This window comes from Phalacrocorax aristotelis, chromosome 3, assembly GCF_949628215.1.
Source record: "Phalacrocorax aristotelis chromosome 3, bGulAri2.1, whole genome shotgun sequence".
Classification (NCBI taxonomy): Eukaryota; Metazoa; Chordata; class Aves; order Suliformes; family Phalacrocoracidae; genus Phalacrocorax; species Phalacrocorax aristotelis.
The window spans coordinates 84,644,465-84,932,822 of record NC_134278.1 but is presented as its reverse complement, the minus strand read 5'-3'; the positions used below and the strand labels follow the sequence as shown (position 1 = coordinate 84,932,822).

The 288,358-nt window shown below is 42.1% G+C and overlaps 5 protein-coding genes, 1 long non-coding RNA gene and 5 pseudogenes across 11 annotated transcripts; 5 read left to right on the top strand and 6 right to left on the bottom strand.

The window, feature by feature from the left end:
* Positions 1-11,206: 11,206 nt before the first annotated feature.
* Positions 11,207-13,097, top strand: LOC142055473 (uncharacterized; annotated as a pseudogene).
* Positions 13,098-48,005: 34,908 nt separating this feature from the next.
* On the top strand, positions 48,006-49,896 carry LOC142055470 (uncharacterized; annotated as a pseudogene).
* Positions 49,897-67,376: 17,480 nt separating this feature from the next.
* On the bottom strand, positions 67,377-69,265 carry LOC142055841 (uncharacterized; annotated as a pseudogene).
* A 15,456-nt stretch (positions 69,266-84,721) lies between these two features.
* On the bottom strand, positions 84,722-87,675 carry LOC142055620 (uncharacterized; annotated as a pseudogene).
* Positions 87,676-103,117: 15,442 nt separating this feature from the next.
* Positions 103,118-106,073, bottom strand: LOC142055619 (uncharacterized; annotated as a pseudogene).
* Positions 106,074-107,695: 1,622 nt separating this feature from the next.
* On the top strand, positions 107,696-138,908 carry LOC142054980 (ADP-ribose glycohydrolase MACROD2-like). The gene is made up of 4 exons (XM_075088257.1): positions 107,696-107,977; positions 112,412-112,510; positions 133,854-133,961; positions 137,293-138,908. The coding sequence occupies exons 1-4, from the start codon at positions 107,914-107,916 to the stop codon at positions 137,295-137,297; spliced, it is 276 nt and encodes a 91-aa protein (XP_074944358.1). The 5' UTR covers positions 107,696-107,913; the 3' UTR covers positions 137,298-138,908.
* An 8,657-nt stretch (positions 138,909-147,565) lies between these two features.
* LOC142054981 (uncharacterized) lies at positions 147,566-147,821 on the bottom strand. The gene is made up of 2 exons (XR_012659758.1): positions 147,737-147,821; positions 147,566-147,641 (listed from the first exon to the last, which is right to left on the bottom strand). It is a non-coding gene; the product is annotated as an uncharacterized LOC142054981 (long non-coding RNA).
* Positions 147,822-149,154: 1,333 nt separating this feature from the next.
* On the bottom strand, positions 149,155-156,204 carry LOC142054979 (arginine-hydroxylase NDUFAF5, mitochondrial-like). 3 transcript variants are annotated; one of them, XM_075088256.1, is made up of 11 exons: positions 155,859-156,204; positions 155,716-155,756; positions 155,326-155,389; positions 154,632-154,679; positions 154,429-154,532; positions 154,006-154,045; positions 152,016-152,213; positions 151,432-151,492; positions 150,092-150,175; positions 149,625-149,707; positions 149,155-149,494 (listed from the first exon to the last, which is right to left on the bottom strand). In XM_075088256.1, exons 1-11 carry the CDS (start codon positions 156,123-156,125, stop codon positions 149,408-149,410), a joined length of 1,077 nt encoding a protein of 358 aa, XP_074944357.1. In that variant the 5' UTR covers positions 156,126-156,204; the 3' UTR covers positions 149,155-149,407. The 3 variants fall into 3 exon arrangements, with proteins under 3 accessions (XP_074944357.1, XP_074944356.1, XP_074944355.1); XM_075088255.1 differs by having other exon boundaries at positions 156,066-156,200; XM_075088254.1 differs by lacking the exon at positions 151,432-151,492.
* ESF1 (ESF1 nucleolar pre-rRNA processing protein) lies at positions 156,072-188,633 on the top strand. Of its 4 annotated transcripts, none has more exons than XM_075088252.1 (14): positions 156,072-156,163; positions 156,917-157,613; positions 158,354-158,700; positions 159,490-159,603; positions 160,272-160,372; positions 161,550-161,702; positions 163,180-163,294; positions 164,264-164,402; positions 170,980-171,141; positions 179,347-179,468; positions 180,816-180,906; positions 183,281-183,342; positions 184,165-184,311; positions 184,880-188,633. In XM_075088252.1, the coding sequence occupies exons 2-14, from the start codon at positions 156,917-156,919 to the stop codon at positions 185,177-185,179; spliced, it is 2,550 nt and encodes an 849-aa protein (XP_074944353.1). In that variant the 5' UTR covers positions 156,072-156,163; the 3' UTR covers positions 185,180-188,633. The 4 variants fall into 4 exon arrangements, with proteins under 4 accessions (XP_074944353.1, XP_074944350.1, XP_074944352.1 ...); XM_075088249.1 differs by lacking the exon at positions 156,072-156,163 and adding an exon at positions 156,210-156,345; XM_075088251.1 differs by lacking the exon at positions 156,072-156,163 and adding an exon at positions 156,252-156,275.
* Positions 188,634-190,140: 1,507 nt separating this feature from the next.
* Positions 190,141-190,695, bottom strand: LOC142055617 (ribonuclease H-like). Its single transcript, XM_075089739.1, has one exon. The coding sequence runs from the start codon at positions 190,693-190,695 to the stop codon at positions 190,141-190,143; it is 555 nt and encodes a 184-aa protein (XP_074945840.1).
* Positions 190,696-197,310: 6,615 nt separating this feature from the next.
* TASP1 (taspase 1) lies at positions 197,311-287,817 on the top strand. The gene is given in 16 exon segments (XM_075088248.1): positions 197,311-197,415; positions 200,868-201,085; positions 201,720-201,787; positions 203,370-203,438; positions 211,634-211,754; positions 213,195-213,279; positions 223,601-223,680; positions 235,640-235,746; positions 236,804-236,857; positions 236,859-236,894; positions 243,512-243,631; positions 244,520-244,598; positions 261,156-261,266; positions 269,910-270,020; positions 274,737-274,810; positions 286,342-287,817. Coding segments are annotated over 15 exon segments (1,353 nt in total). The 5' UTR covers positions 197,311-197,415; positions 200,868-200,940; the 3' UTR covers positions 286,435-287,817.
* Positions 287,818-288,358: the final 541 nt, after the last annotated feature.

Sequence of the window (288,358 nt, the reverse complement as noted above, 5' to 3'; positions counted from 1 at the left end):
TGGCATAAGGGACTAGAAACTTGTCTCAACATTGTTGGCGGGGCAAGCTTCACTGCCAAAGCTTACTCACCACGGCAACTGAGCGGGACGTTGATTCCTGCCTGGCGGGAGTGTGTGCGCCCAGGGTCGACCGATGGGGGGCTCGGACCCTCTAGAACTTTCCAGCACCCTCTAGTGGCGGTACTGGGCATGCGCCCCACCGCCGAGTGGGAGGCGTGGGTATGGAAAACAGTCATTGACTATGCAGGATGACGATCCTATAAAAAGCGGAGACCAGGAGGCGTGTGCTGGAACGTTGCAGCACCTGATTTGAAGTTACAGCAGGTGCACGGACCGCACTGACCGACGGACCGGAGGGACGTCCGGACGGACGGCAAAAGGGACGGACCGCACGGACGGGAAAACAGACGGACCACCACAGGTTCGTGGTGGTAGCTGTTACAAAGCTGTCGTGCGCGTTCTCTCTCCTTCCCTTTCTCACTTTTTCCTCTCCTTTTCGCTCACGTATTTATTGTTGGACAAATAAAGTGACTTGGCACTTGAGTTCGTTTTGAGTCGTAATTCTGTTCCCGAGAATGTAGACGGAACCTAGTCACGCTAAAATATTGGAGTCAATCAGAAGTTAAACCCAGCCGCCCCAACCTCCCAGAATTATCTGAGGTCGGTTGGAAAGCAAGGGGGTTTAACCTCTGACAACTTGTTCATCCCAACAGTGGATCGTGACACAACCATATGATATTTATCAAGGGCAAGTGCTGGCTTTTACACCTGGGGCACGACAGCCCTGGATGTATGTATACAGGCTGGGGAAGAAGAGGCTGGAGGCCAGCTCTGCAGAGAGGGACCTGGGCATTCTGGTGGACGGCAAGTTGAACGCGACCTCAAGGTGAGCCTTGGCAGCCAAGAGGGCCAACTTCTGTCCTGGGGGTGCATCACGCGCTGCATTGCAGCCACACGAGGGAGCTGGTGGTCCTGCTCTACGCTGCGCTGGTGCAGCTTCACCTGGCGTGCTGTGTGCAGTTGTGGCCGCCAGAGTACAGCAAGGCTATAAAGCTACTAGGAGGGTGTCCAGAGGAGGGCCACGAAATTGCTGAAGGGTTTAGCGGGGAAGCTGTATGAGTCACTTGCGTTGTTCAGCCGAGAGAAGAGGAGGCTGAGGGCAGACTTTATCGTGGTCTACAGCTTCCTCACAAGGGGAGGAGGCGGGGCAGGCGCTGATCCCTTCTCTGTGGTGACCAATGACAAGACCCAAGGCGATGGCAGGACTATGTGCCGGGGAGGTTTATTTTTGGGTATTTGGAAAAAGTTCTTCACCCAAAGGGTGGTGGAGCACTGGAACAGGAGCCCCAGGGACGCAGTCACGGCACCAAGCCTGACTCTATTCAAGAAGCAGTTGAACAACGCCGAGTGACATGGTGCGAATTTGCAGTTGTCCTGTGCTGGGAGAGGAGTTGCACTCCATGATTGTTGGGTCCCTTCCAACTCTAGACATTCTATGGCTCTACAGTTCTGATTGCTCTGCTCTCACCTTTCCCTCGCTCCTTACCGAGAATGTTTTCTTGTCTAAAAAATACGCGAGATTCTGTAGACTGAATAAATACAAAAGCCTCCCTGCAGCTCGACAGATGTATCACTTGCATCCACAAGGCGGTGAAGGCCCTTCCTTGTGCAGGGGAAGGGATTTGGCTCTGGTATGCTGGCAGGTGCTTAACCTAGAGCTTTGCAGGAGTTAAAAAGGGTCGGGGCAACAGAGACCATCCTACCATCCCTCAGCTGTCACAGAACACTTATGAACTATGCGGCTTAACCTATAAAGAGTAGTTCATGCTGGGAGGTAGACATCTAGCTGAAGTCATGCATAGGAAGGCGTCCATATCTGTCCACATGACATATGTACCAGCACCGCTAACTCATGTACACGCTGTGGTCAAGACTAGGCTTTTCTTTGGTGCTACACTCTTGCTTAATCTGTAACAAAGAAAGGTGAGGCTCACGCTACCAACGTTTAAAAAACTTGTCTCATAATTTCTGATAAACAAATGCATTAGCAACACTAACATTGCTGTTTACCTTAGGTGACCGTACAATTCCTTACAGGAAAATCCTGTAAGCCTGGAACACCTATCCTGCGATTAAGACAAGAATAGCTGTTGGCTTGTCTGAGATCCTTTTATTAAGTTGTGAGCATAAGGGGTTTCACACCTACCTTTCCCATCACATGTAATTTAACTACAAGAGAATAGCTTTATGCCACAAATACGACGACCTAATAGCGCTGCCTTTGACCTCTCCCTGCCAGGCTGCATGGCAGCGCTCTCCCCTTCAACTGGGATGCACGTCAAGATTGCTACTTGAGGCAGAGACAAATTTACCAATAGCAATTTACCAACTGCAAGCAAATTTACCAATGGCAAGTGACTAATAGCATGCTAAATTAAAAATGAAAAATTACTAATCCGAGACGCTATTAAATATTAAGCACTACAAACATTATATGATTAGTTCCCTTAGCCATAAACCGTTGTCCAAGTCTAAGACTACCATTGGACTGCTGGGCTCTGTGTGAATCATTCTAACTTCATTGCCCACCAACTAAGTAATAAGGCATATCTTGCTATTGAACATCATTGACAGCTCATTGGTATACAATCTTAAACGCCATCAAGTTCCTTCAAAGCTGGCAAATTATTATTGTACCGCAGTAAAACATATTGCTGCCTCCCTCTTTTTAGCAAGGTGCCTTACACGCTGGCTCAATAAGGACACAAATTGCAACGAACTTTAAGGAAGAAAGCAAAAGGTAAACTATGGTTTTTCTCCTCTTGCACGCAGGACCGCGGTGTAAGAGTAAAGATAAGTATTTCCTTTTTGTAAAATCGCTGATAAGAGAGAAGAAAACAGAAGAGGGTTTGCCCGGTCTAACAAGTAAGGAATACTTCCAAACAGATGTGTGCTTAAAGGCGAAGCACCGCTGAGACACGTTACTAATAGCAATAATACAGTAATTAAGGTGTACACTGAAGTGTCCATGCACATGGATGAAAATTACATCAAAGACATAGAGTATGCCTGACCAGATGTACCACCAGTTCCTAACGGAGAACGGCGGGAAAGTCCACACAAAAACCACCAGCGCAATGGCTGGAAAAGCAAGCGCAGAAGCATGGCACTCAAAGACACCGATCTTTGACAGACGTGATCAAGAAGCGTGATATGGCACATCAAAATAGTGGGAAAATTTATCTAAACAGAAGCATTTCTGTACATGCATGAAACCAATCAGGCTGCATAACAGGGTAGTGTTCTGTGAAACTTGCGGTGAGATGTATACATGGTAGGTAAGCAGGATTAAAAAACCAAAAATGAGCCAACAGGAAACTGGTATTTGTCTAAAGGTCTGGGTGTATTTAGTCCATCAAATACCTAGTGACGCACTTTTCCAGATTTTAAATCCTTGTAGTTGTGATGGCGGTACTTCCACAAGCTTTTTCGGGCCTCTCCCGCTGGGTTTTGGACCCAGGGACTCCTCCTAGTTTCAACTATTCTGTGCCAGAAGAAACGAAGCTAGAGGCCAGAAAGTAGTGTAGAAAGAAGACCACTTAAGTAGGAAATGACCTTCCAGTGGGTCACTTAAAAATGTGGCATTCCTCCTCAAAAGTAAATGGGAAAATTAAACAGTAATAGGCTGCTGTTATCGAAAACGTCATAAAATCTCAGTATCTTGCAGCTGACAGGAAAAGACTGCGGAAAGCACTTCCAAGGCTGGTATATCAGTCTTAGGGTCTTTGAAGCTAAATAGTGTACGGAAATTAGCAAAGCAAAGCTATGTTTTACAAGTAGATTTTTTTGAAACGAGATTTTGAAAAGCTGTCATTACTTTTAGATATTTAGTACACAGACCACGAAGTCGTAGGTCTGTTTTGGGACGAGGCCACATGATAAGGGCTCTGTAGGTCAATTATTACCGTACACCTCTGATGTGAGTAATAAGAGCTTATGAGCTATGGTCTTCTAGCCCGACGTGTACTTGTATTTCAATGTTTTCTGAAACTAGAGGCTGTCTCAAAAAAGGTTATTATCTAGGATCAGTGTTGTCGTAGACTGCTCTCCCTACCTTTTAGTTGCTATATTTTATTTCTGCACATTTATATTGCCGCGTCTTTCTGTTGCTTTGCTTGTGGCTTAATTTTTTAATGAAGATACTGGTGACAGGAAAACAATCCGCACCTAGTAAAATAGCCTGTTAGTTCTTTAGAATTGATTACGGTCCAATTTTGAAAAATTTTGCCTTTTTCGTGTAAGTAAACACCACAGGAAAACCAAGAAAACTAAATTTTCCATCGTAAAGGACCTTTGTAGTTCATGCAACACTAAATGCTTGCATGTGCTATAATTCCTACCGAATGGTATCATTGTTTTGTGACTCAGGAAAAAAGTAGCAAATCAGCTTTTATGACGCTGTTTTGGACGCTTCTCTTGTTTGCCGCTTATAATATACCCCTAGAAGTTAAATATTAAAGTCTACTAAGCATTTAATAATGGTGTTTACTAAAAACACAGCAGGACGCTATCAAACATGCCTTGTGAGACGTTGATAATAAACGCTTCCTTCTGAAAAAGCCAATTGGAAAAGTCAGCGAGTTATGTGGTAAAACAGCTACCCACACAGAAAGGCGATTAGATGGCCTAGTAGTTCATGCAATAACCGCAAGGGTATTCTACACTTCAGGCTCTTCTTGTTGTGCTGAACACGGTAAAAATAGCCTCAGCGAAGACGCCAAGCTGCGAGAACAACGATCTCAGCCCCAATAGTAGGTGAAATTCAGTGTAAACAGTCAGAAGATTAGCTATAATTTATGTGTTCTTAAACTGCGTTAGCTAGTGGTCTACATGCTAGTTATCTCTAGGGTCTCAGAAGGCATGCACCATAACAATTTGGAAAGCTAAAACGCTAGATTTTTAGTGGTTTGACACATATAGGTCTTATTCCGCTATAAGTGCTCGTCATTTCCTCGGTCCGTTTTAAAAAAAACCGGTTCATTTTCGAATAGCCTTTTTATGACCTACGAAAGAGCAAAGCAGTAAATGGTAAACGCCGTCATAAGCTACTACCGGCACTGTAGCGTCTAGATATGCTGTGTCACAAGGCTGATTAATGCTGCAACACTTTTCTTAGCATCTGTGACAGGGTCTTTATTTGTTCTTTAGGCTCGTTAATAGAGATTGGAGGAAATTTGTTTTTAACATAGTTAGACAAGCCATGCCAAGGTGAGCTAGAATGGTTTGGGGTATAAAATACGAAAACCGCCGCAGAGAAACACAAGCAAGCTGATGCAGTTGAACGTTCTCAGGGAAATACAGTCTTATCCCAACACAAGTTACACGATTTCTTGAGCAAGACTGCGAAGGTGAAACAACAAGACATAGTAGTCTAATACGGAGATGAGCTCGCTTGATCTTAATTCAGTACTTGCTAGGGAATGGAATGCAAATCATGTCTAGCAGAAGCAATGAAAGCAGGGAAGACAAAAACACTAGCATTGGTTAATATTTTCTGAAAAATCATATTTAACACACTAAAAATAGCTCTCAGAAATCCTAACGAGGGGGTATCTTAGCCGGTGATCATGTAGGAATAGGCGCAACACAGATATCAAATATCTTCTTTTAGTAAACGTGACTATGCTGCACAGCAATTCCTGCCGAACTGTCCTTTAGTGATATAAGCCTGCCAGCAGACTCCTTCACACACATTATCCAGCCCCGTAGGCGAGTGGTCTCACACTTTATGTTTATCTGTCCATCACTAAGCCACGCAAATGATATAGTCCACGCGTCAACAGCGATAGCTGCAGTAAACAGCCGATGTTCCCTGTTCTTGTCCGTTCGGCAGGTAAAAGGGGATTGCATAAACCAGGCAGCACTGCTCTGGTGCTACTGTCTTTTCAGCTTCAGAAATTGTACATATTCATCATCCGAGAAGGCGCTGAACATATTTTTTTACCTCTGCGCTTTTATAGCGGTGAAACATCTTGCCGTACATGTTATTTCAGCACTGATGTGAAGTTCCACAAGGAAAGGCTGCTGCCAAAAATAATTTATAATGTGGCACGCCTTCCTGCTCCTTTAACTCCGAAGCAACGGCTGGAGTACATGAAGTCGGTATAATTAATGCAGATCAAATTTTATATTGTAATACTACCAGTACTCACTTTGCATTAGACCTAGCCATTATGGCATTGACAATTTAACAGTTTAGCATTTCCCCAAATGCTTGGCTTCTTTAAGTGTCTTTGTGAATACTAGACCGCTTTTTTTATAATAAACATGCTTCCCGCACCCCAAAAGCTGAAATTTTGATAGAGCGCACAGTACGATTGATTTGCTTTGTATGCTTGAAGTGAAGAAAAATTATTCATGAAGACAGACACCGCAACTATAATTTAGAGTGTAAGGTTGTGAATTTCAGGCCCTATGCGGACAGTGATATGTTCCAGCTGGCAAGCCTTTTCGCTAAAGGTCAAAGTAATTCCACTAACCCATAAAAATTTGCAATCTGAACAAGTTTTTTGGTCAAGAAGTATAAATTGAAAGAGGCTTTTACCAGAATAAGCTACTTTTTACCATCATCACGCTTATATAAGTGACGTTGTGCTGATTAACTATAAGATTACCTTCTGTAGAAAAATTAACAAAAGAAAACTGAAGGTGATATTATACTAAATTCAGACGGTAAAATAGCGCTTCAGCGTTACAAATTATGACGGCTACTGTATTTCAGAGTAAGTAAAAAATATGAAAGAGGGCAACACTGTTAAATCTTCTTTGAAGCTCTACAGTAGAATGCTGTGAGCTAGTAAATGGTTTATCATTCTCCTTTTCTGTTCCCCATTATAAAGGCGCTGAAGAACCGCTCTTCCTTAGAAGTGTACGTTATGTACCTAAAAATAAAATATATTAAGCTTACAAAGTATCTGTCTCTGAAACGGTTTCGCAGAGATGCGGTACGATTACGGTGCATGGCTAGAGCTTCGCCATAATATCTGCTGGTGAGCCCTACTCCGCGAGTTGCAGGTGGTTAGTTATAGGAGGAAAACAAAAAAGTATTACTTTGCATTTTACTACTTGAACCCTTAGCAAATAAAGGGGAAGAAAAAGGTGACTGATAAATCACGTAATAGCTGCGCCCTACCGTCGTGCACAAGAGCCTCAGAAGAGTTCGTTAAGCCGATAAACCACCAAACTTGTAGAGTCTGACGGCTGAACAGTTACAGACTTATAAAAGGCAATCATGTTGAAGTGCTTCAGTGTTGTAGCCAAGGAAGTGGATAGCGCATATTTAAGAGGGACGATGGATACCCGTGGCTGCAACATGGCATAATTTTTCTTTCAAAGACTAACGCAATGCTATGCTAACAGGATAGTCTGTTCGACAGTTGCTATGTAGGCGATCACGCCTTCTTGAAAATTCATTTCTTTTTAATCTTTTCTACTGTAAAACAGATCTTTTAGGCATTGTTACATACTACTAAGTGCCGAAGTAAATTTTTGTGCAGGAGACGGGACTGTGGTGCCATGCAGACGTTCCAAAGGAAGCCTTGCCATATGAGGTGCTAAGGCAGATGAGCGCATTGCCGGTACCCCAAGCTTCTCTGGTCAGCGTGAAGAAGCGAGCTCTCCTGTAGAAAATAAATTTATGAGATATGCTATCACCAAGAAAACGTGGCGAAGAACAGCCGCTGCAAAGTGGTATATCACGGCTTATGTTCTCTAGCCCTATAGTCCATCCAGAAAAAGTTGGTTCAGCGGAAGATGAATAGGTATTTTCTTTCTGTAAAGTTTGCTTATGAAATACGCCCGCACTGCTAAGGGTTGGACAAAATAGATTTCCAGAAATAGTTATTTCCTTTCCCCAGTATTTCGCGGCTTCAACAGAAGCCTTTCCAATGCCGTTTAACGTGTTCCCACTTGCTGCTGTGCTAGCATAAACCAAATCTGGCCGAGAATGAAGACTACAGAAAGGTGGTACATATATCTTAGCTTTAAAGCAATTTTAATGCCACAGTTACGAGACCGTGTTAGTAGCAGTCAAGGTGCTACAGCGCAGAAAAACAAGTAGTTTCTATTAGAAATTGATTTAAAATTTTCCTCATTATATAGCGTAGAGCACGCATGAAGCTGAACGCTGGCAAAATAGTTTTAGATAAAGCAAATGTTTTCTGAAATTTAAGAAATAGTGGTTAACCGTCTTGACTTCTTGCGTGAGAAATAACCCTCATTACATACCACTAGTTTGAGTTTTTCCGAACATAGGCCTTCGTTATTGCACAGCGTTGTGATGCTCAAGAAAACTGAGGGTCCCTAAATCAAGAAATGGGACTTAGACTACTAAATGTTGCTATGACTTTTCAGAAAAAAATTAAGATTTTTGCCCGGTGGTTTTTATAGCCGTTAGGTTGCTTAGCGCTCTCAACTTTCCTCTGTCCTCTTTTCCTGGCCTGCTATAGCTAGGACGGTCACTAAACACTTGTTATTTGTTCAGCCAATTGCATAAAGGAATTCTTTATATCATTCCCTTCATCCCCAAAGTCTCTGAGGGGATAACTAACTAATCCAGGGGTCACGGTCCACACAATACACCGAAACAACAAAATTGACCTTTTGCTCTCAAATGTTCGTCTCGCCACATTCTGTCCGGTTCCCACAGAGGTCGCCTGTGAAATGAAACAAAGTATCAACAAAGTGTTGACTCGCCCTGCTTGGGCTTTGCACAGTTAAGATGAGGGGACAGTCCAGCGAGTGTTAATTTTGTGCTCCTTTCCCCAGGCATCTTTAGCCTTCCAGGCATGCCTATTAAGGGGTTCAGCGAGTATGAGGGGAGCAGCCCCAATGGTTGGCATTTCTACCAACACTGCCTGCCCAGGGAAAAAAGTTGGTTCTCCAGGCACATTAGGAGCCTAAGGTTTTGGAATTAAAACTGGAGGTTTAGGGTAAAAGGCATTTAGTCGGGGGCATCCATTTATTCCCCACCGGTCATTGACACAGGTAACTGTGTCCCGGAGACGCTCCGCCCAATGTGGCTTATGAGGTTTCAGAAATTGTTTTAAGAGCCCATTAGTCCGCTCCACTAGCCCATTGCCTTGGGGGTAATCTGGGGTGTGGAATACCCACTTGATTCCCTCTTCCCGTGCCCACTCCTGTACTCTGGCAGCGGTAGAACGACTGCCATTCTCCGACTGAACGGAACTAGGCTTTGGGAGGGAGCTGAACCAAACTTTCAGGGCCCGCACTGTGTTTTCTCCCGTTGCTCGTGGAAATGCTTCGGCTTAGACTAGGCCAGAAATGACTTCCGCGCCGACTAGTACATATTGTTTTCCTTCCGACTTGCGGAAAGGCCCAATGTAATCGATTTGCTAAACTTCCCAGAGGGTCTTATTATCTCTCAAATGGAGTGGGGATTCTTCCATGGGGTGTCGCTCCAGCCGGAGTCCGTGATGTTCACAAGCCGAGATACAGGTCCTGCAAGCTTCCCGAGTGACAGGCCAGCCTCTGGCATGCGCCTCCTCGTATAAATCATTGGACCCTGCGTGGCCACATTTAACATGTAACAGTTCTAAGAGCCCACCCCAATTTTCTCCCGTTTGATTCTCCTCCTGCAGAGGGGCAATTCTGGCCAACTCGCCAGCCCTGTTATTCCAATCACTTGTCGGAGCACTCCCTTCCTGGTGGGAGGGCACCCACGCTATTGTGAAATCCCCATGCTTGGCAACACCTACGATCTCTTGCCACCTCTCCTTTTGCCACACTGGCACCCGATTCACCTCCCAGTTGTTCCGTTCCCAAAGAGGGAGCCAGTCTGTGCACCCTCTGAATACTGCAAATGAGTCAGTGTGGATACACACCGGAGTTCCCGCTCTTCCCTCGCTGTTGAACACACTGCATACTGCCACTAGCTCTCCCACTTGGGCACTGCCCTCGCCTTTGGTTACGATTTCCCTCTTGGTATCCACATTAATAGCCACAGCCCGATACTTCCACTCTTTACCCTCTCGTTTGGCAGAGGCATCTGTGAACCACACATTTCGCAGCTCCTCTGGAAACGGTGGGGCAATTTTAACAGCAGGAGGTGGTGCAAATAGGCGCTGTGTCGGTATCTGCCGGGCTGGCGCTGCTGGGAGCCGGGGTCTCTGCCCCTGCCTGATCAGTTGTTAGCGCCGCTGGCCCCTGCAGACCCGCAGCCCGAGCGAGGGCAGCCCCTACCGGGGAGCGAAGGTCAGGGAAGGCGCCTCCGCACCTCCTGGAGAGGTCCCCCGGTCGGCTGGAGGCTGGCAAATGTTGTCCCAGTCCTCAAGAAGGGCAACAGGGATGACCCCGGTAACTACAATCCTATTAGTCTCACTTCGGTGCCTGACAAAATTACGGAGAAGATTACTCTGGCAGTTACTGAAGAACACCTGAGAGACCACAACACAGTCATTGGTCCCAGCCATTATGGGTTCACGAGTGGAAAGTCCTGCCTAACAACTTTCCTTCTATGACAAGGTCACCCACCTAGCTGACAAAGGGAAGCCTGTCGGTGTGATCTTTTTGGATTTCAGTAAAGCTTTCCGTACTTTCTCTCACAGTATCCTCCTGGACAAATGTCCAGCATACAGCTCGATAATCACGTAATGCAGTGGGTGAGCAATTGGCTAATGGGTCGGGCTCAAGGGGTTGTAGTAAATGGGGTTACATCAGGCCGGCGGCCAGGCACTAGTGGGGTTCTGCAGGGATCCATCTTGGGGCCGGTACTCTTGAATCTCTTTGTTAATGACTTGGATGCAGGACTTGAAAGAATACCAATTAAGTTTGCTGAGGATACAAAATTGGGAGGAGCTGTTGACAGTCTCAAGGGCAGAGAGGCCCTGCAGAGGGACGTGGACGGGCTGGAGAGCTGGGCAATCACCAATCTGTAAGGGACTAGAAACTTGTCTCGACATTGTTGGCAGGACAAGCTTCACTACCAAAGCTTAATCACCACGGCAACTGAGCGGCACAGTTTGGTCGCAGGGGCAGCCTGTTGAGTCCTGCCCGGCGGGAGTGTGTGTGTCCTGATACCTCTGGAGTACATGCCCTCTGCGCACGCGCCCGGGCCCAGGGTCGACTGACGGGGGGGCGACTGGGACCCTCTAGGACTTTCCGGCACCCTCTAGTGGCGGTACTGGGCATGCGCCCCACCGCCGAGTGCGAGGCGTGGGTATGGAAAACAGTCATTGACTATGCAGCACGACAATCCTATAAAAAGGGGAAACCAGCGGCGACCACGAGGCGTATTCTGGAACGTTCCAGCACCGGGTTCGAAGTTACAGCAGATACACGGACCGCACCGACCGACGGACCGGAAGGACGGCAAAAGGGACGGACCGCCGCAGATCCGTGGTGGTATCTGTTGCAACACTGTCGTGCTCGTTCTCTCTCTTTCCCTTTCTCACTTTTTTCTTTTTTTTTTCTCCTTTTCGCTCGCGTATTTATTGTTGGACAAATAAAGTGATTTGGCACTTGACTTAATTTGGCTCCCGAGAATGTAAAAGGAACCTAGTCACGCTAAAATATTGGAGTCAATCAGAAGTTAAACCCAACCTCCCAGAATTATCTGAGGTCGTTGGAAAGCAAGGGGGTTTAACCTCTGCCAACTTGTTCATCCCAACAGTGGATCATGACATTTGAAATTGGCGTAGTCGGCAGGATTCTCAGAGAACAGAAAGTGCAATCTTAACGTGTAACCTCTTGGGGGTGAATAGGGGCAATTTGGAATGTTAAGGTGTGGCCCCGTCAGGATGATACAGCCCCGTTGTGTTAAATAAGATGGCCGCTCAGTAGGCAGTGGGCTGCCCACGATTGCGTCCCTTCACCAGTGGAAGGGATAAATACACTATATGATCTTTTGGCGGCACACCGATCTCGTCCCTCACCCCAGGGACAAGGTTGGGCGAAAAGCCATTGGTTTCAACCACAGTGTGTAGTAGACAGGATAAGGGAGCTGCAGAAAGAAGCGAAGGTTAGATCGGGGAAAGGAAAAGCTGTGATTTGTGCAGTATTGGGAGCAAGTCTGGCAGTGGCAATTGAAGATAAGAAACAGAGGCTTTGTCAAGCCAACACCGTAATAGACCCACTGCAGGTGGCCATAAGGTCACTGCAGGAACAACTGAAGGAAAATAAGCAGTTGTTGGAGGAGGAGAGAAATCTATATTCCGCATTAAAGGAAGAATTGGGGAGTCAATTCTTGAGGGAAGCGGATGCAGTGGCGGAGGTAGTCTCCCCCTTGGTGGGACTTGCAGAAGGCAAGGGAAACTGTAGAAAGCTTCCCTCACGTGTGGCCACTGGTTAAAACAGAGCACTTTTGTGAGGACAATAACGATGACCGTCCTCAAGTTCTCACCAAAGAAGTCCCATTTACAGCAACTGAACTAGCAAAGTTGAGAAAGGACTTGGTGAGAGCTCCAAGGGAATCGGAGACAGAATATGTGTGGAGAGTGTCCCTGTCAGCGGGATGGAATTTTGTGGTCAGAGAAAGAAGCAGAAGGATAGTGGGGTCTGGGTGTGTTCCTAACTACAGGTAATCACCGATCCCCATGGTCATTAACTCAGAGGGCTGCATATTGGGCTGGGGGGCTGAACCCTTTAGAGGGGGGATTCCCTTGCCCTAACAGGTACGGTGGCTCAGTTAGTGGAAAGTGTGCAGAAGGCGGCCTGTGTCCAAATGATGGAGGATCGGGAGCTCAAGCCTAACCAGAGTTCCCCGATGACGATGCCGGTGGACCTGGAGGGGATGACTCCGCTGATGCAGGGACTCTCTGATTCCCTGAAACCCATTGGGATCCAATTACAGGGGAAAATTCAAAACACCTCTGAGGTAGAAAGAACCACGGCTGCTCTAGAAGGGCTAACAACCCCCGACCATTGGTGGTCGGGAAGGACTGTGTGGACGTGGGGGGAGGCAGCGCAGGAGTTAATGAATTTTGGGAGACGATACGGCCCTGCTGGTGGAGCGTTCCAGAAAAAACAAAACTAGGGTCGTACGGTCTGCTGAGCAAGTAAACAGTCTGCAGCTGACAACAGGGAAGGACCAAGACTTGAAGCCACTCTGGGGCAATTATTCGGGGAGAGAGAAACCCCTAAGCTGACAGGGGTTTTGGCATTTTGGGAATTCAGAAGGGTATTCCACGAGACCTGATGGATGAACTCCCGACCCCAAAATTGGAAAAGCTTGCACAGAAATGGTCAGGGAGGAAAGCCGCTCTCGAGCCGGTTCCCGATGCTCCACACCTGATTGACATCGAGAGGGAGCCGACTGGGGAAAAGGTGGGAAACTAGAACCTCCGTTCCCTGAAGGCGGGGGTGCGGAGGATGGATGTTTTTAAGACAACTCACCTTGAATGTAAGGGGGGGGATTTATTAATCACAGTAGCTGTAGGACCAAGGAAAAGACCAGTAATTTTTCTCATTGATACTGGGACACGAATCACCGCATTGATGCGGACCGAAGCAGAGCGGTGTGGGACCTCGATCCCATCTAGCAATCTAGTTATCTTAAATGCACTGGGAAAAACACAGTCGACACCCATGACTTTCGTGACACTATGGTTACCGGGAGAGGGAGCCCCCATCAATACCGTGGTGGCCATAAGGACCTTTCCAGGCGAACCTTTTAGGCGTAGATGTTTTTAAAGGGAAGGCAGTGGTGTGATACCCAGGGGAACGCATGGTCTTCTGGTATCCCCCAGATCAGGCAATTAGCTGAGATGCCTTGGGTGGAGGTACACCTATTGCAAACAGCACCTGCCCTTGCCCCCTCCAAGATTACCAATGTGAAACCTTATCTGTTGCCATTAGGGGTGAGAGAAGGGATAGTCCCAGGAATTGAGGATCTCAAACAGCGGGGTATTGTACTGCCTACCCATTTCCCGTACAATTCACCGGTGTGGCCAGTGCGCAAACGTAATGGAAAACGGCAGCTGATCATTGACTATCGGTGTTTGAATGCAAACACTGGTCCCCTGAGTGCAGCAGTACCCAACGTTGCCAAATTAATTGCAACCGCTCAAGAGCAGGCCTGCCCTATCTTGGCAACCCTTGATGTGAAGGACATGTTCTTTATGGTTCCACTGCAGGAGCGTGATTGAGATCGATTTGCTTTTACTTGGGAAGGACAACAATATACCTTCGCTCGCCTGCCTCAGGGATATAAACACTCACCTACCCTAGCCCACCATGCCCCAGCACAGGAATTGACAATAATCCCATCAGAAAGAAGTTAAAGTCTACCAGTATATTGATGACATACTAGTAGGGGGACACACCATAGATTTGGGTGCAAACTACGCAGGACTGAATTATTCATTGTCTGGGAGGAATAGGCCTCCAAATACCAAAAGAAAAAATACAAACCTCTGCCAGTGAAGTTCAGTTCTTGGGCATCTGGTTGAAAAGAGGGTCAGTTTGTATTCCTCGGGATGCCCTCTCAGCATTGGATCAGGTAAAGACCCCAGAAAGTAAAAAGAAACTGCAACGTGCCTTGGGATTGTTGGTCTTTTGGAGAGAATGTATCCTGGACTTTGCAATAATTGCACGCCTCTTACACGACCTGTTGTGAAAGAGGGCGATTTGGGAACGGGCTCTAGCCCGTGATGAGGTATTGCACCTTCTGGTGTTTGAAGTAAGCACCCATCAAGTTTTGGGCCCTATCCACCCCACCGACCCGATTCAGAGTGAACGGGGACTGTCAATTCATCTCTGGCAGAAGGGACCAGAAGGACCTATTCGACCGGCTGGGTTTTATTCTAGAAGTTCTAAGGATGCTGAAAAGCGATACTCCAGTTGGGAAAAGGGTTGGTTTGTAGTGAGTTTAGCCCTTAGAGAAGCTGAACAAACCATACGCCAACAACCTATAGTTTTCAGGGGACCTTTTAAGGTAATTAAGCCTGTGTTAGCAGGGACTCCTGCTAACCCCTGACGAGGTGGCCCAAAGGGACACTGTGAGAAAATGGTATGCTAAAATTGAATATTAGTGTAGCTGTTTTTTCCGTCACTGAAGGTGCCCCTAAGGTGTTAAGCATGAAGGAAGAAGTGACAAACCTTTTGGAGGAGGATACCCCGCCTCCTGCTGTTAAAATTGCCCCACCGTTTCCAGAGGAGCTGCGAAATGTGTGGTTCACAGATGCCTCTGCCAAACGAGAGGGTAAAGAGTGGAAGTATCGGGCTGTGGCTATTAATGTGGATACCAAGAGGGAAATCGTAACCAAAGGCGAGGGCAGTGCCCAAGTGGGAGAGCTAGTGGCAGTATGCAGTGTGTTCAACAGCGAGGGAAGAGCGGGAACTCCGGTGTGTATCCACACTGACTCATTTGCAGTATTCAGAGGGTGCACAGACTGGCTCCCTCTTTGGGAACGGAACAACTGGGAGGTGAATCGGGTGCCAGTGTGGCAAAAGGAGAGGTGGCAAGAGATCGTAGGTGTTGCCAAGCATGGGGATTTCACAATAGCGTGGGTGCCCTCCCACCAGGAAGGGAGTGCTCCGACAAGTGATTGGAATAACAGGGCTGGCGAGTTGGCCAGAATTGCCCCTCTGCAGGAGGAGAATCAAACGGGAGAAAATTGGGGTGGGCTCTTAGAACTGTTACATGTTAAATGTGGCCACGCAGGGTCCAATGATTTATACGAGGAGGCGCATGCCAGAGGCTGGCCTGTCACTCGGGAAGCTTGCAGGACCTGTATCTCGGCTTGTGAACATCACGGACTCCGGCTGGAGCGACACCCCATGGAAGAATCCCCACTCCATTTGAGACATAATAAGACCCTCTGGGAAGTTTAGCAAATCGATTACATTGGGCCTTTCCGCAAGTCGGAAGGAAAACAATATGTACTAGTCGGCGCGGAAGTAATTTCTGGCCTAGTCTAAGCCGAAGCATTTCCACGAGCAACGGGAGAAAACACAGTGCGGGCCCTGAAAGTTTGGTTCAGCTCCCTCCCAAAGCCTAGTTCCGTTCAGTCGGAGAATGGCAGTCGTTCTACCGCTGCCAGAGTACAGGAGTGGGCACGGGAAGAGGGAATCAAGTGGGTATTCCACACCCCAGATTACCCCCAAGGCAATGGGCTAGTGGAGCGGACTAATGGGCTCTTAAAACAATTTCTGAAACCTCATAAGCCACATTGGGCGGAGCGTCTCCGGGACACAGTTACCTGTGTCAATGACCGGTGGGGAATAAATGGATGCCCCCGACTAAATGCCTTTTACCCTAAACCTCCAGTTTTAATTCCAAAACCTTAGGCTCCTAATGTGCCTGGAGAACCAACTTTTTTCCCTGGACAGGCAGTGTTGGTAGAAATGCCAACCATTGGGGCTGCTCCCCTCATACTCGCTGAACCCCTTAATAGGCATGCCTGGAAGTCTAAAGATGCCTGGGGAAAGGAGCACAAAATTAACACTCGCTGGACTGTCCCCTCATCTTAACTGTGCAAAGCCCAAGCAGGGCGAGTCAACACTTTGTTGATACTTTGTTTCATTTCACAGGCGACCTCTATGGGAACCGGACAGAATGTGGCGAGACGAACATTTGAGAGCAAAAGGTCAATTTTGTTGTTTCGGTGTATTGTGTGGACCGTGACCCCTGGATTAGTTAGTTATCCCCTCAGAGACTTTGGGGATGAAGGGAATGATATAAAGAATTCCTTTATGCAATTGGCTGAACAAATAACAAGTGTTTAGTGACCGTCCTAGCTATAGCAGGCCAGGAAAAGAGGACAGAGGAAAGTTGAGAGCGCTAAGCAACCTAACGGCTATAAAAACCACCGGGCAAAAATCTTAATTTTTTTCTGAAAAGTCATAGCAACATTTAGTAGTCTAAGTCCCATTTCTTGATTTAGGGACCCTCAGTTTTCTTGAGCATCACAACGCTGTGCAATAACGAAGGCCTATGTTCGGAAAAACTCAAACTAGTGGTATGTAATGAGGGTTATTTCTCACGCAAGAAGTCAAGACGGTTAACCACTATTTCTTAAATTTCAGAAAACATTTGCTTTATCTAAAACTATTTTGCCAGCGTTCAGCTTCATGCGTGCTCTACGCTATATAATGAGGAAAATTTTAAATCAATTTCTAATAGAAACTACTTGTTTTTCTGCGCTGTAGCACCTTGACTGCTACTAACACGGTCTCGTAACTGTGGCATTAAAATTGCTTTAAAGCTAAGATATATGTACCACCTTTCTGTAGTCTTCATTCTCGGCCAGATTTGGTTTATGCTAGCACAGCAGCAAGTGGGAACACGTTAAACGGCATTGGAAAGGCTTCTGTTGAAGCCGCGAAATACTGGGGAAAGGAAATAACTATTTCTGGAAATCTATTTTGTCCAACCCTTAGCAGTGCGGGCGTATTTCATAAGCAAACTTTACAGAAAGAAAATACCTATTCATCTTCCGCTGAACCAACTTTTTCTGGATGGACTATAGGGCTAGAGAACATAAGCCGTGATATACCACTTTGCAGCGGCTGTTCTTCGCCACGTTTTCTTGGTGATAGCATATCTCATAAATTTATTTTCTACAGGAGAGCTCGCTTCTTCACGCTGACCAGAGAAGCTTGGGGTACCGGCAATGCGCTCATCTGCCTTAGCACCTCATATGTCAAGGCTTCCTTTGGAACGTCTGCATGGCACCACAGTCCCGTCTCCTGCACAAAAATTTACTTCGGCACTTAGTAGTATGTAACAATGCCTAAAAGATCTGTTTTACAGTAGAAAAGATTAAAAAGAAATGAATTTTCAAGAAGGCGTGATCGCCTACATAGCAACTGTCGAACAGACTATCCTGTTAGCATAGCATTGCGTTAGTCTTTGAAAGAAAAATTATGCCATGTTGCAGCCACGGGTATCCATCGTCCCTCTTAAATATGCGCTATCCACTTCCTTGGCTACAACACTGAAGCACTTCAACATGATTGCCTTTTATAGGTCTGTAACTGTTCAGCCGTCAGACTCTACAAGTTTGGTGGTTTATCGGCTTAACGAACTCTTCTGAGGCTCTTGTGCACGACGGTAGGGCGCAGCTATTACGTGATTTATCAGTCACCTTTTTCTTCCCCTTTATTTGCTAAGGGTTCAAGTAGTAAAATGCAAAGTAATACTTTTTTGTTTTCCTCCTATAACTAACCACCTGCAACTCGCGGAGTAGGGCTCACCAGCAGATATTATGGCGAAGCTCTAGCCATGCACCGTAATCGTACCGCATCTCTGCGAAACCGTTTCAGAGACAGATACTTTGTAAGCTTAATATATTTTATTTTTAGGTACATAACGTACACTTCTAAGGAAGAGCGGTTCTTCAGCGCCTTTATAATGGGGAACAGAAAAGGAGAATGATAAACCATTTACTAGCTCACAGCATTCTACTGTAGAGCTTCAAAGAAGATTTAACAGTGTTGCCCTCTTTCATATTTTTTACTTACTCTGAAATACAGTAGCCGTCATAATTTGTAACGCTGAAGCGCTATTTTACCGTCTGAATTTAGTATAATATCACCTTCAGTTTTCTTTTGTTAATTTTTCTACAGAAGGTAATCTTATAGTTAATCAGCACAACGTCACTTATATAAGCGTGATGATGGTAAAAAGTAGCTTATTCTGGTAAAAGCCTCTTTCAATTTATACTTCTTGACCAAGAAACTTGTTCAGATTGCAAATTTTTATGGGTTAGTGGAATTACTTTGACCTTTAGCGAAAAGGCTTGCCAGCTGGAACATATCACTGTCCGCATAGGGCCTGAAATTCACAACCTTACACTCTAAATTATAGTTGCGGTGTCTGTCTTCATGAATAATTTTTCTTCACTTCAAGCATACAAAGCAAATCAATCGTACTGTGCGCTCTATCAAAATTTCAGCTTTTGGGGTGCGGGAAGCATGTTTATTATAAAAAAAGCGGTCTAGTATTCACAAAGACACTTAAAGAAGCCAAGCATTTGGGGAAATGCTAAACTGTTAAATTGTCAATGCCATAATGGCTAGGTCTAATGCAAAGTGAGTACTGGTAGTATTACAATATAAAATTTGATCTGCATTAATTATACCGACTTCATGTACTCCAGCCGTTGCTTCGGAGTTAAAGGAGCAGGAAGGCGTGCCACATTATAAATTATTTTTGGCAGCAGCCTTTCCTTGTGGAACTTCACATCAGTGCTGAAATAACATGTACGGCAAGATGTTTCACCGCTATAAAAGCGCAGAGGTAAAAAAATATGTTCAGCGCCTTCTCGGATGATGAATATGTACAATTTCTGAAGCTGAAAAGACAGTAGCACCAGAGCAGTGCTGCCTGGTTTATGCAATCCCCTTTTACCTGCCGAACGGACAAGAACAGGGAACATCGGCTGTTTACTGCAGCTATCGCTGTTGACGCGTGGACTATATCATTTGCGTGGCTTAGTGATGGACAGATAAACATAAAGTGTGAGACCACTCGCCTACGGGGCTGGATAATGTGTGTGAAGGAGTCTGCTGGCAGGCTTATATCACTAAAGGACAGTTCGGCAGGAATTGCTGTGCAGCATAGTCACGTTTACTAAAAGAAGATATTTGATATCTGTGTTGCGCCTATTCCTACATGATCACCGGCTAAGATACCCCCTCGTTAGGATTTCTGAGAGCTATTTTTAGTGTGTTAAATATGATTTTTCAGAAAATATTAACCAATGCTAGTGTTTTTGTCTTCCCTGCTTTCATTGCTTCTGCTAGACATGATTTGCATTCCATTCCCTAGCAAGTACTGAATTAAGATCAAGCGAGCTCATCTCCGTATTAGACTACTATGTCTTGTTGTTTCACCTTCGCAGTCTTGCTCAAGAAATCGTGTAACTTGTGTTGGGATAAGACTGTATTTCCCTGAGAACGTTCAACTGCATCAGCTTGCTTGTGTTTCTCTGCGGCGGTTTTCGTATTTTATACCCCAAACCATTCTAGCTCACCTTGGCATGGCTTGTCTAACTATGTTAAAAACAAATTTCCTCCAATCTCTATTAACGAGCCTAAAGAACAAATAAAGACCCTGTCACAGATGCTAAGAAAAGTGTTGCAGCATTAATCAGCCTTGTGACACAGCATATCTAGACGCTACAGTGCCGGTAGTAGCTTATGACGGCGTTTACCATTTACTGCTTTGCTCTTTCGTAGGTCATAAAAAGGCTATTCGAAAATGAACCGGTTTTTTTTAAAACGGACCGAGGAAATGACGAGCACTTATAGCGGAATAAGACCTATATGTGTCAAACCACTAAAAATCTAGCGTTTTAGCTTTCCAAATTGTTATGGTGCATGCCTTCTGAGACCCTAGAGATAACTAGCATGTAGACCACTAGCTAACGCAGTTTAAGAACACATAAATTATAGCTAATCTTCTGACTGTTTACACTGAATTTCACCTACTATTGGGGCTGAGATCGTTGTTCTCGCAGCTTGGCGTCTTCGCTGAGGCTATTTTTACCGTGTTCAGCACAACAAGAAGAGCCTGAAGTGTAGAATACCCTTGCGGTTATTGCATGAACTACTAGGCCATCTAATCGCCTTTCTGTGTGGGTAGCTGTTTTACCACATAACTCGCTGACTTTTCCAATTGGCTTTTTCAGAAGGAAGCGTTTATTATCAACGTCTCACAAGGCATGTTTGATAGCGTCCTGCTGTGTTTTTAGTAAACACCATTATTAAATGCTTAGTAGACTTTAATATTTAACTTCTAGGGGTATATTATAAGCGGCAAACAAGAGAAGCGTCCAAAACAGCGTCATAAAAGCTGATTTGCTACTTTTTTCCTGAGTCACAAAACAATGATACCATTCGGTAGGAATTATAGCACATGCAAGCATTTAGTGTTGCATGAACTACAAAGGTCCTTTACGATGGAAAATTTAGTTTTCTTGGTTTTCCTGTGGTGTTTACTTACACGAAAAAGGCAAAATTTTTCAAAATTGGACCGTAATCAATTCTAAAGAACTAACAGGCTATTTTACTAGGTGCGGATTGTTTTCCTGTCACCAGTATCTTCATTAAAAAATTAAGCCACAAGCAAAGCAACAGAAAGACGCGGCAATATAAATGTGCAGAAATAAAATATAGCAACTAAAAGGTAGGGAGAGCAGTCTACGACAACACTGATCCTAGATAATAACCTTTTTTGAGACAGCCTCTAGTTTCAGAAAACATTGAAATACAAGTACACGTCGGGCTAGAAGACCATAGCTCATAAGCTCTTATTACTCACATCAGAGGTGTACGGTAATAATTGACCTACAGAGCCCTTATCATGTGGCCTCGTCCCAAAACAGACCTACGACTTCGTGGTCTGTGTACTAAATATCTAAAAGTAATGACAGCTTTTCAAAATCTCGTTTCAAAAAAATCTACTTGTAGAACATAGCTTTGCTTTGCTAATTTCCGTACACTATTTAGCTTCAAAGACCCTAAGACTGATATACCAGCCTTGGAAGTGCTTTCCGCAGTCTTTTCCTGTCAGCTGCAAGATACTGAGATTTTATGACGTTTTCGATAACAGCAGCCTATTACTGTTTAATTTTCCCATTTACTTTTGAGGAGGAATGCCACATTTTTAAGTGACCCACTGGAAGGTCATTTCCTACTTAAGTGGTCTTCTTTCTACACTACTTTCTGGCCTCTAGCTTCGTTTCTTCTGGCACAGAATAGTTGAAACTAGGAGGAGTCCCTGGGTCCAAAACCCAGCGGGAGAGGCCCGGAAAAGCTTGTGGAAGTACCGCCATCACAACTACAAGGATTTAAAATCTGGAAAAGTGCGTCACTAGGTATTTGATGGACTAAATACACCCAGACCTTTAGACAAATACCAGTTTCCTGTTGGCTCATTTTTGGTTTTTTAATCCTGCTTACCTACCATGTATACATCTCACCGCAAGTTTCACAGAACACTACCCTGTTATGCAGCCTGATTGGTTTCATGCATGTACAGAAATGCTTCTGTTTAGATAAATTTTCCCACTATTTTGATGTGCCATATCACGCTTCTTGATCACGTCTGTCAAAGATCGGTGTCTTTGAGTGCCATGCTTCTGCGCTTGCTTTTCCAGCCATTGCGCTGGTGGTTTTTGTGTGGACTTTCCCGCCGTTCTCCGTTAGGAACTGGTGGTACATCTGGTCAGGCATACTCTATGTCTTTGATGTAATTTTCATCCATGTGCATGGACACTTCAGTGTACACCTTAATTACTGTATTATTGCTATTAGTAACGTGTCTCAGCGGTGCTTCGCCTTTAAGCACACATCTGTTTGGAAGTATTCCTTACTTGTTAGACCGGGCAAACCCTCTTCTGTTTTCTTCTCTCTTATCAGCGATTTTACAAAAAGGAAATACTTATCTTTACTCTTACACCGCGGTCCTGCGTGCAAGAGGAGAAAAACCATAGTTTACCTTTTGCTTTCTTCCTTAAAGTTCGTTGCAATTTGTGTCCTTATTGAGCCAGCGTGTAAGGCACCTTGCTAAAAAGAGGGAGGCAGCAATATGTTTTACTGCGGTACAATAATAATTTGCCAGCTTTGAAGGAACTTGATGGCGTTTAAGATTGTATACCAATGAGCTGTCAATGATGTTCAATAGCAAGATATGCCTTATTACTTAGTTGGTGGGCAATGAAGTTAGAATGATTCACACAGAGCCCAGCAGTCCAATGGTAGTCTTAGACTTGGACAACGGTTTATGGCTAAGGGAACTAATCATATAATGTTTGTAGTGCTTAATATTTAATAGCGTCTCGGATTAGTAATTTTTCATTTTTAATTTAGCATGCTATTAGTCACTTGCCATTGGTAAATTTGCTTGCAGTTGGTAAATTTGTCTCTGCCTCAAGTAGCAATCTTGACGTGCATCCCAGTTGAAGGGGAGAGCGCTGCCATGCAGCCTGGCAGGGAGAGGTCAAAGGCAGCGCTATTAGGTCGTCGTATTTGTGGCATAAAGCTATTCTCTTGTAGTTAAATTACATGTGATGGGAAAGGTAGGTGTGAAACCCCTTATGCTCACAACTTAATAAAAGGATCTCAGACAAGCCAACAGCTATTCTTGTCTTAATCGCAGGATAGGTGTTCCAGGCTTACAGGATTTTCCTGTAAGGAATTGTACGGTCACCTAAGGTAAACAGCAATGTTAGTGTTGCTAATGCATTTGTTTATCAGAAATTATGAGACAAGTTTTTTAAACGTTGGTAGCGTGAGCCTCACCTTTCTTTGTTACAGATTAAGCAAGAGTGTAGCACCAAAGAAAAGCCTAGTCTTGACCACAGCGTGTACATGAGTTAGCGGTGCTGGTACATATGTCATGTGGACAGATATGGACGCCTTCCTATGCATGACTTCAGCTAGATGTCTACCTCCCAGCATGAACTACTCTTTATAGGTTAAGCCGCATAGTTCATAAGTGTTCTGTGACAGCTGAGGGATGGTAGGATGGTCTCTGTTGCCCCGACCCTTTTTAACTCCTGCAAAGCTCTAGGTTAAGCACCTGCCAGCATACCAGAGCCAAATCCCTTCCCCTGCACAAGGAAGGGCCTTCACCGCCTTGTGGATGCAAGTGATACATCTGTCGAGCTGCAGGGAGGCTTTTGTATTTATTCAGTCTACAGAATCTCGCGTATTTTTTAGACAAGAAAACATTCTCGGTAAGGAGCGAGGGAAAGGTGAGAGCAGAGCAATCAGAACTGTAGAGCCATAGAATGTCTAGAGTTGGAAGGGACCCAACAATCATGGAGTGCAACTCCTCTCCCAGCACAGGACAACTGCAAATTCGCACCATGTCACTCGGCGTTGTTCAACTGCTTCTTGAATAGAGTCAGGCTTGGTGCCGTGACTGCGTCCCTGGGGCTCCTGTTCCAGTGCTCCACCACCCTTTGGGTGAAGAACTTTTTCCAAATACCCAAAAATAAACCTCCCCGGCACATAGTCCTGCCATCGCCTTGGGTCTTGTCATTGGTCACCACAGAGAAGGGATCAGCGCCTGCCCCGCCTCCTCCCCTTGTGAGGAAGCTGTAGACCACGATAAAGTCTGCCCTCAGCCTCCTCTTCTCTCGGCTGAACAACGCAAGTGACTCATACAGCTTCCCCGCTAAACCCTTCAGCAATTTCGTGGCCCTCCTCTGGACACCCTCCTAGTAGCTTTATAGCCTTGCTGTACTCTGGCGGCCACAACTGCACACAGCACGCCAGGTGAAGCTGCACCAGCGCAGCGTAGAGCAGGACCACCAGCTCCCTCGTGTGGCTGCAATGCAGCGCGTGATGCACCCCCAGGACAGAAGTTGGCCCTCTTGGCTGCCAAGGCTCACCTTGAGGTCGCGTTCAACTTGCCGTCCACCAGAATGCCCAGGTCCCTCTCTGCAGAGCTGGCCTCCAGCCTCTTCTTCCCCAGCCTGTATACATACATCCAGGGCTGTCGTGCCCCAGGTGTAAAAGCCAGCACTTGCCCTTGATAAATATCATATGGTTGTGTCACGATCCACTGTTGGGATGAACAAGTTGTCAGAGGTTAAACCCCCTTGCTTTCCAACCGACCTCAGATAATTCTGGGAGGTTGGGGCGGCTGGGTTTAACTTCTGATTGACTCCAATATTTTAGCGTGACTAGGTTCCGTCTACATTCTCGGGAACAGAATTACGACTCAAAACGAACTCAAGTGCCAAGTCACTTTATTTGTCCAACAATAAATACGTGAGCGAAAAGGAGAGGAAAAAGTGAGAAAGGGAAGGAGAGAGAACGCGCACGACAGCTTTGTAACAGCTACCACCACGAACCTGTGGTGGTCCGTCTGTTTTCCCGTCCGTGCGGTCCGTCCCTTTTGCCGTCCGTCCGGACGTCCCTCCGGTCCGTCGGTCAGTGCGGTCCGTGCACCTGCTGTAACTTCAAATCAGGTGCTGCAACGTTCCAGCACACGCCTCCTGGTCTCCGCTTTTTATAGGATCGTCATCCTGCATAGTCAATGACTGTTTTCCATACCCACGCCTCCCACTCGGCGGTGGGGCGCATGCCCAGTACCGCCACTAGAGGGTGCTGGAAAGTTCTAGAGGGTCCGAGCCCCCCATCGGTCGACCCTGGGCGCACACACTCCCGCCAGGCAGGAATCAACGTCCCGCTCAGTTGCCGTGGTGAGTAAGCTTTGGCAGTGAAGCTTGCCCCGCCAACAATGTTGAGACAAGTTTCTAGTCCCTTATGCCACTCCGTGGCTCAACATTGGTGGCAGATAGAGAGACAGCGATGAGAGAAAGGATAGAAGGCAGAAAGATAAAATATCAATAACAAATATTTCAGCTATAAAGGCCAAAACATGGTAATGATATCAACTTTAAACAAGGCCAATGCCTACCATCAGTAACAATTCAGTTCCCATACTACAAAAAACCCCAAAGGAAACATATTGCGGAGACACAAGCTGACATAGCGCTCTAATTTGTTTAATTCCATCAGGTGACACAGTGGGTACAAGCTGCAGATTTGCATCGACACATTAGATTAACTGAATGAAACATGGGATGACATATGGCAAAACAGCGACGTTGCTAGACCACACAGTAGGTAAAATAAGATTCGTTTAATCCAAGGGCCTCCTGGAAGCCAGCAGAACAGGTCAACATTCCAGCCTTCCCAGGTTTGCACGGGAACATGGGCTGATCTCTGTATTCCAGCAGTGCTTTGTTTAACGACCTTGCCATTGTCATGAATTTTTAAACAGCAATTATGGTCATTCGGTTTCCCACAGACTCTACCTTCTTCAGCTAGTAGGTAGTTGAGAACCATGCGATGCTGGTAAATTGCAGTTCGCATTTGGGTTGCCTGAGCTGCCAACAGGTCAAGGGCCTCAACTGCCTGATTGCTAATAACGTCTAATACGGCTTGCAGCCGGATAATGCGATTTAGGTTGTAAATGGGTTCTCGAGCACCACTAACCCCTTCGTTGGGGTTCCACGTTGTGGGTCCATAATGTCGTATGATACGTTGGGGGGTCCACATGTCTTTACCCCAGGACCGGCCACTCCCATCAGTGAGGGAGGTATCAATAATTTTGGGTCGTTTTTCCCACTTCAAATATGTTCAAATATTTGAACAACCAAGTGGTCTCCACCTGTTTCTGGGAGTAAGAAAAACAAGGGGCAGATCACCCCACGTGACATATTCCTGACCAATTTGCTGGCAGCGCTTTATATGCATGGTTTCCACGTATCCAATAGTGTCCCTTAAGGGCTACTGACCCATTAGCAAAGGGTCCTCTCTAACATTCTGTATGAGGTGAGGGGTCAAAATAAGGGGTGGGCTCTAAACCAAATGGGTCACTTCCAACACGACAATACAGCGATTACTTTGTGGTGTTTTCACAATAGGGTATGTCTGAACAAAGTTCTTCCCATGCTGTCCTCCAACGGGGCCAATCTACGCTATTAGAAGATTTACAGGTGTAAGCTCCTGCTTCCTGGTCCCAAATACAGCCCTGGCCTACACTGTCACCTCAACTTGCATTAAGCGTAAGAGACCAAAATCTGGGAAATGCGCTTGTGCATCCCTCATCCTTCACCCAGGCATAGGTATATGTTAATTCATCCTTTTTATGCAGCTCTTCCCCCACCTGAACGGCTATGCTTACGTTCCGATTCGTCCCCTCGCACGCGCTGTTGCCCACAGAGGGGCTATCCTTTTGCGTTCTAGCCAAGCAATACTTACCTTTCTCTGGAAGTTTTATGTGCCACGGTGAAGCATGTGAGCTTTCCCATGTTTTATTCCCTTTTGCTTCACTGTATCTGCTCAACAACCATTTCGGTAGCAAAGGCATAGCTACCCGGGGCCAACTTGATAGACCGACCGGTCCTCCACATATCCAGCATTTTGTGATATTATAAACACTTGTTAGTTGTTCAGCCAATTGCATAAAGGAATTCTTTATATCATTCCCGTCATCCCCAAAGTCTCTGAGGGGATAACTAACTAATCCAGGGGTCACGGTCCACACAATACACCGAAACAACAAAATTGACCTTTTGCTCTCAAATGTTCGTCTCGCCACATTCTGTCCGGTTCCCACAGAGGTCGCCTGTGAAATGAAACAAAGTATCAACAAAGTGTTGACTCGCCCTGCTTGGGCTTTGCACAGTTAAGATGAGGGGACAGTCCAGCGAGTGTTAATTTTGTGCTCCTTTCCCCAGGCATCTTTAGCCTTCCAGGCATGCCTATTAAGGGGTTCAGCGAGTATGAGGGGAGCAGCCCCAATGGTTGGCATTTCTACCAACACTGCCTGCCCAGGGAAAAAAGTTGGTTCTCCAGGCACATTAGGAGCCTAAGGTTTTGGAATTAAAACTGGAGGTTTAGGGTAAAAGGCATTTAGTCGGGGGCATCCATTTATTCCCCACCGGTCATTGACACAGGTAACTGTGTCCCGGAGACGCTCCGCCCAATGTGGCTTATGAGGTTTCAGAAATTGTTTTAAGAGCCCATTAGTCCGCTCCACTAGCCCATTGCCTTGGGGGTAATCTGGGGTGTGGAATACCCACTTGATTCCCTCTTCCCGTGCCCACTCCTGTACTCTGGCAGCGGTAGAACGACTGCCATTCTCCGACTGAACGGAACTAGGCTTTGGGAGGGAGCTGAACCAAACTTTCAGGGCCCGCACTGTGTTTTCTCCCGTTGCTCGTGGAAATGCTTCGGCTTAGACTAGGCCAGAAATGACTTCCGCGCCGACTAGTACATATTGTTTTCCTTCCGACTTGCGGAAAGGCCCAATGTAATCGATTTGCTAAACTTCCCAGAGGGTCTTATTATCTCTCAAATGGAGTGGGGATTCTTCCATGGGGTGTCGCTCCAGCCGGAGTCCGTGATGTTCACAAGCCGAGATACAGGTCCTGCAAGCTTCCCGAGTGACAGGCCAGCCTCTGGCATGCGCCTCCTCGTATAAATCATTGGACCCTGCGTGGCCACATTTAACATGTAACAGTTCTAAGAGCCCACCCCAATTTTCTCCCGTTTGATTCTCCTCCTGCAGAGGGGCAATTCTGGCCAACTCGCCAGCCCTGTTATTCCAATCACTTGTCGGAGCACTCCCTTCCTGGTGGGAGGGCACCCACGCTATTGTGAAATCCCCATGCTTGGCAACACCTACGATCTCTTGCCACCTCTCCTTTTGCCACACTGGCACCCGATTCACCTCCCAGTTGTTCCGTTCCCAAAGAGGGAGCCAGTCTGTGCACCCTCTGAATACTGCAAATGAGTCAGTGTGGATACACACCGGAGTTCCCGCTCTTCCCTCGCTGTTGAACACACTGCATACTGCCACTAGCTCTCCCACTTGGGCACTGCCCTCGCCTTTGGTTACGATTTCCCTCTTGGTATCCACATTAATAGCCACAGCCCGATACTTCCACTCTTTACCCTCTCGTTTGGCAGAGGCATCTGTGAACCACACATTTCGCAGCTCCTCTGGAAACGGTGGGGCAATTTTAACAGCAGGAGGCGGGGTATCCTCCTCCAAAAGGTTTGTCACTTCTTCCTTCATGCTTAACACCTTAGGGGCACCTTCAGTGACGGAAAAAACAGCTACACTAATATTCAATTTTAGCATACCATTTTCTCACAGTGTCCCTTTGGGCCGCCTCGTCAGGGGTTAGCAGGAGTCCCTGCTAACACAGGCTTAATTACCTTAAAAGGTCCCCTGAAAACTATAGGTTGTTGGCGTATGGTTTGTTCAGCTTCTCTAAGGGCTAAACTCACTACAAACCAACCCTTTTCCCAACTGGAGTATCGCTTTTCAGCATCCTTAGAACTTCTAGAATAAAACCCAGCCGGTCGAATAGGTCCTTCTGGTCCCTTCTGCCAGAGATGAATTGACAGTCCCCGTTCACTCTGAATCGGGTCGGTGGGGTGGATAGGGCCCAAAACTTGATGGGTGCTTACTTCAAACACCAGAAGGTGCAATACCTCATCACGGGCTAGAGCCCGTTCCCAAATCGCCCTCTTTCACAACAGGTCGTGTAAGAGGCGTGCAATTATTGCAAAGTCCAGGATACATTCTCTCCAAAAGACCAACAATCCCAAGGCACGTTGCAGTTTCTTTTTACTTTCTGGGGTCTTTACCTGATCCAATGCTGAGAGGGCATCCCGAGGAATACAAACTGACCCTCTTTTCAACCAGATGCCCAAGAACTGAACTTCACTGGCAGAGGTTTGTATTTTTTCTTTTGGTATTTGGAGGCCTATTCCTCCCAGACAATGAATAATTCAGTCCTGCGTAGTTTGCACCCAAATCTATGGTGTGTCCCCCTACTAGTATGTCATCAATATACTGGTAGACTTTAACTTCTTTCTGATGGGATTATTGTCAATTCCTGTGCTGGGGCATGGTGGGCTAGGGTAGGTGAGTGTTTATATCCCTGAGGCAGGCGAGCGAAGGTATATTGTTGTCCTTCCCAAGTAAAAGCAAATCGATCTCAATCACGCTCCTGCAGTGGAACCATAAAGAACATGTCCTTCACATCAAGGGTTGCCAAGATAGGGCAGGCCTGCTCTTGAGCGGTTGCAATTAATTTGGCAACGTTGGGTACTGCTGCACTCAGGGGACCAGTGTTTGCATTCAAACACCGATAGTCAATGATCAGCTGCCGTTTTCCATTACGTTTGCGCACTGGCCACACCGGTGAATTGTACGGGAAATGGGTAGGCAGTACAATACCCCGCTGTTTGAGATCCTCAATTCCTGGGACTATCCCTTCTCTCACCCCAACAGATAAGGTTTCACATTGGTAATCTTGGAGGGGGCAAGGGCAGGTGCTGTTTGCAATAGGTGTACCTCCACCCAAGGCATCTCAGCTAATTGCCTGATCTGGGGGATACCAGAAGACCATGCGTTCCCCTGGGTATCACACCACTGCCTTCCCTTTAAAAACATCTACGCCTAAAAGGTTCGCCTGGAAAGGTCCTATGGCCACCACGGTATTGATGGGGGCTCCCTCTCCCGGTAACCATAGTGTCACGAAAGTCATGGGTGTCGACTGTGTTTTTCCCAGTGCATTTAAGATAACTAGATTGCTAGATGGGATCGAGGTCCCACACCGCTCTGCTTCGGTCCGCATCAATGCGGTGATTCGTGTCCCAGTATCAATGAGAAAAATTACTGGTCTTTTCCTTGGTCCTACAGCTACTGTGATTAATAAATCCCCCCCCTTACATTCAAGGTGAGTTGTCTTAAAAACATCCATCCTCCGCACCCCCGCCTTCAGGGAACGGAGGTTCTAGTTTCCCACCTTTTCCCCAGTCGGCTCCCTCTCGATGTCAATCAGGTGTGGAGCATTGGGAACCGGCTCGAGAGCGGCTTTCCTCCCTGACCATTTCTGTGCAAGCTTTTCCAATTTTGGGGTCGGGAGTTCATCCATCAGGTCTCGTGGAATACCCTTCTGAATTCCCAAAATGCCAAAACCCCTGTCAGCTTAGGGGTTTCTCTCTCCCCGAATAATTGCCCCAGAGTGGCTTCAAGTCTTGGTCCTTCCCTGTTGTCAGCTGCAGACTGTTTACTTGCTCAGCAGACCGTACGACCCTAGTTTTGTTTTTTCTGGAACGCTCCACCAGCAGGGCCGTATCTTCTCCCAAAATTCATTAACTCCTGCGCTGCCTCCCCCCACGTCCACACAGTCCTTCCCGACCACCAATGGTCGGGGGTTGTTAGCCCTTCTAGAGCAGCCGTGGTTCTTTCTACCTCAGAGGTGTTTTGAATTTTCCCCTGTAATTGGATCCCAATGGGTTTCAGGGAATCAGAGAGTCCCTGCATCAGCGGAGTCATCCCCTCCAGGTCCACCGGCATCGTCATCGGGGAACTCTGGTTAGGCTTGAGCTCCCGATCCTCCATCATTTGGACACAGGCCGCCTTCTGCACACTTTCCACTAACTGAGCCACCGTACCTGTTAGGGCAAGGGGATCCCCCCTCTAAAGAGTTCAGCCCCCAGCCCAATATGCAGCCCTCTGAGTTAATGACCATGGGGATCGGTGATTACCTGTAGTTAGGAACACACCCAGACCCCACTATCCTTCTGCTTCTTTCTCTGACCACAAAATTCCATCCCGCTGACAGGGACACTCTCCACACATATTCTGTCTCCGATTCCCTTGGAGCTCTCACCAAGTCCTTTCTCAACTTTGCTAGTTCAGTTGCTGTAAATGGGACTTCTTTGGTGAGAACTTGAGGACGGTCATCGTTATTGTCCTCACAAAAGTGCTCTGTTTTAACCAGTGGCCACACGTGAGGGAAGCTTTCTACAGTTTCCCTTGCCTTCTGCAAGTCCCACCAAGGGGGAGACTACCTCCGCCACTGCATCCGCTTCCCTCAAGAATTGACTCCCCAATTCTTCCTTTAATGCGGAATATAGATTTCTCTCCTCCTCCAACAACTGCTTATTTTCCTTCAGTTGTTCCTGCAGTGACCTTATGGCCACCTGCAGTGGGTCTATTACGGTGTTGGCTTGACAAAGCCTCTGTTTCTTATCTTCAATTGCCACTGCCAGACTTGCTCCCAATACTGCACAAATCACAGCTTTTCCTTTCCCCGATCTAACCTTCGCTTCTTTCTGCAGCTCCCTTATCCTGTCTACTACACACTGTGGTTGAAACCAATGGCTTTTCGCCCAACCTTGTCCCTGGGGTGAGGGACGAGATCGGTGTGCCGCCAAAAGATCATATAGTGTATTTATCCCTTCCACTGGTGAAGGGACGCAATCGTGGGCAGCCCACTGCCTACTGAGCGGCCATCTTATTTAACACAACGGGGCTGTATCATCCTGACGGGGCCACACCTTAACATTCCAAATTGCCCCTATTCACCCCCAAGAGGTTACACGTTAAGATTGCACTTTCTGTTCTCTGAGAATCCTGCCGACTACGCCAATTTCAAATGTCACGATCCACTGTTGGGATGAACAAGTTGGCAGAGGTTAAACCCCCTTGCTTTCCAACGACCTCAGATAATTCTGGGAGGTTGGGTTTAACTTCTGATTGACTCCAATATTTTAGCGTGACTAGGTTCCTTTTACATTCTCGGGAGCCAAATTAAGTCAAGTGCCAAATCACTTTATTTGTCCAACAATAAATACGCGAGCGAAAAGGAGAAAAAAAAGAAAAAAGTGAGAAAGGGAAAGAGAGAGAACGAGCACGACAGTGTTGCAACAGATACCACCACGGATCTGCGGCGGTCCGTCCCTTTTGCCGTCCTTCCGGTCCGTCGGTCGGTGCGGTCCGTGTATCTGCTGTAACTTCGAACCCGGTGCTGGAACGTTCCAGAATACGCCTCGTGGTCGCCGCTGGTTTCCCCTTTTTATAGGATTGTCGTGCTGCATAGTCAATGACTGTTTTCCATACCCACGCCTCGCACTCGGCGGTGGGGCGCATGCCCAGTACCGCCACTAGAGGGTGCCGGAAAGTCCTAGAGGGTCCCAGTCGCCCCCCCGTCAGTCGACCCTGGGCCCGGGCGCGTGCGCAGAGGGCATGTACTCCAGAGGTATCAGGACACACACACTCCCGCCGGGCAGGACTCAACAGGCTGCCCCTGTGACCAAACTGTGCCGCTCAGTTGCCGTGGTGATTAAGCTTTGGTAGTGAAGCTTGTCCTGCCAACAATGTCGAGACAAGTTTCTAGTCCCTTACAGATTGGTGATTGCCCAGCTCTCCAGCCCGTCCACGTCCCTCTGCAGGGCCTCTCTGCCCTTGAGACTGTCAACAGCTCCTCCCAATTTTGTATCCTCAGCAAACTTAATTGGTATTCTTTCAAGTCCTGCATCCAAGTCATTAACAAAGAGATTCAAGAGTACCGGCCCCAAGATGGATCCCTGCAGAACCCCACTAGTGCCTGGCCGCCGGCCTGATGTAACCCCATTTACTACAACCCCTTGAGCCCGACCCATTAGCCAATTGCTCACCCACTGCATTACGTGATTATCGAGCTGTATGCTGGACATTTGTCCAGGAGGATACTGTGAGAGAAAGTACGGAAAGCTTTACTGAAATCCAAAAAGATCACACCGACAGGCTTCCCTTTGTCAGCTAGGTGGGTGACCTTGTCATAGAAGGAAAGTTGTTAGGCAGGACTTTCCACTCGTGAACCCATAATGGCTGGGACCAATGACTGTGTTGTGGTCTCTCAGGTGTTCTTCAGTAACTGCCAGAGTAATCTTCTCCGTAATTTTGTCAGGCACCGAAGTGAGACTAATAGGATTGTAGTTACCGGGGTCATCCCTGTTGCCCTTCTTGAGGACTGGGACAACATTTGCCAGCCTCCAGCCGACCGGGGGACCTCTCCAGGAGGTGCGGAGGCGCCTTCCCTGACCTTCGCTCCCCGGTAGGGGCTGCCCTCGCTCGGGCTGCGGGTCTGCAGGGGCCAGCGGCGCTAACAACTGATCAGGCAGGGGCAGAGACCCCGGCTCCCCGCAGCGCCAGCCCGGCAGATACCGACACAGCGCCTATTTGCACCACCTCCTGCTTTTAAAATTGCCCCACCGTTTCCAGAGGAGCTGCGAAATGTGTGGTTCACAGATGCCTCTGCCAAACGAGAGGGTAAAGAGTGGAAGTATCGGGCTGTGGCTATTAATGTGGATACCAAGAGGGAAATCGTAACCAAAGGCGAGGGCAGTGCCCAAGTGGGAGAGCTAGTGGCAGTATGCAGTGTGTTCAACAGCGAGGGAAGAGCGGGAACTCCGGTGTGTATCCACACTGACTCATTTGCAGTATTCAGAGGGTGCACAGACTGGCTCCCTCTTTGGGAACGGAACAACTGGGAGGTGAATCGGGTGCCAGTGTGGCAAAAGGAGAGGTGGCAAGAGATCGTAGGTGTTGCCAAGCATGGGGATTTCACAATAGCGTGGGTGCCCTCCCACCAGGAAGGGAGTGCTCCGACAAGTGATTGGAATAACAGGGCTGGCGAGTTGGCCAGAATTGCCCCTCTGCAGGAGGAGAATCAAACGGGAGAAAATTGGGGTGGGCTCTTAGAACTGTTACATGTTAAATGTGGCCACGCAGGGTCCAATGATTTATACGAGGAGGCGCATGCCAGAGGCTGGCCTGTCACTCGGGAAGCTTGCAGGACCTGTATCTCGGCTTGTGAACATCACGGACTCCGGCTGGAGCGACACCCCATGGAAGAATCCCCACTCCATTTGAGAGATAATAAGACCCTCTGGGAAGTTTAGCAAATCGATTACATTGGGCCTTTCCGCAAGTCGGAAGGAAAACAATATGTACTAGTCGGCGCGGAAGTCATTTCTGGCCTAGTCTAAGCCGAAGCATTTCCACGAGCAACGGGAGAAAACACAGTGCGGGCCCTGAAAGTTTGGTTCAGCTCCCTCCCAAAGCCTAGTTCCGTTCAGTCGGAGAATGGCAGTCGTTCTACCGCTGCCAGAGTACAGGAGTGGGCACGGGAAGAGGGAATCAAGTGGGTATTCCACACCCCAGATTACCCCCAAGGCAATGGGCTAGTGGAGCGGACTAATGGGCTCTTAAAACAATTTCTGAAACCTCATAAGCCACATTGGGCGGAGCGTCTCCGGGACACAGTTACCTGTGTCAATGACCGGTGGGGAATAAATGGATGCCCCCGACTAAATGCCTTTTACCCTAAACCTCCAGTTTTAATTCCAAAACCTTAGGCTCCTAATGTGCCTGGAGAACCAACTTTTTTCCCTGGGCAGGCAGTGTTGGTAGAAATGCCAACCATTGGGGCTGCTCCCCTCATACTCGCTGAACCCCTTAATAGGCATGCCTGGAAGGCTAAAGATGCCTGGGGAAAGGAGCACAAAATTAACACTCGCTGGACTGTCCCCTCATCTTAACTGTGCAAAGCCCAAGCAGGGCGAGTCAACACTTTGTTGATACTTTGTTTCATTTCACAGGCGACCTCTGTGGGAACCGGACAGAATGTGGCGAGACGAACATTTGAGAGCAAAAGGTCAATTTTGTTGTTTCGGTGTATTGTGTGGACCGTGACCCCTGGATTAGTTAGTTATCCCCTCAGAGACTTTGGGGATGACGGGAATGATATAAAGAATTCCTTTATGCAATTGGCTGAACAACTAACAAGTGTTTATAATATCACAAAATGCTGGATATGTGGAGGACCGGTCGGTCTATCAAGTTGGCCCCGGGTAGCTATGCCTTTGCTACCGAAATGGTTGTTGAGCAGATACAGTGAAGCAAAAGGGAATAAAACATGGGAAAGCTCACATGCTTCACCGTGGCACATAAAACTTCCAGAGAAAGGTAAGTATTGCTTGGCTAGAACGCAAAAGGATAGCCCCTCTGTGGGCAACAGCGCGTGCGAGGGGACGAATCGGAACGTAAGCATAGCCGTTCAGGTGGGGGAAGAGCTGCATAAAAAGGATGAATTAACATATACCTATGCCTGGGTGAAGGATGAGGGATGCACAAGCGCATTTCCCAGATTTTGGTCTCTTACGCTTAATGCAAGTTGAGGTGACAGTGTAGGCCAGGGCTGTATTTGGGACCAGGAAGCAGGAGCTTACACCTGTAAATCTTCTAATAGCGTAGATTGGCCCCGTTGGAGGACAGCATGGGAAGAACTTTGTTCAGACATACCCTATTGTGAAAACACCACAAAGTAATCGCTGTATTGTCGTGTTGGAAGTGACCCATTTGGTTTAGAGCCCACCCCTTATTTTGACCCCTCACCTCATACAGAATGTTAGAGAGGACCCTTTGCTAATGGGTCAGTAGCCCTTAAGGGACACTATTGGATACGTGGAAACCATGCATATAAAGCGCTGCCAGCAAATTGGTCAGGAATATGTCACGTGGGGTGATCTGCCCCTTGTTTTTCTTACTCCCAGAAACAGGTGGAGACCACTTGGTTGTTCAAATATTTGAACATATTTGAAGTGGGAAAAACGACCCAAAATTATTGATACCTCCCTCACTGATGGGAGTGGCCGGTCTTGGGGTAAAGACATGTGGACCCCCCAACGTATCATACGACATTATGGACCCACAACGTGGAACCCCAACGAAGGGGTTAGTGGTGCTCGAGAACCCATTTACAACCTAAATCGCATTATCCGGCTGCAAGCCGTATTAGACGTTATTAGCAATCAGGCAGTTGAGGCCCTTGACCTGTTGGCAGCTCAGGCAACCCAAATGCGAACTGCAATTTACCAGCATCGCATGGTTCTCAACTACCTACTAGCTGAAGAAGGTAGAGTCTGTGGGAAACCGAATGACCATAATTGCTGTTTAAAAATTCATGACAATGGCAAGGTCGTTAAACAAAGCACTGCTGGAATACAGAGATCAGCCCATGTTCCCGTGCAAACCTGGGAAGGCTGGAATGTTGACCTGTTCTGCTGGCTTCCAGGAGGCCCTTGGATTAAACGAATCTTATTTTACCTACTGTGTGGTCTAGCAACGTCGCTGGTTTGCCATATGTCATCCCATGTTTCATTCAGTTAATCTAATGTGTCGATGCAAATCTGCAGCTTGTACCCACTGTGTCACCTGATGGAATTAAACAAATTAGAGCGCTATGTCAGCTTGTGTCTCCGCAATATGTTTCCTTTGGGGTTTTTTGTAGTATGGGAACTGAATTGTTACTGATGGTAGGCATTGGCCTTGTTTAAAGTTGATATCATTACCATGTTTTGGCCTTTATAGCTGAAATATTTGTTATTGATATTTTATCTTTCTGCCTTCTATCCTTTCTCTCATCGCTGTCTCTCTATCTGCCACCAATGTTGAGCCACGGAGTGGCATAAGGGACTAGAAACTTGTCTCAACATTGTTGGCGGGGCAAGCTTCACTGCCAAAGCTTACTCACCACGGCAACTGAGCGGGACGTTGATTCCTGCCTGGCGGGAGTGTGTGCGCCCAGGGTCGACCGATGGGGGGCTCGGACCCTCTAGAACTTTCCAGCACCCTCTAGTGGCGGTACTGGGCATGCGCCCCACCGCCGAGTGGGAGGCGTGGGTATGGAAAACAGTCATTGACTATGCAGGATGACGATCCTATAAAAAGCGGAGACCAGGAGGCGTGTGCTGGAACGTTGCAGCACCTGATTTGAAGTTACAGCAGGTGCACGGACCGCACTGACCGACGGACCGGAGGGACGTCCGGACGGACGGCAAAAGGGACGGACCGCACGGACGGGAAAACAGACGGACCACCACAGGTTCGTGGTGGTAGCTGTTACAAAGCTGTCGTGCGCGTTCTCTCTCCTTCCCTTTCTCACTTTTTCCTCTCCTTTTCGCTCACGTATTTATTGTTGGACAAATAAAGTGACTTGGCACTTGAGTTCGTTTTGAGTCGTAATTCTGTTCCCGAGAATGTAGACGGAACCTAGTCACGCTAAAATATTGGAGTCAATCAGAAGTTAAACCCAGCCGCCCCAACCTCCCAGAATTATCTGAGGTCGGTTGGAAAGCAAGGGGGTTTAACCTCTGACAACTTGTTCATCCCAACAGTGGATCGTGACACAACCATATGATATTTATCAAGGGCAAGTGCTGGCTTTTACACCTGGGGCACGACAGCCCTGGATGTATGTATACAGGCTGGGGAAGAAGAGGCTGGAGGCCAGCTCTGCAGAGAGGGACCTGGGCATTCTGGTGGACGGCAAGTTGAACGCGACCTCAAGGTGAGCCTTGGCAGCCAAGAGGGCCAACTTCTGTCCTGGGGGTGCATCACGCGCTGCATTGCAGCCACACGAGGGAGCTGGTGGTCCTGCTCTACGCTGCGCTGGTGCAGCTTCACCTGGCGTGCTGTGTGCAGTTGTGGCCGCCAGAGTACAGCAAGGCTATAAAGCTACTAGGAGGGTGTCCAGAGGAGGGCCACGAAATTGCTGAAGGGTTTAGCGGGGAAGCTGTATGAGTCACTTGCGTTGTTCAGCCGAGAGAAGAGGAGGCTGAGGGCAGACTTTATCGTGGTCTACAGCTTCCTCACAAGGGGAGGAGGCGGGGCAGGCGCTGATCCCTTCTCTGTGGTGACCAATGACAAGACCCAAGGCGATGGCAGGACTATGTGCCGGGGAGGTTTATTTTTGGGTATTTGGAAAAAGTTCTTCACCCAAAGGGTGGTGGAGCACTGGAACAGGAGCCCCAGGGACGCAGTCACGGCACCAAGCCTGACTCTATTCAAGAAGCAGTTGAACAACGCCGAGTGACATGGTGCGAATTTGCAGTTGTCCTGTGCTGGGAGAGGAGTTGCACTCCATGATTGTTGGGTCCCTTCCAACTCTAGACATTCTATGGCTCTACAGTTCTGATTGCTCTGCTCTCACCTTTCCCTCGCTCCTTACCGAGAATGTTTTCTTGTCTAAAAAATACGCGAGATTCTGTAGACTGAATAAATACAAAAGCCTCCCTGCAGCTCGACAGATGTATCACTTGCATCCACAAGGCGGTGAAGGCCCTTCCTTGTGCAGGGGAAGGGATTTGGCTCTGGTATGCTGGCAGGTGCTTAACCTAGAGCTTTGCAGGAGTTAAAAAGGGTCGGGGCAACAGAGACCATCCTACCATCCCTCAGCTGTCACAGAACACTTATGAACTATGCGGCTTAACCTATAAAGAGTAGTTCATGCTGGGAGGTAGACATCTAGCTGAAGTCATGCATAGGAAGGCGTCCATATCTGTCCACATGACATATGTACCAGCACCGCTAACTCATGTACACGCTGTGGTCAAGACTAGGCTTTTCTTTGGTGCTACACTCTTGCTTAATCTGTAACAAAGAAAGGTGAGGCTCACGCTACCAACGTTTAAAAAACTTGTCTCATAATTTCTGATAAACAAATGCATTAGCAACACTAACATTGCTGTTTACCTTAGGTGACCGTACAATTCCTTACAGGAAAATCCTGTAAGCCTGGAACACCTATCCTGCGATTAAGACAAGAATAGCTGTTGGCTTGTCTGAGATCCTTTTATTAAGTTGTGAGCATAAGGGGTTTCACACCTACCTTTCCCATCACATGTAATTTAACTACAAGAGAATAGCTTTATGCCACAAATACGACGACCTAATAGCGCTGCCTTTGACCTCTCCCTGCCAGGCTGCATGGCAGCGCTCTCCCCTTCAACTGGGATGCACGTCAAGATTGCTACTTGAGGCAGAGACAAATTTACCAATAGCAATTTACCAACTGCAAGCAAATTTACCAATGGCAAGTGACTAATAGCATGCTAAATTAAAAATGAAAAATTACTAATCCGAGACGCTATTAAATATTAAGCACTACAAACATTATATGATTAGTTCCCTTAGCCATAAACCGTTGTCCAAGTCTAAGACTACCATTGGACTGCTGGGCTCTGTGTGAATCATTCTAACTTCATTGCCCACCAACTAAGTAATAAGGCATATCTTGCTATTGAACATCATTGACAGCTCATTGGTATACAATCTTAAACGCCATCAAGTTCCTTCAAAGCTGGCAAATTATTATTGTACCGCAGTAAAACATATTGCTGCCTCCCTCTTTTTAGCAAGGTGCCTTACACGCTGGCTCAATAAGGACACAAATTGCAACGAACTTTAAGGAAGAAAGCAAAAGGTAAACTATGGTTTTTCTCCTCTTGCACGCAGGACCGCGGTGTAAGAGTAAAGATAAGTATTTCCTTTTTGTAAAATCGCTGATAAGAGAGAAGAAAACAGAAGAGGGTTTGCCCGGTCTAACAAGTAAGGAATACTTCCAAACAGATGTGTGCTTAAAGGCGAAGCACCGCTGAGACACGTTACTAATAGCAATAATACAGTAATTAAGGTGTACACTGAAGTGTCCATGCACATGGATGAAAATTACATCAAAGACATAGAGTATGCCTGACCAGATGTACCACCAGTTCCTAACGGAGAACGGCGGGAAAGTCCACACAAAAACCACCAGCGCAATGGCTGGAAAAGCAAGCGCAGAAGCATGGCACTCAAAGACACCGATCTTTGACAGACGTGATCAAGAAGCGTGATATGGCACATCAAAATAGTGGGAAAATTTATCTAAACAGAAGCATTTCTGTACATGCATGAAACCAATCAGGCTGCATAACAGGGTAGTGTTCTGTGAAACTTGCGGTGAGATGTATACATGGTAGGTAAGCAGGATTAAAAAACCAAAAATGAGCCAACAGGAAACTGGTATTTGTCTAAAGGTCTGGGTGTATTTAGTCCATCAAATACCTAGTGACGCACTTTTCCAGATTTTAAATCCTTGTAGTTGTGATGGCGGTACTTCCACAAGCTTTTCCGGGCCTCTCCCGCTGGGTTTTGGACCCAGGGACTCCTCCTAGTTTCAACTATTCTGTGCCAGAAGAAACGAAGCTAGAGGCCAGAAAGTAGTGTAGAAAGAAGACCACTTAAGTAGGAAATGACCTTCCAGTGGGTCACTTAAAAATGTGGCATTCCTCCTCAAAAGTAAATGGGAAAATTAAACAGTAATAGGCTGCTGTTATCGAAAACGTCATAAAATCTCAGTATCTTGCAGCTGACAGGAAAAGACTGCGGAAAGCACTTCCAAGGCTGGTATATCAGTCTTAGGGTCTTTGAAGCTAAATAGTGTACGGAAATTAGCAAAGCAAAGCTATGTTTTACAAGTAGATTTTTTTGAAACGAGATTTTGAAAAGCTGTCATTACTTTTAGATATTTAGTACACAGACCACGAAGTCGTAGGTCTGTTTTGGGACGAGGCCACATGATAAGGGCTCTGTAGGTCAATTATTACCGTACACCTCTGATGTGAGTAATAAGAGCTTATGAGCTATGGTCTTCTAGCCCGACGTGTACTTGTATTTCAATGTTTTCTGAAACTAGAGGCTGTCTCAAAAAAGGTTATTATCTAGGATCAGTGTTGTCGTAGACTGCTCTCCCTACCTTTTAGTTGCTATATTTTATTTCTGCACATTTATATTGCCGCGTCTTTCTGTTGCTTTGCTTGTGGCTTAATTTTTTAATGAAGATACTGGTGACAGGAAAACAATCCGCACCTAGTAAAATAGCCTGTTAGTTCTTTAGAATTGATTACGGTCCAATTTTGAAAAATTTTGCCTTTTTCGTGTAAGTAAACACCACAGGAAAACCAAGAAAACTAAATTTTCCATCGTAAAGGACCTTTGTAGTTCATGCAACACTAAATGCTTGCATGTGCTATAATTCCTACCGAATGGTATCATTGTTTTGTGACTCAGGAAAAAAGTAGCAAATCAGCTTTTATGACGCTGTTTTGGACGCTTCTCTTGTTTGCCGCTTATAATATACCCCTAGAAGTTAAATATTAAAGTCTACTAAGCATTTAATAATGGTGTTTACTAAAAACACAGCAGGACGCTATCAAACATGCCTTGTGAGACGTTGATAATAAACGCTTCCTTCTGAAAAAGCCAATTGGAAAAGTCAGCGAGTTATGTGGTAAAACAGCTACCCACACAGAAAGGCGATTAGATGGCCTAGTAGTTCATGCAATAACCGCAAGGGTATTCTACACTTCAGGCTCTTCTTGTTGTGCTGAACACGGTAAAAATAGCCTCAGCGAAGACGCCAAGCTGCGAGAACAACGATCTCAGCCCCAATAGTAGGTGAAATTCAGTGTAAACAGTCAGAAGATTAGCTATAATTTATGTGTTCTTAAACTGCGTTAGCTAGTGGTCTACATGCTAGTTATCTCTAGGGTCTCAGAAGGCATGCACCATAACAATTTGGAAAGCTAAAACGCTAGATTTTTAGTGGTTTGACACATATAGGTCTTATTCCGCTATAAGTGCTCGTCATTTCCTCGGTCCGTTTTAAAAAAAACCGGTTCATTTTCGAATAGCCTTTTTATGACCTACGAAAGAGCAAAGCAGTAAATGGTAAACGCCGTCATAAGCTACTACCGGCACTGTAGCGTCTAGATATGCTGTGTCACAAGGCTGATTAATGCTGCAACACTTTTCTTAGCATCTGTGACAGGGTCTTTATTTGTTCTTTAGGCTCGTTAATAGAGATTGGAGGAAATTTGTTTTTAACATAGTTAGACAAGCCATGCCAAGGTGAGCTAGAATGGTTTGGGGTATAAAATACGAAAACCGCCGCAGAGAAACACAAGCAAGCTGATGCAGTTGAACGTTCTCAGGGAAATACAGTCTTATCCCAACACAAGTTACACGATTTCTTGAGCAAGACTGCGAAGGTGAAACAACAAGACATAGTAGTCTAATACGGAGATGAGCTCGCTTGATCTTAATTCAGTACTTGCTAGGGAATGGAATGCAAATCATGTCTAGCAGAAGCAATGAAAGCAGGGAAGACAAAAACACTAGCATTGGTTAATATTTTCTGAAAAATCATATTTAACACACTAAAAATAGCTCTCAGAAATCCTAACGAGGGGGTATCTTAGCCGGTGATCATGTAGGAATAGGCGCAACACAGATATCAAATATCTTCTTTTAGTAAACGTGACTATGCTGCACAGCAATTCCTGCCGAACTGTCCTTTAGTGATATAAGCCTGCCAGCAGACTCCTTCACACACATTATCCAGCCCCGTAGGCGAGTGGTCTCACACTTTATGTTTATCTGTCCATCACTAAGCCACGCAAATGATATAGTCCACGCGTCAACAGCGATAGCTGCAGTAAACAGCCGATGTTCCCTGTTCTTGTCCGTTCGGCAGGTAAAAGGGGATTGCATAAACCAGGCAGCACTGCTCTGGTGCTACTGTCTTTTCAGCTTCAGAAATTGTACATATTCATCATCCGAGAAGGCGCTGAACATATTTTTTTACCTCTGCGCTTTTATAGCGGTGAAACATCTTGCCGTACATGTTATTTCAGCACTGATGTGAAGTTCCACAAGGAAAGGCTGCTGCCAAAAATAATTTATAATGTGGCACGCCTTCCTGCTCCTTTAACTCCGAAGCAACGGCTGGAGTACATGAAGTCGGTATAATTAATGCAGATCAAATTTTATATTGTAATACTACCAGTACTCACTTTGCATTAGACCTAGCCATTATGGCATTGACAATTTAACAGTTTAGCATTTCCCCAAATGCTTGGCTTCTTTAAGTGTCTTTGTGAATACTAGACCGCTTTTTTTATAATAAACATGCTTCCCGCACCCCAAAAGCTGAAATTTTGATAGAGCGCACAGTACGATTGATTTGCTTTGTATGCTTGAAGTGAAGAAAAATTATTCATGAAGACAGACACCGCAACTATAATTTAGAGTGTAAGGTTGTGAATTTCAGGCCCTATGCGGACAGTGATATGTTCCAGCTGGCAAGCCTTTTCGCTAAAGGTCAAAGTAATTCCACTAACCCATAAAAATTTGCAATCTGAACAAGTTTTTTGGTCAAGAAGTATAAATTGAAAGAGGCTTTTACCAGAATAAGCTACTTTTTACCATCATCACGCTTATATAAGTGACGTTGTGCTGATTAACTATAAGATTACCTTCTGTAGAAAAATTAACAAAAGAAAACTGAAGGTGATATTATACTAAATTCAGACGGTAAAATAGCGCTTCAGCGTTACAAATTATGACGGCTACTGTATTTCAGAGTAAGTAAAAAATATGAAAGAGGGCAACACTGTTAAATCTTCTTTGAAGCTCTACAGTAGAATGCTGTGAGCTAGTAAATGGTTTATCATTCTCCTTTTCTGTTCCCCATTATAAAGGCGCTGAAGAACCGCTCTTCCTTAGAAGTGTACGTTATGTACCTAAAAATAAAATATATTAAGCTTACAAAGTATCTGTCTCTGAAACGGTTTCGCAGAGATGCGGTACGATTACGGTGCATGGCTAGAGCTTCGCCATAATATCTGCTGGTGAGCCCTACTCCGCGAGTTGCAGGTGGTTAGTTATAGGAGGAAAACAAAAAAGTATTACTTTGCATTTTACTACTTGAACCCTTAGCAAATAAAGGGGAAGAAAAAGGTGACTGATAAATCACGTAATAGCTGCGCCCTACCGTCGTGCACAAGAGCCTCAGAAGAGTTCGTTAAGCCGATAAACCACCAAACTTGTAGAGTCTGACGGCTGAACAGTTACAGACCTATAAAAGGCAATCATGTTGAAGTGCTTCAGTGTTGTAGCCAAGGAAGTGGATAGCGCATATTTAAGAGGGACGATGGATACCCGTGGCTGCAACATGGCATAATTTTTCTTTCAAAGACTAACGCAATGCTATGCTAACAGGATAGTCTGTTCGACAGTTGCTATGTAGGCGATCACGCCTTCTTGAAAATTCATTTCTTTTTAATCTTTTCTACTGTAAAACAGATCTTTTAGGCATTGTTACATACTACTAAGTGCCGAAGTAAATTTTTGTGCAGGAGACGGGACTGTGGTGCCATGCAGACGTTCCAAAGGAAGCCTTGCCATATGAGGTGCTAAGGCAGATGAGCGCATTGCCGGTACCCCAAGCTTCTCTGGTCAGCGTGAAGAAGCGAGCTCTCCTGTAGAAAATAAATTTATGAGATATGCTATCACCAAGAAAACGTGGCGAAGAACAGCCGCTGCAAAGTGGTATATCACGGCTTATGTTCTCTAGCCCTATAGTCCATCCAGAAAAAGTTGGTTCAGCGGAAGATGAATAGGTATTTTCTTTCTGTAAAGTTTGCTTATGAAATACGCCCGCACTGCTAAGGGTTGGACAAAATAGATTTCCAGAAATAGTTATTTCCTTTCCCCAGTATTTCGCGGCTTCAACAGAAGCCTTTCCAATGCCGTTTAACGTGTTCCCACTTGCTGCTGTGCTAGCATAAACCAAATCTGGCCGAGAATGAAGACTACAGAAAGGTGGTACATATATCTTAGCTTTAAAGCAATTTTAATGCCACAGTTACGAGACCGTGTTAGTAGCAGTCAAGGTGCTACAGCGCAGAAAAACAAGTAGTTTCTATTAGAAATTGATTTTAAATTTTCCTCATTATATAGCGTAGAGCACGCATGAAGCTGAACGCTGGCAAAATAGTTTTAGATAAAGCAAATGTTTTCTGAAATTTAAGAAATAGTGGTTAACCGTCTTGACTTCTTGCGTGAGAAATAACCCTCATTACATACCACTAGTTTGAGTTTTTCCGAACATAGGCCTTCGTTATTGCACAGCGTTGTGATGCTCAAGAAAACTGAGGGTCCCTAAATCAAGAAATGGGACTTAGACTACTAAATGTTGCTATGACTTTTCAGAAAAAAATTAAGATTTTTGCCCGGTGGTTTTTATAGCCGTTAGGTTGCTTAGCGCTCTCAACTTTCCTCTGTCCTCTTTTCCTGGCCTGCTATAGCTAGGACGGTCACTAAACACTTGTTATTTGTTCAGCCAATTGCATAAAGGAATTCTTTATATCATTCCCTTCATCCCCAAAGTCTCTGAGGGGATAACTAACTAATCCAGGGGTCACGGTCCACACAATACACCGAAACAACAAAATTGACCTTTTGCTCTCAAATGTTCGTCTCGCCACATTCTGTCCGGTTCCCACAGAGGTCGCCTGTGAAATGAAACAAAGTATCAACAAAGTGTTGACTCGCCCTGCTTGGGCTTTGCACAGTTAAGATGAGGGGACAGTCCAGCGAGTGTTAATTTTGTGCTCCTTTCCCCAGGCATCTTTAGACTTCCAGGCATGCCTATTAAGGGGTTCAGCGAGTATGAGGGGAGCAGCCCCAATGGTTGGCATTTCTACCAACACTGCCTGTCCAGGGAAAAAAGTTGGTTCTCCAGGCACATTAGGAGCCTAAGGTTTTGGAATTAAAACTGGAGGTTTAGGGTAAAAGGCATTTAGTCGGGGGCATCCATTTATTCCCCACCGGTCATTGACACAGGTAACTGTGTCCCGGAGACGCTCCGCCCAATGTGGCTTATGAGGTTTCAGAAATTGTTTTAAGAGCCCATTAGTCCGCTCCACTAGCCCATTGCCTTGGGGGTAATCTGGGGTGTGGAATACCCACTTGATTCCCTCTTCCCGTGCCCACTCCTGTACTCTGGCAGCGGTAGAACGACTGCCATTCTCCGACTGAACGGAACTAGGCTTTGGGAGGGAGCTGAACCAAACTTTCAGGGCCCGCACTATGTTTTCTCCCGTTGCTCGTGGAAATGCTTCGGCTTAGACTAGGCCAGAAATGACTTCCGCGCCGACTAGTACATATTGTTTTCCTTCCGACTTGCGGAAAGGCCCAATGTAATCGATTTGCTAAACTTCCCAGAGGGTCTTATTATCTCTCAAATGGAGTGGGGATTCTTCCATGGGGTGTCGCTCCAGCCGGAGTCCGTGATGTTCACAAGCCGAGATACAGGTCCTGCAAGCTTCCCGAGTGACAGGCCAGCCTCTGGCATGCGCCTCCTCGTATAAATCATTGGACCCTGCGTGGCCACATTTAACATGTAACAGTTCTAAGAGCCCACCCCAATTTTCTCCCGTTTGATTCTCCTCCTGCAGAGGGGCAATTCTGGCCAACTCGCCAGCCCTGTTATTCCAATCACTTGTCGGAGCACTCCCTTCCTGGTGGGAGGGCACCCACGCTATTGTGAAATCCCCATGCTTGGCAACACCTACGATCTCTTGCCACCTCTCCTTTTGCCACACTGGCACCCGATTCACCTCCCAGTTGTTCCGTTCCCAAAGAGGGAGCCAGTCTGTGCACCCTCTGAATACTGCAAATGAGTCAGTGTGGATACACACCGGAGTTCCCGCTCTTCCCTCGCTGTTGAACACACTGCATACTGCCACTAGCTCTCCCACTTGGGCACTGCCCTCGCCTTTGGTTACGATTTCCCTCTTGGTATCCACATTAATAGCCACAGCCCGATACTTCCACTCTTTACCCTCTCGTTTGGCAGAGGCATCTGTGAACCACACATTTCGCAGCTCCTCTGGAAACGGTGGGGCAATTTTAACAGCAGGAGGTGGTGCAAATAGGCGCTGTGTCGGTATCTGCCGGGCTGGCGCTGCTGGGAGCCGGGGTCTCTGCCCCTGCCTGATCAGTTGTTAGCGCCGCTGGCCCCTGCAGACCCGCAGCCCGAGCGAGGGCAGCCCCTACCGGGGAGCGAAGGTCAGGGAAGGCGCCTCCGCACCTCCTGGAGAGGTCCCCCGGTCGGCTGGAGGCTGGCAAATGTTGTCCCAGTCCTCAAGAAGGGCAACAGGGATGACCCCGGTAACTACAATCCTATTAGTCTCACTTCGGTGCCTGACAAAATTACGGAGAAGATTACTCTGGCAGTTACTGAAGAACACCTGAGAGACCACAACACAGTCATTGGTCCCAGCCATTATGGGTTCACGAGTGGAAAGTCCTGCCTAACAACTTTCCTTCTATGACAAGGTCACCCACCTAGCTGACAAAGGGAAGCCTGTCGGTGTGATCTTTTTGGATTTCAGTAAAGCTTTCCGTACTTTCTCTCACAGTATCCTCCTGGACAAATGTCCAGCATACAGCTCGATAATCACGTAATGCAGTGGGTGAGCAATTGGCTAATGGGTCGGGCTCAAGGGGTTGTAGTAAATGGGGTTACATCAGGCCGGCGGCCAGGCACTAGTGGGGTTCTGCAGGGATCCATCTTGGGGCCGGTACTCTTGAATCTCTTTGTTAATGACTTGGATGCAGGACTTGAAAGAATACCAATTAAGTTTGCTGAGGATACAAAATTGGGAGGAGCTGTTGACAGTCTCAAGGGCAGAGAGGCCCTGCAGAGGGACGTGGACGGGCTGGAGAGCTGGGCAATCACCAATCTGTAAGGGACTAGAAACTTGTCTCGACATTGTTGGCAGGACAAGCTTCACTACCAAAGCTTAATCACCACGGCAACTGAGCGGCACAGTTTGGTCGCAGGGGCAGCCTGTTGAGTCCTGCCCGGCGGGAGTGTGTGTGTCCTGATACCTCTGGAGTACATGCCCTCTGCGCACGCGCCCGGGCCCAGGGTCGACTGACGGGGGGGCGACTGGGACCCTCTAGGACTTTCCGGCACCCTCTAGTGGCGGTACTGGGCATGCGCCCCACCGCCGAGTGCGAGGCGTGGGTATGGAAAACAGTCATTGACTATGCAGCACGACAATCCTATAAAAAGGGGAAACCAGCGGCGACCACGAGGCGTATTCTGGAACGTTCCAGCACCGGGTTCGAAGTTACAGCAGATACACGGACCGCACCGACCGACGGACCGGAAGGACGGCAAAAGGGACGGACCGCCGCAGATCCGTGGTGGTATCTGTTGCAACACTGTCGTGCTCGTTCTCTCTCTTTCCCTTTCTCACTTTTTTCTTTTTTTTTTCTCCTTTTCGCTCGCGTATTTATTGTTGGACAAATAAAGTGATTTGGCACTTGACTTAATTTGGCTCCCGAGAATGTAAAAGGAACCTAGTCACGCTAAAATATTGGAGTCAATCAGAAGTTAAACCCAACCTCCCAGAATTATCTGAGGTCGTTGGAAAGCAAGGGGGTTTAACCTCTGCCAACTTGTTCATCCCAACAGTGGATCGTGACATTTGAAATTGGCGTAGTCGGCAGGATTCTCAGAGAACAGAAAGTGCAATCTTAACGTGTAACCTCTTGGGGGTGAATAGGGGCAATTTGGAATGTTAAGGTGTGGCCCCGTCAGGATGATACAGCCCCGTTGTGTTAAATAAGATGGCCGCTCAGTAGGCAGTGGGCTGCCCACGATTGCGTCCCTTCACCAGTGGAAGGGATAAATACACTATATGATCTTTTGGCGGCACACCGATCTCGTCCCTCACCCCAGGGACAAGGTTGGGCGAAAAGCCATTGGTTTCAACCACAGTGTGTAGTAGACAGGATAAGGGAGCTGCAGAAAGAAGCGAAGGTTAGATCGGGGAAAGGAAAAGCTGTGATTTGTGCAGTATTGGGAGCAAGTCTGGCAGTGGCAATTGAAGATAAGAAACAGAGGCTTTGTCAAGCCAACACCGTAATAGACCCACTGCAGGTGGCCATAAGGTCACTGCAGGAACAACTGAAGGAAAATAAGCAGTTGTTGGAGGAGGAGAGAAATCTATATTCCGCATTAAAGGAAGAATTGGGGAGTCAATTCTTGAGGGAAGCGGATGCAGTGGCGGAGGTAGTCTCCCCCTTGGTGGGACTTGCAGAAGGCAAGGGAAACTGTAGAAAGCTTCCCTCACGTGTGGCCACTGGTTAAAACAGAGCACTTTTGTGAGGACAATAACGATGACCGTCCTCAAGTTCTCACCAAAGAAGTCCCATTTACAGCAACTGAACTAGCAAAGTTGAGAAAGGACTTGGTGAGAGCTCCAAGGGAATCGGAGACAGAATATGTGTGGAGAGTGTCCCTGTCAGCGGGATGGAATTTTGTGGTCAGAGAAAGAAGCAGAAGGATAGTGGGGTCTGGGTGTGTTCCTAACTACAGGTAATCACCGATCCCCATGGTCATTAACTCAGAGGGCTGCATATTGGGCTGGGGGGCTGAACCCTTTAGAGGGGGGATTCCCTTGCCCTAACAGGTACGGTGGCTCAGTTAGTGGAAAGTGTGCAGAAGGCGGCCTGTGTCCAAATGATGGAGGATCGGGAGCTCAAGCCTAACCAGAGTTCCCCGATGACGATGCCGGTGGACCTGGAGGGGATGACTCCGCTGATGCAGGGACTCTCTGATTCCCTGAAACCCATTGGGATCCAATTACAGGGGAAAATTCAAAACACCTCTGAGGTAGAAAGAACCACGGCTGCTCTAGAAGGGCTAACAACCCCCGACCATTGGTGGTCGGGAAGGACTGTGTGGACGTGGGGGGAGGCAGCGCAGGAGTTAATGAATTTTGGGAGACGATACGGCCCTGCTGGTGGAGCGTTCCAGAAAAAACAAAACTAGGGTCGTACGGTCTGCTGAGCAAGTAAACAGTCTGCAGCTGACAACAGGGAAGGACCAAGACTTGAAGCCACTCTGGGGCAATTATTCGGGGAGAGAGAAACCCCTAAGCTGACAGGGGTTTTGGCATTTTGGGAATTCAGAAGGGTATTCCACGAGACCTGATGGATGAACTCCCGACCCCAAAATTGGAAAAGCTTGCACAGAAATGGTCAGGGAGGAAAGCCGCTCTCGAGCCGGTTCCCGATGCTCCACACCTGATTGACATCGAGAGGGAGCCGACTGGGGAAAAGGTGGGAAACTAGAACCTCCGTTCCCTGAAGGCGGGGGTGCGGAGGATGGATGTTTTTAAGACAACTCACCTTGAATGTAAGGGGGGGGATTTATTAATCACAGTAGCTGTAGGACCAAGGAAAAGACCAGTAATTTTTCTCATTGATACTGGGACACGAATCACCGCATTGATGCGGACCGAAGCAGAGCGGTGTGGGACCTCGATCCCATCTAGCAATCTAGTTATCTTAAATGCACTGGGAAAAACACAGTCGACACCCATGACTTTCGTGACACTATGGTTACCGGGAGAGGGAGCCCCCATCAATACCGTGGTGGCCATAAGGACCTTTCCAGGCGAACCTTTTAGGCGTAGATGTTTTTAAAGGGAAGGCAGTGGTGTGATACCCAGGGGAACGCATGGTCTTCTGGTATCCCCCAGATCAGGCAATTAGCTGAGATGCCTTGGGTGGAGGTACACCTATTGCAAACAGCACCTGCCCTTGCCCCCTCCAAGATTACCAATGTGAAACCTTATCTGTTGCCATTAGGGGTGAGAGAAGGGATAGTCCCAGGAATTGAGGATCTCAAACAGCGGGGTATTGTACTGCCTACCCATTTCCCGTACAATTCACCGGTGTGGCCAGTGCGCAAACGTAATGGAAAACGGCAGCTGATCATTGACTATCGGTGTTTGAATGCAAACACTGGTCCCCTGAGTGCAGCAGTACCCAACGTTGCCAAATTAATTGCAACCGCTCAAGAGCAGGCCTGCCCTATCTTGGCAACCCTTGATGTGAAGGACATGTTCTTTATGGTTCCACTGCAGGAGCGTGATTGAGATCGATTTGCTTTTACTTGGGAAGGACAACACTATACCTTCGCTCGCCTGCCTCAGGGATATAAACACTCACCTACCCTAGCCCACCATGCCCCAGCACAGGAATTGACAATAATCCCATCAGAAAGAAGTTAAAGTCTACCAGTATATTGATGACATACTAGTAGGGGGACACACCATAGATTTGGGTGCAAACTACGCAGGACTGAATTATTCATTGTCTGGGAGGAATAGGCCTCCAAATACCAAAAGAAAAAATACAAACCTCTGCCAGTGAAGTTCAGTTCTTGGGCATCTGGTTGAAAAGAGGGTCAGTTTGTATTCCTCGGGATGCCCTCTCAGCATTGGATCAGGTAAAGACCCCAGAAAGTAAAAAGAAACTGCAACGTGCCTTGGGATTGTTGGTCTTTTGGAGAGAATGTATCCTGGACTTTGCAATAATTGCACGCCTCTTACACGACCTGTTGTGAAAGAGGGCGATTTGGGAACGGGCTCTAGCCCGTGATGAGGTATTGCACCTTCTGGTGTTTGAAGTAAGCACCCATCAAGTTTTGGGCCCTATCCACCCCACCGACCCGATTCAGAGTGAACGGGGACTGTCAATTCATCTCTGGCAGAAGGGACCAGAAGGACCTATTCGACCGGCTGGGTTTTATTCTAGAAGTTCTAAGGATGCTGAAAAGCGATACTCCAGTTGGGAAAAGGGTTGGTTTGTAGTGAGTTTAGCCCTTAGAGAAGCTGAACAAACCATATGCCAACAACCTATAGTTTTCAGGGGACCTTTTAAGGTAATTAAGCCTGTGTTAGCAGGGACTCCTGCTAACCCCTGACGAGGCGGCCCAAAGGGACACTGTGAGAAAATGGTATGCTAAAATTGAATATTAGTGTAGCTGTTTTTTCCGTCACTGAAGGTGCCCCTAAGGTGTTAAGCATGAAGGAAGAAGTGACAAACCTTTTGGAGGAGGATACCCCGCCTCCTGCTGTTAAAATTGCCCCACCGTTTCCAGAGGAGCTGCGAAATGTGTGGTTCACAGATGCCTCTGCCAAACGAGAGGGTAAAGAGTGGAAGTATCGGGCTGTGGCTATTAATGTGGATACCAAGAGGGAAATCGTAACCAAAGGCGAGGGCAGTGCCCAAGTGGGAGAGCTAGTGGCAGTATGCAGTGTGTTCAACAGCGAGGGAAGAGCGGGAACTCCGGTGTGTATCCACACTGACTCATTTGCAGTATTCAGAGGGTGCACAGACTGGCTCCCTCTTTGGGAACGGAACAACTGGGAGGTGAATCGGGTGCCAGTGTGGCAAAAGGAGAGGTGGCAAGAGATCGTAGGTGTTGCCAAGCATGGGGATTTCACAATAGCGTGGGTGCCCTCCCACCAGGAAGGGAGTGCTCCGACAAGTGATTGGAATAACAGGGCTGGCGAGTTGGCCAGAATTGCCCCTCTGCAGGAGGAGAATCAAACGGGAGAAAATTGGGGTGGGCTCTTAGAACTGTTACATGTTAAATGTGGCCACGCAGGGTCCAATGATTTATACGAGGAGGCGCATGCCAGAGGCTGGCCTGTCACTCGGGAAGCTTGCAGGACCTGTATCTCGGCTTGTGAACATCACGGACTCCGGCTGGAGCGACACCCCATGGAAGAATCCCCACTCCATTTGAGAGATAATAAGACCCTCTGGGAAGTTTAGCAAATCGATTACATTGGGCCTTTCCGCAAGTCGGAAGGAAAACAATATGTACTAGTCGGCGCGGAAGTCATTTCTGGCCTAGTCTAAGCCGAAGCATTTCCACGAGCAACGGGAGAAAACACAGTGCGGGCCCTGAAAGTTTGGTTCAGCTCCCTCCCAAAGCCTAGTTCCGTTCAGTCGGAGAATGGCAGTCGTTCTACCGCTGCCAGAGTACAGGAGTGGGCACGGGAAGAGGGAATCAAGTGGGTATTCCACACCCCAGATTACCCCCAAGGCAATGGGCTAGTGGAGCGGACTAATGGGCTCTTAAAACAATTTCTGAAACCTCATAAGCCACATTGGGCGGAGCGTCTCCGGGACACAGTTACCTGTGTCAATGACCGGTGGGGAATAAATGGATGCCCCCGACTAAATGCCTTTTACCCTAAACCTCCAGTTTTAATTCCAAAACCTTAGGCTCCTAATGTGCCTGGAGAACCAACTTTTTTCCCTGGACAGGCAGTGTTGGTAGAAATGCCAACCATTGGGGCTGCTCCCCTCATACTCGCTGAACCCCTTAATAGGCATGCCTGGAAGTCTAAAGATGCCTGGGGAAAGGAGCACAAAATTAACACTCGCTGGACTGTCCCCTCATCTTAACTGTGCAAAGCCCAAGCAGGGCCAGTCAACACTTTGTTGATACTTTGTTTCATTTCACAGGCGACCTCTGTGGGAACCGGACAGAATGTGGCGAGACGAACATTTGAGAGCAAAAGGTCAATTTTGTTGTTTCGGTGTATTGTGTGGACCGTGACCCCTGGATTAGTTAGTTATCCCCTCAGAGACTTTGGGGATGACGGGAATGATATAAAGAATTCCTTTATGCAATTGGCTGAACAACTAACAAGTGTTTATAATATCACAAAATGCTGGATATGTGGAGGACCGGTCGGTCTATCAAGTTGGCCCCGGGTAGCTATGCCTTTGCTACCGAAATGGTTGTTGAGCAGATACAGTGAAGCAAAAGGGAATAAAACATGGGAAAGCTCACATGCTTCACCGTGGCACATAAAACTTCCAGAGAAAGGTAAGTATTGCTTGGCTAGAACGCAAAAGGATAGCCCCTCTGTGGGCAACAGCGCGTGCGAGGGGACGAATCGGAACGTAAGCATAGCCGTTCAGGTGGGGGAAGAGCTGCATAAAAAGGATGAATTAACATATACCTATGCCTGGGTGAAGGATGAGGGATGCACAAGCGCATTTCCCAGATTTTGGTCTCTTACGCTTAATGCAAGTTGAGGTGACAGTGTAGGCCAGGGCTGTATTTGGGACCAGGAAGCAGGAGCTTACACCTGTAAATCTTCTAATAGCGTAGATTGGCCCCGTTGGAGGACAGCATGGGAAGAACTTTGTTCAGACATACCCTATTGTGAAAACACCACAAAGTAATCGCTGTATTGTCGTGTTGGAAGTGACCCATTTGGTTTAGAGCCCACCCCTTATTTTGACCCCTCACCTCATACAGAATGTTAGAGAGGACCCTTTGCTAATGGGTCAGTAGCCCTTAAGGGACACTATTGGATACGTGGAAACCATGCATATAAAGCGCTGCCAGCAAATTGGTCAGGAATATGTCACGTGGGGTGATCTGCCCCTTGTTTTTCTTACTCCCAGAAACAGGTGGAGACCACTTGGTTGTTCAAATATTTGAACATATTTGAAGTGGGAAAAACGACCCAAAATTATTGATACCTCCCTCACTGATGGGAGTGGCCGGTCCTGGGGTAAAGACATGTGGACCCCCCAACGTATCATACGACATTATGGACCCACAACGTGGAACCCCAACGAAGGGGTTAGTGGTGCTCGAGAACCCATTTACAACCTAAATCGCATTATCCGGCTGCAAGCCGTATTAGACGTTATTAGCAATCAGGCAGTTGAGGCCCTTGACCTGTTGGCAGCTCAGGCAACCCAAATGCGAACTGCAATTTACCAGCATCGCATGGTTCTCAACTACCTACTAGCTGAAGAAGGTAGAGTCTGTGGGAAACCGAATGACCATAATTGCTGTTTAAAAATTCATGACAATGGCAAGGTCGTTAAACAAAGCACTGCTGGAATACAGAGATCAGCCCATGTTCCCGTGCAAACCTGGGAAGGCTGGAATGTTGACCTGTTCTGCTGGCTTCCAGGAGGCCCTTGGATTAAACGAATCTTATTTTACCTACTGTGTGGTCTAGCAACGTCGCTGTTTTGCCATATGTCATCCCATGTTTCATTCAGTTAATCTAATGTGTCGATGCAAATCTGCAGCTTGTACCCACTGTGTCACCTGATGGAATTAAACAAATTAGAGCGCTATGTCAGCTTGTGTCTCCGCAATATGTTTCCTTTGGGGTTTTTTGTAGTATGGGAACTGAATTGTTACTGATGGTAGGCATTGGCCTTGTTTAAAGTTGATATCATTACCATGTTTTGGCCTTTATAGCTGAAATATTTGTTATTGATATTTTATCTTTCTGCCTTCTATCCTTTCTCTCATCGCTGTCTCTCTATCTGCCACCAATGTTGAGCCACGGAGTGGCATAAGGGACTAGAAACTTGTCTCAACATTGTTGGCGGGGCAAGCTTCACTGCCAAAGCTTACTCACCACGGCAACTGAGCGGGACGTTGATTCCTGCCTGGCGGGAGTGTGTGCGCCCAGGGTCGACCGATGGGGGGCTCGGACCCTCTAGAACTTTCCAGCACCCTCTAGTGGCGGTACTGGGCATGCGCCCCACCGCCGAGTGGGAGGCGTGGGTATGGAAAACAGTCATTGACTATGCAGGATGACGATCCTATAAAAAGCGGAGACCAGGAGGCGTGTGCTGGAACGTTGCAGCACCTGATTTGAAGTTACAGCAGGTGCACGGACCGCACTGACCGACGGACCGGAGGGACGTCCGGACGGACGGCAAAAGGGACGGACCGCACGGACGGGAAAACAGACGGACCACCACAGGTTCGTGGTGGTAGCTGTTACAAAGCTGTCGTGCGCGTTCTCTCTCCTTCCCTTTCTCACTTTTTCCTCTCCTTTTCGCTCACGTATTTATTGTTGGACAAATAAAGTGACTTGGCACTTGAGTTCGTTTTGAGTCGTAATTCTGTTCCCGAGAATGTAGACGGAACCTAGTCACGCTAAAATATTGGAGTCAATCAGAAGTTAAACCCAGCCGCCCCAACCTCCCAGAATTATCTGAGGTCGGTTGGAAAGCAAGGGGGTTTAACCTCTGACAACTTGTTCATCCCAACAGTGGATCGTGACACAACCATATGATATTTATCAAGGGCAAGTGCTGGCTTTTACACCTGGGGCACGACAGCCCTGGATGTATGTATACAGGCTGGGGAAGAAGAGGCTGGAGGCCAGCTCTGCAGAGAGGGACCTGGGCATTCTGGTGGACGGCAAGTTGAACGCGACCTCAAGGTGAGCCTTGGCAGCCAAGAGGGCCAACTTCTGTCCTGGGGGTGCATCACGCGCTGCATTGCAGCCACACGAGGGAGCTGGTGGTCCTGCTCTACGCTGCGCTGGTGCAGCTTCACCTGGCGTGCTGTGTGCAGTTGTGGCCGCCAGAGTACAGCAAGGCTATAAAGCTACTAGGAGGGTGTCCAGAGGAGGGCCACGAAATTGCTGAAGGGTTTAGCGGGGAAGCTGTATGAGTCACTTGCGTTGTTCAGCCGAGAGAAGAGGAGGCTGAGGGCAGACTTTATCGTGGTCTACAGCTTCCTCACAAGGGGAGGAGGCGGGGCAGGCGCTGATCCCTTCTCTGTGGTGACCAATGACAAGACCCAAGGCGATGGCAGGACTATGTGCCGGGGAGGTTTATTTTTGGGTATTTGGAAAAAGTTCTTCACCCAAAGGGTGGTGGAGCACTGGAACAGGAGCCCCAGGGACGCAGTCACGGCACCAAGCCTGACTCTATTCAAGAAGCAGTTGAACAACGCCGAGTGACATGGTGCGAATTTGCAGTTGTCCTGTGCTGGGAGAGGAGTTGCACTCCATGATTGTTGGGTCCCTTCCAACTCTAGACATTCTATGGCTCTACAGTTCTGATTGCTCTGCTCTCACCTTTCCCTCGCTCCTTACCGAGAATGTTTTCTTGTCTAAAAAATACGCGAGATTCTGTAGACTGAATAAATACAAAAGCCTCCCTGCAGCTCGACAGATGTATCACTTGCATCCACAAGGCGGTGAAGGCCCTTCCTTGTGCAGGGGAAGGGATTTGGCTCTGGTATGCTGGCAGGTGCTTAACCTAGAGCTTTGCAGGAGTTAAAAAGGGTCGGGGCAACAGAGACCATCCTACCATCCCTCAGCTGTCACAGAACACTTATGAACTATGCGGCTTAACCTATAAAGAGTAGTTCATGCTGGGAGGTAGACATCTAGCTGAAGTCATGCATAGGAAGGCGTCCATATCTGTCCACATGACATATGTACCAGCACCGCTAACTCATGTACACGCTGTGGTCAAGACTAGGCTTTTCTTTGGTGCTACACTCTTGCTTAATCTGTAACAAAGAAAGGTGAGGCTCACGCTACCAACGTTTAAAAAACTTGTCTCATAATTTCTGATAAACAAATGCATTAGCAACACTAACATTGCTGTTTACCTTAGGTGACCGTACAATTCCTTACAGGAAAATCCTGTAAGCCTGGAACACCTATCCTGCGATTAAGACAAGAATAGCTGTTGGCTTGTCTGAGATCCTTTTATTAAGTTGTGAGCATAAGGGGTTTCACACCTACCTTTCCCATCACATGTAATTTAACTACAAGAGAATAGCTTTATGCCACAAATACGACGACCTAATAGCGCTGCCTTTGACCTCTCCCTGCCAGGCTGCATGGCAGCGCTCTCCCCTTCAACTGGGATGCACGTCAAGATTGCTACTTGAGGCAGAGACAAATTTACCAATAGCAATTTACCAACTGCAAGCAAATTTACCAATGGCAAGTGACTAATAGCATGCTAAATTAAAAATGAAAAATTACTAATCCGAGACGCTATTAAATATTAAGCACTACAAACATTATATGATTAGTTCCCTTAGCCATAAACCGTTGTCCAAGTCTAAGACTACCATTGGACTGCTGGGCTCTGTGTGAATCATTCTAACTTCATTGCCCACCAACTAAGTAATAAGGCATATCTTGCTATTGAACATCATTGACAGCTCATTGGTATACAATCTTAAACGCCATCAAGTTCCTTCAAAGCTGGCAAATTATTATTGTACCGCAGTAAAACATATTGCTGCCTCCCTCTTTTTAGCAAGGTGCCTTACACGCTGGCTCAATAAGGACACAAATTGCAACGAACTTTAAGGAAGAAAGCAAAAGGTAAACTATGGTTTTTCTCCTCTTGCACGCAGGACCGCGGTGTAAGAGTAAAGATAAGTATTTCCTTTTTGTAAAATCGCTGATAAGAGAGAAGAAAACAGAAGAGGGTTTGCCCGGTCTAACAAGTAAGGAATACTTCCAAACAGATGTGTGCTTAAAGGCGAAGCACCGCTGAGACACGTTACTAATAGCAATAATACAGTAATTAAGGTGTACACTGAAGTGTCCATGCACATGGATGAAAATTACATCAAAGACATAGAGTATGCCTGACCAGATGTACCACCAGTTCCTAACGGAGAACGGCGGGAAAGTCCACACAAAAACCACCAGCGCAATGGCTGGAAAAGCAAGCGCAGAAGCATGGCACTCAAAGACACCGATCTTTGACAGACGTGATCAAGAAGCGTGATATGGCACATCAAAATAGTGGGAAAATTTATCTAAACAGAAGCATTTCTGTACATGCATGAAACCAATCAGGCTGCATAACAGGGTAGTGTTCTGTGAAACTTGCGGTGAGATGTATACATGGTAGGTAAGCAGGATTAAAAAACCAAAAATGAGCCAACAGGAAACTGGTATTTGTCTAAAGGTCTGGGTGTATTTAGTCCATCAAATACCTAGTGACGCACTTTTCCAGATTTTAAATCCTTGTAGTTGTGATGGCGGTACTTCCACAAGCTTTTTCGGGCCTCTCCCGCTGGGTTTTGGACCCAGGGACTCCTCCTAGTTTCAACTATTCTGTGCCAGAAGAAACGAAGCTAGAGGCCAGAAAGTAGTGTAGAAAGAAGACCACTTAAGTAGGAAATGACCTTCCAGTGGGTCACTTAAAAATGTGGCATTCCTCCTCAAAAGTAAATGGGAAAATTAAACAGTAATAGGCTGCTGTTATCGAAAACGTCATAAAATCTCAGTATCTTGCAGCTGACAGGAAAAGACTGCGGAAAGCACTTCCAAGGCTGGTATATCAGTCTTAGGGTCTTTGAAGCTAAATAGTGTACGGAAATTAGCAAAGCAAAGCTATGTTTTACAAGTAGATTTTTTTGAAACGAGATTTTGAAAAGCTGTCATTACTTTTAGATATTTAGTACACAGACCACGAAGTCGTAGGTCTGTTTTGGGACGAGGCCACATGATAAGGGCTCTGTAGGTCAATTATTACCGTACACCTCTGATGTGAGTAATAAGAGCTTATGAGCTATGGTCTTCTAGCCCGACGTGTACTTGTATTTCAATGTTTTCTGAAACTAGAGGCTGTCTCAAAAAAGGTTATTATCTAGGATCAGTGTTGTCGTAGACTGCTCTCCCTACCTTTTAGTTGCTATATTTTATTTCTGCACATTTATATTGCCGCGTCTTTCTGTTGCTTTGCTTGTGGCTTAATTTTTTAATGAAGATACTGGTGACAGGAAAACAATCCGCACCTAGTAAAATAGCCTGTTAGTTCTTTAGAATTGATTACGGTCCAATTTTGAAAAATTTTGCCTTTTTCGTGTAAGTAAACACCACAGGAAAACCAAGAAAACTAAATTTTCCATCGTAAAGGACCTTTGTAGTTCATGCAACACTAAATGCTTGCATGTGCTATAATTCCTACCGAATGGTATCATTGTTTTGTGACTCAGGAAAAAAGTAGCAAATCAGCTTTTATGACGCTGTTTTGGACGCTTCTCTTGTTTGCCGCTTATAATATACCCCTAGAAGTTAAATATTAAAGTCTACTAAGCATTTAATAATGGTGTTTACTAAAAACACAGCAGGACGCTATCAAACATGCCTTGTGAGACGTTGATAATAAACGCTTCCTTCTGAAAAAGCCAATTGGAAAAGTCAGCGAGTTATGTGGTAAAACAGCTACCCACACAGAAAGGCGATTAGATGGCCTAGTAGTTCATGCAATAACCGCAAGGGTATTCTACACTTCAGGCTCTTCTTGTTGTGCTGAACACGGTAAAAATAGCCTCAGCGAAGACGCCAAGCTGCGAGAACAACGATCTCAGCCCCAATAGTAGGTGAAATTCAGTGTAAACAGTCAGAAGATTAGCTATAATTTATGTGTTCTTAAACTGCGTTAGCTAGTGGTCTACATGCTAGTTATCTCTAGGGTCTCAGAAGGCATGCACCATAACAATTTGGAAAGCTAAAACGCTAGATTTTTAGTGGTTTGACACATATAGGTCTTATTCCGCTATAAGTGCTCGTCATTTCCTCGGTCCGTTTTAAAAAAAACCGGTTCATTTTCGAATAGCCTTTTTATGACCTACGAAAGAGCAAAGCAGTAAATGGTAAACGCCGTCATAAGCTACTACCGGCACTGTAGCGTCTAGATATGCTGTGTCACAAGGCTGATTAATGCTGCAACACTTTTCTTAGCATCTGTGACAGGGTCTTTATTTGTTCTTTAGGCTCGTTAATAGAGATTGGAGGAAATTTGTTTTTAACATAGTTAGACAAGCCATGCCAAGGTGAGCTAGAATGGTTTGGGGTATAAAATACGAAAACCGCCGCAGAGAAACACAAGCAAGCTGATGCAGTTGAACGTTCTCAGGGAAATACAGTCTTATCCCAACACAAGTTACACGATTTCTTGAGCAAGACTGCGAAGGTGAAACAACAAGACATAGTAGTCTAATACGGAGATGAGCTCGCTTGATCTTAATTCAGTACTTGCTAGGGAATGGAATGCAAATCATGTCTAGCAGAAGCAATGAAAGCAGGGAAGACAAAAACACTAGCATTGGTTAATATTTTCTGAAAAATCATATTTAACACACTAAAAATAGCTCTCAGAAATCCTAACGAGGGGGTATCTTAGCCGGTGATCATGTAGGAATAGGCGCAACACAGATATCAAATATCTTCTTTTAGTAAACGTGACTATGCTGCACAGCAATTCCTGCCGAACTGTCCTTTAGTGATATAAGCCTGCCAGCAGACTCCTTCACACACATTATCCAGCCCCGTAGGCGAGTGGTCTCACACTTTATGTTTATCTGTCCATCACTAAGCCATGCAAATGATATAGTCCACGCGTCAACAGCGATAGCTGCAGTAAACAGCCGATGTTCCCTGTTCTTGTCCGTTCGGCAGGTAAAAGGGGATTGCATAAACCAGGCAGCACTGCTCTGGTGCTACTGTCTTTTCAGCTTCAGAAATTGTACATATTCATCATCCGAGAAGGCGCTGAACATATTTTTTTACCTCTGCGCTTTTATAGCGGTGAAACATCTTGCCGTACATGTTATTTCAGCACTGATGTGAAGTTCCACAAGGAAAGGCTGCTGCCAAAAATAATTTATAATGTGGCACGCCTTCCTGCTCCTTTAACTCCGAAGCAACGGCTGGAGTACATGAAGTCGGTATAATTAATGCAGATCAAATTTTATATTGTAATACTACCAGTACTCACTTTGCATTAGACCTAGCCATTATGGCATTGACAATTTAACAGTTTAGCATTTCCCCAAATGCTTGGCTTCTTTAAGTGTCTTTGTGAATACTAGACCGCTTTTTTTATAATAAACATGCTTCCCGCACCCCAAAAGCTGAAATTTTGATAGAGCGCACAGTACGATTGATTTGCTTTGTATGCTTGAAGTGAAGAAAAATTATTCATGAAGACAGACACCGCAACTATAATTTAGAGTGTAAGGTTGTGAATTTCAGGCCCTATGCGGACAGTGATATGTTCCAGCTGGCAAGCCTTTTCGCTAAAGGTCAAAGTAATTCCACTAACCCATAAAAATTTGCAATCTGAACAAGTTTTTTGGTCAAGAAGTATAAATTGAAAGAGGCTTTTACCAGAATAAGCTACTTTTTACCATCATCACGCTTATATAAGTGACGTTGTGCTGATTAACTATAAGATTACCTTCTGTAGAAAAATTAACAAAAGAAAACTGAAGGTGATATTATACTAAATTCAGACGGTAAAATAGCGCTTCAGCGTTACAAATTATGACGGCTACTGTATTTCAGAGTAAGTAAAAAATATGAAAGAGGGCAACACTGTTAAATCTTCTTTGAAGCTCTACAGTAGAATGCTGTGAGCTAGTAAATGGTTTATCATTCTCCTTTTCTGTTCCCCATTATAAAGGCGCTGAAGAACCGCTCTTCCTTAGAAGTGTACGTTATGTACCTAAAAATAAAATATATTAAGCTTACAAAGTATCTGTCTCTGAAACGGTTTCGCAGAGATGCGGTACGATTACGGTGCATGGCTAGAGCTTCGCCATAATATCTGCTGGTGAGCCCTACTCCGCGAGTTGCAGGTGGTTAGTTATAGGAGGAAAACAAAAAAGTATTACTTTGCATTTTACTACTTGAACCCTTAGCAAATAAAGGGGAAGAAAAAGGTGACTGATAAATCACGTAATAGCTGCGCCCTACCGTCGTGCACAAGAGCCTCAGAAGAGTTCGTTAAGCCGATAAACCACCAAACTTGTAGAGTCTGACGGCTGAACAGTTACAGACCTATAAAAGGCAATCATGTTGAAGTGCTTCAGTGTTGTAGCCAAGGAAGTGGATAGCGCATATTTAAGAGGGACGATGGATACCCGTGGCTGCAACATGGCATAATTTTTCTTTCAAAGACTAACGCAATGCTATGCTAACAGGATAGTCTGTTCGACAGTTGCTATGTAGGCGATCACGCCTTCTTGAAAATTCATTTCTTTTTAATCTTTTCTACTGTAAAACAGATCTTTTAGGCATTGTTACATACTACTAAGTGCCGAAGTAAATTTTTGTGCAGGAGACGGGACTGTGGTGCCATGCAGACGTTCCAAAGGAAGCCTTGCCATATGAGGTGCTAAGGCAGATGAGCGCATTGCCGGTACCCCAAGCTTCTCTGGTCAGCGTGAAGAAGCGAGCTCTCCTGTAGAAAATAAATTTATGAGATATGCTATCACCAAGAAAACGTGGCGAAGAACAGCCGCTGCAAAGTGGTATATCACGGCTTATGTTCTCTAGCCCTATAGTCCATCCAGAAAAAGTTGGTTCAGCGGAAGATGAATAGGTATTTTCTTTCTGTAAAGTTTGCTTATGAAATACGCCCGCACTGCTAAGGGTTGGACAAAATAGATTTCCAGAAATAGTTATTTCCTTTCCCCAGTATTTCGCGGCTTCAACAGAAGCCTTTCCAATGCCGTTTAACGTGTTCCCACTTGCTGCTGTGCTAGCATAAACCAAATCTGGCCGAGAATGAAGACTACAGAAAGGTGGTACATATATCTTAGCTTTAAAGCAATTTTAATGCCACAGTTACGAGACCGTGTTAGTAGCAGTCAAGGTGCTACAGCGCAGAAAAACAAGTAGTTTCTATTAGAAATTGATTTAAAATTTTCCTCATTATATAGCGTAGAGCACGCATGAAGCTGAACGCTGGCAAAATAGTTTTAGATAAAGCAAATGTTTTCTGAAATTTAAGAAATAGTGGTTAACCGTCTTGACTTCTTGCGTGAGAAATAACCCTCATTACATACCACTAGTTTGAGTTTTTCCGAACATAGGCCTTCGTTATTGCACAGCGTTGTGATGCTCAAGAAAACTGAGGGTCCCTAAATCAAGAAATGGGACTTAGACTACTAAATGTTGCTATGACTTTTCAGAAAAAAATTAAGATTTTTGCCCGGTGGTTTTTATAGCCGTTAGGTTGCTTAGCGCTCTCAACTTTCCTCTGTCCTCTTTTCCTGGCCTGCTATAGCTAGGACGGTCACTAAACACTTGTTATTTGTTCAGCCAATTGCATAAAGGAATTCTTTATATCATTCCCTTCATCCCCAAAGTCTCTGAGGGGATAACTAACTAATCCAGGGGTCACGGTCCACACAATACACCGAAACAACAAAATTGACCTTTTGCTCTCAAATGTTCGTCTCGCCACATTCTGTCCGGTTCCCACAGAGGTCGCCTGTGAAATGAAACAAAGTATCAACAAAGTGTTGACTCGCCCTGCTTGGGCTTTGCACAGTTAAGATGAGGGGACAGTCCAGCGAGTGTTAATTTTGTGCTCCTTTCCCCAGGCATCTTTAGCCTTCCAGGCATGCCTATTAAGGGGTTCAGCGAGTATGAGGGGAGCAGCCCCAATGGTTGGCATTTCTACCAACACTGCCTGTCCAGGGAAAAAAGTTGGTTCTCCAGGCACATTAGGAGCCTAAGGTTTTGGAATTAAAACTGGAGGTTTAGGGTAAAAGGCATTTAGTCGGGGGCATCCATTTATTCCCCACCGGTCATTGACACAGGTAACTGTGTCCCGGAGACGCTCCGCCCAATGTGGCTTATGAGGTTTCAGAAATTGTTTTAAGAGCCCATTAGTCCGCTCCACTAGCCCATTGCCTTGGGGGTAATCTGGGGTGTGGAATACCCACTTGATTCCCTCTTCCCGTGCCCACTCCTGTACTCTGGCAGCGGTAGAACGACTGCCATTCTCCGACTGAACGGAACTAGGCTTTGGGAGGGAGCTGAACCAAACTTTCAGGGCCCGCACTGTGTTTTCTCCCGTTGCTCGTGGAAATGCTTCGGCTTAGACTAGGCCAGAAATGACTTCCGCGCCGACTAGTACATATTGTTTTCCTTCCGACTTGCGGAAAGGCCCAATGTAATCGATTTGCTAAACTTCCCAGAGGGTCTTATTATCTCTCAAATGGAGTGGGGATTATTCCATGGGGTGTCGCTCCAGCCGGAGTCCGTGATGTTCACAAGCCGAGATACAGGTCCTGCAAGCTTCCCGAGTGACAGGCCAGCCTCTGGCATGCGCCTCCTCGTATAAATCATTGGACCCTGCGTGGCCACATTTAACATGTAACAGTTCTAAGAGCCCACCCCAATTTTCTCCCGTTTGATTCTCCTCCTGCAGAGGGGCAATTCTGGCCAACTCGCCAGCCCTGTTATTCCAATCACTTGTCGGAGCACTCCCTTCCTGGTGGGAGGGCACCCACGCTATTGTGAAATCCCCATGCTTGGCAACACCTACGATCTCTTGCCACCTCTCCTTTTGCCACACTGGCACCCGATTCACCTCCCAGTTGTTCCGTTCCCAAAGAGGGAGCCAGTCTGTGCACCCTCTGAATACTGCAAATGAGTCAGTGTGGATACACACCGGAGTTCCCGCTCTTCCCTCGCTGTTGAACACACTGCATACTGCCACTAGCTCTCCCACTTGGGCACTGCCCTCGCCTTTGGTTACGATTTCCCTCTTGGTATCCACATTAATAGCCACAGCCCGATACTTCCACTCTTTACCCTCTCGTTTGGCAGAGGCATCTGTGAACCACACATTTCGCAGCTCCTCTGGAAACGGTGGGGCAATTTTAACAGCAGGAGGCGGGGTATCCTCCTCCAAAAGGTTTGTCACTTCTTCCTTCATGCTTAACACCTTAGGGGCACCTTCAGTGACGGAAAAAACAGCTACACTAATATTCAATTTTAGCATACCATTTTCTCACAGTGTCCCTTTGGGCCGCCTCGTCAGGGGTTAGCAGGAGTCCCTGCTAACACAGGCTTAATTACCTTAAAAGGTCCCCTGAAAACTATAGGTTGTTGGCGTATGGTTTGTTCAGCTTCTCTAAGGGCTAAACTCACTACAAACCAACCCTTTTCCCAACTGGAGTATCGCTTTTCAGCATCCTTAGAACTTCTAGAATAAAACCCAGCCGGTCGAATAGGTCCTTCTGGTCCCTTCTGCCAGAGATGAATTGACAGTCCCCGTTCACTCTGAATCGGGTCGGTGGGGTGGATAGGGCCCAAAACTTGATGGGTGCTTACTTCAAACACCAGAAGGTGCAATACCTCATCACGGGCTAGAGCCCGTTCCCAAATCGCCCTCTTTCACAACAGGTCGTGTAAGAGGCGTGCAATTATTGCAAAGTCCAGGATACATTCTCTCCAAAAGACCAACAATCCCAAGGCACGTTGCAGTTTCTTTTTACTTTCTGGGGTCTTTACCTGATCCAATGCTGAGAGGGCATCCCGAGGAATACAAACTGACCCTCTTTTCAACCAGATGCCCAAGAACTGAACTTCACTGGCAGAGGTTTGTATTTTTTCTTTTGGTATTTGGAGGCCTATTCCTCCCAGACAATGAATAATTCAGTCCTGCGTAGTTTGCACCCAAATCTATGGTGTGTCCCCCTACTAGTATGTCATCAATATACTGGTAGACTTTAACTTCTTTCTGATGGGATTATTGTCAATTCCTGTGCTGGGGCATGGTGGGCTAGGGTAGGTGAGTGTTTATATCCCTGAGGCAGGCGAGCGAAGGTATATTGTTGTCCTTCCCAAGTAAAAGCAAATCGATCTCAATCACGCTCCTGCAGTGGAACCATAAAGAACATGTCCTTCACATCAAGGGTTGCCAAGATAGGGCAGGCCTGCTCTTGAGCGGTTGCAATTAATTTGGCAACGTTGGGTACTGCTGCACTCAGGGGACCAGTGTTTGCATTCAAACACCGATAGTCAATGATCAGCTGCCGTTTTCCATTACGTTTGCGCACTGGCCACACCGGTGAATTGTACGGGAAATGGGTAGGCAGTACAATACCCCGCTGTTTGAGATCCTCAATTCCTGGGACTATCCCTTCTCTCACCCCTAATGGCAACAGATAAGGTTTCACATTGGTAATCTTGGAGGGGGCAAGGGCAGGTGCTGTTTGCAATAGGTGTACCTCCACCCAAGGCATCTCAGCTAATTGCCTGATCTGGGGGATACCAGAAGACCATGCGTTCCCCTGGGTATCACACCACTGCCTTCCCTTTAAAAACATCTACGCCTAAAAGGTTCGCCTGGAAAGGTCCTTATGGCCACCACGGTATTGATGGGGGCTCCCTCTCCCGGTAACCATAGTGTCACGAAAGTCATGGGTGTCGACTGTGTTTTTCCCAGTGCATTTAAGATAACTAGATTGCTAGATGGGATCGAGGTCCCACACCGCTCTGCTTCGGTCCGCATCAATGCGGTGATTCGTGTCCCAGTATCAATGAGAAAAATTACTGGTCTTTTCCTTGGTCCTACAGCTACTGTGATTAATAAATCCCCCCCCTTACATTCAAGGTGAGTTGTCTTAAAAACATCCATCCTCCGCACCCCCGCCTTCAGGGAACGGAGGTTCTAGTTTCCCACCTTTTCCCCAGTCGGCTCCCTCTCGATGTCAATCAGGTGTGGAGCATTGGGAACCGGCTCGAGAGCGGCTTTCCTCCCTGACCATTTCTGTGCAAGCTTTTCCAATTTTGGGGTCGGGAGTTCATCCATCAGGTCTCGTGGAATACCCTTCTGAATTCCCAAAATGCCAAAACCCCTGTCAGCTTAGGGGTTTCTCTCTCCCCGAATAATTGCCCCAGAGTGGCTTCAAGTCTTGGTCCTTCCCTGTTGTCAGCTGCAGACTGTTTACTTGCTCAGCAGACCGTACGACCCTAGTTTTGTTTTTTCTGGAACGCTCCACCAGCAGGGCCGTATCGTCTCCCAAAATTCATTAACTCCTGCGCTGCCTCCCCCCACGTCCACACAGTCCTTCCCGACCACCAATGGTCGGGGGTTGTTAGCCCTTCTAGAGCAGCCGTGGTTCTTTCTACCTCAGAGGTGTTTTGAATTTTCCCCTGTAATTGGATCCCAATGGGTTTCAGGGAATCAGAGAGTCCCTGCATCAGCGGAGTCATCCCCTCCAGGTCCACCGGCATCGTCATCGGGGAACTCTGGTTAGGCTTGAGCTCCCGATCCTCCATCATTTGGACACAGGCCGCCTTCTGCACACTTTCCACTAACTGAGCCACCGTACCTGTTAGGGCAAGGGAATCCCCCCTCTAAAGGGTTCAGCCCCCCAGCCCAATATGCAGCCCTCTGAGTTAATGACCATGGGGATCGGTGATTACCTGTAGTTAGGAACACACCCAGACCCCACTATCCTTCTGCTTCTTTCTCTGACCACAAAATTCCATCCCGCTGACAGGGACACTCTCCACACATATTCTGTCTCCGATTCCCTTGGAGCTCTCACCAAGTCCTTTCTCAACTTTGCTAGTTCAGTTGCTGTAAATGGGACTTCTTTGGTGAGAACTTGAGGACGGTCATCGTTATTGTCCTCACAAAAGTGCTCTGTTTTAACCAGTGGCCACACGTGAGGGAAGCTTTCTACAGTTTCCCTTGCCTTCTGCAAGTCCCACCAAGGGGGAGACTACCTCCGCCACTGCATCCGCTTCCCTCAAGAATTGACTCCCCAATTCTTCCTTTAATGCGGAATATAGATTTCTCTCCTCCTCCAACAACTGCTTATTTTCCTTCAGTTGTTCCTGCAGTGACCTTATGGCCACCTGCAGTGGGTCTATTACGGTGTTGGCTTGACAAAGCCTCTGTTTCTTATCTTCAATTGCCACTGCCAGACTTGCTCCCAATACTGCACAAATCACAGCTTTTCCTTTCCCCGATCTAACCTTCGCTTCTTTCTGCAGCTCCCTTATCCTGTCTACTACACACTGTGGTTGAAACCAATGGCTTTTCGCCCAACCTTGTCCCTGGGGTGAGGGACGAGATCGGTGTGCCGCCAAAAGATCATATAGTGTATTTATCCCTTCCACTGGTGAAGGGACGCAATCGTGGGCAGCCCACTGCCTACTGAGCGGCCATCTTATTTAACACAACGGGGCTGTATCATCCTGACGGGGCCACACCTTAACATTCCAAATTGCCCCTATTCACCCCCAAGAGGTTACACGTTAAGATTGCACTTTCTGTTCTCTGAGAATCCTGCCGACTACGCCAATTTCAAATGTCACGATCCACTGTTGGGATGAACAAGTTGGCAGAGGTTAAACCCCCTTGCTTTCCAACGACCTCAGATAATTCTGGGAGGTTGGGTTTAACTTCTGATTGACTCCAATATTTTAGCGTGACTAGGTTCCTTTTACATTCTCGGGAGCCAAATTAAGTCAAGTGCCAAATCACTTTATTTGTCCAACAATAAATACGCGAGCGAAAAGGAGAAAAAAAAGAAAAAAGTGAGAAAGGGAAAGAGAGAGAACGAGCACGACAGTGTTGCAACAGATACCACCACGGATCTGCGGCGGTCCGTCCCTTTTGCCGTCCTTCCGGTCCGTCGGTCGGTGCGGTCCGTGTATCTGCTGTAACTTCGAACCCGGTGCTGGAACGTTCCAGAATACGCCTCGTGGTCGCCGCTGGTTTCCCCTTTTTATAGGATTGTCGTGCTGCATAGTCAATGACTGTTTTCCATACCCACGCCTCGCACTCGGCGGTGGGGCGCATGCCCAGTACCGCCACTAGAGGGTGCCGGAAAGTCCTAGAGGGTCCCAGTCGCCCCCCCGTCAGTCGACCCTGGGCCCGGGCGCGTGCGCAGAGGGCATGTACTCCAGAGGTATCAGGACACACACACTCCCGCCGGGCAGGACTCAACAGGCTGCCCCTGTGACCAAACTGTGCCGCTCAGTTGCCGTGGTGATTAAGCTTTGGTAGTGAAGCTTGTCCTGCCAACAATGTCGAGACAAGTTTCTAGTCCCTTACAGATTGGTGATTGCCCAGCTCTCCAGCCCGTCCACGTCCCTCTGCAGGGCCTCTCTGCCCTTGAGACTGTCAACAGCTCCTCCCAATTTTGTATCCTCAGCAAACTTAATTGGTATTCTTTCAAGTCCTGCATCCAAGTCATTAACAAAGAGATTCAAGAGTACCGGCCCCAAGATGGATCCCTGCAGAACCCCACTAGTGCCTGGCCGCCGGCCTGATGTAACCCCATTTACTACAACCCCTTGAGCCCGACCCATTAGCCAATTGCTCACCCACTGCATTACGTGATTATCGAGCTGTATGCTGGACATTTGTCCAGGAGGATACTGTGAGAGAAAGTACGGAAAGCTTTACTGAAATCCAAAAAGATCACACCGACAGGCTTCCCTTTGTCAGCTAGGTGGGTGACCTTGTCATAGAAGGAAAGTTGTTAGGCAGGACTTTCCACTCGTGAACCCATAATGGCTGGGACCAATGACTGTGTTGTGGTCTCTCAGGTGTTCTTCAGTAACTGCCAGAGTAATCTTCTCCGTAATTTTGTCAGGCACCGAAGTGAGACTAATAGGATTGTAGTTACCGGGGTCATCCCTGTTGCCCTTCTTGAGGACTGGGACAACATTTGCCAGCCTCCAGCCGACCGGGGGACCTCTCCAGGAGGTGCGGAGGCGCCTTCCCTGACCTTCGCTCCCCGGTAGGGGCTGCCCTCGCTCGGGCTGCGGGTCTGCAGGGGCCAGCGGCGCTAACAACTGATCAGGCAGGGGCAGAGACCCCGGCTCCCCGCAGCGCCAGCCCGGCAGATACCGACACAGCGCCTATTTGCACCACCTCCTGCTTTTAAAATTGCCCCACCGTTTCCAGAGGAGCTGCGAAATGTGTGGTTCACAGATGCCTCTGCCAAACGAGAGGGTAAAGAGTGGAAGTATCGGGCTGTGGCTATTAATGTGGATACCAAGAGGGAAATCGTAACCAAAGGCGAGGGCAGTGCCCAAGTGGGAGAGCTAGTGGCAGTATGCAGTGTGTTCAACAGCGAGGGAAGAGCGGGAACTCCGGTGTGTATCCACACTGACTCATTTGCAGTATTCAGAGGGTGCACAGACTGGCTCCCTCTTTGGGAACGGAACAACTGGGAGGTGAATCGGGTGCCAGTGTGGCAAAAGGAGAGGTGGCAAGAGATCGTAGGTGTTGCCAAGCATGGGGATTTCACAATAGCGTGGGTGCCCTCCCACCAGGAAGGGAGTGCTCCGACAAGTGATTGGAATAACAGGGCTGGCGAGTTGGCCAGAATTGCCCCTCTGCAGGAGGAGAATCAAACGGGAGAAAATTGGGGTGGGCTCTTAGAACTGTTACATGTTAAATGTGGCCACGCAGGGTCCAATGATTTATACGAGGAGGCGCATGCCAGAGGCTGGCCTGTCACTCGGGAAGCTTGCAGGACCTGTATCTCGGCTTGTGAACATCACGGACTCCGGCTGGAGCGACACCCCATGGAAGAATCCCCACTCCATTTGAGAGATAATAAGACCCTCTGGGAAGTTTAGCAAATCGATTACATTGGGCCTTTCCGCAAGTCGGAAGGAAAACAATATGTACTAGTCGGCGCGGAAGTCATTTCTGGCCTAGTCTAAGCCGAAGCATTTCCACGAGCAACGGGAGAAAACACAGTGCGGGCCCTGAAAGTTTGGTTCAGCTCCCTCCCAAAGCCTAGTTCCGTTCAGTCGGAGAATGGCAGTCGTTCTACCGCTGCCAGAGTACAGGAGTGGGCACGGGAAGAGGGAATCAAGTGGGTATTCCACACCCCAGATTACCCCCAAGGCAATGGGCTAGTGGAGCGGACTAATGGGCTCTTAAAACAATTTCTGAAACCTCATAAGCCACATTGGGCGGAGCGTCTCCGGGACACAGTTACCTGTGTCAATGACCGGTGGGGAATAAATGGATGCCCCCGACTAAATGCCTTTTACCCTAAACCTCCAGTTTTAATTCCAAAACCTTAGGCTCCTAATGTGCCTGGAGAACCAACTTTTTTCCCTGGGCAGGCAGTGTTGGTAGAAATGCCAACCATTGGGGCTGCTCCCCTCATACTCGCTGAACCCCTTAATAGGCATGCCTGGAAGGCTAAAGATGCCTGGGGAAAGGAGCACAAAATTAACACTCGCTGGACTGTCCCCTCATCTTAACTGTGCAAAGCCCAAGCAGGGCGAGTCAACACTTTGTTGATACTTTGTTTCATTTCACAGGCGACCTCTGTGGGAACCGGACAGAATGTGGCGAGACGAACATTTGAGAGCAAAAGGTCAATTTTGTTGTTTCGGTGTATTGTGTGGACCGTGACCCCTGGATTAGTTAGTTATCCCCTCAGAGACTTTGGGGATGACGGGAATGATATAAAGAATTCCTTTATGCAATTGGCTGAACAACTAACAAGTGTTTATAATATCACAAAATGCTGGATATGTGGAGGACCGGTCGGTCTATCAAGTTGGCCCCGGGTAGCTATGCCTTTGCTACCGAAATGGTTGTTGAGCAGATACAGTGAAGCAAAAGGGAATAAAACATGGGAAAGCTCACATGCTTCACCGTGGCACATAAAACTTCCAGAGAAAGGTAAGTATTGCTTGGCTAGAACGCAAAAGGATAGCCCCTCTGTGGGCAACAGCGCGTGCGAGGGGACGAATCGGAACGTAAGCATAGCCGTTCAGGTGGGGGAAGAGCTGCATAAAAAGGATGAATTAACATATACCTATGCCTGGGTGAAGGATGAGGGATGCACAAGCGCATTTCCCAGATTTTGGTCTCTTACGCTTAATGCAAGTTGAGGTGACAGTGTAGGCCAGGGCTGTATTTGGGACCAGGAAGCAGGAGCTTACACCTGTAAATCTTCTAATAGCGTAGATTGGCCCCGTTGGAGGACAGCATGGGAAGAACTTTGTTCAGACATACCCTATTGTGAAAACACCACAAAGTAATCGCTGTATTGTCGTGTTGGAAGTGACCCATTTGGTTTAGAGCCCACCCCTTATTTTGACCCCTCACCTCATACAGAATGTTAGAGAGGACCCTTTGCTAATGGGTCAGTAGCCCTTAAGGGACACTATTGGATACGTGGAAACCATGCATATAAAGCGCTGCCAGCAAATTGGTCAGGAATATGTCACGTGGGGTGATCTGCCCCTTGTTTTTCTTACTCCCAGAAACAGGTGGAGACCACTTGGTTGTTCAAATATTTGAACATATTTGAAGTGGGAAAAACGACCCAAAATTATTGATACCTCCCTCACTGATGGGAGTGGCCGGTCTTGGGGTAAAGACATGTGGACCCCCCAACGTATCATACGACATTATGGACCCACAACGTGGAACCCCAACGAAGGGGTTAGTGGTGCTCGAGAACCCATTTACAACCTAAATCGCATTATCCGGCTGCAAGCCGTATTAGACGTTATTAGCAATCAGGCAGTTGAGGCCCTTGACCTGTTGGCAGCTCAGGCAACCCAAATGCGAACTGCAATTTACCAGCATCGCATGGTTCTCAACTACCTACTAGCTGAAGAAGGTAGAGTCTGTGGGAAACCGAATGACCATAATTGCTGTTTAAAAATTCATGACAATGGCAAGGTCGTTAAACAAAGCACTGCTGGAATACAGAGATCAGCCCATGTTCCCGTGCAAACCTGGGAAGGCTGGAATGTTGACCTGTTCTGCTGGCTTCCAGGAGGCCCTTGGATTAAACGAATCTTATTTTACCTACTGTGTGGTCTAGCAACGTCGCTGGTTTGCCATATGTCATCCCATGTTTCATTCAGTTAATCTAATGTGTCGATGCAAATCTGCAGCTTGTACCCACTGTGTCACCTGATGGAATTAAACAAATTAGAGCGCTATGTCAGCTTGTGTCTCCGCAATATGTTTCCTTTGGGGTTTTTTGTAGTATGGGAACTGAATTGTTACTGATGGTAGGCATTGGCCTTGTTTAAAGTTGATATCATTACCATGTTTTGGCCTTTATAGCTGAAATATTTGTTATTGATATTTTATCTTTCTGCCTTCTATCCTTTCTCTCATCGCTGTCTCTCTATCTGCCACCAATGTTGAGCCACGGAGTGGCATAAGGGACTAGAAACTTGTCTCAACATTGTTGGCGGGGCAAGCTTCACTGCCAAAGCTTACTCACCACGGCAACTGAGCGGGACGTTGATTCCTGCCTGGCGGGAGTGTGTGCGCCCAGGGTCGACCGATGGGGGGCTCGGACCCTCTAGAACTTTCCAGCACCCTCTAGTGGCGGTACTGGGCATGCGCCCCACCGCCGAGTGGGAGGCGTGGGTATGGAAAACAGTCATTGACTATGCAGGATGACGATCCTATAAAAAGCGGAGACCAGGAGGCGTGTGCTGGAACGTTGCAGCACCTGATTTGAAGTTACAGCAGGTGCACGGACCGCACTGACCGACGGACCGGAGGGACGTCCGGACGGACGGCAAAAGGGACGGACCGCACGGACGGGAAAACAGACGGACCACCACAGGTTCGTGGTGGTAGCTGTTACAAAGCTGTCGTGCGCGTTCTCTCTCCTTCCCTTTCTCACTTTTTCCTCTCCTTTTCGCTCACGTATTTATTGTTGGACAAATAAAGTGACTTGGCACTTGAGTTCGTTTTGAGTCGTAATTCTGTTCCCGAGAATGTAGACGGAACCTAGTCACGCTAAAATATTGGAGTCAATCAGAAGTTAAACCCAGCCGCCCCAACCTCCCAGAATTATCTGAGGTCGGTTGGAAAGCAAGGGGGTTTAACCTCTGACAACTTGTTCATCCCAACAGTGGATCGTGACACAACCATATGATATTTATCAAGGGCAAGTGCTGGCTTTTACACCTGGGGCACGACAGCCCTGGATGTATGTATACAGGCTGGGGAAGAAGAGGCTGGAGGCCAGCTCTGCAGAGAGGGACCTGGGCATTCTGGTGGACGGCAAGTTGAACGCGACCTCAAGGTGAGCCTTGGCAGCCAAGAGGGCCAACTTCTGTCCTGGGGGTGCATCACGCGCTGCATTGCAGCCACACGAGGGAGCTGGTGGTCCTGCTCTACGCTGCGCTGGTGCAGCTTCACCTGGCGTGCTGTGTGCAGTTGTGGCCGCCAGAGTACAGCAAGGCTATAAAGCTACTAGGAGGGTGTCCAGAGGAGGGCCACGAAATTGCTGAAGGGTTTAGCGGGGAAGCTGTATGAGTCACTTGCGTTGTTCAGCCGAGAGAAGAGGAGGCTGAGGGCAGACTTTATCGTGGTCTACAGCTTCCTCACAAGGGGAGGAGGCGGGGCAGGCGCTGATCCCTTCTCTGTGGTGACCAATGACAAGACCCAAGGCGATGGCAGGACTATGTGCCGGGGAGGTTTATTTTTGGGTATTTGGAAAAAGTTCTTCACCCAAAGGGTGGTGGAGCACTGGAACAGGAGCCCCAGGGACGCAGTCACGGCACCAAGCCTGACTCTATTCAAGAAGCAGTTGAACAACGCCGAGTGACATGGTGCGAATTTGCAGTTGTCCTGTGCTGGGAGAGGAGTTGCACTCCATGATTGTTGGGTCCCTTCCAACTCTAGACATTCTATGGCTCTACAGTTCTGATTGCTCTGCTCTCACCTTTCCCTCGCTCCTTACCGAGAATGTTTTCTTGTCTAAAAAATACGCGAGATTCTGTAGACTGAATAAATACAAAAGCCTCCCTGCAGCTCGACAGATGTATCACTTGCATCCACAAGGCGGTGAAGGCCCTTCCTTGTGCAGGGGAAGGGATTTGGCTCTGGTATGCTGGCAGGTGCTTAACCTAGAGCTTTGCAGGAGTTAAAAAGGGTCGGGGCAACAGAGACCATCCTACCATCCCTCAGCTGTCACAGAACACTTATGAACTATGCGGCTTAACCTATAAAGAGTAGTTCATGCTGGGAGGTAGACATCTAGCTGAAGTCATGCATAGGAAGGCGTCCATATCTGTCCACATGACATATGTACCAGCACCGCTAACTCATGTACACGCTGTGGTCAAGACTAGGCTTTTCTTTGGTGCTACACTCTTGCTTAATCTGTAACAAAGAAAGGTGAGGCTCACGCTACCAACGTTTAAAAAACTTGTCTCATAATTTCTGATAAACAAATGCATTAGCAACACTAACATTGCTGTTTACCTTAGGTGACCGTACAATTCCTTACAGGAAAATCCTGTAAGCCTGGAACACCTATCCTGCGATTAAGACAAGAATAGCTGTTGGCTTGTCTGAGATCCTTTTATTAAGTTGTGAGCATAAGGGGTTTCACACCTACCTTTCCCATCACATGTAATTTAACTACAAGAGAATAGCTTTATGCCACAAATACGACGACCTAATAGCGCTGCCTTTGACCTCTCCCTGCCAGGCTGCATGGCAGCGCTCTCCCCTTCAACTGGGATGCACGTCAAGATTGCTACTTGAGGCAGAGACAAATTTACCAATAGCAATTTACCAACTGCAAGCAAATTTACCAATGGCAAGTGACTAATAGCATGCTAAATTAAAAATGAAAAATTACTAATCCGAGACGCTATTAAATATTAAGCACTACAAACATTATATGATTAGTTCCCTTAGCCATAAACCGTTGTCCAAGTCTAAGACTACCATTGGACTGCTGGGCTCTGTGTGAATCATTCTAACTTCATTGCCCACCAACTAAGTAATAAGGCATATCTTGCTATTGAACATCATTGACAGCTCATTGGTATACAATCTTAAACGCCATCAAGTTCCTTCAAAGCTGGCAAATTATTATTGTACCGCAGTAAAACATATTGCTGCCTCCCTCTTTTTAGCAAGGTGCCTTACACGCTGGCTCAATAAGGACACAAATTGCAACGAACTTTAAGGAAGAAAGCAAAAGGTAAACTATGGTTTTTCTCCTCTTGCACGCAGGACCGCGGTGTAAGAGTAAAGATAAGTATTTCCTTTTTGTAAAATCGCTGATAAGAGAGAAGAAAACAGAAGAGGGTTTGCCCGGTCTAACAAGTAAGGAATACTTCCAAACAGATGTGTGCTTAAAGGCGAAGCACCGCTGAGACACGTTACTAATAGCAATAATACAGTAATTAAGGTGTACACTGAAGTGTCCATGCACATGGATGAAAATTACATCAAAGACATAGAGTATGCCTGACCAGATGTACCACCAGTTCCTAACGGAGAACGGCGGGAAAGTCCACACAAAAACCACCAGCGCAATGGCTGGAAAAGCAAGCGCAGAAGCATGGCACTCAAAGACACCGATCTTTGACAGACGTGATCAAGAAGCGTGATATGGCACATCAAAATAGTGGGAAAATTTATCTAAACAGAAGCATTTCTGTACATGCATGAAACCAATCAGGCTGCATAACAGGGTAGTGTTCTGTGAAACTTGCGGTGAGATGTATACATGGTAGGTAAGCAGGATTAAAAAACCAAAAATGAGCCAACAGGAAACTGGTATTTGTCTAAAGGTCTGGGTGTATTTAGTCCATCAAATACCTAGTGACGCACTTTTCCAGATTTTAAATCCTTGTAGTTGTGATGGCGGTACTTCCACAAGCTTTTCCGGGCCTCTCCCGCTGGGTTTTGGACCCAGGGACTCCTCCTAGTTTCAACTATTCTGTGCCAGAAGAAACGAAGCTAGAGGCCAGAAAGTAGTGTAGAAAGAAGACCACTTAAGTAGGAAATGACCTTCCAGTGGGTCACTTAAAAATGTGGCATTCCTCCTCAAAAGTAAATGGGAAAATTAAACAGTAATAGGCTGCTGTTATCGAAAACGTCATAAAATCTCAGTATCTTGCAGCTGACAGGAAAAGACTGCGGAAAGCACTTCCAAGGCTGGTATATCAGTCTTAGGGTCTTTGAAGCTAAATAGTGTACGGAAATTAGCAAAGCAAAGCTATGTTTTACAAGTAGATTTTTTTGAAACGAGATTTTGAAAAGCTGTCATTACTTTTAGATATTTAGTACACAGACCACGAAGTCGTAGGTCTGTTTTGGGACGAGGCCACATGATAAGGGCTCTGTAGGTCAATTATTACCGTACACCTCTGATGTGAGTAATAAGAGCTTATGAGCTATGGTCTTCTAGCCCGACGTGTACTTGTATTTCAATGTTTTCTGAAACTAGAGGCTGTCTCAAAAAAGGTTATTATCTAGGATCAGTGTTGTCGTAGACTGCTCTCCCTACCTTTTAGTTGCTATATTTTATTTCTGCACATTTATATTGCCGCGTCTTTCTGTTGCTTTGCTTGTGGCTTAATTTTTTAATGAAGATACTGGTGACAGGAAAACAATCCGCACCTAGTAAAATAGCCTGTTAGTTCTTTAGAATTGATTACGGTCCAATTTTGAAAAATTTTGCCTTTTTCGTGTAAGTAAACACCACAGGAAAACCAAGAAAACTAAATTTTCCATCGTAAAGGACCTTTGTAGTTCATGCAACACTAAATGCTTGCATGTGCTATAATTCCTACCGAATGGTATCATTGTTTTGTGACTCAGGAAAAAAGTAGCAAATCAGCTTTTATGACGCTGTTTTGGACGCTTCTCTTGTTTGCCGCTTATAATATACCCCTAGAAGTTAAATATTAAAGTCTACTAAGCATTTAATAATGGTGTTTACTAAAAACACAGCAGGACGCTATCAAACATGCCTTGTGAGACGTTGATAATAAACGCTTCCTTCTGAAAAAGCCAATTGGAAAAGTCAGCGAGTTATGTGGTAAAACAGCTACCCACACAGAAAGGCGATTAGATGGCCTAGTAGTTCATGCAATAACCGCAAGGGTATTCTACACTTCAGGCTCTTCTTGTTGTGCTGAACACGGTAAAAATAGCCTCAGCGAAGACGCCAAGCTGCGAGAACAACGATCTCAGCCCCAATAGTAGGTGAAATTCAGTGTAAACAGTCAGAAGATTAGCTATAATTTATGTGTTCTTAAACTGCGTTAGCTAGTGGTCTACATGCTAGTTATCTCTAGGGTCTCAGAAGGCATGCACCATAACAATTTGGAAAGCTAAAACGCTAGATTTTTAGTGGTTTGACACATATAGGTCTTATTCCGCTATAAGTGCTCGTCATTTCCTCGGTCCGTTTTAAAAAAAACCGGTTCATTTTCGAATAGCCTTTTTATGACCTACGAAAGAGCAAAGCAGTAAATGGTAAACGCCGTCATAAGCTACTACCGGCACTGTAGCGTCTAGATATGCTGTGTCACAAGGCTGATTAATGCTGCAACACTTTTCTTAGCATCTGTGACAGGGTCTTTATTTGTTCTTTAGGCTCGTTAATAGAGATTGGAGGAAATTTGTTTTTAACATAGTTAGACAAGCCATGCCAAGGTGAGCTAGAATGGTTTGGGGTATAAAATACGAAAACCGCCGCAGAGAAACACAAGCAAGCTGATGCAGTTGAACGTTCTCAGGGAAATACAGTCTTATCCCAACACAAGTTACACGATTTCTTGAGCAAGACTGCGAAGGTGAAACAACAAGACATAGTAGTCTAATACGGAGATGAGCTCGCTTGATCTTAATTCAGTACTTGCTAGGGAATGGAATGCAAATCATGTCTAGCAGAAGCAATGAAAGCAGGGAAGACAAAAACACTAGCATTGGTTAATATTTTCTGAAAAATCATATTTAACACACTAAAAATAGCTCTCAGAAATCCTAACGAGGGGGTATCTTAGCCGGTGATCATGTAGGAATAGGCGCAACACAGATATCAAATATCTTCTTTTAGTAAACGTGACTATGCTGCACAGCAATTCCTGCCGAACTGTCCTTTAGTGATATAAGCCTGCCAGCAGACTCCTTCACACACATTATCCAGCCCCGTAGGCGAGTGGTCTCACACTTTATGTTTATCTGTCCATCACTAAGCCATGCAAATGATATAGTCCACGCGTCAACAGCGATAGCTGCAGTAAACAGCCGATGTTCCCTGTTCTTGTCCGTTCGGCAGGTAAAAGGGGATTGCATAAACCAGGCAGCACTGCTCTGGTGCTACTGTCTTTTCAGCTTCAGAAATTGTACATATTCATCATCCGAGAAGGCGCTGAACATATTTTTTTACCTCTGCGCTTTTATAGCGGTGAAACATCTTGCCGTACATGTTATTTCAGCACTGATGTGAAGTTCCACAAGGAAAGGCTGCTGCCAAAAATAATTTATAATGTGGCACGCCTTCCTGCTCCTTTAACTCCGAAGCAACGGCTGGAGTACATGAAGTCGGTATAATTAATGCAGATCAAATTTTATATTGTAATACTACCAGTACTCACTTTGCATTAGACCTAGCCATTATGGCATTGACAATTTAACAGTTTAGCATTTCCCCAAATGCTTGGCTTCTTTAAGTGTCTTTGTGAATACTAGACCGCTTTTTTTATAATAAACATGCTTCCCGCACCCCAAAAGCTGAAATTTTGATAGAGCGCACAGTACGATTGATTTGCTTTGTATGCTTGAAGTGAAGAAAAATTATTCATGAAGACAGACACCGCAACTATAATTTAGAGTGTAAGGTTGTGAATTTCAGGCCCTATGCGGACAGTGATATGTTCCAGCTGGCAAGCCTTTTCGCTAAAGGTCAAAGTAATTCCACTAACCCATAAAAATTTGCAATCTGAACAAGTTTTTTGGTCAAGAAGTATAAATTGAAAGAGGCTTTTACCAGAATAAGCTACTTTTTACCATCATCACGCTTATATAAGTGACGTTGTGCTGATTAACTATAAGATTACCTTCTGTAGAAAAATTAACAAAAGAAAACTGAAGGTGATATTATACTAAATTCAGACGGTAAAATAGCGCTTCAGCGTTACAAATTATGACGGCTACTGTATTTCAGAGTAAGTAAAAAATATGAAAGAGGGCAACACTGTTAAATCTTCTTTGAAGCTCTACAGTAGAATGCTGTGAGCTAGTAAATGGTTTATCATTCTCCTTTTCTGTTCCCCATTATAAAGGCGCTGAAGAACCGCTCTTCCTTAGAAGTGTACGTTATGTACCTAAAAATAAAATATATTAAGCTTACAAAGTATCTGTCTCTGAAACGGTTTCGCAGAGATGCGGTACGATTACGGTGCATGGCTAGAGCTTCGCCATAATATCTGCTGGTGAGCCCTACTCCGCGAGTTGCAGGTGGTTAGTTATAGGAGGAAAACAAAAAAGTATTACTTTGCATTTTACTACTTGAACCCTTAGCAAATAAAGGGGAAGAAAAAGGTGACTGATAAATCACGTAATAGCTGCGCCCTACCGTCGTGCACAAGAGCCTCAGAAGAGTTCGTTAAGCCGATAAACCACCAAACTTGTAGAGTCTGACGGCTGAACAGTTACAGACCTATAAAAGGCAATCATGTTGAAGTGCTTCAGTGTTGTAGCCAAGGAAGTGGATAGCGCATATTTAAGAGGGACGATGGATACCCGTGGCTGCAACATGGCATAATTTTTCTTTCAAAGACTAACGCAATGCTATGCTAACAGGATAGTCTGTTCGACAGTTGCTATGTAGGCGATCACGCCTTCTTGAAAATTCATTTCTTTTTAATCTTTTCTACTGTAAAACAGATCTTTTAGGCATTGTTACATACTACTAAGTGCCGAAGTAAATTTTTGTGCAGGAGACGGGACTGTGGTGCCATGCAGACGTTCCAAAGGAAGCCTTGCCATATGAGGTGCTAAGGCAGATGAGCGCATTGCCGGTACCCCAAGCTTCTCTGGTCAGCGTGAAGAAGCGAGCTCTCCTGTAGAAAATAAATTTATGAGATATGCTATCACCAAGAAAACGTGGCGAAGAACAGCCGCTGCAAAGTGGTATATCACGGCTTATGTTCTCTAGCCCTATAGTCCATCCAGAAAAAGTTGGTTCAGCGGAAGATGAATAGGTATTTTCTTTCTGTAAAGTTTGCTTATGAAATACGCCCGCACTGCTAAGGGTTGGACAAAATAGATTTCCAGAAATAGTTATTTCCTTTCCCCAGTATTTCGCGGCTTCAACAGAAGCCTTTCCAATGCCGTTTAACGTGTTCCCACTTGCTGCTGTGCTAGCATAAACCAAATCTGGCCGAGAATGAAGACTACAGAAAGGTGGTACATATATCTTAGCTTTAAAGCAATTTTAATGCCACAGTTACGAGACCGTGTTAGTAGCAGTCAAGGTGCTACAGCGCAGAAAAACAAGTAGTTTCTATTAGAAATTGATTTAAAATTTTCCTCATTATATAGCGTAGAGCACGCATGAAGCTGAACGCTGGCAAAATAGTTTTAGATAAAGCAAATGTTTTCTGAAATTTAAGAAATAGTGGTTAACCGTCTTGACTTCTTGCGTGAGAAATAACCCTCATTACATACCACTAGTTTGAGTTTTTCCGAACATAGGCCTTCGTTATTGCACAGCGTTGTGATGCTCAAGAAAACTGAGGGTCCCTAAATCAAGAAATGGGACTTAGACTACTAAATGTTGCTATGACTTTTCAGAAAAAAATTAAGATTTTTGCCCGGTGGTTTTTATAGCCGTTAGGTTGCTTAGCGCTCTCAACTTTCCTCTGTCCTCTTTTCCTGGCCTGCTATAGCTAGGACGGTCACTAAACACTTGTTATTTGTTCAGCCAATTGCATAAAGGAATTCTTTATATCATTCCCTTCATCCCCAAAGTCTCTGAGGGGATAACTAACTAATCCAGGGGTCACGGTCCACACAATACACCGAAACAACAAAATTGACCTTTTGCTCTCAAATGTTCGTCTCGCCACATTCTGTCCGGTTCCCACAGAGGTCGCCTGTGAAATGAAACAAAGTATCAACAAAGTGTTGACTGGCCCTGCTTGGGCTTTGCACAGTTAAGATGAGGGGACAGTCCAGCGAGTGTTAATTTTGTGCTCCTTTCCCCAGGCATCTTTAGCCTTCCAGGCATGCCTATTAAGGGGTTCAGCGAGTATGAGGGGAGCAGCCCCAATGGTTGGCATTTCTACCAACACTGCCTGTCCAGGGAAAAAAGTTGGTTCTCCAGGCACATTAGGAGCCTAAGGTTTTGGAATTAAAACTGGAGGTTTAGGGTAAAAGGCATTTAGTCGGGGGCATCCATTTATTCCCCACCGGTCATTGACACAGGTAACTGTGTCCCGGAGACGCTCCGCCCAATGTGGCTTATGAGGTTTCAGAAATTGTTTTAAGAGCCCATTAGTCCGCTCCACTAGCCCATTGCCTTGGGGGTAATCTGGGGTGTGGAATACCCACTTGATTCCCTCTTCCCGTGCCCACTCCTGTACTCTGGCAGCGGTAGAACGACTGCCATTCTCCGACTGAACGGAACTAGGCTTTGGGAGGGAGCTGAACCAAACTTTCAGGGCCCGCACTGTGTTTTCTCCCGTTGCTCGTGGAAATGCTTCGGCTTAGACTAGGCCAGAAATGACTTCCGCGCCGACTAGTACATATTGTTTTCCTTCCGACTTGCGGAAAGGCCCAATGTAATCGATTTGCTAAACTTCCCAGAGGGTCTTATTATCTCTCAAATGGAGTGGGGATTATTCCATGGGGTGTCGCTCCAGCCGGAGTCCGTGATGTTCACAAGCCGAGATACAGGTCCTGCAAGCTTCCCGAGTGACAGGCCAGCCTCTGGCATGCGCCTCCTCGTATAAATCATTGGACCCTGCGTGGCCACATTTAACATGTAACAGTTCTAAGAGCCCACCCCAATTTTCTCCCGTTTGATTCTCCTCCTGCAGAGGGGCAATTCTGGCCAACTCGCCAGCCCTGTTATTCCAATCACTTGTCGGAGCACTCCCTTCCTGGTGGGAGGGCACCCACGCTATTGTGAAATCCCCATGCTTGGCAACACCTACGATCTCTTGCCACCTCTCCTTTTGCCACACTGGCACCCGATTCACCTCCCAGTTGTTCCGTTCCCAAAGAGGGAGCCAGTCTGTGCACCCTCTGAATACTGCAAATGAGTCAGTGTGGATACACACCGGAGTTCCCGCTCTTCCCTCGCTGTTGAACACACTGCATACTGCCACTAGCTCTCCCACTTGGGCACTGCCCTCGCCTTTGGTTACGATTTCCCTCTTGGTATCCACATTAATAGCCACAGCCCGATACTTCCACTCTTTACCCTCTCGTTTGGCAGAGGCATCTGTGAACCACACATTTCGCAGCTCCTCTGGAAACGGTGGGGCAATTTTAACAGCAGGAGGCGGGGTATCCTCCTCCAAAAGGTTTGTCACTTCTTCCTTCATGCTTAACACCTTAGGGGCACCTTCAGTGACGGAAAAAACAGCTACACTAATATTCAATTTTAGCATACCATTTTCTCACAGTGTCCCTTTGGGCCGCCTCGTCAGGGGTTAGCAGGAGTCCCTGCTAACACAGGCTTAATTACCTTAAAAGGTCCCCTGAAAACTATAGGTTGTTGGCGTATGGTTTGTTCAGCTTCTCTAAGGGCTAAACTCACTACAAACCAACCCTTTTCCCAACTGGAGTATCGCTTTTCAGCATCCTTAGAACTTCTAGAATAAAACCCAGCCGGTCGAATAGGTCCTTCTGGTCCCTTCTGCCAGAGATGAATTGACAGTCCCCGTTCACTCTGAATCGGGTCGGTGGGGTGGATAGGGCCCAAAACTTGATGGGTGCTTACTTCAAACACCAGAAGGTGCAATACCTCATCACGGGCTAGAGCCCGTTCCCAAATCGCCCTCTTTCACAACAGGTCGTGTAAGAGGCGTGCAATTATTGCAAAGTCCAGGATACATTCTCTCCAAAAGACCAACAATCCCAAGGCACGTTGCAGTTTCTTTTTACTTTCTGGGGTCTTTACCTGATCCAATGCTGAGAGGGCATCCCGAGGAATACAAACTGACCCTCTTTTCAACCAGATGCCCAAGAACTGAACTTCACTGGCAGAGGTTTGTATTTTTTCTTTTGGTATTTGGAGGCCTATTCCTCCCAGACAATGAATAATTCAGTCCTGCGTAGTTTGCACCCAAATCTATGGTGTGTCCCCCTACTAGTATGTCATCAATATACTGGTAGACTTTAACTTCTTTCTGATGGGATTATTGTCAATTCCTGTGCTGGGGCATGGTGGGCTAGGGTAGGTGAGTGTTTATATCCCTGAGGCAGGCGAGCGAAGGTATATTGTTGTCCTTCCCAAGTAAAAGCAAATCGATCTCAATCACGCTCCTGCAGTGGAACCATAAAGAACATGTCCTTCACATCAAGGGTTGCCAAGATAGGGCAGGCCTGCTCTTGAGCGGTTGCAATTAATTTGGCAACGTTGGGTACTGCTGCACTCAGGGGACCAGTGTTTGCATTCAAACACCGATAGTCAATGATCAGCTGCCGTTTTCCATTACGTTTGCGCACTGGCCACACCGGTGAATTGTACGGGAAATGGGTAGGCAGTACAATACCCCGCTGTTTGAGATCCTCAATTCCTGGGACTATCCCTTCTCTCACCCCTAATGGCAACAGATAAGGTTTCACATTGGTAATCTTGGAGGGGGCAAGGGCAGGTGCTGTTTGCAATAGGTGTACCTCCACCCAAGGCATCTCAGCTAATTGCCTGATCTGGGGGATACCAGAAGACCATGCGTTCCCCTGGGTATCACACCACTGCCTTCCCTTTAAAAACATCTACGCCTAAAAGGTTCGCCTGGAAAGGTCCTTATGGCCACCACGGTATTGATGGGGGCTCCCTCTCCCGGTAACCATAGTGTCACGAAAGTCATGGGTGTCGACTGTGTTTTTCCCAGTGCATTTAAGATAACTAGATTGCTAGATGGGATCGAGGTCCCACACCGCTCTGCTTCGGTCCGCATCAATGCGGTGATTCGTGTCCCAGTATCAATGAGAAAAATTACTGGTCTTTTCCTTGGTCCTACAGCTACTGTGATTAATAAATCCCCCCCCTTACATTCAAGGTGAGTTGTCTTAAAAACATCCATCCTCCGCACCCCCGCCTTCAGGGAACGGAGGTTCTAGTTTCCCACCTTTTCCCCAGTCGGCTCCCTCTCGATGTCAATCAGGTGTGGAGCATTGGGAACCGGCTCGAGAGCGGCTTTCCTCCCTGACCATTTCTGTGCAAGCTTTTCCAATTTTGGGGTCGGGAGTTCATCCATCAGGTCTCGTGGAATACCCTTCTGAATTCCCAAAATGCCAAAACCCCTGTCAGCTTAGGGGTTTCTCTCTCCCCGAATAATTGCCCCAGAGTGGCTTCAAGTCTTGGTCCTTCCCTGTTGTCAGCTGCAGACTGTTTACTTGCTCAGCAGACCGTACGACCCTAGTTTTGTTTTTTCTGGAACGCTCCACCAGCAGGGCCGTATCGTCTCCCAAAATTCATTAACTCCTGCGCTGCCTCCCCCCACGTCCACACAGTCCTTCCCGACCACCAATGGTCGGGGGTTGTTAGCCCTTCTAGAGCAGCCGTGGTTCTTTCTACCTCAGAGGTGTTTTGAATTTTCCCCTGTAATTGGATCCCAATGGGTTTCAGGGAATCAGAGAGTCCCTGCATCAGCGGAGTCATCCCCTCCAGGTCCACCGGCATCGTCATCGGGGAACTCTGGTTAGGCTTGAGCTCCCGATCCTCCATCATTTGGACACAGGCCGCCTTCTGCACACTTTCCACTAACTGAGCCACCGTACCTGTTAGGGCAAGGGAATCCCCCCTCTAAAGGGTTCAGCCCCCCAGCCCAATATGCAGCCCTCTGAGTTAATGACCATGGGGATCGGTGATTACCTGTAGTTAGGAACACACCCAGACCCCACTATCCTTCTGCTTCTTTCTCTGACCACAAAATTCCATCCCGCTGACAGGGACACTCTCCACACATATTCTGTCTCCGATTCCCTTGGAGCTCTCACCAAGTCCTTTCTCAACTTTGCTAGTTCAGTTGCTGTAAATGGGACTTCTTTGGTGAGAACTTGAGGACGGTCATCGTTATTGTCCTCACAAAAGTGCTCTGTTTTAACCAGTGGCCACACGTGAGGGAAGCTTTCTACAGTTTCCCTTGCCTTCTGCAAGTCCCACCAAGGGGGAGACTACCTCCGCCACTGCATCCGCTTCCCTCAAGAATTGACTCCCCAATTCTTCCTTTAATGCGGAATATAGATTTCTCTCCTCCTCCAACAACTGCTTATTTTCCTTCAGTTGTTCCTGCAGTGACCTTATGGCCACCTGCAGTGGGTCTATTACGGTGTTGGCTTGACAAAGCCTCTGTTTCTTATCTTCAATTGCCACTGCCAGACTTGCTCCCAATACTGCACAAATCACAGCTTTTCCTTTCCCCGATCTAACCTTCGCTTCTTTCTGCAGCTCCCTTATCCTGTCTACTACACACTGTGGTTGAAACCAATGGCTTTTCGCCCAACCTTGTCCCTGGGGTGAGGGACGAGATCGGTGTGCCGCCAAAAGATCATATAGTGTATTTATCCCTTCCACTGGTGAAGGGACGCAATCGTGGGCAGCCCACTGCCTACTGAGCGGCCATCTTATTTAACACAACGGGGCTGTATCATCCTGACGGGGCCACACCTTAACATTCCAAATTGCCCCTATTCACCCCCAAGAGGTTACACGTTAAGATTGCACTTTCTGTTCTCTGAGAATCCTGCCGACTACGCCAATTTCAAATGTCACGATCCACTGTTGGGATGAACAAGTTGGCAGAGGTTAAACCCCCTTGCTTTCCAACGACCTCAGATAATTCTGGGAGGTTGGGTTTAACTTCTGATTGACTCCAATATTTTAGCGTGACTAGGTTCCTTTTACATTCTCGGGAGCCAAATTAAGTCAAGTGCCAAATCACTTTATTTGTCCAACAATAAATACGCGAGCGAAAAGGAGAAAAAAAAGAAAAAAGTGAGAAAGGGAAAGAGAGAGAACGAGCACGACAGTGTTGCAACAGATACCACCACGGATCTGCGGCGGTCCGTCCCTTTTGCCGTCCTTCCGGTCCGTCGGTCGGTGCGGTCCGTGTATCTGCTGTAACTTCGAACCCGGTGCTGGAACGTTCCAGAATACGCCTCGTGGTCGCCGCTGGTTTCCCCTTTTTATAGGATTGTCGTGCTGCATAGTCAATGACTGTTTTCCATACCCACGCCTCGCACTCGGCGGTGGGGCGCATGCCCAGTACCGCCACTAGAGGGTGCCGGAAAGTCCTAGAGGGTCCCAGTCGCCCCCCCGTCAGTCGACCCTGGGCCCGGGCGCGTGCGCAGAGGGCATGTACTCCAGAGGTATCAGGACACACACACTCCCGCCGGGCAGGACTCAACAGGCTGCCCCTGTGACCAAACTGTGCCGCTCAGTTGCCGTGGTGATTAAGCTTTGGTAGTGAAGCTTGTCCTGCCAACAATGTCGAGACAAGTTTCTAGTCCCTTACAGATTGGTGATTGCCCAGCTCTCCAGCCCGTCCACGTCCCTCTGCAGGGCCTCTCTGCCCTTGAGACTGTCAACAGCTCCTCCCAATTTTGTATCCTCAGCAAACTTAATTGGTATTCTTTCAAGTCCTGCATCCAAGTCATTAACAAAGAGATTCAAGAGTACCGGCCCCAAGATGGATCCCTGCAGAACCCCACTAGTGCCTGGCCGCCGGCCTGATGTAACCCCATTTACTACAACCCCTTGAGCCCGACCCATTAGCCAATTGCTCACCCACTGCATTACGTGATTATCGAGCTGTATGCTGGACATTTGTCCAGGAGGATACTGTGAGAGAAAGTACGGAAAGCTTTACTGAAATCCAAAAAGATCACACCGACAGGCTTCCCTTTGTCAGCTAGGTGGGTGACCTTGTCATAGAAGGAAAGTTGTTAGGCAGGACTTTCCACTCGTGAACCCATAATGGCTGGGACCAATGACTGTGTTGTGGTCTCTCAGGTGTTCTTCAGTAACTGCCAGAGTAATCTTCTCCGTAATTTTGTCAGGCACCGAAGTGAGACTAATAGGATTGTAGTTACCGGGGTCATCCCTGTTGCCCTTCTTGAGGACTGGGACAACATTTGCCAGCCTCCAGCCGACCGGGGGACCTCTCCAGGAGGTGCGGAGGCGCCTTCCCTGACCTTCGCTCCCCGGTAGGGGCTGCCCTCGCTCGGGCTGCGGGTCTGCAGGGGCCAGCGGCGCTAACAACTGATCAGGCAGGGGCAGAGACCCCGGCTCCCCGCAGCGCCAGCCCGGCAGATACCGACACAGCGCCTATTTGCACCACCTCCTGCTTTTAAAATTGCCCCACCGTTTCCAGAGGAGCTGCGAAATGTGTGGTTCACAGATGCCTCTGCCAAACGAGAGGGTAAAGAGTGGAAGTATCGGGCTGTGGCTATTAATGTGGATACCAAGAGGGAAATCGTAACCAAAGGCGAGGGCAGTGCCCAAGTGGGAGAGCTAGTGGCAGTATGCAGTGTGTTCAACAGCGAGGGAAGAGCGGGAACTCCGGTGTGTATCCACACTGACTCATTTGCAGTATTCAGAGGGTGCACAGACTGGCTCCCTCTTTGGGAACGGAACAACTGGGAGGTGAATCGGGTGCCAGTGTGGCAAAAGGAGAGGTGGCAAGAGATCGTAGGTGTTGCCAAGCATGGGGATTTCACAATAGCGTGGGTGCCCTCCCACCAGGAAGGGAGTGCTCCGACAAGTGATTGGAATAACAGGGCTGGCGAGTTGGCCAGAATTGCCCCTCTGCAGGAGGAGAATCAAACGGGAGAAAATTGGGGTGGGCTCTTAGAACTGTTACATGTTAAATGTGGCCACGCAGGGTCCAATGATTTATACGAGGAGGCGCATGCCAGAGGCTGGCCTGTCACTCGGGAAGCTTGCAGGACCTGTATCTCGGCTTGTGAACATCACGGACTCCGGCTGGAGCGACACCCCATGGAAGAATCCCCACTCCATTTGAGAGATAATAAGACCCTCTGGGAAGTTTAGCAAATCGATTACATTGGGCCTTTCCGCAAGTCGGAAGGAAAACAATATGTACTAGTCGGCGCGGAAGTCATTTCTGGCCTAGTCTAAGCCGAAGCATTTCCACGAGCAACGGGAGAAAACACAGTGCGGGCCCTGAAAGTTTGGTTCAGCTCCCTCCCAAAGCCTAGTTCCGTTCAGTCGGAGAATGGCAGTCGTTCTACCGCTGCCAGAGTACAGGAGTGGGCACGGGAAGAGGGAATCAAGTGGGTATTCCACACCCCAGATTACCCCCAAGGCAATGGGCTAGTGGAGCGGACTAATGGGCTCTTAAAACAATTTCTGAAACCTCATAAGCCACATTGGGCGGAGCGTCTCCGGGACACAGTTACCTGTGTCAATGACCGGTGGGGAATAAATGGATGCCCCCGACTAAATGCCTTTTACCCTAAACCTCCAGTTTTAATTCCAAAACCTTAGGCTCCTAATGTGCCTGGAGAACCAACTTTTTTCCCTGGGCAGGCAGTGTTGGTAGAAATGCCAACCATTGGGGCTGCTCCCCTCATACTCGCTGAACCCCTTAATAGGCATGCCTGGAAGTCTAAAGATGCCTGGGGAAAGGAGCACAAAATTAACACTCGCTGGACTGTCCCCTCATCTTAACTGTGCAAAGCCCAAGCAGGGCCAGTCAACACTTTGTTGATACTTTGTTTCATTTCACAGGCGACCTCTGTGGGAACCGGACAGAATGTGGCGAGACGAACATTTGAGAGCAAAAGGTCAATTTTGTTGTTTCGGTGTATTGTGTGGACCGTGACCCCTGGATTAGTTAGTTATCCCCTCAGAGACTTTGGGGATGACGGGAATGATATAAAGAATTCCTTTATGCAATTGGCTGAACAAATAACAAGTGTTTATAATATCACAAAATGCTGGATATGTGGAGGACCGGTCGGTCTATCAAGTTGGCCCCGGGTAGCTATGCCTTTGCTACCGAAATGGTTGTTGAGCAGATACAGTGAAGCAAAAGGGAATAAAACATGGGAAAGCTCACATGCTTCACCGTGGCACATAAAACTTCCAGAGAAAGGTAAGTATTGCTTGGCTAGAACGCAAAAGGATAGCCCCTCTGTGGGCAACAGCGCGTGCGAGGGGACGAATCGGAACGTAAGCATAGCCGTTCAGGTGGGGGAAGAGCTGCATAAAAAGGATGAATTAACATATACCTATGCCTGGGTGAAGGATGAGGGATGCACAAGCGCATTTCCCAGATTTTGGTCTCTTACGCTTAATGCAAGTTGAGGTGACAGTGTAGGCCAGGGCTGTATTTGGGACCAGGAAGCAGGAGCTTACACCTGTAAATCTTCTAATAGCGTAGATTGGCCCCGTTGGAGGACAGCATGGGAAGAACTTTGTTCAGACATACCCTATTGTGAAAACACCACAAAGTAATCGCTGTATTGTCGTGTTGGAAGTGACCCATTTGGTTTAGAGCCCACCCCTTATTTTGACCCCTCACCTCATACAGAATGTTAGAGAGGACCCTTTGCTAATGGGTCAGTAGCCCTTAAGGGACACTATTGGATACGTGGAAACCATGCATATAAAGCGCTGCCAGCAAATTGGTCAGGAATATGTCACGTGGGGTGATCTGCCCCTTGTTTTTCTTACTCCCAGAAACAGGTGGAGACCACTTGGTTGTTCAAATATTTGAACATATTTGAAGTGGGAAAAACGACCCAAAATTATTGATACCTCCCTCACTGATGGGAGTGGCCGGTCCTGGGGTAAAGACATGTGGACCCCCCAACGTATCATACGACATTATGGACCCACAACGTGGAACCCCAACGAAGGGGTTAGTGGTGCTCGAGAACCCATTTACAACCTAAATCGCATTATCCGGCTGCAAGCCGTATTAGACGTTATTAGCAATCAGGCAGTTGAGGCCCTTGACCTGTTGGCAGCTCAGGCAACCCAAATGCGAACTGCAATTTACCAGCATCGCATGGTTCTCAACTACCTACTAGCTGAAGAAGGTAGAGTCTGTGGGAAACCGAATGACCATAATTGCTGTTTAAAAATTCATGACAATGGCAAGGTCGTTAAACAAAGCACTGCTGGAATACAGAGATCAGCCCATGTTCCCGTGCAAACCTGGGAAGGCTGGAATGTTGACCTGTTCTGCTGGCTTCCAGGAGGCCCTTGGATTAAACGAATCTTATTTTACCTACTGTGTGGTCTAGCAACGTCGCTGTTTTGCCATATGTCATCCCATGTTTCATTCAGTTAATCTAATGTGTCGATGCAAATCTGCAGCTTGTACCCACTGTGTCACCTGATGGAATTAAACAAATTAGAGCGCTATGTCAGCTTGTGTCTCCGCAATATGTTTCCTTTGGGGTTTTTTGTAGTATGGGAACTGAATTGTTACTGATGGTAGGCATTGGCCTTGTTTAAAGTTGATATCATTACCATGTTTTGGCCTTTATAGCTGAAATATTTGTTATTGATATTTTATCTTTCTGCCTTCTATCCTTTCTCTCATCGCTGTCTCTCTATCTGCCACCAATGTTGAGCCACGGAGTGGCATAAGGGACTAGAAACTTGTCTCAACATTGTTGGCGGGGCAAGCTTCACTGCCAAAGCTTACTCACCACGGCAACTGAGCGGGACGTTGATTCCTGCCTGGCGGGAGTGTGTGCGCCCAGGGTCGACCGATGGGGGGCTCGGACCCTCTAGAACTTTCCAGCACCCTCTAGTGGCGGTACTGGGCATGCGCCCCACCGCCGAGTGGGAGGCGTGGGTATGGAAAACAGTCATTGACTATGCAGGATGACGATCCTATAAAAAGCGGAGACCAGGAGGCGTGTGCTGGAACGTTGCAGCACCTGATTTGAAGTTACAGCAGGTGCACGGACCGCACTGACCGACGGACCGGAGGGACGTCCGGACGGACGGCAAAAGGGACGGACCGCACGGACGGGAAAACAGACGGACCACCACAGGTTCGTGGTGGTAGCTGTTACAAAGCTGTCGTGCGCGTTCTCTCTCCTTCCCTTTCTCACTTTTTCCTCTCCTTTTCGCTCACGTATTTATTGTTGGACAAATAAAGTGACTTGGCACTTGAGTTCGTTTTGAGTCGTAATTCTGTTCCCGAGAATGTAGACGGAACCTAGTCACGCTAAAATATTGGAGTCAATCAGAAGTTAAACCCAGCCGCCCCAACCTCCCAGAATTATCTGAGGTCGGTTGGAAAGCAAGGGGGTTTAACCTCTGACAACTTGTTCATCCCAACAGTGGATCGTGACACAACCATATGATATTTATCAAGGGCAAGTGCTGGCTTTTACACCTGGGGCACGACAGCCCTGGATGTATGTATACAGGCTGGGGAAGAAGAGGCTGGAGGCCAGCTCTGCAGAGAGGGACCTGGGCATTCTGGTGGACGGCAAGTTGAACGCGACCTCAAGGTGAGCCTTGGCAGCCAAGAGGGCCAACTTCTGTCCTGGGGGTGCATCACGCGCTGCATTGCAGCCACACGAGGGAGCTGGTGGTCCTGCTCTACGCTGCGCTGGTGCAGCTTCACCTGGCGTGCTGTGTGCAGTTGTGGCCGCCAGAGTACAGCAAGGCTATAAAGCTACTAGGAGGGTGTCCAGAGGAGGGCCACGAAATTGCTGAAGGGTTTAGCGGGGAAGCTGTATGAGTCACTTGCGTTGTTCAGCCGAGAGAAGAGGAGGCTGAGGGCAGACTTTATCGTGGTCTACAGCTTCCTCACAAGGGGAGGAGGCGGGGCAGGCGCTGATCCCTTCTCTGTGGTGACCAATGACAAGACCCAAGGCGATGGCAGGACTATGTGCCGGGGAGGTTTATTTTTGGGTATTTGGAAAAAGTTCTTCACCCAAAGGGTGGTGGAGCACTGGAACAGGAGCCCCAGGGACGCAGTCACGGCACCAAGCCTGACTCTATTCAAGAAGCAGTTGAACAACGCCGAGTGACATGGTGCGAATTTGCAGTTGTCCTGTGCTGGGAGAGGAGTTGCACTCCATGATTGTTGGGTCCCTTCCAACTCTAGACATTCTATGGCTCTACAGTTCTGATTGCTCTGCTCTCACCTTTCCCTCGCTCCTTACCGAGAATGTTTTCTTGTCTAAAAAATACGCGAGATTCTGTAGACTGAATAAATACAAAAGCCTCCCTGCAGCTCGACAGATGTATCACTTGCATCCACAAGGCGGTGAAGGCCCTTCCTTGTGCAGGGGAAGGGATTTGGCTCTGGTATGCTGGCAGGTGCTTAACCTAGAGCTTTGCAGGAGTTAAAAAGGGTCGGGGCAACAGAGACCATCCTACCATCCCTCAGCTGTCACAGAACACTTATGAACTATGCGGCTTAACCTATAAAGAGTAGTTCATGCTGGGAGGTAGACATCTAGCTGAAGTCATGCATAGGAAGGCGTCCATATCTGTCCACATGACATATGTACCAGCACCGCTAACTCATGTACACGCTGTGGTCAAGACTAGGCTTTTCTTTGGTGCTACACTCTTGCTTAATCTGTAACAAAGAAAGGTGAGGCTCACGCTACCAACGTTTAAAAAACTTGTCTCATAATTTCTGATAAACAAATGCATTAGCAACACTAACATTGCTGTTTACCTTAGGTGACCGTACAATTCCTTACAGGAAAATCCTGTAAGCCTGGAACACCTATCCTGCGATTAAGACAAGAATAGCTGTTGGCTTGTCTGAGATCCTTTTATTAAGTTGTGAGCATAAGGGGTTTCACACCTACCTTTCCCATCACATGTAATTTAACTACAAGAGAATAGCTTTATGCCACAAATACGACGACCTAATAGCGCTGCCTTTGACCTCTCCCTGCCAGGCTGCATGGCAGCGCTCTCCCCTTCAACTGGGATGCACGTCAAGATTGCTACTTGAGGCAGAGACAAATTTACCAACTGCAAGCAAATTTACCAATGGCAAGTGACTAATAGCATGCTAAATTAAAAATGAAAAATTACTAATCCGAGACGCTATTAAATATTAAGCACTACAAACATTATATGATTAGTTCCCTTAGCCATAAACCGTTGTCCAAGTCTAAGACTACCATTGGACTGCTGGGCTCTGTGTGAATCATTCTAACTTCATTGCCCACCAACTAAGTAATAAGGCATATCTTGCTATTGAACATCATTGACAGCTCATTGGTATACAATCTTAAACGCCATCAAGTTCCTTCAAAGCTGGCAAATTATTATTGTACCGCAGTAAAACATATTGCTGCCTCCCTCTTTTTAGCAAGGTGCCTTACACGCTGGCTCAATAAGGACACAAATTGCAACGAACTTTAAGGAAGAAAGCAAAAGGTAAACTATGGTTTTTCTCCTCTTGCACGCAGGACCGCGGTGTAAGAGTAAAGATAAGTATTTCCTTTTTGTAAAATCGCTGATAAGAGAGAAGAAAACAGAAGAGGGTTTGCCCGGTCTAACAAGTAAGGAATACTTCCAAACAGATGTGTGCTTAAAGGCGAAGCACCGCTGAGACACGTTACTAATAGCAATAATACAGTAATTAAGGTGTACACTGAAGTGTCCATGCACATGGATGAAAATTACATCAAAGACATAGAGTATGCCTGACCAGATGTACCACCAGTTCCTAACGGAGAACGGCGGGAAAGTCCACACAAAAACCACCAGCGCAATGGCTGGAAAAGCAAGCGCAGAAGCATGGCACTCAAAGACACCGATCTTTGACAGACGTGATCAAGAAGCGTGATATGGCACATCAAAATAGTGGGAAAATTTATCTAAACAGAAGCATTTCTGTACATGCATGAAACCAATCAGGCTGCATAACAGGGTAGTGTTCTGTGAAACTTGCGGTGAGATGTATACATGGTAGGTAAGCAGGATTAAAAAACCAAAAATGAGCCAACAGGAAACTGGTATTTGTCTAAAGGTCTGGGTGTATTTAGTCCATCAAATACCTAGTGACGCACTTTTCCAGATTTTAAATCCTTGTAGTTGTGATGGCGGTACTTCCACAAGCTTTTCCGGGCCTCTCCCGCTGGGTTTTGGACCCAGGGACTCCTCCTAGTTTCAACTATTCTGTGCCAGAAGAAACGAAGCTAGAGGCCAGAAAGTAGTGTAGAAAGAAGACCACTTAAGTAGGAAATGACCTTCCAGTGGGTCACTTAAAAATGTGGCATTCCTCCTCAAAAGTAAATGGGAAAATTAAACAGTAATAGGCTGCTGTTATCGAAAACGTCATAAAATCTCAGTATCTTGCAGCTGACAGGAAAAGACTGCGGAAAGCACTTCCAAGGCTGGTATATCAGTCTTAGGGTCTTTGAAGCTAAATAGTGTACGGAAATTAGCAAAGCAAAGCTATGTTCTACAAGTAGATTTTTTTGAAACGAGATTTTGAAAAGCTGTCATTACTTTTAGATATTTAGTACACAGACCACGAAGTCGTAGGTCTGTTTTGGGACGAGGCCACATGATAAGGGCTCTGTAGGTCAATTATTACCGTACACCTCTGATGTGAGTAATAAGAGCTTATGAGCTATGGTCTTCTAGCCCGACGTGTACTTGTATTTCAATGTTTTCTGAAACTAGAGGCTGTCTCAAAAAAGGTTATTATCTAGGATCAGTGTTGTCGTAGACTGCTCTCCCTACCTTTTAGTTGCTATATTTTATTTCTGCACATTTATATTGCCGCGTCTTTCTGTTGCTTTGCTTGTGGCTTAATTTTTTAATGAAGATACTGGTGACAGGAAAACAATCCGCACCTAGTAAAATAGCCTGTTAGTTCTTTAGAATTGATTACGGTCCAATTTTGAAAAATTTTGCCTTTTTCGTGTAAGTAAACACCACAGGAAAACCAAGAAAACTAAATTTTCCATCGTAAAGGACCTTTGTAGTTCATGCAACACTAAATGCTTGCATGTGCTATAATTCCTACCGAATGGTATCATTGTTTTGTGACTCAGGAAAAAAGTAGCAAATCAGCTTTTATGACGCTGTTTTGGACGCTTCTCTTGTTTGCCGCTTATAATATACCCCTAGAAGTTAAATATTAAAGTCTACTAAGCATTTAATAATGGTGTTTACTAAAAACACAGCAGGACGCTATCAAACATGCCTTGTGAGACGTTGATAATAAACGCTTCCTTCTGAAAAAGCCAATTGGAAAAGTCAGCGAGTTATGTGGTAAAACAGCTACCCACACAGAAAGGCGATTAGATGGCCTAGTAGTTCATGCAATAACCGCAAGGGTATTCTACACTTCAGGCTCTTCTTGTTGTGCTGAACACGGTAAAAATAGCCTCAGCGAAGACGCCAAGCTGCGAGAACAACGATCTCAGCCCCAATAGTAGGTGAAATTCAGTGTAAACAGTCAGAAGATTAGCTATAATTTATGTGTTCTTAAACTGCGTTAGCTAGTGGTCTACATGCTAGTTATCTCTAGGGTCTCAGAAGGCATGCACCATAACAATTTGGAAAGCTAAAACGCTAGATTTTTAGTGGTTTGACACATATAGGTCTTATTCCGCTATAAGTGCTCGTCATTTCCTCGGTCCGTTTTAAAAAAAACCGGTTCATTTTCGAATAGCCTTTTTATGACCTACGAAAGAGCAAAGCAGTAAATGGTAAACGCCGTCATAAGCTACTACCGGCACTGTAGCGTCTAGATATGCTGTGTCACAAGGCTGATTAATGCTGCAACACTTTTCTTAGCATCTGTGACAGGGTCTTTATTTGTTCTTTAGGCTCGTTAATAGAGATTGGAGGAAATTTGTTTTTAACATAGTTAGACAAGCCATGCCAAGGTGAGCTAGAATGGTTTGGGGTATAAAATACGAAAACCGCCGCAGAGAAACACAAGCAAGCTGATGCAGTTGAACGTTCTCAGGGAAATACAGTCTTATCCCAACACAAGTTACACGATTTCTTGAGCAAGACTGCGAAGGTGAAACAACAAGACATAGTAGTCTAATACGGAGATGAGCTCGCTTGATCTTAATTCAGTACTTGCTAGGGAATGGAACGCAAATCATGTCTAGCAGAAGCAATGAAAGCAGGGAAGACAAAAACACTAGCATTGGTTAATATTTTCTGAAAAATCATATTTAACACACTAAAAATAGCTCTCAGAAATCCTAACGAGGGGGTATCTTAGCCGGTGATCATGTAGGAATAGGCGCAACACAGATATCAAATATCTTCTTTTAGTAAACGTGACTATGCTGCACAGCAATTCCTGCCGAACTGTCCTTTAGTGATATAAGCCTGCCAGCAGACTCCTTCACACACATTATCCAGCCCCGTAGGCGAGTGGTCTCACACTTTATGTTTATCTGTCCATCACTAAGCCACGCAAATGATATAGTCCACGCGTCAACAGCGATAGCTGCAGTAAACAGCCGATGTTCCCTGTTCTTGTCCGTTCGGCAGGTAAAAGGGGATTGCATAAACCAGGCAGCACTGCTCTGGTGCTACTGTCTTTTCAGCTTCAGAAATTGTACATATTCATCATCCGAGAAGGCGCTGAACATATTTTTTTACCTCTGCGCTTTTATAGCGGTGAAACATCTTGCCGTACATGTTATTTCAGCACTGATGTGAAGTTCCACAAGGAAAGGCTGCTGCCAAAAATAATTTATAATGTGGCACGCCTTCCTGCTCCTTTAACTCCGAAGCAACGGCTGGAGTACATGAAGTCGGTATAATTAATGCAGATCAAATTTTATATTGTAATACTACCAGTACTCACTTTGCATTAGACCTAGCCATTATGGCATTGACAATTTAACAGTTTAGCATTTCCCCAAATGCTTGGCTTCTTTAAGTGTCTTTGTGAATACTAGACCGCTTTTTTTATAATAAACATGCTTCCCGCACCCCAAAAGCTGAAATTTTGATAGAGCGCACAGTACGATTGATTTGCTTTGTATGCTTGAAGTGAAGAAAAATTATTCATGAAGACAGACACCGCAACTATAATTTAGAGTGTAAGGTTGTGAATTTCAGGCCCTATGCGGACAGTGATATGTTCCAGCTGGCAAGCCTTTTCGCTAAAGGTCAAAGTAATTCCACTAACCCATAAAAATTTGCAATCTGAACAAGTTTTTTGGTCAAGAAGTATAAATTGAAAGAGGCTTTTACCAGAATAAGCTACTTTTTACCATCATCACGCTTATATAAGTGACGTTGTGCTGATTAACTATAAGATTACCTTCTGTAGAAAAATTAACAAAAGAAAACTGAAGGTGATATTATACTAAATTCAGACGGTAAAATAGCGCTTCAGCGTTACAAATTATGACGGCTACTGTATTTCAGAGTAAGTAAAAAATATGAAAGAGGGCAACACTGTTAAATCTTCTTTGAAGCTCTACAGTAGAATGCTGTGAGCTAGTAAATGGTTTATCATTCTCCTTTTCTGTTCCCCATTATAAAGGCGCTGAAGAACCGCTCTTCCTTAGAAGTGTACGTTATGTACCTAAAAATAAAATATATTAAGCTTACAAAGTATCTGTCTCTGAAACGGTTTCGCAGAGATGCGGTACGATTACGGTGCATGGCTAGAGCTTCGCCATAATATCTGCTGGTGAGCCCTACTCCGCGAGTTGCAGGTGGTTAGTTATAGGAGGAAAACAAAAAAGTATTACTTTGCATTTTACTACTTGAACCCTTAGCAAATAAAGGGGAAGAAAAAGGTGACTGATAAATCACGTAATAGCTGCGCCCTACCGTCGTGCACAAGAGCCTCAGAAGAGTTCGTTAAGCCGATAAACCACCAAACTTGTAGAGTCTGACGGCTGAACAGTTACAGACTTATAAAAGGCAATCATGTTGAAGTGCTTCAGTGTTGTAGCCAAGGAAGTGGATAGCGCATATTTAAGAGGGACGATGGATACCCGTGGCTGCAACATGGCATAATTTTTCTTTCAAAGACTAACGCAATGCTATGCTAACAGGATAGTCTGTTCGACAGTTGCTATGTAGGCGATCACGCCTTCTTGAAAATTCATTTCTTTTTAATCTTTTCTACTGTAAAACAGATCTTTTAGGCATTGTTACATACTACTAAGTGCCGAAGTAAATTTTTGTGCAGGAGACGGGACTGTGGTGCCATGCAGACGTTCCAAAGGAAGCCTTGCCATATGAGGTGCTAAGGCAGATGAGCGCATTGCCGGTACCCCAAGCTTCTCTGGTCAGCGTGAAGAAGCGAGCTCTCCTGTAGAAAATAAATTTATGAGATATGCTATCACCAAGAAAACGTGGCGAAGAACAGCCGCTGCAAAGTGGTATATCACGGCTTATGTTCTCTAGCCCTATAGTCCATCCAGAAAAAGTTGGTTCAGCGGAAGATGAATAGGTATTTTCTTTCTGTAAAGTTTGCTTATGAAATACGCCCGCACTGCTAAGGGTTGGACAAAATAGATTTCCAGAAATAGTTATTTCCTTTCCCCAGTATTTCGCGGCTTCAACAGAAGCCTTTCCAATGCCGTTTAACGTGTTCCCACTTGCTGCTGTGCTAGCATAAACCAAATCTGGCCGAGAATGAAGACTACAGAAAGGTGGTACATATATCTTAGCTTTAAAGCAATTTTAATGCCACAGTTACGAGACCGTGTTAGTAGCAGTCAAGGTGCTACAGCGCAGAAAAACAAGTAGTTTCTATTAGAAATTGATTTAAAATTTTCCTCATTATATAGCGTAGAGCACGCATGAAGCTGAACGCTGGCAAAATAGTTTTAGATAAAGCAAATGTTTTCTGAAATTTAAGAAATAGTGGTTAACCGTCTTGACTTCTTGCGTGAGAAATAACCCTCATTACATACCACTAGTTTGAGTTTTTCCGAACATAGGCCTTCGTTATTGCACAGCGTTGTGATGCTCAAGAAAACTGAGGGTCCCTAAATCAAGAAATGGGACTTAGACTACTAAATGTTGCTATGACTTTTCAGAAAAAAATTAAGATTTTTGCCCGGTGGTTTTTATAGCCGTTAGGTTGCTTAGCGCTCTCAACTTTCCTCTGTCCTCTTTTCCTGGCCTGCTATAGCTAGGACGGTCACTAAACACTTGTTATTTGTTCAGCCAATTGCATAAAGGAATTCTTTATATCATTCCCTTCATCCCCAAAGTCTCTGAGGGGATAACTAACTAATCCAGGGGTCACGGTCCACACAATACACCGAAACAACAAAATTGACCTTTTGCTCTCAAATGTTCGTCTCGCCACATTCTGTCCGGTTCCCACAGAGGTCGCCTGTGAAATGAAACAAAGTATCAACAAAGTGTTGACTCGCCCTGCTTGGGCTTTGCACAGTTAAGATGAGGGGACAGTCCAGCGAGTGTTAATTTTGTGCTCCTTTCCCCAGGCATCTTTAGACTTCCAGGCATGCCTATTAAGGGGTTCAGCGAGTATGAGGGGAGCAGCCCCAATGGTTGGCATTTCTACCAACACTGCCTGTCCAGGGAAAAAAGTTGGTTCTCCAGGCACATTAGGAGCCTAAGGTTTTGGAATTAAAACTGGAGGTTTAGGGTAAAAGGCATTTAGTCGGGGGCATCCATTTATTCCCCACCGGTCATTGACACAGGTAACTGTGTCCCGGAGACGCTCCGCCCAATGTGGCTTATGAGGTTTCAGAAATTGTTTTAAGAGCCCATTAGTCCGCTCCACTAGCCCATTGCCTTGGGGGTAATCTGGGGTGTGGAATACCCACTTGATTCCCTCTTCCCGTGCCCACTCCTGTACTCTGGCAGCGGTAGAACGACTGCCATTCTCCGACTGAACGGAACTAGGCTTTGGGAGGGAGCTGAACCAAACTTTCAGGGCCCGCACTGTGTTTTCTCCCGTTGCTCGTGGAAATGCTTCGGCTTAGACTAGGCCAGAAATTACTTCCGCGCCGACTAGTACATATTGTTTTCCTTCCGACTTGCGGAAAGGCCCAATGTAATCGATTTGCTAAACTTCCCAGAGGGTCTTATTATGTCTCAAATGGAGTGGGGATTCTTCCATGGGGTGTCGCTCCAGCCGGAGTCCGTGATGTTCACAAGCCGAGATACAGGTCCTGCAAGCTTCCCGAGTGACAGGCCAGCCTCTGGCATGCGCCTCCTCGTATAAATCATTGGACCCTGCGTGGCCACATTTAACATGTAACAGTTCTAAGAGCCCACCCCAATTTTCTCCCGTTTGATTCTCCTCCTGCAGAGGGGCAATTCTGGCCAACTCGCCAGCCCTGTTATTCCAATCACTTGTCGGAGCACTCCCTTCCTGGTGGGAGGGCACCCACGCTATTGTGAAATCCCCATGCTTGGCAACACCTACGATCTCTTGCCACCTCTCCTTTTGCCACACTGGCACCCGATTCACCTCCCAGTTGTTCCGTTCCCAAAGAGGGAGCCAGTCTGTGCACCCTCTGAATACTGCAAATGAGTCAGTGTGGATACACACCGGAGTTCCCGCTCTTCCCTCGCTGTTGAACACACTGCATACTGCCACTAGCTCTCCCACTTGGGCACTGCCCTCGCCTTTGGTTACGATTTCCCTCTTGGTATCCACATTAATAGCCACAGCCCGATACTTCCACTCTTTACCCTCTCGTTTGGCAGAGGCATCTGTGAACCACACATTTCGCAGCTCCTCTGGAAACGGTGGGGCAATTTTAACAGCAGGAGGCGGGGTATCCTCCTCCAAAAGGTTTGTCACTTCTTCCTTCATGCTTAACACCTTAGGGGCACCTTCAGTGACGGAAAAAACAGCTACACTAATATTCAATTTTAGCATACCATTTTCTCACAGTGTCCCTTTGGGCCACCTCGTCAGGGGTTAGCAGGAGTCCCTGCTAACACAGGCTTAATTACCTTAAAAGGTCCCCTGAAAACTATAGGTTGTTGGCGTATGGTTTGTTCAGCTTCTCTAAGGGCTAAACTCACTACAAACCAACCCTTTTCCCAACTGGAGTATCGCTTTTCAGCATCCTTAGAACTTCTAGAATAAAACCCAGCCGGTCGAATAGGTCCTTCTGGTCCCTTCTGCCAGAGATGAATTGACAGTCCCCGTTCACTCTGAATCGGGTCGGTGGGGTGGATAGGGCCCAAAACTTGATGGGTGCTTACTTCAAACACCAGAAGGTGCAATACCTCATCACGGGCTAGAGCCCGTTCCCAAATCGCCCTCTTTCACAACAGGTCGTGTAAGAGGCGTGCAATTATTGCAAAGTCCAGGATACATTCTCTCCAAAAGACCAACAATCCCAAGGCACGTTGCAGTTTCTTTTTACTTTCTGGGGTCTTTACCTGATCCAATGCTGAGAGGGCATCCCGAGGAATACAAACTGACCCTCTTTTCAACCAGATGCCCAAGAACTGAACTTCACTGGCAGAGGTTTGTATTTTTTCTTTTGGTATTTGGAGGCCTATTCCTCCCAGACAATGAATAATTCAGTCCTGCGTAGTTTGCACCCAAATCTATGGTGTGTCCCCCTACTAGTATGTCATCAATATACTGGTAGACTTTAACTTCTTTCTGATGGGATTATTGTCAATTCCTGTGCTGGGGCATGGTGGGCTAGGGTAGGTGAGTGTTTATATCCCTGAGGCAGGCGAGCGAAGGTATATTGTTGTCCTTCCCAAGTAAAAGCAAATCGATCTCAATCACGCTCCTGCAGTGGAACCATAAAGAACATGTCCTTCACATCAAGGGTTGCCAAGATAGGGCAGGCCTGCTCTTGAGCGGTTGCAATTAATTTGGCAACGTTGGGTACTGCTGCACTCAGGGGACCAGTGTTTGCATTCAAACACCGATAGTCAATGATCAGCTGCCGTTTTCCATTACGTTTGCGCACTGGCCACACCGGTGAATTGTACGGGAAATGGGTAGGCAGTACAATACCCCGCTGTTTGAGATCCTCAATTCCTGGGACTATCCCTTCTCTCACCCCTAATGGCAACAGATAAGGTTTCACATTGGTAATCTTGGAGGGGGCAAGGGCAGGTGCTGTTTGCAATAGGTGTACCTCCACCCAAGGCATCTCAGCTAATTGCCTGATCTGGGGGATACCAGAAGACCATGCGTTCCCCTGGGTATCACACCACTGCCTTCCCTTTAAAAACATCTACGCCTAAAAGGTTCGCCTGGAAAGGTCCTTATGGCCACCACGGTATTGATGGGGGCTCCCTCTCCCGGTAACCATAGTGTCACGAAAGTCATGGGTGTCGACTGTGTTTTTCCCAGTGCATTTAAGATAACTAGATTGCTAGATGGGATCGAGGTCCCACACCGCTCTGCTTCGGTCCGCATCAATGCGGTGATTCGTGTCCCAGTATCAATGAGAAAAATTACTGGTCTTTTCCTTGGTCCTACAGCTACTGTGATTAATAAATCCCCCCCCTTACATTCAAGGTGAGTTGTCTTAAAAACATCCATCCTCCGCACCCCCGCCTTCAGGGAACGGAGGTTCTAGTTTCCCACCTTTTCCCCAGTCGGCTCCCTCTCGATGTCAATCAGGTGTGGAGCATCGGGAACCGGCTCGAGAGCGGCTTTCCTCCCTGACCATTTCTGTGCAAGCTTTTCCAATTTTGGGGTCGGGAGTTCATCCATCAGGTCTCGTGGAATACCCTTCTGAATTCCCAAAATGCCAAAACCCCTGTCAGCTTAGGGGTTTCTCTCTCCCCGAATAATTGCCCCAGAGTGGCTTCAAGTCTTGGTCCTTCCCTGTTGTCAGCTGCAGACTGTTTACTTGCTCAGCAGACCGTACGACCCTAGTTTTGTTTTTTCTGGAACGCTCCACCAGCAGGGCCGTATCTTCTCCCAAAATTCATTAACTCCTGCGCTGCCTCCCCCCACGTCCACACAGTCCTTCCCGACCACCAATGGTCGGGGGTTGTTAGCCCTTCTAGAGCAGCCGTGGTTCTTTCTACCTCAGAGGTGTTTTGAATTTTCCCCTGTAATTGGATCCCAATGGGTTTCAGGGAATCAGAGAGTCCCTGCATCAGCGGAGTCATCCCCTCCAGGTCCACCGGCATCGTCATCGGGGAACTCTGGTTAGGCTTGAGCTCCCGATCCTCCATCATTTGGACACAGGCCGCCTTCTGCACACTTTCCACTAACTGAGCCACCGTACCTGTTAGGGCAAGGGAATCCCCCCTCTAAAGGGTTCAGCCCCCCAGCCCAATATGCAGCCCTCTGAGTTAATGACCATGGGGATCGGTGATTACCTGTAGTTAGGAACACACCCAGACCCCACTATCCTTCTGCTTCTTTCTCTGACCACAAAATTCCATCCCGCTGACAGGGACACTCTCCACACATATTCTGTCTCCGATTCCCTTGGAGCTCTCACCAAGTCCTTTCTCAACTTTGCTAGTTCAGTTGCTGTAAATGGGACTTCTTTGGTGAGAACTTGAGGACGGTCATCGTTATTGTCCTCACAAAAGTGCTCTGTTTTAACCAGTGGCCACACGTGAGGGAAGCTTTCTACAGTTTCCCTTGCCTTCTGCAAGTCCCACCAAGGGGGAGACTACCTCCGCCACTGCATCCGCTTCCCTCAAGAATTGACTCCCCAATTCTTCCTTTAATGCGGAATATAGATTTCTCTCCTCCTCCAACAACTGCTTATTTTCCTTCAGTTGTTCCTGCAGTGACCTTATGGCCACCTGCAGTGGGTCTATTACGGTGTTGGCTTGACAAAGCCTCTGTTTCTTATCTTCAATTGCCACTGCCAGACTTGCTCCCAATACTGCACAAATCACAGCTTTTCCTTTCCCCGATCTAACCTTCGCTTCTTTCTGCAGCTCCCTTATCCTGTCTACTACACACTGTGGTTGAAACCAATGGCTTTTCGCCCAACCTTGTCCCTGGGGTGAGGGACGAGATCGGTGTGCCGCCAAAAGATCATATAGTGTATTTATCCCTTCCACTGGTGAAGGGACGCAATCGTGGGCAGCCCACTGCCTACTGAGCGGCCATCTTATTTAACACAACGGGGCTGTATCATCCTGACGGGGCCACACCTTAACATTCCAAATTGCCCCTATTCACCCCCAAGAGGTTACACGTTAAGATTGCACTTTCTGTTCTCTGAGAATCCTGCCGACTACGCCAATTTCAAATGTCACGATCCACTGTTGGGATGAACAAGTTGGCAGAGGTTAAACCCCCTTGCTTTCCAACGACCTCAGATAATTCTGGGAGGTTGGGTTTAACTTCTGATTGACTCCAATATTTTAGCGTGACTAGGTTCCTTTTACATTCTCGGGAGCCAAATTAAGTCAAGTGCCAAATCACTTTATTTGTCCAACAATAAATACGCGAGCGAAAAGGAGAAAAAAAAAAGAAAAAAGTGAGAAAGGGAAAGAGAGAGAACGAGCACGACAGTGTTGCAACAGATACCACCACGGATCTGCGGCGGTCCGTCCCTTTTGCCGTCCTTCCGGTCCGTCGGTCGGTGCGGTCCGTGTATCTGCTGTAACTTCGAACCCGGTGCTGGAACGTTCCAGAATACGCCTCGTGGTCGCCGCTGGTTTCCCCTTTTTATAGGATTGTCGTGCTGCATAGTCAATGACTGTTTTCCATACCCACGCCTCGCACTCGGCGGTGGGGCGCATGCCCAGTACCGCCACTAGAGGGTGCCGGAAAGTCCTAGAGGGTCCCAGTCGCCCCCCCGTCAGTCGACCCTGGGCCCGGGCGCGTGGGCAGAGGGCATGTACTCCAGAGGTATCAGGACACACACACTCCCGCCGGGCAGGACTCAACAGGCTGCCCCTGTGACCAAACTGTGCCGCTCAGTTGCCGTGGTGATTAAGCTTTGGTAGTGAAGCTTGTCCTGCCAACAATGTCGAGACAAGTTTCTAGTCCCTTACAGATTGGTGATTGCCCAGCTCTCCAGCCCGTCCACGTCCCTCTGCAGGGCCTCTCTGCCCTTGAGACTGTCAACAGCTCCTCCCAATTTTGTATCCTCAGCAAACTTAATTGGTATTCTTTCAAGTCCTGCATCCAAGTCATTAACAAAGAGATTCAAGAGTACCGGCCCCAAGATGGATCCCTGCAGAACCCCACTAGTGCCTGGCCGCCGGCCTGATGTAACCCCATTTACTACAACCCCTTGAGCCCGACCCATTAGCCAATTGCTCACCCACTGCATTACGTGATTATCGAGCTGTATGCTGGACATTTGTCCAGGAGGATACTGTGAGAGAAAGTACGGAAAGCTTTACTGAAATCCAAAAAGATCACACCGACAGGCTTCCCTTTGTCAGCTAGGTGGGTGACCTTGTCATAGAAGGAAAGTTGTTAGGCAGGACTTTCCACTCGTGAACCCATAATGGCTGGGACCAATGACTGTGTTGTGGTCTCTCAGGTGTTCTTCAGTAACTGCCAGAGTAATCTTCTCCGTAATTTTGTCAGGCACCGAAGTGAGACTAATAGGATTGTAGTTACCGGGGTCATCCCTGTTGCCCTTCTTGAGGACTGGGACAACATTTGCCAGCCTCCAGCCGACCGGGGGACCTCTCCAGGAGGTGCGGAGGCGCCTTCCCTGACCTTCGCTCCCCGGTAGGGGCTGCCCTCGCTCGGGCTGCGGGTCTGCAGGGGCCAGCGGCGCTAACAACTGATCAGGCAGGGGCAGAGACCCCGGCTCCCCGCAGCGCCAGCCCGGCAGATACCGACACCGCGCCTATTTGCGAACCGACCGCGGCAGCCGTTTCCCCGCCGTCCACGGTTGCGTTGCCCGTTCCGCCGCGGCGACAGGAGAAACCCGGGAGAGGATCGGGGCGGGTTCTTTGCGTCCGTCCTGCAGGCCGCGGCCCCGCCGCCGTCGCTTAGCAACAGGCTCCCGCCCTCCCGGCCAATCGGCGGCGCCCTCGGTACCGACCGGCAATCCGGAAGCAGAGGGTGCTCATGCACCCGCCCCCGCCGAGGAGGCGGGGCGGACGGCGGCGGGTCGGGTCGGGTCGGGACGGGACGGGACGGGGCGCCAGTTCCCCCCCCCGCGGGGACACCTGGCGAAGCGCCGCCACCGCGCAGGGCGGGCACTGTGTTACCCAAGCACCCGGCACACCTGTCCGCCCCGGCGGCCCCCCTTGTCCCCTCAATTCCCACACCCCTGTCCGCCGCGCCGCCGCGCTCAGTCTCCTCCCGGGCCGTGCGTCCGCCTGGCCCGGTCCGCCGGCGGCGGGCGGAGGAGGGGGCTGCTGAGTGGCGTCTGCCGGAGCCAACGGACGGCGGGGAGGGGGGCGGGCCCTGCGGGGGTGTCGGGTTCGAACGAGGCGTGACCCAGCTGACGAGCGCTGTGCGGAGCCGGGCGGCAGGCGCGGAGCCGGAGGGCAACGGTGGCAGCAGACGGCGGCGCACGGCGTCGGTTCGCGGTCGGCTCTGGCGCGGCGTCTCGCCCACGCCCTCGTGAGCCTGGGGAACCTGCAGCTCAAAGCCGCCACCAGCCACACCGCCATGAACCCCGGCAACAAGCGGAAAAAGCTCTGGCGGGAGGAGAAAGGAATTATCGCTCTTCCCGGTACCGGGCCTGGGCCCGCTTCTCCCGCATGTACCTCAGGGTCTTCCGTGAGGGAGGGCGCGGAGGGTGGTTCCGTCCCCTCAGAGCCGCCGCCGCTTCCCGGCCCCAGGGGCTGAGGTGACGGGGTGGGGGAAGGGGGTGCTCCGCGCTCTCTGCCGTTGCCGCCTGGGTCTCCCACCTGAAACACCCCCAAATCTCGTACACCCGGGATTCCCCCCACCCAGTCTTTCTCAGCCCTGAGGGCTGCCCTGAGGGCTGCCGAAAGCGGGGGGGCGGGCGGGCGGGCGGCACACCGGGTGTGCGCAGTTTTCGTGTGTTCCCTCCCCGTCTCAGTTACCGCTGACTAGCTTTCCCTGTGAGGAGAGGGGCCCTGGGGCTGAGGGGAGGGTGAGGGAACAGCCCCTCTCCCGAGGGCTTCCCGCCCCCAAGTCACCCTGTGGAAGTGTTTAAGGCCGAAAAGTTAAGCACATGCCGTCGAAACGTGCCTGTGCTTATTTTAATGCGTGTGTTTCCCACGAAAATGACGGTTTATTGGTATCGGTGGTGTGATGCACCGAGTTTAGTTTCTAGGGTTGATCAGCCGGGGTGAAATGTTTTGGGGGTATGGGGGCTCTCAGAGTTTTCCCCCCTCCAATTTTTCGTCTTTTTTTTTTTTTTTAAAGTTTTCTGCACCCTGTGTAGTCTAGATTTGTAACACCCCGGTGTCAAACTCTAGAGCGTGAAAACCACGGGACAATCATTTTATGCAGATCTTGCCATTTTGATGCTTCATATTCATCATGTGGAGAGCAATGTAAAAATTAAGAGAAATACACGCAGTGGTAGTATTTACATCGGCTAGGAGGAAAGGCTTCTTGCCTGGTGTGTTTACAAATATTCTAGAAATATACAGGGAGGAGAGGAAGAAAATGAATGACCCCCTGGTGTGTTTTATTTTAAGTTTTCTTTCTTGTCTTTCACACACACACCACACACCCGCCCATGACTGCGTGTGTGTTTCAAGCTAAAAAGGCAGAAGCCTAGTTTGAAGGGTAGGTTTCATCCTTTTCATAGGTGGCAAAAATCAAGTGCATATTTCTAAGGAGAAATTGTTAAAACACAAATAAATTGATCTAGATTAGCTGCTCCTCTTAAACTCTTCTCCAAGGAAGTGAGTTTTGTTGCATGTTTTTTCTTTCCAAAGGATGTTTCTGTAGTTAAGGTGAGGCAACAAATTTCTACCAGACATCTAAGCTTCTGTTTTCAACAGAGAAGATACAGTTAAATCTTCTCAGGCATTGCTTATGTGTGGTCAACTATAACTGACTTTCCCTGTGCAAGTCCTTAATGCTGTATGTTGTTACCTTCAAAAAATGCTGGTTTTGTGCTGGGGGCAGATGGGGAAGTGTTTCTTGTAGGCTCTGGTGAGTGTTCCCGTTACTCCCACTTGTCTCTTCCAGCTCTGCTGCTGTCTGTGCGAATTCATAGCCTGCTGTGTGGACTCAAAACCTTGGTAAGGAGGGTCGAGTCGAGGGGCTTGGAGGGTAAGCTGTAAACCTGAGATGCAGGCACGCTTCTGTTGCCTTAGCTGTGAGGATAGCGGTCTCCATCAGTACGGTGTTGTTACTGAACGCAAACCAGGAGTTACAGCTGCTGGTGAGATTTTTCTGTCCAGGGCGGCATGTTTGTGAATGATAGCTGGCATCTGTTTGCCTAGTGAGAACGAACAGCATTTGCCAGTCTTCTGCTCCACTAACTGCTTTCCAGCACCATGTTGGCCCCGGTGTTTTGAGTGAGGAGGCATTGCTCTTCAGCTTGTAGCCCTGTGTGGCTGTTCTTGCCAAGGACCCTCTTTAATAGAAGGAAAAACTATGGAAGCCCAGCTTCTTTCCTTCCTACCCAGATGGTGCTTTTGAAACCAAATCTTTTGTTAGGTCTGCATTTGCCTTTCCCAGGTGCTCCCGCCCCCCTCTGAAGCTGGCTGTGCTCCGGCTTCTGAAGCTCTGAGTGCAGTCGTTCTCAGCCTTTTATACTCTGAAGAACTTTAAAAAGAAAAAGCAGTCATTGCTAACTACTGAGTTCAAACCCACTGACAATGCCCTTGCTTTTCTTAATTACTTTCTTGGTAATTAAGGGTTGGTCCACATTCTCCCAGGGTGGATCTTGCTTCAGGACAGCTGAAACAGAGTAGGAGTGGGACTGGAGCTGATTTCAGTGTCTTGCACACAGGACTGGTCTACCTGCAAACTTTCAAAGGCAATTCGTAAGGCTACATGCAGAAAACTGTGCTTGCAGCTAAGGCTGTTGGAACCATCTTCCAGGAGGTTTGTGTATAACTAAGACTTGGTTTAAATTCTCACTACTGACTCGCAAGAGCAAAGTTTTCTAAAACCTTCCTATAGAGAGGAGTTTGTGTTTTGAAGGCACAGAACTGGCTCTGCAACCTCTTCAGCAAAAGGCAGTCGAAGTTCCTCTGCTTGTCAGTCCCTCAAACCTGACCCACACAGAAACGTGCACTCTCATGTTTGCCTTTCTGAGGTACTTCTAATGTGCACATTAAATACTTGGTGTTTTGTATGCTTGAAGATCAAGTGGTGGAGTTAAGTGCATATCTGTTGTGCATGATGGCGATCCTAATCACGTGAGCTTTGCTTTTGCATTTGGAAATATTCAGATAAGATACCAAGCCTGAATAATGGGAGATAAATGTTTTCATCAGCTGAAGCAATAGGTAATACTGTCAAAAATATCAAAATATGTTTATTTTTATAAGGGAGTCTGTGCTCAAAACCTGCTTTTGGTTATTGGACTGTGCTGATTGCAACCTGCATAATTAGTAAACTTTATTTTGCAAAAAAAACCCAAAACCCAGCAGAAGTGATTATTTTTTTTTAAGGTTTGATCTGAGAAGCAGTTTCCATGTTCAACTTGCTCACTGCTCTTTCAACTTAAGATGAAAATACTATTTTCATGTCCATCTAGTCCTCTATGCCAAAGGCAAATAATATGGGTCTAGCCCTCCCCTACGCCCCTAAAAATGCTTGAATCATCAGAGAGCATTTGTTACTGATCAATGTGTCAAGAGAAAACTATGAGTGCGGTAATAGTGGTACAATGCCACTGGTCAAAACAGACGCAGAAACTTGATTAGCGTGTGGGCGTCCTGATATGCTCTACAGTTCTACCCCCACCCCCATGTTTTTAGAAGGGGAAAAGCTCTGCATCTTGTGCTGAACGGATACTAAGCACTGATGAGGTGGGGAGAAGAGGACGTGGCTGCAAGTGTCATGTATGGGGTCTTGCTGAGGTGCTGGGTTTGTTTGTGGTCTTGGGTCATTGGGATGTTTTTTTCTTATCTTAGTACTTAATCCATTTATAGCAAGGTCTGAAGAAGAGTTAAGTTGGCAGTAGCCGTCACAATTGTACAATCTTTGAGACGTTACTTTTCACTAAATGTCTGAAAAAAGACATGGTGACTTTCTCAGGAGAAAACAACCATCCATGTGCATTTTAGTGTGGTAACCAAGTGTTATCTAAGGCTTAACCCGTGCCACTCACTTTAAACCCAGGTTCTGTTCTGCAGCACTTCAAATCCTGCAGATGCAGTTCGTGCTGAACCTGGTCTGCTTTTTAGAAACGTGTTGAGTCGGTGGATGGCAGTGGGCTTTCCTAGCACTTTGGAGTATAGTCAGCCAAAGCTTGTCAAACTTACATACTTGTATCACTTACTCTTGGGTAGCTAACAGATACTCTAGTGTTTTCTACAGCTACTGATTTTGGGCCCAAAATGGGGTTAAATGCCAGTGGGTGAGTCTAAAGCAAATGATAGCAGTTTTCTGGTATTGAAAGTTACATTGTTTGCAGAACAAAAGACCCCAACCAAACAAAAATGTGGTTCTATGGCCCCAGACATCTAGAAGGTGACATAACGTTTGCTTTAGCTCTGATTTCTTATGTAATGTGGTAGCCTTCTGTTAGTTTTGTGCCATGCTCCTGTCTTTACTTGCTGGCATTGGTAAGCTTGTTTCAGTAAAAATGTTTCAATTTTGATCTTCCTAATGCCTTTTTTTAAAGTTCTTGTTTACAAATGCAGAACCTAAAGAGCAAACTTGAATACCAGAAAACTTTCCATAAATAATGATTCTCTACTAAATAAACTTGCTGTTAGTTTTCTGATCTTTGAGTTAAAGTGGCGAGAAGAAGAGGCGCAGTAGTGATGTGGGAAGTCTGGACAGCTAAGAGGCGTTTCTTTCTGCTGAGCTGGGATATCCAGAAATAGGCACATGCAGTCATTTAGATGCACCGTGTTGAGCTCCTGTTACTTGTCACTCGTGCTTAGCTCTCTCAAATGGGATTTAATTGCATCAAGAACACTGAATTGGTCACTACTCGGTCAATGTGTAAGAATATATGCAAGCTTGCAAAACTCTTTTTATTTCTCTTTCCCCTAAACAGAGCGTCTGCTGAAGATGACCTTGGAAGAAAGACGCAAAGAATACTTAAGGGATTATGTTGCATTGAAAACTATTCCAACGTGGATGGAAGACTTAAAAAGTAAGAGCGAAAGTGATGGGAAGTAAAACGGGAGTCTCTTAAAATACAGACTATTCTGTTTTCTGAGCCTGAAGTTAGTTTTAGGAGGGCCAAGACTTAGAACCCATGTTGTTCCTAACAGTGTCAACCTGACATGAGGATGAGGGCACTTTGGTGTTGTGGGGTGAAACCCAGACAAAATTTCATGAAGTCTCACCGGCGTCCACTGATTCTGCAAGTATGTCAGGCAGTCATAGTAACACCAAAACCCTTAAGTGTGTAAAACAGTTACTCTGCATGAGTCTTGCTTTCCAGATACTACAGCAGCGAGGCGTGCCTAATGAACTTCATCTCTGAAAAGTTCATAATGGTATGGGGAATCTGGGCACAATAGTGTTGTTCTTGTAGGTGGCTGAAAAGCCAGAGGGGAATTGCACAAGTTGTTTTCTGAAAGTCCAGAAATGGGAGAAGATTGAATTCAAAGCCTCTCCTGAAAACAGCATTTCTTACTCATGGTCCTGCCTGCTTTCTTGGGATAAGGAACAACAGCCTGGCCTGGATTAACTCCCCTCTCGTAGTGTGTGCAGTAGTCACTGGTAGAGTTGTCGAAGTTCTTGCAGTGAAGGCTGACGAAAAGTGAGAATCTGATTCACTGACAAAGAATTCTGTATGTAATTCTGTAGCAGTGCCTCGTTCTTCGTCTAGTTTTCTTTCGTCCACACAGTGTGGGGAAGAAGGGGGACTTTTCCTGAGCTTGTTTCCTTCTCCTTTTTTCTTTCTATGTCTTATATTACGTGGCTGAAGCTTATGTTTTTTGGAGGGGGATCTAGCTCCAGTGTTTCCTGTTTCTGCAGATATAGGACTAGTTTTCCTACACTTTCGTTATTGTTAAGGGAAAATGCTGGCCTGTGTGAACAGGTGTGTAGAATAACCTTGTGGCTGCAGGTGAACATGGGTCTTTATGATAATACTCCAGGTGAGATGAGGCCTGGAACTCATCAGCCTTTTTTTAAGGAAATGGGAAAGCTGTAACACTTTTTTAGTACAATCTGGAGGAGCTGACAGATTCACAGATGCCATGGTCATAAACAGCTAATGCTATTATCTACTCCTAAAAGCATCTTTAATGACTTTTGCAGTGAAAATATGTCAGCGGCTGCTGAGCTCTTCAACACTGAGTAGTTGCATTACAACAGTACCCACAGACCTCCTTCTCCCATTAGAGTAGGTCTGTTACACCCTACAACATCAAGAAGCCTGTCCATCTAGGAAACGAAAGCAAAGGCTGCATAAAAATAAAAAAGATTACCTCACTTTTCCAAAGTTCGTTTTGGAGGCCTGCTGTACGTGGGGATATGCAGTGTATCATGTGGTTTAGCTGAGAGACTCTTCATCTGTTCTAGCTTGAACTATGTTTTTATTCTAACAACTCAGATAGTAACACGCAAAAATTTCACAGATCTTGTATTACTTGGGCTGCTGAAGGTGACAAGGTGTGGATTTACATTGTGATTGCTGTTACACTTCACATAAACAAAATGTCAGTGTCTAACATGTGGGTATTGAATCATGGCAGTGGTGAATTTATTTTCTTGTAGCTGCTCTTGCTTTCTTCCTGTTAGTACCCAGTGCACTGCAAAAAACGCTGGAAGGCAAAAGTTGTGCTGAAACACTTCTTTGCTTCTTGAAGCTTTTGTTATACTGTACATTCAAGAGAAGATATCCATGGTCACTTGTTTTCTTTGATGCATTTATTGTAAATAAGCCATGTGGAATAGTGAACTTCTAGGAGGTTAGACAGCTGAAATGCTTCCACATTTCAATGGACCAGTGCAATTAAGAGAGAGATGTATATTAATGTGATTGCTGCTGTATCTGTTTCAAACTTTATTTCCCTTAAATGTTGACCCCACTCTGAAGGTATCAAGAGTGTGCAAGAACGGTCTTTCTGAGCTGAAATACTGAAAAACTAGAATTTAAGTAATCTTGCTGATGAGAACTTTGGCTCTGTATACTGGGACATATGGAGAGCAACTGGTACAATCTAAATGAAACTGTGGAGAGAGCAAGTGAAGCTCCAGGTATGATGAAACTGGTGATGACTTGACAATGCCATGCCCAAGTTCTGATACTTTTTTCAAGTGAAAGGCTACTTCTTGCAGTGATAAGCTGAAGAAGTCTGAAGGGTTGTGGCGTGGGGTGGGGTGAGGGAGGAGCAGGGAATAACCAACTGTGTGCTTGACAAGCCAAAACAGCAACTGATGGGGAATGTGGAAAAAGTTCTTTACCATTTACTTCCAACACTGTATACAGTGAAAAAAATGACAGATTGATTAGTGAAGTGTGGAGTGGCTGTTCAGAAAGAGTGATGAGGAGAAATCAAGAAAGGAACCAAGAACAAATAAAGCGAAGCAGGTGCAATCAATCAGCTGCTGCAGTAAGAAGCTGTAGGAAAAGGGGGGAGCGTCTGGGCTGGCAATAGTCCCTGTAGACACTCAGCTGGAAATTAAGGGTGTTCAGTGCTGCATAGATTTTTGTACTGACTCTTAGGAAAAATTGTTTGAACAATACAAAAGCTTTATGGTACCTATTTTTAAATGCAAATGACTAGCTGGAGGGTGTTAGGAGATAGCAGTTAGTCACTCTTTTGTTATAGGGAAGCTTAACAGAAGATTATTGAAAAGTCTCTGTGTGGAACTGCTGAAACGGAAATGGCACAAAAGGTTCATGTTGGGAAGGAACCAACCTGACTGCCATGCTCTGTGTGCTCTTTATTGACAGGTTTGGAGGGCATACCTTAGTTTGTGGAGGAAAGTGTTTCTTCCCCGCTCTTCTTCCTCTACCCTTTGGTATCATAGAACTATTAAGGGTGGAAAAGACCTCTAGGATCATCAACCCAGCACCACCGTGCCTCCTAAACCATGGCCTGAAGTGCCACGCCTAGGTGTTCTTTGAACACCCCCAGGGATTGTGACTCCACCACCTCTGGGCAGCCTGTTCCAATGCCTGACCACTCTCTCAGTAAATGAATTTTTCCTAATATACAACCTAAACCTCCCCTGATGCAGCTTGAAGCCATTTCCTCTCGTTCTATTGCTAATAACTTGGGAGAAGAGACCGACACCCACCTCGCTACAACCTCCTTTCAGGTAGTTGTAGAGAACGATGAGGTCTTCCCTCAGCCTCCTCTTCTCCAGGCTAAACAATCCCAGTTCCCTCAGCGACTCCCCATAAGACCTGCTCTCCAGACCATTCACCAGCTTTGCCCTTCTCTCCAACATGCTCCAGCACCTCAATGCCCTTCTTGTAGTGAGGGGCCCAAAACTGCTCACAGTGTTTGAGGTGTGGCCTCACCAGTGCTGAGTATAGGGGCACAATCACCTCCCTAGTCCTGCTGGCCACACTATTCCTGATACAAGCCAGGATGCTGCTGGTCTTCTTGGCCACCTGGGCATGCTGCTAGCTCATGTTCAAGCAGCTGTCAACCAGCACCCCCAGGTCCTCTTTAACCGTGCAGCTTTCTAGCCACTCTTCCCCAAGCCTGTAGGGCTGCATAGGGTTGTTGTGACCCAGGTGCAGGACCCAGCCCTTGGCCTTGTTGAACCTCAGAGAATTGGCCTTGGTCCATTGATCCAGCTGGTCCAGGTCCCTCTGCAGAGCCTTCCTACCCTCAGGCAGATTGAAACTCCCACCCAATTTGCTGAAGAAGCCCAGTAAGACTTGGAATAAATTGATGTTAAGGTAAATTTTGGGAAGGCTGGAAGTCTTAAGAGCAGAGGGGATGTGTAACAATGTAAAGGCTTCTGAAGAGTGAAGTTGGGGAATTCTGAATGGCAGCTGACAAGGGCTTTGTCTCTCTTTTTTTTTTTTTTTTAAAGCAGCAAAGGTGTGTAAAACAATTGGAAGTTGAAAGCAGCTGTGTATAGTTTTTGTCTTTATCTTGCTCTTTGTTGACGAAAACAAAAAACTATGATTTGTGCAGGTCTCCTTATATGGACATGACTAGCCATGAGAAAAGAAGTTGGCATGTGTTTTGGCATGGAATTTGGTCGATATTTCTGATACTTTTTGGATTTTTTGAGAGCACAGCAATGTGGAATGCAGGGACTAAGCCTGGTGCCTGCTGCTCTGAACTGTGGCAAGCAAGCTGTCTTGGGCAGGTGCAGTTCCAGAAGGACTATGTTGTCAACACCTCTGGGTTTTGGCATATAACTTGCCAGGCTGCACAAGTGGACCTCAGAGATCAAGTATCATAACACTGCTCATTTTACTTCCACTGCTGTTATTGACAAGTGGCCCTCTTTAATGTTGGAGGGGATGGTAGGAAGGGAAAAAAACCTCTTGTTTTCAAAGTAGTTATGTAGATGTAAAAGCTTTCTTTGTTTTAACTGCCTTTATTAAGGAAATGAGGACCTGTCTACTTTGGAAATGAAGAATAATCCTGCCATACAGGGCTGGATAGTACATATATACTGTAATACATCGTCTTTGCCACTTCTTATCCTTCAAATATACTGAAGGAAGACATATCTCATCTGTTCTGTTACATACTTTGAAATAGTGTCCTTCCTGACAACGTGCGCATAATGGACTCGTTTTCCAAAGCTCTGGAATTTGTATGCCTTTACTTCATACCACTTTATGCTAGGCACTCGTCCTGTACAGCAATGGTAACTTATGTTTTGTGGTGCTTGGTGAATAATATGCCACCATGTACATGAATAATTAGAGTGTTTTTTTGAAGTTAAATATGCATATTAGCTTTTTCGTGGGTACACAGTTATTCACGAAGATTTCTTCACTCTTTAGTGGGGAATGTGAGAAATTACTTCAGAAAACTTTTTCTTGTAAGCTTTTTCAGAAAATCAGCGTCTTGGGAATTTTGTTGTCACTGAGTTTTTTGTGTCACTGGTAGAGGAATGTTTTGTTGCATTAATGGGGTAATCCAGAAAATGGAATAAGTTCTGCAGGTCAACTCGAGGCAGCTGACAGTCCTGCTGACTCTTACAGCCTCTGGGATTCGTTGGCATAGCAGTGGTGCCAAGGAAAGAGCAAATTCAGGTGATGGTTTAAAGACCTTTGTTAATGGTAAGAACCACTTTTAGATGAAGTTGAAATGGAAGGACACGGTAACCGCTGAGTTTTTTATTTTTGTTTAAGATTAAATGATCTGAAAGGTCTGCAATCTTTTTTTTTTTTTTTTTTAAGCAAGTCTTGAAGTATGTTTAGATGTTTTGGCAGCCTCTGGATTTTCTTAAGCTGCTATGTTTTTAGAAAATTACATGGTTCAAACTATTCAAATTAATCTACTTTAACACTGTATAATTGTATTTTTGTATAATAGTAAAGATTTGGCTTTAATAGAAGCGCCTTTGTACTACAAATCTGTAGCTTTCTAGATCTAAACAGTGAGTTGACACAAGATTACAGAGCCAAAGCATCTAGATGAGCCACTCAAAATGCTTCACGCTGAAAAGAAAATGTGGGGTAATGCTGAGCTCTGTTGACCAGCATTTCTTGGGATGGCTAACTAATCACAGGTAATACTGGGTTCTTCAGATCATCTCCATGTGGCCCTGTGTGGTGTATCTGTCCTGTGGGAACCAGGAATCAAGGTGGTGATCATCAAACAGCCTTTGGAAAGTAATCCCACTACTAAGCTGCAGTGAAATTCAGCCAGACAGCTACAAGGGGGAAATAGCGTATTTCTAAAACACTCATTATTTTCCGTTGAGTTATATAGAAGAAGAAATTATGTTCTACTAGAACATCAAGATTGTCAGAAGTTGCCTGACAATCAGTAAGTTCTGTCTGTAATAGCTATGTGGAACCAGTGTGCTTCAAGACCATGCCCCCACCAAAAAAACAAGTCCGTCAGCTTTTTTTTTCTTACGGTGACTTCAACAACTGTCTCTAGAAGAGATTTCTAGCTGAGTGACAAGGGTGAAAGTGAATCAAGGCACCTTAGCTCAGTGTGATGCTTGCTGTCAGTCAATGAAAATGGTGCTTTTGCTACTGAAACTCTCTGGTTAAGCTCACAGTACAGCAGTTTTTCAGCATGAATTCACATAGAAAACGGCAATAACTTGCATGCCACAGCTCAGGATCTCCTGCTACTAGCTGTGGCCTTGAATGCGAGTTCCAGCTTTGCTTAAACTCAGTACTGTAATTAGTTTTGTCCTTGGTTTTCATCTGTTGGCATGCTGCTCTGTTACTCATGCTAAACATTTTATCGCAGGGTCTCTTGAAGATTAGCGTGGTTACGGTTAGAAAGCTGTGTCATTTAGATGTGTGAAGAGATCACTGCTTATTAATGGCTGTGTGTACTAGCTGGGGGAGCTCCACTAAAAGATGTAACACCTGTGGCTTATATATGAATTGTGCGAAGATCATGGTAATGAGGTGTATTGAATACTTAGGAAATGATGTGTTTTTTGTGGAAGTGGCTATAAATCTGTTTGCTCATTCCTATTGTCTGTCCATGTTATGCATATATTAAGGAAGCAGCCAAGGAATTGGAATGGCAACAACAGCAAACTATGTTTGTAGCTTATTAGTCTGTTCTAAAGGTGTCCAGGAGTCTGCATGCCCATGGCATAATGTGGAGTGACTTGAAGGCTGAGACTCAAAAGGCTGCTGGAGCAGTAGGGAGTAACCGGAGCCCTGTGTGCTCTGCTTCTCCGGGGCTCTTGGCTGCCCTTTGAGGATCTGTCCTGAACAGATGCAAAGCTGCAGAGTGGTACAAATTTGACCACACGAGCTCCTCACCCTGCACACCTTTCTGTCTTCCTAACCATACACCTCAGCTCTTTTTTGGAATAGAGCGCCTTGCACAGCACAGACATTGGGAAAAACTCTTCAGATGCAAGCTTACTGGGGGTGCGTGTGGGTTTGGTTTTAGAGGCAAGTATTCCTACCTAGTTAGTGGTATCCCTGACACAAGTGAATAAAGCAGTGTGTGTAGTACAGCGGGGAAAATTTACAGTAAACAAAAAGAACCAATATGTATTCAGTTGACTGTAATTCCCTGGTGAGCTGCATGCATTTATAGGATGGATTAGCTGTCAAAGGAATGACGCCTTAAAGTGTTTTGGGGGGGGGAAGAAAAAAAGAGAAACCTGGCTTTCAGCAAATGTGAGAGATAATCATTAAAAAGCAAAAAATAAACTCTGTTTGTATAGATGAAGAACATATAATCCAGTGTGGCTAATTCTTTCTCGAAGAAAGTAAATCACTTGTCCTTGATGTAATTAAGACGATGGCTTCTTTTTAAGCTGCCGTTCCATTATTTAACAAGTTAGCTTCCATGCAGTGTTAAGCTTATACAGGACCTTGATAGAGTTCTCATTCTGTGGACCTTCTGCATGCAGCTGAGAGAATCCTCTTATCTCCAATGGCAGCCAGCTCCTTGAGGGGCAAGAATTAACCATAGGAAAGGAAATTAGCATCCTTCTTGAAGCGCCATGTTTTAAAGAGTAATAGTAGATGGAGATGCAAAGGGAAGTTAAGCATGTCTTTGCCAGAAATGACATTTCTAATGCTTTAAGTGCTGGCGACATGGCTCTTGACCTGATTAATAACTCCTAAGCTTCTGTCCCATGCATTTAGGAGAAAAACTCTTTTTTTTTTTTTTTTTTTGGAAGCTACTGAACATCACTGTACTGAAGTTTTGTACAGAGGTCCCTGAGGAAGTACTAACCAGAGTCAGAAGCGCCAGAGGATGCAGTGTGCTGTCAGCTGGTGGGCTCGCTCGGAGTGTGAGGGAAGATGGCTTTAGCAGCAGCGATGCTGTGTGCAAGTCGTTACGTGCTGTTCCTCAGCAATTACTGAGAAAGTGTAGGGTTTCTCAAGTTCCAGCCTGGAGTTTTTTGGTGGCTGACTTGTCTTGTATTCCAGACTACTAAGGGAAAGAAGAAGAATAGCAACTTTTGAGCGAGACGCTTTAATATATGCAGAGGAAAAGTAATAGGTTATACATCTTGGTTTCCAGTAATTTGTTTTTATGTATATGTCTGTCTTTTTTTTGATTATTATTTCCCCGCGCCCCTTTTTTTGTGTATAAAGGATGAGCTCCTTCTGAGCATGGGGGACTGCAAGATCAAGTTCTCAAATTATTTTCTTGCTCTACAAAGACAGTTCCACTAAGTCATCTAGGTTTTGCTCAGTATGGTTGCTTGGCTAAAGCCACAATGTATGATTTATGATGGATTGTGGCATATGTCCTCACAGTCTTTTGCGGACAGATGTGAGCCAACGTGCCAGCCTGACTGGAAGCCGTGTGTCTGTGATTAGCTTGAGGCCAAGATCAAACTATTAAATTGTAGCTCTGTCGTGGCTTACTAGTGTAGACCTGATGCCATGCTGACTGGCTACATGACTTTTGGGTATCTTCAAGTGTAGGTGGAAAAAGCTGATGCCCTCCTGCAGAAGACTGGGAACCTCTTTTGAGAAGGCAGTAAGAGACAGGTATGGCTTGTCTTAATTCACTGCAGCTTAGATGTGACAGGCATTTATGAAGGTGCTGAACTATTACTTTAACTAGGTTTTGCTGCCTGGGGCTAATAACAGTTAGTGGTCACGCATGGTAGGTCCGTCAGCTGCTGCTCTTTGGATGTGGGAGGCTTTCATCAAGTCTGAAAGATAACTGCCATGTAAGGATACTGGTTTAACTCCCTTGATAAGGTAGGGGGATCACTGATACAGTTTAAGCTCGTTGAGCTCTCTGTTTGGATCATATTAACCAGCTTTCATGCATAGTTGCATTTGCTTCATGCACCATTAAACACTTGATCATACATGTGTTAAAAACCCAATCACTGGAAACCAGATAAGCTTGGTTTCCCTTTTTTGGTTCACTAGAGCCGAACTGCTCACCACATAGAAATGTCTCTAACAGATCAACTAATGTCAGAGTAAGTTGTCGTAGCCCTTCCTATGTGCAGTGATGTGTGGCTTTCTCCCGTGAGAGGGCATCTAGCTGATGTGCCATTGGAAAATCCAGTCGACATGGAATTTCTCAGCCCTGTAGGAAGTGCTGCATGTGGATGTGTTTGTTATGATCCACAGAAAATGCTCCTCTGTGTCGGACAGAAGGCTTAACAATCTGGTTTATATTTCAACTTCTATTTTGCACAGCTTTAAAAACCATTGACGTTACAATTTTGTGTGGCTCCATCTCACCAAGAAATCTCTCTTCTTTAAATGGGAGGGAGGGGTAAGCATAATTGTGCGCAGAAAAGGTACTGAGACTTGCAGCTGTTGGGTGTTGATTTGGCATGTTTGCAGAAGTGTCACAGGGGCCTTTACCAAAGTTTCCTGCTCTGTGTGTGTTTTTTTTTTTTTTGTGGCCAGGGTGCTCTAGAATGCACATCTTGCAAAACTGAACCACTCCGCCTTGTGCTGGTATAGCCAATGCATTTCTTTCTGAAAGTGGAAATAGTTCTCTCCATGCCCCTCTGTGCTAGTAGCATCTCTAGGAGTTCATGGTTGAACACTTAGTTAGAAAGACTGCTCTATCATTTACCAACAAGATCCTGTCCAAAAGACTTAGTCCATCTATAATGCATATGTGCAACCAGTTCTACGCTTTCTTTGTAGCTGTCTTGCTTTAAAACATTTACCTGCCTTATCCTGCCCTTTGCTTTTTCACAGAGGCTTTTTTTACGCAAATATCAGCCTCTTTGGTACTGGTGGTTAGTCTGTAAAGGTGTTGTTTTTCATTTGCTGCACAAAAACTATTTGTAGTTGAAGTTCAGCCTGCGCTGGATGTATTCCTGTATGCTTAATGTCATCTTTTCTGTGTGAATAAGGTACTCTTTAAAAAGAAGGCACTGCTCTCATACAAACATATTGTGTGTTGCAGTGCTGTCCTTTTGTGGGAATACTTAATGACTCTGTACAAACTGAAAGCAAACCCCAAACTGTTACTGAGGGTATGGATCAGTTAGGTTTAAAGAAAAAGTAGCATTCCGTTTTTTCACCTTTCTGTATTGCTACCAGAGTTCTTACATAAGAAGGTTTCTAAGTGTATTGCAAATAACTAAATCCAGACAGACTAGGCAATGCACACCAACACATGCCTATATTGACTTAAGGGCTTTGAGGTTTGCTGTGTCTGTTAGAGCTAAATCTTTCTCTTAACTGCTAGTGAATTTGTAACTGCTTGTGAGTTGGTATTACTTTCTATTTTTCATGTCTTTAAAGTAAGCAAGTATGACTCGCAACACTAATTGGTCTGGTAGAGTCCTATTCAAATATTGAAGATTTTCTTCTGTACCTTGCTGTTTGGATTGAAGCCCTGCTGTTTCTTAGGGTAGCAAATGACGTGTGGTATCTCAGGGAGTAGGGGAAGGGAAATGCAACGGGGTAAGCTCTACCCACCAAGCTTTATGTCTTAATGCAGAAAACATTATGTTTTGTACCTGCATAAAAACTTGCCTACCTGTCCCCTGGTACCAGAAAACTAAAGCTCCTGCTCCCATCTGGTAAGCAGTTGTCACTATATCTCATGCAGAGAGGTTCTTGAATGACAATGCCGTGAAGTATTTGCTGACAGTTTTGCAGAAGTTTCATAGTTTGCTGGTAGTAACTTTTTACTTCCAAGCGATGCAGTAAGTACTACAGAAGGCTGTATTGCTGACTAGAGAAGCTGTCGCTTAGCAATGGTGTAGGGAATTCAGAAAGCGGAGAATGTAGAATAAAAATTGTCTGACTGGTTAGTAAGCTAATGGATTTGTAGTTTCCCCACTATAAACTGACTTTAATTCTGCTTGATGCTGTATGTGCTGTGCACACCTACTAAAAATTGGTTTTCGCTACTTGGTGAATAAAATAGATGCTGGACAAGACCAAACACACCTGGCTGCTCATGAAAAGGCATTCTTTTTCCAGCCAGCTTCTAAAGCTGAGTGAAGGAATATGGTGTTGCTGGTAGTGTGAGTCTTGAATGAAGGTTCATAGTTATACCAGGAGGTACTGGACTGATTTGAACATTCCAGGAACAGATGTATGAATGCTGTGGTATTACCAAGACACAAGTGAAGGCGTTCTGCTTTGTCTTCAAAGGAATCTAGTGAAGTAGCATCACCCTTTAGCTTTACAGGAAAGTAGCAACATACAGTCAACATACAGGCAATGAACAGTCATCTAAGAGAGTGTAATATTTTTTTCCTCTTAGTTTTTGAACTTCCGTTCTTAATTAGAAGGCCTCTGTAGTAGAGGGAGGTGTTAAAGTAGGAATTAAGTCAGAGGTGATGCAGTGTAGTTCTTGCCTCCATCTGACCTTGGTTGACGATTTAATGTACTTCAGTACAATGCACACTGTTCTTCTGGAGGAAGGATCTGTGTATTGCAATTCTTGCTGTCCTTCAGACCGAGGTACTGATAATCAGGCTCTGGTAAGACCTTAGGAAATATACTGTCCAACAGCAGTTTTATTGCAACATATGGTCAGAGAGTCTTGAATCCCTCTGAAGGTTCACATTAAAAAAACCCCACCAAACAAGACAGTGACTGAAGGAATTTCTTGAAAAACACAAAACGTGTCTCCTTCTGGGTCATGGCTAAACCAGCAGCCGTTCCTATGGACCCTAAATCGCAAGATCTTAAGCCAGCAGAAGCAAACGTAGCAGCCACAGCAGCTGGATGCTGACTCTCTGAGTAAACACACAAATACCCTAAGGCCTCAGCATAATTCGTTGTGTCTTTGCTGTCACTGTGCATGCCACTGAAGTGAGGAGACTTTGATTTATGAATTGACAATTGCATGTCCCTGCCAACCAGGTTGCATCACAAATGGGAAATGAGAATGTATTCCTTTTCTTGTTCTCCTTGTTTGTTATTATTGCTTTCTCAAACTTTGGTCTTTGGTACTTTTGTACTCCATACCAAGTCTTCTTTTGTTTTACAAGAACTTTAAAAAGAGGACAGGCTTCTCCATTCGCTCTCCTTCCTCTGCTCCCAGACTTAAAGGGGGTTTTTGCCTGTCAGTTTTGTTTTTGGGGGACATACAGAGCTGTGTGGGATAGACTGAGGAAGAAGGTGAAATATAACACCGTAAGGACTATGCAAGACCCTTGTGGCACAAGAATAACTGCATTTTGCATGAGGGCTGTGTGGGTTGGTAGGACTGACTGGCTATTTTTTATCCATTCTCATGGTACTTCACACTCTTTAATGTATACCATAGTCTTCAATGGTTCCAATTCAGTCATTCAGTGACTGAGAAGTAGAGGCTCATATTTACAGTCCTGCTTATGGGCTGTTGATAGCCATATCACTACATTTAACTTGGACCAGGTGAGTTAGTAATGGGCTTTTTGCATCAGCTTTAGAGGGGTGCGTTTATAGCACTGTTGAACTCCATTATGGTGTGGTTCATTGGATGTGAGCTCCACAGTTAACCAGTGGACATCAAGTGATGCTCATGTCCTCAGCTGTGGAGATATGTCATATCTCCTGAAAAACCTTGGACGGGAGATATCATGACCTCCTGACCTGGACTGAGCGCAACCTCAGCAAATTTGAGAGTGCTACAAAACTGGGGAGTGTAGTTGCTGCACCAGATGAGCAAAAAAAAAAAGAAAGAAAGGACTGGAGCATTCCCTCTGCAAAGGAAAGGCTGGGAGAGCTGGGGTTTAGCCTGAGGAAAAGACACCCCAGATGGGATCTGATCAATATTTATAAACATATGACGGGAGGGTGTGAAGAAGATTGCGCCAGACTCTTCCCAGCGATAGACAGTGATAGGACGAGACAGTGGGCACAAGTTGAAAGAGGAAATTCTTTCTGAGTGTAGGAAAACACATACTGTGAGAGTGGCTGAACACTGGAGCAGGTTGCTCAGCGAGGTGGTGGAGTCTGTCTTTGGAGATACTCAAACTCCAACTGGGCCAGGGTCCTGGGCAACTTCCTCTGGGTGTGACCCTGCTTTGAGCACGGAGGTTGGACTTGACAATTTCTAGAGGTCCCATCCGACCTCGTCCGTTCTGTGATTTGTGGTGCCCGTATGCCTCATAAGCTTTGTGCTTGGCTATAGTCCTCGGCTAATGCAATTGCGCCACTTTGTAATTAGCTGGAACAGAGCATACTGGCAGAGTATGCAGCCGGAGAGGTGGTGTTCTTCATCAAGTGGCTTTGACTTGCATGGTGTGCTGCATTTTTGGCTAGGTGGAAAGTGATTTGTCTGCAACAGATGTTTCTTCCTTGTGCTCAGGTTCTGATCTCGTTTAAGTCCAAGAAGTGATAGAGCAAATCTGTATTACAAATCTGAAGTACTATAGTGCACCTGTGAATGCTTTCCCCCTGGTGATGGAACACATAGAAATAATGCTTCTCCTGATTTAGATAAGCAATTGCCTTTCCTGTAGAGTCATCCATGGTTAATAGGAGTAGGAGGCGGCATGTATTGTAACAGATCTTAAAACCTGTCTTCTCTAACACTCTGTAAGCCTATACAGAAACAAATAGAATAGAAAGCTGTGTTAAATGTGAGGTTAGTAATTGCTAATATTTTGTAACTTTTAATCTGTACAAGACGCTTGTAAAAACAAAGCATTAAAAAAAGCACTGAAGGGAAGAGTGCACAGAGTGTGTAGCAGGATTGGTGCTGTACCTTTCCCTGTTGTCAGATGCACTCTTAGAGCTTGCTCAACTCCTTTGTTTCTTTGGCAGCCCAGGAAAAGTGGAGCAGTGTCCCAGTCCAGCCTTTTTTTGAGGGTTCTTCTGGGAGTGGAAGGGCTGGCTCTTGGCTGGGGTTGATGTCGGGGCTTGCTCAGGTTCTTTTCCCAGCGCTGTTTGCAGATCATGTTATAGACTGCTGTTGGAGAAGCCTTTCTTGTGGGGATACATGTTCCTGCTAGTAGCTGTTATACCAGGGATGAGATAGCGGGCAGACTTATTACTTATTTTTGACTTGGAATTAATATACTTCCTTCAGCTGTGAATTCTAAAGCTGACTATAAATTATGAAACACTCCCATTTTCAGCTTTGTTTCTTGCAATTCAGTCTGTTACTCCTGTTTTTATGAACTAGAGGAAAAAAACCATTAAGTCGTCCTGACTTGTTTAACACAATTTCGTTTTAATACCGCAAGCCTCTGAGCCTAGCTGCTGTAAATCCCTTACACTTGTTCCATTTCTCCTCTTACCTGCTTTTGCTCGTGGAGTGCCAAGAGCTGCTTTCTTGGCTGTAGGTATCGCTTTATACTGTGGGCTTTTAATAACTATTTTTACTATTTTGTGAGCGCTCTACTCCTTTATTATCAAATAGTTTTAAAATAAAAATGTGTTTTTAACAGAAGCTCTTCCAGCTGTAGGTTTTTCTACTCCCTTTGGTTGCAAGATCTTTGGTATTGCTGTAGGGATTTCTGTAATTGGATGTGTGAGACCTGTTTCAAAAATTAACATATTTTAAAGTGTACTAGGCTATAAAATCCTGGATATTTTAGCAGTGACTCAGTTTCAGAGTTGATTTTACAATGTTAAGTTTGTGCCACCCTTTTCCATCACACCAGCTGAGCATGTTCATGCCCTTTATAGGGGCTCCCTCTAGTGAGCTGTTCTGGAAGTCCTTTTTCCTCCTAGTTGTGAAGAACTTACTGTGTTTTGTTTCCAAATGCAGTTTTTGTTCACTACATCTAATGTGTTTTTCTGCATATGTATAAGATGTAAGGATCCTTTTCCTTCGGTGTGAGCTGGAAGGGGTTGTAAGTAAAGCTGAGGCATAGGACTGTCTATTTGCTGTACTTGGTGTTAAGACATCAGCTTAAGAAGATCCTTCAAGAAGGATGTGGCTAGAAAGAGCTCAGAGGTGTTGGGAGCATGGGTAAAGGCTCAAAGGGTGTGACCTGGGAGAAAAAAACTAAAGGAAGTTGGGTTGGGTAGACAGAGGGATAGAAGCTGATGAAGCAAATCTGGAGGGAAAAATGGTGGTGGGACAAAAATTTTCAACTGTTTATGATGATGATTTTCACCTTAATACATATTCCTGAGGCCGGGGGTTGGGGGGAACGGAGGACCTAGAGCATTTGTGGTGTCTCCACTGTTGTGTATCTTGAAAAACAGCCTAAACAAAACAGATTTTGGGAAGGATGTGGCAGGTTCAACCCTATCCTTTGTGTGTGTGGCTACACAGATCACAGAATCACAGGTTGGAAGGGACCTCAGGGATTTAGTGACCATTGACTTTGCTTTCTGATAGGAGCTACAACAAGCTTTCTTGCATTACTGGAGTTTTTTTTTTAAAAAAGCTGTCTTTATTTTTGTTATTTCTGTATTAGCCATGTTTTAGTATACTGCTACATTTCCCTAGCAGATGTTGTTTCTTGTGGTTTCCGCCCCCCCCCCCCTTGTCAAAATCAACCCAGAGGAGGGATGGATACGATCTGAATTAGGGCTAGTGAGGCAGAAGAGGAAGATTTGAGCATTACTTAGGTCAGAAAACTGGCAGAGAGCCTGAGTAGGCACTTGGGAAAAAATTCAAAACTTAAGTCTTATGGACTGCTTTTATGTTGGGTGTCTCCTTAGGGTTCTGTTAGGTCATCGCTTGTGAATGTGCAGATTTTTGGTGTACATGTGGGGTTGCTTTACATCTCTGTGTCTCACTTTGCAAATTCAATTACATTTCTTTCAAATGAATAGAATTGACCTGACTGTAGTTATGCCTACAGTCATTTTACGATGGAGTTTGTGTTTTGCTGTGAGTGGAATTCAGAAAGGCATTTCAAAAGTTTGTGAGTATTCCATTTACCCTCTTCCCTAAATAGTTTTCTTTATATGCCAGTTCATTCTTTGAATTCATCGGAACCTGAAAGCTCTAAATGATTGTGAAATCTACCTGTATGGGAGATCATTGCTTTCACAGAATCACAAAATGGCAGGGCTTGGAAGGGACCTCTGGAGATCATCTCGTCCAAACCCCCTGCTTGAGCAGGTACACCTAGAGCAGGGGTCACAGGAACATGTGCAGGTGGGTTTTGAACGTCTCCAGGGAAGGAGACTCCACAGCCTTTCTGGGCAGCCTGTTCCACTGCTCTGTCACCCTCACAGGAAATAAGTTTTTCCTCATATTCAGGTGGAACTTCCTCTGTTCCAGTTTGTGCCCATTGGCCCTTGTCCTGTTGTTGGGCACCGCTGAAAAGAGTCTGGCCCCATCGTCTTGACACCCACCCTTCAGATATTTCTAAGTATTGATAAGATCCCCCCTCAGTCTTCCCTTCTCCAGGCTGAACAAACACAGGTCTCTCAGCCTTTCCTCATAAGGGAGATGCTACAGTCCCCTGCTTTTAGCACAAGGTTTTGAATTCATTAGGGCTCTTTTATTCCAGAGGCAGGGCTGGCATTAACTGGTCCTGGGAAGTTATCAGGGATGAAAACTCTGGGATTGCACTGTCTCAGAAATCAGGTAACCAGACTTGAGATGAACACACCTTGTAAAATTCACATTAAACAAAACAAAAAAGGGTTTATTTGCTTTTGACAGGCACACATAATTGTAATGAAATACCGGAAATGTTAATGCGCTTAAACTGCGGTTTGAATCCATTCATAATCCTGCTGTTCACACAACATATATAACTGTTTGGACAAGTTTGGGATTAAGGAATTAAAAATGAATTAAAAAAAAAAATCACTGAGAGTTAGAGGGGGAAATCAAGATGGCCAAACTAATGCTGATGATCACTGCTTTGTGAGAGCTGATCATGGGCTTCTGTTTTGTTTTTTGGTTGTTTGGTTTTGGGTTGTGTTTTGTTTTGTTGGTTTTTTTTTTCTCCCCTTAAGGAGCAGCTCCCAGTAAAGCCTGTATTTGTAATTTTTCAATGGAGATGGACATGGGGTAGAGGTGGGGGCAGTGTCTTATTCCAGAGGGACTGAAGACTCCGGAAATGGGTCTCCCTGGGGGTTATACAAGCATAAAACTCCCCAAAAAAGCAGAAGCTATTGCTCCTACTTAAGACTGCCACAGTCCTATTTCAACAGCTATTTTAGCATATTACTAACTGTGGCTTGATTAAAAGCAGTGATCTGACAGTATCTAGGCTTCCTGCGCAGGTGCTCACTATGTGTTGGGTTTTGCTTGTGAGCCAGGAGAGCTATGGTGATGAAGGAGATGGGAGCAGTTCTTCCAGCAGGGAGGGAGTCCTCCTTCCTAGGCAGTCTTCACTGCCCATCTGGGTGGTCTAAAACATCTTCTAGTGCCTCTTAAATTTTACTGTAGCTATGCTGGGATTCGTGTGAGGGTACTGCAGAATATTCAGTCTCTCTTATTCTGCTTGCTACTTGGTCCTGAAACCACCTCAAATACACAGCTGCAGACCAAACAAAGTATTTTCTAGTCTTGGAGTCTGTGATGCCCTCATCTAAAACTGATGCAGACTTTGTCATAGCCTTGATGCAGTGTGTGTTTAGTTGGTGTGTTTTTTTGGGGGGCGTGGGTGGGTTTTGGTTTGGTGGTTCTTTTTGGGGTTTGTTTGTTTGTTGGTTTGGTTTGGTTTTTTTGTTTGTCTGGTTTGGTTTGGTTTGGTTTTTTTGTTTGTCTGGTTTGGTTTGGTTTGGTTTTTTTGTTTGTCTGGTTTGGTTTGGTTTGGTTTTTTTGTTTGTCTGGTTTGGTTTGGTTTGGTTTTTTTGTTTGTCTGGTTTGGTTTGGTTTGGTTTTTTTGTTTGTCTGTTTTAAGGACTGGAGTGTATCTGAATTTTCCTAGCTTTCCAACTGTTCTGCCTTTAGGGTGTATCCTGGACAACCAATGTGGAGATAGACTTGAAAGTTTTATTTGCTTGGCAAGGAGGCTTTCTTATCTCTTAAAAAATTAGGCATTTGAGCCTAGGGACTCCACTTCTGTTTTGTGTCTTTTGTTGACTAGGTTACATAGCAACCACTTTAGAGAATTTATTTCTTGTATGTAAAGCTGTTTCGTTAATGAGAGCAAGAAATATTCTCATTATGCTACAAGTGCAAGGTAAATCTGTCACTGCTTAGTATGCCTTAGTATGTACGCATGCTGTGCATCCTTTGCAAAATAGGCAGTGCCCTGGAATTGCTGGTTTGTCCTTGCTGAGTCACAGCACCATGTATTACAGTATCACACCACAGCATTTGAGTCTCTTGGGCATATTTGAGGACTTACCATACTTATTCACGTATCTGAGCTCCATCATTACCTTGGGAAAAGTCTTCGAAGGGAATGAGTGCAGGTTTTTTTTTAATCTGAGTAGTAGACAAAAATGTGTGTGATGAAGGAAGAGATGGGAGGCAAAGGTGGGAAGCAAGTTATTTGTAACGTCCAGGAATGACTTAACTGTCCCTGCCAAGATGACTAAATTGATTACAGGAGAAGAAAGTATCCCAAATCGGGTATCAGTTTTGGCTTTTTTAGGAAATATTCTCTGCCAGCCCCAGAGATTTAACAGATGGCAAAAGTCATTTCTCCTGCAACTACTTCTATGATACTGGGATTACTTTTGTAATCAGCAGCATATTAGTAGACTTGTTTGAGAGTCTTTGTGAACAACACTTAGCTCTCCGCGACTTCCATCACTGTTGAGCATCCTTCTGTAACAACCAGAATGAAATAAAGTGAGTGTGAGCTCAAATCCTCTGTTAAATCAGGCTTTCATTGAAAGAGATGAGGGTAATGTATCAGAGAGATACAAGGCGGCATATGCTTTTACTGCTGAACTGTATTAAAGGCAGTGGTCATCAGGGCTCTGCCAAGAACTGTGGGGCAGGTATGGGGCTTGTGGAAGAGGACGTGGTAGAACATGTAGGAGTGGGGTTTTTTTTTTTTTTTTCTGGGCTCCCCCCCGTGAGGCAGTGAATTTACTACCACTTTTCCATGGGGAAGGGGTCTCAGGAGAACCACACTCAAATATATTCCAGTACTTGCAGAGAGTGAGACCTAGCGGCAAACTTGTGAAGGCTGTGGAGGATAGAAAATTGGGCAGCAGTGCCGGTGTGCGTAACATTGTGTTGCATGGCAGCCTACAGAAAGAGTTGGATGACCTTGCTGGTGAATTGACTTAAGGGCCATCTCTGCTTTCCCTCTGACTCGGAAAATAGGGATAATGAGAATTAGCTTTTTTAATTGTGTGGTATCTGTTGTCTTCGTGGCTCTTCCTGGTGGATTTTTTTGCATTATTTGTTTTTGTATTGTATTGGCACAACTACTGTAGTATCTAAACTGTACTTCCTATTTAAATTTAGGTGTTTTTTGTTTAGACAATTCAGCATGTTTGATTTGCTGTTAACTAGTGTTGCAGTAACTTGGGCAGAAGGTGGAGGGGGAGGATGATGGTGTGCATTTTAAATTTGGCAGAGCTCCACTAGGACGCTCACTGGGGGAGGGATGGGGAAAACAACTGTCCTGCTTGCTGGCAGAATGCAGTTAACGTGGAAGCAGATAATAAATCAGACTCTGTAAGTCAGTCACAAAGGCTGATTTTTAGTCTAATACAACTCAACAGCTAACCGTGATGGTTATCTTCTGTGGAAAAATAGATGAACGGTAAACTTTAGGTTAGAGTAATACAAGGTTCTTTTTATTATCATGATAACTTGATACCTTTCCACAGAAACACTCGTTGCTTTGGTTAAGACACTGAAGATGATCTGGTGGCAATAAAATAGTCACTTTAGAAGACAAATACAGAAATCAAACTCCTGAATACAAGACTACCTTTATGCTAATGTACGTCATAGCGGCAACATATCTTTTGCTGGAGGTGGCATGGGTTTTGCAATAGGCATGTGATAGCTGATCTAAAGTAGAATTGAGTGAGACTAGCTACTTTGGAGTGGTTGAGATAAACAACGATTTCTGATACCAGTTGTCCTGGTTTCAGCTCGGATAGAGCTCAGTATATAAAGCTGGAGGAAGAAGGCGGCGGGGGGACGTTCGGAGTTATGGCGTTTGTCTTCCCAAGTAACTGTTACGCATGACGGAGCCCTGCTTCCCTGGGCATGGCTGAACGCCTGCCTGCCCATGGGAAGGAGTGATTGAATTCCTTGGTTTGCTTTGCTTCTGTGCACAGCTTTTGCTTTACCTATTAAACTGTCTTTAACCCAACCCGTGAGTTTCCTCACGTTTACTCTTCCGATTCTCTCCCCCATCCCACCGGTGGGGAGTGAGTGAAAGGCTGTGTTGTGCTTGGTTGCTGACTGGGGCTAAACCATGACATCGGTCATTTGTGCTGAAGTTAGAGAAGCAAGATCTAAAATAAATGCGACTTCCTTATTTTTACTTATGGTTGCTTGTTAACGCTGACAAATTTGAGCGGGTATACTTGAATTGGTGGAAATTGATTAAAATGAAGGTTGATGTAAAAACTAAAGGGCCAAATTTGTTTGGACTGCGTCTACCTTCTCATTAACTCCTCCCTTGAGGTTTTTTACTTGCAAATAGATATCGCTTGTTCTGAACATTGGGAACTGTTTCCCACTTAAGTTGTCACTTTAGCAATTCAGTTCTATTTCTGGCCAAAATATGAACTCAAGCCTCTTGAGGCACTTGGCTTGTGCTGGAAAGAATTAATTTTAAAAAATAATAATAAAAATAAATTAAGCGGTCTTTCCTTCTCTCCGTAGTTCTTTGCTGATGATGTGGATGTCTAACAGTGCAAGATTAGTTTAAGCTTTTGGCCAATATGTGTTTGTAGAAGTATTTGAGGTAACTGAACTGTTACATATATTGAGTATGATGCAAATGAAGTGAATTGGTGATGCAAAAATTAAGAGTTTACCAGAATAAGGGACTTAGTATAACATTGTCTAGGAACAAATATTTTGAAAGGCAGTGTATGTTGTGTCTTCACTCCACCATCCAGCTGAGCAATTTAAGGTGGCAAAGTTCCAGGTTTTAAATTTTCTGCTGTTTTCGGTCAGGTTTTTCTTCTCCCCACTACTTGCTGCCAGGGATAATTCTGAATTTTGGAGCTGTTGACAAATGGTGTGCTTGTGTGTTGTTGTACACATTTGGAATAAACCTGGGTTGGATAAGTTATTGCTTCAGTAGGGAGACGATCTTAACGAATTTCTACTTTTTTGTAATTTGCACCCTTGTGGTTACCAAAGAAAATTATTTGATGGGGTTAGCTCAAATAAATGTGTATATTTCTACAGGTTTTTTTAAATCAAATGGTATGTGGGCAAGGAATCAGTGCTTCATAGTAGCTTGTATTTGAAAACAAGTAGAAAGCAAGTAGTGTGATTTCAGGGAAATGCCGGTATCTTTGAGTTATTGGTGCCCTCTTGAGGCGAAACCGAAAGATGCTGCAGTCTGACAGCAATAGTGTAACTGGAACTGCTCATACCGTAAATAGTGATCTCAGCCCCACGTTTGTAACCCGGTTTCACTGCTTTCTTGGTTTGTAGGTGAAAACGCTAAAGACGACCTGCAAGGGAAGAAAAGTCTGAGCGAGAAAGTTTCTCTCTATAGAGGTGACATTACACTGCTCGAGGTTGATGCCATCGTTAATGCTGGTAGGTGGTTGAATATTTTACACTGTGGTGTCTTGAGAATCCTGCAAAGCGCCACATTCCAAGTTTGAACTCGGAAAAGTTGCATAAAATTGGTATGTTCTGTGGAAATCTGTTGGAAACTATGTATTTTTTCCCAGTTTCGCTATATTGCTTATGTTCATCCTGCGTGCCATTCACAATAATGCTTGTCACAGTAAACTTTAGTAGCATGGTCACCAAGAAAAAAGCAATAATTTTATATCCATCTCTTGAATTAACATGAGTACCTGAGACTTCACGCTTGATACTGTAGAAGGCTGAATTTTGAAACTCAGCTACTGCAGCAGCTTAGACATTCCAGTCTGTTTTTATAAATCAAGCCATTTGTGGGCTAGGTAATGTGAAAACCTTAACAATAAGGTGATAGGAAAACTGAACTTCTGGTTTATGTGGCTTGAATATTTGCGTTCTTGTAGGTAGACTGTAGCTTTCAGATATTTGGTTGAGACCTACAGAGTTCTAATGGTCCCTTCCAACCCAAACTATTCTATGATTCTATCTAAAGGTCATCTAGTCCAACCCCCCTGCAGTAAGCAGGGACATGTTCAGCTAGATCAGGTTGCTCAGAGCTCCACCCAGCCTGACCTTGAACGTTGCCGGGGATGGCAAGTTTGTGATGATGTTGAGATCATTTTGTTGAGGCGAAATGATAATTTCAAGATGTTGAAAATAAAAGTTTTAGTACCTCTTCTCACTTAATGACTGTGTCTCCATGTCCGCAACTGAGGTGAGGAACTCCACATAGCATCTTCTTGTGACAAAAGAGGAGGGGGGAAATGCCTGTGCAATTAATTTTGTTGTGCATTGGGTTATAATGAGTTAATGTGGCTAGTTGGGAAAGACTATGGGAAGGCTTCCCCCTACACACATGCCCCAGCCAAATCTTGCCTGTACTCCCCACCCTGAAAAGAATATGGTTTGTGTGTCCTGAGGCTGGAAATGTTTTTCCCTGTAGTATTTGGCTGGCATTGTCCTTAACTGTTAGGAGTATTGATTCCCTTTCAAGAACTAATTTTTTTTTGTATCATTCACTTATTGGAAGGAAACACACTGCAGTATCTTCTCTGTGATGGAATAAAGCGCAGAGATTCCCAAGGCTGTATTGGCCGAAATTAATGTGCTGGCTTACCACATTAAAATAGCTGTGTGGAGATACTGGCTCATGTCTGTAAAGACTACAGAAATGTTTGCTTATACAGTGTGGAAGTTAGGAAACAGACTCTCTTGGATGTTTGATGTTGTTTCTCTCTGCCTAATTCCCTGCTTTACAGTGGAGACATGCTGCTGGGTTTTGTGGGGTACGGGTAGAATCCTTAGTTATCTCAAAATGTATTTTTGCACTCCAACAAGTAGATGAGGGTGGTATTTCCATGCAAAAGTTTTTAATTAAAATCTTCTAGTTTACTGATGCACAGAAGCCTCTCCAAATTACAGACAAACAATACAGTAGCATCCACGTAGGAACACGAACCTCTCCTTGCTGTGTTGGCAAAGCCTCTGAAGCTTTAATATTTTATTCCCCCCCCCGAATCTTTCAAGATGACATTTCCAGTAGTGCTTTCCCTGACTTCCTTCCTTTATTACTCTACAGTAAGTCAATATTAGCATGCTTCTCTCGATTTGTATTTAGATTCTCTTTGTTCATACTCTCCCTTGAATTACAGGCTGGAACTGGTTGCAGATTAGCTTCAGAATGGGAATATTTTGCTTTTGTTGATTTAAAGTGTTTTTCTCTTTCTCTTGAAATGCCCAAAACCCTATATACCAGGCAGCTGATGACACTATCTACCTGTAAACTTATCTACCGTCCTAGTAAGGAATGCATCTGTCTTGAGTAGAAATGGAAGATAGAACTCAATTAAAATCAACACATATTAATACGTAATTTTGAGGAAAGGATTAAAGACCACTCAAACGTACACAATAAAACTGAGGTTGAAAAGTCTTACGTTCTTCTTTAGGTCTTTCAAGGATCTATAAAGGCTATTGGCAAAAAGAAAGAAGTTGTTTCTACTGATGTCTTCTGTAAGTAAGTTAAAGAGGAATTGGATTTGGGCTTAGTGAGAGAATCAGATTAGATGTTGGCAAAACTACTTACTGGGAGGGACGGCAATACTCCACAGTATCAGGCTGATAAGTCCTCGGTCAGGATGCTGGTTATGGGTCAGGTTTTGAGATTCTCCTAGCTCTTTTCTTCTGTAATCTTTTATAGTTCCTAAAGTGCATCATATATGAACTATTATGAATTGTTAATATGCTTAGGTTAAAATGCTAGCCTATAGTTACCTTGAAAAAAATCAAATATTCCCTATATGTCAATGCAGTAATTAAAATTTAAGTGTAAGCCTTTGATTTGTTCCTAGTTTCAGTGTTACTTCTTATTTTGAAGTTAAATGTTTTAAACTTATTGTGGAAGATGGCTGGAAAGCTAAGTGGGGAGGGTCTTCTGGTTCAAGGTCTGTATTATTTATGCAAAAAATCCAGTTGCTGCACAGTGTGTTGTGTTTTGGGGTGGTTTTTTGCGTTTTTTTTTTTTTTTCCAAAGAAGCATATGTTCTTATGGTGTAACTAACGCAATCCCCACAGTACCAGTTTCTGTCCATATGGTGAATAAAACGCAGCCTGTTGAACAGGAGTAGGAGACACTTTTTAGGCATAAATCTGCGCAAGTTTTCATACTTGAAGCCTTTTGGCTACCCTGAATGTTAATGACTGACACCCTCCCTAACCCAGGGCATGCAACTGGCAGGGGGAAGGCGGGAAGACACCCTCTTGAGGCTTTCTGTCTGAATTTAGGAATTCCATATACAAATTAAAGCAATAGGAAGATATTTACAGTTTGAATTTTAATTTATATTGACTAATGCAAACAACAAAATATGCCTTCAGTGAAGAGAATAGCATGGCAAGTTCTGGGACTGTGGAAGGGTGCCAGGTGGTTCAAATTGTATCCAGTTTTGGATACAAACATATTACCAAAAAAATTTGTATTTTCTGATACCTGCCCTGTGAGGGGTAAGTGAGACACAAATGGATTTACTTGATTAAACAGGAGTGTGAGAATATGTGTAGTAACTTGCCCGTAGTGCTGATTTTATACTGTGATGCCCTTTTTGGGTACCCAGATAACAGCATGACTCTCTGGAGTATGGCCAGGTTTATTTCTGAGCTATACTATACAAACACTTCTGTTAAATTTAGTAGCTTGCCTTATGCTCTGAAGTCTGTTTCCCCTTTGACTTTCTCACATCTAAATGAGACAGTTAAAGTGATAACGGAATTTCTTTTGTAGGCTAACAGAGGTGTTAATGGTGATCTGAAGTAGCTAAATACCAAGATATAACTGATGAGCACTGCTACAAAAGGATCCCCTTTTCTCCCAGACTTTGACAGATGAACTGAACGGTACTTTCCAAGAAATGTTTTACAAATACTTTATGCTAAAAGAGGACAACTATGGAAACAGTAGAAGTAAAAGTTTGTGCCTTTGCTTATCGTCAAAATGACCGTATCGGAACGGCCACTTCGAAATCACTCGTGATCAGAGTGAGGATCTATTTTCTGGCTTCTGAAGAGAGTAGGAGTTAACCTGAGCTGGAGCGTGAAGGAGAAGATAGCTGAAAAAGGGTGCTGATATGCCTTTTTGCTAAAATCAATGTTGGTTATCTACGCCTGTAAACATGTTATACCTTCCAGAATGGTTCTGTCAAACTTCCTTGCTGCTGACTGCATTGCAGACAGGTGTTAGTTTAACTTGGATGTTTTGCCTAAGGTGTCCCGTTATGTTAATTTCCTTCCCCCCCTTTTCTTTGAAAGATTCCACTACAATTTTTGTACAAAAATCTTATTTTTACTCCTATATCCTTTTCTGCTCTTGTGGTATTATGCTGTAAGAATGCAAACAGGCTGTCCCTGAGGCATGTACGTACTGTGTAAATCCACAATAACTGGCCTTTTTAACAAATTAAATGTTCCTGGATGTCACTTCATCCTCGTGCCAAAAATGCTTCAAGCATCTGGAAGGCAGATAACGACAATTAGCCAACTTCCAAATAACCCATGGGAACAGAGCTCGGGGTGTGTCTGTGTGTGTTGAGGAGAGGGAGGTTGTTCAGTCCCTCTGCCCCTTTCCTCTCAGCTCTTTTAACACGTTTTATTCATCCTGCAGGCATTTCCTGACAGAAGGCATTTCTGTGGACCAAATGGGTTATGTGAGAAAAATAGTTTCAGTTTTTAGTTTGCAAAACTAAAGCCACAACATGTGCAATACCACCCCTACTGCCTCGCCAGCTCCCTCTACCTTTATGGTTTTCAGCTGCTTTCTTCAAGGTGCAATATGGATTTAGGGAGCAAGTCTTCCTGCTGGTGGTGAATTTAGCAGCAGTCTAAAATAAGTGGGGTATGCCCTGAATTGTGACTCTGAAAAAAATTGTTTCCCTCCAAGCCTGCTTGCCTGCTGCCTCTGCTTACTTAAAGTCTGGATGGTATGACATGATGGTCTCATGGCTTAGGTGGGTCTGATGTAATGACACTGGTCCTGACTGCAGTGTCCAGGGTCTAGTGGAAAACCAGAAAAGATTAGTCCACTGGTCATGGAGCTTATTCTGCTGACTTTTAGGCTTCTTCAAGTATGTTGTTTTTATAGAGCAGCCAATCCCAAATACAGAAATAAGCAGTGAAAGCCTCAGTAAGGCTTGAAAAATAAATTGCATCATATTTATAGTATCAGCTAAGCAGTAAATACTAAATTTCCTCTGCATTATTAGTAAACATAGGGAAGAATATGTCGCTGTTTGTGTCATGCAGTAACTTAAATCTGAAGTAGATAAAGGAGTTGCATTTTCAGAATGGGTGTGATATGTATGTCTATATACCTGAAATACCTTAAGCAGCAGTTCATCACTACTGACCTCAGGTGTTCATTCACTTCTTACCTGTTAACGAATCTTACTGGCCCAGCTCTAAGACAAGAAGGCATGTGCTAGCATGCTTGTGAGTGAGCTTTTACTAGGAGCAAGACTGCGGGGAAACGATTATGTGGTGAGAAAACGATTATCCTTATTTGATTGGGAGGAAGAGGAAGACTTGCGGAACACGAGAAGGAACAACATTTCTTCTAAGCTTTGAAAAATATTCTTGGATATCTGTATAAAGGTACGGTGCTGAGAACAGAAACCTTTAACCTACAGGAAAAAGGAAGATGATCAGTTCTATTCAGGTAGGTATTTCTGGTCAAAAGTCTGTAGTGTTGCTAATTGCATTTAGGTGGTTGCTACAGTTATAGCAGCTAGCTGGCTCCCTTTAAACTGTGCTTGAGTGCTGGAATCATCTCCTAATCCTCCCAAATTTGGGGACACACTGTCACTTTTTAAGGGGAATAATTTTTTTGTATGAGAAAACAAATGGGAAGTAAAACCTTACTCTGATAAATAGAGAAAAGAATTAGTGAAGAAGATAAATAATCAAGTTTTTATGTCCCTTGCTTACTAACCTCTGATGCTCGGATTTAGTTACTGAACCTCACACTGCTCAAGAAGAGGTTTCCTGTATAGGAAACCATCTACATACCTGCAGTGAGTCGCTTCAGCTGGGATGCTGGTTTGGCAGGCACACGCTGCACAGGTTTCTTAGCTTCCTTGGCATGTTGTGCAGGGCCAGCCAAGTGAAGGTATGCAGAGGGGAAGATCTTTTAGTTGCTGTAAGAGGCAAGGGTGTTTTTAGGGAGAGAATTACACTTCAGGCTTTTTAACAAATTTGTAAGAGTTTGAAACAGTTGTCCTGCTGTACCTCCCTGTCCTGGTACTGTAAGTGCATGGAATTGGAAAATGTTCTGTTTCAAATACACCGTGTTTGGTTCGCTTGTTGCAGGACTGGTTTCAACTGGAGCCTGTGCATGACTTGTCTTAAAGGACAAAATAGTTGTTTTCATATTAATTCTCAACTTTTGCTCATGAAGTATGCCTCTCCTCCCTCAGGCTTCTGACTTCACAACTGTGGTGGAGTATTTTAGTGTAACAGCACTCTCTTTCTCCAGTTTTATTAGCTGGAGATAGCAACAGATTTTCTTCTGGACTCTTCTGTTCCTGACCTTGAAGTATAATCTGATTGTTTAATTTTATGAGGCATCCCGTTTTTCTCAAGTCCAAAATTACACATCAGGGTAGAAGTACTATGTATTGAAACTGGGAACTGAATATATTATCAGTGAATTATGCTTAAATGAGTGTGTAAGTGTAGATAGTGGCTGAACTATGCCTTTCCACGTAAACAGCTTGTTAATGCGCAATCAGTCACTGCAGTTGCCTTGAACTTGGTGCTTAATGAACAGGTGGGGAAAAAGGATGGATTCTAATCTGGAACAGATTGCTAATCCATTTTGTTTGGCAACTGAATTTATCACACAAATTTTTCATTTTGTAGGTTCTGAAGTAGAAATCACTTCAGAAGTGGCCTGTCTGAATATTATGGGGGTATTTGAGTCAGTTGCTGGGCCTAAACTAGTATTGTGCTTATACTTATTCTCTCCCTTTTTATTTTACAGTGATGAGTAGTTCTTACTCTGGAGCTCCTCGTTCACTATAAAAATAAGACACTTAACTCAAATGTTCCTGCTATGGAAAGCAGAATCAACAAAACGTAAAATCTGCCCTTACGTTGCGTATAGGATTTTTGCATGGCATGTTTGCATTTATTAACACTGATATTTTTTTTGGTGCTGGTTTTTTTTTTCCAGCTGAGCTAAACACAAATGGTTGCTTATGCTGGAAGCTTCTTAGTGAGTTTGATGTCTAGTAGCATGTTTTAAATGTTTTATCTCCAGTGTACAGACAGGGAAACTGAAAGCTTGTGTTGAAATCTCTTGCATGGAGTCATCTGGCGTCTGCCTGTGTAACTTACACTGTTGTAATTTCCACTAGGAATAGCATTATTGGTTCTAACAAATTGTTAATTTGGTTTTCATCTTTAGTGTGAGCAGGCTGTGGTGTTAATCAAAGGTTTCTTCAGTTAATTTACAGTTGGTGCAGTAACACTTGTGTGTCAAGCCCCAGACTAATTTATATATAGTCCCCACTTACTCATCAGAAAAGTCAATGTTAATAGTTGAGGGAATCGGCCATTCTCAACCACAACATCTGAGTGGTGTTATTACTGCTTCTTGTGGAAAACACTTTAAGCGCAGCTGGTGAGTAGTAGACATAGTTAAACTTGCCATCTGCTTTTGGTCTAATCTGATTTCATTGTAGTTCTTACCTTTAGTGCAATACTCATTTGGATGAAAACTAAAAATCTGTAAAGTGACAGTGGTCAAGAGAATGAAATCATGGTTTGAGAATCTCTGTATCAGCTGTGGGACTCCAGCACCCCTTCCCCTTTCACTAGAGTACTGACATGTACTTTTTTCTCTTCATCATCTGTGTTCATGTTCTACATTTAGAAGAACTGATCCAACTCTTCTTATGAGGCTGCACATACAGAACTGGCCTGACACTAGCCACATCCTGCCATAGATTACAAGTGTGATTATCTAGTTATAATACCATGTTAAAAAAGGAAAAAACCCTAATACTAACCCAGACAAAAAAAAGTAAGTTTTTTTCTTGAAGTAACTTTCAACTCTGCTGCCATCCCTGTTTGAGCCAGTACTCTCAAAGCTACTTTTACTGAACAGCTTTGATATTTTACAGCAATGCATTTTGTCAAGGAAGCAGCCAACGGGAGGAAGTTCCTGTACAGACTCTAACATAGCTTGCCACATTTTTGCTAGTATTTTCAATGTCCACACAACAAGAAATTGTTGTCGTGGTTTAGCCGGCAGCTCAGCCCCACACAGTCGCTCGCTCACTCCCCCACCGGTAGATGGGGGAGGTAACGCTCGTGGGTTGGGACAAGAACAGTTTAATAATTAAAATTAAAAGAAACAACAACAGAAATGCAATGTAAAGGAGAACGAGAGACGCAAAACCCCGGGGGAGGGGGGAAGGGAGGGGAGAGGGGAAATGAACCGCTGGAACAAACCGCGCGCCGCAGCTGGAACCTGCCCCCTGCCGACCCCCACAGTGAGGAGAATTAACCCCTTCTCAGCCAAAACCAGCACAATTGTCCATTAACTTTATAGAGCGATTTTATGCGAAATGTGCTCATTACAATCTGTGAGGGAAATAGAAGTGTAACAACCCAATTACCTATCTTTAGAAATAAATTAGCACTACTGCTTATTTAGAATAATTTAATATGTCTGACTGTGCCTGTTCCAAGCATCCATTAATAAATGCTGGCTATTATTTGACTTCCCACTGCATTAAACAGGCCATTTCTCCACACAAGACGAAGCAACTAATCAACTGGAGGTTGAAAATAAAAATGCAGGGAGCAGCTATACAAACTGCAGTGTTAAAATACATTTGTCTTATGCCAAGATTCATTTGTAAATTCATCTCAAGTGTTACACTTACTAAGTCATGTTGATGTGTTTTCAAGACAGTTAACTGCTAGAAAACAAATAATATTTACAGTACAGTTAAATGGAGTAAGTTATTCAGCAATACTCAAAAGCAGAAGCTGAAAAGGTAGGTGTACTGAAGCATTTGTATGCTGCAGGACTCAGTACTGCAACATCTCACTCAGATCCTTTTACAGCTGAGGGACTCCGACTTCCATGGTCAAGATTTCCAAAATTGTGCGCAGTCTCTGTGTGACTGTTCAGAGGTCTAGGAAAGCTAGCATAAAAAAAGACAAGCTGTCCAGCAGAAAATACCATCTCACAGAGTACAGAAACAGAGTTTATATTTGTGAAGAAATACTAACTCTCTGCAGGGAGCTGCACGGGAACACTTCCCTGCAGTTATGAAGCCTCTGGGTTCATAAACCTGAGTCCTTTCCCAAAGTGGAACAACTAAGTCTACTCCAAACATATCTGAGAGGCCTATAAATAATCATACTATTATCTTTTAATTCCCTATCTTTCAGATAGCTAACCACAGTTATAGAAGCTATACATTAAATGCTATCTTCTGAATGAGGGATAATTAACTCCCAGCTACCAAAAAGTACCAGCCACCATGCTATGAAGTGCCCTGAATATAGATGGCAATCATCCAATTCATTCGGTGTTCAAAGTTCCACTTTCCATAGAATAAAGATTCACTGAGCCAGGTGAGGGGGGAAACAAAACAAAAACTCTAAGATACTATTTGGAAAGCTCACATACAAATAAAACAACAGATGTTTTTGTTTTGTGAAAGTTGGTAATTGAAGATCAGTCATCCATGCATCAAACAAGCACTCTGCATCTGTTGACAGAACAGAGCTGTGACAGCATTGCAGCTCCTCCTGAGAACACCTTCTAGGTTGATTCCTTATAGGCAAAATAATCAAAGGAATGCTTTGTTTGAGATGTGACTAATAAAACCTCTTGGCAGTAGCTTCATCCATGCTATTTTTTAGAATTTCAGAAATAACTGTAGGTAACTAAAGAAATTCACAGGCCAAAAAAAAAAAAATCAGACATGGATGGGATGTTATGCAAATACACGCTATGCAGATGCTAAGCTATGACCTTGGTTTATATTTTGAACCTGGCTACCTAGGAGGTCAGCATTAGCTACCAACTAGATCTTGCTACAGCCATTGCCTCAGAACAGCAATACTACTCCTGTAAGGTAGGGCATTCTGCTGTTGATCAGGAAAGATACTGACTGTAAATATAATGATCAAATCTAGAGTAGTACTTTATGGGAATTACATTTTTAATTAAAAAGTGAAAGCAACTCTGATAATGGGAAATAACATCAGAAGTCCTTTATCAAATGTCATTAAAAGTTCTGCATCATATTAAAGCAGTGAATAATTCTAGAACTTTAACTAATAGATCTTCACAAAAAGAAAAACAGAATACGTACAAGAAAAGAAGCGGGAGACCTAACATCCCTGAAGTAGCTTTTGGTAAGAATTGGATGCTCCTGCCACCTAGATGCTACAGCAGTATATACTTTGTAGAAATGAGATGGAGGAGGAGCTACAAAAGGGCTGTTACATACATCCAACAGTAGCTCAGCTCAGGGAGGAAACAGATTACAGCAATTCCCTTATCAACGAAAATTCGAAGTTACTGCTTACTAGACCTGTTATCCATTAGATTCCCTTAGAAAATTGTTAATTTTGGATAGCTTCTCCACAGAATAAGTAATTTCTTAATATCACGGTACTTCACCTTAGAATTAAAAAGCATAAGAGAGGAGCTCCATACCGTTTAAAGTAATGCATATACTAAGTAAAATACGCAACTTTTTTAGGTTGTTCATTTGGCTAGGAACATGGTATTCTATACAGAAGAGATGCATCGAACGCATTTCTGTCCCTTTAGTTTTGTCATCTATGAACCCAGAAACTATATTTGATGAGAAGTGTGAGAATTTTCATGGTAAACACATTTATTCACAAGGGTGGTTTTATTGTTTGTTTTCTCACTCACACAAACTCTGGCTGCAGTATTAGAAGAACCAGTCAATGATCAGAAGTCACACATAACATGCAGATCCCAACTTCAAGTTATACTTCTGCTTGTACAAAGTATAATGAATCCCTACAGGATGCAGAAAAACAAATGCATGAGCTGCGATTCATCATTGTGGTAAAAATGAAACTTCCTTCTTTTACGCATTATCATTAGGAAACTGCTATAATGCGATACATTCTGGCATATCATGAACACTTTGGAACCTTATGTTGGACCAGTGATGATGAATGCTGGGAAATATAACTTGGCCTCAAACAGAAACATTTTTTTCTGAGAAAGACTTTTGTCTCTTGCTTTGTGAATGTACCTCATGTTCCAAGGAATAGCTCCAAATTGTGGGGGGAATCACATGGCCTCCCCTCGGCAAAAAAGCCTGGACAACATCAGCTTCTAAGATAGAAATATGAGTGCAACGTGTGTGAACAAAATATCCAAAACTGAGAGGGTGTTTGGTCAAAATCTGGTATGGCTGAAAATGAAGACAACCATCAGCCACACTAAAAAGAGTAACCAGGCAGTTACCAAGAGACCTTGGGTGGGGAAAAAAGCGTCAGCTTAAAACCACTAACAGTGGTTCTCACTACCAGTGAGAAGAGAGAAGCAGTCAAAACCTGGTCTGACACAGAGAAGATGCCCTGCTGGCACCTCTAGCTCTGTCAGTGTCTGAGGGAACACCCTCCCCAGCAGCCAGGCATAACCTGCATGAGAGTACAGGGTGCATCAAGCACTGGCCGCTTCTGGGGTGCCTGCACATCACCCTGTGGGGTGCTGTCCCAAACAGGAGCGTGGATTAGTGGAGCATAGGGAACAGCACAGGTAAGCATGCAGCCACAGCATCCACATCTCCAGAGATGGACATAAACAGGGTAATGTACTCCTAGAAGAGTGGGGTCTTACAACCCAAACCTCCTGTTAAAGGGTTAGAGGTGAGCGTGTAACTGCAAGCTTGTGGGGGACTGTTGCAGAAGGGTGTTTAGATACCTGAAGGTGTTCACAAATGTTTTGTAAGGGTCTAGTACAGTCATTTATCTGTTAGATTGCTGCTATAAATCCTGCATGTATAGTTCACAGCTAATTACAAGCTATTAATAAATCAACAAACCACTAATTCTAACTTGATTTAAGCCACAAGTTGTTTTCCCCTACAACAAGCACATGCTCTCTCTCCAGTGTTTTCTACTTCACACTGACATGCACCCTTTGGCCAAAACTTACCCATCTCAGTTCTGGGTTTGTTGGTTCTCCCCTCCCACCCTCTTTTTCCTTCACCTGAAGGCACCTAAGATATTCAGGAAATCAACCAACTAGCTATACAGGTCACACTGGAATCAGTCTGAGTACTGAAGCAAATCGAACTACTGTAACAGCTGTACTCCCCCAAAATAACAGCTCCAAACCCTCAAAAAAAAAAAAATTGCATCTTTGAAATGTGGATATTAAGTTCTCGAGTTAGACAAATGAAAATTTAAAAGGTTTCTTATTTGCTAGCTCTCGTCATGTGGCTTCTTGAACAAGATGCTCTAGTGACCTTAATCTGTTAGGTCAGATCTTTTAATCAGAAAATTCCAATTAAACACACATGAAAGACTGGTGTGTTTCTTCCCCCACAACTGTCAAAGTTTAGCTTTAGCTCCCTTCTAGAAAGCACCGAAAGTGTCGTTCATATTTATTTCTTTTTTTAAGCAGACTAAAATAGTTTACTTTTGTATGGTTCACTTCTGTACACTTTTATAAAGTCAGAGGTAATCAATAATCCTTTCCCATGTTTTAACTTCACAAATTCTCAGTGTCTTCTGAAACCACAGGATCTGCAAAATCTAATGCTTGGGTCACAAAATACAGGGCCTCATTGTCATCCCTATATCCTAAGCAGCCTTGCATAAAAAAACCAGGCACTGACAGATCCTGCAATCAAAGGCACCAAAGCATGCTCATTATTCTGTGACTCAGACTCTCAGAACCTTTTTGAGGCTCAAAAATACTGATGTTCATTAAGTGTAAATGTGCGGCTTCTGAACATTTCTTTTAAATTTATGGGCTCCTAACTTTTGGTTAGTCAAAATAATTATCTCCCAGAATTCTTTTTCCATTCTTCTGTAATCATGAAAAAAACCATTCTGTATTATGCATAAAGATTTTTAAAACTAAGCTTACAAGAGACATTATGTCACCTTAGCAGCTACTTTTTAGAAGTTACTTTGCAAAAGCTGATTTTTAACATGCACTTAGAGTTTAAAATAATTTCTAGATTAGCAACTGGCAACTACATTCTTCTCCATTACACTTTTAGAAAGCCATGAAGACCTAAATGCGAAAAAGAGAATTAAAATATAACAGACCCTTATGTGACAAAAACAGCTGTTCGTAGTAAACTGTTTTCAAAGATATTCATTCAAGTGCCAAAAAAAAAAAAAAAAAGAAAGTGACCAGTGGAAACCAGAGTAACCTAGAAATCCAAGAAGAAATACTACAGGGGAAAAAAAAAAAAAAAGAATTGCAGTTAAAGACACACATAGGCAGCTGTCATTCATATGTAGTCAGCCAGGGAAATGAACACCTTAACTGTCAGCTGCATGCCCCCTAATTCCAACCAATACTGCTCCAATGCCATATTTACTACTCCTCACTTCCCCAGCCCTTTTCCAAGTTAACAGAACATTTATACTTCCCCCTGCCCCCCACCAAGTGCTAGCAAGAAAATGACTCTTAGGTTTCTCCCTATTCAGAAGGTACATTTCCCCATCACCAAACCACATTATCTACTTTACTGTTTACATAATCCATCCGTGGAATATGGCATCGAAGAACTGGAAATCCTTTCTTTCCCCTGCAACTTAATCAAGTGCTTCAAACAAGCACAGTAGGGGCATCTCTCCAATCAACATTTACCCAGCACATTCCACCTCCTCATTCCCATCACGCACCTGAGTCAACCACCAGCTCCAGTGACTGTAAACTAACCTACTAAAGCAAAAATCCATAAGGTTACAGTCACCTGACACATAACTTCATAGAAACCTACATCTGGGAAACTGAAGAGATTCCCCTCGAAATAAGTGAATTTTATTGAAGCCAGAGAAGATCTGTAGAGAGATACAGTATCTTGTATTAAATTCATTGATGCACTAAAAAAAAAAAAAAGGAGGCTTTCAGAAAAACAAGCTCTTGTTTTAGACTTAGTCTTAAGACAAATGGCTATAAAGATTATCAGACCACTTACAGCCTCCCCTTCTTTCTCCAGGAGGGTTACTGTTCTTTTCTAAGGAAAATGACAGAAGAATTCATTCCCCTTGAATGATTTCTGATCGGGCTTGTGAGCAGAAGCAGGACAGGATATTCCTACCCTCCTTATCACAGTGTTTTGTACTTTCTCTGCCTGTTCCTTATTCAAATCCTGGTAGATATAATAAACCCTGAAATTAAGCCCTTCAATTGATCTTTTAGCCAGCTGAATACTGCATGATTAGTTTGGTTTTAAAAAGCATTTCTGTTATTTTGAAAACTGAACGTTGGTTAAGCCGTAAGAGGTAACTTTAATATCTGTATCGGTCTCTGAATCGTAATTCAATAATCCATGACAAAATGTGAAGGCTTCTGCTTACCTTTCCTATTTGGTTTGTGCCACACCATTCTGTCTAACTCCACCTGCTGGACAACCGTCTTACAACAAGCCTAGAGAAGCTTCCATTTCACCACTACTTATACAACACCTAGATACAGTGATAAAACTGAATGATATATTCGATTACATATTCTTCATGCTTTTCCTTTCTATCATTCTCTATCAGTATTATCATCAAGTGAAACCACTGGGTAGATTATTTTTTCTACACACCCCAGGTTAAATGGCTGTATTTGTAACTAATATAAATTTCTGGTAAAGCAGTTGTATACCAGGAAAGTCATAGGTCCACGTCACAGCTAAGGAGAAAACAGTATGCTTCACACTTTTCAGCCTCTCAGAGTAGGAAAGCAGAAAGTGATGTGTAAATGCATTTTTAACTAACATTTAGATAAAGTATCACCTTTAATTTTTCAAATGCTGTGAGATAAAAGAACAGGGGAAAAAAAAATGCAATGGGGCTCCAAAAGAGTACCAACTCCAAAGAACGCCAATTTTAAGCCACTTAAATAATTTGAAACGTACACACGCATCTAAGTGCTTGCTGCTCCTGTCAGTAAATTCTGTTAGAGCGACAATGAAGCATCCCGCTTTCTTTCTGGCTGAGCTCTAGTATTCACGTTCAGAAATATTTCTGGCTTTGGGGGTGGAGGGAAAAGTAATTGAATTTGAGGGCTGTAGGTGAAGGGTAGCAACCTGAGATATTTTTATAATACAGAATTTACCTAACCACTTCCTTATACAGAAGTCAAACACTCACATTTCAAACAATAACTGACAGAAACTTTTTACCCATCATTTCCAACCCACAAAAACCATAATAATTTAGATCTGTGTATTTGCTGATATTTTCTCTTATAGGATATTTTATAAATACACTTGCCACCAAGTAGCAATTCTCTGTTATGCTCTGCCATCCTTTAGGAATAATTAAAAAATAATTCAGGGTGATATACACGTGAGACTTGCAAATCATACCTGGTGCAGTCTGTGATACAGAAATGCTGGAAGAGGTGTTACATTTGAGAAGAGTAATTTAATCAAAAGTTTGGAGAGCATGTATTCACTTAGAATATCACTCAAGTATTTCTCTAGAAACAAAAAATGAACACAGTTGTACACAGCTGATGCCCAGCCAGTAAAAACACAAAAACCCTGCTGCGTGCAGATGATTATAATTTCAGAATGTTGTCACAAAATAAGCACAAGACTATCTGCAAAGAGAAGTTTTATAGAAACTTCAAGACAACTATTATTTCTGATAAAGAACTATTTTTTTCCTCTTGAAAGGAGTACATCTATTTTTGCCAGATCTCCAAATGAAACTGTTGCAGAACCAATTTGGGCTGGTCTTGCCTAAGAAAAAGAAAGAAGGAAGAGAATTACATAGGGCTAATTTTAAGATGAGATATTTTGTAAAAAGCTTTTAAAGCATCAGTAATTCAAAAAGTACCTCCGAAGAGAAAATAGTTCAGCTTCACATTACCTGTGATTCATGGAATTTCCAGCCAATCATGTAGTAGATCTGAAACGTGGCTGGTACTGAGCCATCGCTATTTCCATACATTTCTGTTAGGGCAGAAATGGAGAGAGAAAAAAAAGGTACACAGAACATCAGTTCTAAGAAATATTTAGTTCTCAGAATATTAGAGCTAAGTACGACATATTCATCACAGTGACTCTTGGTGAAACATTTGGGACAATAAAAATACCTCATACTGGTGCATCAACATAGTTCAAATCCTGTCATTATAATTGTTAAAAATATCTGTATGATAATAGTATTTTGTTCTATTCCAAAATGTTGTGGATTGGGGTGTTTTTGGGTTTGGGTTTGTTGGGTTTTTTTTTCCTGTTTTTTTTTTTTTTTAAACACAGAAGTCGGAGAAAAAGACATAGAAAATATGTTCTTAAAGTAATTTCAGATTAACTCATTACCTCTCAAATACTTACCTCGGTATATTGCAGCAGCTGCCAACATGGTCTCTCGGTGTAGCAGAGGTTTTCTATTCCAAGAGCAATTACTCTCCCCCATACCTAAAAATACGTTTTAGCTTTAAGAAAAAGAAGATACAGCACATGCCATGAGTTAAGTGTCATGCACTAATGACAGCTTTTTACTAAACCAAAGCACAGAATCCTCTGAATCTCACTGTAAGAGAGAACGACATACCACAGATAACGTGGTGAGTTTCTTACCTACAAGAATCCAAGCCTTTTAATGCCAATGCTTTGCAATTTACAGTTTGTATCACTATGAGTGATTTCAAAGTGTTACTTCCTCAGCCTGAGTCTTCAAACGTTTAGGTTTTCTAGTATAATTTATTTTAAGCACAAGTACAAGGTGTTTATTCAGGCACACCACTCATACATATTTTTGAGCAGACAAGCATCAAAATTACTATCCCAAGAGATTTTTAAGAAGAAATAAAACTACCACAATTCTGATCTCTTTAATCACTTACTGTGTCTGAATATTTCTGCAGATAATGGAAGTTTTATTTTCATTAAGGAATCACTCTAAACAACAGCAGCTGATCCAGAGCAAGATGCCCAGAACTGCTCTGTAAAAACTGACTGCATACAAATGACTACTTTACAACCCATGACAAATGCAGACAGAATACTAACTCAACTCTTAACCATCTCAACTGTTTTTTTGCGTTCCTCAGCAGACTCCAGTTTGAGGGTCTGTTTATTTTCATTCCAAAGCAGTTTCCTGATTGTCCTGATAATTAGGGAGGCTCACAGGAAAAGTTACTATGTGGGATATATGCTTCTGTCTCCCTTTCAGAGCTTTTCAGCAGCTTACACTGGACAGGCTCACAAAGAACGGGAATGCAAGGAAAGCAGAAAATTCACAGCAGCCCATGAATTAGCAAATCTTTGACTTCTGCCTCTCAACATAAGTCTGCTGACAGGCATAATCTCCTGACTCTTAACGAGAGAGGAGGGAAAAAGTAAATCTTCCAATAAGCTTTATTTATTTCTGTTTTTCAAGGAAGAAATTTTTTACCATGAGAGTGGTGAAACACCACCAGGTTGCCCAGAGAGGTTGTGGAGGCCCCACCCCTGGCAACATTCAGGGTCAGGCTGGAAGGTGCTCTGAGCAACCTGATCTAGTTGAAAATGTCCCTGCTCACTGCAGGTGGGGTTGGAATAGATGACCTTTAAAGGTCTCTTCCAACCTAAACCATTCTATGATTTGGAGTTAAGAAAAACACAGTGAAGCTCTTCCATGTCTGCATCACTGATACAGAAAACATTTGTGTTTCCACGAAGTATGTACTTGCCTTGCAAGTCTTCCATAACCTCAAACAACCCTGGGTAGTTGACTTGAATTTCATCAGTATCCTGAAAGAATTGAGAAGCTCAGTTTTGGGGCATATAAAGCTAAACCTACGTAGCATTATGCTAGCCTTCAGAGCTGCTGATGGACCATTCATCTGCCACTTCTGTTCAAACTGCGTATTTCTCAGAAGAACATACTGTCTTAACATTTCTCAAAAGTTTTGTTCTGTAACTAAATGCAATAAAATTTTAATTGAAATGCCATTATTTTCTTCTTGCTTTTAGAAGAAACAGCAAGAGCGTCTAAAGCTTTTTCAAGCAGGTCTAGCATACTCTGACATTTCTCCAGGAAGACCACCCAAATTCTGCTGGGCCACCAGCCAGAGATACACTTCAGTTGGTTTCATTAATCACAGTGAAGCCAAGAACAGAGGCAGTCGAGGCTATTTCAGAAACTCATTTAGCAAGGTGCATGACAGAAGGAAGCACTACATTACCAATACATTCATAAATAGTATTGCTTTATATACCAGCAGCTCTGATGTTCTGGATTGCTCTGTCTAATTGTTCCCTTATTTATAATTACCACAGTCAGGGTGTTAAAGCCAGCTCTTGACAGCAGATGTCCCAGATCAGAGACAGCGGTGAATGGTGATACGTGAGGAGAAAATCCCCCTTCCCTCTCCAATTCTGCTAGCTGCAGAGAGCAGCGAAGCTCATACAGAGTGTCCCCCCCAAACATTGCACCAATGAATACTCCATCTGGCTTAAGAACTTGGTGAATCTACAACACAGGAAAAAAAAAAAGTTTGTTGTTATTAAGCCTATGTAACTAAGAAGTTCTTAGGAATTTTTTTTTTAATGAACTTAAAAGCAATCGTTATAATACTTGTAACTGGTTTTTAATATTGACTGTATTGCACAAGGCAAGCTGTGCTCAAGCTTTTGGTAACACTGCAAGATAAACAGTCTGTCTGAAGAGAGACTAATTGTTCCTAAGAAAGAGGGAATCCCCAGAAATTACACTTAAGAGTCAGGAAACACAAAACACGCTGTGCAAATCTAGGGTAAAACTATTTTCAGTGGGATTCTCCTAAAACAGTATCCTTAAGCACCCTTAATTCATTTGCTTCTGAGAATAAGGTAGATTAAAACAGCTTCTTCTTACCTTTAGGTTCTCAGATGAGGGCAGCAAAAATACTTTTTAACAGCTTGCTCTAAGATAAATGGAGGCCTTAATTTCTAGGTAGCGATCTTTGCACTTCTGAATGCACAACAGAGTAATGCTATTCTTATTACGTCTATTCCTACTTATTTTTAACTAGCCAGAAGAGCAACATCATGACTCAAATGTCAAGGTTGTCAAGCTGCTTTCTTGCCTAGGTAAGCCCTAGCCCCCTTTCTACTGAGGAGACCGACAAGCGCTCATACTTTCTTTTTTCCTTACAAATTGGCAATGATCCCTGGTTTAGATGGCCTGATTATGTAATATGGCTCTTCTGGATAACAAGACAACAAAAGCTTCAAACATTTTTTTGTTTGAAACAAAAATATTTTAAACTGTTTTCTAATTCAGTATTAACCAAGCTACCTTTTCTATGGTAATAAGGAAGCCTTTAATTGACAGGTAAAAAATTTAAATGGTTGAAGGCAGTTTCCATTAGTTAAAGCCAGTGGTCCCAAAGTAGGAAATGAGCATTTGCGATGACAGTTAGCCAAGAACCCCAGTTCTCTCCCGTTTGTGGGACATAATAATGTGTCAGTTCTTTTTACTGTGGAGGTAAAATTATTTGACACTCCACAGAACACTTAAATTCCAGACAAAATTGTATGTGTCTTTCCAATCCTTTTTTTTTTTTTATAAGGACTGAAAGCATTCCGATTTCTGTTTTTATTGTTTCCATAACAGCAGGGTATTCGTACCAACAGGTGATAAAATAGTATGCTAATGACTGAGCAATTTGAAATAAATACAAAAACCCACAAACTGGTTAAAATATTCCTTGCTCTTGCTCCTAAGTCAGCTGACTTAAAAAAGTTTTCACCTGCAGGAAGGAGCCAAAATCATCCTCAATCAGATTTTTTCAGTAACAGTTTCAATTTTCTGTCCTTAACAAGTATTTGCTTCATTTAAAAACCAAAAAGCCAATATCCGATTAGAGTTGTATTTCAAAATAGATAGCTGAGACACAAAAATAATACAAGTTCCATAAACCAGTCCTGGAGAAGTTAGATTTAGAAAACTTTTGTACTAGAAGTTATAAGAACTAACACACAATAAAATCAATAGCATTGCCTCAGTTTACATTAGTTACCATGATCTCACCTGTTGAGACTATAAAATATTACACAAGCATGTTGTTCCAGTTTTTTTTATTCCAAATTTACTTGAGAGAGTAAATTAGTAGAAATATCAACTGATGCTCCTCAAACTGCCAAAAACACTGCAAAAAATACTTTTGCGCAACATGAAGTATTTCTGTACCTCTTATTTAAAGAGGATCTGGAAATACAGAGTACTCTGAATGCAAGTAATGGCAGGTGTTTATTTTTAACATTAAAAAATGGTTTCTTACCTCTCTAAAAGCTCTGGGAAGGTCATTCACCCAATGTAAACTGAAATAACAGAAGCACACATTTTTATAATTGCCTATTAAATAAAATTCAGGGAATGCAAACAATAGTTACATTATCTAAGTATGTTTCAGAAGCCAAAGCAACAAACTAGTTTCTCAAACTGCAAAAGTTCTGAAATGCCTGCCTAAATAAATGCTAAATTAAAATTAAAGTTCATACAAATAGCTTTTTTTTGCCCCCTCTTTTTTTGACTGGGAAGATGCAAGTCCTGGAGACTAGTTTGTTATGTACACTCAAATATGCAAGTGCTTTTCTTACTGCTGCTTAATGGACTCTCTATCTTTCTCCTTTTTTTCCTTAAAGTTACATTAGAACATTATTTAACATCTTTAATCTAAAAGTAATATGTGATTAACACATACCTTAAGCTGCTAACAACAAGATCAAACGTATCTTCTTTGAAAGGAAGGAATTCCTCATCAGCTACAACGCTGACAGTAGGGATTTCAGATTCTACAGCATTTTTCTAACATTGGGTTAGAAGGAAAACAACATCAGAAACTCACTTCTTTTGCTTTCCTGTATTATGGAATTAAAGTGCATCAGCATTCAGAAAGCTACTTACTAAAGCATTCTCTGCAGTATCAACTTGAATAAGTTTTTCAATGGTTTCCTGAAATAAAATTTTAAAAATCTATCAAATATTTAAGTTGTTTTACAAGTTGACGTTCGTAATTTTTTTCTGGAGTGCTTACACATATTGATAACGTGTTGGAAGGAATCTTTTTAACACGTGATAAAACTTCACATAAAGCAGAAAGCATTTTTCTCCCCGACATAATACTTCATAGCTGGTCCCACGAAAAACAGCTGAGGTAAAAGTAGTAACAGAAAACACATTCTTCATTTTTAGGTGTAAGTTCAGTCAGGTATAAACCATGGATTAACATTCAATGAAGCACCTTTACTTATGGCACAGTTCATAAAGAATAAATAAACTGTTCAGCATTTAGGAGTCTCCATAATCATACTTCTCTTTAACAATTAAGTGTGTCCAACAAAGACCGATAGTAAAACAAGACTAAAAGTTAACTGTCTTATAATAGATAGCTTCCCTTGCACTACTGTCTGTCTAGTCTTCAGTGATACTAGAGTAACCACGTCTGCACATGTACCTTTGGACTGTAACCGCAGACACGAAAAAAAAAAAGGAGTTACCTCATCAAGATTCAGAGGTTTAAGTTACAGCAGAGCCCTGTTTGAAAACGGGAATAAATACATACTTATTTTAAGGACGTTGAAGTATGAAGAAACAGTACCTTAGTTAAATGTTGAGCTATGTAACCTCTTCCAGAGCCAACATCCAAAGCAAGAGGAAATGTTCTAAAGGATAAGTTTAGCAACATAAAACATAGCCAAGATTCAAGCTATTTCAATTTTTAGAGTCCGTGAAGTTTTGTCTGCTCGTTTCCGAACCAAACACCTGAGCACCCTCCCGTGGTTACCGCTACGGGGAAGCGCGGAGGACGGGGCTCACAAGCCCCGGGTCAGGTCGTCCGAGCGCGGCCCCGCCGCTGCAGAGGGGTGTGCGCGGTGGGGTGTGCGTGGTGGGGTGTGCGTGGTGGGGTGTGCGTGGTGGGGTGTGCGTGGTGGGGTGTGCGTGGTGGGGTGTGCGGCGCTGCCCCGCTCCCCCCCGCGGTGAGGCTCACCTGGTGATGTCGAACACCCTGTCCGCTATCCTGCCACCGACCTGGGGAGTGGAGGGGAAAGCCGGCCGGTCAGTGTCGCGGGGCATCACCCACGCCCCCGGCAGTCCCCCCCGCTCCACGCCCGGCTGAGGGGCCGTCCCCACCTCCTCCCGCAGGTACTCGCACTTAGCGGGCTCGGCCTGCAGCGCCGCCCAGTTCTTCTGCTTCCGCTTCAGCCGCCGGTCGAAGGGGCTCAGTGCGCCAGAACCCGAGGAAGGGCCGGCGGAAGGCGAAGCAGCGGCGGCGGATCCCGCTGACAGCGCCCAGAGGCAGCGGCACCACCCACCCCAACCCCACCACCATCGCCGTACCCCCCTCAGGAGGGGGTGGCCTCTCAGGGATCGCGCCCCAACTACCGCCGCCGCACTCATGGCCTTCGGCGCATGCGCGGAAACACCCCAGCCGCCAGGTTCGCCCTTCCCCACCAATGCGCATGCGCCACCAGCCTTCCGCCGGTTGCTTCGTGTGATTGGTTGGAGGGGGAGGGAGTTCGTCCTTCCGGTGCGCGGTGGATTGTGGTTGTGGGTGTCCGCGTGAGGGAGCGCGCCCGGGCGTGAAGGGGAGACGGAGACTGGTAGAGGGTCGTTAATGGTTGGTAGGCTCAGGCGGGCCGGACGGTGCGAGTGGGGGTCCTCACTGGGGTGTCTCTGTGGGATCCGGCCTGTCGGTGAGGCTGGGGAGGGAGCAGGGTGTCTCTGCTGGGCCGCGCCGTGAGCCCAGGCACTGCCGGTGGCTCCGGGCTGAGCTCAGCTCGTCGAAACACTCGCGGGCTTGGTGGCTTCGGCCCGAACTGGCGCTTTAAAACGTGGGATTCCCTCCCCCTGCGGGAAGTATAAGCCTGAGGGCTGGCTGACAGGGAAACTGTGAGGTCGCGTTCGGGACTCCGAGGGGATCATTTAAGGGTGTCTCTGCAGCCGGTACGGCCTCTATAGCTGTATATCTGCTACAAGAGGAAGCCAAGATGTGTGGTCAGGGCTGCGGTAGTTACAGGATTATTTGTGTCTCATTTAAGTTGCCATATGTGCTTTTTGGAAAGAACTTTTTAGGTTAGGTTGGAAATCTACCTTTGCTTAATTCTTCAAATTTTGTCAGTTATGTACCTACAGCTGTGTTAATGAGTTTTTTTAATGAGATGCATCTTGGGTTTTTTCCCATGTTGTAGATGTCCAAGTCTTCACCAGCATCGAAAATGTCATCCCAAGAGGAAATACTGAGCGATGGGCGGTTTAGCTGTGTTACTAGGGATCCCAGATTTTGGGAGATGCCTGAAAAAAAATGTAAAATCAAGATTGACAAGCGGTTCCGAGCTATGTTTCATGACAAGAAGTTTAAGCTGAAATATACAGTGGATAAAAGAGGTCGCCCTGTTAACTTCAATTCCACAGAGAACCTCAGGAAATTTTACGCCCTGTCAGAGTCTGAGTCTGATCATTCAGAAGATGATAGTAAAGAACGTACTGAAAAGAAAAAAAAGGAAAAAAAAGCTAAACCTAAAGGAGAAGCAGATTCTGCAAAACTACTTGCCCATGGTGTCCCTAGGAAGGAGAGCAAAACCAGTAAACAAGGGGTGGACCAAACACATGAAGCAGTGACAGAACTAGGTGACCTGCAAAACGAAGGACAAAAAACTACATCTAAATCAAACTTGAAAGAGGACTCTAAGAAAACTGCAACAGAAGTTGATTGCTCTCGGGGAAACCAGGGCCTCTTACCCAAAGGGGAAAGCAAGCAAAGAGATGTGTCAGGAGGAAGATCAATTTCAGTTCAAAACAAGCAAAAGTCTTCACAACCAAGTGGTGCTAAGTCAGTTAAAGCTTCCAGGAGGGACCATTCCCTAGGAGGAAAAAGAAAAGAATCAGGTTAGTTGTTCAAATAACAAGTAGAATTTGGCTGTGTTTGCTTGGATGTTGTTGCTTCTGTTTTATCTGTGGAAGGTCTTTCACAAGATCAGTCATAAAATAGCTGACTGACTCCGATTCGGTGTTGCTGAAGAGTCAGAGTTGGTCAGTTATTTATAGAATCAGTGCTGATTCTTTAGTAAGACTCTGAACATCTGTGTCCTTTTAATTGCAGGAGCTGAAATTGTTGGTTAGGGTGGTTAAAAGAGTAAAATACAGTGTATTAATTATTTATCAAACTAGGTATAAAATAGAAGATCTGATACCACAAAGGCTTCAGCATGTCAACACTTGTTGACTGAAAGCATCAGGATGGCAGCACCAAGCCATTAGTGTAAGAGGCTTTAGAGAGAATAGGTGACTGGAAGAAAAAACTTTCCTTATATCCCTTGTGCATGCATGTAGCCTACATTATTGAAGTCTCTTTTCTACGTGTTGATCCTATACATATAAATAAAATAACAGTATAATATTTTCTCAGTGTTTGACATTGATAATACAATTGTGGGCCTAAAGAGCAACAGATTAGACAAGAGCTGAAGAGCTGATACCGATACTTTGTTGTTTGCACTTCCCTGATGTGATTTGTTCCTGTGTTGTTATGCACTTCAGGGGTTCTGTAAGCCTGTGGGTTTTTCCTCTTTGTAAAGGATCATATGTAATTACAGCATAGAAATAGATAACTGATGTTTGTCTTTCAGTGACTGTATGTACAGACTGTCGTGATCCACGTGACATCAGTAAAAGCCAATTAGAGGAAGAAATTTCTGAAAGTGATGATTTTGAGTGTGCAGAATCAGAAGAGGAGCCAGAAGTTGACAGGGCAACAAGCCAGGATGAGAAGCCAGAAGATGATGGGGAAACAAGCAAAGAAGATAGTGATTCAGAAGATGAAGTCAGTGATAGTGGGCCTGATCTAGCTAGAGGCATAGGGAACATTGAAACGAGCTCAGATGATGACGAGGATTTAAATGAAGTATTTCCAAAGGAGCCAGAGATAGAGCATTCATGGCGTGAGCTAGATAAAGATGCCCCTCGTGCAGATGAGGTAACAATACTTCTGCATGCGAAAGGTTGCTACTTGCCAAACTCAGAAATGTACGCTGTTATCAGTTCATTATAGACCTTCATCTCTGACATGTTTTTTGAAAGCATTTTTTGTAAAGGTTTTTCAGGTTACAGAATGCAGGTGATGATGAAATTGGCTGAGAAGGGAGACTTGCAGCTTTCTAGTGTCTCCCTTTCCCTCTAAGCAGAGGCTTACCTGTAGGTAGATAAACTATTTATAAGCAAAAGACCAAACAGAATTGAGCTTTTCAGAAATTCCAGAGTTTAAATAGTACTGCTTTTGTTCACTACTGGTTTTTTTTCACTTTTTTAAAATCTAATTTTTTAGCTTGTGCTTTCAAAAATCAAGAAATCAGTGAAGCAGGACTTTAAAATCGAGCACAATTTGTGTATAAGAAATGATAGTACCCTAGTGCTGTTACAGTACTGTGATACTAGTTGCTATTGTGACTAACCATATGATGATGACAAAATCCTAAGCGCTAGTGTTGCAACTGCAGTCCTAAATCTGTGATTGGCGCAGTCTATTCTGGGGTGCTTCGCTACTTATGTCCTTTTTATCTGCTCTGGTGATTGCTGCTTCTGATCTTTGCTAGTTTAAGTGATACTGTCTTAACTCTTGAGGAAAATGCTTCTTTTATTTGTTCACTAGTTTGTTGCTGACTTCGATTTTTACCAAGGATAGCTGCTAGAGAATCGTGTGTTCCCTGTAGCAGACAGGAAGTAAACCTATGAACTTTCTGTCCTTTTTTTCCCCCTCTCTGTTCAGATTACAAGTAGATTGGCAGTTTGTAATACGGATTGGGATAGGTTGAAGGCTAAGGATTTGCTGGCTCTATTTAATTCTTTCACACCCAAAGGAGGAACGATATTTTCTGTTAAGGTAAGACCTGATTTCTAAAAGGAGTTTTGGCTTTTATTGTATTAAAAAAAAAAACCCTACAAAAAAAGAACAACATAAGATGGTTCTGTGGAGAACTAAAGGAGATATTAACATGATAAACGAGAAACTGTGTTGAAATTTAACTTGCTGTGTTAGAAATAAACATGTGCTGCTTTTAAGCAAAAGGCATGTATCTGGTAGAGTTAGACCCTGAAGCTGTTAACCTCTTGTGTTTGTGAGCTTGGCTCTAAGTGCTGTTTTTCTGAGACTAATAGTGAAGTTCTAAGGCTTAGCAGGCTGAGACTAGTTTAACTCTCAGTGGTCTTTATGGTAGATAACCCAACCCCTTAAATCTGGCTATTTCTAAATGCCTTCCAACCCCTTTTACAATTGCACAACACTTCTTGTTTTTCACCACTTTTGAGTTATTAATAAACTGGTTGAATTCTGATGAGTTAAGCTGTATTTTTCCATTTTTAGTGTCTGCCTCCAGCCTTCTGAGAAATGTTAGTCAAATACCCCTTCCTACATAAAAAAAAACCATAAAAATCTAAAAGGCCTGATGAAGTATTTTTTTCTTACTGTCTTAACTGTATTTATTCTTTCTGTCTTGGCGTATGTGATGCCGCTACAGTTAAAAATGTACTTTTGTGTTGTTGTACTTGTAGATTTATCCTTCAGAGTTTGGAAAAGAGAGATTAAAAGAGGAAGAACAAAAAGGACCTGTAGAACTATTTGACCTTCCAGAGAATACCACAGAGAACGACGGGTATTAACTTTATCTTCACATGAGAGCTATAATATGTCTAATTCTCAGTGAAAATCCTGATCGACTCCTGTTCCCAAAAGCTCATGTGTGGAAGCCTCCTCTGGATGCCTTAAATTTATAGCTTTTTCAAGGGATATTTTATAACTGGCCCTGGTTCATTGTCAATGCATTGAGTAAATACATTATGATGAAACTTGGGAAGATTTGCTTGTTGATGAGTTCAAAATTTTTATTATGTAGCTCATAGGAATAATAAATGGAACAAATATGTGGAGAGTTTAACATAGCATTTCTCCTCTACAAAATGCCATTTGTTTGTTGCTTACTGTCAAAATTTTTTATCTGCATGATCAACAGAGACTTTAACTTAGGCCAAAAATTCCCAGACTGAGATTTCTTGAATGCCACCAGCAGCAGCCCTGGCTTACTAGGCTGATCTCATCAGGCCTACCATTGTCCAGGCTTCTTAAGGCATGTCTTCTTTTTTTTCCTTTTGTTCTGCTTGAAAGTCTTGTCTGTATGGAGCCTGAGAGGTTTTGCTTTTATATTTTTCCAGATTTTCCAGATGTTTGGCAGCCTGGCTGGGGACACTTTTGTATAATACATCCTGCTGGACTGCCCTATATTTGGAAAACCTGGATAGTTTTAAAATAAGTGCAGATCCCTTTGAAGAAAGTCTCCAGTGCATCAGGGAAGCGTATGATGAACTTACAATGCGTTCTGAAGTCATCTTCACTGTGTGCATCAAGGTGCACCCTGAAGCGTTAGATTTATTGCTCAATGGGCTCTGGAGCGTCTTGAATGTGTGTATTGTAAGTGTATAATATAGCAAACAACTTGATAGGAACAATGAAGTGCTACTTTCTGTGACCTGCACAGAAGGGTACTGAGACGCTGCTCTGTGCCCTGCGCAGGGACTCTAACCTTACAATGCCTGTGGGAAGCAGTCTCAGATGCAGAAAGTGTACACTTAATAAACTGTGTGAGTTAGTCTTTTTACTTGAGTAAAAGTGAATAAATACTGGTGGAACTTCATGCTGTTTAACATCTGATCTTATTGTAAGATTAGGAGAGTGTTTGAATGGTGCGTATTTTTAATGAATCAAATTAAAATACTTTGCAAATGAAAAGTTGTTAGAGTCAGCTCACTTGTTCATGCTGTTTTCCACTTTTGCAGGCTTTATAGGGAAAAACTGCGGGAGTATCAATTCAAGCGACTGAAATACTTCTATGCAGTTGTAGAATGTGATTCTCCTGAAACAGCCAATAAAATTTATGAGGAATGCGATGGACTAGAATTTGAAAGTAGCTGTTCTTTTATAGACCTGAGGTAACTCCAGTGGTGACTTTTTCACATGTTGGGCTGGGGAGGGAAGGGAAAATTAAAGCCAATATAAAAATATTTGGAGTAAACTATACTGTCTTTATTTTGTAATCAAAATGAGATGTATAAATAAACTAGGCATCCAGTGAGTTGTTAGGTTTCCCTTTAATTCTTCTTTCCTTGTTTTTGAGCATTTTTACTGGAATATGGAAAGTTAGAGAGGATTTCTTCATCAATTATTCTCAGAGAAGTCAGGTAAAATGTTCTGGTTGCATCTTCAACCTTTTGGTACAATTAAGTAAAGTGGTAGGATTTAGAAAACAAAACAACATACTGCTGCTTTTTTTTCCCCTTTTCTTTTCCTTTTCTTTCCCAAAGGGTCCAGAAGTGGCTCTTTCTCAGGATTGCTCACCACAGGGCAAGAATATTGCAGCGGTTGTCATGAACCGGCAATAGATTACTGTGCTAGCCCCTATGAATGAGCTGGAAGCTCTAATATTTCAAAAGTTACATTTGGGAAAGAAAGAATTTTAAATTATAGTTGAGCTTTATTGCTTGTATTTCCTTTTATTAGAAAAAAAGCCGTATCGTCTGAGCAGAAGTTACTAAATCATAATAAATTTTGGCAGAAGTTGGTCTTGTCTGCTGGGGCCTGTGTTATGGGCACTCTTGGAAGTCAGTGAAAGATAAGTTTTTTGCTTTGAATTACTTTCTAGAGGAACTTAGTTCATTTGATTTGAACCATTTTGGAGATGATGATCGCTGCCAAATGAACACGTAACTTTTCATGCTTTTAAATATGGAAAGGTAATGGTTTGCAACACAGCTCTTTAAAATTCTTCAGTGCTTTTCCTAATCTTCTACTTTGTTATATTTTAATGTTGAATAGTATTCATCGGATTACATTTGCAATGATTAAAAAAGAAAAAAAGAAAGTGTAACTTCTGATGTAGTATATAAAGGGTTGGGTTTTTAAATCTAGCTTCTTCCATTGTTACACATGACTTTTGGCCTTTTAACATTTTTTCCCTACTAATTGTAATGTTAAAGATGTCCCAGGCTTTCCTAAAATGTTTTGAATTTTTTTATTTATCTGTTTTCAAATTCTATTTTATCCACTTTTTTTCTTTTGAATTTATATTAAGCTTTCTGAAAAGATGATTCTTAAACAAAACCACCCAAAACCCCACCCCTGACCCTGCTAATACCAGACTGAAAGATGTTTAGTTTACTTTCCAACATGGTGTTGTTGGTGTCAGAACATGGTGTCAGAAACATGTGGAATAGCTGTGCAGATGCCAGACTAGTTAATCTTACGTGTAGAGTACTTGTCCATTTCTTTTGTCTCCTTATCAGCTTAGCAGCATTTTATTGTAGCAAGTTGTTTTGTGCTGATGTACCATACTCATGAAAAGTTTAAACTGTTTATATTATGAAATTTCCCAGTGTATTTGAATAATACCATGTTTTATTTGCCTTTAAGATTTATTCCAGATAATGTTACATTTGATGATAAGCCAGAAGACATAGCCTCAGAAGTGAACGTAGCTGTATATAAGCCAAAGTATTTCACATCTGCTGCTATGGGAACATCAAAGGTATCTTGCAATGTTTTTTGAATTTCTTTAATTTTATTGTCAGCTGATAAAGTATTTAAGTAGTGGCAAAAAGATTCCTGATTATCCATTCCAAAACAAAGACATCAAATGTGTTAGAAGGTGTAAGCATGTTACATAGCCACAAGTTGAAACCACATAAATAAGCTTGAGTTTTGGATTTTAGAAGAGAGTCAGCTTCTTTGTTGCAAATTAAATACTATGGTTTGACCTCATTATACCTCTATAACAAGTTGCACATGGCAAATTACTTTGTTACTCACAATTAAATCTTCTAATTTGCCTGAAATGGGTATTTTATGTGTAGCTCAGCAAGAGACTTTTTGATGGCAGTGCCAGGTTGAAACAGTTACTTCCCTGCTTTGTAGCTATTCATGCCTACTCTGTCTTATGTGACGGCCAAAACTTCCATCTGGCTTTGCAGTGGACCAGATTGGAGAAATGATTAGTTGAGCCAGCAGAAATTACGTGTTCTCATTTTTCAGTCAGATCTGTTTCACCTTCCAGTTAAGGGTGCGGCTGTGCAAACGCTTTCATTGTCCCCTTCACAATCCATACGTGATTCCAGGAATGAGTTGCTGCTGGAAGAGGAAAGGAAGGGAGTTGGTCGCAGCTTCAACACCAGTACGTGCTGCCACAAAGGAAATTTGGCTCACAGAGATCTTGTGTTGTGTGATGGGCTGTTACAGAACCCTTCAATGCATGAGGAGACTTATTCATCCTTTCACATAGTTAAAACTCCCTGAAACTCCTTGTAGAACAAATTCGAAAGGTTGTAATTAAATCTGTTTTAGTAAATGGTTGTTACAGCTAATTGCTGTAGAGAACATTAGTAACACTTTTACATTGCTTCTTTAAAAGGAGATATCAAATAATTTTCCCTAAAAAGACAGAGTTGCAATGTTTAGTTTTAGTGTTTCAGCTTCTACAAGTGGCATTCTTATTTTTAAGGTAGATATCACATGGGATGAAACAGATCACGAGCGAGTAACGTCACTTAGCAGAACTTTTAAAAAAGGGGAACTTCTTGACATGGATTTTCAAGCTTATTTGGCTTCGTCTAGTGAAGAAGAGGAAGAAGAGCAACAAGGTACCTAAACTAATAAATGTTGTCCACAAAGTCATTAGCTGCAGTATTTTGAACACAAGTTAGCTAAAGATGTATAATTTACATATTGGAAAGTGCTTTGAATGTCATCTTTTACAGGGACAATATTATGCTCATTGTATAAATGCTGTGGTCAGGTTCTACTATGAAAATAACCTACCTTTCCCTCCCAGCTAAACGTCTCCAAAAGTGGCATATACTTACTTTCTGTTTGTATGACCTAAAGGTGGATGGAAATTGGTGCTGAGCACATTCAGGTGTTTTTGTTTTTTCAATGAGGAAATAAATGGATTCATGACAGAATGTTGACAGATGCTAAAAACTTTTTTGAAAAGATAAGTTAGGCATGCTAACATGGAAGCTGTAGATTAATCAAGTAGCAAGACTGCAAATTGTCTAAATCATGGCATGTTTTCTTTGTTGCTGATACGATAAATCCATTAAAAGAAAAGAATTATTTATGTAGAGAATGTGGTCGCTCTTCTGTTCATTCAGTGCAGAATGAAGATCTATTGCCTTTCTGTGAAGTCTGAGTAACATTGATTGACAATTATGAAATGGTAGGTCATTAGGAGTTACCTTAATGTTTGAGCCCCTGAATAGCTGCTTTCTGAATAGGAGCTTGCACCTTTTGAGTATAAAAATTTTCATCTCCCCCTCTCCCTTCCCCTCCCCCCTTTTAGTCAGGGTACCTTAACATTTCTTTGTCAAGTCTGGCAATGCCTACTTTAATCTCTTAATTTCTGAGATAAAATTCTTTTCAATAGAACTAGAGGTGCTTCCTTTTCAGAGGAAAAGTCCTAGTTTGAAAAGTGAACTGGTTAATGTCTAAATGAATTGGGTGTAATACTTTCTGTGGAAATCTATTTATAGGTTAATACAGTGTTTTTTCCTCTTCATGGTGCTCTATACACATAGTAAAATCTCAGCAGGGCAAGGCGATACTGAAGAAGCTGCCCTGAGACTGTGCTTGTTGGGATGGCCTAGGCAGGGTGTTGAATGAACTCCAGACCTTAGAAGGTCCTGAAAGAGTTGTAGGTTATACAGAGCTTTCTCACTCCAGCAGTAGCTGCTCTTGGGTAACATGGGGAGTGCAAATGCCCATGGATAGAAGCTCTGCTGTGGGCCTTCTGGTACTTCTAAGCTATAGATCTTATATAGTGAGGGGAAAGGTAAGCAGCAGAACGTATTCATGGGAACTTTAGAGTAACATCTTTCAAATGCTTTTTGCTTCACATAACTTCTTAAGAATATAAAGAGAATGTCATTTAACTTTGGAAGATACATAGATCTGCGTATGGTCGACCAACATGTGACTTTCTGAATTACTTGCTTGTTTTCACTCTAAAATACAGTCTGCAGTTGATTAATAATATCTAGCCTAAATTACAAGGCAAAGAAAATGTCATTAAGCCTTAATCAGGTCTTTCAAACAGATGTTAAAATTGATTTATACTGCATTAAAGCAGGTTGTTGCAATCAGAGATGAGTTTGGAGTGTGCAAAAGAACATTACAGATTTTTCTGGTTATAGAGTTGGGAAACCTTCTGGCAGCAAACTCAGCTTGGAAATATATTTGCAGAGTTAGTGTCCATTTGTTTCTCATCTTACATAAAAACACACTTACAAAGTGCACCTCCGTGTCTTTCGTTTCTCTAGTAATGCTTACTAAAGTATCTAAATGGGAGCGGTAGATGCAGGGGAGAGCATTTCCATCTTCTTATTGTGTACAAGACTACTTCTGTGTTAAAGAACAGCGTCTGTAATAGGGTGGTGATGAAAGCAAATATCTATAAATGAACAAGAGTTCAGAAATTTTAAAAAGTAAACTTTCGTTGCTGGGAAGGAAAAGAAATGGACCTTAAGTAATCTTATCACACTAATAAATTTTAAACCTGGAAATGTCTAGACTCTAATGATGTTTTGAAAAGTAAGTTATTAATAGAGGAATTATGTTGCCATGTCTTTAATGTGTTCCTGACCTTTTAGCCATTCAGTTATGTGATACAAAACAGGATTCCATCCAACAGGATCCCATCCAGCAGGGTTATGTGGCATTATGTACAAATGAGAAAAATCAAGGCCAGCTCCTTGAGTGGAAATGTAGGAGTGTGACAAAAAGGGAAAAAATGTCCTGCACTTTTATTAATTTTTTTTTAACTTACTAAAATGTTTTATTTATAAACAAGCTTTTGTTGGCTTGTTCTAATCTGGTTTTTATGGAATTTTTCAATTTAAAATGTGTGTCATGAATGTTAGTGTTACTGTTATACAACAGTTTTGTAATGTCAAGTATTTCAGTGACCTGGCATGTGTGGTGCATAGCACAAAGTATTTCCTATACGTTGCTTCTGAGTTTTCTGTTACTTGGATGCATTTATTCCAGTTAGGAGGCGTTTGTGGTGTGCATCAAATCCAGCCCATCATTGCTATTTTGACTGTGAGCACCAGTGACCTAGTGTATGGCATTGTAAATGATGCTTCACATTAAGCATTATGTGGTTTATGGCTAAGCTTCTGTTCTGTTTTTTTTAACCTTTGCAAGAGCAACATCTTTTCTGCTGTTCTGCTTTGCACAGCCACACAGAATAGCTGAATAGGCTATAAGACAAAATATTTGTATCAGTTTATTTTTGATTAGCTGTTCCTGATGGTATAATCATAGAATCACAGAATATCCTGAGCTGGGAGGGAGCCACAAGAATCATTGAGTCCAAGTCCTGACTCCACACAGGGCAACCTAGAAGTTAAACCATATATCCAAGAGTTGTCCAAACACTTCTGGACACGCAGACAGACATGTAGGGAACCCTATGTAAAGCCCTGCTCTCCACAGCAGGAGTTTGAGTGGGGAGCAGAGTCTGTTGTGGTATTGGGCTTTCAATACAAGACTCTACAAAGACAGCAGATGTTTTGTTTTGTGCTGCTGCACCAGTGCCAGAGGTGCACAACTGTAGAGAAAGAAAATGTAGTTGTTGGGGAGGAGGAGTTGCTTGGCTGGAGTTTGACTTTTTTTTTTTAATAATGCTGCTAATCTTATTTTCAATGATTAATGTTAAATAAAATCAGACCATTTATTAAATCTTTACAATTTTGAAATCTATTTGGCTCAATAACTCTAGCTACATATATAAATTTAAATGCATCTTTAAGACTTTATCACAGGACAGTACAGTCCTCCTTGCTGTCTTAAGAATGGACAGTGTTCATATGTGTTTATTTTTGCTAAAACTATTACAGGAGGCTAAGAAGTGGAAGGTGACAGATGCAGAACATGCCACTATTTAATATTGTCCCTGAATCCAGTGAGTGTTTATAAAATGCATTGAATAGGATATTATTTGGGTTAGCTTCTGTCTCTTATTCCTGCATAGCTGCTTTGGAGACTCTGGGGCATTACTGCTGCTTTGACAATAGCAAGAATCTGACTTTTTAGAATATTTCTGTTGGATTAGTTTTGTCGTATTGGTAAAATATTTCCGAAGGAAACAAGCTAGCAAGAGGAGTTTGCAGATGTAGCCAAACCTGGGTGGAATTTCATGGGACAGGATAGAAATACCACAACCTGGTTACTTTCTTTCTATGAAGCATCAGAAGCTTGATACAACTGATGCAGCTGTTGGATACTTTGCCAAAGCATTTTGCAAGAGCTTTTGTGTTGGGTTTGTTTTTCAAATTTAAAAAAAGGAAAAAAAAAAGGGCTTGGAAGGCTGGGAACAAGGGTCATCTCAGCTTTCCTTCTAAGAAGTTCATACAAGCTATTGGACGTGTCTACTAAGTTAGAATCAAAGAACACACCTGTGTGTGCTTTTGCAGGCCAGTGTGTCCCTACTCAGAAACAAGTAGAGAGGAGCTAGCTCTGACTGCAAGCATGTTCACCTTGGCTTACTTCTGGCTGCCTCAGAAGTGTGGTTCTAGGGCTGCCCAGTCGCCTCTCATGCACAGCCAGGTGCTGAAAGGCTGCAGCAACCACAGTCATCTGCTTTGCAAAGTGAGTCTTTAAAACTGCATCCAGTGCATGCCACTCCAGTGGTTAGACTACCCTGACCTGAAAAAATACAAAAGCTAAAAGAACCAGAATGTAATGCGTAATGTAAGTCATAAGTTTATTGTTATCTGTTCACATTCTCTTCTTCCAGTATGTGTCTTCTCCCTGAAAAATATTTTTGTAAAAGTATATCTACTGTGATATGCTTTGAATAAGCTTATTTGGATTACCTTGAATTCTAAATTTTTCAATCTTTTGTTATCATTTGGATGAATTAATGGGATTTGCACAACTTCTTGTTCAGAGTGTGCTGGGAAAGCAGGGTTAAAACTCCAAGTTTTTCTTTGTTCATCACTATTTTCTAGCTCAAGACTGAGGTCAATGCGTTTTTTGTCATGCTGTAGTACAGTGCAATAACTGCTACTACCTCAGACTTGCTTCTTGAATGCTGGAGAATAGAACTTTTTATTTTTCATTCTGCAGTTCTATATGCATTGTAGGGCATTTATGTCAGTCTGAATTTGAGTAACTACCCCAGATAGAATTGAGACGTTTAGTGTATTTTTATGGTATGGCATTCAGGTCAGTAGCTGAATTTTCTAGTGTGCCATTACGGTGTGAGGGGGAATTTTATCTTTTCCGTCGTTAAAAGAAACTCAGCTTTGGAGCAGACCTCATGTCAAATGTTGTGTCTGCTATAATTTTTCTACTCTCTTTAGTTTGTGAGGCTGAATTTAAAAAAAAAATCATATATTCAGCTGTTGCAAGGTAATCGTAAACTAAGACTACTATCTCTTCAAAACGCTGTGATTACAGGAATGTCATCTCAGCTAACACAGCTGCCAATCAGCAAATATGTTGAGCCTCTGCATTTATGTTGTGATGAATTTAAAAACAAACCCACCCTACAAGCTGTTGTACTGGAATCTTTCTGACCTGCCTCGGGATTTTAACTTTTTTCTTCTCAGGTCTTTTAGCACTTCTGTTACTACTCTGCTTTCAAAAACCTAAGAGTATACTTGTCTTTTGTACTCTAAATTTTATCTGCTTTTGCATTTTCTTCCTTCACAGGTTAAGCTTTTTTCTCTTAATTGTATTTCTCTTGCAGTGCAGCTGTTAATGCACCAGAACTTTTGTTTGTGTGTTTTGTTCAAAAAAATCTTTGAACAAGCTGTTGGCAGAGAGCGTTATTTCCTTAAAATCCATCAGAAAGTGGTTCCTCATGTTGTGCAATACAGCGTGATACTTAAAAGCTAGTGACAACATTATTTGAACTCTGAACAAACTTTGAGAACATATCCAGCTCATTTTCCTTTCTTGCAGCTCCTGTCAAGTGTTCCGTATTTGCTTGCAGAATGAAAAGGCTCTTAAGGGTTGTTATGAAAGCGTTGTTGAACATTTGACAGAAGAAATGCATGTTTTATCTAAATGAGAAAGTATGACAGTACACATTGCTACTTAAATTTCTCCTAGCAAAATTAGGCAAAACAGTCATAAATACAATTCGTTAGCTCCTTACTTTTCCAGTTTCAAGGGAGCCTTTCTTAGTGTAAGGATTTCTCCAGTTCCCATCCAGTATAGCTTTACTTCTCATTTCACATGATACCAGGAAGAAGAAACGATGAAATAGATTATTTTTTTTTCTCAGTCTTCAAAATCCAATGCCTTGAGCAGATGCCTTCCTCTTAGGATATCCCAGCTGCCGATGAGGAAAGTGGAAAAGCAGTTGTGGTTAACTGAAAGGTAAAGATTTCTGCTCCCAGCCAACAGCCAGCTTCTTGCCGTTATGGGATGTGGAAGAGAACAACAGCGTCACACCTAAGTTGTAGCCAAAGACCGGAGGTTGCTCTGTGCTAATGTGCAACTGCGGCCTGCCTTTCTAGACACAGTTATGTTGTCCATGCAAGTCGGTACTGTAGGAAGCACAGCTTTACTGCTAACCTGGGGAGGGGAGAAGGACCCTGCCAAACCTAGTTTTCTACAGTTCAAGGAGTTGCAGCATCTTTAAAGCCTTAAAAGCCTGTTCTATCCAAAACGTTTGTTTAAAAGCTTATTCTAAGTCATGCTGTAATTGTGTTTTTGTTTGTTCTTTTTTTTTCAAAAAAAGGAAGAAAAAACCCACTTTCCATCTTGCTTCATTTGTGAATTCAGCAAGTCACTGAAGATTAAGACATTAATTACCTCTGTTAGAGAATCTTGCAAGGTTTATTTGTTAAAATCTAGCACTCTATTTTCAAAATGCTTTACACAATTATTTTTTGAGCTTTAGGTACTACTCTGCTGTAAGGGATTCTGAAACTAATAATTTTAAAATGCAGTAAAGGATGCTGTGTCCAATCAGCGACTTTCTTTGCTGGACAAATTTTCTTTTGTCTTTTCAGATACTAGTTTTATTTCCTCTAAGTGGGAGAATTGTAAAACTGGTTACTTTTCGGGGGAATAACAGATTAAAACATTTTGGACTGTATTTTAGAGACAACATATGTGCCTTAGGTGTGTTTCCTAATAATTAACTTTGAAAGTGATCACTTTCTTGAGGCTGTCTGTGATAGCTTTACTCTGTCTTGCTAGTTAGTGATGTAGCCCATGAAATGGAGGATGACAAACCCAGGAAAAGCCAAAAAGATGATGAAGAACAAATTGCCAAGTACAGAGAACTTTTGCAAAGTATCCAAGAAAAAGAGAAAAAACAGGAAGAAAAAGATATAGGAATGGAGATTAAATGGGTTCCAGGTAAGCTTTTTTTTTTTTAACTTAGTTGGAGTATATGCAATATTGGCCTGTTAATAGAGATTAAGTGTAAGGAGTCAAATTTATAGTAGCAGAAACTGACTTTTTTTTTTTCCATAAATCGAAATCCAGATGGATTAAAATGAGGGAAGTAGAAGAAATAATATGATTGAACTGTGTTCCTCAGCTGTAAGCTTCTCTTTGTAGCTTATTTTTTGCCAGTGTTTTTTTTCCTTGTGTTTGCTTTTTCATTTATCACTTTATAGGTTTTTCTTGAATAGAATTCTTGTGTTTGCCATGGAGTCATAAAACATATCTACACTTCTAAAAGCAAAAACCAGTATGATTTGGAAATGTAGCATAAAATTAGAGGGGAATGGTTTGAAAATCTTGCTTGCACAATCCTGAGTATTTGGGAGAACAGGGAAGGGAGAAGTCTGACCTTCTGGTGAGACTGCTCTGTGGAGAAGAAAGTTGGGGGGGCGGGTGTATTTGATTGTATTTAGTGACATCCAGATTTTCATCTGGAAATGAAAAAAATATTACTTCACCATATAGCATCCTAGCAGAACTCATCCCGAGATCTGAAAACCATGTCTAGGTGTTTTTCTTTTATGATGAAAAGACATTCAGGCTGATTGTTATATTTTGTTTATGGGTGTGTGCCTTCCCTGAGTTGTAAATGAGACAGTACAACAACTTGATACATCCAAGAAGGGCAAGGTTTTCAGTGTGGCCTCTCCTCTTTGATCATGGCTTAGAGCTCATTGTGACTGCCCATACCAGACCTGGCACTCGTTAGATCTCTTTGCAAGCTTAATTTAATTTGCTAAAATGGCAGAACTACTCTGGAAAAGAAGGAAAAATCTGGTTCTTTTTTTCTGCTGAGTGAGTGAGTCAGACAAGCAAATGGAGGCATTTGGTGAATGCTCAGAGGGTTGAATTATGCAGTCCGTAGACCTCCTCAGGGGCAGCAAGGTGCTGTATTGGCTCTGTATGTGTAGGACTGCAGGCCATGTAAAGATACAGCCTGATCTGTTACTGTAAATACTGAGACCAGACAGACACATACTAGAATCCAGCCCATTCAGCACTGATGTGTTCATTCCAGCTAGGGATCCATAGCTAATTATCTGATGTACAGTAATATTATTCTGAATTTGCTCAGGTAACTTCCATTCAATATAAATGCTGGCTTTTTAAATCTTGTTCAGGTCTGTACTGAGTCAGTGAAATTGATTGAACTGACCAGAATAGTTTTATTTCTTAGTTCTTGATAAGATCTGTATTCAGACGTATACACTGGCATTAAAAACAGTTGTGTGTTTTCAGTCGTGCTTATATAATTCCACTCATTCCTGGCATGAATTCTCCCAAAACCCCCTTATATCCCAAGGATATATCACGTGTGATAGGACAGGTGCTTGCCAACACAGCTGTGTCATTATGTTTGACTTCATCTGTCCACAGTGTGGCAGTATTTGCTTTCTTGAAGTTGCTCACTAATTCATCAGGAGCATTCAAGGCAGGTGAGTTTTCATACATTGGTAGCTATCGTAAGATTCTTAGATTTGTTGTTGCCACCCTTCAGACTTGAAGGTGGAACCCACAATCGAAACAATTGCTGCTAGGAATGTGTTCTGTATTTATACAGGCCAGGCATTTTTTAAACAGTTAGAAAAGCTACCATTTTTTTGTGTTGGTTTGGAAAACACGTTTGGGGTTTTTCTGTTTGTTATACAGCCTGTCTTCTGAAGAATCTTGCAAATTTTATCAATGGAAGTTCTGTAAATTAAAAAAGATTAAGCAACATAATATGGTGACATAGCTAGGAACCTAGAGCAAACCATTCATTGAAGAAGATAGAAAATTGTTTTGAAGGAGACTAAAGGGAACGTAGTACCCCAGGGAGAACAAGTAGTTTTCTTAAGGGCTCAGCTTCTTAAAACTGTGCCTTGCACATTACAAATCAATTATATTAATATTTAGGAACTGTAGCAGAAATGGACTTCAGTTCCCTCATACAGGGGCTCCCTGTTTTCTTTGCAACTGACCTTGACTTTAGAAAATGGGATTTGTTCCATATTACATCTAGTTCAGCCTCTTCCTTACTGCACTTTCTTGCAGGGCTCCTAGGACTTTTGCTGTATCCTCATCTTTTTGTAGAGAGGTATGGGAAAAAAAACCAAACCCCAAACCAAACAAAAAACCCATTATCCTGATAAATATGACTGACTTTGTCTAGAGTCAGTTGGATGTCTGTGTACTGAACCAGATTTGTTTGTATGATAATGGGCTGAATGTGCATGCAATGAAGTTCACACTGGTAGTTTATAGTATTTGATGTAAGTTTAGCAACTATGATTTTGCAGCAAATGTTATTGTTTCCTCATTTCTTAATGAGGAAAAAGAGTATTATCAAAGAGCAGAGGTTCTGGAAATCACAGAAGTGTTCCCTTGCCTTTGCTAGTTAGACTATTCACCTCCATGAGGTCAGGCAATACCTCTACTAGCTATTAGCCCCTGGGATATGGTTTTGTCCAAAACAAAAGTCCTGAAAGTGAAGCTGAGTATCTTGACTTTGCTTTTGCGTCTAACGTATGGGAACATGTCAGCCATTGCAGCATTTGGAGAGGGGATCCTACACACCTGAAAGGGAGATTTTTTTTTTTTTTCTTTTTACAGTGGAGCATAGTCATCACATGTTGAGCAGTAGTTTATAGCTCTAGCAATATATACGCCATTGAGGCTGTGCCTTCTTATGGGAGAGAAGTACATTAGTGATTATGTTGTTTTTCTTCTTGAACAAATGTCCTTATTTAAATTCCAAAACAGTTTAATTGTGTTCAGTTGGGGCATTCTGGGAATTCAAAAATAGTTTTTATTATAATCTCTTAAGACTTCTTAATTTTTTCAGACATATTTTATATCTGTTGGAATATTTTTATTATCAAGCTCTGCCTTAATCTGTTTGACTTACTGCAAAATCTTTCTCCTGCCCACATGTTTAATATACAGAGTTATAACAGTTAAATCTAGGAAGCTTTTCAATTGAAAGGCAGAGATTTGAATTAATTTAAAAATTTGAGTTTTGGCACAAATATTTACACATGGTTATAGAAAGCACACTTTGTGAATGATTCAGTTATTCTTGAATCATAATAGTTTTAAATAAACCACAATGCCAGCAAAAATAAAGCAGACGTAGTTCGAACTCTCTTTGGTCTGTTTCTTTTAGGCACAAAATCAGTGTTATATTTAAGCATCTATCTGTTTTCTTAATCATATCTGATTTGAGCAACAATTACTATGCGTCCTTATCCAGCTCCAAAAGCTCCCTTTAGAAGGCGAAGAGGGAGGAGACTACAACTGCATTTCTTGGTGATATTCAGCCAGTTTTTCATACAGGTTTTTTTTGTTTATTGGACTTAAAAATTCTTCCTTTGGGAAGAAGGAGATATAAATAGAGAAATAAATTAAGATAGGCTTAAAGGAAAACTTGAAATTTCATTAGAAGCAGAATAGCAGGCAATCATGTCTCTGTCAAGTGCTTAGTAAACCCCAACTGTATGTTGTTACAGATTAGATGGAGCACAAAAATGCTCATATGGAAACATATATCAGTCTATATCATGGTGTTGGTCTCTTCTCCCAAGTTACTAGTGATAGGATGAGAGGAAATGGCTTCAAGCTACGACAAGGGAGGTTTAGATTGGATATTAGGAAAAATTATTTTACTGAAACAGTGGTCAGGCATTGGAACAGGCTGCCCAGAGGTGTGGTAGAGTCACCATCCCTGGAGGTGTTCAGAAAACATGTAGACAGGACATGGTGGTATTGGGTTGATGGTTGGACTTGATGATCCTAGAGGTCTTTTCCAACCTTAATGATTCTATGATTGCTTAGCGTGTCCTCTGATGGAAGCAGTTTTGCCTCTTGCAGCGTGAAGCAGCATGTTCTCAGCTGCGCATGGGCTCAACACTGTAGTTCTTCACACTTGACAGCTGCTAAGTGTGGTGGGTTTTTTTCAGGCAGTTACACTATGTTAGGAAAACTGTCTTGACTTAAGTTGTCTTACCTTCAGGGCTGACAAAGTCTAATGTTATCGGAATATGTCTGTCTGCCAGTCCTTTTAGCTACCTGTAACAAGGTGCTTCTTTTTTCTGGTAAGACATTACATGCAAGATGAACTTGCTTGTTTAGATTTCCTGAGAAGTATCTTTGTAGCTTCTAATAAATGTGACAGTTGCAAGCTATTAAACTTCCAAAAGTTGTCAAAACTTAAGTTTTTAGAGAAGTAAAAATTCTGGCCTGCTCACCCTCCCTCACTCTCCTACCAATGTGAGAAGCAATATACTTAGGTTTGTTGTGGTATTTAGCACACTTTTAATCCTTTAGCTCAGGTATGATTTAGTTGTATGCTAATACAGGTGACCTTTTCCCCCTCTTTTGTTGGCCCTTATTTGTGAAGATTAACTAAAACTAGTGTGATTCACTTACTCTAAAAGAAATATTGATGCTGTTAAGGGTATAAATTAGCCTTTTATATGGTCAGTTAATAATTCTACCTAAAGTAGACAATTCCTTTCCCCTTCTGCAATCAAAAGCCTTTTGACCACTTAAATACATTTATTCTTGGGAAGTGGTCTGGACAGTAGTTTCTAAGCCACTCTAATCTGTGGAGAAACTCCAATGCCTTTCATGAGCCTGCCAAATACCACAAGAAAGGGCTGTATTTTCCTCCAAGTCCTTCTGTGCCAGATGTATCAAATGATTCAATTTCCCAGGCAAATAAATGAGAACTCTTGTAACCTCCTTTGAGATCTTGGATCTCTCTTCTTATGGAGATATGACATACATTCTTTAATTCAGTATTTACTGTCTTCAGAGAGAATCTGCAAGGTTGCTACCTGACCAGTAATTTTTTCCACAAAAGTACTGCAAAATAATATCCAAAGCAATAGCAGTTCAGTTTCTGGGAAGGTGATGACTCTGCTTTTATTGACTTTGGAGATGAGAGGTGTACAGTTGGAAATAACTAAGTATTTGTTCTTGTTGTATGAGAGGGCTTCTTGGTGACCTGGTTTTAGTGAACCTATACAATAACTTTATTGTGGCTTTGCATTTTTTTTCTGGCTTAGTACCCAGTTTTTGTGGTGGTAACAGTTTGTCACTTACTGTTAATTCTGGCTTCTTTCAGGATAGTAGAAGGACAATTTATCTTCTTTTTTCCCCCTCTTCTAAAAGGCATGGTTTAATGTGATTTTAGATCTTGTCCACACTTTGTGTTTCAGACATTTTGTAACTAGCTCTCCAGCCTTTGAATTATTTTTGGAGGGTAGACAAGCGCATGAACAGGAATTGGTGTTTGCAGTTTTTCAGAAAAATGTTCTGCCTGCTTTTCTGAGGATGGATACAACTGTCCGTGAAGGCCGCCCATTTTTTCCATTCTGAATTGGTTTCAGTTCCTCATTACTGAGGAGAGCTAGAAGGAATGATGAGGAGTGGGGACTGGCCAAATGAGAAGCCTGGGAGTTGGGAAAAAGAATGGGATCTAGTCTAGGACATCTGGAGAGGTCCGAATTTGATTTCTGAGCAATAAAAATGGTATGAGGGGTGGGAGCGTAGGATTTGGTTAGGTGAGGGCTGGACTGGGATGGTAAGGAAGGGGTGCTGAAGGGAGACAATTAGAACATAGAATTGGGGGAGAGATGGCAGATACCAGACTTGGAGGGGGAAGCAGAAACATGATTCCTACATGCTCCCAAGATCTATCAGTCATGTCGTAAACAGGGATATTAACTATAGGATATCTGACTCATTTGTTCTGGAAGTTAAAAAATAAAAGTGTGTAGTGAATGAAGCAAGGAATTGCAGGTAGGAGAAAAATACTTCATTGTTCAGGCTGTTACCTCCTGCCAGGGAAGTGGATTCTGTCTTTCTGCCACTGAATTCTGCTCCAATGTGTTGCAAGGCAAGTCAGCTAATCTCGTTACATCATGAAGTTTTGTTTTTGCAAGTGCCTGTCTTGTGAGGAAGGGGCTGAAAGTGTGTAAGCTGCATCTGAAGTCAGTAGTTGTCCTCAAAACATGCAAGTGCTGTGTGGTATAAAGACTTCTGAGAAAGCATTCCTGAAGTGTGTGGAATTTTTCAGCAAAAAGTGAAGGTGGCTTTTAAATTCAGTGCTTATTCTAGATGTAGAATGGGGATGTTCCAGTTATTTAATGATTCTTTCTTAAGGTGATGGATGGTGTTGCACCATTGAATACTGTATGATACACATTATAGAAACTCCATTCTGTTCTAGAGTAGGGTTCAGTTATGTTTGGTGGTTTTGCTGTACATTATTATGTTAAGTAACTTAGCTATATGTTGAACAGTAACACAAAATACTGAGTAGCTGCATGTTCATGTTCTATAGATCAACCAGTTAAGATCCTCTGGAAACGGTAGAATGTGATCGTGTGATGAGAAACTATTGGAATGCATATTTACAAAAAGTCTAAATTAAAGATTTTACATACTTGTGCATGCAGCTTCAAGCGCTAGGCATTGAAACAGCGGAGGTCTGTGCTAATTTAATGTAAACCTAATTAATACATCCAAACTTAACTGTCTGATCTTGTTATGCAAGAACTATTTGGACAGATATGTTGCACTTCTGTGGGGTTTACTTTTCTAGGACCCTCAGAAAACTGTCATGCTCTGAAAGTAAAGAGGAAACTTCCTTTAGCAAAGAATTAGGCCACCTTTCCCAACTGTTGACAGGTCAGGAAACACAAACTTGAGGGCTTCTTCTACACCATACCCATAACAAAAGGATACAGAAGAGGTGCCGATCTGAGTTAATGTCTAACAGTTACAGTTCCTCACTGAATCTGGTGAGAGAATGGTACTCTTCTCCTTGATGTCTCGGTTCACAAAGCTGTTAAGTACAAAAATTACTTTTGGTAACTTCATATGCTAACCAAATAAGAGGATGGCTTATTTCTCTTGCTGCTGCTTTTTTTTTTTTCTTTTTTTTTTATAAATCTTGAGTTGTTAAAATTTGAACTGGTAGTCAGTGATAACATAAAACATTCTTTCAAATCTATTTTTTGTTTCTTTGGGAAGCTGATATGTTTTGTGCAGTCTATGCCCTTAATCTCTGCTTCTTGTTAACTTTTTTTTTAAAAAAAAAAGCTTACCTTAGGCATCAACTCTGAATCGAGGTTTACTGACAGACCAGGTGTGTACTGTTTTTTCATTTTAGATAGTTTTCTGTTGTTAAAGCAGACTGGTACTAAATAGCTTTAAAAGGCTAGATGACTTGAAAATAACTTGTGTAGTTTAACTTCATGCATGTCATGACATTAGTAAAAGATTAGTACCAGTATTTGGATGTTTATGTTTCCCTGTGCTTTCCAGTTGCAGATTTATTTTTACTTTAAAATCATTCAAATAATAGCTTATTTTTTCTCTCTTACAATGATGGACAAAAAATACACTGGTCATCACACATATTGCAGCATTGCCATAGTGTTATCACAGAGGCAAAGTTTCAGCAATGGAGGTGCTATAAAAGGCAACTTTACCATGCAAGCGAGGCATGCTGGTACAGCAAGCACCAGATAATCTCTCTGTGCGAAATGGAGAGCACCAGCTATAGAGGCTCAAGCCAGCTGTGAGATGACCTTATATTCTGATAGTGATTTAACATTTCAGAATCGTTGTCAAGTCACTTCATCTTTTGTACTTTGTTTTGCCATGCACAAAAATGGGAATGACTGGACTGTATTTGAAGTGTTTTTGTGAACCTTAACTGATAATAGTAAGGTACATTAAATATAAGGGCTCTGTATATGTCTGCTGTTGTTATTTTTATTGTGTTTCTCTCATCCTTAAAAAGTGGCACCTGTACACTGCACAGTCTAATGTCTGGAGAGGAGACTTTTCTGAGGAATAGCAAGAGTGTTGGGAATTAGGTATCACATAAGCAAGCTCTTCTTCTGACTTTTGTGCAATTTATTGCTGAAGGAATGTTTTATTTGGAAAAAACACATCCTATAAAGTGATTTTATTTAAAAAGATGTTGTCTTAAGCAATATTTATGTTGTTTTCACAGACTGGTTTAAAAAACCCCTAGGTTTTTTTTTTTTCAAAGGAGAAAAGAGTTGATTTAAAAACAATAAAAATCAGATTCATCTCATTAACTTTTTTTTGTTCTAGGCCTCAAAGAAACTGCTGAAGAAATGGTCAAAAACAGGTTGGAAGGAAAGGATAGCCTAACCCCATGGCAAAAGTATCTAGAGAAGAAGAAAGAAAAAAGAATTCTTAAAAAAGAGAGAAAGGTAATGTTTCCGTTGGCCACGTAGGGGAGAGTTGTTTGTTTTCTTAAGGTGTTGTTATTTTTTGTTTTGGATAAACTAAATAAGAAATTATAGCTTCCAGTACTATTGTGCAATGGTCACTCATGTGGAAAGACCGAGAGTGCCTCATCAAATTTACAGGGCAAAAGGCTATTCAGGGTCGTACTGAGCATACATATGCTTACAGAAAATTTCATTTATCCACTTGTGTTGCTTTAAAGATAAATGAATCCTAGTAACAGTTGGTTTTTAATTTACGTTTTTGATTGCATTAGGAAGGGTCTTTTTTCTACTGTATGCATATCCGTTCAGAGTTGTTATGATAATGACAATTTTTGGCCTGAAGTAATACAGACTTGTTTCCCAAAGCTGTAATGTCAAAGAATAGCTGTGAAGAACTATTCAAATTTCAAATTGCAAGAGTAAATTTGATAAATAGTTCTGTGTATGAATACCAGAATGGCCCTATAGTAACGTGAAAATGGCTGTTGCTTCATCTTTCCACACATAGAAAGTAATTGTGAAGTAGCTGACTCCTGTGGCAGTAATGTGCAGAAATAGGCAGATAAATGAAATGTTTGTGCATATGCTAGGAAAAAAGCATGTGGCATATGGAACCTAGCTTTCCTAAATTCTTACATTACTCTGAATGTAATTCATGTTGCATAGTGATGTTTTTAAGAGTAATCTCTGCAACTTGAGTTACACTGTGCATTGCAGTTAGTTTTAACTGGCATTTGATGAGTAACTTCCTACGCCTTACAGAAGATGAGTGCTCTGAATACACTAAGTAGCACTGTTAGGTAGTAGAGCAACTTTTGTTAGTGCAATATTCTTGCTCAGTCTGATAAATTAAGTCAAGGGGCAAGATGTATGACACAGTACTTCCAGTAATAAAATTTGTTCTTTTCAATCCCAAATAGGTCTTGTGGGAATTTTGGAGCAAAAAAATGAAGCTCCTTGCTCAAGTTTTTTTCCAAGTAGAGCTTTTGTGGAACATAAAGTAAGGGCATATCAATGCTGTTATCCTCTAATTTGTTGGTATGGTTACCTAATGCACCACAGTTTGTGGGTACATCTAATAAAGGTCCCTGGAATATGTAAATATCCCTTTTTCAGGTACACAGAAAGCTTTCAATCTGTGAAAGAGCTTTTAAATTGTTGATTTGTCTTTACTAGCAATTTTAGTGTATTCTAGTTTTATGATGTTCAGCATACAATATTTCAGTTTTCATGTTCACAGTTATTAACAAAAGGAACACCTAATTCCACTGAAACTTTAGTAGTCATTTATATGTTGATGGGATTAATGTTTGTGCTTTGTTACAGGCTACTGCTGAGAGAGAACTGAGTGAAGATGAACTTCCATCTGATGTTGATCTCAATGACCCATATTTTGCTGAAGAATTTGAGAAAACAGGTAGGTCAGGAGGGTGACTTCTGGAATAGATCTGCCCTTTCTTTAAATAATGAACTTTGGAAACAAAGTCGAGCTAGTGTAAATGCAGAAATAGCGTGTTCAGAATTACATAAAGTAGGTGTCGTTTGCCTAAAATTGCAGGGGCTGTTCCTGTAAAATGATGAAAACTGTGATGTGTGGAATGGTAGGGAACACTGTTCTCCTAGCTTTCACCAGGGACCATTATTTAGCCAATTTCTGGGGATGGCTGTTAAAAACAAGCTGACCATCTGCTCCCCTAAGCAGTCCAGAGACAAGAACTTCACTGCCTTCAATGCCTGTTTCCTTTTATATAGGAGGACCCCAATATGTACGAGTCCCTTTGAAGTTTGAGTCATTTACGTAAATGTCAAATGTTTTTTTGCATTGTAAACAAAGTTGTCTTTCAGAAGAAATAAATTTTCTTTTCTCTTAGTCCAATACACGTTTTTACTACTGTACGCTGGCTGCCTAGAAACGTAAATAGAGTGGGGATTAGGTGGTAGGTGAAATCTGAGAGTTTGGAGTCAGTTGGAGCGGACTGTTATCACAGGTTTTACATTTGTACATGTGCAAAAGGTGAGGGGCACTTCCAGAATGTATGTGGGGAGAGGGACTATGTCAGGAGAAGGAGAAAATCACGTATTTGTGAATTCTAAAACTAAATTATTTTCAGCACGATGCAAAGTTTTTAGTGGTCAGAGTGATTTCAGGTACCAAGCTGTTTTTACTAGCTGCATAGGGTCATAGTAAGAAATAAGTAGTTTGATACTAGTGCTTGGTTCACCCCCATCTGCAGCAGCAGAAGTCTCTGAAGGCCTGAAGATAAGCGATCTTCACTTCTGTGATCCTACAGATAGTGAAAGACAAGGGAGGAAGATGACTTGAGGGCCCTTCTTCAGGGGATGGGTGGAAAGTCTTAAGAGATTTACTGATTTACCTTCTAGAATGCTTGTCTTCACTTCGCATTTCTGTGCTCTGTTTCCTCTTCTGTAGTTTAGCCAGTTCTGGGAAGATAAAAAAGATTTCATAGTTGCTGAACTCTCACAGAAGACATTTATTTCTCCCTTCTACACTTTAACATAAATTGTGTAGGTTAGGTAAAAATATTATATCTGAATCTGATTTTCCTGCACGTTTTCTGGAACTACTAAATTAACGATTTAGTTCTTGAGCTGATGTCATTGCGCACCTGGATAGTTTTTTTTTTGGTGGTGGTTTCTTTCTTCTAGAAATCCATTTCCAGCTTGGAATCCATTCAGAACTAGTCAAGAGAATAGTCCAGGGAGGAAAAATTTTTCTTCAAGAAATGTGTCCTGTTCCAGAGTATACTTAGTGATATAACTTGACATTTTTCTGGCATGCTTGTATTTCTAGTCTGACTTCAAATCTGGCTTAAAAAAATGGAGCCAAATATCTTCCTTAAGAGTACTCCCAGTGGACTGTAATAAATTGCCTGGGACTGTAATTCCAAGCTCAAAGGGCAGAGTATGTGGTTCAGGTCAGGAAACCTGCTTTTCTTGCACCTTCTTGATCAAGGTCTACAGGCATTCCAAAGAGAATAATTGGATTTATAAATGGGGTATGTTTTCATTAAAATTTACGTTTGACTAATGCCTTATGCTGTTAGAAATCACTATGTATGTCTGTCTAATCAGCACTGTGTATCTAAAGTAAATTCTAAGAGAATAAGAAGGCTTCATCAGAAGAATACTCAATTCAGTCTGAACAGAGTCAACCATATTTGCCTTCCCATTATTCTGTTCAGGCTTTTTTTGCGCTAGCATGGTTAACAGCACAATATGGTCTTTTAGCCATGCACGTAAGTTTTAAAAACTGGTTTTTTGGGTTTCTTTGTTTGGGGTTTCCTTGACTGATGGACTCTTATTCAGCTGGCAGACTTGTCTGCTGGACAGAGAAGAGATGCATATTTGCTTTTTATTTTGAAGTATTTACTACATTTAAGAACTGCAGGACACTTCAATTACATTTATGAGTATATAAACTAGTTTCTCTTTACTCCACTCCCAGGGTGTTTTAATGTCGTCTGTTTGCCTGCACTGTTGTGATACTTCTCTCTACTGCTCTATGAAAAATACAGTAGAACTATTTTGTCTAACTGTTCTTTTTTGTTGACTTGCTTACACCGCTTGAATATTTCCGCCTCCTTAAGTTAAACAAAGAGTCAGTGGATTTTTATTGCTTTAAGTCTAGCTGGTTTACCTTTTCAGCATCTCTCCACAGCTGATGTTTAAGTATTGATTACAATATGCACTTAGAGGTTCTGTTCATAGGTAAATTATGTTCTCATGCATCAGCTTGAATAAATGTGTGCATGCCTTATATTTGCATTTAGATTTAAAGAAGCAGCCAGAATTGGTTGAAAGTACCTCAGAAGATGAGGTTGAAAAACAGAAGGTAAAGTGGCTTAAAATGTTACGAATCACATATGTTGCATTGCCTCGACTCTGCAAATATCTGTGTTGTGTGTTTGTGAGTGGAACTACTAAAATCCATAGGCCAGCGATAGAAGGAAACAGTGTAATTTTAAAAGTGAGAGCTTTTGGAACAAAAATTACCCAAGAATAATAGTAGAACATCAAAGCATGGACCACGTAAGATTACGCCATGATATCGTTCTGGAAGGTTGTAGTTGAACACAGCTCAGCTGGATGAGGTAACACTGAAATGTAAGGGCACAGAAGCCGTTCTGGTTGAGCTGATTGTCCCTGTAGCTTTAAAGCTACCCCAGTACATTTGCGTGTCGGGCAGTGCTGTATGTTTCCTTTTAACGTTTGTGTGTTCAAACCTAGTCCTGTAGACTTTTAACCTTGAAGATTGAATGGTTTGCTCTTGCATGTTTGCTTTTCACCCTTTCTCAGAACAAGTTAACTGAATGTATTAAATTCATATATGTTAATTTTTATTTTGTTATATAACTATCAATATAAAATCATATCCGTTTGAGATTTCTGAGTTATGATATAGTTTTCAGATTAGATTATTTGTATGTTTGTGTGTGGATATTTGCATTTATATCTAACGAAAAGGATATAAAGTATCATATTTAATACTACACCTCAAAATGTTAAAAGAGTGTTAAGGATGAGATAATACTGCCCTGACAACCCTATTTCAACCCATTTGTATGTAGACTCAGAGACTTCATTAATGGGCTACTGTATTTTCCATCGAAAACTTAATTTCATTGTCTATATGGATTTTCTTATTTCGTAACAGGCTGAAATGGCCCTACTTATGACAGATGATGAGGATGATGCCAGAAAACATTTTAATTATAAAAAGATAGTAGAACAACAGAATTTGAGCAAGAAGAAAAAGAAACTTTTAATGAAAAAGAAGGAATTACTGGAAGATGACTTCCAGGTAATGATATACTCTTGATTTTGAGGCTCACCTAGAACCTTTTGGTAACAGGAATTATTTTCAGGACAAATTTGGTGTTCTCATATCCTTCTCCTCCCTTATTCTATCTGAAGAACAATGTGGATCTACCTTTCTAGGGAGTTACAGGCAGTTTTCAAAAACAGCTTTTTGTTTTAAACCCCTTCAAAAACAGCTGGTTTTGTTTTCATAAAAAGAAATATTCTGATACAAGGTTGAAGGGGCATAAATTGTGTGCGAGGTAACAAGACGCTATTTTTGCAAGGCCTTGAGGAAACTCATTGCCTCAAATACTTGTTGGTATGTTTGTTCTGATTGTTACCCGCTGCTTCTTTCATCCTGGTCAGTTTTCAACAATATTGTCTGTCTTACCACTAGTGTCTTCTGGTGCTCTGCTTGACACTCACTGGGATTTTGTGAGTGGAGCAGTTCCAGGAATGGTGAACAATCTCGTGAGCTATAACTCCTTAAGCAACTCCCATTTTATTGTGTTTAAGAGCTTTGCTATCGTGGGTCAAGGCTACCTAAAATAGTCCTTTTCTGCCTTCAGGTAAATGTTGCCGACAGAAGATTCCAAGCCATGTTTACTTCTCCCTTGTTTAATTTGGATCCTTCAGATCCAAATTTCAGGAAGACAAAAGCAGTAGAAAAGATCTTGGAAGAGAAAGCTCGCCGAAGAGAACAAAAGGAGCAAGAGCTTACAGAGGCAAGCAAGGGACAGGAGAGCAAGGCAGCAAAGAAAAGAGACATTCCTAAGAAAGCCATAGATCCTGCCTTGTCAATGCTAATAAAATCTGTCAAAAATAAAACCGAAGAGTTTCAGGCACGGAAGAAGCAGAAGATGAAATAACCAAACTTTTACTCAGACTTTACTTTAGTCCCAGTTCTCCTAACTGGTGACATCTATTAAAGTTACTACAGCTTGCTCTGATTCCTATCCACCTAAAAGTCACTTAATTACGATGGTGAGTTTTGAAGCAACTAGACTTATAATCACTGTTTCCTTCTGTAACAAAAAAAATACTGTTTTGTCCTATTATTGAAGAACTACACCTTGAAAACATGTAAGGAATCAGTGGTTTTGGGGCCGTTTGATTTGTATCATGGCAGCTCTTACAGATAATAGAAGTGGTAAAGATGGCTACAAAAAGTAGTTGCAATTATGATTGTATTTATAAATAAGAAAAACACTTCTGCAGAGGTTTAGAGCTGAGACTAAGCAGCCTTAATGTCTTCAGTTCCACGGAAGTCTGTAAAACCTATCTCTGTAGCTAAGGAAGGGAGCAATATAACTAAAAATTGAGATTTTGCGTACAGGTGTTTTGTATATTTTTATAAGAGTTCATGTATGCTTCATTAATTTATCCTTCAAATACTTGAAGACTTCCTGGATAATTTTTAGATCTAACAAAAAATTTGCCATTTAGAAGTGTTTCATTAATATTTACTGGAAACAAATGGTTTAAATTGGCCCAAAGGAGTTTTGGGCACTTTGCTGCATTTTGTTTTTCTGTGCCTCAGTGAAATTATGTTAAAATGAAACTTTCTCCTATTACTATTGTGTTCCCATTAGTACAGTTCCACTTACACAAAGTCTTCTGGCATTGCAAATTTTTTTTAAAAAAAGATATTATTAGAAACCCTATTGGTTGGCCATGTTAGCATTAGTGTCAGTGATGATGGTACCAACAGTGCAGGGAAAATACAGTGGGTAGAAAATGATACTTCTTCCCTGCAGCATGGGAACTGATTTGTCGAAGTTCTGTTTTGTTTTGGGTTGTTTGGGTTTTTTAGGGTTTGGTTTCTGGTTTTTTTTGTTGGTTGGTTTTTTTTTTTTGAAGTGTTTGCTGTATTAGCTGTAATAGAAATACATTATATCAAAAAAGAACGAAAATATTAGAAACAAGAACTGAAAGGCGATTTGTAATTGTAAAGAAGTAGTGTTCATTTCTAAGAGGTTAGAAACTAGATAACCAAACTAGTGTTTATAGGAAAGAAATATATGTGACTACATGAAAGAGATGACCGAGTGAGATTTAGCTCATGAGAGGCTGTTCAAGTAGCTAACACAAAAAGCTGAGATATCACAGTGTCTTTCATACATAACTTTGTTCCAGCTGCTGGGCATTTTAGCCTTTTAAGCAATACGGCACGATCCATCAAACCCATTTCACAGTTAGAACTGACCAGCTGCGGTGGCGAACAAGGAAAACTTATCCCACAGGAAGTGGCAGGAAGCTTCTGAACATGGGTGTACAGTGGGGAACAACACAGTGATATTCAGCAAGATACAAACTCACAAAGAAAGAGAGGAAAGAACGATGCTTTGGGAAACAGCATTTCCACCAGGGGAAGTGTGCCTGCATCAAACAGGAGAGACGATGGTAGCTACGTAAGAAAATGTTAAGCATCATACAAAAGCGATGCAAGTGTACATATATGCTTCTGATAGGGATGGTGGGTAAGGCGACGAGCTTCTCCCATAATGAAAGGTCATAAATTCTATAATAAAATTTGCAGCATGGAAAATGTAGTTGTCCTTAACGCTGTTTCTGAAGACTGGCACATACAATACAATTTCCAGGCACACAGCAGTGACACCAATCTGAAAGGGTAAAATTTAGGCATACCATGTACTGGTACAGATTTTTCTTAAGTGTGGTTCATTGTATGGGTTACATATTGTAGGCATATGAAATGCAGTAGGGGCAGCAGCTGGAATTGAATGAGATTTAGAGATTGGCTATGCTAGAGTAACCGGTGATGGAAGGGCAAGTGTTTGTGTGTAAAGCGTGTGGAAAATTGGACAACTGAGAACAAAAGCAAAATGAACAGAAACAGAAGTCAAACGAAGGCTCCACCAAACCCAACAGCTGGTTTCTAACATGGACCGGTAACGGGCGATACTAAACGCGCACTTAAAATATTACACCTTCTCAATAGGGAAGCCATAAGTTCAAAATTGTTTTAACTGCTTCTGTCAAAAATACAGCTTGGGTAGAACTAATTGTTGTGGGTACTTACTTTGTAACAGCACCCTTTTATAGCTGTAGGGACAAGTGTGTTTTGTTCTGCGTTGGTGCGCTTACAAATTCTGTTTTAATTTCGGGTCCACAGATAGTCTCCCATGACTTCACTAAATAATTTGTATGGGAAAGCAAATCTGGTGGGGGATAAAGGTAAGAAACCACTGTCCCTTGAATCCTCTGACCCTGCCCATTTCTACAAAATACTCACGTTTTGACACATTTGACGTGCGTACCCTTACGAAGGAGTGCTCCTTGTTTGGGCACCAGCAGTAGGTATCACTTGCTGTATTTGACTTCCTGGCAGTAGTTGAGTAGAGTCACTTAAATTAGAAGTGCTTTGCTTTTTGGCTCAGTGCTTTTATAACCTTACTGGAAGACAATGTGTGGCATCAGTGAATCTCCGCTCGTCCGGGACGCCCAGATATGCTGAATGACTCACTGGTACCAAGCTCTCCAACAGAACTTCTGTACTTCTGCAGTGTACCTATCCTTTACAGTAACTTTGCTGGAGAGCTAATCTGAAAAAAACAAAGTTTTAAAAACAAAAAAAAAATCCCCAAACAGCGATGACTTCTTAATGAAATTAGATGGTGTAAGTTATGTTGTGTCTTTTCTTCACGTGTACCGGCTACCTTCTTCAGTGGCAGCATCTGAGTGTACTCGGACATGTCCACTCAAGAAACCCAGCCTGTACTTGGAAGTCACAGCAAGGCAAAATGCGTAAAACCAAAAGGGCAGACTTTCACATAGGCTTTAACTACTGGTTAAAAAACATATTTTCCTGTGTGGTGATGTGTACTTGATCTAGTGTCAATGCTTAACATATGATAATTTTATCTAGTTAGACGTTAAGAATTTTTTCTGTTGTTTGCGAGTTGCTGAGTCCTGAGGGGGCATCTTGGTTGGGAAGAACTGTAAGATCTATTCCAGCACGCATCTTAGATGGGAGTTTTGGGTCTGTTTATAAAACCTTCAGGTGTAAATCCACTTTTTTTTTCTTTTACCTCTTTCTTAAAAATCAAGTTAGTAACTACTAAGTGTTACTGGCTCAAAGCCCATCATCTAATCCCCAGATTTCCAAAATAATGCCAAAAAAATCTTGGGTTATTTTTTCTTGTGTTTGGCAGAAGCGTATCTCAGAAGTCTGGTAAGAAGTGGTCATGGTTCATCTAGAATTCTTTGCAATTCATTACCCATGGTGTAAACAAAACAAAGCGTGTTTTTGAGTATCTCATCCTCTTAAACATGAACATAAGATCCAGAACTTTTAACCTCTGAACTTTGAAATGTGATTTATTTTTCCCTTTCACTAGGTGTCATGTAACCAGCAGAAGTGACAACAATTAATTAACACATTAAAGAACAGGACTGTTAGAAGTGAGTGTCATGATCTGCTGTTGGGTTGAACAATTCAACCCTGGGCCTGGGCGCATGCGCAGAGGGCATATACTCTAGAGGCAAAAGGACACACGTTACCGCCTAGCAGGACTCAACGGGCTGCCCCTGCGACCAAACTGTCCCGCTCAGTTGCCGTGGTGAGCAAGCTTTGGTAGTGAAGCTTGTCCTGCCAACAATGTTGAGACAAGTTTCTAGTCCCTTACGCCACCCCGTGGCTCAACATTGGTGGCAGATATAGAGACAGCGATGAGAGAAAGGATAGAAGGAAGGGCAGAAAGATAAAAATAACAAATATTTCAGCTATAAAGGCCAAAACATTGTAATGATATCAACTTTAAACAAGGCCAATGCCTACCATCAGTAACAATTCAGTTCCCATACTACAAAAAACCCCAAAGGAAACATATTGCGGAGACTCAAGCTGACATAGAGCTCTAATTTGTTTAATTCCATCAGGTGACACAGTGGGTACAAGCTGCAGATTTGCATCGACACATTAGATTAACTGAATGAAACATGGGATGACATATGGCAAAACAGCGACGTTGCTAGACCACACAGTAGGTAAAATAAGATTCGTTTAATCCAAGGGCCTCCTGGAAGCCAGGAGAACAGGTCAACATTCCAGCCTTCCCAGGTTTGCATGGGAACATGGGCTAATCTCCGTATTCCAGCAGTAATTTGTTTAATGACCTTGCCATTGTCATGAATTTTTAAACAGCAATTATAGTCATTCAGTTTCCCACAGACTCCACCTTCTTCAGCTAGTAGGTAGTTGAGAACCATGCGATGCTGGTAAATTGCAGTTCGCATTTGGGTTGCCTGATCTGCCAACAGGTCAAGGGCCTCAACTGCCTGATTGGTAATAACTTCTAATATGGCTTGCAGCCGGATAATGCGATTTAGGTTGTAAATGGGTTCTCGAGCACCACTAACCCCTTCGTTGGGGTTCCACGTTGTGGGTCCATAATGTCGTATGATACGTTGGGGGGTCCACATGTCTTTACCCCAGGACCAGCCACTCCCATCAGTGAGGGAGGTATCACTAATTTTGGGTCATTTTCCCCACTTCAAATATGTTCAAATATTTGAACAACTAAGTGGTCTCCACCTGTTTCTGGGAGTAAGAAAAACAAGGGACCCCACGTAACATATTCCTGACCAATTTGCTGGCAATTGATTTGCTGAACTTCCCAGAGGGTCTTATTATCTCTCAAATGGAGTGGGGATTCTTCCATGGGGTGTCGCTCCAGCCGGAGTCCGTGTTGTTCACAAGCCGAGATACAGGTCCTGCAAGCTTCCCGAGTGACAGGCCAGCCTCTGGCATGCGCCTCCTCGTATAAATCATTGGACCCTGCGTGGCCACATTTAACATGTAACAGTTCTAAGAGCCCACCCCAATTTTCTCCTGTTTGATTCTCCTCCTGCAGGGGGCAATTCTGGCCAGCTCGCCAGCCCTGTTATTCCAATCACTTGTCAGAGCACTCCCTTCCTGGTGGGAGGGCACCCACGCTATTGTGAAATCCCCATGCTTGGCAACACCTACGATCTCTTGCCACCTCTCCTTTTGCCACACTGGCACCCGATTCACCTCCCAGTTGTTCCGTTCCCAAAGAGGGAGCCATTCTGTGCACCCTCTGAATACTGCAAATGAGTCAGTGTGGATACACACCGGCGTTCCCGCTTTTCCCTCGCTGTTGAACACACTGCATACTGCCACTAGCTCTCCCACTTGGGCACTGCCCTCGCCTTTGGTTATGATTTCCCTCTTGGTATCCACATTAATAGCCACAGCCCGATACTTCCACTCTTTACCCTCTCGTTTGGCAGAGGCATCTGTGAACCACACATTTCGCAGCTCCTCTGGAAACGGTGGGGCAATTTTAACAGCAGGAGGCAGGGTATCCTCCTCCAAAAGGTTTGTCACTTCTTCCTTCATGCTTAACACCTTAGGGGCACCTTCAGTGATGGAAAAAACAGCTACACTAATATTCAATTTTAGCATACCATTTTCTCACAGTGTCCCTTTGGGCCGCCTCGTCAGGGGTTAGCAGGAGTCCCTGCTAACACAGGCTTAATTACCTTAAAAGGTCCCCTGAAAACTATAGGTTGTTGGCGTATGGTTTGTTCAGCTTCTCTAAGGGCTAAACTCACTACAAACCAACCCTTTTCCCAACTGGAGTATCGCTTTTCAGCATCCTTAGAACTTCTAGAATAAAACCCAGCCGGTCGAATAGGTCCTTCTGGTCCCTTCTGCCAGAGATGAATTGACAGTCCCCGTTCACTCTGAATCGGGTCGGTGGGGTGGATAGGGCCCAAAACTTGATGGGTGCTTACTTCAAACACCAGAAGGTGCAATACCTCATCACGGGCTAGAGCCCGTTCCCAAATCGCCCTCTTTCACAACAGGTCATGTAAGAGGCGTGCAATTATTGCAAAGTCCAGGATACATTCTCTCCAAAAGACCAACAATCCCAAGGCACGTTGCAGTTTCTTTTTACTTTCTGGGGTCTTTACCTGATCCAATGCTGAGAGGGCATCCCGAGGAATACAAACTGACCCTCTTTTCAACCAGATGCCCAAGAACTGAACTTCACTGGCAGAGGTTTGTATTTTTTCTTTTGGTATTTGGAGGCCTATTCCTCCCAGACAATTAATAATTCAGTCCTGCATAGTTTGCACCCAAATCTATGGTGTGTCCCCCTACTAGTATGTCATCAATATCGTGGTAGACTTTAACTTCTTTCTGATGGGATTATTGTCAATTCCTGTGCTGGGGCATGGTGGGCTAGGGTAGGTGAGTGTTTATATCCCTGAGGCAGGCGAGCGAAGGTATATTGTTGTCCTTCCCAAGTAAAAGCAAATCGATCTCAATCACGCTCCTGCAGTGGAACCATAAAGAACATGTCCTTCACATCAAGGGTTGCCAAGATAGGGCAGGCCTGCTCTTGAGCGGTTGCAATTAATTTGGCAACGTTGGGTACTGCTGCACTCAGGGGACCAGTGTTTGCATTCAAACACCAATAGTCAATGATCAGCTGCCATTTTCCATTACGTTTGCGCACTGGCCACACCGGTGAATTGTACGGGAAATGGGTAGGCAGTACAATACCCCGCTGTTTGAGATCCTCAATTCCTGGGACTATCCCTTCTCTCACCCCTAATGGCAACAGATAAGGTTTCACATTGGTAATCTTGGAGGGGGCAAGGGCAGGTGCTGTTTGCAATAGGTGTACCTCCACCCAAGGCATCTCAGCTAATTGCCTGATCTGGGGGATACCAGAAGACCATGCGTTCCCCTGGGTATCACACCACTGCCTTCCCTTTAAAAACATCTACGCCTAAAAGGTTCGCCTGGAAAGGTCCTATGGCCACCACGGTATTGATGGGGGCTCCCTCTCCCGGTAACCATAGTGTCACGAAAGTCATGGGTGTCGACTGTGTTTTTCCCAGTGCATTTAAGATAACTAGATTGCTAGATGGGATCGAGGTCCCACACCGCTCTGCTTCGGTCCGCATCAATGCAGTGATTCGTGTCCCAGTATCAATGAGAAAAATTACTGGTCTTTTCCTTGGTCCTACAGCTACTGTGATTAATAAATCCCCCCCCTTACATTCAAGGTGAGTTGTCTTAAAAACATCCATCCTCCGCACCCCCGCCTTCAGGGAACGGAGGTTCTAGTTTCCCACCTTTTCCCCAGTCGGCTCCCTCTCGATGTCAATCAGGTGTGGAGCATCGGGAACCGGCTCGAGAGCGGCTTTCCTCCCTGACCATTTCTGTGCAAGCTTTTCCAATTTTGGGGTCGGGAGTTCATCCATCAGGTCTCGTGGAATACCCTTCTGAATTCCCAAAATGCCAAAACCCCTGTCAGCTTAGGGGTTTCTCTCTCCCCGAATAATTGCCCCAGAGTGGCTTCAAGTCTTGGTCCTTCCCTGTTGTCAGCTGCAGACTGTTTACTTGCTCAGCAGACCGTACGACCCTAGTTTTGTTTTTTCTGGAACGCTCCACCAGCAGGGCCGTATCTTCTCCCAAAATTCATTAACTCCTGCGCTACCTCCCGCCACGTCCACACAGTCCTTCCCGACCACCAATGGTCGGGGGTTGTTAGCCCTTCTAGAGCAGCCGTGGTTCTTTCTACCTCAGAGGTGTTTTGAATTTTCCCCTGTAATTGGATCCCAATGGGTTTCAGGGAATCAGAGAGTCCCTGCATCAGGGGAGTCATCCCCTCCAGGTCCACCGGCATCGTCATCGGGGAACTCTGGTTAGGCTTGAGGTCCTGATCCTCCATCATTTGGACACAGGCCGCCTTCTGCACACTTTCCACTAACTGAGCCACCGTACCTGTTAGGGCAAGGGGATCCCCCCCTCTAAAGGGTTCAGCCCCCCCAGCCCAATATGCAGCCCTCTGAGTTAATGACCATGGGGATCGGTGATTACCTGTAGTTAGGAACACACCCAGACCCCACTATCCTTCTGCTTCTTTCTCTGACCACAAAATTCCATCCCGCCGACAGGGACACTCTCCACACATATTCTGTCTCCGATTCCCTTGGAGCTCTCACCAAGTCCTTTCTCAACTTTGCTAGTTCAGTTGCTGTAAATGGGACTTCTTTGGTGAGAACTTGAGGACGGTCATCGTTATTGTCCTCACAAAAGTGCTCTGTTTTAACCAGTGGATACACGTGAGGGAAGCTTTCTACAGTTTCCCTTGCCTTCTGCAAGTCCCACCAAGGGGGAGACTACCTCCGCCACTGCATCCGCTTCCCTCAAGAATTGACTCCCCAATTCTTCCTTTAATGCGGAATATAGATTTCTCTCCTCCTCCAACAACTGCTTATTTTCCTTCAGTTGTTCCTGCAGTGACCTTATGGCCACCTGCAGTGGGTCTATTACGGTGTTGGCTTGACAAAGCCTCTGTTTCTTATCTTCAATTGCCACTGCCAGACTTGCTCCCAATACTGCACAAATCACAGCTTTTCCTTTCCCCGATCTAACCTTCGCTTCTTTCTGCAGCTCCCTTATCCTGTCTACTACACACTGTGGTTGAAACCAATGGCTTTTCGCCCAACCTTGTCCCTGGGGTGAGGGACGAGATCGGTGTGCCGCCAAAAGATCATATAGTGTATTTATCCCTTCCACTGGTGAAGGGACGCAATCGTGGGCAGCCCACTGCCTACTGAGCGGCCATCTTATTTAACACAACGGGGCTGTATCATCCTGACGGGGCCACACCTTAACATTCCAAATTGCCCCTATTCACCCCCAAGAGGTTACACGTTAAGATTGCACTTTCTGTTCTCTGAGAATCCTGCCGACTACGCCAATTTCAAATGTCACGATCCACTGTTGGGATGAACAAGTTGGCAGAGGTTAAACCCCCTTGCTTTCCAACCAACCTCAGATAATTCTGGGAGGTTGGGTTTAACTTCTGATTGACTCCAATATTTTAGCGTGACTAGGTTCCTTTTACATTCTCGGGAGCCAAATTAAGTCAAGTGCCAAATCACTTTATTTGTCCAACAATAAATACGCGAGCGAAAAGGAGAAAAAAAAAGTGAGAAAGGGAAAGAGAGAGAGAACGAGCACGACAGTGTTGCAACAGATATCACCACGGATCTGCGGCGGTCGGTGCATCTGCTGTAACTTCGAACCCGGTGCTGGAATGTTCCAGAATACGCCTCGTGGTCGCCGCTGGTTTCCCCTTTTTATAGGATTGTCGTGCTGCATAGTCAATGACTGTTTTCCATACCCACGCCTCCCACTCGGCGGTGGGCGCATGCCCAGTACCGCCACTAGAGGGTGCTGGAAAGTTCTAGAAGGTCCGGTCGTCCCTATCAGTCGGGCCCGGGCGCATGCGCAGAGGGCATGTACTCCAGAGGTACGAGGACACACGCACTCCCGCCGGGCTGCCCCTGCGACCAAACTGTGCCGCTCAGTTGCCGTGGTGATTAAGCTTTGGTAGTGAAGCTTGTCCTTCCAACAATGTTGGGACAAGTTTCTAGTCCCTTACAGTGAGACAGGACTAATTTTTTTAGCAACTGTTGGAGGTCTGGTATGAAGTAGTTTGCCTCCAAGTTGGCAGCCATCGGAACTCATGCTGGAGTGTAAATCAGACATTTGAAGATTGAGTATTATACATGGAAACCACAAGAGGGTTTGATTTATTTAATATCCGAGAAAGATGAGAAAACCAGAGATGAAGAGGCACGTATGTTTTCTATTATTCCTTCTGTCTGAAAATTAAATGTATTATTTCCAATTAATAGGAAGTTGCCTTTGTGTTCCTTTCGTATGTCAGTAGTGTCCAAAAATAACAAGTCGTGCTGTCGTGTATTTTTTTTTAGCAGACAACAACCAACCAAAATACTGTGTTTTTTTAAAATGCACACTTATAAACATCTATATGTTTAAAACTACTACTGTAATTAGGTTGTTTTGCACTTGTCTTAAATCTTGAGTTAAATACCTGAACTTCAGTTTTGTATCTATTGGAAGAAAAACAAAAGTAGTAGTTTCGATCGCACAGCAATTTTCTTATTTATTTCATAGAATACTTAGAAAAAGTTTCATGTTACTGTCCTCCTGTAAAAAGCAAGACAAGGTGGCAGAAAGGTCTATTGTCTTGTGTATTTTTCCATACTTGACATACAGTTTTATAAATGGGAATATTTTTGTCCAGGCTCTGGATCCAAGCTAGCTTAATGTCACTTAAGGTCATTATTACTTTTTAGCCTCCTCATCGCTAGCATATGAGTAATGCCTACTCAGGACTGTTCCAGCTCTCTATTCAGCCATGGGAGACTATGCACGTTCTAAACAACATTGCTTACAACCTCCAGCAATAGCACCCTGGCTCGCCTTGTTCTTCCATTCTCAGAGACACCAGATCCAAAGGCTGATTGCCACAGTTCATGGGCAAATTCTCTTGGACTGTGTCCCATGCGCTCCTTGTTGCTGCACAAATCCCTCAGCTTGGCTCTGAAATCATGCCCAATGCACTTAGACCTTGTTATATTTCTGGGACAAGGAAGGAGAGAAAGGACAATTGAGGTAGATCTGGTTTGTACTAACTTCTGACACTGTGAGTCAAAGGTTGACGTGTAAGCCTGCACTGCACCAGAAAACCTGCCTGCTGCAGTTAGCAATATGTGTGGCTGAACTGCTGCTTAAATGGGTTGGCAGTTCCTCCATGGAAAATAAGAAGTCTTAACAGAAGTGGTTACCAAAAGGACTAGGAATAGCAAAGTAACAGTTTTAGGATGCTTGTGATTTTTACAGGTGATTAACAGTTAAAATAATTTCTGTGGAGTGCAGGCCCCCTAAGCATGAGCTTCTTCCCTTTCTCATTCTCCCATCTGCTTTTCTCCTTCAATTAATGCCCGGGAGAACACAGGCAGTAGGTACGTGAGCTGCCCCAAGAGGGGCTGCCTTGGGCTAGAGCAGGGGTTTGGGGCAGGGCCAGGCAGCCTGAGCTGTCGGTCCTTTTCTTTACCATTCTGCAAAAGTAATGACTCAGCAGCACCAGCTGGGACAGAGCCTGAGGTATCAGCTAAGAGAAACATACTCTATAAATCCGTAAGAATGTCTGTTCTAGTTTTATTGTCCTACAGTATGGCAGGAGTAATAAGCATGAAGGCACTTTGGGAACTGTAGACAACACTGACTATGATAAAGCAAGTAGCATGCATTTACAGAGGTGGTTCCCAAGACTGATAGTAATGATCATTGAAAAAGGTATGAAGGAAATGGGATTTAGATGTGGCTGCCCTCATTTCTGGGAAGGCAGCTTTAGAAAATGAGGCTTGGAGAGTTGACATTGAACCCTCTTTACAAAAAAAAAGGGCAGAGATTAATAGGACCTCAATATGCCTATAATAGTACAGAAGAGTCAAATGCAAAGTATCCGACTGGTGTGAAGATTTCCTGATAGGACCACTATGAAAAACATTTATTTGTAATCTCTAAGTTTTGTTTTGTTCAGGGCAGATATCTTAGGTGGCACATCTGCTGGGAGTATGGTAACAAAAACTACCCAAATCCTTAAGCAAAATGCATCATACGTTGGTCTAATGTGTCATTAGGTTTTGCTCGGTGCAAAAGCCGCTGGAGAGGCGGCTATAAAGGTGAGGGAGAGGAAAGCGGCCCGAAGGCGCGGCACCCCGGGACAGGGGCGGGAAGCGGGCTGGGGGCCGGTGGGGCAGAGCTGCTTCACAGGCGGGTACGCGGGCTGTGCCCGACTACCCTCATTCGCCTCAGCCACAGTCCCGGGCCCGGGTCTCTTCCACTGCGGGCAGCCACCTTTCGGCAGCTAGCGATCACCTGAGCTGCAGGAAAAAAATAACACAGCTGCTGAAGCTGGGTCCTCCCCACCTGAAGGCATACGCGTGGGCGCCCTCCTCTGTAGCTGCTGCCACAACGCCCGCCCCGGGCTGAGTCCCCGCCCACGCCTCCCGCCGCGATTGGCTCTCTCGCGGCAGCCGGCGCTGCCATTCGCCTGCCAAGCCGCCAATCGGTGTCTGACGCCATTTCCCCTCGGCCGCCTGGCGTAGCCCAATCGGCGGGAGGTGGTGGGTGGGACACCTTAACTTCACCAAGGTAACAGGCGGGTCGACGGTTCCGGTGTGTGTGAGGCTGGTGGCGGCGGCGGCGGCGGTCAGGGTGAGTGCTTCGCGCCTGGTTCCGTTCTGCCCCGGCTCTCTTCGCCCTCTCCTTCTCCACCGTCTACTCCGGTGTTCCGCGGGTGGTGGTAGTGAGGCGTAACGGCCGCGCCGTGAGGCGGGCTCGAGGGGTCCGCGCGCCGCCGCCGGGGGCTCTCCGGTGTGACGTCACCCCCGGTCTACGGGAGGGGACGGGGCGCCCTCCGGGTGAGGGCGGGGCCCCGGGCGGCGGCCGCCGCCGGTCATGGCCGCCCTGAGGGGGCGGCGGGGCTGAGGCCGCCCCGCTGCCCCGGCCTGCTCTGCTGGGCAGCCGTGTTGCGGGCTCCTCTCCTCGGGGCTCCGGCGGAGCAGCAGCGGCCGCCGCCTATCTCCACCCACGGTTGTTTTTTTCCAAATAAAAGTTTTATTTTTGGTATCTGTTTCGTTGGCTGCCGGTCGCTTGTTTCCTTGTCAGCTCTCGGCTGTTCCTCCTCCGTTGTCGAAGCGTTCCCTTGCTGGGGGTGGGCTGCTGGTTGGGACGTTAAGCCCTTTCTTCTCCCCCATTGCTCTTCGTCCTACCCCGCGCGCCCCCGGCCTCTTACTGTAAAACCCAAAAGCTCTTAAGAAAACCTCTTCCCTATTGCCAGCGTTGAGATGGGGACGTCGGAGGGTGCATCTCTTCCTTCGTCCCTCTGCCGCATTCCTAAGTGCTCTACAGCAAACACTATCGGCAGTGAGCGGTAGGCAGAGCTTTGAGCCTTGGGAGGAATGGCAAGGGTCACCTCGGCTGATGGAAGACCTGTGGTGCCTATGGCAGGTGCACTGAGCAACTATTTCTACATTGGGTGTGACTCTCGGATTATTTACATTTTTCTGAATGCCTGTGTAGGATTCAGTGTTACTTTTTTAGTGCAATAAGTGCTTTGGGCTACTTTGGTGAAATCATTATGGTTGATGTTCTTCAGGAGTTCAGCAAGAGAGCATTCCTGCAACATTTATCTAGATGTGCAGATGTAGAACAGTGAACTGTGTAGCAAGGAGGGATGAGATTGGAGGTGACAAATGTGTGACAGCCAGGAGAGAGGACAGGTAAATCCTAGGAGAAGCTAGAAAGGGAGAGGTAGGTTCCAATAGAAGCCTACAGAGCAGAAGCAGCAGGTTTGTGAATGAGATTTGAAAGGACTGGAAGATGGGTTTTAGATGGAAGGCATTTGACAAAATGGAGTTCATGTCGAGGGAGTGTTATGAACTGAATAAAAGGATTGAGATTGGTTGACTATATGTTTTCTGGTAAGACTAAATGCATCTTCAGACCCAAGTGTGTGTGTAAAGGCCTAATTAGGGTTTTCAGTCTGAAGTTATGCTATTAGTCTTTAAGTGGCATCTATGTCTTAATTTTCAAAATGATTTAACTACGAACATTATTACTTTCTCTATTACCACACTATTTCTTCCATTTCTGCAAGAATATAGGTTCCTTACTTGCTCTTCTGTCATTTTACTTAAGTCTCTGTCATTCTTCTGTTGCTGTAATGACATTCTGGGTGGTGTAATCAGAGGTAGCAAAGCAGAGTTTGTAGGAAACAGGCTCTGCTTCAGCTTACTGCCTGTACCAATGGCCGATGGAGCTTGCTTTCTTCGTTATTATTGGCAAAAAGAGGCAAATGCAGTGATTAGGTCTTTAATTTTAGCTCAGAAGTTTATACAGGAGACCATTACAATTGGATGTAGTCCATAAATGCTTTTCTCTCTGTAGAGTCTGTATATTGTAGTGGTCTTTCATTTTGTACGAAAATATATTTACAGTTTATAATTTAAAATATAAATTTATAACTATATGAAGATACCTGTATGCATTTAGCATCTAAGAAAAAATGAATGGAAATTAAAGACTTTGTAGAAAGCTGTGCTAATTTTCATTATTGAAAGGATGGTTGTGGTAAACCAGCAAGTTGGTCTGTTCTGCGCCAGTACGGAATCTTGTTAAATGTCATTTGCATTGTTTTGCTTATTTAAGTGGAGTGGTATTTAATTACTGGAGTAAACTAAATAGCATTTACAAAATCTGTGGTTTAAATCCTATGTATTAAACATCTCATTTTACACTTCTGTTCACTTTCTAGTCGTCTTAGGTTACAAGTAGTCCCTTTCAAAGGGGTAGGACTGATAGAGGTCATATAGGAATATCTTAATTATGTTATAGAGGCTTTCTCCATTCATGCATTAGCACTAATGCTTTTTTACTTCCTGAATTAATTCAACATGCAGAATGTCTCTGGTTTTAATATTACCTGCTGAACTAGAGAACCAGTATTGTGTCAGGATTAACATGTATCAGGCTGTGGTGAAGAGGAGCAGTAAATACAGTGAATATGTTTCCTGATGCCTGAAAAATACATAGTTCTGTACTTTGACTTGGGAGCTCTTTTGCATTACTAGAAAAGGGTGACAGTTCTTCCATTAACTTCCTATAAACATTAAATTCTATAAACATATTAAGGTTTTAGATCAAAATCAAATAGGGTAACTACAGTATTTGAGATTGGCTTAAGCATGTTGTGGTTCACTAATAATCATGCTATCCTTGCGCTTGTCTAGGCAAACCATTTTCACTGTTTTAGGCTTATTTGGCATTTTTTCAGAAATACTTTGCCACAGAGAAAAGTTAATTTCTTTTTTTCTCTTCTCCCTCCAAATTAGTGGAGAATAATAAGGGTAAGGGATGAAAAAGTGTGGAAGAGTAGGAGTTCGTTACAGGATCTTAAACAGCTGTTTCCTGCAAAAGAAGAGAAAAGGTTCTGAAGAGTTGAAAAGATTTGAAGTGTTAGTCATATGCTGCAATTCTCTGCAGCACGTGTTTGTAACTTCTTTGTGACTATTCAATTTGTGTTAATGCATGGATTCTGCATCCCCTACATAAAATGTAGACACAAAATAACGCAGGCAGATGCCAGTTTGATTTGAGGATAGGAGAGTCTGCTGTGCAACTTATATACTGCCTTTCGGCTTTTGCCAGCTTTGCCACAGTGTTGCTTCGGACTTTCCACACAAGCAGGGAATGACACTTTTAAGCAGTAAAGATTATGGCTATGGAGCATCATCACATAAGACACTCGTCAGGCATGATGAGTGGAGAAGTAAGTTTTACTGTTGATTAAAAGGAGACCAGGGAAAGCAGCTTTCAGCCATGGGCAAGTCTTATATCGGCAATTCCCTACAGTGTCTGGAAAGATTACTAGGTTCAAGTCATAACGAAAGGGTACTTTCAACTTGCAAAACAAACTTTGATTATTTTAAGTCTCATTAATACTGTTAGCTAGGGAAGAGGCAGAACTTAGAAGAACTTGAACTTCTTTCAAGAGGCATACTCTGCTTTTTTCAAACCTCTTCCAAAAAAGTTCTTTCTGAAGTTATTTGTATGAAATTAATCTCTTGAAATCAGTATCTAACATATACATGTGATTTGATTTTTAGGATGATTGCTTTCCAGAGTTTATTTTTGAATGGAAGGATGCTCTTTTCCGGTAGAAGATGGTGATCCTAATGTATGACCATGGAGAAGGGGATAAGTTCAGTAGAAGTGTTACCTTCCAAATCGTCTCAGGTTACAGCTGTAAAAGTGGTGGTCAAAGAGCCCGAAACAAAGCAAATCCAAAGAGGGAAACGAGTGGGATTTGTGCTTGTCCATGCAGGTAAGATGCAGAAGCATAACAGCTGGAATGGAGAGAGTGCATACAGAAACTAAGTAACAACTAAAATTTCATATTGGCTTAGGACTACTACTATGTTAATGAAGTGACTCGAACTTTGGGTGTAAATCTGGAAGTGGAGAGTTTGATTGGAGGTTGCATTGGCTGGAGGATCTTGGTAATTGTTAATGAAAATGTAGGGTTTTGTGTGTCTGAATGTTTGTTTTTCTTTTTGTCCTTGACAAACTTGCAAATCAGCAGTAAAAGGAAAATTGGAGTTTGACTTAAAACTAAGGTTTTTGCCCAATGATGGACAATAAATAAAAAAAGCTATGCTGGAAATCCCCCAAGAATGAGCAAAACTGGAATTTCTTGGAGAATGTTTGTAGGAACAGATTGTATGATACTGAGATTTATACCTGCGTGCTTCTGCATATTTGCTCTGTATCCTCTATTTTACTGAGTGTATTTGAATTAATATTGGAATGCATGAAGTTGTCAATCATTGATACAAAAAGTAAATGCCAGTATAATCCAGAATAAGGAAGGCTGTATCTGTCTGTACTTTAATTCTTTGTGAACTGTAGGCTGTAGTTTGACAGGTAGTATAACCTCTTTTCTTTTGCCTTAATTGTAGGTGCAGGTTATCATTCCGAATCCAAAGCTAAAGAATACAAGCATGTGTGCAAAAGAGCCTGTCAGAAGGTATGTCTTACGAGCTTCACATTCTTGTAGTAGGTATACAAGAAGTATATTGGTAGCACTGTCCCTTCAGTATGAATGGGCATATCTGGGTTTAGCTACTCAGGCTGTATGCATTTCTAGAGCTAAAATGGAGCAGCAACAGTTAATGTGATACAGAGTGAATACAGTGTGTGGCTGTGAGGTGCAGCAACATTCTCATCAGTGATGGCAGAAAGCAGATGCTAAAGGAACAGCAGGGGAACAAGAGAAAGTCAAAGCGGTACCTACACGGAATATAGCTTCTGCAGCCTCCTGTGCTGTTTCCGAGGCTCTGGGATTTCTGGAGCTAAATATGGTGCTTGGATTTTCCCTTTTCCAATGTCCACTCTTTGGAATGTCTTTAATCTCTGGCATCCAGATTGCTCTGTGAATGCAGAGATTTCTATAATTAATTTCTTCTTGATAGCTCTTAACTTCTTAATGGGAGGGGAGGTAGAAACAGGAAAAACAAAACAAAAAAATCAAAACCCTCTTCCCAAAGCTGGAAAGGGAGAAATGGCAAGACTTTAATTTCCATTGAAATTAAATTTTTTTCAATCTTCTCCAATAACTTAGCTTTGGAACTCACAAGTCCTGTCTAAGTGTTGAATCAGAAGCTGGAAGACCTGTTTCCAAAATTTCTAATGCGTTTTGCTTTCTCCAGGGAGAAGGAACTGCGGAGCTTGGCAGGCTTCTTAGAACAGTCTGAGCTGGCCTCTGATAATTATCACTTCATTTTACAGTTCTGTTGCTCAGTCCTAATACTGATCTAATTCTGTAGTGAGAAGCCTCAGAAATAATCCAAACTTGCACTAGCTTAAAGTTGTACATTAGTCCTGATAGTATTCATTTTCCAGCTAATTATGCGTGAAAAACAGTTTGCTTGCTATTGAATTTAAGTCTAATTTGAGGTTCTGTTTGGTTCCTTAAGCTAGGTAGGCAATGTAAGTAACTTATATGAAGAACAAACAGTTGCAGGTTTGTCTTGTGACTGAAGATGCAGCAGTAGTTTTTTTCTGGGGTTCCCTGAGAGAACTTGACTGTATGGTCTTGTCTGGTATGGATCTAAGAAATAATATTAAGCTCTAGAAGTTCCTTCTTGTGTGTGTATATAATTTGTAGATAACATGGTCTTATGCAATTTGTTTTCCTGTGTAGGCTTTTTGATGAGTGAGCTTGTAGATTCTGTTTGATTTCATTACAATTGCCATATTTGGTACTAGTGATTTTTTTTTAATTTGGGGAGGAAAATGAGAAGATTCTTGATGGAAGCATTAAGAGCTTGAGGACACCAAGTATAAGAATTCATTTTGCTATAAATTAGACCATGCGGGAATCTGCTATTAAATGCAGTGTTGCAATGTCAGCGTAGTAAAATCATGCCTTCAGATCTGCCCTTGCATGGTGCATACTGGCTATTTCCGGTGCCTCTTGTTTTTATGTCCTCTTATATTTCTAAAGTAATTTGGTGAAGATTTTGTTTTGTACAGGACTAGGAAAATGTAGGGCTTAGTCACAGAATGTTAGAATTTCCTAATCATCAAGGAAAATTTCTGTTTTACAGGCAATTGAAAAGCTACAGGCTGGTGCTCTTGCAACAGATGCAGTGACTGCAGCACTTATAGAATTAGAGGTATGAATTTCTGACTACTAGTAAATATGTCTCCGGGTACAGTGCCAGATTTTTCTGTAGGAGGATATTAATTCAAATGGGAAATCGACTGAGATTCCCATTTTTATGCTGTGCTAGTTTTCTTTTGCTTTTCCACTATATTTTGGAGTAAATATATTTAAAGATTTTCTAAAAATGCAAACTGAATAGAAGTTGTCTAGTTGGTGCAGTTTGTTTGTCATCTTAGGTATGCCTTTTCAGATAGTCTTTAATCTGTAAGAATAAATAGTCGTTAAAGATTTACTGAACACATTTCTGACTTATCAAGTTACAGGCAGACTGTACTGGCTCTGCTTCTTAGAGAAAAAAGTCATCCTACTGGTCATGTGTATTAACTAGAAATTCTAGGATAAGTCCTTATGCCTTTTGTTTGCCTTAGTATTTCACACTGAGTTATGTTTCATTTCTTGAAGTTATGATCCAAAAAATTTAGATGTAGTTAGTCTTTAGTAGTTCTATTAACGCTCTCATGTAGTAATTATATTGAGGTGACTGTGTCTGAGTATGCTTTCTTGGGTTGTGTTACTGATACCTTTTCCAGTTCTTCAGGGTAACTCTCAAAAGTGATGGCATAAATTTAACACTGCTTGTTTCTCCATCCAATTAAAGGACTCTGTGAAAATGAAGTAGAACTTTTAAGTTCTCATATGTCCCACAACATACTTCTGCTATGTGCTTAAATTAATGCAGTTCCCAAAGGCTGCTTTTCTTACATTTTTTTAGTCTGTGTCTGTATGATCTATGACAGGATAAGAGACTAGAAGCAAGCTGTTAGAGAAATGTGACTTCAGGGCAAGATAATGCTGTTTTTCTGATTTTGATGACAAAATGTGTGTAGAAGAATAGGACAACTAATGCTTTTATTTCAAAATGGTACTTGTTAATTAAGATAGAAAGTCTTGATAATCATCAAGAGATGAGCAGCTGTTTGATGTATTTGGAAAGTATCTTTTTGGAGTGGTTACGTTTTTATAGCATCTGACTTGAGTGAAGGGTTCCTATGAAATAATGTAGAAGAGAGTAAAGCTGAAAATTGCTGGGGTATAAATGAGGCGATCTGATTATTGCCCCAGGTCTGCTAATCACTCATGGCAGTAATGATTGAAACAGGTATTCCTCTTCTGTTCAGACTAATTTATTCTTCCTCTCCAACTTTATTGCTAGTGAAAGAAGACAAGGCAAATGTTGTGCTGTAAAAATAATTTCCTGGGTTTGGAACTTATGGTAGTATTCTGAGAGGATTAGCAGTGGATTTGCTTACGCATGTTGGAAAAGTGTTAATTAACATGCTTGATAGGGTTAGTGTAAGGCAGGCAGTACATACTTTAATATGTGTTAGACTTGCTGACTAGGAGGCCAGAATTCAGTCATACTTGTAATTTGGCAAGTTTCTTGGCTTTGAACAGTACACTTGGTCTCTGCTGAACTGTTCAAATATGCTTTCATGTGTTATCTTACACATTAGAGTATAGCTAGGTGAGAACAAAAGGTGTCTAATGGAAGTATTTATAATGCACTTCCATAAACTGAGGCTGCTGTTACCCCACAAGATTTTGTGTGTCATTTCCCTCCTCGGTGGCGGAAAAAAACCCAAACCCTACTTTGTGTTGCAATTTTTATCATGCTCCTGAGCTACACAGAAAAAAACATTTTAAGAAGCTTAACTTAACAGTTATATAACTCTTTGCAGCTGTGTCTGGGGTAAATATATTATCTGGTTTTGTTATCCCCAAGAGACTTTTCTTTCACCTTAGTAGATTTAAATACTCTGAAAATGACATTTGTGTTAGAAGTTATGGCTTTAAGCTGACATTAGAACCTTTTTATGAAATTATTCTAATGAGCAACCTTCTTCCACTACTACTGTGGTGGTGCCTGCCATCATTCCAGTTTCTGGTTTTATAATTATTTTTGTGTACTGTTGCACAAAACCTATTTTTTTCCTGTTTTCAGGAATAAATATTTTGTTCAGGTTATACTGCTATCATAGTGTAATTATTTTCTTTCATTTATTCATGAAGTGATTTGTATAACTTCTTAATCATGGGTTGTTTTCTCTGTTACTGGGATAAAGAATATTGGGTTGGGGATTTGGGCTTCTCTTAAAGTATGTAGCTATGCAGTTACACTGAGGAAAAATCAAAAGGTATACTCAAAATAGAAATTGGTATGGTCCCTAGCAGCAGTGTTTTGGATCTGGTATGAGAAATGCCAGTGTTAGACTCTCAGCTTTCAAAATGTTGAAAGGCTTGTATTTACTCATATCTGGAGGTGGTGTTCAGAGTGAGATATATCTCCTTTCTGGAGCTGCATCCTCTGTTTTAATTCTGATGTTTTTCTTATTGCTCCACTGAAAACAAACTGCATGTGGCAAGTCAACAAAGCAAACAGAATAGTTTTTCTCATCAATTACTAAATTTTATGGGTAAAAATGTAGGTTTGCATGTTGACTGTCCCTCTAATGAGCTATCACTACCCTTTTGTTTATGCAGGAAAAAAATAGTGACTTTTCATAAAGTACGTCAGTGTTTTGTGTTGGCAAACACGCAGTGAAAATCTGTATGAAAACAATGTTTGTTTACATGTCACTGTAATACAGATAAAGATAGAGAACAACAAAAGTTTGTATAATGTGATAACAGATTCCATTGTGGAGTACTCTAACTTCTTGATATTTTGGTTGCACAGAGCACATGGCTGTGAGTTTATCTGAAATATTTAATCACTTCTACAGTTCTCCAGGACTTCTAATGCTATATTCCAAATATCTGTAGTCTTTGCAAGGCACAAATATCTTTTCATGGAAGTGTCACAAAAGAGGAACTTTTTCCTCAGTTCCACTCAGTTACACGACTCCTATTACATGGAATTTCAGCTAATCCAAGAGGCATCACTTCAAAGACTTGTTGAGGCACAAGACTTGCTCTTGGTCTTTTATGAGCAAGCTGAGAGTTTGCTTGTGGTATGCTGTCTGGTTTTTTTTTGTTTTTTTGCAGGCTCTGAATGGAGAGAGAACAGCCTTCCTTTATTGGAGTAGATGAATCTCTAGTGAAATAGTGTTCTGTGATTAAGATAATAATGCTAACAGTTAACTAGAGAAAAGGTGGATTTCTTCTGCAAAGTAACAAGAGTAGCTGACCCAGAATACTGTTAAAATAACTGCTGGTCTTTGTAAGCATCAGCTTTATATGATAAGTTGATTAAAGGCAGTTATGTTTTCCAGTTTATGATCTCTGTCATTGCAGAGAAACAAATGAACATGTTAACTCTTTGAGCTTTTGGTGATAAAATCGGTCTGGACAAGGTGCTTCATAAGAATCATCTTTTACACTGTATGCTTCTACAGAGGCATTATTGCAGTACCATTTCTTTTTGCACTCTTGCTGTTGGCCACTGAAGTCTGAGTTTCTCTTGAAACATGAAGGGATTTGGGCAGCTCTTTTTTTTCAGGGGGAGGAGGTCCCCCTTCACACACACCCCCTTAAAACTTGGAGTTTGCAACAAAACAAAGTGCTGATTGCATTTGGCTGGCCGTAAGAACAATGTGCAATTTCAAGCTTTTCTTTGTGGAACACTTCAGGAAGTCTGCTGCTCAGGTACTGGAGACAGGAACATAAATTTGTTTTAAAGAATTGTGAAGATTTCAAACTTTTTCCTAAGTTTAGTCTTAAGTTTATCAACACTGTGTGTGGATCATTTGTTTCTTTAATCTGAATTCAGTAGAATGTTCTTTATGAACAATTTAATTTGTATATTAGTATGATTGATGGAGAAGCAGATGTCACATTTCGGGTTTCAGTCTCTTTGCTACTGAAATCGCTCAATTTACTTCACTTTTCTTTTGTTGCTGTGGATCAATGCAAAGGATACTTTGAACCTGTTGGTATGCTCAAGCAGTGGGTTTGTGTGTCTTTCAGCAAAATTTTGCAGTGAAAGAACTTGTTTCTTGTTGAATTGTTTTTTCTTTATTTATTTTATAGTAATTAAGGCTTTTGAATATACACTCTTAGTCCCAAGGATTTCTCCATAAAGATGAGAGCACAATGCCAGCAGCCTTGTATTATGGCAGTCACCATCGATGAACTTTTAATGGGTAATGAACTGGAAGTTGTTAATTCTAGTTAAAATCAATGCTATGATGTTTTGTAGCAGAGTGGCTAACAGTAATCTGTGACAAAAGTGTTCTTTGAAAACATTTTAGCTAGTGTAATTGAAAGGGTCGTGACTCATCCTTGTAGACAATTACTTCTTGTCACTTAATTCCAGCGGAAAAATAAATTCTAATAATTACAGTGTGTAATAAGAAATGCCTGTAGACTTTGAGTCCCTTTTAAAAAGTTGCAAATACACCATGGCCAAAACTGTATTGAAGATTTTGATGGAATATTCTTCAATGCATGTTGAAAACAGTTAAAATGCTCTATTTGCCTAGATGTAATTCAGGACTATTAGTGTTAGTGTTGAGTAACTTCTTCAAGCATTCCTATTTTGACCGCATCTAGAAACTTCAGCATGCCTGTGTTTGCTGCCAGAACACTTATAAATACATCTTGAAGTAAAAAGTATTCTAAAAATAAAAATTATACCCTCAGTAGCTTGAGAGCTTTTACAAGATGGCTAACTTGGGAAAATGAAACTCTTGTTTCATGTGTTAAAGCTTTGTGTTATCTCCTTCGCTACAGGTTTATGTTCTAAGTTAGCGATACTTCAGTGGTGGAGTAATTGCCAGGTAGTCTAGTATTTTTCACATAATTGAAAGCTTATGTTTTGTTAAAATGCTTTGAATAGCCATTTGTTTGTCTTTTCCCTCTTTTTTTACCTTTCTATGGTAGTAGGGCTTGCTGTTAACGTGCAAAGCTCATGCTTGGTTTGCTTTCTTGTCTTTTTTTTTTTTTGAGTCTCCTTAGAAATATAAAGGCCTATCTCTGTATGTGTTTTTAAATAGAAGTATATTCCTGAAGATAGCTTCTGTATTACAAACCTTTTCCTCCTTTCCCTTCCTCCCTCTTTTTGGATACATGCTTTGATGGGGTTCTTCCCATCCTGTGGTAGTCCTTGTTCTTGCGGTACTGCATTTTTCTGTCCAAGGGTATGATGAGACTGCTTCAGTTAGGTCAGCTTATTTTTCACCCTTTGAAATCATGCACGTTTCTGTTCTAATAATGTTTCTGAATTCTTTGAAGGTTTTGAATTTTCATTTCAAAATACACCTTAATATTCATAAGTTGTACTCCTCCATTTGTATATCAGAGTCTTTGAAATCTTTTGGTCAGACTTTGCAGAGATTCATGTTTTCAGAAAGATGTATTTGTGTGGTGTATTTCATGTCCTTGCCTATTCATAGAAGTAGGTGTGAGTTTATCTTTCTGTCTTTTACAAAGGTTTTCCCCTGCCTCATTTCAAAGGCTTTATATCTCATGCAAGAGACTCAGGTACGTATCAAAAACTCCATGTGTTCACACGCAGTTCCTGCACTGTTTAAAGCTGTTATCAGATCACCTTTCAGATCTGTGCAGTTAGAGGAGACCATCTTCCTCTTGGTGATTCTGAGGCCATTGTCTTGAGTGAAGTCTGATTGAAAAGCTAAGTAAAGCTCCACAGAAATTTTGAACAGTTGCTTGGAATTTGGTCTTTTTTCTTTTTACTAGAGAGGTTACTCATGTTGTCACTGACTGTAGTGGTAAAATTCCTTCTGAGTCCTAAAATGAGAGTTATGCCACCAAAGAGGCATATACAGTTTTGTTGGTGCAGAGTTCTTATTTATTCAATAATCTGTAGTATTCTGACAAATATTCTGTGGGGAGAAGCAGGTGGCATTCCCTTTGTCTTGAGACCCTCTGGTTGTCTCTTGGTGCATCCTTGAGGTTGTGCCAGTGAAGGTGCTATGCCAAAGTATCAAGCACATCTAGATGTTTAGAAGTAAAGTGAATTGGTGCCACTCTGTATATTTTATTTTTTCCCTACCCTCTTTTGATTATTATGCTCAGCAGATGCTAGAGCGCTTTGTGGCTTGCCTGCAGAAGGATTCTGGACAGTGTTACTAGGACTTCTGTTCTGATGGGTCTTTCTTACTCATTTATTTGATCATGACATCTGTTCTTAAGGTAACAGCTGTCTTGAATTTTGTGCTCTACAGATTTGTCACTGCCACAAAGCCTTCCTCTTTGCTAATGCTTTTGAGTATAACGTGCTGAGTGAATGTTTTTAGAACAGAACATTCAAAATTTGTCTCCAGGCTTGCAGGTCTATGCACTCTGATTACCCATGGGAAATTAACTTGGACAGCATTGGGAGTAAGCATTGTTCATCCTAACACATTCCTGTTTTTACTTTGTCCTCCAAGTACCTTTCACCATTTGTGTTCAGATTCCTTCCATCATTCCTCTGCTCCTTTTGTTCTAAATTTCACTGACTTAATTTTCTTCATACTTGTATAGCCTGTGGAGCAATGAAGTCTATGAAAGACTGCAGAGCAGCTGCTGGTTTAACTTTTTCAAGGCCATCATCTTGGTAGCCTTTTTTAAAATCATATTCTGCCCCCTCTCCCCCTCTAGGGAAAGTTACTCCCTGTGCACTAAACTGCAAATTTTTCATTATCCTAAAATGTTTTCAAATGTACTTATTTGCTGTGAGGCATAGCTGTCAAAATGAACACCACAATGAATATACACAGTGAATTTGAAGATCTGTTGTGGTATGGGATAAAATGGCATAAAAGCTTGTGCACCTTCTTGGATGCAGAAGGAAAATGCAGAAAATAAAGATGAGTAGTATGAAGTGAACACAGATTACAGTCTGTTTCATGATTATGTATTAATCGCATTATGCATTCATGACTCTTCAGGAAGATAGCAGTTTGGTGACTCAAACACTAAACACTAAATATCTCTAAATTAGAGTCAACATCTTGCAAAAAAGGTTTTTAATTTACTCACTGCTCGCTCATTTGGAAGTTAAGCTGACTAACATAAAATTTATTTTTCATTTCTGTGTTCTCTTCCGTTTCCTTGTATTTGTTACGGATCAGTATGAATTAAAAAAGAACCAGTTCACTGTAAGTTGTTTCCAGTAGATTTGTTTCCTGATTCAGCTTATATTACATGTATTGTAATAGTATTACCATCTAATTTCATTGACATGTTCACATGTGGTCTAGACAACCTTTTTTGTCATACCAGGTTGTTATGCTGCTGTAATAAAAATAGATATGAAACTCTGAAAGCATGTAGCTTCTCTCTGAAATTTTACCATTTGACTGCTCTGGGCTGTTCTCATTCTTTGTCCTGTACTCCATTTTGTGCTTGCGTATAGAAAGGGGGTTATATTGAGCTGCCAGGGAGACTCCTGAACTGGGCTATTTTAAAACTTTGTTTTTAAAGCCATGGGGATGCTCTGTGAAAGGGGGGGGGGGGGGGGAATGGGACAAAAATGGGTATTTTTAATTCTAGCATGCAGACTTGTTTGAGAACCTTAAGTTGGCAACAAGCTACAGAAGGTGCTTATAAAAGGGGAGTTAGTTTTTAATTAGTTTATTAGAAGTTGTTCCATACTTTCTATGAAACATGTCTTGCTTAAGCTTCCTGATTATAGTCATGACTGTCCTTATGCTAATGATAAAATAGATGTTTTAACATAGTGAATTGTTCCTGGTGCCGATTCTTAGTTTCTGTGTACAGAGCCGCAATCATAGGCTTAGAAAGTTGACGAAAGGTACAGTTGTTTTGCTGCTGAGCCATACTTAGAGTTTCAAAGATAGACTGTGGTCTATCTTTGCAGTGATTATTAGATGTTATTTAAATTGACTGAGAGGTTAGGGACCAAATGAAGTCTGTATTCTGGGGGAGGGAGGAAGAGAGTTTCACTTGTGTTGTAATGCTTTTGCTTGCATATAAATGATCATCGTAAATTGTTGGGTGATGGGTTTTATATTAGTGCATTATTAGCTTGAGATATATCATACCCTATAGAGGTCAGGTATCCTTTATAGTTATTTGAGATGCCCTGTTCATATTGCTGTTGGTTTTGTTGGGGAAGATTAAACTACCAGAATAAGAAAATGCACTGCACCAAGATCAGTGCCATCAAATCAGTTATACAAAGGTTTCGATCTAGTCTGTTATGGATGTGGCTTTATAATGTTTTGTTCTTATTTTTAGGATTCTCCTTTTACAAATGCAGGATTGGGATCTAACCTAAACCTTCTGGGTGAGATAGAATGTGATGCCAGTATAATGGATGGAAAGTCATTAAATTTTGGAGCAGTTGGAGCACTGAGTGGTATGTTGACTATGTATTTATAAAGCTAACTATTGATTTAAGTATAAAGATCAATTTTGTTCTCTTTTGTTACTTTTTCAGAGTGGGGGACACATGGTAACTACTGCCCCATTTAAATCAATTCTGCCCCTTTAGAAAAAGCAGGAGGGATTCCTGTTCCCTGAAGCACTGTTTTGTGTTAATTTGCTTTGTGTAACATATTGTCTAATTAGTTCACTGGTAATCCTTTGATGCAGAACAAGTGTATGATACTATGCAGTATTAACAATGGGAGTGAGTTTGCTGAGATGGATTTGTAGGATAACTTCATAATAAAATGTAACTATTAAAAAAGAGTACAAGCAATTAAATTAGACTTTATTTGCTTTTGTCCTCTGTCTCCTTGAAGAACTTACTGGTATATCAGTCATGTGGCCAATTGATATTTTGACCAACTTAAGTAAGAGATCAAATTAGGATCCTAAGGGACCAAAGCTTCCTTTACAGTGTCAGAAGGCTTTGCAGGGTGCTAGTCTCCAAACTGAAGCCTCTCATGTATTCCTGAGAATGGGTGCAGCTGCTCATTTGTCAAGTGGTTTGCTTAGGACACAAAATTTCTGTATGCTGCAGATTTTTTCACTATAGTTTCTCTTGCATGATGAGTTGTATTTGGATTTCTGTGTTGCTCTTACAAGGTTAGATACATATGCATATGGGACTCATTCAATCTGAGAAGTAACATGCTTCTCTTCCTTTTTTTTGTCTGGTTTTAGGTTTCAGTACAAAACAAATATAGGGATGCAGTCCCAAATAGGGATTGTTGAGATTTTGTCATAAATACATTGAATAGCCTTAACAGTTACTTTTTAATAGCTTCTCTGACACTTCAAGCTTAGTTCTTTATCCTCGAATAGTCCTAAACTGTGGTAATAACTTCCTCATGTAGATATAAATCTAAAATAAATAGTAAAATTAAGTGTTTCAAGGCTTCTTTGTTACAAAACGTATCCTAACCGTGGGGAAGGAGGAAATGAGGGAGCAAGAAAAAGCTAAGTCTGAATCCTATATTCCCTGTTCTGGCCAGATAGATCCAAATGAAAGCCCCTTCCGTCTTGAAAAATTAATGCTTTTAAAACATCTTTAGACTGTAGAATACCATAGATTTAATTTGAGATTTCTGTGGTAGGAGGTCACTCCTAAGATTTCAATACGATTCTTTATTTACAAAAAAAGGCGTTGGGGGTGTTGATTAGAAGGCTTTGACTACTGATAGAACATGTAAAGGAAAAACTGATAAAGTTGTTATTAAATTGAAACATAACATAAGGTGCCTCTTAATAACTTGGCAAAGCCTTGGAAATCAAAGGAAGCTGACCTCCATTGCCAAGAACAACACTACAATGCTATGTGGAAAAATATTTTAATGTTCTCTTCCCATTTTTTGCTAATTTTTATTTTCAGGAATCAAGAATCCAGTTTCAGTTGCAAATAGATTGTTGTGTGAAGGGCAGAAGGGAAAACTCTCTGCTGGCAGAATTCCACCTTGGTAATTGCTTTGTTCTGCTTGACTTTACTTTGGTCTTTGGTCTCTACTGCATGCAATGTTTGAAGGTTATACCTTAGCCCAAGAAGGCAGGTGCTGTTTTTGCATACCAGTGATAGTGTGCCTTTAAAAAGATGATGAGCTTTGTTCTCTGATCTTGAAACATCTTGTGCACTTGATGAAGCTGTGGGTAGAATGAAGTATTGTGAAGAGATGGCAACATCATCCTGTGATAATTTTTGTCTGTGTGATTATTTCCAGTTATGTCAAACTGAATTCTTATATTTGTTACTGTAGCATTTTGAAAAATCCCTGAATACAACAAGATTAAAATGATATACTGCCTTTGCCTCCGTCTGCCTTTAACAAAAGCGACATTGTTTTTAACAAGTATATAAAAGAATCCTACTTTACTGCCTGTGTTTGTGGCTTTTTTTTGTAGCTATAGTGTGGAAATGTGTAGTGTTTACTACTTCCTCTTAGCTGAAATGGGAAGTTATTTTAAGGAGAGATTTAGTAGTATTTACAACAATAATGAAAGCAGGCACTCCTTTGAGATTGGTATAATACTTAGATGAAAGAGGTAACTATTAAAATGCATAACAACTTTGGATATTGTTGCATCATTTTGGAAAGAAACCAAGAAATGTCAGAACTGATTGCTCTTAAAACCATCTTATTTTCTTTAGTTCCTTCAATTGACAAGTAGAGAACTTGAATGATTCATTCATATTAATTGACTGCTATCCTCGGTTATTGTACCTCTTGCAGAAATTTCCCACCTTTTGCTCCTGATGGACTACAGTATTTGCAGAGGTATTAAACCAGCATTTTTGTAGTTCAACATGTATATTTAGAATCACAAATTTTACTTTCCTTACTATGTTGTTGTTGTTCTGTAAAACTAGCCAACTAATCTGTAGCTGGATGGTACAGTATTCCAATTTAAACAGTGAGGAAAAGCACTGTTTTTTCGGTGTTGTCATGCTGCAAAGGAAATTCATAGATCAAAAAAAGCTACCCTGAAACCTAATCATCAACAAGCATATTTTGCATTTAAAACTCTTTCCTTTAGTGAAGAAAGAAAAGAGTAACTGTAGTTAGTGAGAGAACCTGCCCTGCCCCAGAGAAGTTTACTAAGGAGTAGGAACTTGAATTTCAGCAGCTCTTCTCTACACATGTCAGGAGAAAGCGGGCTTAGCTGAGTTACATTAAAGAGAGTGTCAAATGAGGTGGGTTTTTTTGGTGTTCCAGAACTAGCGCTGAAGACAGCTACAGGAGCAAGCACTTGTGATTTAGTTTTGTCAGTATCATCACAGTGTTTCTTTGAATTATTGTAAGGAAGAGTACTTGGGTATTTTAGTATGTTTGCTGTAACTTCATTACCTAGTTTATGCTGCTATTATTTTAAAAATAACTGAATGGAAAAGAAACTATGTCCTCTTGCCCTCAAAGGACAAGACTAAATCTTTCAAATGCCTTGCAAGTTGTTTGCTAACAGATGCTTTTAAAGACAAGGTGGCTCAAACTGGAAGGGAGAGGTGAACTGGCTTTGGAACCAACACATACAGTTTATTGTGTAAATGTTGTTGACCTGAGTTACCTAATACATATATTAATTTCCTTTTTCCCATCCTGGATTTTGAATGTGTATTTTATTAGAACAAATTGGTTACCCTGGGAACAATCTGTGCTAGTGGGATGTGATGGGTTGTCTTTAGACTTGCTTTGGTAGATGTTCCTGGACATACAGAGTATCCCATGGTCAGAATAATAGAATTTGTGTTTGTTGTAGGTGATGACTATTGACAATTGCATGTCTTGCCTTTCTGGCAGGGCTTTGCATGACATGTTGTTTTGGGATGGAAATATATTCCTGCACAAGCTGGGAATATATATAGCTGAATGGCAAGAGAGCAGCTCTATTTTGGCATTCTTACCAAGTGTCAGGATTTTAGTAACTGATTTTTATTTGTAAAGATACGCAGGTTTCATCTTGTTTCTCACGGGAATATAGTATATTGGGGAATCTCCTGATACTGTTTAGGCTAAAAACCTGTCTTAAAGAAACCTAGTGGTAGAGACTGTTTCTATAGCACAATCTAAGCAACCTTAATGTTTTCTGGCCAGAATGTGTGGTACTTGACCACATTAAAAAAATGCAGGGAGATTAGTAAAAGTGGCATTACAGAGAGTCTTGCCTATAAAAGAACACATGGAGGCAGTTAGTTTGGCCTGTTCAGCACCTGTTTTTATAGCGACAGTTCAAAACCAGTTCTAAGTGGTACATTACTAACTTTCAGTAGAGGAAATTCTAATGAGAGTATATAAATTTCTTCTGAGATGGTAAGCTTGTGGGGAAGGAGTGATAAGTATCCTAACTATTGTGTCCAATCTGTAAATTGCTCTTTAGAGTGTGTCATTCTGGATCAGTGTCTTGTCTTGTTTAAAACACAGAATCACACTATCCAAATTAAAAATTCAAAAGTTTAAAGCAAAGAGTCCCTGAATATACGAATGCATTTGTTGAAACTTTTAAGGTCCTTGCATCTGTCTGTCATATTTTATTCAGCTCAATATTGTCAGGATTTTCTTTGCCTATGTATGCAGGAATACAAAATACTGAACTTGCAAATGTTACATATTATCATAAGATATTCCTGTTCATTGTATACCTTCACAGGAGAAAGCACTATTGTAATTGCATAATTATGTATTGGATGGATCTTTGGAAGTGGTCTTTGGTCACAGAATAATGAATGGATTAGATATTTTGTAGTAATAGGTATGAAGATTTCCTATTTCTTACATTGAAACCTTGGCCTTCCAAAGGGAAAAGACTAATTTACATCTGTTTACTGTTAAGTGTAGATATGTAAGATTTGCAGGACAGTACAAATAAACCTAAATGTCTCATTTCTCCTTTATACTACTGATACCTAAGCTTATGTCTGTATCCCTTTTTCAGTATTAATAGTAACCCATATGGGAAATAATCCTGTCTTAGGGATTTTTTCCCCCCTTTGGGTAACAGGGATTTGTAATTGCCTCACAGTTTTACAGTACTATAGGCAGGATATGTGCATTGTGTAGCTTGCAGGTGTTACGCAGTCCAGACAGTGCCTACAGTAAAGACGTGCACCACCTTTTATCTCTGTTCTGTATTTCTTCAGAACAATTTTTAATTTGTAACAGTGATTTCAATGATTGCTGCCTTTTATAAGAAATGTTATAAAGTGAGTTTGCTGCATTTGGGATGGTCTTGACCATCTTTAATGAACCTAACCTTCTTCTGCCACTTCTGCTTAGCTTGGTGTGACCTGTCTCCCTACAGACCATCTTAAATAGTCATATTTGGAGCAAATTGCACCAGGATAACTATGTTCTCGGAGAAGATGGCCTAAAAAGACCATTTTTAGAGATCTTTACTTGCATTTTCTGGACCTGGAAAGCATGTCCAAGCATTGGTTCCTTGCTGGGAGGCTGTTTTTCATCTTCTGGGTGTCCTGAGCCTGTAGCAACTACAGAGTACTCCTCATTTGATGCACTTGCAACACAGATGTTTTTATCTTGTTTGTGCAGAACCAGCTTTCAAAGTAGCAGAGCACAAACTCAGTCATCTTTTGTTTTTGGATATTTTTCCTCTTTGGAAAATTGTGTTTTGAAATAGATTTTGAGACTTAGGTGGGGTTTTGGCTGCCTTCTATAGCCCACTGGCTTTATTCCCTGTTTGCTGTCTTCCCCAGTAAGTGAAGCTTGGTGGTAGTTGTTTAGAGGTAGTTTTGTTTTTATGTCACCTTAAAGTATTGCCCTGTTCATTCTTACCTGCTGCAGCTTTTCTGTGTGGCTACCTGGATGATTCTTATGGCAACTAAAGCGGTTCCCTAGTGCCAGGCTGCTGTTTCCCACGCTCTCGCCACCCTATCATCTGTGGCTGGTACAACGGTGTGTGTGGCTGTGTGCTGAACTGGATCACAGACCTTGCTTTTTGGGATGGTGTAAAGACTATTAAATCTCTACAATCTAAGCAAGACTAGGCTACTTGCAGAACTGAGTTCATGCTCTGTGTCCTGTAGGAGTCTCTTACCAACTAATTCTATATCAATTAATAGGAGATACAGTATAGGTAATACAGACAACAAAGCACTTGAGATCCAGATCTTTTTTTTGTAAACTGTTTAACTTTTCTGTGTCTATGTTGTCCTTTTAAAAAGAAGTGAATGATCTCTGTGGTGTTATGGGTCCTCAATTAGATACCAGGAGATGTCTGCTTCAACTAATCTAACCATTCTTTAGGACCAGAACTGGAAAATATTTTGTACCCATCTTATAGGAGGAGAGGAATCTAGGAATTAAGGATGCAAGTGTGAGCAAAGTAAAAGTCATGTTACTTAAGCTTTCAGACATTCTTGGGTGCTTTTTTTGCACTGTTTATAAATAATAGTGACAGTTGCTGTGTTAAGTATTAAAAAAGCAATTGTGAGACTGATCTGTGCTATTCAAGTTATCATATATAAAATTCCTATTTGAGCTTGATACTTTCTCCACCTCCCCTTCCTTTCTGTGTAAATTGTTCTATTGAACAGGAAGCACTTACTCACTTCCTGAGAATGTATCGTTGGTAGATAACTTTACTTTCAAAGACCAAAACCACCACCTTCTAGTCATTGGAGAATACTACTTAATTAGGTTTGGCTGAGGTTTGTGTTTCTTACATGAATGAAAGTGATTGGTTGTTTCTTGAGCACTAGCTTACCTGGTAGGAGGTGCCTGAGTTCTCCCAAAGTACCCAGTAACTTATTCTACAGTATCTTGCAACATGAATGATATTTATCTGGAGCTGCGCTAACAATGGTAAGAAATATGTATTTAACAACTCAAATGATCTAAACTCTTTTGAGGCTTTTGTAAGGAGACACTGGACATACCTCTTGTATTGGTTAAGTCCGAGAAGATAGAAATTATCATTTTAAAATACTACATACTGAAAGCTGCTGCTGTCAGATACATCACTGTCAAACTGCCAAAAGATTTGCTATATCAATAAAATTCTCAAACTGTAGTACTGTGTGGCCCCAGGGACTTATTTGCAGCTGAAAACTTCTTTAGCCTCATATTCATAATCTGGTATTTCTGTAAAATTTTTTAAATTGCTGTAAATCCCCAGTCATTACTACTTGTGTCCATTAGGCAGTTGTTTTATTATTTCAAAAGGGAGATATGAAGTTATGATTGGAAATAGACATCGCTTACTGTGTTGCTGTTGTGGGTACTGTTGTGCAGCAGCTTTCTGAAAGTGTGATTTCCAGCTACTGCATTCCCTTTTTCAGGGAATCAGATTAATTTATTTAAGAGGAAACAGTATAGATGACTGAAGCTTTTTTCCCCACCCTAAAAGTTACATGGCTATGTAAAATATTTTTTTGTATTGTTCATTGTCATGGTAGTCCCTACTGTTCGTCGGTGACGAACGCAGCAGCGGCAACGGTAAGTTCCGTGGCTGGGCGCTAGACTGGGGCGGACAAGGGGGTTCCTGGAGCCGGGGAAGCCCGAGGAAGCGCAGAGCGGTGCGGCAGCGCTCGTGAGGGAGGCTCTCGCGGCCTGGCGTTGCCATGAGCAACTGCGCGGGATATTTAAACGGCCCCTAAGGACTGTGACCAACAGGGCGTGACACAGCAGGCAGGGCGAGCTGGGAGGGTGCTGCATCCCACTTGTAGGCCCCCAGCCCAGGGAGTTCTCTAGGTCTCTGCCAGGATGGTGAGCACTCGCCACAGAGTTAATACCAGTATTATCATGGCAAAAGCTCCAGAGAGGTCTGATGCATCCACCCAGACAGAGCTGGAGATTTCAGTACATGCAGTAGGTTGCAACATGTGCCCCAACCCTTTGCCTGGTGAAAAGTTAAGTTCCTGCACAAGGTGTGCACAGGCTGGTGATCTGCTGTGCCAGGGGGCTGAGTTGCAGGAGACAGTTAGGAGGCTGAGTAATATTAATATTAGTAGAACTGAGGCAGGGATAGATAGGTGGCCCCAGAGCCATGCTCCTGTAGCAGACAGCACTGAGAAGGAGGGAGACACCTTGGACCCTGGTGACCTGCAAAAGCAGGGCTCTGCCTCAACCCCCACCTCCCAGTATCACCACCAGCAACAGATCTGTAGCTTTGGCTACTGTAAACACCCACAAGCAAGGTCCGCAACATGCAACTGTACCAGCAGCACAGAGTAAATACGGCAAAAAGAAGAGACGAGTGCTCATACTGGGTCACTGTTAAAAGGCACTGAGGCACCCATCTGCTGACCTGACAGGGGATCACGAGAGGTTTACTGTCTTCTGGGAGCTAAGATCTGAGATGTCACTGAGAAGGTGCCACAACTTGTCCAAAGCACTGATTACTATCCTCTCCTACTCTTCCATGTGGGCACAAATGATGCTGCAAGCCAAAGTCTAGGCAGAACTAAGCAAGACTGCAAAGCTCTGGGAAAGCAAGTGAAAAGTATTGGTGCCCAAGTTATCTTCACCTCTACACTACCTGTTGGACAAAAATGGGTGACTAGAAATAGGCAAATAATACAAATCAACTCCTGACTACATGGCTGGCATCAATGTGAGGCTTTTATGACAACGGGATGTTATTCAGCAACCATAGACTGCTAGGGAGGGATGGACTCCACCTGTCTGGAAGGGGCAAGGGAATCTTTGGCAGCAGGCTGGCAAACTTGGTGAGGAGGGCTTTAAACTGAGGAACTTGGGGGGAGGTGGACAAACTGGTAATGCTGATGCCATCACACACAATGGGGGAGTAAGACAGGACAACCTGAGCAGTGATAAAGGTGCTGTGGTGGCCTCGTGTGATGGCAACCAGGAGACAACCACCTCAAGGGTTTGCATAGCTGTAGTGGGTCCTCGTACACCCCTTGGGGGAAACGTGTGTACTCAAGCACCTTTCTGAAATGCCTGTACACCAATGCATGCGGCATGGGGAATAAACAGGAGGAACTAGAGGTCTGTGTGTGGTCACAGGGCCATGATCTCCTTGCAGTCACAGAGACATGGTGGGATAGCTTGCATGACTAGAATGTGGTCATGGATGGCTACAGGCTTTTCAGGAAAGACAGACCAGCAAGGCAAGGTGGGGGAGTTGCTCTTTATGCGAGGGAGCAACTGGAATGCATCGAGCTCTGCCTTGGAGTGGAAGGAGAACAAGTTGAGAGCTTGTGGGTAAAAATTAAGGGACAGCCAAATATGGGTAACACTGTTGTGGGCATTTGCTACAGGCCACCTGATCAAGAAGAGGAAATTGATGAAGCCTTCTACAGACAGCTGGAAGTAGCCTTGCAATCGCAGGCCCCAGTCCTCATGGGGGGCTTCAACTACCCTGATTTTTGCTGGGAAAGCCATGCATGATCCAGAAGGTTCCTGCAGAGCATCAAGGACCACTTTTTGATGCAAGTGGTGGAGGAGTCAAGGAGGGGAGATGTGCTGCTTGACCTTATCCTAACAAACAATGAAGGGCTCGTTGAAGATGTGAGAGTTGGGGGTACCCTTGGCTGCAGTGACCATGGGATGGTTGAGTTTAGGATACTGCGAGGTAGAAGCAGGGCTATGAGTCGGGTTACAACCTTGGACTTCAAGAGGGCCAACTTTGGCCTCTTCAAAGACCTGCTAGGAGGAATCCCGTGGGCTAGGGCTCTGGAAGGCAGGGGGGCCCAAGAAAGCTGGACAGTATTCAAGGACCGCTTCCTCAAGCTCAAGATCGGTGCATCCCCAGGAGAAAAGTCAGGCAGAGGAGCCAGGAGACCCACATGAGTGAGCAAAGAGCTTCTAGAGAAACTGAAATGGAAAATGGAGGTTCACAGTATGTGGAAAAAGGGACTGGCAATGTTGTCAGGGTGTGCAGAGATGCGACGAGGAAGGCCAAGGCCCACTTGGAACTAAACCTGGCAAGGCATGTCAAAGATAACAAGAAGGGCTTCTTTAAATACATCAGTAGTAAAAGGAAGACTGGGGATACAGTAGGCCCACTGTTGAACAAAGAAGGGTCCCTGGTGATGCAGGATGCAGAGAAGGTACAGTTACTGAATGCCTTCTTTGTCTCGGTCTTTACTGCTAAGGCTGGCCCTCAGGCATCTCAGTCCCCGGAGAAGAAAGGACAAATCTGGAGAAAGGAAGACTTACCATTGGTTGAGAAGGGTTAGGTCAGAGATCACCTATGCAAAGTGGATCCTCACAAATCCAAGGACCCTGATGGGATGCACCTGCGAGTGCTGAGGGAGCTGGCAGATGTTCTTGCTGAGCCACTCTCCATCATCTTTGAAAGGTCGTGGAGGACGGGAGAGGTGCCCAAGGACTGGAGGACAGCAAATGTCACTCCAATCGTCAAAAAGGGCAAGAAAGAAGTCCGGGGGAATTATAGGCCACTCAGCCTCACCTCTATCCCCAGAAAGGTGGTGGAGCAGTTCATCCTGGAGGTCATCTCCAGGCATGTAGAAGAAAAGAAGGTTATCAGAAGTAGTCAACATGGATTCACCAAGGGAAGATCATGCCTGACCAACCTGATAGCCTTCTATGATGGCGTGACTGGCTGGGTCGATGAAGGGAAAACAGTGGATGTTGTCTATCTTGACTTCAGTAAGGCATTCGACACTACCTTCATAGCCTCCTCACAGGCAAGCTGAGGAAGTGTGGGTTGGATGAGTGGACAGTGAGGTGGATTGAGAACTGGCTCAGTAACAGAACTCAGATGGTCGTGATCAATGGAGCAGAGTCTGAACAGAGGCCTGTCACTAATGGTGTTCCCCAGGGGTCTGCGCTGGGTCCAGTCCTGTTCAACATATTCATCAGTGACCTGGATGATGGGATAGAGTGTAACATCAGCAAGCTTGCTGATGATACCAAGCTGGGAGGGGTGGCTGATACACCAGAAGGCTGTGGTGCCATCCAGCAAGACCTGGACAGGCTGGGCAGCTGGGCTGAGGGGGACCTCATGAAATTCAACAAGAGCAAGTGCAAGGTCCCGCACCTGGGGAGGAACAACCCCATGCACGAGTACAGGCTGGGGGCTCAACTACTGGAAAGCTGTTCTGTTGAGAAGGACCTTGGAGTGCTGGTGGACAACAAGCTGACCCTGAGCCAGCAATGTGCCCTTGTGGCCAAGAAGGCCAATGGTATCCTGGGATGCATTAAAAAGAGTGTGGCCAGCAGATCAAAAGAGGTTATCCTCCCCCTCTACTCTGCCCTGGTGAGACCACATTTGGAGTACTGTGTCCACTTTTGGGCCCCCCAGTGTAAGAAGGATGTGGAACTCCTTGAGCAAGTCCAGTGGAGAGCTACGAAGATGATCACGGGACTGGAGCATCTCCCGTATGAGGAAAGGCTGAAAGACTTTGGGTTGTTTAGCCTGGAGAAAAGAAGACTGAGGGGGGAATTTCATAAATACCTATAAATATCTAAAAGGTGGTTGTCAGGATGATGGGACTAGGCTCTTTTCAATAGTGCCCAATGACAGGACAAGGGGCAATGGGCTCGAGGTGGAACATAAGAAGTTCCACCTGAACATGAGAAAAAACTTCTTTCCTGTGAGGGTGCCAGAGCAGTGGAACAGGCTGCCCAGGGAGGTTGTGGATTCTCCTTCCCTGGAGACATTCAGAACCCTCCTGGATGCGTTCCTGTGCCACCTGTTCTAGGTGTGCCTGCTGAAGCAGGAGGGTTGGACAAGATGATCTCCAGAGGTCCCTTCCAAACCCTACCATTCTGTGGTTCTGTGTGATTCTGTCTCTATAATGTAAAATGTTCAGAACTGACTAGAAAACAACTTCTCGAATTGTTGGGGTTTTGTTTTTAAATATAGTAAAAATTCAATAGACCTAACTCATCTGTAAATGCTTGATAAAACTCCATGAGACAGCCCTTTAGCCTAAATAAGGCTTATCTTTAGCTTCCTGTGGTATTGGCTGACTTTACTGGAAATACCTTACCATTCTCACCTCATTCATCCCATGTCTTCAGGATCTTACTAAGTTGTTACAAAGAGCAAGACTCTAGACATCTCTGTCTTGGCTTAGCTGCAATGAAAAGCTGGTGCTATTTGGTAATTAATTTCAAATTTAATAGCACGTGTTTTTATCAAATACTAAACTTGATGTCAGAGCTGCATAGTTTTTTAATGAAACTACATAATGTTGCTAAACATCATTATAGCTGACATTTCTGTGAAATGTAGACAGCTTACAATTTCAAAATAACCAAACCAAATAGAAAAATAATTGCAAGAAAAGGGGGATTTGTTATATGGTTTTGTTTAAACTCCCTCTTCTGTGTCTCCTAGCTTTTTAGTTGGTGAAGGAGCTTACAGATGGGCAGTTGATCACGGGATACCAGCATGTCCTCCAGGTATCATGGCTACAAGTGAGTAAACTGGTGGTGTCAGTAGGAAGAACAGGACAGAGTAATTTTAAATGGTGCCTCGTATTTTGAGGTATACATCACTTCACTGCACTTAACATTCAACTAGCTTATTACCGTATGGTATACAAGGATGGTTTAAGGTTACTAATTTTCTATTAAGTATATAAATAGAAAAAATTATGAACTATTACTTCAGCTGCATTTTAGGAACATCTAATTCAAATGAATTTGTGATTCTAGGATTATATCCAATGAAGGACATTCTTTATCCAAGCATAGGCTCTTTAATAGCTCAGTTCTGCAAGTCTGCAGTTGTGGTCCGTCTTGGATCCTAGAAGTACCAACTAGTTGTGTATCTGTACAGCAGGTGCCAATTTGACTCTCAGAATCTGTAGTTACACCCATCTGAGCCTTTATCCAGAACTGCTCCGGTGTAAACAGGCTGTCAAATTCATTTGCATTTTTTTTTAGTAGAGGTAGGCTTTGCTTCATCTAATATGGTGGCCTAACCCGATCTGACTTTTCAGTCCTCCTCCCTTTTGTAAAATGCCATTACTACTAGTCTGTAGTTTGCTATAGGTGAAAGCATGCCCTGGTGAAGTTATGGAGGGAGGAAATCAGAGGTCATTACCCAAAGGAGGAGAACACAGAAGATGACAGAATATTTCTTTATTTTACAGTAAACATTGTTACTGCATAAAGTATGAGTAGTCCCTAAACCCGAGATTGAAACCCAGGGCTCCCATTAAGGCTTTTATTTGGTCTAGTTCTAAATGTAGATAAACGTCCAGAAATTGCAGTTCAAAGTTGCTAATACTCAATGCTTAAATCGAATCCCTGAAGCAGTGGCACCATCTTACTTGATCATGCCAATTTTCATACATACTCATGATACATTTCATTTTGAACAGAAGATTTTGATTTCTAGTTCCACATGACTGAAACTTCTGCCCTATCCATCTGCTGTCCCAAACAGCATTTGCAGAACACCTTTTAGGCTCAGTTAAGCAGAACGCCTTTATTTCTGTTACTTTAGAAAGAGTAAAAACACTTAAAGGTTTGGTGTTTTGTGTGTGTCTTTTTTTTTTTTTTTTACAGAAAAGTAGTTGCTACTTATGTGTAGGAGATACACCAGAAGGAAGGTTTCTTGACTAATTCTGTGCATGCACAAAAGCTTCCATTGTTTCTAGTACTAGTGTGTTTCTGTTGTGACAGAGAGGATTAGATTGTAACATTAATTGCCAGATGATATCTTACTAGCTAAAACTAGTGAGAGCTAATCTACATGTTATGGCTTAAAAATAAGGATTACCACTGCTAATTTGGTTTACCTAAACCAGACTATGAATTTACATTGGAGAAACATGGGTACAATAATACCAGCTAATACATTTTCACAAAGCTGCTTCAAACACCAGTGATTTCTTTGTCTCCTCAATACATTCAACATATTTCTATTTAGCAAAATAATTTGCATTAAAAAAAACAGGATCAGGAAGCTAATCCATTGCAAAGTCAATACAGAAATGCCATTTGCTGTTGCAGTGTCAATGAAATAATAGTGGTATTAAAGATGCCGCCCCTCCTCTGCTCCCTACACATCCTGCTTCTACCCAGGTTTATACATACTGAAACATGTACGTACACGATTATATGCTTGAGCCATTGCACAGGATGGACCTGCTCTAGGAACGAAGCAATCCTGCGAAGCAGGCTATGACTGTGAAGACTAGAGGATAGACTATGTGAATGTTTTGCTGGAAGAATGATTTCAGATTAAGGTAATTGAAGGATGTGCTGAAAAAAAATCGGTGGCAGAGAGATTCTTTGTAATTCTGAGTAAATAACTTAAAACTGAATTCTTCACAAATGTTCTTAAATTCTGTTGCTTGACCTTAGCATAAATGATAGTGTATGTTTAACTGGATTTACAGAAAGGACGTATTTGACTATTATAGTCTTGTGCTTCAGTTTCCTTCTCAAAAAAGATGAGATGGCAGCATCTGGTATTTAAGTGCCTAAAATGGTTATGTAGGAAACCAATACTAGCTTACATTAAGACTGTATTATTAGTCATTCTAAGAGGCATCTGGGAAAAGATTGCTTGAGCAACCTAAAATTTGTCATTTTTGCTAAGATTTGAGTACGCTTAATTTTGCAGTACACTCATTACTGGTAGTATATCTGATTTTTTTTTTTTCCTTTAAAAAAACAACAACACAACAGCAACAAAGGGCAAAGAAAAACCTGATAAATAAGTTCCAGAAAATGTTATGCTGATTTCCAACTAGTCCTTTGCTAAGCTAGTCTGGTAATGCATAGAATTTGGGTCAGTGAGGCTGGAAAGTAACTAGTAACACCATGTGTGACAACATGGGATTGGTAGAGCTGAAAAGAAATTGGAAACTGTCTCACAGGTAATGTAAGAAAGCCAGAATTTTTTTTTCCAGTGTTACCAGGGGAGGGAAAGTTAGACATGGTTCAGAAAAAATTAGAATGTTGTTTCCAAGGAACCAGAAGAGATCTCATCTGAAGTGAGCTTTTGCATTAAATAATGTAACAAACTTCAAAAAAATGGGAGACACTTTGATTTTACTTGCTATAATTGCAATGGTAGAGTTTGCATGGAGAATTGGGGGTAAAATAACTTGAAATTGCATGACTGTTGAACAGTTCTGTAATATGAGAGGGTTGGACGAGATGACCTTTAAAGGTCCCTTCCAACCTAAACTTATCTGTGGTTCTATGAAGAACTGAAGTAATTGCCAAACATCAGGAAAATACACTTAGCAACTTAATTACAAAAATCCTACACCCCCCCCACACCCCAAAAAAACCCCCCAAACCCTACTCCAAATCTTAGACATGTACTTACAATAAGTATTAGCAGGAAGAACTAGGTGCGTGTGTTTTGGCTTCTCTGTGCTACACATGGAAAATATATTCTTGAAGTTACATTATTCTGTCTCCCTTTTCCTGGACCTGAGATGACAAGAGTAATGTTATACATGCTATAAGGCTGTGGGATTGTGTGGTTGGCTTTGCATGAATGGGGCTCTCCGTATGATCAGATACAAAGAAAGTTGCACAATCACCTGTGTGGTCAAAGTATGTGAGCATGAAACTGAAACGATGTTTTAAACCATGTTACTTTTTGAACTACATCAAGATTATGTCAAGGCTCACCTGCTTTGTCATCTTTGGTTTGCCAAACATGCAAGGAAATGGGGCTTCTACTGTTTCTAGAAATCTGGTGGCTTTCCAGTATAGTGAGTGGTTTTGGGTTTAGTTTTTTTCCTTTGGTGTTTTTTTGTAAACTGAAATGTGATCTGCTTATATCACCTACAGTCTGCAAGAAAGCTGAATTTATTTATTCCTGCCCACACTAGAGCTTAATTCCTGCCAATACTAGAGCCCTTGCTAGCTTATGCTAGAGCTTTGTTATCCTGTGTGAGACTGCTTTGAAATGCGGTTAAAGTTTTAAGAGTGTAATTACAGTTTAGAAATGCTGATTTACTGTATCATGCAACCTCGTAAATGCTAAAAATATACTTTAAATAGGTAATGTAAATTTAAGATACAGCTTCAACTGTCAGTATCTGTGCCTGCACTAGTATTGACTGAACCACTTATATCTGAGTTTTTCTGTTCAGCCTATAGTAGATGCAAAGTAATTGTTTTGGTAAAGGTAACGTGATTAAGACAGCATCTTACAGTTGCTGACAATGTTAAGTCTTCAAAGGGAAGGAGAAGGAAGGTAACTACTCATGCAGCAAGCTTGTACCTCTAACTCTGACAATGTGTAAGTGACCATAAATACTTCAGTAAGTTATCCTATGTAAGGAAAAAAGCAGCTGCAGTGGATCTACATAGCTTGATAACTGGAATCCAAGAGTAGCCACAAATGATGCTTAAGGAAGAATATAAGAACAGAGCAAATATACTTCCCTTTCCCTACCCCATTTGCTATCCCAGAATCTACATTTCTGAGTTGTGACTGGTTCCTGCATACATGGAGGTAACCAGTGGCATTTTCTGCCATGAAATTGTTGTTTCCTCTTGAGCCTGTATTAACTTCTAGCATCTGCAAAAACCTTTACCGCATAACTATGGTTGTGTGAAGAACTACTTCTCTTTCATTATTTTGAGACTTGCTGAATAAAATCTGCTGGTTGATTGTCAGGTGACTACTTAGAATCTTTCACTTAAGTCCTCTTATTACCTTGAATAACTTAGTGTATTCTGTAAAATCACATCATGTTGTTGAACAGGGTAGGTGCTACTACAGGTTGATTTGGCATTCCGCTCGTAAAAAGGTATTTATTTACTCCTTTGTTTTCCTTTCTGTCAACCAACTTTGTGTATGCCTTTTCTAGAAAAGTGTCATGTAGATTGTTATACTTCTAGTGACACCGTATGTGTCTCTGACCACCCGTATTGCCTACCTAGCCTGCCTTTCCTCCAAACCTGACCTCACCCCCAGTTCTCTCTTCCACTTTGCTATCATTGCATTAAGAAAAATATTTGCTGCATTGCTGGAACTGTGCTATAAGGTTCAGTCAGTGGCTGAAGGCAGGGGCTTATACTGTGTTTTGTTCCTTTGTTTTTAGGGTGAGAATGAAAGAGATCTGAAGAGAACCTCAAGGGTTTTGGGGATTTGATTAGGAAGCTTGGTTAATCTGAATACATGTCTGATTTTAGGAAACTATGAGGTACCTCTCAGATAGAAGATGCTTGTCTTTTAACAGTGAAAGTTGCAACCTCTGTTCCATAATGCGCAGAGTAAATGGGGTCTGGTAAGTGCATGTGTTTCACTGGCAATAAAAAAAAAGGTCAGACATGATGTAAATCCTCCCTGGAATTGGACATAATATTGTAGGTTGACTTGCAGTTTTGAAGTTTGAACAGCTAAGTGCAGCTACCAGTTAGCCAGGAAAAAAAATTGGGCTATAGTACTCAGAAGATGCTTTGAATGACAATCTTCCAGGGAGCAGGAAAGGCTGCTTGATGGAAAAAAGATACTTCTTCCAGGAAGTAGTAAGAAGTGGCATGTCCAGCAACAGCTTATCCTGAGTTCTTGTTATGAAGAACAGATCTATATCATAGTGCTCTGAGAAAGAGAGGTTAAATTTTTTTATATGCTTTTGATGCTGAGTACAATTTTTTCCATTCATGTTGCTGTCTCTGTCAAAGTATGGCAACGTGGGAAGTAGCACTAGTAGTCTTTGGTCCCAACACAAGCATAAGTGGTGTTAATTTGTCATTTAAAATAGCTTTGTTAAAATGAAATTTATTTTCATCTGTCTGTTTTAATTTCTGCCATTTATTTTAGCAACTGCTCAGAGTTCTTCACTGGATCATTTTAATTCCTGTGGGTTAACTAATTTGCTAGTATATTCCTTTTTAATTTGCTTCTCTCCAATAGTTGTATTCTCTTTTAATATGTAATAGAAAGAAAATGTAGGAAGTTCTCCGTTCTAGTTTTTTCAGTTGACTGTAAGAAATGTCTGCCAGGGGGTGCTATATGATTGGTCAGAGCTCAATCTGTACTCCAAAGACGTAAAAATATTCTTCGACTTTTCTCAGTATTTTCAATTTACAGTTAGCTTTTAGTAAGGCTTGCTGAACAGTTATAGGTTGCATAATATTTTGTTGCATAATAATTTGTTATGACCATATAGAAATATTGGAGTTTGTGTTCCCAGCTTGCTGTTCCACCACTGTAAATAGGAAGGTTTGAGTATTGTCCTGAACTTGGTCTCTGATTTATGATTTGTCATATTTGTCAACATCTATTTGAAAACTTAATTGTTCGCTTAAATATTTTTTTACCTAGCCTGGAAATATGGGAGGGAATAGATGTGCCTTATAAAAGCACAGGAATTTTAAGGAAACATAGTCATATTACCAAAAACATTTTGCATTAACTTTGGACAAGAAGTGTTAGTGTACTATTAGAGGCAGCCTGTCAACTACAGGCTTATTTAAAGTACACAGACCTAGAATTAACAAGTAGATACATATTAATTTTACCATTATTAAAAGAAAAAGTGCCTCAGTCTTGCATTGTTCTGTATGTACAGTTCAGTAGTTCCAAGGATTCTGTGAAAAGGACAATTCTAATTTTCTCTCTAGTAACTTTTCTTACCTCTGTTTTCCGGATCGTTTCTAATGGGCTGTGAAAGGTGTCTAGGAAGAGCTTTGTAGATTGAGGAATACAGTTCTCTCATTTACTTAGTTACTCTATCATTATATACTAGAACTAACAAGACTTTTGGTTAAATTTTTAATTGTACATAGTATAACAGTAAAAGGAGTTATGGGAATGATCAGACTGCCAGAGTGCCAACAGAATTAGTACAACAGGCAAGTAAATGATGTGGAAGTTTTATGGCAAACAAATGGCACACAGATGGCATCTCGGAACTGACTCAGAGACCAATGCTCTGTTTTCTTCCACTGACCTGCTTGCTGAAAATTACTTCCTCATCTCTTTCTGTAAAGTGATAACGATGTAAAAAGCCTGTATAAAAGCTCTAGTTGTTGCCTGGCTGTGATAATGTAGGAGGTGGATCTTGTGCTAATGAATTAGGTAACGAAGGTCTTGTGGTCTTTCACATCAGGGAACCCAGTAACGCTATAACTTTTTGAAAATGGGAAAATCTGTAACAGTCTTAACTTCAGCAAGATGTGCCTGTGAGATTTGTCTTCTGCATTTAGAGATAATATATCATAGTATCAAGCACACATTCTGACACCACATCCACTAATACCAGCCTCTCATGCAGGCAAATGGAGTTGAGCAGGAGCTACTTCCACCTGTTTTATGCTCAGCTGCTGAGCCTTCTCCACAGCAAACCCCTACACTTGTCTCAACTTCTACAACCCTGCCGTGACCAGGTATTCCACCCAGTGCTTCCACTGTCCAACACAGACCCAAAATGCAGTGCATTTCAGTACAGAGTACACATGGGTAGCGCCTGTTGGTACCTTGGAGGGTTGAGGTAGAATGTGGAGGCCTGGGAAGATTATTTTTTCGTAAGCAGTCACCCCATGCTGTGTTGTAGGGACACCTGATAAATACTGTAAATGTGAGACTGAAGTCCTAAGCTTTTAATAATGTTCTAGTTCTGATACAGTTCTTTTGTCAGTTGCTATGTGTCTTTAATCTGGATGAGGCCCAAGTATGGCAGACAACAATTTTGTAAAGCTGTGGGGTTTTTTTTTTGTACTTCCCCTCTCCCAGCAACTCTGAGGTAGTTTTATTTATGGCAGTATGTACATAAACGAGAAAGAAGAACAGAAAGGCTGGCTGTACTCTGTGGCTTCTGAGACACAATTCTTTTAAGAATTAATTTGAGCATACATTACTTACATGAGTTACATGAGCTATTACTGTGTAGTGTAGTAGTTGTTGGACTTTTATCTGAAAGCGTATATTTGATTTTTATCTAAACTTTTAAATTCTTGAGCAAAACCAAAGGATGTTGCGCTAAATACCTTTCCATAGATTCCAACAACGGTACCCCTGGGCTGTGAACCAAGAGTTTTTCAAACTAAAATTCTATCTACTCATTACCTCTCTTTTTCTAGCTTCTTCCCATCCCTGGTCAATAAACCCTACCTCTCTTGCTTCCCTTTCTCCTTGGCCCAGGCAACTTCAGGCTGAGGTAGCTATATTGCATTTGTTTTAGGGAAATATGCCTGTCTTCGACACTGTTGTGTCCTTTTCCTCTTCTCAAGCTTGGAATAGGCTGTCTTGTTGGAGAAGGTGAGAGTGTTTTTTGTACTTTCATTTAGGACAAATGAAATTTCTTAGCATCCTTGCACCACAAATTTGAGGTTTTGTTTTAGATTTAATATGAATTATGAACCTAAACTGTGTGTAGGCATTTTCCTTCTCTTTATAGTGCTTGTTTTCAAAATAATTTCTCAGTGGGTTATTTTTCAGTGTTGTGTGCATCATTAACCAAGTGCATTTGAATCCTGGATTTTTTTTTAGTTCATAAAATGCTTTATTGAACTTAAAATCCCATGATATATTCTTTGACAAGGACCAAACTTATAGTATGTTTTCAGGAAACTTTAATGTAAACTTGAGTTTGTTTAGAGTGAAGCTCACATGTGTTTTCTAGTTTCTTTTGTCACTTGTAGAGCAAGACAAAGCAACCAGATTACTAGCCAGTTTAATGGCATTTATAGTGGTTTTACATAGAACACCACAAAGACAGAAATAAACGGAGGACAGGCAGCCTTTCACTTGCTGTTAGTCTTTATTCCCTTATTCTGGGGAAAAAAATTAAGATTCAAGACACTTTATTTTTAACTGATCATCTGAAGTTGGGCATACATCTATGTCAGAGGAAAAAAGAGAAATTGCTAGGCTTCGTTTTACAAACTGGTCCTTTATTTCAAAATTCTTTGGTCACTTTGGAGGTACTAGCTGTTTTATCCTGCCAAGAGAAATTGATGATAATTATTTCCCCTAAATAATGAAAGGCAATTATTCATCTGTCCTTGCTAAAACAAAATCTTCAACTTTCAAAGGAATGTTGTTCCTAATAACTATTCTGAAGTTGAATGTAGCCTGAGCACAAGAATTTCCACTCTAGGGGAAGTCTGAATAGACTTCCTTTCCCTCATAGTATTGAAAGGTATGACATTTCATGTTAAATTGAATAAAACTTAAGTTATTGAATTAATACATTAATTCATATAAGTAACTCTGGGAAGGGAGGCATGATATTAAAGAAACACCCTCCTCCACCTCTGAAAAAGAACTTCCCCACAACAATCCCCCACCCTCCAAGACCTTCAGATGTTTCTGATAAAAATTCATGTTATCCGGAAGTACAGAACCATGCCTGGCACCTCTCTAGTATATCTATTGAGTGTAACAGTATGAGCTTTCTAATATGGCAAATACCACAATAATCAGCTCCTATTTGTGACAGATACTAAGTTTCATAGATATTGTGATGGAGGAAGCTTGGAAAGTTTGTATATTTTACTTGGCAAACATGCTAGCTTCCTTAACGTAGACTGTTCTGTATTTGTGCATGTAAGTGTGATGTTAGTTATTTATGGCGGTGTGTGATGCACAGGGATAGGATCAAAGAGGACTGACATGAATTAGAATATGTGAGGTTTTGACTAACTTTAAAAATTATTTTTTTGTTTTAACATGAGGGTGATCAAATATATTGTGAAATCTCCATCCTTGAAGAATCTCAAAACATGACAAGTTCCTGTGCAGCCCTTTTGAATTGGACTTGCTTTTCTTAGGAGGTTGGACTACTTGACTGCCTAAGATCCCTTCCAACATACATCAGTGTATGTTACTAGAAAACTTTCTTCATCTGTTTAACAGATGGAAAAATGCATGCCACTGCATCTCCCTGGGGCTCTGGATATCTGATCATCCAGTAAGAGAGTCCATGATGCACTGCACCACTTCTCCCACTTATGAGACCGGTGAAGTAAGAAAAGCAATAGAGGAAAAATGCATAACAAGTGTTTATCCCAGCATATGGTTGAAGGGCAGTTGGGGCACCCAGGAATTGAAAACGTTTCTGACACCGGGGGACTAAGCGCAATTTTTTGTTACCCAAAATTATTGCTCTGTAGGATAGTCTCATCCATTCTGTAAATGCGGACAAGGTGGTACCTTGCTAGCCTAATTTCATACACAGTGTTTCTTATTGCCTAGTAAAATGTATACTTGTTTGTTAATAATGACCCGTTTTCTGCCCTGTATTTCCTAGCTTACTGATACTACTTTGAATTAACAATGCAGATAAGTTACTGTGAACAATTGGATCCTTTGCAGCAAATTTTCAGGTGTTTTCTTCTTTTGAAAAGAGAAATAGAATCTTAAAGCACAAAGTAAAATCTGGAAATTGTTTAATTGATTAGCTAGAGACAGAGGACCTAAGCGAATGAAGCATCACTCTTAAGCTTGGAGAATTTCATACGTTGTGGAAAAATGTCAGGATAAGTAGCAACCAAGGTATAGTTGGAGTGATGATGCTGAGAGGCCATATAGCAGCATTGTGTAGCTGGCAGGGCAGCTTGGAACAAGCCCATGTGTTCTCTAGTTTTGATGTGATCTTTGTGCATATATTAGAACTGGTGAACATGCAAATATTGCAGCAAGATTCAGGACACCGCCAGCATTAGATTCTGAAGTACAAGGAAAACTTCTCGTGTTCAGGTTTTCATGTATGGGATCCTGCACCCTTGTATCGGTCTTGCTTCTCTAGGTCCACCTTTCTTCTGAATTGGCCGGAGGCAATGGCAGCAGTAGATGACGGGCTTAGGCATATTTATTCTTGTGTAATGCCTCCTTTTGAGTACTAAGGCCAGGCACCATTCTTAGTCACCTATATTGTGGCTCTGCCCATAGGTATTTGCTATATTTATTGAAGTTGTCACCTTAAAAGTTCTGTTTAAAAATTCTTTTAAAAACAATGTGCTACCTTGGTTTATTTTGGGGCACTTCTGTTTAATAAATTCTTGCTTTGTGTGGGTGATTTTGTTTGTTCCTACCCACCCCGATATTAGTAGTAGACTAAAATGATTCTTTGCTTGCTTCCCCTTATCAAGCGTTTGTGTTTTGCCTCTTGGACTTCATTTCAAACAGAGGGATGTGTTGTCCAAAGTAGCTACATTAATCTGTATGGTAGGAAGAGTTCCTTTCTTGGTGATGGCAGATTAATATGTGTTTACAGTTTTAAGAAACTGGTATTCATTAGGTTTTTGGACAGAAATGCCAGATTTCGCATTACTTTCAGGTTATATACTTGAATAACTGTGGTAGTTTAAGGTCCAGTTTTATGTACTTAAAAACAGGTTTAAAGGAGGGTTCACTAGGTCATTTTGGCACCTGCATGGAGAAGTTTCAAAAAAGTAAAATGCTCATTGTCTGTATACTTAAAGAATTGTAAGTGAAAGCTTTGTGTTCTGTTGGCTCTGCAATATTGATTTTATCCATAGACTGTTCTTGCAGCTGTTCCAGTATTCTGAATAATACTGATGTAGCTATATTCAGAACTTCATTTAAAATGACATTTTTAAGGCATATAGATTAAATAGGAAACTTGTGCTTTTTAACTTTCATAGAATTTGTGACTTACCTGTGTATACCTCTGCCCTCTTAATAGCTTGATTTTGCATGACTAAACAAGTGACAAAAGACATGTTTCCCCCCTCTTCTTTTCAAAGGGGATGTCAAGACAATCTGTGGATAATATTAAGGTGAAACTAATTTAAACTAAATATGTCAATATGGCATTTTTTTATGAACTGAAGCTTCTAAAATGGGAACATGTCATTTTGGTCTCTTAAGCATAACAATTTTATTTTTTACTCCACTTTAGAGAGTACTTCCTTTCTGAATGTGGGACTTAGAGTGGAAAATACATGTTTGTCTTTTCAAGATCTAGGTGGTCTTTAGACTGTCTTGGATTATGGAACATAAAAATATTGCTAGACTATTGTGTGGCTTTAAATATATGGGTAAACATACAGATATGCAATTAAGGTAATAAAATAGTAGCCTAATTTTATGGATATCAGAATGAGCTCAGATGGTATCTATTTACTTGTCAGCAGTCAAAAAGAGTTTTAACACAAGCCGCTTATTCTGTTCTTTCCTGTGCAATGCTGCTTCTTTGCCAAAGATATTTAGACCAACAGAGTTTCCATATGTGTTCAGTGACTTGTTTCTACTGGGTATTTTACCCATCACTGTTGCTGAACAATAGTAGAACTTTTTTCATTTAGGAAAATAGGCAAACATGTTGGACTGAAACTTAAAATACCTTGTTGTTGGCTTTTTTATTGATGCTTTTTGCATCAATAAAAATATTGGGGGGGGTGACCTCCAAAGTGTAAACTTAATATTTGTTTAAATTAAGTAAATTTTACTTAGTTAAATGATTTTGAAATGTTTTTGTAGGGTTTAGTTTAGCAGCTTTTAAGAGGAACAAGAGGAAGCTGGAGTTGGCTGAAAAGGTGGAAACAGATCTCATGCAATTAAAGAAAAGAAGACAATCAAATGAAAAGGTTAGTTTCTGTTCAAAATTTTGTTGTGTCATCTGAAGTTTACAGCTGATTGCTAATTATGTGTTGTATATAAGATGAGACTAATGTAGCATCAGAAGCTGCTTCTCCTTGACCACCTTAATGTTTAGATGATATAATTTAGTGCAATTCAAACTTTCTGCCTTGCTATTTGAAATCCAAACTGTCACTTTGTATCTTGTTTGTGCTATAAAAAATATTTTGCTCATTTTGAATTGGAAATATGACAAATGTAAAAACAAACAGATAATTATTTACTGAAACATTTTCTTTAGCTTGGGATCTCTGTTTCCCACTTTTTAATGTTTCCTGAGCACACTGCATTATGGAGCTGGAATTGGTGAAATTTGAAATATCAGGTAGGTAAACATGTGCATCTGTGCATGCATCTAGCATTGACCTGGCCCATATTACTTGTACTACAAAACTATTAGGATGCCCTCTGTCCCCCTCACTCTTAATTAGAATTTAGAGCCTTTGTTACCATTTGAGAATGTCAATCACAGTATTTGTGTTTACTGTTGAATATCAAAGTATAGCTCATTAAATGAAACGCCTTATACTTTATCTGGGGCCTGTGTCCTTTCAGAGTGGCCATTTCTCTTCGCTTTGGTAAGCTGACTGACCACTGCCTTGTGTAGTTGCACATGTTGATATAAATAATGTATAAAGCACGGAGAATGGCAAAAAAAGTTTATTCTCTGTAGACTCTGCAAATGCAAATCAGTGATAAATTAGGCATTTTTCTTCTGTGTTCTTAGGTAAGAAGTTTTCCCTAGCAGGGTTCAAATTTTTCTATTTTCAGGGAGATAAGACCTGTAAAGAAAATAAGAACAGAGGGGGAGAAAATTAGGTTATGAATTTTGGAACTCTTCCTGTTTACAGAACTTCATGTACCTCCTTGTGAAATGGTGTTAAAATGTAACTGAGGGAGGAGGCGTCTCTGTACAGTGTTGATGTTCATGTAATACAGGGCAAGTCAATGCTTGAAACATATGCTAATGCATGAGCTTACCAACCTGCAATTTGAAATTTCAAGGGCTCCAGAGTCATGTGCAGCGCTTGTGGGAGACCCCCAAAGGCCAATGATGGTAGGTAAAGGAGGTGATCAAATAGAGCTCTACTTACCGGTAAGTAATTTAGTAACATAACACACCAGTTTTGTCAACTTTCTGGGCATGTCCTGTCCATGGAGGTGCGATGAAAACCAAACCATGCTAACAATGTGGGCTGCTTGTATTATCCACAGAGTATAAGATAATTGCAGCCTTACAGGAAGTTTAGGTTTTTCAAAATGAAATTTAAAAAAAAAAATCAAATTTTACAAAAGCAAATCCTAAAATAAATAATTCTCTCTAAGCTAGTAAAGGGTCATTTAGCAAGGGTGAGGGACATGATCTGTCATTCCAAAACTTGTACTGTCAAAGCTGAGCTCTCATAAAAGGTTTAAAAATAATTGTCTAAAAACTATTTAAATACCTGAATAAATAGAGTTAATCTTCTTGTTAAAGTTAAGCTTTAATTGATAAATACTAATTTTTGCTGTGCTTCTCTGGAGCTGCAGACCTGTCCCTTTCAGCAGGACTTGATAGATGTTTCATTGTCTAGTTTGACTCTCACCTGCTTCAGCCCTGTGCTTGCAGCTCAGTTTATGTGCCTCTGTTGCCAGTACTGCACAAGTGTTATAATTCTGGTGGTCTTTTAGAAGTTTGGAGAAGAGCAAGGTAGAATGTTAATGAAGTTGGATGGAAGTTGTAACTAAAAGGCCTATGTGAAGAGACAGTGTTGCAGACCAAAACAGGCTGAAATTACCTAGAAGTTGTAGCTGCTCATAAATGTCACTAGCTAAAAACCAACATATCGTTTTAAAATTACTTTTCAATAAAAGTTAAATTATACAAAGCTTAAAAAAGAGACTTTAATACAATGAATTTTAAATATTAATCTAATAAATTTTATTAAAGATTGTATGGATAAACTAGGCTGTGTAACTTATTAATGCACTCTTACTTTCCAAGTAAGTGGAATGCTCAGCCAATGTAGGATTTGTAGAGGCTTATGTGATTGCATGCAGGAAGATAGGGTAATACCTTCACCGTATTTTGAAGGTGTGCAAATTAAGACCTTTTTTTAAGTTGTAGTGACTTATATGTTGATTTACATAGCTAAGAAATCCTTTTTGTTTGTGTGTGAGTTAACTAAACATATTCATAGGGGACTGGCTATGATGTGTTAATTCAGCCAGATGCCATTCTGAAGTTCTTATCTCAAGCACCAGTAAATATCAGAAGTAAACGTTTGTCGTCTTACTGTGAAACTGTCTTCTACCAGAGGAAATTACGATTGAAAATAGCTTAGGGGAATTTGGCTAAAAGGCCTATTTTTCATTTGTCTTCTGCTATTACAAACTTTTTTACAACTATGCCTTGATTTGAATAACAATGGCACTAAGAATTTCTGGTGCATGTGAATTTTTTTATAGGTTAGTGTTTATAGGTTAGTTTTTTATAGGCTAGTTATAACATTGTTTAGTTTGAGGTTTATTAAAACTAATTGGGTTTTTATCTGGTTTAATACATGTACTGAAGTTCGTGCACAACAATGTGAATTACATGTATGGAATCAGCAGTTTGGTGTTCTTCAGGTACTGTATTGAGACAATAACAGTGAACATATTTAGAAAAGAAAAAATACATCTGCACAGAAATACATTCTTTTCTTTGAAGTACTTTGTGCATTATATTTTTTGTCATTGATCATCTGGAACATACCACATGAACTTTTAACCAGTTCCACCTTGAACACTTTGGGTGAGTAGCAGTCAATGCATAGCAGTATGCATCCTTACCATTACATATGCTGAATTTTAATCACTTAACTTATTCCTCAAATCAAATTTTTATGGCTGTGTTGAGGGTAATTGTAAGTGTAGCAGCCAACTGTGGCAATCCTAGTGTCTGTCTTCTTTATTCTTGCAGTTTGAAGGGGAATTTGAATTTTATGTGTTTCCTTTTCGTTAAAAAACAAATCTGTCCCACATACATGCTGAAATGGTCTTTGAAAATAATACCTTTTAGACTTCAGAAGTATTACATGGATTTTGAAGTGTATATATGGGAAAAGAAATCTAGATACTTCTCATCCATTCCAGTTAAAAAAAAAACTAAAGCAAAACAACAACTCATCTGTGGAATACAGTATGAAATAATTCCCTCGTCTTGAACATGGAGGTCAGACAAAATGTCTATTTACATCCCAAACTATTAAAATGGAAAGGCTAGGCTTGTTTATTGATCTTTGTATGATGAGATCGTAAATGCCCCTTTTCAAACAAGTGAATGTTGCCCCCATCATGCATGCTTTGTCAAGATTAGATTGCTGTGGGAGTGCATCATGCTATGCTGTCACTTGCCATAGAGGAAAATGTTTCTAGAAGTTGGTGTGCATTAATTAGTCCCAGTGCTCACAGAATAGTGACCTTTTCCCTTGACTTAGATGAATTTATAGGTATTTTTTTAAAATACTTTAATAAATACAGTTCTGCTTAAAGACTGCCTCTCACCTTGTTAAATACTGCTGTAATCAGCAGAAGTGCTCCATCAAGAACACCTCAAATCTGAGATTTTAAGACCAAAAATATATTAAATTTTGATATATTATTTTCTAGATAACGCCCACTGTTGTGCTTCTCTCTGTTCCCACTTGATCTGTAAAAGGCCAATATGGGACATACTAGATGATTTATCTGTTGCCCTGTTCTGAGTAGGATGATATTGTAAAAACCCCATATGTTTAGGGGAATCAACTTAATCTAATTATCATCAAGTACCAAATCCAGTTTATTTGTGTGCATAGTTGGGTAATAGCATATAGATGTTAACTGCTTCAATCTGATTAATTTTGCATTTTGTCAGTTATGATACTCAGAGTTGAGATTTAATAGTAATTACTTCTTACGGAATTTCAGAACAATCTCAGGTCGAGAGGGAAAAGGCCTTGTGCGTTGATATCTTTCAGTGGGCACTGAGTAGAACTCTCCTAAACTGAATTCTTTCATTTGGGGCTTGTAAAATGACTGCTTATGGTTTCTTGTGTGGTTTTTTTATGTGCAGAAGAAGGGAAGGATGGTATTTCTAAAATACTTGATAGAACTCTGCATTTGCGCAGAAAGCATCTTCCTGCTTTGTATGCATGTTCTTTGCTAAGTTTGAATATTTGGTCCACAATTTCATGAAATTAACTTCCTGTCCTGTTGCAAGGTGCAAATTAATTCAGTAATGTGATGTCTTACTTTTGACATTGACTTTCAGTTGTTTCCATATAAAATATTATCTACATAATAGATGATTTTTAGGTTGCAATACTACATTGTTTAAACCCCCAAATGGCTTTTGCAAAGGGTGTGTTAGTACAAATTATTAGCTCAAGTCAGATATGGAATTTGTTAAGAGATCACCAAGTAATAATCAAGTTTCCTTTGGAACTTGCAAAATGTTGAAATCTAAGGTGCTAAATTAATGACTCAAATATATAAAAAGATAAGGGCAAGCAACCTGGATCTCATTTAGTCCCTGTTGAACCCATACAGAATTTGGACTCATTTTAGACTTCTGACAGTATGTTAAATTCATATCGTTTGAGCTGAAGTGTGTGACATTGAAAGTCGTCTCACCAGGTACATTATTCCTCAGGTGCATAATGACTTCTTGTAAGGAGAGGTGCAGGGAGTACCTTTGTTAAACTGCAATGAACTCTTCACTAGTTCAGAAATTGGGTTGTTGGTACAGTTTACATCTGCTGAAGACTTTTATTACTGAACTATAGAATTGATTCATGGTGTCACTTTTAAGTGTGTGAAGTCAGTAATGTTGAAATGGGAGCAAACATAGGTCTAGAATAGAACTGACGTGTTGTTCCCATTGGGTATGGAATAGAACTGGTCCTAACTGGTTTTCAGTTTGTTGAGTAAGGATACATATAGCATCAGCAGTGATTCTTTTTCTGATTACAAGAAAACCCCAAACCTATATTACTGAGAAGGAAGATACGGAATTTCTTTGCTTCAGTGATACAGATTTCCTTCAGAAGGTTGTGTAGGCCAGGTTAAAAAAAATGCTTCTCTTGGAAGACATTTCCAGCCTCCTAAGTGCCCCATCTAAAAATAAAATAAGCCAAAGCAAGCAAAGTATACCACTGAATTGACAGCAAATACTGATATGAAATAGATCATCTTTTAAAGGAAATAATGGTGAAGAAAGTTTCCATGCAACATTTACTTACAAATGCTTGTGGTTTTTTGATTAAAATATCTTTTAAAAAAAGAAATCAGTTACATAGCTACTGAAGGCAAGTATTTTATGCATGTGAGAGCTAAAGTGGAAGATGGATGGCAGATTGAGCAAATAGTTTTACAGATGCTACAAAGAAGGCTGCAAGCATTTTTTCTTTGCTGTCAAATGATATGGAAAACATACTCATCCACACTAAGCCTTCTAAAATGTATTTCCGTTCATTATGGGAACCCCAAGTGTTTGGTTTAATATGAATTAATATTACACAGGTGGTCTTAATTCTGGCATATCCTAATTTTGGACTTGATTTTCTTATCTCTAGTTGTCTATTAATCAAGTTTTTTGTTGTGGGTATAGTTTCCTTTGATAACGGGGCAGGGGATGGACAGCAAAACATGCTTCATGTTAGTAGTTTTTCTCTATTGTAAGATCACAGGAAATTGTAAGAATTGTAATATCTTAGGAAAATTAATGTTGGACAGAGCTTTATCCAGTCTGATCTTGAAAACCTCCAAAGATGGGAGTCTGCAACTCCAGTGAGCAGCCTGCTCTGCTGCTTAAGGTCTTTTCAATCCACTGAATAGTATTGTTCTGACTCAGTTAACAGTGCCTGAATTAGGTTGTGGCTGGCAGTCCTGGGAGGTGTGAAATACATTTGCCCAGGAGATGTTAAGGAAGGGTTGCTTAATTTTCTTTTGTCTTTACAACTTGGAAGGGAACTTGCTCTTTTCTTATCCCCTTTGCTTCAGTCCTCAAAATTCCGTTTGCCTCTCCTTCTCCTGCTTTCCCTGATCCTAGCTTTTACCTTCCTCTGCTTTTCAACTTGTTCTTCTTTCCAATGCCAGTTGAGACCCTAGAGCTATAGTTTACTTCTCTTTTTCTAAGCAGTTATTCTGCTTTACTGTTAGAGCATCCATCTGTATGTTTGAATATGACTAGTGCTGGTTCCAAGTGTAGAACTTGTTCAGGAAGATCTAGGTGTAGGTAAAGAGAAGAAACTTACTGTTATTCTGGTTAAAAGCCAAGGATGACACTCCTGCTTAGGAGTTCCTGTTGCTTGATAAATACTGTAGAACACTTCAGTGCCACATTGCATATTTTTCCTTTTAAGGACTAGTGCAGTATTAACTCAAATGTTATCTCTTAAATTAAGTGTAGCCAGAGTATCATCAGCGTGAGTCTCCTAAGAATTCTGGTTGACAAATGACATTGTGTGCCCAAGGAAACTTTAATAGAAGATGGGAACTTGATCATTTGAAGTTGAATAGTTGGGTGTAGATTTTTTTTTTATTAGTCCATCTGAATCCTAGTCAAGAAAATATACATTAATATGAATAGCTTAATATTCTTTGGGTTTATTTGCTTGGGTAAGTTTATACAGGATTTTTAAATACAGGTAAGTTTTTGTACAGGAGTGAATGACCGATCAGCTAAAGACTTGAGGGCTTGTGCAACAGCAGCATTCATCTTTGGAGTATGTGATGGATGATGTATTGATTTTGGTTATTGGTTTTATTTTTTGTGCCCTGCATGCTGTGTCCCATCAGAAGTGTGTGATTGGGCATGAAGTCAGAGTGCCTTGGCCTGTGTTCTGCAGAGAAGGAGATCTAGAACAAGCCTAGGCAGAGAGGGGAAAACTGCTCTTTCCCTTAGAGTGAGTGAACATGGTGTATTAAGGAAGAGCGGGAGGACAGAAAGATGCAAGGTGAGACAGCTGAAGTGTTTGTGAGACAGTAGGCAGAAAGCTTGCATCACGAAGAGTACTAAAAGACCCCTGCTCTTAGGGGATCAAATCTGCCTTGGAAGCAATGGAAGTAAGGATGCTTTCCTAGTGACCCAGAGGACGGGAAAGGTAATTTGTTTCAATCAGGAAGCCACTAAAAATTGCTGGACCGAGAACCATCTGGGAGAAAGAATCTGTCCTGGGGGATATTTCTTTTCAAGGCTTCTATTTATTGACTTGCTCAGAATATCAGAATTTTCTCTTTACATGGTAAGCTGCTTCTTGTGGATTTTTTTTTTTTAGTCATACATATCTTTAAAGATGAAAATCTCTGAAAATGCCATCTCAAAGCTTATGGGAAAGACCTTTAGATATGGCATCTTTGGAATGTATTGCTGAATCATTTCTTAGTGGAAAAGTGCCCACCACTAAGAAAACAGCATTTTTGGCAGTTTTGCGAGTAAAGGCATGTAATCTAAACATAGGGTGAATTCTGGGATGTTTATTACCTTCTTGTTTCCAGGGAAGTTTTTTCCAGGTCCTGTCTGAGGCAAGAGAGCATTCTGGGAAGATTTATGGTAGCACAATTGGTACAATATGCATGATAACAAATCTGTTTTGTCAATAGGCCTGTGACTTGGTTTTGTGCGTGTTAGTTTGCACACTCCCAAGAAGTATAATCTGACTTCAATATACTGTTTTTAGTAGTTGCTTGTGTTTGTGTGTCCTGCAGGAGAATGACTCAGGAACATTGGATACAGTTGGTGCAGTTGTTGTTGACCAAGAAGGAAATGTTGCTGCTGCTGTCTCCAGTGGAGGTTTAGCACTGAAGCATCCTGGAAGAGTTGGTCAGGTGATTATACATTTTCAGCTGGAATGATTGTTCAGCAATTGTGATGCTAAGCAAGAGCTGTGATAGCAAACTGATGTTGTCCCTTCCTTCCCATTAGACTCTGAAGGGATTATCACTGTATTGGAATGCAAGTTTTGTTTTTAGCGTCCTCTATCAGTGTTCCAAAACATTGATAGAAGTTGTTCTGTAGTTAGTTACCTTTTGCCAGAGCTATTAATAAGTTAATTTCTTGTGCTTAAATACCTCTTTAATACCACAAATAGTCTCTTAAATGCTTAGTGTTTTTAAAGTTTTCATCAATATTTAGGGAAGCTGTCCTAATTAATTTTTAAATGACCTTGTGAATTGGTGGAAGTGACAAAGATATTAAAAGAACACATAAGGTATAGGCATTCCTTATTGTTGTTAGGTGATGGGAATTTTGAGGGCCATCAGAAATGTCATGCTCCATTGCTGTATGGCTGTATTTTTGGTTGACTTTTGACGCTGTCCTAAAAACAGTTCTCTTTTGAAATATATTTAAGATATTTCTTTTGGAATAGTGGAGTGAAAGGGACCATTTATAAATAGGGAACAGCTGGAATTACGTTGTCTTTTGATATCTGTACTACCCTCATCTGTAAAGCTATGTTAGAATACCATACGTATGATGATCACTCAGTTCTGAAGAACAGTAAAAGAAGATGTAGCAAAATGGTTTGGAATTGCAGTTTTGACTGTTACGATTTTCTTTTTTTTCTTAGGTTTCTTTATTTTTTGGTGTTGGATCTTTTGGGTGGGTTTGTGTTCGTTGGTGGTGTGTTGGGTTGGTTGGTTTGTTTTTTAAGGGAGGGGATCAAACCAAAACCCTTGTATACTTAAATGTATGAGATGCACTTCTTTCTTTAGGCAGCTCTTTATGGTTGTGGCTGCTGGGCTGAAAATACAGGAGCTCATACCCCTTACTCCACTGCTGTGAGTACTTCAGGTACTTGCTACTTTTATAAATATTTCAAAAAGTTGCTATCTTCCTCTGCAATCAGTTTACAAATTCTAAATGAAGTATTTATGTGAGTAGTGAAATAAAATATTAACATTACTTCCAGATTACATTCTACATGTGTATCACTTATTTACATATAAAACATAAGATGTCAGTATTTACTTGAAATGTGTGAATTAATCTCCATTGGTTGCTTATATTGGTCATTTTACTTAAAAACCCAAATTAATAGCCATCTGAACTTTCTTCCTGTTCAGAAGATTTTTGTATTGTACCAAAAGTATGTACTCCATCTGTTATGTATTAAGGGACTTGTCCTCCTGTAAAGTGTGGTTGTAAGCTTAATGTTGTGTTAAACAGTATGCTTCAGTGACTGGAAACCTTCTGTAAAGGAGTGAGATAATTAGAGGGTCCCTTTGATACAAAAATGCTACAAAATTGGATTTTTCTCTCCTAAAATATTTAAGTACTATTTTAAGTGAATATATAAGTGAATTTGTTCTTCACCTCTCTTTTCATCTCAAAAGAAAGGGGGAAAGGTAAACCCAAATGACTAGAATAAGTGCTTTGGAAAATATTTATTCAGAAGTTGTAGAAGTAATGTAAGAATTAGGATAGCTTCTTATCTTTAGAAGTCTTGGGATCCTGGATACACAAAAGTATTTTGTTCATTGATACCTATCAGACAGCTGTCACACAGAGCTTTTCTATCAGTTGGTATGCTGAACACTGGAGATAACGGTTGTAAAAACAAGTTTGTTGACAGATCTACTAAATGTAACAGGACTGAAGAAATAGTAAAAATTAAAAAGAAAAAGAAAACCTTCAAAAAACAACCAGAAGATGACTGGGAAGATGGCTCACACTGCAATGTAAAGTTTGAGAATGTAAGCCAGGATGTTTTTAACTTGTCAGGAACAGACATTGAAAAGGTAACTGTATTGTTACACAATACCAGGTGAATATTGTAGAACACAAAAGCTTTAGGATGAAGTTATGCAGGAGATGCTTTTCCTTTGCAACTCACACATTAAATCAGTTTAAAGGACTGCATTTAATATCTTTTTTTTTTTCCCCTGATTGTATGAACAGTCCCAAACAAAAAACCTCTCCTTCTAATGCTTTATTGTAAATGCTTATGTCAGGATGCGAAATTTATGATCTGGACTACTGATTGATGGTGAGAGCTATCAGTGTTCAGTATAGGGAGAGGTGAAAAAAAATTGGCTGAGTTCAGATTTAGTTAATGTAAGCTATATGCCCAAGATTACTGCAGTTAGTCCTGTTACAGAAGTAATGGGGGGAGCAAGGTAACAGAGTGTAGAACTACAATGTGACAGAGGCTGAAGAGCATCAGAAGTATCCTGTGTTGTTTTTGAAGTCGTATGCCTTTAAAGCTTCCCCTATATTTCAGTCCATCTTGTGCTTTGAAAATTTGTGTAGCTGTTCACCCTTAAGTTCAATGTTAGTAATAGCAAAGTACTTTCGCAAAGAGAAGTCCTACTGAATGCAGAATTGTCAGATGATCTTTCTAGTAGAGGAACACCGTAATGATTTTAGTTGAATAAATGCTTACCTGTGTCAGCAAATATATATAAGTATTGCAGTATTCAGGATGGTAATAATTAGTAAGTATAAGTCCAATATTAGAGACTTTCTATGGAAAAGTTGAGGAGGACACCTTTGTTTAATTTTTAAAAACTTCTTTACAACGTCAGCTGGATTTGAAGTCTGCAAGTACAGACAAGCATCCTGATATAGTTAAAGGAGATGTCTGAGTTTAATGATGGCATTAAATAGAAGCCTCTTTTCTCTTTGCTGGTACCAATTTTATATAGTGGTAAATACTTCAATGTCGTACTACTTATGACTATCTCACACAAATATATTTATATTTATATTTCTTGGGTTAAAATCTTTTCGCTTCCATGATATCACATTAGTACCAATCCCTGTTAATTGAAATAGACTGCTGGCAGTCTGTGAAGCATGGCCATCTGTTTATTCAATGATTTGAAATTCAGACTAGCGGTGTTTAATTAAACTGTTGTTTCTGAGTTTCCTTTAAAGTGAGGGAGAGAAAGATAGAGATCTTTACAGGAAGTGAGACCTTTCTGTAATCAATACCATTTTTTTTTCCATTTTTCAGAAGCTCATAATGTTTTATTTTATAATGTAATTTGTTTAGTGCAGTTTTAAACTATATTGATGCCTGACTCCTGTTTAAAATAGGAGCGTCCAACAGTGGGAACCATGAAGTTAGTTAAGGGGTAGAGGGATCGAAAAATTAAATTATAGGAAAGCTGGAAAGAACGAAACTTATAACTTGGCTGGATCACAACAGGAGAAGGGAATGGGGTCATAAACATCTGCAAATATTCAAAAGGTGAATTTGCTAAGGCTTAGCAAGAAAATATGTTAACATATGTTGTTGGATGACATTTTTAGAAAAGAAACATACTGCCTAAACTCTAGAAGATGCTGTGATTTGGAAAGCTCTAAGATTGACAGTGCTTCCTAAGAGAAGATAAGTGTTGTCACTTAGTGTACCTAAAATCAGCATAGACTGTATTTGAAATCGTGATTATACCTGCCTCTCATAAGTTTCCAAATTGGTTTTGTGTAGACATATATTGAAAAAAAAAGAAAACAAACCCCAAAAAAACCACAAAAACAAACAAAAAAAAAAAAAACAAAAAAACAACAAATGCAACTTGCATGTTACGTATGAATAAAAACCTCTGTGTGCACTTTCATTTCATGTTTCATTTTATATACACCTGTAAGTGAAAGCATTTAAAATAAGTTTAGATTTCAGTGATTTTCATAATATAATATTTAAATGTTTCAATTTCACGTCTTGTCATTTTAATTTGCCTTTAAGTGGTAAATTTGTCACATCCTATTCTAGAGGGAATTTTTTTCCTTTTGTATGGGGAGTGGGAAAGAAGAAAATTAGGCTTCAGTTGCTGTGTGTATTGAGTACTGTATGCGTAGCCTTCTAATATTTATTGCTGAATGACTTCACAGAATAGCTGGTTCATCAGATTGCGTTTGGAATTAGAAAGAAAAACTTGACTGAAAAGTTTAACTATAATTCCCTTAAAGCTTTATTGAAAGGTCTAAATACTAATATATGTTAAACCAAAGAATTTTAACTTAAAGATTCTTTCGGAAGTAAAAGGTTTTAGCATTTGAGCTTGTTTAGGCTTTTTAACTTTTTCTAGTGATAGCTGGGGGTATTATTCTAATTCAAGCCTTGGGAGTTTGTTATATCAGGCTCCATATTCAGGCTTGAAAAAGGGTGTTCTTTGGCATTAGTTTCCTTCAAGCAATTTTTAGGGGCCAGGTTTTGTAAACTATTTTAATTCCGTACTTATGAAATTGCTCACATATTTGGATTTTGGAGGCTATGATAAGCAAGAGGTTGAACAGGTTTGGGAAAACCTCTAGTGTAGGGAAAGGAGAGTCCAAAGTATACAAAATACAAACTCTTGGACTTAGAAATCCATGCGGAATTGGCAGCAATGTAATAATGGACACAGAGGGTGTTTGCAGGTCTACAGGGAAAAGTACAGGACTGGGAAAAACAATCTCCACTGTGTTATCCAAGCTTCTAGCAATTTATGATATTGGCACTTTATAAGTTGGGGATATCTTTGGTTTTGATAGCTCAGGATGACTTTCTCAAGATTTCTCATTTATTTTTGTACTTAGAAGCCCAGTTTTTAAATTTTGCTGGGAATGTTTTTTCTTACTATTTGCTTGTTTACCTTTGTAGAAGCTTTCTTAGAAAAAGAAAAGTGTTAGTTTAAATGCCACACTTAGCAATGCAGTAGGTTTTATACTTGAATTTTTATCAATTTTGTTCAAAAATCCTTCTATTGAAGCTTCAATTTGAGACATATCTTTCAATACCTTCCCCATAAAAAAAAGGCGCTGCCCAAGTACTTAATGAAAAGTATTTCCAAATTCATGTTGCTTTAAATGGTGTGCATGTTTTGGCTGAGAAAGGGTTAATTCTCTTCACTGTAGTGCCTGTAATACTCAGGGACTCTTCCAGCTTCTCATGCTCTGCTGTGTGGGCAAGAGGCCAGGAGGGGCAGGGCCACAGCCAAGACAACTGACCCCGACTGGCCAATGGGATGTTCATTCCATACCATGTGATGCCATGACTAGTATATTAATGGGGTCTGTTAGCGCGTCGGATTGGCGGGTGGTGAGCGGCTGCATCACATGCAGTTTGTTTTGGTGGTTCATTCTCCCTTCCCCCGCCCCGGGTTTCGTGCCTCTCATCGTTTTCCTTTCCATTGCATTTTTGTTGCTGTTTTAATTATTAAACTATTCTTACCTCAACCCACAAGCTTTACCCTTCTGATTCTCTCCCCTGTCCCACCGATGGTGGAGTGAGTGAGCAGCTGTGTGGACCTGAGTTGCCAGCTAAACCGCAACAAATGGTTATGTATTATTTGAAGACATGCTTTTGCATCTTGATCATCTGTTGGCCGTGTGGATGCTGGCAGGCTTCCAGCTTTTGCATATTCAATGAGGATTTGGTATAACTTCTTATGCCTTTAGCAAGTTGTTTCTCAAATACTTTGGCCATTTTATTGTCTTTTATGTTGGATGTGCCAAAGGTGGTGGTTCTGAACTTGTTTGGGCATGACTTCAACTTTTTTAACAGTATTTTACCTCTAACAGACTCTTGGCCTTGTTGTTTAGCCACGCTGTCTTTGGGGTTTTTTTTTTGCTTTAGAAAAAGTGACTTAATGGTTTATAAAATACAGGATATAGTAAAACTCATATCTTATGGATATAGTTCAACGGGGGTGGGACAACTGAAATCAAAAGATGAAGATTTTCTAAAGACAGGTTGGGGGAGACTTAAGAACTTAGGAGCAACTGGGAATATAAAAGGCCTGGAATTTAAGGTTTAGTCTGTAACTCTCAGTCTCTCAGTTTCTGTGTAAACAAGTAAAATCTTTCTGACTTTTTTGGTGTCGATTTTTGGAGACATTTCAGCGTATGAACTCTGAATTATATTAAATATTTAAAAAAAAAAAAAAAAAACAACAAAAACAACAAAACCACCAAAACAGTTGTGTGACTTTATCGGCAACTGAAGGATAAACATTACAGGAATTTTGTAGTATCTCAAAACCAGGATTAAAATTCAAGAAATTCAGCGAATGTTGCAGGCATAGCTAAGAGACCTGGGAAATCTTATCTGTGACTTCTAACAACATAATAGAAGTGCCATTCCATCCAAGAATGATGGTAGAGAGTGAGTGAAAGCTTGTTAAATGAGATGAGCATTACTAGTGGCCCCTATGTAACATAAATGTAAGTAACAGCTCAACTGGTGTTTGGAGCAACATAGAAGAAGCCAAATCTTTGGTCTTAAAAAGCTTGTGTGTGCATGTGTGTACACATTTGCACATGCAGATAGGCAAAAACAAAACAGCCTCCCCTTTAAGCACCTCTACCACCTGCCCCCCAAAAAAGGGTCAAAACCATATTCATAAGGCCACTTGGAACTCTTTATTGAATTATTTTTGTTGGTATATGAATGTAAACACAGGAAGGATGGGTATTATTTGGAGGGAAAACATTTGTGAACAAAACTTGACTGCAAGAGAAACAATAGTCTGTTTCTTGGCTGTACTTCAAGGGAACATGTCCTGTTTTTTCTTAAACATAATGGGAATCAAAGACTTTGTATATATTCTCATTCAAAATAATATGAAGTGTGACATTGATTGTCCTCCCCAGTTGGAATATCTATGATGATTGTGAATATGCATCTACTAACTGTGCCAAAAGTAATACTACTGGGTAAGGGTTGTGATTTTCCTAGGAGATAAGTGGAAAAACCAATAATTCTCTTCAGATATACAGAACCTTAAATATAAAATATAAAAATAAATACAAAATTTACAGTAAAAGCTAGCTGCATTTCTACAGCCTCCTGCATTATAAGTGGAGGTTTTTGAGTGGAAATGTAGAGACTCAGACTAATGTGTTGCATTCGTTTTTACATCTTTACAACAGTAGGTAGTAGAAAGCATACTTATCCATTCTTCATGCATGGGTGGTGTGCTTTCTGTATGTGTATTGGCCATTTGAAACCAGCCAACCTTTTAATATTGCATTTCTGAAGATAGAAGGTCTTGCATTATTTACAAAATGTAGAAATTCTGTACCACAAGGCTGGAAAGTCTCCAGCTTTTACTAGAATCCATTTGAGGGGAATATTTGATACAAGAAAGGTACAGTGACGTGATGTCCTAGGGAGAATTTAAATGTGACCTAGTTATGATTTATAATCCTAAGAAAAAGGAGTAGAATCTTTAAATGTATTGAGTTCTTTCACAACAATTTAGTGTGTTAAAAAAAATGTAATTGGACTTGAAGACTGAGCCTGAAGGTGTGTTTTGTCAAGAAAATAACAGGAATATTGGATTTATGGACCCAAGCTGAGGTATAGTTGAAGATTCAGTCTGGGAAAAGTATTTCAAGGATGTCTTGCTCTTCTCCTCTGCCCAGAGTCTATTCCTGACTGAATGAAAATCAGATACAGATAACAGCAGTGTTTTAGGAATGCATACAGAGATAATATGTATCCTGTGTAGATAAGCAGAATGTGCCTGACTACCAATTTCTTGGGCTGGTGAATTCACCAAGATCCTAAAGGACTGACTGATAAGGTCTCTGGTCAAAAACAGTGGCCTCTGTTCTCATAAAGGCAATTTAGGGATTATATCAAAATATGTTAAAAGCTCTTTTGGATATACGTACATGTATATGATGCTTTATTCCCTGAAGTAAAAAATAGCATATTTTGTTTTGTGAAGAATCACAGTATTGTTTAGCTCAGAAGAAACATCTAGTCCAGCCCCCTGCTCAAGGAGGGTTCTCTTTTGTTTTCAAAATCCTTATCAACATGAAAACAAACATATTTGCTCTTCCTCCCCCATCACCTTCTGCTCAAATTTTCACTTTCTGTTCATATCTGTTCTTTTCCAGTCCATTGTGTGCCTCATGGATGCTTTTGCTGGCAAAATGAAACAGGTAATGTGGAATAGGAAATTATACCTACAGAGAGATGGCTTGTGCTTGTTAAATTGGTTGTTGAGCTTATGCTCTCAGCCAGCATTTCCCTCTCTCCTCTTGGAAGACACTGAACTGTAGATTCTTACTTGAAAACTCATTTTTGCCAGGAACCACAGTGATGTGTAAATCAATGGAGTAAATATTTTTCAAGGAAGCTTTACTGCAAGTTGACTTATGATGTAGGACTTTGGCTTTGTAATCCCCATGCGTTGAGGGCAGTAGTGGCTGTGCTGGAATCCAGTGACTGCCGATACCTGGGCAGGTGCCATTTGTCTGGCCTGCGTCCTTCTGAGTCCACGTGCCAAATGTCCAGGGGAATTTCACATGCAAATCTTGTATCCTCTATTGATTGTTTGAGCTACACTATGAGACAGATATTATGATACAGTTAATCTCTCTGCAGAAATATGTATTATCTCTCATAATTAGTCTGGTCCTGTAAGATTTGGGGAATAACAGGTAATTTAATGTTTCACAGATGAAGCAGCTGGATATGGAGAAGAGTTAAGTCACTGTTGCAGTGAACCAGAGGGTAAAGGAAGAAAGAGGTCTATATCCAGACAGATCAGTATTTACCTCTAAAGTTAATGCTTCTGTCGAGTTCAGCCTGTGTGTCCAGATGCCATTTGGACAGTGCTGTAGCGTGTGGTGTCTGAACTAACTCACTACTACTACAAGGGTATGTGAAGAGAGAGGAAGCAATAGGCAGAGATCATCTGTGGGAATGGTAGTGTTAAGAAAAAGTCAATTAAACACAGTGCCACTGTTTTCAAAGCTGAGGGTTTTGTCCACAGAATGGTTGTCTGAATTGCCTTCGGAAGGGTTGTTCTGAAGCAGAACTAGATGGGTGCCAACAACTGAAGAGTGCTTATTGCCTTCTGAAATTCTAGTTGGACTTAATGTAATAATATATTGTAAGCATGAAGTTGCACGAGCTTTTTAGAAGTGGTAGTCTGCAGAAGGCCCACCGCTCACAGAGCAGTGTGTTCATAACCTGGGGCAGCAGTCAGCCGTGCAGCACTGTCTCCATCTGTGAACACTTAGTCCTGTTCCTGTTTGCCATGCCTTGCCCAAATGGTGCAAGGATAAAGTGAAATGGAGACGGTGGCAAACTGAAGTCTCTTTTTGTCTTAAACTTTTTTGTGATTAGCAGAAAATGGTTGTATATATTTAGTTAGCTAACACCTAACACTTACGGAAAGTTAGAAGCTTATATGACAAGAGCAATGTAGTTTGGAAAGGTGTAGCATTTTTACAAAGAGATTAATAGCAAGAAAGCTTCTGGTGAAGGCCTAAGCAAAAGTTTTCTTTTTCCTTTTCAGTTTAACTGAAATTAATCTTCCAAAATATATTAAATATAAACAAGAACATAAAAAACCATCCTTTTCAATTGAGCTACTTTTTTTCTTCATTCTAACCTCTGTTTGAGATATATCTGAAATTCTTCTTGTTCATGATAATTGAAACAAATAGATTTTTTAAATAGTTGGAGTTACTTGGCGTTTCCCACTATTTAGAAGTGAAGGATTCATACATTTGGCGTATTTTAACTCTTTAGCCTTTTTCTTATCTGGAAAATTTTATAAAAGCTGGATGAGTTGTTCTTCAGAGTGCTTTTAGTTAATTTTGCCCATATTAAAAACTTAAATATATAGAAAGTGTTTCCCCACCTTTCCTTGGAGAAGATACTTTAGACACAGTTTGTCTGGATGTTGAATTTGTCTTTTGTCTTTGAAACCAACCCAAATTTACTGAAGTTACAACCTTTTGGAAAATTTCCATTTGCATATTCTTAGTAGGTGTTTATTGGTTTGGAAGTTAAATCATCTAAGAATTTTGTCTGCAACAAGAAAGTGCTCCATTGATCCCTCTAGGATCAATGCTTTAGGAATCGGACAGGACTTTGTTTGCAGGTGTTCTTCCTGGCAGCAGGTCAGTAAGGTAAAAATTTCCCCTGCTAGTATGAAAGCAAGATGCAGCAGCTGATAGCAGTACAGAAAGCTAAATGTTACGCAACTTTAATTTAGTACTGTAGTGCATTATGCTAGACTGTAACATTTTCTGTCTTTCCAGAATTACTTTAAATTTTTATTTTAATGTGTAACTAACTGTATCAGTATCTTACTGGCCAAATGTTTTTATTGTACTGTATTTTGTTTTTTAAAATCATTGGCTTGCAAGTTTTTAGTCGGCTCTTTGTAGAGATGCTGGTAATGACAACCAGAGCATACTGAAATACAGGTTTCACTGTGTTTCCATTAGGCATAAGTAGAAGTTATTTAGGAAATAACTTGTTAACCAGCACATCTTTTCTAGGCACTACTATTTAACTCAAAATAACAACATCAAAGTTAAAACAGCTTAACAGGACCAGGTTCAGACTCTGCTGCATGGAATAGATAATAAAATAGAGATAACCTGTAACTTCTATAATTAGCTTCTGAAAAGAGAAGCGTCATACTCTGGCAATGGAGTAAACTAGATTAATTTTTCCATTCTTGAATGAATGTGAGTAATGCAAGTTTCCATTTTGTAGTCCTTTAAAACATGTTCCAACACTTTTTGGTGAGGTACTGTATGTTTCAATAGCTAGACAGGCTCCGGCAGCTTGTCAAAGCTCCATAAGCTCTCTGCTTATGGCTTGCAGAAAGAAAGCTAGATTTTCATTTCTCCTTCCATTTGACAGGAGTCTTTCATGTCTGAAAATTGAAAACGCGTGTTTTTCAGTGTGCTGCATGGATGTGTGTGTGCCCTCTGGCACACCTGTTTCTAATTTCCTGACTTGAAAGCATCTTCCATCAAAAGAAGCAGAAAACCAATTTCTTTCTGACACGCTGCTCAGAGGCCCTTGCTTTGCAGAAGGCCTTTCTTTCGTTTGCCATCTTGGTTCCATTGGTAGAACATTACAAGATGCAGAGCACGCATTTTAGAGGATGTTCAGCTTATATTGTGCTGGGTTCTTTCTCCTCTTGTTGTGGTTATTTCAAGCATTAGAAATTTACTTAAGAAGTCACTATGCTTAGCTAAAAGAAGGTATTTAATCCTTAGTTTCTTGCATGAAGTTCAAATTAAGGACCAAAGTCTATAGCAGGTTAAGGTTTGTATAACCTGTGAATTAAGTAGAGCATTAGTTCCTGTTTGATATAGGAAGTTAGATTAAAACTTAAATATTTTAGCTCAGAATTTCTTCAAAATAGTATGCAGTGTAAAATAGTATCCAATAGGTGAAAATCAAAGATGTTGACAATCCTAAAAAAAACCAAACCCAAACAAAACCAAAAATGGGAAAAAAACCCACAAAAAACCTCGGTTGTTGTGAAAGTTGTGCCTAGGCTAACTAGCAAATTACTGCAGAATAGAGCTGTTAGAGCTATTAACTATTAAAGATAACTTAGGAAGGAAAAATACAAAATGTTAAGCCCTAGCTTAAATGTTCCTGGCATGTCTGTTTTCTCAGTTCCTCAACTGACAGCTTTCACAAACAGCACCTGGATTGTCTCTGTAGCTACTGTGCTGCAGTATGTACCTGTCTGGTGGTATGCTATTAAATTATATTGGTTTAATTTACTGACAAGCTAAATAGAACAAAATGTTCAAAAAGACTTAGAGCTTAAACCATTACATGCGTACAGCTAAACAGTTCTTGAAATGCAAAGGCTGGGCCTGGCTCTACAGCATAATGGCTAGTGGTTCACATCCTCTTAAAACTTTCCTTGGCTAAGCTTTGTCCATTGCTAATATGATCAGATATATGCAGAAAAAACTAAAAATGTGAATCAAGGTGTATACTTCTATGTAATGTTATGGACTATAACAAAAAATTAATAAATATTTGAATGGGTCAGCGAGGTGTACAATTCACTTTTATGCCTGCTAAGATATGCAACCCTGATACATTTCTTGTGCATATATTGATATTCAGCTACGAAGGAGTTGCTTTATACAGTATCTGCCCACTACTAGAATTGTGAATGACAGTGGAAAAATTATTGTCACTTGTCAGGTTAGTAACAGGTTTCAGTAAGTGGTTCCTGTCATTCCTCTGCAAGAAGGCATGTGTCTCACTTGTACAGCACTGAACAACATAACAGGTACTTCTGGTTTGCCTGGTCTGGTGCACTGATCAGCAATATCTGGTGCACAGAGCGTGGAGTGTAGGAACTTCCATCTTGCTATGCTCAAAGTTCAAAAAAAATCTGTTGGGGGCTTTGTGCTTTTTTGTGCTGTTTTTGGCTGAAATAGTAACTTGAGAGGGCTACTGATACATATATAACTGTTACACTAAAATAGGATAACAGAAAAAAAAGAGGCTGTGTAAAAAAAAAAAAAAAGTAGGTTCCCAGATTGTTCTGGAGGGGATCTTGTATGAGTCAATGAGGAGTGCGTTAATAGGAAAAGTAGTATTATTCTCAGAAGTTATACATTTAAATACCCACAGAACTGGGAGACATATGTCAGAAGTCATATTTTACTGTTGGTCAGCTTTGTGCTTTGAAAGAAGTGCATTATAAGCTGTACTGTGGTGTGATCTAAGCAGATATGTGTCTCTGAAAATCGATTCTGATGCTTTCTGTATGATTATCGGCTTTTCTGTATGATCTCCAAGTAATTTTGAGGTAGGGTTAGAAGCTTCTGGTTGAAGACAGGTTTTCTGGGGGGTTTTGTGAGTTTTGCTGGGTTTTGGGAAGGATTTTTGGTCTTGTTTCGATTTGTGGGATTTTTTTTTAAGGTTCTGGTTCTTGGCAAATGTGTTGGTTTAAGTGCAAAATAAGTATTTTTATGACCATTGAGCCTTATCCTTCTTTGCTTCCTGTGTCATAGGAGCCTGGTGCTGCCATGTACCTCTGGAGCCTTTAGGAATCTGGTCTTTTAAAGTTTTTTTTTTTTTCCTTTAACCTAGGAGGCCAGAAACTTGCATCAACATATCAGGTTTTTTTATGTATGTATTTATCAAACTAGACTATACATTTCCTATAGAAACACTGCTCATTTTGCCAGTAGTGATCCTAGAGGAGGACAGTTAATTATACTTCTGCAAACATGGACAACAGCAGTTCCAACAGTAGTATTTTTGTCAGCAGAGGGGTTATGAGTAGGCAACATGGTGCTTCCACAGTATTACTGTGTTAGGAAAATAGTTTGTTTACTATATGAAACAGTTATTTCAGTGAGAAGCACTAATTTAACCCAGTAAGTTTTTCCAGATAGTCATCTCCAGTTGAGTCACTCTAAGTGTGAAGGCTTATGGAAGCTTTGGTCTGTCATTGCAAAATGTTTGTCTCTGAGATATAATGAGCTCCAGGTTACTGAAGAAGTCATCGTCTTAACTGGGAAAGGATAATAAAATGATTTAAACTCTGTCTACAGGAAAATTACTAAAGCAAGTGCATTTGATTTTAACGTAGAACTGAAAAATTCTTATTAGGAATTCCTGCTGGTTTGGTTTCAGTATTATTCAGTGAAAAATGGTAAAGTATAATAACCTATACAGTTAAATGTAGTATAATGCGAGATAGTTAAGCAAATGAACCACACTAACATTTTCATTAACACATTTCCAAATCATGCATATAAGCTAAAGTAGCTTTGACTGTAGTTGCTGCCTTGAGTCATGTTAATAAAACTTTTTTAGAAGTTGGCTAATGCTGGTGGTTAGGTTACAAGTGAATAGAACTATAAATTTGAACCCACAACTTTATATTGTGTGTTTTAAATTAGGTTTCAGTTACTGTAATTATGTATACATTTATCTTGTGTCCAGTTCTAGTATAATCTACAGTGTTTTCCCAGTTTGGGACTACAGAGGCATACAGGTCTGCTAAACCTGCAAGACAGTTCACTCTCCAGTATTTGGTTCTGAGTTAATAGGAAGGGCAATTCTGTTGGAATAATTAGGGTAATACTTCTTCTCAGCCTTTATCTGGTCAAAGTACCAAGTTATTGTTCAAAAGTAGATGTTCCTACCTCAAAACCTGCAGTAACAAATTCTTCTTTGCAAAATGGGGGGATTATTTTCCTTGGTTATCTGTCCCTGCAGACTGCTGGCATGTGATATGTTAAAAAAAAATATCTTTCATGTACACAGCGAGCAACAGTCTGTAAGTTTCCTTCCTTATAGGTTGACATAAATATGACAAAAAGAAATTACTTTGTCTGTGGGGATGTAGAGATGTGTGGTATGTTAGTAGAATTGCAAGGCTGCTTCCCTTGTGGTTGATCCTGGATCACATCAGAGAGTTTTCTCTCTTTTTTTTTTTTTTTGTAGCAGGCTTGATGTTATGGGAACTCTTCAATAAAGTTATCCTGTTGGTATAAATAACATTATACATCATGCTAAAAAAGGCTATTTTCTTTCGGATGCTAATTTAGGAATTACTTAAATTGTGAAGTGTGACATCTGGTTTTATTACTTGATGCATAGGAGATCCATAAGCTCTCTCTGATTTTTGTCTCATTTGCTTGATTCACATTCTAAGTCCCATGCTTCTCTACCTCACATAGGTATGTTATATTTAAAGGTGTTAAAAGGTCCTTTTCAAGAAAAATGAACTTACTAAGTTTCTACTGGAGCATATGCTTATTTAGTTTTATTCTTTACGGCAAAACTTCATAATGATTAAATTTTCTTAATTTAAGTGATAGCCATATTGTGATCTATGGGTAAAATGCATCTGGCAGTTTTTGCGTGTTCTTCATACATTACTTTGTCTTGATTAACGATTAGACAACGCTCAATTCTATTATGGGCCAAAGCTTTTGAGCATGGAAGTAATGAGGCAATGAAAGGACAGACCCTCCTGATAAGCAGCTGTTGAGGACACTGTATTGTGTGAGCCTCTTGAATGTAATATCTTAACCCGGACCCTTTTCTCAATAACTTGAGAGCTTGACAGTCTCAATGAAAACTTTTTTTTTCTTGTGCTCTCAAGAGCTGCCTCCCATTGCTGTGTTATTGTTGTAGTATTTCAGCTCTTTCATTTTCCTCTAAACTTAGAACTGTTTTTGCTCAATCTGTTTGCTGTACAAAGAATTTCTTGTCTTCCTGTTGTTCCAACTATACATAGAGTCAATGCCAGAGTACCCCACTCCAAAAAATTGGGTTTAGCCAAATTGTGTTAATCAGGAGACACTGCCCATTAGAAGGAGCACATAAATGAAGACTAAGATGTAATTTTGGTTATTGAATATAGAAAGATATTGGGACATGTCTACACAGTTTTTCTGCAGTCTGGTCCCTGGGCTTATCCTCTGACATCTAATGCATATGTAATGCTCCATAGGGTTTTTCGTTGGCTTTTTTAATATTGGAAATGGGGGGTGAGGGGTCTCCTTTTTTTTTTCCTCTCCCTCTACTGTGTTAGCAGTCTTTGAAGAACAGTGTTTGTGAACTCACTTTACCTTTAAGGAGAAGGGTATAATTGTGTGACAGGTAACCAGAAAGAGAGATTCTTGGAGTAAGTTGACATGTTAATTAGGGCATTAAAATGGTGGCAAGAACAAGAAGCCAGTAACTCCACGACATAGTTCTAGACCTGCCCAAGTGTGTTCATGCAGTGTTGTGCCGAAAACCAGCCAGTGCTCTAAACCCAGCATATCGGGAAGTACAGAGATGGGATGCTCAGCAGGCTGCACTGGAGCCAGTTTGGGCTGGGTTTATTTATTAGTTCATTCTTTATGCCAGGTCTTGGCCGGCTTCAGCCAGGGTCGCTCTGTTTTCTGTTCTGGGCTTTTTAGTGCTTCCAGTAAAGTGAATGTTATCCGTGGAGACTGAGCTGCCTTTGTCTGCTTAGGTCTGATGTCTTACCAGCTCTGGCTCTCTGCCATGTGAAAGCAGCTACATTGTTTCCAGCCATAAATTGTTGCCGGAAGCTGCATAGGTGTATTTACCTAGTTCGAAACCTGAGCTAAGAAGTCTGACTAGATTATAGCAGATTCTTCTTATGGAGCCAGCACAGTGCTTGGATCTTGTCATGGTTAATAAGTTTGCTAGAAATCTATATAGATAATTGGGATCTGACTATATTTGGCTTCTCTGTATATATTCTGGTGTCTAATGCAGGTTTAGGCCCTGATACACTCTGAATCACAGAATCACATGTTGGAAGGGACCTCAGGGATCATCTAGTCCAACTTTTCTAGGAAGAACATAGTCTAGACAAGATGGCCCAGCACCTTGTCCAGCCAATTCTTGAAAGTGTCCAATGTGGCCAAGTCAACCACTTCCCTGGGGAGATTATTCCAACGGTAGACTGTTCTCACTGTGAAAAATTTTCCTCTCATGTCCAATCGGAATTTCCCCAAGAGCAACTTGTGTACGTTCCCCCTTGTCCTTGCCGTGTGACTCCTTGTAAAAAGGGAGTCTCCATCTCCTTTGTAGCTACCCCTAAAGTACTGGTACATGGTGATGAGTGACAACTCTAATGAAACTGTAATCACCTAAATTTAGATAATTAAAATCATTGTCATATTACAGCTGTTAATTTAGTTAGTTGTGGTTTTCCTTTTGTCCTAACTGGACAACACATTTCAGCTTAACTGGTGCTTAGTTAGACCTCTTCTATCTGGTTCATCTGCTTCCTTGCCATTGAGGAAAAATGTCAACAAATGTCAAACATAGTAGTATAATTACTTTTCTATATATGCAGACGGTATCACCAGTGTGGTTTCCTGTCCAAGAAAACTTTGATCCAATAAACATGCACCATTTGACCACAGCCATATGTGTTACAGGGATGGAAGAGGGCATGAGAGAAAACCAGCAGGTGTGAAAGTGTTCCTACACAGTAAGAGTAGCACTAATGCCCTGTTTCAGGAGATAGTTACAGAAAGCACTGAAGCAATAAGTGGTTGTTTGCTGGAGCTTTTTAGTTTCTTAAAGACAAACCTTTAAAATTACAGGAATTTTTATTAGGAGTCCAATGAGCAGCCACCCTGTCAAAAAGCATAGGTAGAGTCACGTGTTCCTTCATTGACCAAAGGCTGAAATCAAATAGACTAAATAGAAGATTACATCATCCCACAGGAGTTACTGTGGCATTCACTAAAGATGTTCTTGGTTTGAGGAGAGTTGCATCACTCCTGTGAGAATGATTACGAAGTGGGTTTTTTGAGAGGGAATTGCAGGATCTGGATAAAGATGACAAGTCAGAGACAGTCTTGACGTTTCTTCTCACTATGTCTGTTTCTTCTTTCTATGTTTAACCCTTTTTGGTTTATGACTTTTTGTACTAGAGGTTTCAGGAAAGTTGTGAGAAAAACTGATGACATAGTTGAAATTTCACATGACTCAGTGTCACTGTAAAAAATAATTGAATGGCAGACACTCGTCATATGCTTTTTTTTTAATTTGGCTGTGATGGTGTAAAATGACAGAGTTTCTTCATAGCGATATCTATATTTTCACTACTCCCAATGTTAATATTTCATTAGGTTGTGGAGAGCACCTTGTCCGAACCATACTGGCCAGAGAATGTTCATGTGCTTTGCAAACGGAAGATGCCCACCAAGCTCTCCTAGAGACTATGCAAAACAAGTTTATTGGTAAGTATATGGTGCTAATGGCCTAAACATTACATGGCATTGTTTAAAATGCAATTCATCTAACTAAATACAATTAAGATACTTATTTTTTATTTCAGTTGAACCCTTGTGTTTCAGTTGGCCTTACATTTGGTGTTATGTTATATCTAAAAAATGTTAACTCAAACTACAGAAGAATATTTTAGGAAATCTGAAGGAAAACCCTTGGAAATATCTCAATTATGTGAGTCACAGAATACCCGGAGAGATTTGAAGAAATAATCTCCTGCCTGAATCACTGGCTGTGGTATACAATTGCATATTTTAGAATTGGTGGTTATGGGGCATTAATAAAAACTATTCATGTGAACCCTTTTAAATATAATAGACCTCAGAACCACTGCATGTTCTAATTAAATGCTTTGGACAGACTCTGGTTTGCTATTTACATGATGAAATTTCTTGAGACAGTGAAGTAAACTCCATTGAAGGCTCCTGTAAGATAAAAACAAATATTTTTCCCTTGATTTAAGAGGATTACACATGACGACTTATACCTGTTTATTTTTTTGTGGCTATAGATATTGTTTTAAGTCATAATCAAAATATGAATTTGGAAATTTAAAATATCTGTAGGTGTTTGAACTTCTGAAGATAACATAGATTCTAGTAAGGCTTCTGGCATATATGTTGTCTTGCATTGTCTTTATAGCCCTTAAAATTTTTTTGAAGCTTTACTATCCACAGACAATTTTCACCTTCAGAATTCCTTGTGGACAAGACAACATAACATTTGCTGTACGCTGTGTTGCCAAAGTTAATTTCTAAAGTATTTTAATTAGAACTGAAAGAGGGGTACTCGCATACCTTTTTGGGGCCCAAGAACCATTGTCCTTGGTCTTGGCAAGAAATGTGTTGCAGTTTATTTCTGTTTATAATGTTGAATCCATATTAAACTCTGCTCCTGACAACATCACATTTGACTTTTTGAAGGGAAGTCACCTTCACACTGGAAGGCTGCACTTGATAATTTGGTTGGGAAATCAGACTAAAACCAAAACAATGGGATAGTGAAAAGAATGAGAGACAGTATGAAATTAATGTTTTTCATTATGTAAAATTTTGCAGTGTGTTATAATTCATTTTTAAAATTTCATGTTTTAATTAGCAATTAATGAGATGTTTGTATTTTCAGGAACTTATCACTGCAGGTTTTTGTTATCTGGCGGTAGGGATGTGTATTACCTTCTCAGTGGTACTTTGGGGCCATGTTGAAATGGAGAGAGAGGAAAAAAAGTAGTATAAGATACAGCCAACTTTTCTGTGTAGGTGAAGTACTGGAATTCTGTGTCTTGATTAGAAAACATAAAATCTAGTTTGCCCTCAGCTGTCCTATGAATGAAGACTGAGGAAAATCTGAAAATCCAGATACATCCTGCTGTTTACATGTGACATAGCACTAAGTTTGTAACCAGTAGTGTAATTTTGGGGGATCTTGGCAATTCTGAGGATGGAATGCAGTTACGTCTTGCTAATATAGTGCAACAAGTGAAAAAAGTCATTGCGCTTAAAAACATTAGGTTTATAGTAAATAGGGTTTTTTCCTCTGAATTTTCATAGGTGATGATGTGCTAGTTGATAGCTCAGGATGTATGGTATGATGCAGGGCTTCTTACTAGTGTAAAACAATAGGATAAAATGGGCTGATAGTGTACTTGCTGATGGTGCAGATTCTTTCCTTGCTACTCTTTCTAAAAGCCCTGTTTTGTGGTCATGTCAGACTTTTGCCAGAATTATATTGGACCAAGACAAAAAAAAAGCTTTAACAAAGCAGAGGTAGAATGTTTTGTCAGAAGTCAAAATGTGTGTTATTTGTATTGGAGGGATGAACAGGTGATTTTGGCGGTTGCCATCAGATTGGTGCTTCCTGTTTACAGAACTCTCCAAGTCTCTGCAGAACTCTGGGAATCCTTCCAGCTAGGGAATGCCTGGCTTAAACAGTGAGTGCTGTTTAAACAGCAGGTGATGAGCAAACTATGGGCAGATATGCTGCTCTCATCCTTTCTCAGAGCCAGCTTACTAGGGATAATGCATGACTGATGGTTGAATTGGAGGTGAGAAATTACATTTAGATTTTTGGTTTTGTAAATCAAATGGACTTCATACCTTTAGTCAAAGACTGATAAAGGCTTGGTATGCAGTTGAAGAACTGGTGTTCTGTAAACACAAATACCCTCCAAACAGAACAACAGAGGTTTCTGTTTTACTCATCATTCTTTTCAATCGTGGCCAAGTTTGTGGAATGTAGATTTAGAGTAAATGTTTGTGTCATCTCACTGGTGGGGAATCTGGACTTTTAACAATGGCAGTGTTAAGAGTTTACTTTAAAGCTTCTTACAAAGTATTAGAACATAATGAGCTGAAAGGTGTCATTGGAATCTGATATTTGTTCTTAGTGGAAATATATTTGTCTATTCTTGTATTTAAGTTGTGCTTCAGTTCACAAATGAGCAATGTCTGCAGAAAGGTAACAGCAGAAGGATAATGCTATCACATTCTCTTTTCTGGACAGTTAGGAATCATAGAATATGAATTTACCAATTATGAGTTATGCTTGTTGGGTGGGAAAAGCCTCATACTTCAACAGTTACAAGACTGCCAGTCACTGTCGTCGCACAGTGTTATTGTTACTTTATATTCTGGTGCTGCATTGCTCTAAGCTTTGTGGTATCCTTTGTAGTTTTGTAGCAGAAGCAGCATGCTGTTGAAAGCATTGTCGTGTCTTCTCCATGACACGGTGGAAAAGATTTGAGAAGAGAATGAAGTGATCTTGAAGTTTCATATAACTTTTTCCACTTCAAGTTTATTTCACAAGTTTGTATTTGATGGTAGACAGAATTGAATAGGCCTATTTGTTACCTGTACAATAAAACCAGCTGAAAACCTAACACAACATGGTGATTTTAAATTACTTATCATAAAATATAAAGATCTCTGGCTTCAGACAGTTTGCACTTAAACATTTAAAAAATAATGGTGCATAAAATTAAAAGCAGGCTTCATTTAGTGCTTTTGTATTCCTCTAATGTTTGTTTAAATTTTTAGCTTGAAGTTTAGTGGGATATGTAGAAGCAGAGCGGCAAATAGCTTCACCTTAAACATGTTCTCTGCACAAGCTGACAAAGTCCAATGGCATAGGTGAGCTATGGATTATTGACCTGAAAGTCTGAATGTCATTCATGTTACAGCATGAGAAGGTTTAGAACTGTTTAGTTGCACTCCGTTAAAACTGGGAGATGCCAAAGCACTTAATTGGTTGTACTGTGCTGCAGCCTGTGTTCAGACCAAAGTTCTGAAGACTTTGAAAGCTAATGTAGACAATGAAGCTGGTAATGGCTTCTCTGCTATGGAAGTGTATGAATGTAAAACATTTGATGAACAGCTGGTTAGTCCTTCAGCTGGGTAAGTGTAAATAAAACACTTCTCCTACAGTTTAGTATCAAACCTGTGCTAGAATGGATCTGTCCAGCAATGATAAATGGGGGGGAAAAAAAGCACAGGATCAGAAATTAACAACTCTTATCCTTACATGCTGCAGAGGAAGCAATATTCATCATGGGAGCAGTTTAATTTACAAAAGGCCGAAGAAAAAATGTTCTTCACTTGTAGCTGTAGTTCCTCCAGAGCAAGGTTGAATGCTGAGGCCATTATTTTCCTTAACACTTGTGAAATCTGCATACTCCATCGCTGGTCTGAGGCTGAACCTGGGTCTTAGTGTTCTGTTGTGGTTGCTTTTGCAGAACTTGATGAGATCAGTGAATGGGGAGCTGCTATGAAGATATGCCATAAAAACTTGCTAATGCTTTCTGTATGTCAGGTAGAAAAACAGAATAATTGAGCTTTGAAGGCAGGAAACGTGTATCATAAAATCTAATTCTGTGACTGGGAGAGGTGAGGATTAAACCAAAGCTATTGAAATATATTTTTTGTTTGTTTTTTCCTACCCCTTCTCTCTGGTGCGGCCAGTCAGTGATAACATTATTAGCTAATGCTGTAGTTAAGTTTTGCTTTGGATTTTTCATGCCAAATTCTTCAGTGTTACGCAGGTGTAACTGGGAAGGAATGATGAGTTTATTGAGACTTAAAATGGTATTAAAAGCCCCAGGTTTTTGTAGTTTTTCATTAGCGAGTTATTAAATCAAAGATTTGTCTAGCAATTCTATTTTACTGCAGTAAAATTACTTTTGGATATTAGGCATATTTTGTTCTATTTTTATTGACCTTTTAATTTTATAGCAAGGTCTATCATTAAGAGCAAAAATGATGCAGGAGGGTGGGAGCCAGATTACTTTTTCCTTCTAATGAGAAACCATTATGACTTTAATATACATGTCCATATTTCAGTTGCACCTTTTCTCTTCCTGTTTAAATACTAATTAAATATGATGTGTATGAAAAAATGCCATTACATCTGTGTTTTACAGAAGTCTGCACTATTATTTCTTTTTCTCAATGGCTTGGTTGGAACAAAATGATTTTTAGAACTATATTAATGTTCCTAACCTCTGAATTTATAGTGTGTTGAGAACACTCGAATTCATTCCTTTGTACGGTGCATGGATTCTGTTTAGAAATGAAGTATAATACTAATTTTGTACCATTATTTTTACACGTTTAATAATGGATGCATAGCATTCAGCTGTCTAGAATCTTGTTTAACATAGACCTACTCATTTGCACTGTATTGCTGTTTTAAAATACACTCTTTAGTGTAATTGTAATCCTCAGTAATAAGTCTGCATATCCAGAAATATTTCTGTTGAAAAAATATTAATATATTTGAATCCCTTTTTAAACTTTAAAAAATTGATTTAATTGGAAAATAAAATACATTTTGTATGTTAAAGAATGTGCTGTTCGGTGTGTATTTAACTTGGCTTAGAGTGATTTTTTTTAAGGAGAAGAAACAGTCTCTCTGAATTTACTGTGGTGTAGAATACTGTAATGTTATTACTGTAGGCAACTGTTATTTACTGGACACTATTTAGAGGTTGATTCCCCACAACTTAGCCAGTGCAGTGAGTTAGAGACACATTCCATATTGTTGCTGATTTTTGCACTCAGATGGTTTAGCTGAAATTGCTGGTGAAAGCAATTGGAATGGATGAGGGAGTAGTCACACAATTTACTTCGGATGGCTCTGTGGACAGCAACCTCCAGCAGAAGTGGGGAAATAGATGGCCCATGGAAGTGGTGGGTGAGAAGATTGTGAACCACTGCAGGTGATTTGTAAGTGATTATGTCTTCATTTGCTGTTTGTGTCTGGAGGTTAGAAGAAGGGATATGTTCTTGTTTCAGACTTCTTTCTCCATTCCAGAATAATGTTCAGTGTGCACCTGATGGTGAAATGGTATAGAAGATGAAAATTTGGCTGTGGATTGTGCTTTAAAGAAAAAAAAAAATCTTCAATAGCTCACCTGAAAACACTAAGTCTCAGTAATTTCTTGAGTTGCAGCTATATTTTGGCTCAACCTCTGTTGCTACGGCTCCAAAGCATGGCTACTTGCAACAAGAAAGCCAGCATAATCCCATCCTTTTCATCGTTGCGTTGTAGTGTATTGGTCAAGGTGCTGCAAATGAGTACAGCCTGTAGGTTCTGGGTTTTGATTTGCACTATGGGGCAAGTAACACTCTGTGTGTCTCCTACAGATGGAAATAATACATCCAGTAGTCTTTGTTGTTGCAAAACACAAACTTTTAAGACATTCCCTGGTTTACTACTCCATTCAAATTACCCACTACAAGTCACTCTAAGCCATTTCATTAATCTCCGTATCACCCTAGTACTACAGTTATGGTCGATTCTTATGAAGTTAGTGCAGTAAGACCTGATCTTGTTTGGTGTAACAAATGCTTGTCCTTACTCCAAGAGCCAAACTTGTGTTGTTCTTAAAGAAGCCAGTGCTGAAATTAAAACTGTACTTTATCATGCTTCTATCATGTGCTGTTAAATTAATCTTCCTCTTGAGTTTTCTAGTTGAAATAACAGAGAGCTTGCAATGTACTCAGGAATGGCTGAATTAATACAATCTGTTTTCTGGCTTTTGATTGATTTGCATAGTCTTCAAAGAATATTTTGACTGCTAATAAAGTGTCCATTGTGCATAAACATTGAAGGAAGTAACTTGGTTCAGAGGACCACTGTGTACATATTTAGGGTAATAAGATGGACAGTATGGTTAAAGTAAATAAATGCATGGTATTTATGCTGGCAGAACTCGGATTCTCATGAGCATCATTGTACATGTATAGGTAGAGCATCTTTTGGGATGAAATTGTAAGCTTCAGAGTTTCTTATGTGCTTGAAGCTCAAGTTTAAATTATTTTTCTTTACGTGGAAGAAAGTATACTGCCAAGTCTTCTCTGCAAGTTTAAAAAGAGAGCCTAGCATGTGCAAGTTATTCAGATTATTGAAAACTGATAATTCATGATAGCTCGTAGTTAACAAAAATACTGGGAAAATGAAGAAATTTAAGATTGGTTTATTTACAGACTTATTTCTTCTATTCTTTCCCAAGAGAGGAAGGAAGAAAAACACTAAAAAAAAAAAAAAGTAAGCAGTTAACCCAATGTGGGCATTTCTAGAACCAGAAGTTAGTGGCACCAAGCCTGCAATCAGTAGTTGCTCTGGTTTTATGCACATTTATACAGTCTTAGTGTTTTAGTATGGACTTCAATATGCTTGAAATAGCCAATTTGTTGGCTGTGTTCTGCTGAAGTAGAACATTTCAAACCATTCTAATTAAGGAGATTATTAGGATTTTTCACTAGAACCTTGAAAGAACCTTTCACAGGCCTTGAAAGAGGAGGAGAAACTCTGCTATTAAAAAACAAAACAAAACAAAAAAAACACAACAAAAAAAAAACAAACAAAAAACAAAAACAAAAATGGGGTGGGGAGGGCAAAAAAACCCAACCAAAATTACTTCTGTTTGTCTGCAATGACTTTTCACCACAGCATGGCTTATAGCCTGGATAATTTGTGCAACTGAGTATAACATTAGGTCTGCAGACCAATTCAAGTTAAGATATTGTCTTTGAAATACCTGAGTTTCTGAAGTAAAGATTAAAGGATATATGTCCCCTATGAAGAAAACCACTTTTGTTCATTTGCTTGCAGAAAGCTTACCACATACTTAGCCAGCAGTTGGTTATGCAGTGAAAGTAAAAGAGATAAACTTAACACCTTGGAAAGCATGGAATAAAAGATTTTGATTTGGGTGGTAAACCTTTTTACAACTTCGGAAGCCTTGCATTTCTATTTTAAGCAAAGATATTTTCATGTTTTGTTATCCATTATGCTATGATTGGCTGGATTCTGGGCTCACAGAGGTTTGATCGCAGTTGGTGAGTAATACAGTAGGTGTAACTGGCACCTAGTTATCGTTCTTGTGCAAAGCAAATGGCACTTTTGATAAAAGATAATATCTGTATTAGGTCAAATAAGATATTACTGTTTATTAAGAATGTGACATTTGTTATTCTCCTGTGATATGGGCTTCTGTTGTTATGACTACCTTGTATCACTTCTGAGTGTGGTTGCTTTTATGTTGAGAGTACTTTTAGCTTTCCTTACAGTAAAGGTTGAAGTTGGTTCTTACTGGGGTATTTTTTGTTATTTGCATTAAAGGCGTCATTTTAGTCATATGAATAGCAGTGGGCAAATTGAAGGAGGCCTATGAGTAGATCTGCTCTAAAGTTCTTGTGGCCAGCAAATCCTCTTATAGAGTCTGTACACTAGACATAGTATACTAATTTATTTAAAAGAAAATAATTGAGAAGAAATACATGAAAGGTCTGTTGCAATTGTATGCTCAACTTCAAATCATAATGTATTGCAAATGTGTGACTAGGGTCTATTTGGGCTTAAGTGCAAGATCTTGGTTAATTTTGTGGCTCAAGATATTTTAAATTATATGTAAATCATACCATTGTTTCCACATTTAAAACTGTAGGACTCTCATTTCAAATTACAAACCAGAAAAAGAATGCTGAGACTTGATACCCTTCCAACCCAAACTATTCTATGATTTGGCTGACTTTAAAACTTTTTCAGCTTCTGATAGAAGGTGTTTTATATCATGTGTCTTAAACTAGAAACAGAAAAGCCACTTTAAAAAGTAGGATGTGTTTTGGCTTTTCTGCTAATATTCATAAAACAGCAAGGAAGAGAGTCTATAGCAGTTTGGTGTATCTGTACAAAGTGGAAAATGAAGAATTAATAATTAGGAAATTAGGAAAAATGAATAAACTGTAAAAGTGACCCAAATTTGCTTGATTTTTTTCATATGTGGCAATCTTAATATTTAGTTCTTTCTATACTATAATAGACATGATTTTTTTCAACTTGACACTCCATTATTCATTATTATATCTTCCTTGATCCAAGGGCAAATGGGTTTGCAGTCACAAATGTAATTTCCTTATTTTAAAAAATTCCATGTAGCTCTTTCCTTTCTTGATTACTGGTAGGCTAGTAGATTACTAATTAGAAAATTACTCATTAGAAGTGCTAGAAAAAATAAAACTGATGCTTTGTAACAGTCTTTTCAACACAAGAAACTCTTCCTATTGCAAATAATTCTCCCCAACTATTCTATGCAGGCTCACCTTTTCTAGCCAATGAAGATGGTGTACTTGGAGGTGTGATAGTTCTTCGGTCTTGTAGGTGTTCAGCAGAGACTGAATCATCACAGGAAAAGCCCACTTTACTAGGTAAGAAATTCTTACTCATTTTTACTTGAGCTAGATGCTAACTCTGAGTGAAAGATGAAATAAAAACTGTCTGTGCATGTTTACCATTGTTCAAAGGCCACAGAGAAAAGAAAAAGGGATTGAAATTGTTTGAGATGATAAAACTCTAGAAAGTTAAATAGTAGTATTAGCCTTGTTCTGTAAAACTGTGGAAGAGAGCATTCTTTCTGACTCATTACTTCTGAGCAGAATTGTGATTCAGTGGGTGTGTGGGATCCTTCTAAAACCATGGTGTAGTACTAACAGTTGGTTGTTGGAAGACAAGGTATAGTCCTCACTGAAAGGATCACATTTTTAGCTAGGGATAATGCATATGACTGACTACTGCTGCTCAGTGGTTTATATGCTAAGAATGCCACCTAAAAAGTTGCTTGTTTCTCCTTTTTGCTGGATAAAAGGTGAAAATTTGGAGAATAGACTTAAAAATTGGAAGGGAAGTTGTTTTATGGTTAGAAACTTTTTTGTTATGCCCAGGAAAATCTGTTCAGATAAGCCGCAGTTACTGTTTGCACACACAGTAGGAGTACTTGCTGTTTATATTGAGATCGGCAGGAAACTGTACGTTGCCTCCATCAGTAGCTGACTGGTTGAAAAGGCCCTGAGCTTTACAGCCCTTCAGCCCTGTTTATGTCCTAGAAACAAGATCCTCATCTGTCTTGCTGCTTTACAATGGAACAAATGTATTATAGTAAAATGTCATGCGGTTTGTTGTAGGGAAACAGCTAGGGAACTGAAGGCTATAGGCTAATAGTGGAGGTGGGTGGAAATACAACCCAGAGCCAGTAAAGACCATGTTCCTCTTTGAAGGCAGGGATTTGGGACTGGGGGCATATGAATTACTTCAGCATGACACTTGTACCGTCTCCTTTCCTGTGGTGCTCCTCAGATGTGGGCATATGTGTCTGGTCATGCTGTGTGCTTCTGTATTGGGTTACATGGACCTGTCTAATGTGTATTTATGTTGCGTTACCAGAATTAAACTTTGTTTTTTTCCTTTGTATAATCCTCTGCTTTATTTTTTTTTTCCCCAAGTGTTTAATGAATTGCTGTTAGTAGCATTACAGATTTGAAGTAGCTTTTATATATTAAGATCTGACATGACAAATTTGATCATCTAATTTAACTTTTTAGATCAAGGCAGGTCATAGCATCTCACCTGGTAATTCTTGAATTATTTAATTTCTTTTTAATCTATAGGCTATTGTTTAGAAAGACACCTCACCTTTATTTTTAATTCATTACTGCTTTTGTCCCAGTAAACCCTAACATCATGTCACCAGCAAGCCTGGAGTAGTAGGCAGAGCATGCGCCAAAGGTGAGCCAGCAGATATATTCTTAATGATGGGTTAACCCACACAAACTCCAGTATTTATTGCTGTCTGTTCAGTGACTTCCAGGATGCTAGGGGTCAAGTTATTACAGTTGCACAGGATGGGGTGTATGTTATCTTTCAGTTTTGTTCTTGTATTACACCTTGCTTGTTTGCCTGACAAAAATCTTTAAATATCATGTACTACTATGCCTGTGTTGGTTAGCTTTAGTCTGATCGTATCCCCCCTCCAGCCTTTCACTCTGATTTTGCTCAATACAGTTAACATCCATGTTTTTCTACCCAACAGTTGAAGTTTGTGTGTGTGTTATGCTTTTGGTCAACATCTGGTCTTATCCTGTAAGACAGAGAACCAGAGATTTGGGACTTGAATCCTTACAATTATGAAGATGGTTCTAGGATTATTCTAATGGACAACAGGAATTTTGGAACGCTTGCGTGGGAAAAGGCTTTAGAAATAGCTTTTGTATTTTATATTTCTTGGAATTATAACTTGAATAGCTTGTCCTTTTGAAGAAGTAGAATACAGAACAGACAATCATATTACTTCTGTCTTTCAACTACTTGAAAGACAAGAATGTCTAATCCTGACTTCAGAATCGGCATGGGTTGCTAAACATACAGAGAGTGTTGCAAGTTTGATTTACAGTTCTCAGATTTAAGAATGGAATAGTTGTGATGTTATTGATCTAGTGAAAAAGCATCCTTCAACATAAACTCTATGCCTAAAAAGGAGTTAAGAAAATGAAAGTACAAGTTTGATTAAATAAAAGCAAACAAGATCAAATTAACCTTCAATTTCTTACGGTTGGAAGTGAGAGAAATATTTCTATTCATTTAATATTTGTCATTCATGTAAGAAAATGTGTCCTATTAAGGAAGATTTGGGTTTTTTCTCAAAAATTAATAAAGAAAATCCCCATATATTGTACATCATAAGTAAAGACTATTTTTCCATTGATTTTTGGTCTTCTTACCACTGAAATAAGATTCATGTAGCACAGCTTATTCTAAAGAGAATTTTTCCATACCACAGAAATTTCCTGCCCTATAGCGTATGCTCAGTTAATGCGTAATTAAACATATGTAGTATTTGTGTTGCTTGGATTGAAGATAAGTTGTGTAATACTGAAGAACTTGGTATGCAGAATAACAAAATCTGTCTTTACTGCAGGGATAATCTTTTTTAAACTGTTAAAACAAATTGCACAAAAGTGATTTATTAAATGGTTGAAAATATGTGAAATGTCCTCAGATAAGTATGTAATTTAGGTTTTCCATTGTCATTCCAGTACTTGTAAGAGCTAGCAATAATCATGTTTTATGCTAGTACATGCTACCTTTGGTGGACAATGTAGAAGGAAGAAATTATTAAAAACTTAAAAGAATATGCCTAGAGTTATAAAAACAGGAATAGTATTTTGAGTATTTGGCCTGAATTGTTGTGCAACTTCTCAAAATTGAAAGATAAGATTAAATCTGTTGAAATGAAAAGATAATTTCACTCTACAGTTGAAGCTTTAGGGTGTTAGGGAGGTCTTGGCCTCGTCGCACGCAGTTACATTGCACTGAATGTTTCTCTCTGAAAGCTTTTGACTAACCTTTGGAGATATCAGTCATCAAATCTATTATGGGGGAGCAAAGCGCACACCAAAATGAGATTAATTTTTCTTCTATGATGATATCTACATATCTGTCAGAACGTTCAAGTCTTGCTGGGATTGTCTAAACTTTGATCTTCTGCTCTGGGTTAATTGCTATGCAAGGATAAATGGTTCAAAGGACAAGCATACTCGGTATGCTGTGACCTTCATCAACCATATTAAAAGAACATGAGGAGTAGGAATGAATAAGGGTTTTAAAACCATCTAATGATGTTTTTTTGCAGTATGCAAAAGTCTCTTTCTAAAGAAGTATCTGGAAATAGCTTTTCGTGGAATCTTGTGTAATTCATGTAAGGGTCCTCCTGTAATCCAAAGGAGGAATTTATACTTCAGTGCAATTTTTTAAAACCTTTTACAGTATTCTATGAAGCTTTCTTTTTCCCCTTCTGAATTATGGACTTAATGAACACACAGAAAAATAGCTGTAATGTAGAGCAGCAAGAACAGTGTGACAATTTCTAAAACTCTAGTGAGATGGGAGCTAAACATGAGTAATGTGCTCTTTGTCTGAATTCTGTGTTACAGCTGAGTGTGTGTGGTGTGTGTATAAATAAAGATACCTGTGTTTGTATCAGGGAAAATCACTAGTGGGCTGTTTAAATCAAGCGACATTGAAACTTTAAAACAACACCTTACTGGATTAACATGCATTAAGAGTACAGGTTATCAGTAGTTAGTTTTCTTAATCATTATCACTACAAACACAACAGTTGGTCTTTAACATTTATATCCTACATTAGCTGTGAGTATACAGCACCAGAAAGCTGATGCTGTATAGCTAGTGATAGAACTCAAGGTGATCAGAACTGAGAGTGCTTTGAAGGGGAAGCCAAAATCAAAATGGGCTCATTTCTTCTCCATCTTTCTTCCTTTTCTTACCTCTGGTGCTCTTTACCCTCTTCCCAAATCAAGGGGGTGATTGCATAGGCTCCTGATGTAATTCAGCATACTTCTGGGACCAGGTCTTGTTTTAATTTTGCCAGGCATCTTGCTTACTGTGCAGTGTTATTCTGCTTCCATCAGACATCTCTCCTGCTTCTCCTACAGGATTATTTTGCTTTCACCTGCTTTATGTCTCCGGTTTTCATCTTGCAGAATTAACTACTTCTGCGTGTTTTCCTGTATCCTACTTGTGCAGCTAAACCACAAATCTCCGTTTACGTACTGGTAGTTACATATTATGTATATATTTCTGGTCTGTTCTGTGAAAAAATGCTGTTGATAGTGTAACAATTCTATAGAAAACATGTATGCTGTCTGGGTTTATGCTATTGTAGCATGCTTATGTCTGGATTCAAGGTAAGCTAGTGCAAATTATATCCACTTCTACTTTTGGGTGGAACAGGCCTCTGCTTTAAAAGCTGGTCCCACCTCTTAACTGTAGTTGCAGTTGTGTTTCTCATCTTGGAGTGTCCATATTATTGAAGTAACATTCTCATTCTGGGTATTAGTTCTGTGGTGTGTCACTGCAAATAGTGCAGGAATATCTTGGTTGTTAATAGCTGTTTCTTCTGAGGCTTAATTATTCTGGTAAGTAGTTTTTGTTCTTTAAGTTTGGTTTTTTGTCCTTTCCCAAACTATATTTTAAGCTATATTTGTTTCTAAAGATTCTAGTCTTGTTAAATTACATCTTAGATTTTAACCCAACACATTTTTTGTGACTTCTTACATTTTCCTTTATAGTGGAATTTCTGTGGAGCCATACAACAGAGAGCATGTGTGTAGGATATATGTCTGCACAGGATGGCAAAGCTAAGGTAAGCCATGAGGAATAAGTTGTGATACAGTAGAATGAGTGCAGAAACTAAGGAGAACATGAAATCGTGATAATTAAATATACAAGAAATATCTACCTTTAAGAGAATGGAAGAAGTAATGGGTGCATAAGCAGTTAAATGTATCTGTTGATTGGGCGTTTCTGATTCCTATTTTTTTAATTGCAGCAGTTTACAAACCTACATGCAGCAGTTAATGAACCTGTGCTAACATATGTATTCTGTCAGGAAAAGGTGCCACAAGCACATGTCCATTCCCTCTGCTGACAGTAATTGTATTTTAGTAACTTTATCCAGCTTGATTCAGTTATACTGGCTATCCAGGGTGGTATGGTATTTTTCTTATGGGCATGTCTTCCTTCAGATGAAGTAATTGCACCATTGAGGAGGATGGGAGAGGATATAAAACAAACTTCAAGCTAGTTTCTAGCATAGCCTCTGTGATAAATAATCTGGATATTAACGTCCATGTTTTCAGTTTGTTGGGGCCTAATCACTTTTTTTTTTGAATGAGAGAAATAATACATTAAAATTGATTTTAGTAATGGAAACTTGATATTGATGTTAAGGACTTTTCCAGGAGTAGGGAATAGCCAAAAGGATGAGCCACCAATTCTTGGGAATATAGCATTGAAGGGAGAAGGTGGAAGGTATGGTATTGTGATGTAGCAACTAGACCATTTAGGAGAGGTGTTTGGAATGAATGTGGGAGAAGCTGCAAGCAGAAACACTTATACATGTACAGCCATACATATCCAAGACTGGGAGTGAAAAATCAGAACTAGTTAAAGGAAGTGACAAAAGAGGGGGCGGGGAAGAGTTAGAGTAAGAAGGCTCGCTGATATGGTTAAAATAATGGGGGAGGCTGCCCAGAGAGAGTGGAGTCACCATCCCTGGAGGTATTCAAAAAACGTGTAGATGTGGCACTTCAGGGCATGGTTTAGGAGACGTGGTGTTGTGTTGTCAGTTGGACTTGATGATCCTAGAGGTCTTTTCCAACCTTAATGATTCTATGATTCTAAGGAGGGGTTGTTCACTGGAATACTTACAAGTATTAGAGAAGAAGATGAAGCCAACAAGTTTATGCTGGCAGATAAGAGCAAGAAAGACACCCAGCATTTTGATGGAAGGATGAATATTAAAGCCTGGAAAGAGAAATAATTTGAGGGCCTGGATTTGTTGGCTGTCTCCAGAAATGGCTGCCTGTGTATTGGCTGAAGAATATTTAGTCATCAGCAGTGGAGGAGGAGAGGACTACAAAATGCGAATCTTTCTCTTTTCTTTCTTTTTTTCTTCTGTATTTCATTTGAGAGATAAATACAAAGGAGGATGTGAGCAAGATAATAAGAGAACGTACAAAAGAATCAGATATTTTAAGCAGCAAGAATTGTGTAACATGCTGGTTGAAGCATTGGGAATCGATGAGTTCATCGTCAAGGAGGAAAATATATAGGAAAAAAAGACAAGAATGCCCCAGAAGGAGAAAGAGGATAAAAAGCAGCTGGTGAAGGAAGTGCTGGTAGAGGTGTTAGTGAAGTGCTTGCTTTCATAACTTATATAGAGTTCTTTCCAGTTAATGATCCATGGAATAGAGTGTGGTTTTACTTGTTTTCTTAATATTTATTTCAGATTTATTAGAAAAGAATCCAAACTCAAGCTGAAAGCTCAGATTGAACTGAGTGAAACTAAAGCAAGCTCAGCTGCAGATGTTCAAGTATTTGCTAGTTACTTTTAAAATCACTATATTGTGTTTGCAGTGAAGGAAGGATAATTATTAGAATGTGTGATGTTAAATTATTCAAGTGTGCATACCTGCCTCTGGCTTACACTGCAAGGCTCAAATTTCTTTCTTTCTGGTAGTGTCTAATTAATAAATAAATGCTAAATATGAAATCTGTCTGGTAATGAGTACTATTATGACAGTGCCATGCCCAGAGATGTTTTCCTGCTCACAGTTGCAACATTTGACATCTGGTGTGCATTGTTTTCATACTGCTGGTAAATTCTCCAGCTGGTAATCTTGATTGTGCTGACAGACACAGCTGCTGCTCTTGGTTCACTTTTAAATTATGTTTTTGACCTTCATTGAAGAGTTAATCCCCCTCCCTTTCTTCCTCCTTTAAGTCTGTGGCTACAAATACTTTCCAGAGAAAAACCACAAATGCTTTAGCTGCTGACTTCTATTGATCAAAAAAAGTCTTCTGTCATAAAAGCTGGAATTTTATTCTGCTACAGCTAGAGCTAAGTTATAGATGGAAAGCTGGGCTTGAAATAGAACACAATGTATTGCAAGTTTAAAAACAAAAACAAAAACCTTCTCTTTAATAAAGTAACTGGTTTGGTACAATTAATTTTGAGTGCTTGCCATGAAAGAATAATGGTATAAGGAGTCATAAAAGTATAAAATAGCACTTGTTTATGAGTACCATAGCAAAATGATCAGGCAGCGGCTTGTAAGGAAACATCATGCTTTCCTGTTTTTCTAGGGTGGTAAAGAGCTTTAGTTTTTATTTCTTCCATCAGTCTAGGACTTAAGTTCTATTCTAAAACTGAGGGGCTGCCACACTGGCTGATTTTGGGCTGGTTCAACTTAATGAACATGAAAACATGTTTTTATAGCAAGACTTTTAGAAAGTGAGAAGGTTTTTAAGTGTCTACCGTTACGAGTTAGACCAATATTAAAATAATTATGTAAAGGAGTACCTACTAAGGAAAAAAAGGATCCTGCTTTATAATCCTAGTGTGTTTCTTTCTGCATTGGAAGGTAATGCTTTCTGTAATAGGACCTAGCAAATAGTGGTTCTGAACTCCAGATGAAGATTGTGGAGATTTAGGAGGCCTTTCTTACAAGGCGAACACTTAGACACATGTAAGCTAGATACCAGCTCACCTGCAGACACTGATATGCTTGACAGATGGAAACATACCAATTAACTATCAGCAATTCCTCAACAGTGAGCAGGAAGTGGGGCTGGAGACTTGAAGTGGTTTGTACATCCTGACCTGCTGGTGCTTCTGGCTTTAGCACTGTGAGCTCTCCAAGTACTGATTTGGAAGTATCCTTTCAACAGGGGTTTATTTCATCCTGATTTTAAAAAGGCTGTGTTCTGCAGCTGGCCACTCATCTCCAAACTGGACTGCCTGAATGCTAACTTGCCAGCGTAAATGTATAAAATGGCTGACCTGCAAGAGCTGTGGAACAATTTTGCACTGTGACTAATAATTGTTTGGTTTAAAGCATCCTTTCTGGAAAGGTGTCTGGTCTTTATTTGGAAAACCAGTTGCCTGGGAAAGTCACTGTTTCCTGTTGAACCTTGGTTTAAAATGTTTGGTTGAATGTTACCTTAAAAATACTGTGGAGGCTTGCCAGAAAAACGAAGTTCACATCTTATTGCTGACACAGTAATTTCTGGTTGCAAGTCCTATTACTTGCCTTTAGCATGCTTTCAGTGCTGAAAAAGTATTTCAGCTCCACCACCACTGATAGCACTGGTGATATCTTCACTGCCTGCATAGTGGGTATCTCATTGACTTCTTTCTGATTCTTATGCCCTTGAACCCTTACACCGCTGCCACAAGCAGCTGAACAAACCATGTCCTTGCTGGTTCAACTGTACTTTGTTTCTTGTCATCCCTCTTAACATGAGCAGTTTTAGAATTACTTGGTGCCTGTGTTGGTCACATATTAGATGTGGAAGGAAATAAGCTTTTCATCTGAACAGCTTTGACTGTGATATGCTTCTTGGAACTAATTTCTACCACTTATGCAGGCTGGTGCTTGGGAGCCTCAGCTATGATGAGCTTAAGGGACAGGTACGTTCTGTTTCAGAAGTTGCCAGTGCCAGACTGCCTTCCTGAAGCAATACGATGACAGATTGTTTCAACATTAGGCCCATTCTTTGGGAAGATGAATGGACTTCCCAAGATCTCCTGAAGCAAGTTGCGGCACTGCCATGGTAGAATTGTCGCATAAGCTGATGCTCAACTATTTCTAGCTGTTAGAATATTCTAGACTGCTGTGGAAGTTTCTGGCTGCAGCCATGAGAACAGATAGAAAATATTCGTCTGTGGACTTCCTCTGCACTTACCTGGCTTCTTCTGTACCAGTAATTGCTGCATCGGCAAAGATTAAGACTTCTAGACTGAAGTACTGGGAGATTAAATATCTTCATAGACTGAGGAGAGGTATGTTTTTCTCTTTTGTTATTGTGATGTTGACTCATGAATTACTTGATATGAATTCAAGATCATTGATAAGCAGTTAGCTCTTTTAGATTTCCTACCCAAACTTTCTTCTCTTTCTGAGACACTAGTCTTCAGAATAACCTTCCAGATGTTTTTTTAATAGATCCATAATATATCCAACAGCTGGTCATAGCATCAGCTAAGAAGGTCATCCTGTTACCAGAGCTGTGAACTCTTTCAGCATACTCTGGCAGCTTTCAATTAACCAGTTCCAATTTTCCTGAACTGATTAGGTTACATTCTGAGAGCTTAAGCAATTGTGTTGTCACCATTGTAAGAATAGCTCTAGTCTGATGATGAGTGTTGCTTCTTGGGACTCTGTCCATACTGTCACAGGTGATGTGAAATGTTTGAGGTCTTAATGGTGGTTGTAGCATTTGGTAGAGCAGTTTGTGTGGAGGACTTTGAGACTTTCTGCAATGTAATTTTGGAGGGGGAGAAAAAAACTCCTTGAATTCACTCGTAATGTAATTTTAGACGTAAATGGAGAACAGGAAGTAAAGGAGGTTAGTGGTGGGTTACAGGTTAATTGACTCCTCTTAGGCAGTCTTCATGTTTTCTTGTTTCTTGTCTACTTGCCCAATGGAGAACACCATAAAGGAAAAGGATTTCTTCAATCTCAAATGACAGTGCAGTGTATGTCTGCAATGTGAATTCAGATACTAACTGCATCTCTTGAAGGCTCTGGTTATGGGTAGGCAGCCTTTCTTTGATTCAGTGTTGTGTATCTGTGCATAATCAAGCAGGAGTGCTTTTATCTCAGGCAGGGTCTGCAGAGTATTTATTCACTCGAGGCCCATGGATTCTGTGTATATAAAGTGTAAGCGGGCAGGATGTGCCACAGATCATCTGTTTTCCTGGATCTCCTGAGTTTCTTGTATTATCTTAGTGATTTATAGTTGGTGGTGGTAGATGATGTTTTTGCTTGAAGATAGGTGGTACTTCGCTATGTTTTCAGTAGTGTTTGAACTCTGAGTGCTTTCTTTACAGTGAAAAATCCAATCTCAAGATCAACAAAGTGCAGTTTTGATCCTGTGCAATGTGTATGTTTTTGAAAAATTGTCAACTCAGTATGTTTCCTAGTAGGTATAAATTCACCATATGATCTGTGTCTAAATGTTGCTAACTTTTGCCATTATTGTGAATGTTGCAGTACTTTTGAGATATGCTTGTAGTTCAGCTTCACAGGTTTCATTTTTTTGTAAGAGCTAGATGACCTAGGAAATGAATTTCTAAAAATGTAGTTGTAATATTGAATGTAATCCAATTTAGTTGCCAGATTAAATCTCTCTTTGGCAGATATTCAGTTCTTATAACATGAATTACTAAACTTCATGTTATGGCAGGTTTTAATATTGCAAAGCTACATATGCTGCTATTTCCATTTTCTAATTAACGAAATTCAAGTCGCTTTGCAAGATATGAGGTAACAGTAGTGGAGTGTGTTGCGTATTGCTGTGTTTGAAAACATCCGTCAGCAACAATTCCTGTCTACACCAAATGGTATGGCTGCAATATGCAAACAGAAACTTTATCTTTGACAGTTAATTTCATTTTCCAATATGAGGAAACATAGTGGACAGGGAGACCATTTCCAGTTCACTTTTCCTGTTGAGATGTTAGGTGTCGTAATCAGATTTATTCTCCTTTACTGACACTGTAATATTTAGCAAAAATTACTTCCCTCTGTTTGAAGTGATACATATGACAAACGTTGATTGTAGTGATTGTTGTTGATTTTTCTGTTGATGGGCTTCTGTATTTCATTTTGTGAGTGAGAGGTCTGTGAAAGCCCTTTGTCAGGAGAAGGGCAGTTATCCAGTGCTTGTCGGGTGAATAAATACATCTTGGAAGAATCTTAATTCTAATTGGAAAATTAGTAGTGGAAAAATTTACTGAGCCTGTTTAGTTAACAGAAATACTAAGTCAAATAATTCGGTCATTCATTTCAGACTACATAGACTGTCTTTTAACTTTATGAGACAGGAAAAGTATATGTCACTGTTACACTTTTTTTTTTCTTTAATCTGGATTCTTGTCTGGAGTCTGAGGAATCAGTCAGAAATTTTCACTTTAAAAGAACTCTTTGCATATATTAGAACATCCAGTTCTCTCATAAAAATAAGGCATTTTTATTTGTTGGACATAACCTTCAGTGCTAAGATACCAGTTAAAATATTTGTCTCGTAGACCTTCATGGAAGTTACGGGCTCTGAGATGGGGAGATAAGTTCAGTTTTTTGGGTTGAGTTCTTGTATAAAGCCAGTAGTTCTGGAACTCTCCTCGTATTTGACTGACACATTTTCGAATGGAGCAGAGAAGACAGGATTTTGTATCCAGGTATGCAAATACAAATGCAATAACCTTACTTAGCTCCTGCAATTCAGAATGGTAAAAATCCCATTTTAAGATATATGACAGTATTTTAGAATACCTCTAGAAAAGCATGGGTTGCTGAACTGAATAGATGATTGGTTAGTACATGGCTTTGGACTGTCTAAATACACGTGAAAATGCTTTAGATGAAAATGCTTTAGTTGTAAAATTGGATTTTTTTTCTAATGCATTATACTAACGTTTTTAGACACATAAATAGTGTATAGTAACATATCTAGGCCGCAGAATGCATTTGAGCTTGGGAAAACCCTTAGCTTCCTAAGCAACCTGTACGTAGAATCAGTATTTTCAGTGCCTGAGAGCCAGAAGCACATGATCAGTATGTCTGTCTTTTGCCCACAAGAACAATCATTCTGGAGTTCCCCCGCCCCCTTTTTCTTTTTTTACAATTTCACCAAGCAAGTTGCACGTGGGATATTCTGGTAGCACCAGTTGCCAGTATTTTGTGGGGCACCTTCTCCTATCATATGGCAGGTGTACATTCAAACCATGTTGGAGGAAGGCTTCCCAGGAGGCAGTACAGCAGAGCATGGCTATGGCTGCCAAAATGGGCTATTACTGCCTAGAAAATAAATTGAGACTAGGTGGCCAGATGGTTCTCATGGTGGAAGCGTATACCCAGCTATAAAGCTTGTAAACATATGAATGATTCAGAATTTCTAAGGAATATATGGGTTTGGAGGTAACATTTCTTGAAGCAGTAAGGTGGGAGAAAGCAATTCCATTAAGTATATGATGTCCTTGGTCTTTCATTATATTTCGCCTCAACAGGGTAATGAATGGAAAAAGTTTGTTTTATAACTTATTCTGTCCAAAGCACATCCTGTAATAAGAAAGGTAAACATGTGAAGTACTCCCTAGATTTGCTTAATGACTGAATGTGCTGCCATCCAGTAGTTGTACTCCATCCTCTTGGCAGTGTTTGACTTCAGTTTTCTCATGCAGCGCTGCCTGTCTTTTGGCTTAAACTTCATAGTCACTTTACATTTTTTTCTTTTTGTTAAAAGCATAAATACAAAACCCAGAAGCTATTGTGACAAACTAATACTTTTATGTGAATAAAAGGAGAAGACTAGTTCCTTAAAGACTAAAAAAGATCTTTTTGATATTAATTGTTCTCAAGGTTATTTCAGAATCTTTGAGAGACACAAAGTAAAGAAAGTCTTGGTGCAACTTATACTATTTTTTTAAAGGTATACTAAGAATTTATATAACTTGAAAAGTATATCAAGTGTTTGACAAAATGATGAAACATTATATTATCCCTGTAACAGTTAATGCTTATTCCAAGGCAGAAAGACATGTTAGTTTTGGACTTGAAGGGTAGTGGGGGACTTTTCAGTGTGTGCACCATAGTGACCCAGAGACAGTAACATTCCGTGGACAGTGTCTGCAGCACTGGGGTAAGGGCAGTTGTTTGCTCTGTTGTTTTGGTTTGGCTGGGAGGGAAAGAGGGAAATGTTGTGTGTTTGGATGGCAAGCACAGGGAGCAAGAATTAGTGTCTGAATGCTGACTAGCTTGTTTGTGCTTTATGGAGAGGTGGGAAGCAAAATCAAGTATTTAATCGTGCATTTACCTTTTTTCCTTTTGAACTGTGGGCACAAGGTTCCTCCTTTAAGCTGCAGGCCAAGATCTGTGGTGAATAATTGGTTTCCTAGTTTTCAGGACCCCTGTTCCTACTAGGTCCTTACTTTTCTCTAGGAAAGCAAATCAAATCAGAATATTCTCAGGGATAGCAAAATTACTATTTATGGAGCTGAAGATATGGACAGCCCTGTCATTCTTAATCTACGTTCCCTTGGTATATGATTTCCTCAAAGAGAGGCTTCCATGAAGCTGAGTGGACGATTAATTCAGGAAAACTTTTTCTTTTCCTGTTTTTGTGCTTCTAGGCACAATTTCCCCCAGATGTGGGTTCATTCAACTTGCAAAGCTGACCTACTAATGGAATTCAATTAAAAGCTTTCCAGTGTTCTGGTTTTGTTTGCTTTTTATTTTTGTTTTTAAAATTTAAACCTAATCCACTGTACAATCTGGACTTAATGTAAAATATGATGTTGGAATATAAAAATGTAACAAACTATACAAATAAGTTCTGTGGTTGCATTTAAAAATATTAAATGTTCTTTGATCTTTCTTTTTGTTCACTAGAGTTTGTTCTTATGGCTAAGAACAAGGGAGATACAATTTTAAGAATTCACTTGGGAGTTTATCTGAAGTTGTCTTGACATGGCAATGTTATCCTTTCATATTACTTATTAGGTAATACATTTTAAACACTATCATCCTTAGATCTGCCTCGTTTTTGTTCTACATAAGGCAGCCATTGGTGAAAGTAATAACTAGTAGTCAGTGTAAAGCAGCATCTGTATTTGCTCCGTCATATAAGTATGCAAATAAACAGGATGCAAGTAAAGGCTTTAAGAAAAGTTTTGTTAAACGTGGTTTGGGCATTTCTGTAAATGGAAATGTGCAGATGCCAGTGTGTAGTGCTTTGAGGTCTTTTGTATGGGAAACGCGTTTTTCCTTTTATAGGAAATGAGGTTTTGTATAGGAATTGTGTTTTGGACAGCTATTTAAGCATAGCTGCTTGAGAATGTATTGATAGATATTGACTATCTGCTTACCCCCCCTTGTGTATATTCCTTTCCTAGCTTAAAAACTTATTAGGATATTTTGCTTAAGTAACTTTTTAAAATAACAGGATCTATTAATTTCATGTGGATTCAATAAAGCCTTGCATTTTGCTCCTGCAATTACATAAGGGTCTGTCATTGTATTGCTACAATGATCCGCTGATAATTCTGACTGATCACTGTATAAGCAGTCTCATTTATAAATGTCTGCCTTAGAGCAGATCACTAGCTGGCTTTGATTGCAGTATCTTACTAAACAGTCCGTGGCATTCTTCTACTGAGGAAATTTGCTCCTGTGCCTGTTGAACAATGCTGCTTTTACACTGTCATCCTATCCCACATTTTATTTAGAAATTTTCACAGACCTGGAAAAATGTCTTGGGCCTGGTGGTCATAAAATAAAAAATATCCTTCCACTTTTTTCTTCCTTTTTTTCCCCTTTAAACTTATGAAATAACATTTCCAAAAATTGTCAGTTATATTTTGGGGGAAACTGTAACAGATTTGAAAAGAATCTTTTCTTCTTGAAGTGGTAAATCACAGTTGTAACCAAAATTGTTCTGAAAGAAGGAAGATGTTAATATATCAAGCAGGAAGGCCAGAGATCAAAGTTTTAGCAGTAAAATGAAAACGTTTAAATGTTTTTAATTAAATGGCATTCTGTAATTTAACTGAAAACAAGACCACCTAAGAGCAGACACTAGGATAACCCTTATCAAGAAAGGAATTAGAAGCAGCAGCCTCTGAGATACAAAAAGTCTCTTCAATGCAATGAATTGTGGTTACAGTCTAAAATAACTTTTTAAAATGGGATAATGTATGTACAAAAGTTTAAATATGTAATTGGCTCCATTTACAGGAAGCTGTCATTTCAAAATGCCAGGAACTCTTATGTTTTAAGCTGTATATTGTAGGAGGAATAATTTCTAGTTCCTAATTTAATAATTGTTGAAGTATTATGTTGTGTGAGCATTAATGGATCACTTGGTGAAACCTGTAACTCATGAGGGGAATGAAGGCCAGCGCTCTTGCTCCTGTGGGAGGGATGGCTGGAGCGTAGCTTGAGCTGGTGAGTCCCTGTCTTTGCCACTTTCTGTCTCAAGCCTGTGGAAATGCAGTTAGCAGCCCTTTTGCATTTTGGAGTTCCACTAAGGCACTTTTTTGTATTTTACCATAGCCCACTCAGCAGCTCTGAAAGTAAGAAGCATGTTTCTACAAACTTTACTGTTTTCCAACTCCTTTTGTTGTTCTGTTTAAACATGGCTTTAGCCACTTGGCCCTACATGAAAACAAACAATATATCTGTAAATGGCTCTTGCTGTAGCTCAAAATTGATAGTGTGGATGGAAACATAAGCAGTTTTCACACTATAGAAACATGTACAAGGGGGGGGGGAAGTCATTACTTTTAACAGTAAGGCAAAATATCTTTTCACAAGTGAATGCTTTTGCCCATTAGTAATAAAATGCACCTCAGAATATAAAGGATCTTTAACAGATTTTTCTTTTAGTGTTGCTGAGTTACAATAGAGTTATAAGCTGATGTTTTGTGTAAGCAAACACCCACGCCTGCTTTCTGGCTTTTATTTTCTGGATTAAATATTACAGAGCCATCTCAAGGGCCTGCTTTTAAAACTTCTCCATGGAAAAGATGCCTGTTGACAGAAACACAATTGCTCTTTGGGTCTATTTGACAGCTGGCAACAAATATTTTAAGAGGAAGTCTTTGGGTTTTTTAAGGTGGATGAGTAGGTATTTTATGCAGAGACATTTCTTCTTTGCATCCTGATCATCACAGTTGCCTTATGCTCTGAAGTGTTTGTTTATCTGTGTCAGATAGTTTATTGTGTCTAAGATTTCTGTAAGGTATACTTCTGTATGCAGTAATAAACTTTTTTGAATCTCCCTAAGAAATAGCGCTATAAACCATGGAATGCCACAGTTATTTTTCTTTTGACTTCATGCTGGATATTTTTCTTCTTCTTTCAATGCACTGGGTCATCCAGTTTACCTTTTCTACACATCTGTCATGGCCCTTCTCTTCATGTGCTAAACATTAATGCAAACAAAATAAAAAAGAATCCTGGTTGTTTGCAGCTTTTCAAGTTGCTTTGTTGTTTGCCCTCAGACTTGAGTGATGGAACAGCTTAACTGTTCAATACTCACAAGCTTGTTTTGTGCTGCGTAATTTTGCCTTTCTTCTCACTCGATAGTACTCTATTGACTTTTCCACAGACTCACATTTCAAGACTTCCTCCTGGAGCTGTGGCGGGACAGTCTGTGGCAATAGAAGGAGGAGTTTGCCGGCTGGAGAGTCCAGAAAGCTGAACAGTTGATTCCTCACTGCATTGCAAAGAATGTGAATGACTTATTGTACAAAAAGTTTTTTGTGTTTATCGGATGTGGGAAATTTTACTCTTGTTTTATACCCCATATTGCAACCATGTGCACCATAACTTGAGACAAGTGCTGCTGTAATTAGTTCTCACTCTGTGAATGGGGGTGTGTGCGTGTTCGTTTTTCCCTAATAAAATAGGAACTCTTCCCAGTTGTGGAAAGATCATGTATGATTAATGATTGCCTTTTCATTGTTTTAGGTTTGAAAAACAACCAAAAGTTCAACAAAAAATTATTTTAAAGATGTGGTCACAATTGTCATTCATGTTCTAAATTTAAAAGAAACAAGCCTTTGAAGTGGCTTTCTAATTATGCAAAAATTATTATGGTTTCAAAGTTTCTCAGTGGTTTAAGGAAATCCAGAGGTGGTTTAAACATGGGTTGTTTTTTCCTTCCTCAATAAGGAGGACCTTTTTTGTCAAAGAATGGTTTCAGTGAAACAAACTAGAGCAAAATTAAGGCTAGAATTGTTTTTAAATAGTCTTATAGGTCATATCTCTGTTCCCAAACTAAGATGTTAATAGCTCAAGCTGTATGTATTACAAAAAGCTATATGAAGATAATGTATCGTAATGCAGTCTTTATGATTACTGGAATATTACAGTGTAAATAAGAAAACAAAGTTTATGGAAAGATTCAATATTCTTCGCTTTGGTTTTAAATCTATTTTTGAGAGGTACAGAAATGAACATATTACTGGATGAGAAGTGCAATGTGTATTAAATGGATGTTGGAAGGTCTGATACTAGCTTTCTTATTGATAAAGCAACTTCCTGAAGTCCAGCCACAGCATGGGTATTTATATAACTGTGTAATATATATGTACTTTGCATAAATTTACTGTAATTCTTTTTATACCTTCAACAAAATTGCAGTATAAAACAATGTAATCCTTGTCCATCTTGTGAAGCATTGGCAGACAAACTGTCATTTGTCGCCAGTTCTGGTATGTTAGCCAATCACCTCAGTCCTAAAAGTGAGTTCTGACACACGATCTTCCATTCAGTACCTTTTTCTTCACAGCACTGGCAGCAATAGAAGACTTGTAATTAATTCATTGTCCTGATAAGTATGCCAAAGAGAAACTAAAATAGTTCATCTTTTTCCCTGGTGGATATTTGATAATTCTGTTTTCACAAATAGTGGATGAATAGATATTCAGACTGTATTTGCTTAATCAGGCATTGTACTTGCCTGTTTTGTAATGCTGTGCCTGCCTATAACAGACATACTTGACTGATTACATGATTATATTGATTGTAGTACCAATCTTTCATGGGAAAAAAACCTTAATAAATTTTTTTAATAGCCTGAGTTCATTTTCACTCTTATGTTGCAGCACACATTGAGATACTGTCATCTTGGTGTAGTTTTTCAATTGTGACATCAGTGTAGTCCTGTAGTTGAAGATACTTCTATACAGTTCCGTAAATAGTATGAAACAGGAGCTTCCCAGGTTGCAGAAACAAAAAAGTGGAATGCATCTGTCTTAAAATAGTTTGTGCTGAGATATCAGACAGGATCCTCAGTGATACACTCACGGTCTGATGAAATGAAGTATCCACTTCAGAAATGTTGCAGCAAAGAAATTGTGTTTTCACAGCCATTAAAATTGCTCTGACATGCAGTGTTAAATGACTGTGTGGATGCTACACCATGTAGTGAGTGGGAAAATTGAAGATCATGTGTATGGTCTTGTACACACCCACACTTGAAAACGGCCTTGTTTTTGGAAAAGCTAAAGTAGCAGTGTTAGCCTGCTTTCATTCTAAAAGTGCTTTTTCAGTGTCGGCTTCTTCCGTGGAATAAGCACGGCAGAATGGCTTGTAAAATGTAAATTGATAAATTGTTTCTT

Coding starts and splice junctions, on each gene's coding strand:
- ESF1 (XM_075088249.1), top strand. Junction 163,295..164,263: donor CTGCTATGGGAACATCAAAG/GTATCTTGCAAT, acceptor CTTATTTTTAAG/GTAGATATCACATGGGATGA. Junction 184,312..184,879: donor TACTGGAAGATGACTTCCAG/GTAATGATATAC, acceptor TTCTGCCTTCAG/GTAAATGTTGCCGACAGAAG.
- LOC142054980 (XM_075088257.1), top strand. CDS start 107,914: ATGAACCCCGGCAACAAGCGGAAAAAGCTCTGGCGGGAGGAGAAAGGA. Junction 107,978..112,411: donor AGGAATTATCGCTCTTCCCG/GTACCGGGCCTG, acceptor TCCCCTAAACAG/AGCGTCTGCTGAAGATGACC. Junction 112,511..133,853: donor GTGGATGGAAGACTTAAAAA/GTAAGAGCGAAA, acceptor CTTGGTTTGTAG/GTGAAAACGCTAAAGACGAC.
- LOC142055617 (XM_075089739.1), bottom strand. CDS start 190,695: ATGAAGGAAGAAGTGACAAACCTTTTGGAGGAGGATACCCTGCCTCCT.
- LOC142054979 (XM_075088256.1), bottom strand. CDS start 156,125: ATGAGTGCGGCGGCGGTAGTTGGGGCGCGATCCCTGAGAGGCCACCCC. Junction 154,680..155,325: donor TAGCTCAACATTTAACTAAG/GTACTGTTTCTT, acceptor ATTTTATTTCAG/GAAACCATTGAAAAACTTAT. Junction 151,493..152,015: donor GCTTTAACACCCTGACTGTG/GTAATTATAAAT, acceptor CAATTCTTTCAG/GATACTGATGAAATTCAAGT.